The 285,311-nt window shown below is 47.0% G+C and overlaps 7 protein-coding genes and 1 long non-coding RNA gene across 31 annotated transcripts; 3 read left to right on the forward strand and 5 right to left on the reverse strand.

Moving 5' to 3' along the window:
* Positions 1-46,316: 46,316 nt before the first annotated feature.
* Phb1 (prohibitin 1) lies at positions 46,317-67,861 on the reverse strand. Its single transcript, XM_077641814.1, has 6 exons — positions 67,727-67,861; positions 57,112-57,209; positions 53,116-53,277; positions 50,371-50,513; positions 50,185-50,301; positions 46,317-46,719 (listed from the first exon to the last, which is right to left on the reverse strand). The coding sequence occupies exons 2-6, from the start codon at positions 57,197-57,199 to the stop codon at positions 46,411-46,413; spliced, it is 819 nt and encodes a 272-aa protein (XP_077497940.1). The 5' UTR covers positions 57,200-57,209; positions 67,727-67,861; the 3' UTR covers positions 46,317-46,410.
* A 5,569-nt stretch (positions 67,862-73,430) lies between these two features.
* LOC144108632 (uncharacterized) lies at positions 73,431-84,904 on the reverse strand. Its single transcript, XM_077641821.1, has 13 exons — positions 84,487-84,904; positions 84,144-84,324; positions 82,910-83,040; positions 82,694-82,827; positions 82,046-82,245; positions 81,922-81,960; positions 80,699-80,912; positions 80,505-80,596; positions 78,493-78,596; positions 78,050-78,403; positions 77,845-77,949; positions 77,653-77,753; positions 73,431-76,427 (listed from the first exon to the last, which is right to left on the reverse strand). Exons 10-13 carry the CDS (start codon positions 78,161-78,163, stop codon positions 76,346-76,348), a joined length of 402 nt encoding a protein of 133 aa, XP_077497947.1. The 5' UTR covers positions 78,164-78,403; positions 78,493-78,596; positions 80,505-80,596; positions 80,699-80,912; positions 81,922-81,960; positions 82,046-82,245; positions 82,694-82,827; positions 82,910-83,040; positions 84,144-84,324; positions 84,487-84,904; the 3' UTR covers positions 73,431-76,345.
* Positions 84,905-90,670: 5,766 nt separating this feature from the next.
* Positions 90,671-183,613, forward strand: LOC144108642 (protein SERAC1-like). 7 transcript variants are annotated; one of them, XM_077641847.1, is made up of 13 exons: positions 90,671-90,764; positions 91,398-91,501; positions 91,553-91,714; positions 98,193-98,317; positions 113,287-113,412; positions 120,527-120,779; positions 138,223-138,376; positions 155,107-155,332; positions 155,452-155,552; positions 155,629-155,726; positions 160,240-160,422; positions 168,067-168,210; positions 182,986-183,613. In XM_077641847.1, the coding sequence occupies exons 2-13, from the start codon at positions 91,432-91,434 to the stop codon at positions 183,201-183,203; spliced, it is 1,860 nt and encodes a 619-aa protein (XP_077497973.1). In that variant the 5' UTR covers positions 90,671-90,764; positions 91,398-91,431; the 3' UTR covers positions 183,204-183,613. The 7 variants fall into 7 exon arrangements, with proteins under 7 accessions (XP_077497973.1, XP_077497981.1, XP_077497959.1 ...); XM_077641855.1 differs by having other exon boundaries at positions 90,711-90,764; positions 91,398-91,498; XM_077641833.1 differs by lacking the exon at positions 90,671-90,764 and adding an exon at positions 90,971-91,342 and having other exon boundaries at positions 91,398-91,498.
* On the reverse strand, positions 150,528-152,086 carry LOC144108684 (uncharacterized). The gene has a single exon (XM_077641860.1). The coding sequence runs from the start codon at positions 152,078-152,080 to the stop codon at positions 150,572-150,574; it is 1,509 nt and encodes a 502-aa protein (XP_077497986.1). The 5' UTR covers positions 152,081-152,086; the 3' UTR covers positions 150,528-150,571.
* A 1,212-nt stretch (positions 183,614-184,825) lies between the features above and the next one.
* On the reverse strand, positions 184,826-212,272 carry Dhpr (dihydropteridine reductase). Of its 2 annotated transcripts, XM_077641866.1 has the most exons (6): positions 212,219-212,272; positions 210,374-210,511; positions 209,815-210,004; positions 200,329-200,469; positions 190,358-190,550; positions 184,826-185,053 (listed from the first exon to the last, which is right to left on the reverse strand). In XM_077641866.1, the coding sequence occupies exons 1-6, from the start codon at positions 212,255-212,257 to the stop codon at positions 184,957-184,959; spliced, it is 798 nt and encodes a 265-aa protein (XP_077497992.1). In that variant the 5' UTR covers positions 212,258-212,272; the 3' UTR covers positions 184,826-184,956. The 2 variants fall into 2 exon arrangements, with proteins under 2 accessions (XP_077497992.1, XP_077497997.1); XM_077641871.1 differs by lacking the exon at positions 212,219-212,272 and having other exon boundaries at positions 210,234-210,439.
* A 6,790-nt stretch (positions 212,273-219,062) lies between these two features.
* LOC144108707 (uncharacterized) lies at positions 219,063-228,541 on the reverse strand. Of its 16 annotated transcripts, XM_077641892.1 has the most exons (17): positions 228,185-228,539; positions 227,108-227,238; positions 226,896-227,027; positions 226,160-226,364; positions 226,036-226,074; positions 225,184-225,378; positions 224,972-225,063; positions 223,256-223,309; positions 222,901-222,929; positions 222,544-222,597; positions 222,188-222,241; positions 221,831-221,884; positions 221,474-221,527; positions 221,119-221,172; positions 220,762-220,815; positions 220,391-220,459; positions 219,063-219,404 (listed from the first exon to the last, which is right to left on the reverse strand). In XM_077641892.1, the coding sequence occupies exons 1-17, from the start codon at positions 228,372-228,374 to the stop codon at positions 219,353-219,355; spliced, it is 1,512 nt and encodes a 503-aa protein (XP_077498018.1). In that variant the 5' UTR covers positions 228,375-228,539; the 3' UTR covers positions 219,063-219,352. The 16 variants fall into 16 exon arrangements, with proteins under 16 accessions (XP_077498018.1, XP_077498010.1, XP_077498006.1 ...); XM_077641884.1 differs by lacking the exon at positions 222,901-222,929 and having other exon boundaries at positions 225,184-225,366; XM_077641880.1 differs by lacking the exon at positions 222,901-222,929.
* Positions 228,542-228,703: 162 nt separating this feature from the next.
* Positions 228,704-232,584, forward strand: LOC144108800 (uncharacterized). 2 transcript variants are annotated; one of them, XR_013309512.1, is made up of 3 exons: positions 228,704-229,947; positions 230,053-230,181; positions 230,331-232,584. XR_013309512.1 is itself a non-coding variant. In XM_077641983.1 (3 exons), the coding sequence occupies exons 1-3, from the start codon at positions 228,853-228,855 to the stop codon at positions 230,374-230,376; spliced, it is 1,221 nt and encodes a 406-aa protein (XP_077498109.1). In that variant the 5' UTR covers positions 228,704-228,852; the 3' UTR covers positions 230,377-232,584. The 2 variants fall into 2 exon arrangements, 1 of the variants encoding a protein (XP_077498109.1); XM_077641983.1 differs by having other exon boundaries at positions 228,704-229,995; positions 230,150-230,181.
* Positions 232,585-237,394: 4,810 nt separating this feature from the next.
* LOC144108812 (uncharacterized) lies at positions 237,395-237,916 on the forward strand. Its single transcript, XR_013309513.1, has 2 exons — positions 237,395-237,528; positions 237,782-237,916. It is a non-coding gene; the product is annotated as an uncharacterized LOC144108812 (long non-coding RNA).
* Positions 237,917-285,311: the final 47,395 nt, after the last annotated feature.

The raw sequence follows: 285,311 nt of genomic DNA on the forward strand, positions 1-285,311 counted from the left end.
GACGGGACCCCATGTCAGCATAGCCTGCAGTAGGTGAAGAATGGACGATTCCAAGACGACTTGCGACGCGGTGGCGTGCCCCAAACGACTCCAGTGGTACAGCGGATTATCTAGGTGGCAGGTAACCGTGTTCGTGCCCGTATGCCAGATGACAGAATGGTCCACCACTGGAAGCAGCGGATGCAGGTCAGGGTCGTCGTTGGCGATGACGTCGTCGGCAAGCAGCGAAGCGGAGTCGGTGGCGCCTTGCATCGCGAAATAGTCAGAGCTCTCGGCACTGATACTTGAAGTGGCGGGACCCCATGTCAGCATAGCCTGCAGTAGGTGAAGAATGAACGATTCCAAGACGACTTGCGATGCGGTGGCGTGCCCCAAACGACTCCAGCGGTACAGCGGATTATGTAGGTGGCAGGTAACCGTGATCGTACCCGGTTTCCAGGTGACAGACTGTTCCACCACTGGAAGCAGCGGATGCAGGTCAGGGTGGTCGTTGGCGATGACGTCGTCGGCAAGCAGCGAAGCAGAGTCGGTGGCGCCTTGCATCGCAGAAATAGCCAGAGCTCTCGGCACTGATACTTGAAGTGGCGGGACCCCATGTCAGCATAGCCTTCAGTCGGTGAAGAATGGACGATTCCAAGACGACTTGCGACGCGGTGGCGTGCCCCAAACGACTCCAGTGGTACAGCGGATTATGTAGGTGGCAGGTAACCGTGTTCGTGCCCGTATGCCAGATGACAGAATGGTCCACCACTGGAAGCAGCGGATGCAGGTCAGGGTCGTCGTTGGCGATAACGTCGTCGGCAAGCAGCGAAGCGGAGTCGGTGGCGCCTTGCATCGCAGAAATAGCCAGAGCTCTCGGCACTGATACTTGAAGTGGCGGGACCCCATGTCAGCATAGCCTGCAGTAGGTGAAGAATGGACGATTCCAAGACGACTTGCGATGCGGTGGCGTGCCCCAAACGACTCCAGTGGTACAGCGGATTATGTAGGTGGCAGGTAACCGTGTTCGTGCCCGGTTTCTAGGTGACAGACTGGTCCACCACTGGAAGCAGCGGATGCAGGTCAGGGTCGTCGTTGGCGATGACGTCGTCGGCAAGCAGCGAAGCGGAGTCGGTGGCGCCTTGCATCGCGAAATAGTCAGAGCTCTCGGCACTGATACTTGAAGTGGCGGGACCCCATGTCAGCATAGCCTGCAGTAGGTGAAGAATGAACGATTCCAAGACGACTTGCGATGCGGTGGCGTGCCCCAAACGACTCCGGTGGTACAGCGGATTATGTAGGTGGCAGGTAACCGTGTTCGTGCCCGTATGCCAGATGACAGAATGGTACACCACTGGAAGCAGCGGATGCAGGTCAGGGTCGTCGTTGGCGATAACGTCGTCGGCAAGCAGCGAAGCCGAGTCGGTGGCGCCTTGCATCGCAGAAATAGCCAGAGCTCTCGGCACTGATACTTGAAGTGGCGGGACCCCATGTCAGCATAGCCTGCAGTAGGTGAAGAATGGACGATTCCAAGACGACTTGCGATGCGGTGGCGTGCCCCAAACGACTCCAGTGGTACAGCGGATTATGTAGGTGGCAGGTAACCGTGTTCGTGCCCGTATGCCAGATGACAGAATGGTCCACCACTGGAAGCAGCGGATGCAGGTCAGGGTCGTCGTTGGCGATAACGTCGTCGGCAAGCAGCGAAGCGGAGTCGGTGGCGCCTTGCATCGCAGAAATAGCCAGAGCTCTCGGCACTGATACTTGAAGTGGCGGGACCCCATGTCAGCATAGCCTGCAGTAGGTGAAGAATGAACAATTCCAAGACGACTTGCGATGCGGTGGCGTGCCCCAAACGACTCCAGTGGTACAGCGGATTATGTAGGTGGCAGGTAACCGTGTTCGTACCCGGTTTCCAGGTGACAGACTGTTCCACCACTGGAAGCAGCGGATGCAGGTCAGGGTCGTCGTTGGCGATAACGTCGTCGGCAAGCAGCGAAGCGGAGTCGGTGGCGCCTTGCATCGCAGAAATAGCCAGAGCTCTCGGCACTGATACTTGAAGTGGCGGGACCCCATGTCAGCATAGCCTGCAGTAGGTGAAGAATGAACGATTCCAAGACGACTTGCGATGCGGTGGCGTGCCCCAAACGACTCCAGTGGTACAGCGGATTATGTAGGTGGCAGGTAACCGTGTTCGTACCCGGTTTCCAGGTGACAGACTGTTCCACCACTGGAAGCAGCGGATGCAGGTCAGGGTCGTCGTTGGCGATGAAGTCGTCGGCAGGCAGCGAAGCGGAGTCGGTGGCGCCTTGCATCGCGAAATAGCCACAGTTCTCGGCACTGATACTTGAAGTGGCGGGACCCCATGTCAGCATAGCCTGCAGTAGGTGAAGAATGGACGATTCCAAGACGACTTGCGACGCGGTGGCGTGCCCCAAACGACTCCAGTGGTACAGCGGATTATGTAGGTGGCAGGTAACCGTGTTCGTGCCCGTATGCCAGATGACAGAATGGTCCACCACTGGAAGCAGCGGATGCAGGTCAGGGTCGTCGTTGGCGATGACGTCGTCGGCAAGCAGCGAAGCGGAGTCGGTGGCGCCTTGCATCGCGAAATAGTCAGAGCTCTCGGCACTGATACTTGAAGTGGCGGGACCCCATGTCAGCATAGCCTGCAGTAGGTGAAGAATGAACGATTCCAAGACGACTTTCGATGTGGTGGCGTGCCCCAAACGACTCCAGCGGTACAGCGGATGATGTAGGTGGCAGGTAACCGTGTTCGTGCCCGTATGCCAGATGACAGAATGGTCCACCACTGGAAGCAGCGGATGCAGGTCAGGGTCGTCGTTGGCGATAACGTCGTCGGCAAGCAGCGAAGCGGAGTCGGTGGCGCCTTGCATCGCAGAAATAGCCAGAGCTCTCGGCACTGATACTTGAAGTGGCGGGACCCCATGTCAGCATAGCCTGCAGTAGGTGAAGAATGAACAATTCCAAGACGACTTGCGATGCGGTGGCGTGCCCCAAACGACTCCAGTGGTACAGCGGATTATGTAGGTGGCAGGTAACCGTGTTCGTACCCGGTTTCCAGGTGACAGACTGTTCCACCACTGGAAGCAGCGGATGCAGGTCAGGGTCGTCGTTGGCGATAACGTCGTCGGCAAGCAGCGAAGCGGAGTCGGTGGCGCCTTGCATCGCAGAAATAGCCAGAGCTCTCGGCACTGATACTTGAAGTGGCGGGACCCCATGTCAGCATAGCCTGCAGTAGGTGAAGAATGAACGATTCCAAGACGACTTGCGATGCGGTGGCGTGCCCCAAACGACTCCAGTGGTACAGCGGATTATGTAGGTGGCAGGTAACCGTGTTCGTACCCGGTTTCCAGGTGACAGACTGTTCCACCACTGGAAGCAGCGGATGCAGGTCAGGGTCGTCGTTGGCGATGAAGTCGTCGGCAGGCAGCGAAGCGGAGTCGGTGGCGCCTTGCATCGCGAAATAGCCACAGTTCTCGGCACTGATACTTGAAGTGGCGGGACCCCATGTCAGCATAGCCTGCAGTAGGTGAAGAATGGACGATTCCAAGACGACTTGCGACGCGGTGGCGTGCCCCAAACGACTCCAGTGGTACAGCGGATTATGTAGGTGGCAGGTAACCGTGTTCGTGCCCGTATGCCAGATGACAGAATGGTCCACCACTGGAAGCAGCGGATGCAGGTCAGGGTCGTCGTTGGCGATGACGTCGTCGGCAAGCAGCGAAGCGGAGTCGGTGGCGCCTTGCATCGCGAAATAGTCAGAGCTCTCGGCACTGATACTTGAAGTGGCGGGACCCCATGTCAGCATAGCCTGCAGTAGGTGAAGAATGAACGATTCCAAGACGACTTTCGATGTGGTGGCGTGCCCCAAACGACTCCAGCGGTACAGCGGATGATGTAGGTGGCAGGTAACCGTGTTCGTACCCGGTTTCCAGGTGACAGACTGTTCCACCACTGGAAGCAGCGGATGCAGGTCAGGGTCGCCGTTGGCGATGACGTCGTCGGCAAGCAGCGAAGCGGAGTCGGTGGCGCCTTGCATCGCGAAATAGCCACAGTTCTCGGCACTGATACTTGAAGTGGCTGGACCCCATGTCAGCATAGCCTGCAGTAGGTGAAGAATGGACGATTCCAAGACGACTTGCGACGCGGTGGCGTGCCCCAAACGACTCCAGTGGTACAGCGGATTATGTAGGTGGCAGGTAACCGTGTTCGTGCCCGTATGCCAGATGACAGAATGGTCCACCACTGGAAGCAGCGGATGCAGGTCAGGGTCGTCGTTGGCGATGACGTCGTCGGCAAGCAGCGAAGCGGAGTCGGTGGCGCCTTGCATCGCGAAATAGTCAGAGCTCTCGGCACTGATACTTGAAGTGGCGGGACCCCATGTCAGCATAGCCTGCAGTAGGTGAAGAATGAACGATTCCAAGACGACTTGCGATGCGGTGGCGTGCCCCAAACGACTCCAGTGGTACAGCGGATTATGTAGGTGGCAGGTAACCGTGTTCGTACCCGGTTTCCAGGTGACAGACTGTTCCACCACTGGAAGCAGCGGATGCAGGTCAGGGTCGTCGTTGGCGATAACGTCGTCGGCAAGCAGCGAAGCGGAGTCGGTGGCGCCTTGCATCGCAGAAATAGCCAGAGCTCTCGGCACTGATACTTGAAGTGGCGGGACCCCATGTCAGCATAGCCTGCAGTAGGTGAAGAATGGACGATTCGAAGACGACTTGCGATGCGGTGGCGTGCCCCAAACGACTCCAGTGGTACAGCGGATTATGTAGGCGGCAGGTAACCGTGTTCGTGCCCGGTTTCTAGGTGACAGACTGGTCCACCACTGGAAGCAGCGGATGCAGGTCAGGGTCGTCGTTGGCGATGACGTCGTCGGCAAGCAGCGAAGCGGAGTCGGTGGCGCCTTGCATCGCGAAATAGCCAGAGCTCTCGGCACTGATACTTGAAGTGGCGGGACCCCATGTCAGCATAGCCTGCAGTAGGTGAAGAATGGACGATTCCAAGACGACTTGCGACGCGGTGGCGTGCCCCAAACGACTCCAGTGGTACAGCGGATTATGTAGGTGGCAGGTAACCGTGTTCGTGCCCGTATGCCAGATGACAGAATGGTCCACCACTGGAAGCAGCGGATGCAGGTCAGGGTCGTCGTTGGCGATGACGTCGTCGGCAAGCAGCGAAGCGGAGTCGGTGGCGCCTTGCATCGCGAAATAGTCAGAGCTCTCGGCACTGATACTTGAAGTGGCGGGACCCCATGTCAGCATAGCCTGCAGTAGGTGAAGAATGAACGATTCCAAGACGACTTGCGATGCGGTGGCGTGCCCCAAACGACTCCAGTGGTACAGCGTATTATGTAGGTGGCAGGTAACCGTGTTCGTGCCCGTATGCCAGATCACAGAATGGTCCACCACTGGAAGCAGCGGATGCAGGTCAGGGTCGTCGTTGGCGATGACGTCGTCGGCAAGCAGCGAAGCGGAGTCGGTGGCGCCTTGCATCGCGAAATAGCCACAGTTCTCGGCACTGATACTTGAAGTGGCGGGACCCCATGTCAGGATAGCCTGCAGTAGGTGAAGAAAGGACGATTCCAAGACGACTTGCGATGCAGTGGCGTGCTCCAAACGACTCCAGTAGTACAGCGGATTATGTAGGTGGCGGGTAACCGTGTTCGTGCCCGGTTTCCATCTGACAGAATGGCCCACCGCTGGAAGCAGCGGATGCAGGTCAGAGTCGTCGTTGGCGATGAAGTCGTCGGCAGGCAGCGAGCGGAGTCGGTGGCGCCTTGCATCGCGAAATAGCCAGAGCTCTCGGCACTGATACTTGAAGTGGCGGGACCCCATGTCAGCATAGCCTGCAGTAGGTGAAGAATGGACGATTCCAAGACGACTTGCGATGCGGTGGCGTGCCCCAAAAGACTCCAGTGGTACAGCGGATTATGTAGGTGGCAGGTAACCGTGTTCGTGCCCGTATGCCAGATGACAGAATGGTCCACCACTGGAAGTAGCGGATGCAGGTCAGGCTCGTCGTTGGCGATGAAGTCGTCGGCAGGCAGCGAGCGGAGTCGGTGGCGCCTTGCATTGCAGAAATAGCCAGAGCTCTCGGCACTGATACTTGAAGTGGCGGGACCCCATGTCAGCATAGCCTGCAGTAGGTGAAGAATGGACGATTCCAAGACGACTTTCGATGCGGTGGCGTGCCCCAAACGACTCCAGCGGTACAGCGGATTATGTAGGTGGCGGGTACCCGTGTTCGTGCCCGGTTTCTAGGTGACAGACTGGTCCACCACTGGAAGCAGCGGATGCAGGTCAGGGTCGTCGTTGGCGATGACGTCGTCGGCAAGCAGCGAAGCGGAGTCGGTGGCGCCTTGCATCGCGAAATAGCCAGAGCTCTCGGCACTGATACTTGAAGTGGCGGGACCCCATGTCAGCATAGCCTGCAGTAGGTGAAGAATGAACGATTCCAAGACGACTTGCGATGCGGTGGCGTGCCCCAAACGACTCCAGTGGTACAGCGGATTATGTAGGTGGCAGGTAACCGTGTTCGTGCCCGTATGCCAGATGACAGAATGGTCCACCACTGGAAGCAGCGGATGCAGGTCAGGGTCGTCGTTGGCGATAACGTCGTCGGCAAGCAGCGAAGCGGAGTCGGTGGCGCCTTGCATTGCAGAAATAGCCAGAGCTCTCGGCACTGATACTTGAAGTGGCGGGACCCCATGTCAGCATAGCCTGCAGTAGGTGAAGAATGGACGATTCCAAGACGACTTGCGATGCGGTGGCGTGCCCCAAACGACTCCAGTGGTACAGCGGATTATGTAGGTGGCAGGTAACCGTGTTCGTGCCCGTATGCCAGATGACAGAATGGTCCACCACTGGAAGCAGCGGATGCAGGTCAGGGTCGTCGTTGGCGATAACGTCGTCGGCAAGCAGCGAAGCGGCGTCGGTGGTGCCTTGCATCGCAGAAATAGCCAGAGCTCTCGGCACTGATACTTGAAGTGGCGGGACCCCATGTCAGCATAGCCTGCAGTAGGTGAAGAATGAACGATTCCAAGACGACTTGCGATGCGGTGGCGTGCCCCAAACGACTCCAGTGGTACAGCGGATTATGTAGGTGGCAGGTAACCGTGTTCGTACCCGGTTTCCAGGTGACAGACTGTTCCACCACTGGAAGCAGCGGATGCAGGTCAGGGTCGTCGTTGGCGATGAAGTCGTCGGCAGGCAGCGAAGCGGAGTCGGTGGCGCCTTGCATCGCGAAATAGCCACAGTTCTCGGCACTGATACTTGAAGTGACGGGACCCCATGTCAGCATAGCCTGCAGTAGGTGAAGAATGGACGATTCCAAGACGACTTGCGACGCGGTGGCGTGCCCCAAACGACTCCAGTGGTACAGCGGATTATCTAGGTGGCAGGTAACCGTGTTCGTGCCCGTATGCCAGATGACAGAATGGTCCACCACTGGAAGCAGCGGATGCAGGTCAGGGTCGTCGTTGGCGATGACGTCGTCGGCAAGCAGCGAAGCGGAGACGGTGGCGCCTTGCATCGTGAAATAGTCAGAGCTCTCGGCACTGATACTTGAAGTGGCGGGACCCCATGTCAGCATAGCCTGCAGTAGGTGAAGAATGAACGATTCCAAGACGACTTGCGATGCGGTGGCGTGCCCCAAACGACTCCAGCGGTACAGCGGATTATGTAGGTGGCAGGTAACCGTGTTCGTACCCGGTTTCCAGGTGACAGACTGTTCCACCACTGGAAGCAGCGGATGCAGGTCAGGGTGGTCGTTGGCGATGACGTCGTCGGCAAGCAGCGAAGCAGAGTCGGTGGCGCCTTGCATCGCAGAAATAGCCAGAGCTCTCGGCACTGATACTTGAAGTGGCGGGACCCCATGTCAGCATAGCTTGCAGTCGGTGAAGAATGGACGATTCCAAGACGACTTGCGACGCGGTGGCGTGCCCCAAACGACTCCAGTGGTACAGCGGATTATGTAGGTGGCAGGTAACCGTGTTCGTACCCGGTTTCCAGGTGACAGACTGTTCCACCACTGGAAGCAGCGGATGCAGGTCAGGGTCGTCGTTGGCGATAACGTCGTCGGCAAGCAGCGAAGCGGAGTCGGTGGCGCCTTGCATCGCAGAAATAGCCAGAGCTCTCGGCACTGATACTTGAAGTGGCGGGACCCCATGTCAGCATAGCCTGCAGTAGGTGAAGAATGAACGATTCCAAGACGACTTGCGATGCGGTGGCGTGCCCCAAACGACTCCAGCGGTACAGCGGATTATGTAGGTGGCAGGTAACCGTGTTCGTACCCGGTTTCCAGGTGACAGACTGTTCCACCACTGGAAGCAGCGGATGCAGGTCAGGGTCGTCGTTGGCGATGAAGTCGTCGGCAGGCAGCGAGGCGGAGTCGGTGGCGCCTTGCATCGCGAAATAGCCACAGTTCTCGGCACTGATACTTGAAGTGGCGGGACCCCATGTCAGCATAGCCTGCAGTAGGTGAAGAATGGACGATTCCAAGACGACTTGCGACGCGGTGGCGTGCCCGAAACGACTCCAGTGGTACAGCGGATTATGTAGGTGGCAGGTAACCGTGTTCGTGCCCGTATGCCAGATGACAGAATCGTCCACCACTGGAAGCAGCGGATGCAGGTCAGGGTCGTCGTTGGCGATAACGTCGTCGGCAAGCAGCGAAGCGGAGTCGGTGGCGCCTTGCATCGCAGAAATAGCCAGAGCTCTCGGCACTGATATTTGAAGTGGCGGGACCCCATGTCAGCATAGCCTGCAGTAGGTGAAGAATGGACGATTCCAAGACGACTTGCGATGCGGTGGCGTGCCCCAAACGACTCCAGTGGTACAGCGGATTATGTAGGTGGCAGGTAACCGTGTTCGTGCCCGGTTTCTAGGTGACAGACTGGTCCACCACTGGAAGCAGCGGATGCAGGTCAGGGTCGTCGTTGGCGATGACGTCGTCGGCAAGCAGCGAAGCGGAGTCGGTGGCGCCTTGCATCGCGAAATAGCCAGAGCTCTCGGCACTGATACTTGAAGTGGCGGGACCCCATGTCAGCATAGCCTGCAGTAGGTGAAGAATGGACGATTCCAAGACGACTTGCGACGCGGTGGCGTGCCCCAAACGACTCCAGTGGTACAGCGGATTATGTAGGTGGCAGGTAACCGTGTTCGTGCCCGTATGCCAGATGACAGAATGGTCCACCACTGGAAGCAGCGGATGCAGGTCAGGGTCGTCGTTGGCGATGACGTCGTCGGCAAGCAGCGAAGCGGAGTCGGTGGCGCCTTGCATCGCGAAATAGTCAGAGCTCTCGGCACTGATACTTGAAGTGGCGGGACCCCATGTCAGCATAGCCTGCAGTAGGTGAAGAATGAACGATTCCAAGACGACTTGCGATGCGGTGGCGTGCCCCAAACGACTCCAGTGGTACAGCGGATTATGTAGGTGGCAGGTAACCGTGTTCGTGCCCGTATGCCAGATGACAGAATGGTCCACCACTGGAAGCAGCGGATGCAGGTCAGGGTCGTCGTTGGCGATGACGTCGTCGGCAAGCAGCGAAGCGGAGTCGGTGGCGCCTTGCATCGCGAAATAATCAGAGCTCTCGGCACTGATACTTGAAGTGGCGGGACCCCATGTCAGCATAGCCTGCAGTAGGTGAAGAATGAACGATTCCTAGACGACTTTCGATGCGGTGGCGTGCCCCAAACGACTCCAGCGGTACAGCGGATTATGTAGGTGGCAGGTAACCGTGTTCGTACCCGGTTTCCAGGTGAGAGACTGTTCCACCACTGGAAGCAGCGGATGCAGGTCAGGGTCGTCGTTGGCGATGACGTCGTCGGCAAGCAGCGAAGCGGAGTCGGTGGCGCCTTGCATCGCGAAATAGCCACAGTTCTCGGCACTGATACTTGAAGTGGCGGGACCCCATGTCAGCATAGCCTGCAGTAGGTGAAGAATGGACGATTCCAAGACGACTTGCGACGCGGTGGCGTGCCCCAAACGACTCCAGTGGTACAGCGGATTATGTAGGTGGCAGGTAACCGTGTTCGTGCCCGTATGCCAGATGACAGAATGGTCCGCCACTGGAAGCAGCGGATGCAGGTCAGGGTCGTCGTTGGCGATGACGTCGTCGGCAAGCAGCGAAGCGGAGTCGGTGGCGCCTTGCATCGCGAAATAGTCAGAGCTCTCGGCACTGATACTTGAAGTGGCGGGACCCCATGTCAGCATAGCCTGCAGTAGGTGAAGAATGAACGATTCCAAGACGACTTGCGATGCGGTGGCGTGCCCCAAACGACTCCAGTGGTACAGCGGATTATGTAGGTGGCAGGTAACCGTGTTCGTGCCCGTATGCCAGATGACAGAATGGTCCACCACTGGAAGCAGCGGATGCAGGTCAGGGTCGTCGTTGGCGATAACGTCGTCGGCAAGCAGCGAAGCGGAGTCGGTGGCGCCTTGCATCGCAGAAATAGCCAGAGCTCTCGGCACTGATATTTGAAGTGGCGGGCCCCATGTCAGCATAGCCTGCAGTAGGTGAAGAATGGACGATTCCAAGACGACTTGCGATGCGGTGGTGTGCCCCAAACGACTCCAGTGGTACAGCGGATTATGTAGGTGGCAGGTAACCGTGTTCGTGCCCGGTTTCTAGGTGACAGACTGGTCCACCACTGGAAGCAGCGGATGCAGGTCAGGGTCGTCGTTGGCGATGACGTCGTCGGCAAGCAGCGAAGCGGAGTCGGTGGCGCCTTGCATCGCGAAATAGCCAGAGCTCTCGGCACTGATACTTGAAGTGGCGGGACCCCATGTCAGCATAGCCTGCAGTAGGTGAAGAATGGACGATTCCAAGACGACTTGCGACGCGGTGGCGTGCCCCAAACGACTCCAGTGGTACAGCGGATTATGTAGGTGGCAGGTAACCGTGTTCGTGCCCGTATGCCAGATGACAGAATGGTCCACCACTGGAAGCAGCGGATGCAGGTCAGGGTCGTCGTTGGCGATGACGTCGTCGGCAAGCAGCGAAGCGGAGTCGGTGGCGCCTTGCATCGCGAAATAGTCAGAGCTCTCGGCACTGATACTTGAAGTGGCGGGACCCCATGTCAGCATAGCCTGCAGTAGGTGAAGAATGAACGATTCCAAGACGACTTGCGATGCGGTGGCGTGCCCCAAACGACTCCAGTGGTACAGCGGATTATGTAGGTGGCAGGTAACCGTGTTCGTGCCCGTATGCCAGATCACAAAATGGTCCACCACTGGAAGCAGCGGATGCAGGTCAGGGTCGTCGTTGGCGATGACGTCGTCGGCAAGCAGCGAAGCGGAGTCGGTGGCGCCTTGCATCGCGAAATAGTCAGAGCTCTCGGCACTGATACTTGAAGTGGCGGGACCCCATGTCAGCATAGCCTGCAGTAGGTGAAGAATGAACGATTCCAAGACGACTTGCGATGCGGTGGCGTGCCCCAAACGAATCCAGTGGTACAGCGGATTATGTAGGTGGCAGGTAACCGTGTTCGTGCCCGTATGCCAGATGACAGAATGGTCCACCACTGGAAGCAGCGGATGCAGGTCAGGGTCGTCGTTGGCGATAACGTCGTCGGCAAGCAGCGAAGCGGAGTCGGTGGCGCCTTGCATCGCAGAAATAGCCAGAGCTCTCGGCACTGATACTTGAAGTGGCGGGACCCCATGTCAGCATAGCCTGCAGTAGGTGAAGAATGGACGATTCCAAGACGACTTGCGATGCGGTGGCGTGCCCCAAACGACTCCAGTGGTACAGCGTATTATGTAGGTGGCAGGTAACCGTGTTCGTGCCCGGTTTCTAGGTGACAGACTGGTCCACCACTGGAAGCAGCGGATGCAGGTCAGGGTCGTCGTTGGCGATGACGTCGTCGGCAAGCAGCGAAGCGGAGTCGGTGGCGCCTTGCATCGCGAAATAGCCAGAGCTCTCGGCACTGATACTTGAAGTGGCGGGACCCCATGTCAGCATAGCCTGCAGTAGGTGAAGAATGGACGATTCCAAGACGACTTGCGACGCGGTGGCGTGCCCCAAACGACTCCAGTGGTACAGCGGATTATGTAGGTGGCAGGTAACCGTGTTCGTGCCCGTATGCCAGATGACAGAATGGTCCACCACTGGAAGCAGCGGATGCAGGTCAGGGTCGTCGTTGGCGATGACGTCGTCGGCAAGCAGCGAAGCGGAGTCGGTGGCGCCTTGCATCGCGAAATAGTCAGAGCTCTCGGCACTGATACTTGAAGTGGCGGGACCCCATGTCAGCATAGCCTGCAGTAGGTGAAGAATGAACGATTCCAAGACGACTTGCGATGCGGTGGCGTGCCCCAAACGACTCCAGTGGTACAGCGGATTATGTAGGTGGCAGGTAACCGTGTTCGTGCCCGTATGCCAGATGACAGAATGGTCCACCACTGGAAGCAGCGGATGCAGGTCAGGGTCGTCGTTGGCGATAACGTCGTCGGCAAGCAGCGAAGCGGAGTCGGTGGCGCCTTGCATCGCGAAATAGCCAGAGCTCTCGGCACTGATACTTGAAGTGGCGGGACCCCATGTCAGCATAGCCTGCAGTAGGTGAAGAATGGACGATTCCAAGACGACTTGCGACGCGGTGGCGTGCCCCAAACGACTCCAGTGGTACAGCGGATTATGTAGGTGGCAGGTAACCGTGTTCGTGCCCGTATGCCAGATGACAGAATGGTCCACCACTGGAAGCAGCGGATGCAGGTCAGGGTCGTCGTTGGCGATGACGTCGTCGGCAAGCAGCGAAGCGGAGTCGGTGGCGCCTTGCATCGCGAAATAGTCAGAGCTCTCGGCACTGATACTTGAAGTGGCGGGACCCCATGTCAGCATAGCCTGCAGTAGGTGAAGAATGAACGATTCCAAGACGACTTGCGATGCGGTGGCGTGCCCCAAACGACTCCAGTGGTACAGCGGATTATGTAGGTGGCAGGTAACCGTGTTCGTGCCCGTATGCCAGATGACAGAATCGTCCACCACTGGAAGCAGCGGATGCAGGTCAGGGTCGTCGTTGGCGATAACGTCGTCGGCAAGCAGCGAAGCGGAGTCGGTGGCGCCTTGCATCGCAGAAATAGACAGAGCTCTCGGCACTGATATTTGAAGTGGCGGGACCCCATGTCAGCATAGCCTGCAGTAGGTGAAGAATGGACGATTCCAAGACGACTTGCGATGCGGTGGCGTGCCCCAAACGACTCCAGTGGTACAGCGGATTATGTAGGTGGCAGGTAACCGTGTTCGTGCCCGGTTTCTAGGTGACAGACTGGTCCACCACTGGAAGCAGCGGATGCAGGTCAGGCTCGTCGTTGGCGATAACGTCGTCGGCAAGCAGCGAAGCGGAGTCGGTGGCGCCTTGCATCGCAGAAATAGCCAGAGCTCTCGGCACTGATATTTGAAGTGGCGGGACCCCATGTCAGCATAGCCTGCAGTAGGTGAAGAATGGACGATTCCAAGACGACTTGCGATGCGGTGGCGTGCCCCAAACGACTCCAGTGGTACAGCGGATTATGTAAGTGGCAGGTAACCGCGTTCGTACCCGGTTTCCAGGTGACAGACTGTTCCACCACTGGAAGCAGCGGATGCAGGTCAGGGTCGTCGTTGGCGATGAAGTCGTCGGCAGGCAGCGAAGCGGAGTCGGTGGCGCCTTGCATCGCGAAATAGCCACAGTTCTCGGCACTGATACTTGAAGTGGCGGGACCCCATGTCAGGATAGCCTGCAGTAGGTGAATAAAGGACGATTCCAAGACGACTTGCGACGCGGTGGCGTGCCCCAAACGACTCCAGTGGTACAGCGGATTATGTAGGTGGCAGGTAACCGTGTTCGTGCCCGTATGCCAGATGACAGAATGGTCCACCACTGGAAGCAGCGGATGCAGGTCAGGGTCGTCGTTGGCGATGACGTCGTCGGCAAGCAGCGAAGCGGAGTCGGTGGCGCCTTGCATCGTGAAATAGTCAGAGCTCTCGGCACTGATACTTGAAGTGGCGGGACCCCATGTCAGCATAGCCTGCAGTAGGTGAAGAATGAACGATTCCAAGACGACTTGCGATGCGGTGGCGTGCCCCAAACGACTCCAGTGGTACAGCGGATTATGTAGGTGGCAGGTAACCGTGTTCGTGCCCGTATGCCAGATGACAGAATGGTCCACCACTGGAAGCAGCGGATGCAGGTCAGGGTCGTCGTTGGCGATAACGTCGTCGGCAAGCAGCGAAGCGGAGTCGGTGGCGCCTTGCATCGCAGAAATAGCCAGAGCTCTCGGCACTGATACTTGAAGTGGCGGGACCCCATGTCAGCATAGCCTGCAGTAGGTGAAGAATGGACGATTCCAAGACGACTTGCGATGCGGTGGCGTGCCCCAAACGACTCCAGTGGTACAGCGGATTATGTAGGTGGCAGGTAACCGTGTTCGTGCCCGTATGCCAGATGACAGAATGGTCCACCACTGGAAGCAGCGGATGCAGGTCAGGGTCGTCGTTGGCGATAACGTCGTCGGCAAGCAGCGAAGCGGAGTCGGTGGCGCCTTGCATCGCAGAAATAGCCAGAGCTCTCGGCACTGATATTTGAAGTGGCGGGACCCCATGTCAGCATAGCCCGCAGTAGGTGAAGAATGGACGATTCCAAGACGACTTGCGATGCGGTGGCGTGCCCCAAACGACTCCAGTGGTACAGCGGATTATGTAAGTGGCAGGTAACCGTGTTCGTACCCGGTTTCCAGGTGACAGACTGTTCCACCACTGGAAGCAGCGGATGCAGGTCAGGGTCGTCGTTGGCGATGAAGTCGTCGGCAGGCAGCGAAGCGGAGTCGGTGGCGCCTTGCATCGCGAAATAGCCACAGTTCTCGGCACTGATACTTGAAGTGGCGGGACCCTATGTCAGCATAGCCTGCAGTAGGTGAAGAATGGACGATTCCAAGACGACTTGCGATGCGGTGACGTGCCCCAAACGACTCCAGTGGTACCGCGGATTATGTAGGTGGCGGGTACCCGTGTTCGTGCCCGGTTTCCAGGTGACAGACTGTTCCACCACTGGAAGCAGCGGATGCAGGTCAGGGTCGTCGTTGGCGATGAAGTCGTCGGCAGGCAGCGAAGCGGAGTCGGTGGCGCCTTGCATCGCGAAATAGCCACAGTTCTCGGCACTGATACTTGAAGTGGCGGGACCCCATGTCAGGATAGCCTGCAGTAGGTGAATAAAGGACGATTCCAAGACGACTTGCGATGTGGTGGCGTGCCCCAAATGGCCTCAGTGATACAGCAGCTCATGTAGGTGGCGGGTTCCCGCGTTCGTGCCCGGTTGCCAGATGACAGACTGTTCCACCCCTGGAAGCAGCGGATGCAGGTGAGGGTGGTCGTTGCCGATGAAGTCCTTGTCGGTAGGCAGCCAACCGGACTCGGTGGCGCCTTGCGTCGCGAAATAGCCTGAGCTCTCAGCACTGATATTTGAAGTGGTGGGACCTCATGTCAGAATAGCCTGTAGTAGGTGCAGCAAGGGCGATTGCATAACGAGTTGGGATGCGGTGGCGTGCCCTAAATGGCACCAGCGATACAGCGGCTTGTGTAGGTGGCAGGTCCCCGTGTTCGTGCCCCGTTGCCATATGACAGAATGGTCCACCGCTGGAAGCAGCGGATGCAGGTCAGGGTGGTCGTTGTCGATGAAGTCGTTGTCGGTAGGCAGCCAAGCGGACTCGGTGGCGCCTTGTGTCGGGAAATAGCCTGAGCTCTGAGCTCTGAGCGCTGATACTTGAAGTGGCGGGGCCCCATGTCAGGATAAAGTGCATTAGGACAGTGGTGAGTCCTGTGCGTACCAGACCGGCTTGCCCGACTGGCCGCTCGCATGCGATGCGGGACTGTGCCCTCAAACCTGTGCGCAAGCACTTCCATTTTATTACTAATTGTTTTGTATGTTTGCAGTGTTGTAATAGCATTTCCCTAATGTTTCCTCGTTTCAGCTTACTTTCGCCGGGTGCTGCTAAGTCGCAAATCAGTGAATGTTTGAATTAATTTGGTAGTTTATGGCAACGCAACAAATGCAGTAAGGAAAACTTGAGATACTTTAGATTTATAAGCTGTGGGCATTTAAAACTGTGTATATAAAGAGCTTTGTTGTTGATGTTGACTGGAAACGAATAAGAACCACGGGGCCATTCTGTGCACTTTGAGAAACTCCCCGTTGTTTAAAGGACTCAATACAGTATGCAGCTGCGCCTCGCGCATAAGTACGGGCAATGTTTTCAATAATTGGAATGTTTTCATATGAAATTAAATTGCTGGCGCGAATAAAAGTATTTAAAGTACTGTACTTTTGCCATTCATGAAATGGGCAGGTGATCAATATGTGGAGCACTGTTTGTGAATGACTACTAAGATGCATTGAACATATAAGGCGACTGTGTGTTGTATGAGTGTATTCATTTGTTGTCTGGCAATCATGGTAGCATAAAAAAATTTTTGGTGACTGTATAGCTTCTCCACTTCCATGTCAGCATGATGAAATGAAGTTTATTGATGCCCTCGTTATTCCACTTCTATTGCCACTGGTTCCACTGTGCCCTTTTAAGTGATGGCGTGTTAGTGGAATCTCAATGTCTGCGTCTCAGAATAGAAGTTCTTATTATGTCATCTGCACGCTGGTTACCCACTATGCCTGCATTACTCAGAACTCAGCAGAGATAAAAATCATGCAGTGACTAAAAAGCATCCAACATACCTCTTCTTTTTCTATACACAAAAGTATTCATGTCTTTTTGTCTAATTGCTTTAAGGGCCAGTAGGATGCCGTGCATAATTTCTGCTCTTCATTTTGTTTTTAATTTAGAGAAAACCTAGCGCAAAAACATGCAACCACAAAGACAGAACAGACGAGACACAAGCTCCGTGTTGGAGAAACTCCGTGTTGTAGAAACTACGTATTGGAGAAACTCTGTGTTGGAGAAACTCCGTGTTGGAGAAACTCTGTGTCGGAGAAACTCCGTGTTGGAGAAACTCCGTGTTGGAGAAAATTCGTGTTGGAGAACCTCCGTGTTGGAGAATCTCTAAATCAAGTATGCACAAACTAGCCCAAAAAGAGGTGTTAATGCTTCATTTTGTATACACACAAATTGCTTTAGGGGCCAGTAGGATACCGTATATTTCTAATATGTATATGCTAGAACTGCTTTTTATTTTAATCGCTTATCTCAGTGATGTCCTCATAACAGCTTCATCAACACTCTCGTGCATGTTATGCTATCCATGTAAAAATTGGTGAAACCTGCATAAGTTCCTAAATTTTAGAAAACCTTTTAGATCCCCTTACAGCCTTTTATCACACTTTGTTAGCTGAATGGTGCAGTTAATTTCCTTCTGCAGTCAAGGAACAAGAGCATTTTCATTATAAAATAAACTTTCCACTGAACACTTGAGTCTGCATACTTCAGAAAACTGCTTTACTTGTATAGCCATGGTAGTTATGCAAAACATCGTGGTGTGAAATCAGAATCATTTTTATGAACAGGTTCAGAGTGATTCGGCATGGAAATGACCTTCTGCTCCCATGAAAAAGCTAAGAACCTTGTTTGGAACTACAAAGAAAGCTCTCAGCACGAAGTTTCTTAATTGGTGAGTTTCTGTAAGCACCTAAGGCCTAGAGTCATGAACTCGATCTAAACGTTTTAAGCAGATCCCTGGGCTAGTCGAGCGTTTGACGGAATCCCGTCTGGCGAGGAGGGAACATGATAGCAGAAAAAGAGGAGCACTCGCCAAAAAAGAAAAAAGGAAAAACAAAGACGTTTCGGGGCCCGTACGGGTACCTTGTTCACAATGGCAGCGGATGGGCGAAGGTGGTTACTTATGTACGGTGCAGGTGACGTAATGAGCATGCGTAGATCTCAGGAAGATTACCCCTCGTTCGGTTTAATACATGTGGTGTCGTTTGGATGTGAAGTGATTCTAGAAGTAAACGGGACGATAAATACTTCTCCGTCGCAATGACTGAGGCGTTGTACCAATCGATGGCATGGGATGCAACTTGATAGTGTTCAGCCAAGGCATTTTCTTTCGTGCGGCCTTTGGCGACGTCATTTTGATGTTGTTTTAAGCGCCTGATAAAATTGCCTGATTCGCCGATGTATGCAGCTTTGCAGTCCTTGCAGGGAATCTTGTACACCACTCCGGGGAATCTGTTTCTTTCAACCCGGTCTTTAACTCTGACAAGTTTTTGCTTCAGCTTACTTGGTGGCACGTGGGCGATATGGACATTGTAGTCCTTGAAGACCCTGGCTAAGGCCTCGCTCACTCCTGGAGCGTAGGGGATGCTTGCTCGCTTGCTTTTCTTGGTGGCCGTTGTTTCCGCGTTTCGACGTGAACAGCGGCGTTCTGCAGTGATTATCATATTTTTCGGGTACCCGTTGTTGGCAAGATCCTTCCTCACAATTTTTAGTTCGGATCTGAGTGTCCTCGGGCTTGAACAAAGGCGGAAAGCGCGGCGAGTGCTCCTCTTTTTCTGCTATTATTAGATGCCTGGGCTGTGGCATACACGACCAAACCGTAGTCCATTTTGGATCTTACAAGCGATTGATGTATGTGCAATGTGGAGCCTGTTTTGCACTCCATCTTCTATGGGAAAGGACATTGAGGATACTTGTAGCCTTTTGTAACCTCGCACTTAGTTATCTAATGCGAGAATGTCATGCGACCTCGCTTTCCAATATCAGCTCAACTGATCTGAAAACTAACAATTTTCGTGTAAAGAAGATGTGTACTGATATTTTACCACTTATCTGCTCATTTGGTTTATTGTGATTTTAATTAGGCTGACAGTTACATAGCTTATTTATATGTTATCTTTAAGCAAGAAATATTGGACCAAGGGAGGAATGATTATGGCTTCTGCGTTCATCTCCTGGATGAATAAAAAGATGCCTTGATGAACTTTGTTTTCCTGTATAAAACCTTCTGTGAGGGTGTTCTCCAAATGGACTTTGAAGTGAGGGTTTCTGCCCAAATGCACGCTGAGTTTGCATGCCGGCAGAAAATTTTTAATGCTTTAAAGCATGTTGTTGCGGGAAATTCTCATCACCACATCAGGTCAAATGCTTTTTCTAATTAAGGAAAAAAACATAGATAATAGTGGCTTTTGTATACGTTTCGCTGATCTAGGCTCCTAAGCAGTTATGCTGCACATCTTTGGTTACAGGCGCGAAAACAGACACAACACAAGACAGAAAGACGGGACGGAGGCGCTCCATCCCGTCTTTCTGCCTTGTGTCTGTTTTCGTGCCTGTAACCAAAGATGTACAGTTACCAACTTGCCCAGCAAGACGTTCTTTTCAGTTATGCTGGTCAGCAGTTGAAAAGAACTGCTGGAAATCTGCTCTAATGTTGGACTATTAACTTGTTACTCTCAAGGAAGTACATCAAGCAGGTATTGATCATACTTCAGTGTTTTCCAGTTGCAGTTTGTCAAATCTACCGTTCGATAGCTTGCAGAAATCCTGCTCAGATTTTAGTATTCCTATAATAATGGAGCCATTTTTCATTCCTTTGGCATTATTCCTTCCTTCCATATGTGGTTAAAAATTTCAGCGCTGGTTGCAACGAGCAGATGTCAGTATTTTGTGGCATAGATACACGAATTAAATGTTATTCAATGGCCCTTTTACACGACTTAACGTACTAAAGACTTAATGCTCTTTGCGTGCAGATAAAAGTGCCAGAACCTGCTTATTGAAAACATTGCAGAGCCAATTTTCTCCAAACAAAAGCGTAGAATGTTCATGTATATAGCCACAGTAAAAGAAAACATGTTATAACCGATTTTTGCACACGACTGTATCAAGCCTCTGTACATTGTGACTTTTTTTATCCAATGTAGAAAAGAATTGGGTTTAGCATCCTCTAGCTTTCCATGAGTTATGAGGGATGACATACTACATAGAGGGCTCCAGAACATCACTTGGAGGTTGAAAGACTCATTGCATTTCGGTTCTGTCAGAAAGTCACCGAGATTGCAACTGGGCCCTTTGGCTCAAGCGCCTTAACATGGTTACTCAGCGGGAATTTCGTTTGAACAGCCCGGGCCTTAACCAGAAAGCAACATTAATTATGAGTGGCCTATAGCTTGACAAAAAACAAGTTGAGATCATAATCTCACTAGTACTCCAAGCTACAGTGCGATGTGTGGCAGAGAAAGGAAGGCACAATACAGAACTGTTGAAAGTTCACTACGCACGTCATGCAAAAACGTCTTGCCTGGAACATGTCAACAATGAGTACTGGGTTGTGTCTTGCCATGTGACACCTTGCGTTTACACATCGCATGGATTATTGTTTACCTCAATGTATCAAGCCGGCTAGCCACTCGAGCGGTCATGAGAATTGTATGGGCATGTGCACAATTAAGACCCCCAGAATACAAACACGTCCCCATAACATCCGATCTGCGACTGTTCTCTGGATTTTATACGGAGGTCATGTCTGTGTAACGTCCGAGCTATTTCCAGGATAGTCCCACTGCGGACTTTATACGGTCGTCCTGTTAGGGATGTGGGACGTGCATGCATTTTTTAGGAGTCCTACGGACTTTTGGTGTTGTCTGGGGAGCTGACGCAAATAATTTGGCTTTTGGAGAGCCTCAGTTTGTTTAACAGTACCTCTTGTTGGGCTAGTTGGTGTAACATTGTGTAACAAAAGTAAAAAACAGCGTAATTTTTACACAAACCACCCAGCAAAACCAGACTGGACGGGCGCTGACTCCAACTATGTTTATTGAAAGCCACGTGTTGCATATATATAGCCCGAAGAATGTGAACGCATGCACACTTCTTACATGGTAAGAAAAACAAAACAAAAAAACACACACTCAGACGAAAACTACTAATTATCGCGCATTTTCTAGCAATCTATGTTCACTTTCTCAAGTGCTGCTTACGCATGTGTCAACTTTCTCTTTGATAAAAAAAAGACTTCTGCCAGTTCGCGAGCTAAGGTTAGCAGCGGTGCCAAGGCAACATCTGGATGTGGAAAGAAGCACTCGAAGCCCTACGTAAGGTGTGCCACGGGAGTGGTATACGAGATCCCCCTTGCATGTGGCAGTGTGTACGTCGGTCAAAACTGGACGCGGCGTAAACGAGCGTGCTGGGGAACATAAAATGTCGTTAGGCAACGAATCAGATTCCTCCGAAAACCTACTCGCCCATTGCCGCTCCTGCATTGATAAAACGAAAAAAACTGTGAACCACTACTTGGCGAGATTAAAATTCTAGCTAGAGGTAAAGATACATTAGCTCGCGAACTGGCAGAAGCTTTTTTATCAAAGAGAGACGTGGCATGTGCGTCAGCACCACTTCTATCTCCCTACGAGAAAGTGAGCATAGACTGCAAAAGAATACGCGATAATGAGTAGTGTGTGTGTGTGTGTGTGTGCGTGTGCGTGCGTGTGTGTGTGTGTGTGTGTGTGTGTGTGTGTGTGTGTGTGTGTGTGTGTGTGTGTGTGTGTGTGTGTGTGTGTGTGTGTGTGTGCGTGTGCGTGTGTGTGTGCGTGTGTGTGTGTGTGTGTGTGTGTGTGTGTGTGTGTGTGTGTGTGTGTGTGTGTGTGTGTGTGTGTGTGTGTGTGTGTGTGTGTGTGTGTGTGTGTGTGTGTGTGTGTGTGTGTGTGTGTGTGTGTGTGTGTGTGTGTGTGTGTGTGTGTGTGTGTGTGTGTGTGTGTGTGTGTGTGTGTGTGTGTGTGTGTGCGCGCTTTGTTGTTGGGTTTTTTCTTACCATGTAAGAAATGAGCATGCGTTCACCTTCTTCGGCTATATATATGCGACATGTGGCTTTCAATAAACATAGTTGGAGTCAGTGCCCGCCTTGTCTGGTCTTTCTGTGTGGTTTGTGTAAAAATTATCGCTGTTTTTACTTTTGTTACACTCAGTTTGTTTCCTAGACAAGATTACCAAGCGTTTATGATACGTACTGTCAATCTGCTTGATGCGTTCCGTGGTTCCATGTGCCTATGCAGTTCCCTAATGGTGGCATTATGTTGGATGGTCATTAAACAGCACTCATGAAGGGCTGCATGCACATTTGGTCAGCTAGTTAGTACGTAGCTGGTAAGTAGTGCCAATGCTGTACCGTATGAATACGTTTTTATCTGAAATCCAGCTTGACACGTTGTGTACATAGCAGCTTTTTTGTATATGCACTACATTTGCTGCTCGCAATCACTGTCTCGCTTGCCTTTTAGATTGGACACTTCTGGCCTTTCATGGATGCCCTTAAGGCCGCTGTACGGTAATTTTTTGGGCCGCATGCGGACGCGTCCTTGCGACCGTGCGCACAGGTGCGTGAAGGCACGGGACGGATGAGGCGTACAATCAAGTTTGCTGCATGCGGCAGAGCGGACCACTCCGGCGTTCTGATTGGCGCGATCGTCACTGCCGCCCGTGCGGGAACAGAGGCATGTGCCATAGTAAAACATGAAGATATCTTGCCGTACGAATACCCACACATTGACTGTGGCTCACACGAGACATGTTAAGCTGCAAGATTTTTCGTAGAAGGTAAAACCGCGATCGGCTGTGATAGCAATGGATCTCGGCGCGGCCTCGACCGAAGTCACAAATTTTGCAACACCGCCGGTGAAGTCCATCTGAAACAGCGTCGCGGGAAATAATTAACGTTTGCGCCATTTCTATTGCAGAAAGTGAATAAAGGCATCGCAACGCGATCGTGACACAACTCGTTAGATCGCCAGTCGGCTAGACTCCTCTAAAAACCGCGCCCATATATGCAACCGTTCTCACCACAGTCTACGATTTTTGCCCCATAATATTTGCCATTGAAAGTTACGCTATACCCAAACGTACACGATTTCAGAACGACGACGCGATTCGCACCGCGAATTCTCGGAGTAAAGGACACGGGACTAGAACAAGTTAGGTTGGCAGTACATATTCAATCATTTGTAATTACAACCGGGAAATTCACATAGCTAACGTTGGGTACAGGTTTAATCATCAGTTATTCAAACTAGCACACTGCAGTCTTTTTACGTGTGTTTATCTTTTCCATTAATCCATGCACAATATAGTTGTCATCTAAAAAATTGGTAATGGCTTAGCTCGGCTACGCCAGGATATACGTAGCAAGAGGTGCGTTTCCCTGGCTCAGCTCGCTGTGGTATGTTTAGCAATGAGAGACATTGGGCTCCATCTCGGCGGCTATGCGCCGTCTATTATGCTCGGCAGTCTGGCATCTCCGTTTGGCAAGCCATTCCTCTCTGTTCGGGCGCCTCCGCTGCTCTCTTCGCCTTCTTACGCTCATTCTCTCTTTTGTTGAGCAGCCAAGTGCTAGATGACAACATCAGGATCCGAAGAGTTAATCTTCTCATGTCTATGCCGCCGTTTAGCAGCGGCTGGACTCACCTTCTCTGCATCCATGCCAAACGTTGTGATACAGCCGCCCATTACATCTCCGCCTTTGTACGCAATGCAGCGCATGCGACGCGTGGTTCGGGTTACAGCGGCGTGCGGCGAGGCGGCGACGAAGAACGCGGCGTAGCTGTGGCGTCTCTCTGGTTACCATGGTATCGGCGCATGCGCACAACTGCTCATCTGCGTGACGTCACGCAGGGCTCCGACGATGGAGCGGGCGCTCGGCCTAGCCGACGGCGAAGCGCACGCCGCACCTTGCTCCTCTCCGGATGCCATTGTAACGGCGCATGCGCGCAATTGGCCTCTCCCAAATACCGCGAAATGATCAACTGGTAGCCCAGTGTAGCTCTCGCTACAAAACATTGGTTGTCACTGTCATGGTATTGCAAAATACACTTATCTACTCATTGATAAACGAGGTGTGTGTCTGAATTATGCATGCATTACAAATTCCATATTTTAGCGCACTGTTGTTGAAAACAAATCCAAATTAGTACAGTCGTGCCTCGTTAATATGGACACCGGTTCAAGAGCAAAACTGTCCATAGAGCGAGTCGTCCGTAATAACACATCACGAAGAAAAAACATTTAAAGCGCTATGATTAGGGTCTGCTTCTGTGCACAGTGGTGGCCAGTTACGTTGGAATTAGATAAAATTTTGGGATTCCCAAGCCCATTATCCTGATTGCCATTATGCTTGAAATAATGTGGTGCAGCTTCATGCGTCTATAGTAATACGCTTCATGGCGTATCACGGTTGGATGACTTAACTCCCAATACAGCTGCTCACATCCCACGACCCAGTCGGCTGGCAGCTGCTGAACAGGCTTCCTATGCTGTACAGAACTGCCGAGCGTGTTTTCTTCCCAGCCATCCATGCAGTATGGCAAATGGTAAGGGGTGTCGACGCCCCGGCATCGAGTCGATCGACTCGGCAGCGTTGCACTGTAAACCACAAAGCCTGAAAAGTAAAGGACCTCAATCAGTGAAGATGAAATTTTCAACTGTATTACTCTGGTGCACTGCTCTCTAAATGTGCAAAACAACCGAGACGTCCGTTTGGGTTAGTACAGATTTTTTTCTCATCGCTATCCATATTGACACGACAAAAATACATGGGCCCCATGGGCTCTGTGCGTTTCCCTATTGAACAGACAGCGAGTTTCCAAATTAACGAGGCGCAAATGCATTGGAAAAGTTTGGTCTCCAGAAAAATTGTCCATAATTCGAGTCGTTCATATTATTGGGGGTCGTATTAATGAGGCACGACTGTATACGAGAAAATCATGACCTTCCCAGTAATTTGGAATATGTAAAATCAGTTGTGACTGCAGAAATTCTGCATTTCACAGAAGAGTGACCGTGCGACAATAGTGATTTCTTTGTCGTGTTTTTCATTCCATTAGAAAAGCCAAAATTGAAATAGCACAGTGTGGTGACAATTAAAGGGGCCAAGCCATATATCACTGTGCTGAAATGCACGCCTTTGTTTTTTGCACAGTGACAGCGGGCGACCAGTTTTATTTTAGCAGTCGTTCCTGATCTCATACTGCAATGAGAATTGCAAAAGCCAGAATGCAGCAATGCAAACAAGCTTGGAGAGTTGTGCTGAGAGCCAGTCAATGGTGACACATGCAGAAACAAGTTGGCATGTTGCCTGTACAACTAAAAAAAATTCTAAAAGTGCCCATGTGAGTGAAAACAAAGTGGTTGCTTAGTTCTGAGTAAAAGGTTATACACGACACCTTCAGTGTAAACATAAGATGATGTAGGAGTTGGTAAACTGGCTTACATCTCCAGGACGGCTCCTAGTTGACGTTGGGAAATAATTCTTGATATATTCAGGGAAGCAGGATGCACTGACCATGCATAGTGGCTATCTCAAGCAGAATTTGTAGAAATATATTTGCAGGGTGAAAGCTACGTTGTCGCAAAATACAATAAAATAAAAAATAAGCGTTTAAGTGTGTGTGTGTGTGGGGGGGGGGGGGGCATATTTGCATATGCTTTCTCGTATAGCTTTACAGTGATGTTTAAGACTTTATTCTAACCAGAAAAAAAATGAGAAATCGTCACAGTTATTCTAGTTCCGAGAACAGTAGATAAAATTGAGCCACATGTTACATGTATAATTTTGGAACGTGCTATCTGTTGCTTATTAGCAACATCTTCATCAAAGTAAAGCTCACTTCATTGCCAGTTTGGTTTTCGAACTGCCAAAGTTCTGTTAAAGCGTACTTTACGTTAACGTTCCATTACTTTGTCGTTAACCTAAGTTGCTTGATGATCTTTGCCTCGGCTATGCCTACTTTTCTGCTTCATACAAGGAGTCTATGTGAATTTAAATCGTGCTAGAATGGCTGCATGTAATGTAATAAACTCGCTTTCCTGCCAAACAAAAAACGCATTGAAATAGAAAGCTTCCCAATCACTGAACATGCTGAAAGTCCTTTCACACAAACACTGGCGTTCTGACAGGGCAAGCCTTCTACAAATTTATCGCTATGGGGTAACCATCAGATGGGATCAGGGACTCCGGATTTTTTTTTGTTTGAGTGGGGAGGCAAGACTTCGAGTTTATTTTGTTATTCATTTATTTAATGCTCATTTACATATTAAACGTTTTATTATTTTTTTCACTCTGGAACTTTGAGTGGGCGGCAAGACATCGAGCATGTTTTGTTATGTATTTAATGCGCATTTAAATAATAAATTTTATTTTTACTGTTTTTTGTATTTTCCAATGTTGAAAGGTTGATGCAAACTCACGTTGTGGTTACGAGCCTCTAGCAGTCAGGAAGACAACGAAAAGGCTTCCAAAAGGAACTGTTTAAGGAGCTCACGCGCGCCCACTAAGAACTGAATGACTCGGCGGCGGCGATAGCCACAATAAGTATGATCGGCGGTCACCGAGATGAATGCCTGCAGTTCTTGGCCGCGCTCAATTTAAAGCATGCAATGAACTTTCTAGATAAAAAACCAAAAGCAACTACAACAATGTGGGAAAATGTGGAAGCATTTGCACGTGGCCACGATCAATGGAGATAAGTCTGGTCGCATTACAAAACAAAATGATAAAGCTGCGTGTCGGTGGTTTTGAGTGTGAACGAAAAAACTGTGCAAAGATTCACGGCAATGTAAAACGAACTGAAATAGTAACCTTTAAATATGGGAAGCTTTACGATAATTGCACAGAAGAGCTGTCTAGCCACAGACAACTCGAAAGCGTCGTGGTGCTATCGAAAGTCGATCACCTGTCGCAGTTATAGGGTTTAACAAACGACGAATAAATGCGACGATCAGTAAAACTCATCAAAACCGCCAAAACGTACCGCCGGCGCTGCTACTACCACGCTACATTAACCGCACGGACCAATGATCTCTCACTGCGAGCGAAGGGTTTGCAACGGGAGAGCAGTTAGCGCCCCTATGCGGCTGCACATTTAAGCTCTGGCTAATAACGCTCTGATCTCTTGCTTATTTCACACGTGCCCTTGCGACGCCGTTTCATTGCATTGTGCAAACAAAACAAGACTTTTATAAGCTTAGTTTTGGCTTCAAATAAATACCTGTCAAACTGCGGCGACCTAACGTCGTATAAATCAGCGTTGCATTCACTCATTTGCATAATTCTGGTACCTTTGGCCGGGTGAAATTACGGCGGCGAATTGCAACCATTTTTAGCAATGGCAGCAGATAGTAAAATGATGTGAACTACCTATTTCTTTAAATTATTCTGAATTCACATGGTGCAGGGTTAGAACGAGCAATGGCAATTACCTCGCTGTTGGGTCTTTTTACCAGTCTCCTAGTTCATGTGATCCGGAATCATTTACCGAGCTTTCAAACTTTTTGGCAACCGAGTATATACTTGGGCGTGACTTTAACATGCCTGCTGTTGACTGGGAAAATGGCGAACCTGTGTCCACAGATTCGACTGCCCCATCTCTTGCCTTTTTCAGGGTTTATTGCAACTAATGACCTAACCCAATTCGTGTCCCAATGCACGCGACGAGATCATTTTTCTGCCAGCACTTTGGATTTGTTTTTCGCTAGCTCTGAGTCGTTGATCCAAAATGTAGCTGTCATCCCTGGTTTCAGTGATCACGATTGCGTTGTTGCCACGTGTAGTGCCGCTTCAGTTAGATCAGCCCATAAATATCCTAGAAAGGTTTTTTTTTTTTACGACCGAGGAGATCACGCGTCTTTATTACGAGAGCTTTGAAATTTCTTCCCTATTTTTTATGAGGTTAGCCAGTCAATGGACATAGATGAAGCTTGGATTCTTTTTAGAGATAAAGTAAAGGCTTTAACTGAAAAATACATACCTTCCAAACTTTTGACAACTAGGCGCCGGAATGATAAACCTTGGGTGGATAAGAAAATTCGCTCGCTAATTAACAAGAAACACCGCCTGTATGATTCGTATTTAAAGACTCGCAATCAGTCTGTTTTCCAGGAAATGCGTCACGTGAACTACAACATTAAGCAAGAAATAAAGGTAAATAAACAAACATATTTCATCGCTTGACGCAAAGTTGAGGGATAATCCTAAAGAATTTTGGAACTTTGTTAAAATAAATAGTAAAGAGGCCACCACTGTACCTGGTTTATCAGTTGGCGAGAAAACAGTGCTTGATGATTATAAGAAGGCTTGCTGTCTGAATTCCTATTATAAGTGTTTTTTTCTGAGACATACACATGTGAACTGCCTGAAATAGAAGAAATAGTTTACGAGAATATGCCTATGGTTACTGTCACATATAACGTTGTTCTCAAGCTCGTTTCCAATCTGAACAACAAATCGGCTGGCGGTCCTGATGGCATTCCGTCGCAGGTATTAAAATCCTACTCACAAGAAATTGTACATTTTTTAGTAGCTCTGTTTAATAAGGGTAGACAGCTGGGCTAGTTGATTTGCATTATTATGGAACATGGTACCAGCGCAAGAAACAAGGACGAAGGGAGAAGACAGACAACACGAACGCCGTTTAATAAATCACTAAATAGCATTTCATTACCTGCAGAGTGGAATTAAGGTAGCCCACGTCGTTCCTATTCATAAAAACGGTCGCAAAAGCGTACTAGAAAACTACACGCCTATTTCTCTAACATGCGTGTGTTGCAAAACAATCGAACACATTACATACAGCGCTGTGATGAGACACCTTCAAAGCAATAATTTCTTTTCGGATGCTGAACATGGATTCTGACCTGGCTTGCCATTTATGACTCAAGTGGTAGAGTTTTCCCGCGATCTCTTTTACTCTTTTGACCTTGGATTCAGGTAGACTGCATATTTTTGGATATGCAGAACACTTTTGACACCGATTCTGATGCATTGCTGTTACATAAATTATCTTGTCTCGGTATACACCATAGTAGATTGTATTAGACATTACTTGTCTGGGCGAACACAGCATGTTTTAATAAACGGCACTAAATCAACACCTGTCATCGTAACCTCTGGCGTGCCCCAAGGGTCTGTTTTGGGGTCTTTGTTATTTTTAGTCTTTATAAATGACATTGTCCAAAATCAAGAATGCCAAGTGAGGTTACATGCTGATAATTGTTCCATATACAGCAATGTAGGAAATGAATGTGATGTTAGCAGTTTGCAGAATGATCTGAACGAAATTCATGCTTGGTGCACAAAATAGGGCATGTCTCTGAACAGTGCTCAATGTCAATTTGTGTCATTCACCCGTAAACGCTTTCCTGTGAGATCAGTGTATAAATTGGACGGACTACTTCTTGAAAAGATCCAACATTACAAATATCTCGGGGTCTATTTTTCAGAAAATTTAGCATGGAACAGACATATTGAATACTTACCTTAAATTCATCTCGTATGCTAAACCTCGTTAGACGTAATTTTAATAAAGCCCCCCAGAAAGTTAAATAACTGCTTTACATAACAAATGTTCATCCGGTACTCGAATACGCTTGCGCGGTATGGGACCCTCAAAGCTCTAATCTTATAGAAAAGCTTGAACACGTCCAAAACCGCGCCGCAAGATTTGTTTCTGGTAATTATAATTTCCGTAGCAGTACTACATTCGTTAAAGAGAACCTTGGTTGGAAAACACTAGCACACCGCTGATTAACTGAAAAATTAGAACTTTTCTTTCCAAATTTACTATGATCTCACAGGAATAAATATGAAGTTGTACATTTTCCTTCCCCACTCCATCTCTAAACGATGTGATCAAGAGCTGAAAGTTCTTGAAATGCGCTGTCGGACTAATGTCTAATGTAATTCATTTTTTCCGCATGCTTCCGCACACTGGAATAGGTTTCACAAAAGCATCGGTGAATGTTAAACGTTTTCAGAGTTTCTGTCTTTATTGTCACGCAGTCTGCCATAGATTAATATCACCCCGTTTACTTCATATGTTTTGGCTGGCATTGCGCTTCATGCGATAGTGTACCCTTTCCATTTCTAAGTTGTAATTTTGCACCGCGGTACACTGAAGACCGTTTGCCTTCGAGATGACTCATCGATGTTACGTATCTTGCTACTTTCTTGCTTTTACCAACTGTGCTTAGCTGTTGTAAGTTTTTGTCACATGTTCATTTTCCTCCAGTTGTCCCCCCTGCAATAATGTCTATGTGGTGCTGCAGGTACTTGTATAAATAAATAACATTTACGGATCACGAATACTTTCTCCTGCAAACGAGAGAACAGAAAGTGGACCTGGAAGAGCCCCAATGGTGAGACTAAAAATGAAATCGACTTCATACTGTGCGCTCAACCTGGCATCATTCAGGATGTGGACGTTCTCGGAAAGGAGCGCTGTAGCGACCACAGAATGGTAAGGTCCCGAAATAGCTTGGACTTGAAATTTGTATTTCTGCAGTCGTAGTCATGTTTTAGGGCCAAGCCAAGTGCGCCTTGCTGTCTTCCCGGCATTCCCACGGTGGATGAAGTGCTCTTTCGTGGCTCCTTCAGAAACTCGCATAGACGGTGGCGCCAGCTTTCCCTCTAGGTAATATTTAGAAACTCTACGCTTCGCCTAGTTCATCTTTCTTCCATGGCCTTGTTTCTCACTCCGCTTCGCGGGCGGCCATCTTGCACGGGTAAAATAGAAGGACGGCCTGCCACGTCACGGGACAGCAGCCAATGGCTGTGATGCGACCGTCCGTTCGTGTGTCCCATCGCCGGCTTTCTGCGTCCAAAAGTTGAAGTTGGCCAACTTGGTGCGCCCGGCCGAATGCGTTCATGCGCCCCATTGTTCGGCCCGTGCGCACGGTCGCAAGGACGCGTCCGCATGTTGCTAAAAAACGATCGCACAGCGGCCGTTTACTCTGTTGTTCATCCCTGAAATGCTTTAGTGCAGAAGCACTTATCCGCCTCGTGCGCTGCCAGGTCCGTTCGATTCGCCTGCACTCCCTGCACCAGTTCTGTAAAGTTCCGCAGCGGTGCCGCGAGCGTGCAGCGCCAGTTCCAGCAGTTGAAGTGCTGCCTACTTCCAAAACGAATGGTCGAGTGCAGGCCTGGTCGTCTCCCATCGCTCAAGGAGTTGGGGATTGGGGGTGTTGTCGGATGGGCAGAAGGGGGGAGGTGGTGTCTTGAGTTTTGTGCACTCTGCCGAGACGTGCGGCAGGGTGCCCTTTTCTCATTTGCAAAAGGAACAGAGCATATCGTGTTCCGCAGGGTACATGCGGTTCATCAGTACGGGATGCGCAAGGGATCCCGCCTGCGCTCGACGCAGGATCGTCTGTTGTTGCCTGGTGAGTTTGGGGTGCGGTTCTGGCAGTCTGCACCTTTCCTCGCGGTACATCTGGGTAATGTCCCGAAAGCTGGTAAACGGGTGTGGTAGCTCTTCAGGCTCGTGCTCGGCCCGGATTGACATTTCTCGGGCATGGTAGTAGGCGATGATGTTGCCTGCTACCTGCGAGTGAGCCGGGACCCACACGAGCTCTATGGCTCTTCCCGGAGGTGCACTTGGATAGAATGGCTCGGGCCGCGGATGAAATTACCCCCCTGCGGAAGCTTCCGTAGGCTGTCTTTGAATCGGTGACCACGGTGCTCACGTTTGGCTGTGCGAGTACGAGGGCCACGGCCGCTTTTTCGGCAACTGCGGGGTCTGTTGTCTTCAGAGACGCGCTGACGATTAGCCTGTCTTTTGACGTAACCACCACCGCTGCACGGTCACTGTGTTTTCGGAGCGAGGCGTCCACGTAGAGGACCCTGAAGTTCTCTTCCAGCTTCCGGGATATGGCTTTGGCCCGCGCGGTGCGCCTCTCGTCGTCCTTGCCCGGTGTCATGTTCCGGGGAAGGGGTTTGGTCTGAATGGTCGTCTTCCAGTCCTCCGGAAGGGCCGCCTTGATGGGTACTGGCTCGATCTGCCATCCTATCTTGCGTAGGACGGCTCGTCCGTGTTTCGTGTGACTGAGTCGGATTCTCTGATTAGAGAGGTGGGCTTCGATGAGCTCGTCCACCGTGCTGTGGGCACACATGTCTAGCTGTTTTTGCGTGGATGAGTATATGGGCATGCCCAGTGCTTGCTTCGTTGCCTTACGAAGCATCGTGTTTAGGGTGTCCCTATTTGCCTTCGTCAGCTGAAGATACGGGGCGGAGTAGGTTACCCGCGACGCGACGAACGCGCGTACCAGGCGCATGGCATCGTCCTCTTTGAGGCCTCGGTTTCTGTTAGATACCTTCCGAAGCATACTAAGTATCTGTTCGGTTGTAGTCTTGATCTTTGTGACGGCGGCGTGTGCCTTCCCGTTGCTCTGCAAGTAGTAGGCCGAGGATCCTAATCTGCTGTGTTGGCTTGATGACCGTTCCGTCGATGGTGATGATCACGTTCGGCGGCAGCTCGATCCTTCTTGGATTTTCCCGGTTGGATCATGAGCAGCTCTGATTTCTGGGGAGCGCAGCTCAGTCCGCACGACTTTGCGTACTCGTGCACGGTCGTTACCGCCCGCTGCAAGGCTTCCTCCGTCCAGGCATCGGACCCGGCTCGGGTCGTCCACACCGTAATATCGTCGGCGTAGAACTCTTGTTCAGACTCTGCAACACTCTCGCGTGGGACACGCTGTCAAACGCTCCCTTCAGGTCGAGGGCGAGTATCCCGCGCGGCGCGTGCCTCGTTGCGGGCTTGACGACCAGTTCGTGGAGTTGGATCAACACGTCTTGGGTGCTGAGATGTTGCCTGAAGCCGTACATCGTCTCCGGCATCTGATCCGTTTATTCTAGGTTCTTCTGCAGCCGGCGAAGAACCATGAGCTCCATCACCTTCCCCACGCAGGACGTGAAGGAGATGGGCCGCATGTTGTCTATCGTGAGGGCCTTGCCGGGCTTTGGAATGAAGCGGACCTCGGCGTCCTTCCATTCCTTCGGCAACTGTGAGCTCTCCCAGGCTTCGTTGATGTGCTCTGGGAGGCCGCAGGCCACTGTACCGCTCATGTTACCGAGTAGTTTGCAAGTTATGGCGTCCCTTCCTGGTACACTTATCTTGTTACTGTCATCTATCGCTATCCACAGTTCCGTTATAGTAAACGGCTGGTCCAGCTCTTCGCTGTCGGGTCCTTCGTACCTCTCGGGCACCGGGTACTGTCCTTTCTCTGTCTTTAGGTACTTCGCCTTCAGGTCTTCCAGGAGCCTGCGGCCGTCTCCCTTGTACGTGTTCAATACTTTGGTGAGGTTGCGATTGGTCGCAGATTTGCTACTCAGCGGGTCGATCAGATGCCTCAAGAGACACCGCGTCTTCCCCGTCGAGAGCTTGCCCTGCAGGTCGTCGCAGGTCTTCAGCCAATTTTCCTTACATAGTTTGGCCGCATACTCGGCGATCTGTTTGTTCAAGACTACTATGCTTGGCCAGCTTTCTGTTGTGTCTCTGACGTTTCCACCACTGCGTTAACGAGTGCCGGGCCACCCACATGTGGGTCAGTCTGGCGTCCACGTACGGTGTCTGCGACGTCGTTGCGTGGAGGAGCGATAGAGAAAATTGTCAAGTGAGAGCTGTGTACACAAAAATAAACAAATTCGCGCCGCACGCGCGAGTCTCAGGCACTGTCCGAGAACAAACTGCGCGAGCGACTACCATTGGCCTAATTTACAAAACATAAAAAAGCACTGTATATACAAAGGAGCGTGTACGTAGCACCCTGTCGCTAATAATCCCGCACGCGGCACACTGCAAGCATCCTGGGTGATGCACCCGGCCGCATATCGTCCGAAGTAATTCACGCGCTGAGCGTTCACGTCACTGCGCGCAATACCTGGCGATGAGCAAGAGGGATTTCAAGCTCGATGTTTGTGCCGAGTGCTCGAAACCAACAGATGGTGACGAAACGAGCCGTAAAAGAATTAAACTCGCCTCAAAACTGAGCGTGCACATATCTCGAAGGTGTCCGCGGATATTGCTGCACAGAAAGGTTCACCGCACGCATCATACACAGGCTTAAGGTCGCAGAATCTGCGAGCGCGCACCAAACCGTTGTTTTTAAAAACGCGTCAACATTTCCGTTCGTCCGAAAGCTACATCATGACGCGCTGATTATGTTAATTAAGCCGGTCATGCATGCTCTTTTTTTCGGAGACTGCGCTCAAGCGAGACCCCGCCGTCGTTTGGACCGAGCGAGCAAGAAAGCAAAAGAACGGCGGTGGTGACCGAACCTGCAGCTGGTGGATACCGACGACGCTTTCAGAGCGATGTTGTAGTTGCACATATGCCTGACCCGGCCTCTCAGGGCAGATCTTCAGATGCGACCCGTGTTACTAAGAAAGTGTGTGGTCTGCCCGCCCAGCACTTTTTTTTTTTTTGCAACACCTTTGCAATGGCTGTTTGGTTGTAAACTCCTAGAGAAGCGCCGCCAGCAGAAGCGCGCACGACAAGAGACGCACCCAAGGCGCCGGCGTACAAAAAGCGCGCCTGGCGGAGAACGGGCTGTGACTTGCATTGCTTTGCTTTTAGTTTATTTTGGAACACAAACACGGTGTATACGAATGTGCATGCGACGCAAACACAAAAGCGGCACAAAGAAGCCCTGTTCTAACGCGCTGACGCTGTCGGGAAGCACGTATTTCACGGCTCCTTCCGCTGCCTCACACGACAGCGGACAGCCGCTTTCGGCGCGCGGCGCGCTTGAGGTGGCGCCACTTGTTCTGGAGCAGTGGCGCCACTATACCAGCGCACGAGGCGGAGAAGTGGAGATTAGAGCGCGGGCAATGGCCGCTTCCTCTGCAATTTCCGCTGAGTCTGTGGTGACGGATCCTGATGCGATAAATCGGGACTGATTATTAGCGATGGCGAGAACCATGCCGTCGCTTGGTTGGTTACTTACGCTTGGTTACTTGGGCAGCAGTAACTATCGCTTTTGAAGTCGCGTGTGTCTGATGCAGGAGCACTGACAGAGGAGAGCACGCCGGCCACACTGTTCGCTGGCCTTTCGAGGTCTACCGTAAGCTGTGAAATAAAGCTGAAGTGCCGCATTTTTCATGCGGTGGACAAGTTCAGATTTCCTCGAAATGCAAAGGTCAAGGGTTTGTGGTCCATCAGCACATGCAAAACGGTTATTTCCAAGAAATGGCGGGAGTGTCGCTTGCTGAGGTAGACAGCGAGCAACTCACGGTAGAATGTACTACAGCGAGTTCCTGCGAGTTTGAGCTTCTGGGAGAAGAAACCCAACAGGTACCAGTTGTGCTGAAGCTGTTGCAGAACGGTGCCTACAGCTGCACCGAAGGAGTCAGTGATTAAGTGTAATGGGGCTTTGACCAGCAGGTGCACGAGCAGAACAGCATCGGCAAGGGTAGTCTTGACGGCATGAATGGCTGCTTCGGTGGCCAACGTCACTCAAGAAGAGTGCGAAAACCTTGTGGGGATTTGAGGAGATTAATGAGGGGGCAGGATAATGCGGGCTAAGTCAGGCAAGGAAACGCTGGTGGAAGTTTAGCAGGCCGAGGAACTCGGAGCTTGCGAAGCTACTTGGGGTGAGGGAAGTCGCAGATGGCACGCACCTTGATGTCCAAAGGCCGAATTCCCTGCGTCGTCACGTGATGGCCAAGGAACTCGAAGTCGCTGACGCCGAAAACGCACTTGACCGGGTTGATGACTAGGCTGTGCATTTCAAGTTGTGAGAAGAGCAGGCACAGGTGTTAAGCGCGTTCCTCAGATGAGGAACTGGCGACCAGCAGATCGAGGAACGCGAACTCAAAACGCAGGCCACAAGTGGCTTCGCTAATGAAACGGAATGTTCACTCTTCCCTAACCAACCACAGGAAAAAATGAGTTGTTTGATAGGTCTCAGACAATTTTTTCCTGCAAAATATGTGCGGTGTAAGAAAGCGAAACTCACATGAACATAATGGAAATAGAATGTGCTTTCAGAAGACATTTCAACACAAACACTTCTGTGAATATTGAGAAAAAAAAATCTGCAAGTACACAAAAGGTTGAAAATTTAGAAAAAAAAACTGTACTGAGAAGACAATATGTCTTGAAGAGAAAATATTAACATTCTAGAACGCACCAAATGTTTCCAATTTCTTAACTAGCCACCAAAAGTTCGAATTTATAGCGCAAAATTTCCAGGTAGAAATTTTTGACTTTTCGTTGAAAAAGTATTTTTAAAGTGTGTTTGATTAAATTTGTCACAGCGGGTCAAAAATTTTGTCATATGTAATGTATCAAAACATAGTTTCATGAATATACTTTTCGACACAATTAGTTCCAGCTAAAATGCCTTTGAAGTAGCAAAAAAAATTGCAGAAGCACAAAAAGTATATCCGCCATACCATTTGTGGCGATCTACTCACATGAAGATTACAAAAGGTAATACAGTGGTACCTCCTTATAGTGATAAGGTAAAAACTACAAAATGGTTCGACATAGACAGAATTGATAATATAAAACTTCTCTTAAGAACTAACACTGGAAAAGTAAAATTTAGTCAGCGAAAGAGCAGCAACTGGGAGACACTTTTTCCATTTACCACCATTTCGAAGCCGCTCGCGGCGATTGGAGGTGGTGGAAACATTTATTGCCAAGCAATACAGAGGGGGGAAAATCCCCTAAAATGGCACGAGGCAACCCTTAGGGGGCTGTCCTTACAGGGCAAAGGACAGCCCTTGGAGGGCTATCCGCTTCAGGGCGTCGGTAATTATCCGGCGCTGGTCAGCAGCAGCGGAGCTGGCCAGGAGAGTCTCCCAGTATGACTCCGCCCTGATTGAGGGTGGAGGGTGTGGGAAGGCAGGACACGTGAAGAGGACTTGAAGGATGTCTCCCGGTTTCCCGCAGAGATTACAGGAAGAGAGGAATTGATCGCGGCGATTGCAGAGGCTTCAAAAAACCGAGCGGCAAACGTGTGCTAGGTTGGCTTCTCCACAAACACTGAAGCACGCGTGGTGACAGGTCAAATGCCAGCTAGGGTAGCCTCCTTGCATTACAGCAGTGTTGTGCAAGAACCTGGACGCCAGGACAAAAGTTATTTCTGTTGTCACTACCTCCGCACCTTGACAGTCGACGTGAAGCAGAAAGTAGCTGCTGGAAAGCTACAACCAACCACGTCTTGGTTCCGAGACGCTTGGGTGCGAGAGGCGCAAACGAGTGCTCACCACCTCACAACCAGCTGTTTTCGCTATTGTATCTTTTGTGGCACTGTTGGCAAAAGTGAGGTGAAGCGTGAACCGTGGCGCTAACGCGTCGCACCGCCGTAAATTTGCGTAGTGATAAAAAGCCTGCCGCCTGCAACCCGCGGTACAGCTTAGCGCTCGGCAGTTCGATTTATCCGTTTTATGGAAAACCGCGTTCGATATAGCCAATAATTCATAACATCCGTATTTTTAAAAGCAGGTTTGACTGTAAATTGCTTGACAATGATATGATTTTATAAGAAACTATTTCGGCCGACGTTTCAGACGAGTTTGTACCAGTCTGAAAACATCCACAGCTTTAGGCTACTACAGAGCGTTAATCCGAGGTCAGTACCTTGATTTCTAGTGGGGCTGGAGTCTATTCGTTCTGGGCAGGTGGAAGTAAATCTCGCCCATATGATGTCCAGACATTACAGAAACCAGACACTTTTCCATTTACTAACGTTTCGAAGCCGCTCGCGGAGATTGCAGAGGCCTCAAAACACCGAGCGGCAAACGTGTGCTAGATTGGCTTCTCCACAAAGCACTGCAGCACGCGATGGTGGCAGGTCAAATGCCAGCTAGGGTAGCTTCCTCGCATTACAGCCGTGTTGTGCAAGAACCTGGACGCCAGGAGCAGCTGAAGGGTGTTACCAGCCGCCACCTGGAAATCTCTAAAGTGCGCCCTTTCGGCCGTAGGGGCATTCTGCGTCAATCCTCGGATGTGCAGTGCAGTGCGTGTCGGAGTTGCTGCATTGCACATTCTTCGCACCATTTCCAGTTAAGCCTTTCATTCCAGAGCAATACACATGTTCAAAAGGTATCCACGGCGTGGACCCATCGGCCTCTCCTCAGGAACTACTTCGACGACTTTCAGGACGCCGGTGTTGGCGTGTCATCAGTTTACCGCTGTACCAGAGATGCGAATGGCTCACGTGTGCCGACAGAGTCTGTGATTGCAACATTTGCAGTATCTTCTTGCCCATCTGGGTTTAAGGTTTGGCCCATAGTGTACCGAGCCGACCCGCTACATCCTCGTCCTTTGCAATGCAGGAATTGCGCTGGCGCTTTGGTCACAGCAGCGAAGCTTGCAAATCTGCGAAGCGTTGCCGACTATTCGGGGAGAACCATTCCGCATCTGAGGGTCCCACTTGCAGTCTCTCTGGCGGCGTTCATCCAGCTGATGCTGGCTGTCCCAAACGTTCAGATGAGCAGAATGTTCTGGTCAACATTCAGCAAAGAAGGTTCTCTAGAGCTGATGCTTATTCACAATTAGACCAGAAGAGGCATTCTTATGCGGGTCCTGCTAGGTCATCTGGGTCTGAGGCAGAGGCGTTACTGACAAAGTCTGTGGTGTCAGCTGTCGAGAAGGCGCTTGCAGGTGTTGTGGACCCTACGTTGACTACCTTCAGTGAAGCTCTATCCCAGGTCATTTCAAGCCAGGTTGCTCATTCAACTGTTGGTCTTCCCGTTCCATCAACTAGTAATAATAGTAATAATAATAACAATAATAACTTTATTTGCATCAAACGCACATGATGCCGGAGGACTGCAGAAAAAGCTGTCATTAAGGCAGCTTGACAAGGCCGCAGGCCCCCACACTGGCAACTACACGTAGCGGTCAGCAGTCATGAAACAAATATATACAACAAAGTGTGAAACAGCAAGCAAAAGTTATTACATTGAAAAAAGGAATTTCCACAAAACCTGACTGTAACAACAGGGCACACAATTTCAACAAATCTCGTCGCCGGAGATATAAAACATAGCAAATGAAAGTGATGGTTTGAGATAGAATGTTGTGAGACTATTTTGTTGTTTTGATGGTTTTTTAGTTCCTAAAGTAGTGACGAAGTTTCTTGAAAGTAATATTTTCGGGTTGCATGTTTTCTCCATCCACAAAGTCCATCCATAGCCTCTCTGATGTCTCTCCCCTGGCTCCTATTCCTGCTGCATCCTCGTCTGTGCCTGTACGTGGTGCCGGGGATACCAGGCTCCCTACGTTTGCACTACGGACGTCGAGATGGCGAATCCTTCTCCGAAGCGTCGAGCTCCTTCCTCTCCGTCAAAGTCTGCCCTCCCAAGCAACAAAACCAAGAAAGGTTCCCCGGTAATCCACATAAAACTGACGTGTTAAAGGAGGCTGTCACTGCCTCTCTGCTTTTACAGTAACAATGGCGAGGTTAAAAGTACTACAGTGGAATTGCCGTTCAGTCGCATCTTTTCACGATTTACAGAACCTTGTCTCACAATTCGACCCAGACATAATTTTACTTCAAGAATCTTGGCTTGCTCCTATTAGGTCATTCTCTCTCAAAAATTTCCGGGTATTCCTAGCCGATCGCAATTGCGGCCGGGGTGGTGGCTTGTTAACATTAATTTCTTCTAATTTTTTTTCATCGGGCGCATGTGTCACACCAAATTCAGAGACCCGAGTGCAAATTGCTGGCTGCTGATATCGCAATTTTAGTGTGCTCCCCTTACCGTTGCTAATGCTTACTTTCCTTCAGTGTCCACAGCACAGGTCATTTGAATGTTCCTTTGCGTTCTAACAATAGAATGGCGACTGCTGGTGATTGCAATTCTTATCACGTAATTTGGGGTTTTCGTACTGATGCATGTTGGAAGCTTCTTTGGTATGGATCATGGATGTCGGCAAGGAACGCACGTTGCTGCAACAGTTCAGGAGTTACATGCGTTCCGATTCTCGGTCTGTCATTAACATTGGCAGTGAACGGGGTGCAAGGTTTCTTCGTAGTCTCCAGTGGATTGTGGTACTTCCAGTGACCACTCTCCAATAACTTCAACCATTGTAGCTTCTCCCCTCAAGACGACTGCTTCTCCACAAAAATTCGTAAACCACACACTTTTCAAAAAAAATTGTGCAATCCTCTTTCTCCTCCATTGAATCATCTGATAACTTGGATCGCGCTCAGCAAGTTCTCTATTCCGTGTTAGGGGCCTCTGAGCGTTCCATGTTCACGGTGCAATCTACGGTTGGTGGAATGATGAGTGTGAGAGAGCATATAGACTTAGAAAAGCTGCCTGGAAAAGCCTCTCATAACCACTGCCCGCAGAATTCGATAAATTACAAATTTTTCGCGTCTTCGTTTCGAAGGACCATTGGTAAGGCGGAGTACAATGCAAATTTGAACAGTTATCTATCAAGCCCAAATAACTGCAAAGCTTTGTACCGATTCATGGAACGCAACCATAATACGCCGTGATCTCATGTTACACATGAGACAGCGGTGATGCCACCCCAGGATGCAAAAAAAAAAAACTTGACCAGATAGCGCAAGGCTTTGTTCTGCGCTTTTCGAACGCGGTTGGTGGTTCCATTCGTCCTACCCCCTCCGCGCGCAGACTTCATTGCGGTTACAGCCTCTGAATTACTTTCCATAGTTACTGGCCTCAAACCTGCAGCTCCTGGATGCGATGGGGTCTCTATCAGTATGTTGAAGTCTCTTGTGGAAGAATTTACCTCTGATGTATTGCATATTGTTAATGCGTCCCAGGAGACAGCTTGGCTCCCTCCTGAATGGAAAATTGCGAAAAAAAATCTTACTTCTCAAAGATCCGAAGAAGGGTTCTGCAATAGATAACATTCGGCCGATTACCCTCGTCTAATTTAGTAAAACTTATTGAACGCATTGTTCACAGCAGTTTTACAGATCACGTTCTTGCCATACAAGCCATGTGCTTTTCGGATAGGGTTTCGTCGGGGGTGCTCGATTTGGACTGCTCATTTTGATTTGGAAAGCAGAGTTAGGGTTGCAATGGAGAAGAAAGCGGTCGCGGCTTCAGTCCCTTTGGATGCCACTAAAGCATATGACAGCGTAGCGCCTTCAATGTGCTATTGAACAACCTTGAAGAAATTCGGCCGCCTTTTTATAGTCTTGCATGGGTGCAGGAATTACTATCAATTTTCTTCTGTTCTGACGGTTCCTTTACTTAAACCTTTTCACAGACTAGAGGCGTGTCTCAGGGATCGGTTCTGTCTCCATAGTTATGCGGGACATACCAATTCAGGGTGACATCAAAGTGTATGCGTATACGGACGACACAGCCTTTTTTTTCTTCTGCTAGAGACATTCATTCACTTTACCAGCTATTGCAGGCCTACCTCAATGCCCTGGAAGTATAACTGGGCAAGTTACATTTAATGCTCAACGTAAACAAATCTACCATCCTCGATTTTCCTCCAGCGTCTCCTCTTTTATACGTCTACTGTATTGTGGCGCCCAAATCCCGTAAGTTCAGTCCTTAAAGTACCCAGGTGCAATATACGACCAGCTAGACTGGCGACCTCGTATCAGAAGTATGGTCCTCAAACGTGAGCGAGCTCTCGGTCGCCTGACGCGAGTCAGCAGTAAGAAATTCGGTATGCAGACACACTTTTCTCTACAAGAATTACTTCGGTTGCGTTCAGCGCCCCGGTTGTCCTAGATACAAAATTACTTTTCTTTTGGAGATGCGCGCTCTACGGCTTTGCCTGGGTTTACCAAAATCGGTGGCAAATTGTGTCCTCTTTCTGGAAGCCCGCATACGGGACTTTGATTCCAGCTTCTCACAGTGCGCAACTTCTTACGGGGACTTGAGCTAATGCCTGGAGTGGCTCCTCCAATTTTTTCTACTAACCCAGCTTTTTTTTCTAGATAAACATTGGCCGCTTTAAAAACTGCCTCAATTTGTGTTTATTGAGCACCTATCTAGAATTGCAGTCTCGCTTAGGTCCGTGCAATGCATCAGCGATGTGCAGGCTGCTCCAGCTGTTTGCTTCGACCATACGATACCACTATATGCAAAGCACTTACCTGCCGATGCACTAAATGGTCCCCAGGAGGAATATCTGTTCCAGTATTCGAGCCATGCTGCAATTTTCACAGACGCTTCTCAACAAGGCGAAAAGGCAGCAGTAGGTGTTTATTCCCACACTAGACTGGAGTTATTCTATCCGGGTCGCTGATTATACTCCAATTTTTTGCTGCTGAATTTCTCGCTAATAGTTTGGCCCTTCAAAAAGTTCTCCGCAATATTTCTCGTCATTCTCCCGGACTGTCTCCCAGTCTTGGCAGCACTACACAGTTCGGCAACTTGTCTCTTGTACCGATCCCTAAAGTACTTTGTGTCACGGTTGCTTTTCGTGCCGAGGTTGCGCAGTTTCTTCGTCAGTCGAATTCAAATGATGTATACTCAATTTCGTACACGAGGTGCAACGCTGTGAAAGGTATGGAAGTAATCCGGACGGGAAAATAAAGGGTGGCGTTAGTCCGCGCTTGTTCTGTGCCCGAGTGGTCTATGGCACGAGAAAGCGGCAGCATGTCAGCAATAACAGTGCATTTAATCAAGATCATGACAAATGTGCCATGTGGCAAGCCTACAGGCAAAGCATTTGTTTCGCTCACTACAAATAACACACTACTTTTTGGCCGCGGATGCAGGCAGCGCATACAAGAGCGCTAGCTTTGACAGCGTTGCACGATGTTTAAAATGGAGTATAGTAGCATCGTCACTCACTCCTGCTTGAAAAAAATCTGCTCCAGATGCAACAGAAACACGCGAAGCTGGATTTTTCCGAGCGTGCGCCGTATCAGCAGCTGACGCTGTACCATGACCACACTATGCCGGAACCTCAACTTCAAAGTTGTTTAAATATATCACCGCCTTGCATGAAAAACAAACTCCACAAGAACCTAGAGTGTCTAAACAAACTAAATTACGCAGTCCTCCCCTCGGCAGTGCTGAAATCATGCTCCTAATGAGTCTATCACTGGTGATCGATGCATAGTGGCATGGCAAGGCATGTAAACATACTTGGAGCCCAAACGGATGCCATTCACGGACAAGGGAGTCATGTGGTCCACAATTCGGCGAGATCGAAGGTCTACAGCCAGGCCGAAAGTAGTGAGAAAGTCCACTCCAAGAATAGGGAACCGCATGTCCGCGATAAAATCCAGTGGAAGGTTCGGCGTGAGCCGAAATAGAGGGCGACTGAGCGCTGTCCATAAGTAGCAATGTGGGTAGTATTTACCGCCTGCAAAGGCACCCTTGCTGCAGCGCGTTGCCAATCAAAGCGGGATGCAGGCACAACACTATCCCGAGCATGTGTGTCCACCAGAAAGCGGCATCCAGAGATGGAAAAATAAACATATTATTATATAGAGCCGGCGGCTGGGTGCAGTGTCATGGCCCGCCATCAGTGACTCGTCGGCGCGTTTCCCAACCACAGGCAAGGCTACCGGCACTGGCGAGCAGCGGTGTTGAACTTGCAGTGGTACCAGCAAAACGTGTCATGGCCTGGACTCAATCGATGGCTGGAAAAGGAATGATGGCGTGACCGGCGGGAAGAAAAAAGTGGGCAGCGGTGTCCGCAAGTTCGTCGATCTTAGCCTCGAGGCGGGACTACGGTCGACGAGATGGACAACCGTGCAGACGCAATTCCAGCAACAGAACTCTGGCCAGAGTAGTCAGCTAACATTGCAGTCGTCTAAGGTGACGTCTCCTGCTGCGGCCAGGACGACCATGAGATTCTGAGGCAGGCGTTGAAGGAATAGCTCGCCTGTTGACATCCTGCGGGCAGTTGCCAAGCAGCCGTCACATGTGATGGAGCCAAGATGGTTGGCAGTCGCCAAGGTCCTCAGCGCTAAGCAACTGCTGCAGGCAGCTATGCTCAGAGATGGTCTTCCAGGCCAGAACCATAGCCTTGAAATAGTCGTACGGGGAGGAGGGGCGAGACATCTTCAAAACATCGTCGAACCCGTCAATCCCCTCAACGCAAACTGTCCACACGACATGAAGACCTTCCCATATTGTGATGTGCCATAAGTCGGCACAGCCTCCACTTATGTGAACCACATAGCAGGGTTCCGAGGCCAAAATGGCGGCAGCTGAACGTGGACACTGACAATGTTCTCTACAGCTGGTGCAGGAGCCGGGATCTGGGTGCCGAACCTGTGGTAGTGTTGTCAGCGTCCATCACATCCGGGTTCACCACGCCCTAGAAAGACCGAGACTGGATCCCTTACATGCTAAAAGGAGCGAGCGCGATGCGGACGAGGCAAACAGGCTGAGTATCAGGTGTCAACTACTTCTTTATTCACCCTGGTGCATGGCTTTAGCAGCCGGCACCAGCACGTGTCAAGAGCAAAGGTGGCCCCGCACAATGTAGCTAGCAGGGGACCCAGTCTGTTTCTCTACAGCTGGAGTTCTCAAACAGGGTTCCGCAGGCTGCTTTTGTGGGTTCCGCGAGCACCCACACTGGCCTCTCCCTTTTTACGGTACACTTCCAACTGGTGTGTGCGAAACAGATACAGTACCTGGTTAACTAATTTCAGAGTGAGCCTTAGATCCCCTTAGCTCATTCAGTTCCGCGCCATCGGCGCCGGTCCGCAGCACATAGCTTGGCAGCAAGCCACGATGCTGCCTGCCAGTAAGGGGCGCCGCATGTCTGTTTTGATGGGAGCGGCAGTGGCGGCACGCCCTGCAAACTTAGCAGCGTGCCAATACGCTGCTGCAACACATGTTTAGAACACCAACAAGGTGATGGAAGAGGCATAGTGCACAAGGCGGCGCGTGTGACGTGCACTCGTGCATGTGGCGACTGAAATTAAAGGCCACACCGCCAAGCTAAAAAAAAAAAAAGCACACGCCACTGGCAAGCTCATTTACGGCGGAAAGCCAGAATCTGCCGATATTAGAAAAAAGAAAAAAACGCCGATGACACACCGATGCTAAAGCAGGGAGCGGCAGATAGCCAATGAAAGCCAGACGAGGAGCCACGTGATTCTGTGCGCTGCAAAGCTTGCCGAGTGTGCGAATGCAGGGGGACGTTTGTCTTGTGTGGGGGGGGGGGGGGGGGGGGTAAAGGTCTGAACACGAGTAAAAGATGGGCACTGAATAAAAACGATTGCTGAAAGCAAGAAAACAAAAATACTTACAAAAGTGAACAAAACAGCAAAAGGGTCCATTCACAAGCAAACACTGACAGGCTGTGATGTTTGTGACAAGTGAGAGGGGGGGGGAGTGTCCATGGAACATGCAGAAGGCAGTTGGGGTTCCCTGAGGAGAATAAGTTTGAGAACCCGTGCTCTACAGCATGGTGAACCCAGATGTGATGGATGTGGACAACGCCGCCATGGATTTGGCACCCAGGCCCCATGTCCCAGCTCCTGTACAGGCTATGAGGACACTGCCAGTGTCCACGTTCAGCTGCCGCCATTTTGGCCTCAGAACAACGCTGTGGGGTTCACACAAGTGCAGGCTGTGTTATACCTTTGGCACGTCTCTCCATGTCATGCCAACCCTCTCCACCGAGTTGACGACTTCGCCGACATACCAAACATGTTAAGAGGCATTTTAGGCAGCGCAAAATTATGTTTGTAAAATTATGTTCACTTCGCCTTTTAAGCCGATCAACATTCCTTCAAACCAATCCCAATTCAGGGAAAATGCCACATCAATGTCCCCAAACACCAGAATCTTGATGATACGAATCTCTTGGAGTTGCGAAAAATATTCGTATCATCCAAAACTAACAAAATCCATAAGCAGAAGCCTGGAAATGCATTTACACAGACCTGTTTACAGCTGACGGGAATTATTTATGGCTGTGCGCAACACCTCTGTTCGCAGTAAGTACCACACAAAACGCTATCGCGACATGGGAAACACGCGGGCAGTGCTATAGTGCTTGAAGGTGCGGTCGCTGCTCGTGCGTTTGCATCATCCGCAGCAGCGGCATGGGAGTGTTCGGAACATCCAAAATTCTGCCCATAATACACAATGCACTCTGGCAGGGAATTTCACAGGTTCTTAACCTGAAATTCGTTATCAACCGGGATCGGTTTGGTTAATGGAGTCCACCATCCCAAAGCAACTCAGGCGTAAGATAATTTTGACTCGACCACCTGGGGTTCTATAACGTGCAGCGACATCATACAGTACACAGGCCTCTAGAATTTCACCTCATTGAAATGAGACCACCGCGACCGGCATCGAACCCGCATCTTTCAGGCCAGCAGCCGAGCACTATAACAGCTGAGCCACTGCAGCAGCTCAACCAGGGGTCATCCAGACTGTACTGTACAACCAAAAGGGGTATAAATATGGCAGCTTTGGCTTCCTTCTTGTGCTACACTGGCTAACTTCACTGTATGCACCGTAGCGAGGCAGTGATATGGACACTGTGCATTAACTTGCAGCTTCAGCAATGCCCAACAACATTCGCTTGCCTGTTTCAGCAGCTTGAAGCATATGTTGCTGAACAAGTAATGTTGCTGAACAAGTAACTTCTCATGGGATTGCTGGGGCAGTGACGTTATACAGAAATGAGAGCTCCTTCTAATAGACAAGAAATAGCAAACTAGTATATTTATATACAGGCAAAGGGGGTAGAGTAGTACTACTAGTGGTGGCAGGCCGACAGAGCACCAGCAGCTTCACTGAGGCAGGCTGAGCAGCGTGCTCTGTCCAGGGGGCAGGTAGACAACGTTGCGTGCACGCGACAGCTGGAAGGAGATATCCTCGGCGGCCTCGAGGCGACGCAGCTCGACCAAGGCGTCACCAGCCTCACCAAACGCCTTGGCCAGCAACGCGGCTGCCTGTGAGTCGCCCTCGGCGGTGATGACCGCCGCCTTCTTATGCTGCTCCGCCTTCTCAACCAAAAAGCGGGCACGCTCGGCCTCTTGCTGCGCCACTTGCTTCATCTCGACTGCCTGGGTGAACTCCTTGCCAAAAGTTAGATGCGTCTGCAGAGAAAAAATTAAATTCCTTGCAGCGACGCAAACACAGAGTGGCAGCTCTTTCTGTTTCAGCACTAGGTGTGCAAGCAAAGTAAAACCAATGCCTAGTGCTCAGGACGTCGGCAAGGGGCGACGACGGCAACATCGGAACTTCTCCATTATGTGTTGTCACTAGCCTTAGCTCACAAAAGGAACTTGTCACCGCCGCTGACAGCACCTATCACAATCAGAAGCATGAGGAAAAGTGGAGTACAGGCACCAAGTCACAACACATGGTTTATGAGGGTTTAACGTCCCAAAGCGACTCAGGCTATGAGGGACGCCGTAGTGAAGGGCTCCGGAAATTTTGACCATCTGGGGTTCTTTAATGTGCACTGACATTGCACAGTACACAGGCCTCTAGAATTTCGACTCCATCGAAATTCAACCACCGTGGCCGGGATCGAACCGGTGTCTTTCAGGTCAGCAGCCAAGCACCATAACCACTGAGCCACCGCGGCAGCCAAGTCTCAACACAAGGACACTTTTGAAATCAGGCTCCATGAAAATGTAGCCACGATCGAAACCAAGAATTCAACGCTGTGCGGCGGAATGTCACAGATGGTCAAATGTATTCTTTGAAACTTAGCCTTCAATGTTACAGTAGCAAAAGACCAATTTTTCAGATTCCGATGATTGATATTTGTACGAGATTTTGGACTTTATTGAGGAGTTGCCACATACCACATAGAAATGCGTACATATTCCCGACCAATATCTAGGCCTCTGTTGAGCCCAATGTTCTAAGTAGACTATATATAAAACAGATGGCAGCAGGACTTGTTCAACGTAGCTAGTCAATCTGAAATATTAGAGATGAGCACAAGCCAGCCCAACAACACACACACTCATATGCAAAGATAGTGTCACCAAATAAACTAAATAAAGACTGAAGCTCCGCCTTACGGGTATGACAAGGCAGCGTTAATGCTTACTGGCCTCTTTCTTAATTAGTGCGTCCTTTTATTTACACTTATTGGCATACATCAGAAGGCACACTAGACCACGTGATACACCAAAGGCACACAAGGCCTCCCTTTAACCATGTCGAACGAACATGCCTCGATGGTAGTGTGACTCACAACCCAAGGGTCGTGGGTTCCATTCCCAGCTAATTACATTAATGACCTGATATACATTAATGACCTACCTGACTGTGTATCCTCTAACATTCATTTATTTGCTGATGATTGAGTTGTCTTTCAGGAAATTAACAGTTCGAACGATACTAATGCCTTGCAACATGATATGGATGCTATCACTAATTGGTGTGGCTTGTGGAAAATGGACCTTAATACATCTAAATGTAAAGCACTATGTGTCTCTAGAAATTTCTGCAGTCCTAGCGTCTATTACCTAAATAACAGTGCACTCGAATCCATCACTTCCTATCGTTATCTCGGAATCGAAATCTCTTCTGATCTTACTTGGTCCCTTCACATTAACACCATAATTAACAATGCTAATCGCATGCTTGGTTATCTTCGCCGTCATTTTTCTTCTGGCCCCAGCTCACTTAAAGTTCTCCTGTACAAGACAGTAATCCATAGCAAACTAGAATACGCTGCATCCATTTGAGACCTAACCTTTTTTTTGGACCTAACCATTTGGGTGCTAACCTAACCTATGCCCTGGAGCTTGTCCAGAATAACTCCGTTCATTTCATTCTGCACAACTACCATCGTACTGCTAGTATATCATCAATGAAACGCATGTTAAACCTTTCTTCATTAGCTTCTCGTCGGAAATTTTCTCAAATTTGCTTATTCCATAAAATTTTTCATATTTGTTTCAAGATTCGTAGCGCACTCATCCCTTCGCCTTCGTACATCTCATCTCGTCTGGACCATGCACACAAGGTTGGAATTGCTCCACTCAGGACGAAAACATGCAGAAACTCCTTCATTCCTCGAACATCCAAGGACTGGAACCACCTTCCCGGACCAATTGCCAGCATTATAGACATTACTCATTTTAGAACCGCATTAGCCACCATTGTATATGTCATCATTAATTTGTCTGCTTCGTGTTATCTTTTCTGTATTGTATCTCATTCAACCACTCCCCTCTGTAATGTCCCAGGCCTTGAGGGTAAACTAAATAAATAAATACATAAATTTGGCTTAACTGATTTATTTTACACCCCTGTATGTCATAACATTTATTTAATTTATTTAGTATTTGTTTATTCATACCTCAAATGCCCCTAGAGGGGTATCACATGAAGGGCGGTCTATTAAAATTCTTCCATGAGTCTCTAAATGAATGCCTCAAATTTTGCTGGATGAGTGATGAACTGCGCCAGCAGAAAGGAGGTTCCAGACCTTCAGTGTCTGGACAAAGAAGGCATTCAGATGCGCGGTGGTATATGCAGATAGTGGACAGACTGCTGTATTATGTTTAAGACTAAGAGAAACGAAGTGAGCAGCAAAATTTATAAGCTACCGTATATACCGTATTTACACGATTATCATCATCATCATCGGCCTGACTGCACCCACTGCAGGGCAAAGGCCTCTCCCATGTCTCTCCAATTAACCCTGTCCTTTGACAGCTGCGCCCACCCTATGCCTGCAAACTTCCTAATCTCATCCGCCCACCTAACCTTCTGCCGGCCCCTGCTGCGCTTGCCTTCTCTTGGAATCCACTCAGTTACCCTTAAGGACCAGCGGTTATCTTGCCTTCGCAGTACATGCCCTGCCCAAGCCCATTTCTTGTTCTTGATTTCGACTAGGTTGCCATTAACACACGTTTGTTCCCTCACCCACTCTGCCTGCTTCAGGTCTCTTAACGTTACACCTATCCTTATAGATGAGCCTTATGTCAAAATACTGGACGATATATATAGGAACTGTACAGCTACTATAGTCCTCTATAAAGTCAGCAATAAAATTCCAATAAGGAAAGGCGTCAGGCAAGGAGACACGATCTCGCCAATGCTATTCACCGCCTGTTTACAGGAGCTATTCCGAGGCCTGAAATGGGAACATTTGGGGATAAGAGTTAATGGAGAATACCTGAGTAATTTGCGATTTGCTGATGACATTCCTCCCCCCCCCCCCCCCCCCCCCCCGCACTCCTCAAAAGATAACGAGTGGTAATGTTATCGGTGGGCTGCATCTTGGCGCGCAGCTGCCGACAGCGCGAAAACTGAGGAACCGGCTACAAAAAGCTAAAGGCTAAAAAAAAAGAAAAGAAATTCTGAATGACAAAAGTTGGGGACGGGTTCATTACGCAAGTATATATGGTATTTTACCACCTGAACGTTATGACTTAGATAGTCATAATTCAACTCGAGTTTTAACCATTTCCATTCCACAGCTCAATGTGTGACGTCACAATCCTATCGACCAACCCTGAACTAGACAATGCACATGGCTCTTCCTCGGAATGTCCGCTCTAATGCTGTGACGCACAAAAAGTTGCACTCACAATGGAGATGTCATCCAGGATGACGCCAAACTGCGAGGCCCGCTCAGTCAGCTCATCGCACACCTTCTGTGAAACCACCTCTCGCTGAGTAATCATTTCACTGGCGTCAAACTGGGCCTGCATCAGTTGAAACAAAATGTGAGCAGCTCACCCCCTTTCCCTCAGCTGGGGAAACGTGTCACTTACCACAACTGCCTTGAGCACTTCATTGGTGATGGATGGCAGCACACGCTCATCATAGTCAACACCCAGTGTGGTGTACATGCGGGGCAGCTGCTCTTGCACAGGCCGAAACAAGATCCGCAATGTGATGTTGACATTCTGCAAGTCTGAAATGCACACACTGATGGTGGCAAGTCCACATGACACACCTCAAGTATCATCCCTTACCCTGCACAAGGGTGGTCCCTTGTGCAGGGTAAGGGATGATACTTGAGGTGTGTTGGCAAAGCAACAGGCAAGGCGGTAAAATCTAACGAAGTCGGTAAAATCAGCTTCATTCATCAAAATCACGCATAAGGAAATGCACAAACAGCGAACAGCACATGACGAGCATGAAACTTCGATGCTGGAAGAACGCCACTACCACGCGGACTGAATCAAGGGCAGCGTGTGTTTCAGAGCCTTGCCGGAGCGGCAATTACGACGCTTTCGGTAAATAAACAAACAACGCCTGGGGACGAATATTTGGGCGATCGGTTAATCGAGCACGTCATAGCGAGACACGGTAACAGTGTGTGTTTATTTTACAGAATTTCTAATGTTTATCACAAATAAAATTTATTTTCCGTAAGATTTGAGGCAAGAATCGTAAAATCGTAAGACGAATCAAAACTCGTACATTTTACAGAAAAATCGGAAGGGCTGGCAGGTATGCATCTGCACCCCGAGCACATTGCAAAAATCAGACTAAACCTAATTTCTACCTGAAAGTGCAGTGAAAAAGGGATTGAAAAGAAACGCAGTTTAAGAAAGGACCATGAAAATGAAAACAAGATATGTGAACATGCTAGGTGTGTCAATAAAAACAGTAAACACTTTCAGCAAGAGAATAAATAGAGCACGCATTGCACTATACACAATACACTGAAGAGTGACTGCATGAAACAAGCTCACATTATCCTACTTGAAAATGGCACCGGTCTAGTTTTTTGACAGGTTTTTTTTCTCTTCCGCAGCAACCACAATTCTGCTTTCCTCCTGCTCTGGTTCTCTCGAGCGGGTGCACCATACGCCTTTCCGATATCTGGCCATCTCAGTGCACCAGTTGAAAATTTGGTGCCAAAATTTTAAGTCAAACCACTCCTTTTCATCTGTAGGAGGCAACGCTATGCATGCGATGCACAGGCAATGGTGAGATCTGCCTGTCAGGGACACTTTATTTTTCATTCTTTTTACAGTCCCACAATAATATGTCAAATAGGTACCCTGCCTTTTATGCGACCAACGCATACGAGAACTACTTCTCAATCTCAATGAGCACTGAAAATTCCAGTGTAGCACCAGATACTTCAATCGTACTCGAAAACCTTGATGCATATAGAGTTCAATTAGGGTTGGATGTGCCCATGTGACAAGACCCACGCACCCCTTAGGATGCTGAAAATGCACGTGTGCATTCGCTACAGGGTCTTGCACTGGTGAACCCTTCATGTTTTCTAAAGCACCGTCATTCATGAAACTTGTTATCTTGCAAGGCTTTACAGTACACTCTAAATCCGGACATGTGACATCAATTTAGGGCCTCCGCCATATGGCTCAACTTTACCACAGAACAGCGAAAGTAACTACACAAAATCCCAGCCCAAACCTTCCACCCATCGAATCCCTCCACAAAATCACTGATCTGTTTCACTAAGTTTTCTTCCGCGATACACTGGACAGCAAACTCGGCTTACCTCGCCTGTACGTGTTCCCCCCTTATAGAATGCAAAGGGCGACCGATTTTTCGGGCTTGCGCAATATTGTGTAAAGTCCAGAAGTTGTACTTTTTCAGACTAAAATAAACATCACCACTACAGTGGAAGTTGTTTTTGAACTGAAAGTTAATTTTTTCGGCCTGACAAAGACTTGAGCAGGCATCACAACCAACCGATTCACCTTTGAAAGGCACCGTATCTTGGATTTATTTGCCCCCCTTTTTCTTCAAATGCCAGCCAAATACGGCTGGCCCTCTCCTGTCCTCCTTCCTTACTCTTCCCCGTCGGCTCACTTCACGGAGGAGAGAACCGTCTCGGTGGTGGCCTACAACAAAACGCGGATATTCATTCCACTGAATTAAGGTGCCAAAAGGGCGATAGAACTGGCAGTCAAAAGAACACGAGAGGTGCTGACGGAGTGAATTAGATGAACTGGCTTGGATAGGCTTAGGTATGCTCATTGCCGCTGGAGATGACGGCACTGATGGCACTCTATTCTTTCCCATCAAAGCGACCTACAAAAAAGAGTGCATGACCGCACTAGAAACTGAACAGCTACAGCATCCGCTATGGTGCGAGACAAATGGGAGTAAGGGAACGGGTGCCTTTGGAGGAGCTCGCTTCTTGTGCGTTTCCTGTCCGGATTTTCGCAGCTATCCCTGCCCATGCAAATAGACTGTTCTTGCTTCGCGCAGTGAGTGCATTCGTTAGAGACTTGACCTGCGGCTGCGTCACACTGTCTGGTAGCGTGACGTGAAGTGATGCGGACATGACTGAAGCATGACTCTGACCTAGATACAGTCTAATATAATTACTTGCAATTAGAACATATGGTGCGATCAAGTTCACGCCAGTATTTTGTGCAGAAAGCCTGGATTTTTCGGACCATTTGATCACTCGGACCATTTTCCAGGTCCCACCGAGTCCAAATATCTGTCGGCGACTGTACCATGTCCTTGTGCCCTTCTTCCACCACAATGACTAGAATCGTGTGAGCAGGAAACAACCCCACCTTTGCTGCCCGTGACGACCGGCACATTGCGTGGCCGCGAGCGCACATCGTAGATGATGGGCCGCTGAACCCAGGGTATGAGGAAGTGCGTGCCTTCACCCACCACGTAGTTCTTGACACCCGTGAAACGGTCAAAGATCACCGCCCGGTGGCCCCCGTCCACTGCATGCAGAAGACTGCTCAAACAGGCACTATGCCGTGCAGGCAAACAGGGCTATTTTGGAAGGCAGCCTCCTCACATGGCCACCATGCTTTCTAAGCTGCTGCAGCCTCACCTGAGAGGTGCAAGGGCTTTCATTTATCTCACAATTTACTACAATGCCAACGTGGCATTACAGTGGGGAGAATTCAGCTGAAATTTTGACATGTGCACTCAAACCAAGAGGGAAGCAATGAAACATACATCACAGGGCCTAGCTAATAAAAGAGAACATTTATAAATTGCAGAAAAAAAACTTTCACATAGTTAAAGCACAGCACAGCATACCGGTCCTGTGTAAAGGCTGCACCCTGTTGAAACACAGAATAAAAGTGCAGCCCTTAAACGAGTATATACATTAATATTTGGGGTTTAATGTCCCGAAGTGACTCAGGCTATGGGGGACGTCGTAGTGAAGGGCGCCAGAAATTTCGACCACCTGGGGTTCTTTACATGCGCTGACATAGCACAGCACACGGGCCTTAAGAATTTTGCCTCCACCGAAATTCGACAGCCGCAGCCAGCATAGAGCCTGCGTCTTTTTGGGTCAGCAGGACCATCATTTCAATTGCAAATTTAAGTTAAAATATGCTTTTTTTTGCTATTTCATAGCTCTATTTCATTTAACTTTCTTAACGATGACAGGCCCCCCATTTATAACGTATTAAAGCATGCCTTCTCCCAAATAATTCTGCACACTTCCTTCGTGAACTATCGCTAGCTTTTACAATGCCCTGATGTCAACGACCGTAACGGCACAATCTGTTCACGCAGCTCAAGTATTTTGTACTTAAATGTGCCCCTCAGTTCACTGACACCTTCCAATTCAAGCATCAAAGTACTTTGAACTTCCACACAACTGCGTCAGATGTTAGCATTCACCCGTTCATTTCTTGTTCCTTCAAAAATGAAGACTACATTTTTTAAGTACTAACAGTAGGAGCATCTTGTGCCATCAGCAGTGAACAATGGAGCAATAAAGCGCCAACAGCATGCACACTGCACTGAAATACTGAAATAAGCGAACATTCTCTCAGGCACAGCAGGGGAAGGAGACACTTAGGAGAAACAACAAGCTGGCCAAGTACAAAAGCAGCACCTAAAGGTCACCAGGGTCTTTCGGCTGCTGCTAATCCAAAATCAGCCAAATAGCACCATACCATAAAGCCCGAAAGGACTAGGCAACATGGCAGGGTCTGTTGTATCCCTCATCACCATTGCTCTCACGCTGGTGGTAAACAGTAGGCTGCACCTCAAGTTTTCAGCAGTAAAATGTCACAGATTTCTCTTTTTTCGTTACACTTGTCATGAGGATAAGATTCCTGAAAGCATAGGATGTTCGAACAGCTTGATGTTTCTGGCTCAAAAAAGAAAAGGGTCAAGTTACTGAATTGCCCATAACAAGGCACTTCTTGTTTTTGGAACAGTAAATTAATTCATATGTAAGAGAAAGATGGGCAGCGGCGCGATATCGTTGCGTTGATTGTTGGAGCTCGGACCGCCATTTTGGCTAGCTCTCCTTAGGCTGCTTTCCCAGTAAATCCTATTATGCATTCATAAAATTTGAGCGACAGAAAGCGTTTCACTTTACGCCCAAGATGGTGGCATGAGCAGCAAACGCATAAAAGGCTTATAAGTGCCAGCTGGCACCCCCTTCCACAGAAGTTGAGCCCCAAATGAGAGCACAAATAAATGCCAGACCTCGCAAATCAGCCAATTCTCCTTCCACCCACTCTTTCATTCACGAGCCTTCATGCGAGCGGAAAGAGTGCAAACAGTCTTCACGAGGTTCCACCTCCCCATTTCACAGCTCCTATACAGAGTGAAGCTTTGCCCGCATTCAAAGCCAAGAGTCAATCTCTGCATATTTGTCGGCATGAGCAGTTTTTTTTTGCCAGTAATTAACATAATTTAGCAGTAATTTTGTACTTGAAGGCGTGCTTGTAGATAGAATTGCTTTCGCCATTAAAAAAATGTAATGCGTTTAATGAGACAGCCGGCAGTCAAGAACGCCAGTGGAATTTAAGAACCAGGTTGACGCGTTACGGTGGCTCAGTGGTTATGGCACTTGGCTCATGACCCGAAAGACGCAGGTTCAATCCTGACCAGAGTGGTCACATTTCGATGGAGGCGAAATTCTAGAGGCCTGTGTACTGTGCGATGTCAGTGCACATTAAAGAACCCCAGGTGGCCCGGAGCCCTTCACTACGGTGTCCCTCGTAGCCCGAGTCGCTTCGGGACATTAAACCCACAAACCCAAACGTTTTCTTTAGGTTTTTGAGTTTGGCTGAGTGAGAGGGTGGCGTACCACGTAGTCTGCATGTTGATGGCAGCCATGGTCATCACGGCAGCCTGGACATGATACTTTTCAGAACTACCAAGCACAGTTTCTTGTCAGCGTACTACTTGCATTTGATAAACTTACTCTAAGCAGGCGATGATAGTGACCGAACAGTGCTTTGCTAGTGAAGAGGTGGTGCTAGAGGAGTGTAAAATGCCTCAAATTGCACAACTACGCCGCTTATTCAACACCACCATCCCGTCATGGCTTCTCTACTTAGATAATTTTAGAGTTTAACTCATACTCAACACGCAACTATAATACATTTCATACATCAGGTGCAACGCTGCAAAAGGCACTAGTCTGGACAGGAAAATAAAGGGAGGCGTGTTACTCCGCGCTTGTTCTGTGCCCGCCTAGTGGTCTATGGCACGAGAAACCGACAGCGTATTGTCAGCAATAACAATGCATTTAATCAACATCATGACAAATGTGTCATGCGGTAAGCCTACAGGGAAAGCATTTACTATGTTTCACTCACCACAAACAACGCACTACTGTTTGGCCACGGATGCAGGCAGCGCAAAAAAGTGCTAGCTTTGACAGCGCTGCACATGATGTTTGAAACGGAGTATAGCTAAGCCTTGCATGCCAAGAATACAGACCTTTTTCAGTTAAAACCGAATTTCAAAAACTAAATTCGGCGTACTTTTATTGGTTTTTAAACCGAAAAGTCCTACCACTAGTCAAGATTTGAATGCGCTAAAAAGCATTTGACACACTAATGACTGCTTGGCTATATTTCAAACCAGTGCAAACACCTTCTTTTATTCACTCTTAGCTTCTGCTGAACCCCTGCCACCCGTCTTGTTCATACTGGATCATTCTTCTTTTGTTTTTATTTGTATCAGTGGCGTATTTAAAGACATGCCAAGGCACTGCTCATTTTGCCTGGTCCATGTTTGGCACGAGGCCAATGCGAGTGGGTGACGCGCGGAGGTTTTAAAGGCGAGCACGGAGTAGCTTTCCATGACGTCAACAGAGAGGCGAAGTTTGTATACGTCATCCCCCTTCTGTTCGATCACGCCACCTAGGATGACATCATGGAAAGTTCCATCGCCACTGCTGCTGTCTTGTCACATAGACTATATTCGCCTCTATCCATCAAGTAACACAGCACTCGTCGTGGCTATGACGTTCTGTACTCTCTCTTCCCACGACCAATTCCAGAGTTCGATACCGACCCATGGTATTTTTTTTCCGGGATTTTTTCTCTGTGTGAGGAAAAAGGATTAGAAGCAGATCGCTGAAATCACTCATCGCCAATGCTAGTGCAATGAAAGCTGATTTCGTTTCCTGTTGCAATTGGCTTGTGGGGTAATACAGGACCCCGCGGAACCGTGGCCCAGTGCTAACTGCCGTTTTCTCAAGTTGTATGCTACTATCACATCCACCCACTGTCAAGTGAGGGGCACTGAAACAGTGCAGGCCTGCTTCGGAAAAAGGGTCCTCTTACCATTGTACAGCGCACTGTTGGCCACGCCACCCACAACTGCCAGACCGATGCCAAGCTTGCCGAGTGTGTTGAATATCTGTGCAGCCATTGTTCACCAACTGCAGAGAACAGATTACAAAACACGTCCCTTATGAGGGTATCCCTCAGTCCAGAGTGTGCAGGCCACACTGATTAGGCACTATTTGCTCCAAAAGGTGGCCACACAAGGTCAATTTTAAATTATAGGTAAGGTGAGGTGAAGGAACTACATACAGACCAGTTGAAGGGCATTGGAGGCATTATTCTAGAAAAACTTCCCACTTTGTACAGGCAATGCCTCACAACATCAGGCATAACAAAGTATGGAAAAGTAGGAATCGTATCTTTACCAGTCGAACCAGGACATATCCATCCAACTCGAAAGGGATAATGAAAAAGTTTATCCGTAACCTGGGAGCAAGAATACAGTTTGCCCACATTAGTGACGTGCTTCTTGAATCGACCAGATGCTGGCAGCGCACTGCTCGCCAGGTGTTGCTAGGCCTAACCTGCTTTACATTGATGCCACAATAAACTGAGTTTTGGAAGTAGCCACTGCCTATCATAAGCTCTCAAATCCCATTACCAGTATACTACAAAATATAATATTCACCCATTAAAATTAAGGCAGTGTTTTTGCAACGCCTTCACCAGCAAAGCACACCAGGCACAGGCCACCACTAGGTTTTAATTGTTTAGGTTGGCTTCACAGGAAACAGAGAAACGTAAATGCAACATGCGGGTCCACACAAACAGGTAACTAACGTAACAGCTCGCTAGCACATTTCTCCACATCTGCTGAGTGCTCATGTCGATCGACTGGTCTGCTGGTGAAAACATGTTTCACTTTGGGCATGAAGTTGGGAAATATGTTCTTATAAAACAATTTATAAATCCTAAGAGTGCTCGTAAACATGTACTGAGAACGGCAAAATGTCGGGCAACGGGACCCCGCCGTGGCCGGTGTCGCCGTTTCGGCAGCTGACAGTTGCGATTGCATAGGCCTAAAGTGTTAGCTCTGAATTCGAGCAACTCGCATGCAGCACAAATTCCTATGGAATAAATTGTTCTCCGTTAACATCTTGACAAGCTTGCCAACAGAGGCCAAACAGCACATATCTGCACACCTACGACCGCGCGGTTCTGCCGCCGTCATGCGAGAACGGCTGTGTCCGAAGTTGTCCGAGCGAGAAATTGGTGCTCCTCAAGGAGAGAAAACAGCCTACCTAACCAAATCTCCAAACTTTCACAACGCTCTCAAACGTTTACCGCCAACAAAATGCTCGAAGCAAAGCCAACAGCTGTCCGTGGAGCTCGTAGCAGGCAGTCTGCTACCGGATCGCAACGGCATACTGTTTTCGCCGTTCACCACTTGACGGCACTTGGAACATGTTGCATTGCGTTGCTTTGAAGTTGCTGCAGTTTGAGGCAGTGCACAGCACCCTTTTCTCAGTGATCTGAGCGTTAGTATTAAGGAAAGAATGGTCGAAACCGCACGTCTGCAAGCAATGCCTATACAAACGAAACCGCAGGAACGACTCAGACCCAGAAGTCCAAATTCACGTGACCGAGCTTCGCCGTGACACAATGTCCGCCATACTTTGGACACCACCTTAGCAGACTACAGCAATGAAATGTTAGCTTTTTCGCAATGTGAAAATTGAAGCTTCTAAAAGTAGTATTTTAAGTGGTAACAATTTTTTTGGCAAGAAAATTTGCTCTAAAAAGTGTCTGTTAAATGCAAAAAAAATATTTTCCATGGTGCGCTATATTTGGTGGCATGAAGAGAAAGCCCTCTCTTGCCATGGGCAAATTCAGTGATCGTTTGCGCCCCCGTGCTTTTCTGCTCATTTATTGCAACGCTCAGTAAGCATATTTTATTACAGGACATATTTATTGTAAAACAACGCTTCCTATAATTTGCGAAAATTTATATTCCTGCAGTAGTAGTCATGTTTTAGGGCCAAGCCAAGTATGCCTTGCTGTCTTCCCAGCATTCCCATGGTGGATTAAGTGCCCTTTCAGAAACTCACACAGACAGTGGCGCCAGCTTTCCCTCTAGGTAATATTTAGAAACTCTTTTTATGTTACAGCACTTTTGGTGACATGCAATCGCCATTGTGCCGATTGATTGTGGTTTCCAGCATCGGGATACATAAAAACTGGTGCATGCACAGTTTTAATAAATTATCTGTAAAAATTTCGTAGTGTTTCAAATAAAAACGAGGGCGGAATCAGCACTTTAGACAGCAAGCCTTTCATTGTGCCGAAAAAAATTGGGTCCTTAAAGTTCAGTGTTGTGTCCCTTAAAACGCTTGAAAAATTAAACCAATCAGCTGTCCTCTGCTTACTAAGGTAATTAACTGAATCACAGCAACCTGAAATGTCAATCAACCAAAGCTGGTTTACACTATCAGGTGAATACCCCTATACATAGTTTTCATGGATTATGAGATGCAACTGATTCAGTCAAACATGAGCAGGCATTGCATAACCAAGGTCTCGATGTGCGAACCAAAGCTGGTTTACACTATCAGGTGAATACCCCTATACATAGTTTTCATGGATTATGAGATGCAACTGATTCAGTCAAACATGAGCAGGCATTGCATAACCAAGGTCTCGATGTGCGAACCGTCTAAAGCAGCTGCTCCCAATTGGGAAAGGCACTATCTCTCTACAGCTGTTTACTGTGTCTTTACAGGAGGTAGTAAAAGGCCTGAATAAGACAATGGAGAACACCTCCGTAACTGCCAAGCAACTCAGGGGAACAAGTGTGGTGCACGGATGAGGTCCTAAATATAGAAAAACTTCACATACACAACAGTCTGACAAGGGCATGACTAGAGGAAGCAGTGGGAGAAAACATAGAAGCTGACTGGACAGGCGTCTAACTGCCCACAATTTGAAGTTATTTTGCTTGCGCAAAAAAGGTGACAGGAGAAAAAGGTGCTTTGCATTGCAGCTTTATAAAGCTCCCGCCAACCATGCAGCAAGCACTTGCACAGCACACAAGAGTTTCATATAAATCCATAAGCAGTCTCCTAAAAGAAACAGTCAGCCATCAATCGTAATTAACAATACAAGCAACCAATAAAACAGCCACTTGAAGCATTCATACTTGGCAGCGCAAAAAAAACGAGGACAAAAGCAAACTTTTGTCCTCGTTTTTTTGCGCTGCCAAGTATGAATCCACACCAACTAGCCCAACTTTCTGTTCTTACTCACTTGAAGCATAATTGAAACAAAGTACAAGGTAGAGTTAAACAAAAATTTAAAAAACACTCTTGTATGGCATTTTCAGAACGTACATTTGTTCTTCGTCAAGATCATTGGGCACATGTGATATGGTATGTTATAGTCATTTTCATACATTGTACGGGAAAATGGAGTGAGCCATGGTGATTGATAGCGAAATAAATAGGTATGTTTGGTTTTTTTTTAAGTTTGCTAAAACCAGAAATGACTCAGATTTTCCTTGCATTATATTCTTGTAAGTTCTTAACAGGTTATAAGTGTACATGTCTTCCACTTTTAGAATGTTATGTGTGAGGAAAAGTGGTCCTGTGTGTTCCAAGAATGGTTTTTTCAATAAGGCGGATAGCCCTTTTTTGTATCAAGGCAAGTTTATAATGTCTGATTTGGTGGTATTTCCCCACAGTAATGCACAGTAACGTAATTGTAAATTGAAAAGGGCATTATACAAGAGCTTTCTCATAGTCAATGGGAGGGTGTGACAGTTTGTTCATTATACCTACAATCTTAGAGTTTTGTCAACAGATATTGAACATGCTCCAGGACATGTGCTCAGAAAAGCACACGCCAAGCGTTTTCAGACACGTTTCTAGCCCAACCGTATATGGACCGAAGGTAATCGTGGGAGGTAGGACTCCTGGTGCACGAAAGAGAATATATTGTTTTTGACTCATTTAGTATTGTGGTGTCATCCTGACTTGTGCACACACGGTCATGCACAACCGTGATAAGGCAGCACACTTGAAAGCTTATCACCGCATGCCAATATGGTATAAGACTCCGCAAATTTCAGCCACCTGGGGTTCTTTAATGTGCACTGACATCGCACAGTACACGGGCCTCTAGAATTTCGCCTCCATCGAAATTTGACCGCCGCGGCCGGGGTCGAACCAGTCTTTCGAGCCAGCAGCCAAGCACCATAACAACTCAGCCACCACGGCGGCGCTGACTTTGATATGTTTCTGTTCCTGTTAACTTTTACTTTTGACTTCACCTTTTGCTTTTGACACTGCGCTGGCTCTCGCTTTTAATTTTGTCTGTTTTCACTGTTTTCTCCTGGTTTTGGTCTCGGCTCACTGGGTCTGCTGCGTGTTGAATTCTTGCTGTGCATGTGCCAAATGTTCGATAAGGCTATTCACGGATGGTGCCTTGATATGAAGATGCTTTTACTGTTTTTCTGGTCTCATTTGGGTCCTGGCTGGCATTTAAAAAGCTGCTCGTTGCTCTCAATAAACTGTTGGTAGTTTGACGCCTGTCCTGTCAGCTTCTGTGTTCGTCCTCGTCTTTTCGCGCTGCTTCCTCTAGGCACGAAACCTGACTAAAAAAACCCAAGCCACTACTCTAGTGACAAGGACCTTACTCCCCATGGTATGCGTGAAGAATTAATATGAAGAAAACTAATGTACAACAACATAGGAAGGGATCAATTGAAATGGTAAGAAATACCTAGGCCGCAACGACTGCAGGTCTAGAGCTATGAGAATACCTGGCAGGTACGACATCCCTCAAGAGGAAGGAAGTATGTGACAGCTGTACCTTGCCAGCACTCGCCTGAGGGGGCTCACAAACAATATTCATTTCTGTGAACATCACTATGTGAATTGCTAGAAGTAACGGCCTTTTCCAACATGAAGCGGAAGCTGGCACAGAAGACCTTCTAAACAATGAAAACATGCTGCAGTCACAATCAATCCTCCAATCACAAATGATAGAGCAGTTTTCAAGTTTGCACTTGATTTACTGTATGCGCCAGTTCTGTGGCCCTCAGACATTCAGAAATATCAAAATTGGTTCAATCTTATCATGCTGTAATTTTTCTTACTAAATCTCCTACCTTTGCAAATTTTTGCCTTCAATTGACCACCAGCGATGAAACCCTGGAAGTGCATAACTTTTATCCAACAGTGTCAATGTCAGGGCAGCGAGCTATGGAAAGGGAGATGACATTAAACGGCAGGAAGAGAGCAGAGTGAATCAGGCAACAAAAGTGTTCTGGAAAACTTTGTATTCGCTTTTATTAACTGTTCTTTGGCTTTATGTGAATAAATAGTTTGTTGCTGACAACAAAGCCACAAAATATGCCCATAGAAACAAAAAATATGCGCACAGAATTTGTTTTCGCGTGACTCAACCTGGTCACTCTGAGATGGCCAATGAGAATACTATAATCCGTGAAGAAAATAAATTATCCCTCTTTTTGTACACAACAGGTGTGATAAAACCACTGCACATTTGTGGTTCAGCGAACATATCATTGAAATAAGAAGCCTGAAGCTGCTGCCACAGGGGTAATCCAGCAGGCCACTTGCTCTGGATGAACACAGTCCGACCAGCAACCCGCACGTTTCCAAACATCACTCCGTGTGTTACTCCACCAACAGCAAAGCGGCAAAGGCAATTCGCACTTGCTTTTCACTATGCAAACCGTGTTGGCCGACTCTTCCTGCTCTCCGTGGCGAGTTAAAAAAAGGCGGGAGCCGGGACGTTTAATGGTATCTAACAGGGCCACACGGCATAATAATTCTAAGCTGCTAAGAATGCTCGCAGCACGTAGATGGAGTTCCCGTAATAAAAAAAAAAATTCAAAACCCTCTTTAGTGCACTTTTTACTCTTTCCCTACCAAACCCTGCGAGCGTCGTTAGCGGGCCAACCATGACTTCGTGCACAGATTTCGGAACCTTACGGGCCCACTGAGTCATCTGGCTTGTAGTTAGGCAGTTTCGTTTTCGATTTTATTTTTTCCTGCAAGGTGACATTTTGAATGCGCTTCGAAGACGTGGTTGCATCAGTCACTTCGCAGCCTTCGCATGCATGACACGCACTCCAAAACTAAAGGCTTCACTTTACCTGCAATAGATTTTATCAACCCGAGCAGCAGAGAGTCTGAAGGTGCTCCGCGACGGAAACCAGCCTGGAACACAGGCGGCCGCACTCTGGTGCCGAATTGTAGCGTTTCCAGTTATTGTTTTGTAGCAAGATAGCACTTTCGACTTTTTTCACTGACAGTGGCCAATAGAATACCTAACATTTTGCACACTTCAGAAAAATCTTGACATTTTTCTTTCTTTTTAAATACTCTGGGTTTCTCAGTGGGCACAGGCCACTAACCACTGCAGGTTTGGGCTTCGCGCGAGCCAAGGGCCCCGATCAGCCATCACCACACACACCCTGGGGCACCGCTGCGGCGCACTCCACCTCTGCCGAGAGGAGAGCGACTAGGTGCAAAGACACAGGCCTCCTCCAAGTTGACGAAGGAGACATTTATTCACGCCGTCCTCCAGCAATACACAGACTCAACAGTCACCCCAGCCCGGGGCACGCAAGGAGCAAGACTCCGCTGCGCGCACGGAGCGACTAGAGTAATGCGCGTCACTAGCACGCCGCTGCAGGAGATTGTCCCCGCAGCAGTGCTGTGATCTCTCTCGTGTGGGCCGTTGGGCCGTTTGCGAGAGAGAGTGGAGAGTGGGCAGTCAACGCAAGGTACGCCTGTATGAAATCGCTGGACCCCACTGGACAGGCTCGAGCCGCTACAGGTCGAGGACCCGTGCTGGCGACCTCAAGTATGCACTATGTCCAGGCAAAGGCCGGCCCGGACAAACAGTAGCGTACGCACCTTACGCTGTCTCGGAGCAGTCTCTCCCTGGGCTCCGCTCGCACGGTCGCGTGGTGCGCGGCCGCCCAAGCGGGTCCCGAATTCTGCCAAAAGGCACCAATGGCAAAGGCCCTTGGGAAGGCGGGGCGGAGCTGTGGCTGAATGACAGTGATTAGTCACCCAGCCATTTCTCCGTCGTCAGAGGCGGGAGAAAGGGAAAGAGGAGAACAACGCAGGATGCCGGCAACAGCCGTGCAAGGGAAACGGCAGGAAGCCGGGATTCCCACAAAACAAATACGTCTTTACTACAAGTTTTAAAATTTTCCTAAAAATCGTTTTGGCAAATTGAATTTTCGTGTTGCTACGCACAATTCATTATTCAAACTTGTATATCTAAAAAGCACATTTCTTCACTCTGTTTTCGTGTATTGCATAAAATTTTAAATGCAAAAGTTTTTACAGAAAAAGAAAACTACTGAAACTTAGAAAAAACTCATTTTCCTCACGGTAGTGTAAGAGCTGATATCCGAGCCGAGATCAAGAGGTGGAAATGAGCAGGGGCATGTTATGTAATACAAGGGGAAGATGACTGATTGGCAGGCGTTCCCCAATGGCCTTGAAAAGGGTCCATATCTCTCCCCTTCCTGCTGATGAATGCCCAATCACATTTGAGAGCGTCTGCTTTAGGGCAACAATGTGGATTAGGGATTAAAAGTGGTGAGTAGCACCCTACTGTGTGTCCACACCAGTGTCGGGAGAGGCCCACTGCAGACCAGTCGCACTGTGCATGGGTGGATCTTCCAGTCCGCATTCTTACTGATGAAAACATCGCAATAATGATCCCCAGCCAGACACGCCATCCCCAGAGCTCCATAAATGTTCAGCCACCAGAACTGCACGCGGTAAGGCCTTTTTGACATGCTCTCTGCACTGTTCAATTTGTTGCCATAGCGTCATTTAATGAATATTATGCACACTCTATACGCAGCAGACATATTCAAAATGTGATCCCCTGAAAACCACAGCCTGCAAGGATAACACAATTAGCAGCATGACTGCACTAAAGTTGGAGACATTGCACAGTCGCCTGTAATTTTGGATTTTATCAACTTGGCAGATGTGTATTTACACCAGGAAAAATGGTAACAGTGACGTGCAAGGTTGACCCTTCAAGTTCAGAATAACCGCTCATCTCAGGTCACAAGCTTAAAATACTTAGAAGTTATTTGTGACATCAGACTTGAAATGAAATATGTGTTGTATAAAAAAAAAGAAAAGCAATGAAACGCCTTAAATATTTGTGGCAAACTCTTTGCAAATCCCTAAGTGAAATTACTTGCATACAAGCTCTTCATTACACCAAAACAGACCTAAACGTTATGTCCAGCATAAATCTCAGATTTATTTGTAATTCTTGTAGTTGGAAAACATTCCCAACAGCTCTTTTGCAATCAGTAAAATTGGCAGAACCTGCGGGCAAGACGACACTGTGAAAAAAATGTGTGTGTGCATTACATAACACAAAGCAATGTGTTTCACACTGTACTCAACGGTGTCTAATTTTGCACATGTCACTTCCATGCCACCCAATAAATGGTGATGACTGCCAAGAACAAAGAATGTACAGTCATGGACAAAAGTTGGCGGGACGCGGATTCACAGACAATTTATTTCTGTGTTGCCTCGCTAGCCGGTCAGACGGTATTCTTCTAGCAGAGGGAGACCGCGTGTCTCGTCACTCTTCTATGCATTTCATTCACCTGCTGTGCCTAACAGCGGCGTAATGATTTTGGCTCCGTGAATACGCATCCCGCAAACTTTTGTCCATGATTGTACAAGTGCACTGCTGATCAACTTCTTAACCCACTTTTTTTTCCCCCACTGAAAAGCAAAATGTCACCCCCAATTCACACCTCATGCTACCCAACATGTATTTCTGATCCCCACAGAAAATAATTGCCACCAACTTTTGTTTCCACCATTTGGCCGCTGCAAGCACTCAACTACCGGTGGCAGTATGGGTCCACTGCACACTGAGAGCTACGAGGAGACTGCCCAGCCCCCAGATGTTAGGGCACGTCACAAGTGTACAACTTTGTTCCAGCTTTGATGAGTTCAGTTTATGGGGGTTTAACGTCCCAAAACGACTCGGCTATGAGGGACGCCGTAGTGAAGGTGTCCAGAAATTTCGACCACCTGGGGTTCTTTAACGTGCACCGACATCACACAGCACACGAGCGTAAGAATTTCGCCTCCATCGAAATTCAGCAGCCGTGGCCGGGATCGAACCCCCGTCTTTCGGGTCAGCACCTGAATGCAATAACCACTGAGCCACTGCAGCGGCCAGTTTGATGAGGTTTACATGGCCAGACTGCGTTTGGAGCAAACGCATGTGTAATCAGTATATCTACAAGTGCTGAAACTGATGCACCATGTGGCTCGGTCTTCATGTGCAGGTAGGTGTTTGATACCATGTCTAGCAGCAGACATCTTATTTGGTGTGCACTCGCATCCAACAAAGATTTCAACCCAACCACAGTGAAAGTGAGCACAAAGTATGTTGGAGCTGGACAGAATGGTGGAAGGTTGATAATGCAAAAATGTTTTCACTGACTCTAGGCTTTGGCTTGCAACACGCGACTTTTTTCATGGAAATAATGATACACTGAAAGCTGGGTTTTTTGTGCAGATTAAAATTCCGTACGTATCGTCATTGCCGAAAATAACGAAGCGTCGACCAAAAGGTGTTGTCAAGATGGAAGGACGTTTCGACTTCCACAGTGAACAAGACTTCCGTGTGGAAGTCGAAACGTCCTTCCATCTTGACAACACCTTTTGGTCGGCGCTTCGTTATTTTCGCCAATGTATTCACCCGACCAGACGAGATTTCGTCGAACCTTAGATTTCATTCCATCGTCATTGCTGTGGTGGTTCAAGGTCATTAAACACTCAATACTGTTGACCAGCTGCTCCCACATGCTTTTCAAACATGTGAAGCTATGCCAGCAATGCGCTTTCCTCTCGAAAATGTTTCCTTTCAACCACATATGTTTGAAAGCTGCCATATTCAGGTCCAAACAAAGGTAAAGAAAGAAGCCGCGTGATAACGCAGTCGAGAAACCATAAGAAGATTCCCACAATCGCGGCAGGTATGGGGTCGGAGGAGCGCGAAGTTGGCCACTTCCACACCTCTCACAAGAATCAGCAGCTGGAGCGACTGGCATCGTGAGACAATCGGTGTGACCGCCCTTGAGCCGAGGCCACGATACGAAGGGGCCAAGCCTGTTCACATGCAAGCGAAAATGCCAGCGAATCCTGCCGCCGCGGCGAAAAAACCTGTTTTTGAGTCGTTGCGGCGGTGAGCGGCGAGGTTCCAACAAAATGGACATTTTCGCAGCGACGCGCTTGCATGTCGTGACCAAAGGTAGCACCCCTCTCGGTACAGATTACCGACCAGGAAGGAATGCGCAAAATTACTAGTGCAGCACAGCTTCAATGGCCACTTTGCGGATATCGCGCAAAGCGGTCCAACCACGGGGAGAACGCATACAAAACATTTTTAGCAGCGCGAGCACATTGAAGGGGACAGGAAAGAGCATGCTCTCAAGCCGCCGGAATGCACGCGGAAAAGTCGCGTCCTCTACGACCGCATGCCTCATAACGAAGAAAGTTTGCGCATTAAGAAAAGAAAAATGATTGCGTCAAAAGCAACGACCTTAAATGCAGCACGACATACCAATAACACTCACCTCAGATCCACTTAGGCTTCGCTCGCCTTACAGACTGCATGAACATGTGCCCAATCATAGCCTCCTCTTTTTTTGCTCATGCCCGCTCAACCGCGGGGAACGCCGTTGTTAGGCGCCGTTCTGCGCTAGTACGCGAAGCTGCCGACGAGTGGCTTGAGCCACCGCCCGATGTAAAGGGTTCAGCCGTATCCATCCATCCATCCATCGTAGCAGACGACGCGGCAGGAGTTGCACGAAGCATAAAACGCGGCGTGCAATTCTGCTACTGTGCATACTCCTCTTCTTTTAGTAAGAGTGATATGCGGGCACGATCGTTAAGGTGCTAAGTTGTCTTTGTTAAGCCATGTGCACATGTACTTAAATAAAAGCTGCTCATCAAGGAAATTATGAAAGCGGCGGCCGGGCATACAGATCGAACGTTGCTGCAGTACCGAGATGAATTCCTGTTTTCAGCTTTATAGACGGTAATTATTAGTGTGCTTCTTTGTACAAAACACGCATTCTCAGCACAAGTCGTATCTGATCCAATATATAAGCAGAAACATTAAGCAAGAATTTTTGTGAGCAATGAGTGAATGGAAAAAATTTACTGTCGTAGTATAGAATAAAACATACATGCGCCAAAAAAATTTTCATAACTTTAACAGCTTTCCAGATAGAGGCTTTGATGTGAGCGGCTTCACTACGTAGTTCCTGTCAGTCACTGATAACGCATAGTTCACAAAAACAGGCAGGAAAAACTTTGTGCAGATGAGCTTGAGAAGCTGGCCGTGGTGATCACTGCAAGCAATAAGCTCACATTTCAATGCTCCATGTTCTGCAAGAGCATCAACTGCATTGTTGACTGCAGCTTGCAGGGGTTTTGCTAAAAATATTCTTTTGTTGAGCAATGTACACCTCGACGTATTTCTTCAGGGCGTACAGAACGTACACAAACTACATTGAAGGATAAAGAAGGCCTCCTCTGTCCTCATCAACATGGCTTCAGGAAATCATTTTCATGCAAAACCCAGCTGGCAGAGTTCACCCAAGACATCCTTAAGGCCATAGACGATACCCTCCAAATAGATGCAATCTTCTTAGATTTCTCGAAGGCATTTGATCGCGTACCTCACAACCATCTGCTTGCGAAACTTTCGTTCCTGGGAATTCCTGCTAATCTGATATGCTGGCTCGAACATTTTCTAAAAGGACGCTCGCAGTTCACATCCGCCAATAACATCCAGTCACCCTTAACAGATGTAACATCTGGTGTCCCTCAAGGGGCCGGGTTATCACCATTACTCTTCTTAATATACATCAACGACCTGCCCTCTAATATTCAATGCAAATTGCGACTCTTTGCGGACGATTGTGTCATCTATAATGCAATAAGTAACCCAACCGATAACCTCACTTTACAACTGGACCTTGACGTTATTGCATCATGGTGTGAAAAGTGGCAGATGCCTTTAAATCTTACTAAGTGCAAATCGTTGTCCTTCACTCACAAACACACCTTGACGAATCACACTTACAGCATTTCATCAGTCCCTATAACCGTTGCAAAATCTTACAAATATCTAGGTGTACATCTCACATCAACACTTTCTTGGGTCACCCACATTAGAACCATTTGCTCCGACACTTCACGCACACTTGGCTACCTGAGAAGGAATCTGAAATCTGCATCCCCTAACATAAAACAACTCGCGTATGAAACATTTGTGCGGCCAAAATTAGAGTATGCATCATCCATCTGGCACCCATGGCAATCGTATCTCACCATCGAATTGGAATCAATTCAAAATCGTGCAGCTCGGTTCATCACTTCATGTTACTCAAGAGAAGCCAGTGTCACCGCCCTCAAGCAGTCCCTCCGTCTCTCAACACTGGAATCACGCCGCGTCGTTTCCCGCCTATGCTTACTTCATACATTTTATCATAACACAAGATCACGGCACGCTCTATTAACCGCCCCACTACGAACGTCCTCCCGGCTTAGTCACGGTAACCCGATAGCACGCATCAGTGGCCACACGTCAGCTTACAACTCATTTTTCCCCAACGCAATAGCACTATGGAATTGACTGCCTAACGACATCGCTGCATGCACTGATCACAAAACATTCCGCGAGAAAATAAAAATTCACCTCACATAAATCTTGATCACTTCTGCGCTCTTTTGTAGCGAGTATTGCTTGACATATCTTTGTTAAATGATGTATCACTTGCTGGAAAACCCTGATATGACTACAACCCCTTTTATGTTTGTTTGTTCTTTTTATTGTTATGCATGTTCCCATCATCGCCGTTGGAAACCAATATGCCCCCCTTATGTAATGCCTTCGGGCCTTTAAGGGATCAATAAATGAAATGAAATATGGCGGATCAAACTGGCACTGGGCGCAGGTGAGGCTGGTCGAGTAAGAAGAGCAGTGCAGCTGCTGCAATCAATTTTTTTTTTTGAACAACGCGAGACCAGTTAATAACCTAACATCGCAAGTGCTTGTCTGGCGCAGGCAGCAGTGATTTCTGTGTTCTGAGAAGGTCTTCGATGAGACTTTTCGCCTCCGGTGGAAAGTCGTCCGCGCGCTGGGTGACTGCAGGTTTGTGTGTATAATTGTTCCGGCGCCGAGCATATGCTGGTTTCGTCGAAGTCTTGGGGAGGTTTCCCTTTGTGCTGTTGATGTTGTTTGGGGTCGTTTGAATGTGCCAAGATTCGAGGAAGCGCGTTTTTGCTAACTCAATTGTTCCGGCGCCGAGTATGCTGGTTTCGTCGAAGTTGATTGTGTGTCTTAGGAATGTTCAGTTACAGGACTGCGCTTTCTTCCATAGTTGCGGGCGTCGTTTTTGTTTTGCCGAATTCTTTCTTTTATATATTTTTGGTTTCGCCGATGTAGCTTGCGTCGCAGTCGGCGCAAGAAATTTTATAGATATTGCCTTGGGCTGTTCTTCTCCGTGGCCGATTTTCGGAACACCTAGCTGGTAAGCAAGCGCAGCAGTGCATGTAGACTTGGGCGCAACCTGGAGACCACCCTTTTCTCAGGATTCGGGCGATGGTTTCGCTGGCACTTCGGCATAAGGCAGAGTGACGTATTTTTTTGTGGTGGCGTTGACTGTTATGCATTGATTTCTCGGCAGTGAGCACAATGCATGTTCCCTCAGAGTCAGCCAGGGAGTGTTCTGCCATCGCGCTCCTTTCCCTGTTAATGAACAGGGCAGAACACTGCGAGGCGTATGAACAAGGTTGATTTCGAGAGAAGTATTGGAAAAATTTGAAAGAAGAAGACACAGAAGAAAAATTTGGTGTCGATCGAGGCGCTTGGCGCATGCTGACTCAAAATTAACTGGCGTTTATTTCCCAGATGATATAAAAAGAGCGTTCCTCTTTGTTGTAGCCATGTATTGGTAATGGATTAGGACGAGTTGGTCCTTTGCGAAGGAGGCAAAGCCCACGTTTATTCCGCGGCCGCCGAAGCCCCACGCCTGCAGCACAACTACGCGCACGCCCATCCAACTACGCGCACGATCCATACAGGGCTGGCAGCACCGCCCCGCGGAGAAACACGGCGGACTCAGACGGCGCTTCAGCAGCCTTCGACCAGGCACAAAAATATAGAGGCGGCTTTGGCCCAATGTGCCCATCAGGGTTACCAGATGGGCCCGAGCACTAATCGCCAAAGAGATTCCTGAGAGTAACTTAAATGTAGTCAAAAGTGAAGATGTCTTGTAGCCCGAAAATAGCCAAAAATAATTTTAAAATTTAACACGAATAAGAAGACTCTCCAAAACCAGCGTATTCAGCCCCCAATGAGCTTCTTACTATTTCCGCGAATCATTGCACTATCTTGAGAAAACGATGTGCGTCTTTTTCGTCCCCGTTTTTTCGTGCTGCTTCGTTTTCTCAAGATGGATGATTACCAACTGGCCCAAACTTCGGTGCTTTTCATTGCACTAGTCAGCTGCCGAAACGGCGACGCCGTGGCGACGCCGGCCACGGCGTGGTCATTGCTGGCCGCAGTATATGTTCACGAGCACTTTTAGGATTTATGATTTTTTTTAATGTGAACATACTTCCCAACTTCATGCCCAAAGTGAAACATGTTTTCACCAGCAGACCAGTCGATCGACATGAGCACACAACAGATGTGGAGAAGCGAGCTGCAGTAAAAGTTACCCGTTTGTGTTGACCCGCATGTTGAAGTTGTTTCTCAGTTTCCTGTGTGCGGAGATGGAGGGTGACAAAAAAGCTGGTCACATTACAAAGTGATAAGAATTATTCACCACTATTCTTTTCATACTCTGAGGCACTAAGCTATGAGAAGCTTCACTTCAGGAATTTATATATATATATATATATATATATATATATATATATATATATATATATATATATATATATATATAGAAGTCAACATAGTCTAGCTGTTTTTCACCTTTCATTGTACAGCACGTGGGAGAATGGACAAATGTTATAATACTGAGCTGTCGCTGTGCAGCAAAGCATCATTTTAAAACTGTCTGGGTGCTGAACATGCATGTGAAGTAGATAAATGTTTGCGTCTCTAGCTTACATGTGATGCATTGCATGATTGCTTATAGGAATATTGCACTGAATGGTTGACATTGATAGGGGCGTTGATGATTTCAAGAAGTCTGAAAGGCTGCAAGGATGGCAGAGGCCAGTCTGGTGGTCGTTGGGTCAATTACCCGTAAGGATAAAGAGTAATAAACGTGCTATAAAATTACTAGGGTTAAAAGACCAAGGAACAGATTGTGTTCACAGACATCCCAAATTTTTTGGTTCAAGTTCAAGTTTATTGTTATTGCATGTGCTACATGAAACAGGCTTACATATTATATACAGCATCCCAGAGTGAGAAACTGCCAGGGGTATCACCAGTATCGTAGGGACGGTTTACCAAAGTCAGTTAACATTCAAGCTATGCCGCAGTGTTCACGCCAAAGCTAAAACTGGAAGGAAATGCCTTTCGTTCAACATCGCACAAGACTTCGTTAAAGGAACTTGTAGAAAATGCTGAAAACAACTCGGATCAAGCCTCTGTGTGTGCTGGAAAAGCCGAAGCATAATTTTTTTACGCTCTACCATGCTATTTATTATAATTTACTATTTGTCACTCTGATCTCCTGCATTAAAATTATTTATTACATGCTGTGCTGTATAATTTGTGCCTGCAAGAGTTTTTGCAAGACAAATGTTATATCAGATGTTATTACCCACATGACAACAATACTTTCCAATTAACAGCTAATGAACTTTCTCATTTTGCAGTTAAACAGTAAAGCTGCCTATGTGAAGAGTTAATTCTGCTTTTGGCTGCGGTCTGCTTTCTGTTTTGTCTTTATGCCTGACTTTATCTTGTGGTGCCTGTAGCAGAGTTATGCAGTAGGCTTTGATGCTTTGTTTGACTTGGGGTTTTCATTAAGAAAAACACAAGGCAAGTTAATATCCTGCCTAGCTGCTTGTGTTATTACTTACCTACCTTACCTTGAACACTTTGCATACACAGCATAAGTTTTATATTTCCACATTTCTGTACATATGCATCAACAGCTGAGGCGCCAGCCATTGGGGACATCTGTCCGTACATTATCTGTTGGTTCTTCTTCGACTAGGCTCTGAGCACTAAGTTCACGACAGCAAAATTGCTACAGGCTCTCCTCTGCCTTGATGGGAAGCCCATAAAGCCATTCAAGATATGCCATAAAACAATGCATTTATTTTAGTACTTCTTTTTCATGTACATAAAGCAGCAACCAGTATTGGGAAATCAAGCACAGGAATTCTTAACATTCAGATCGAGCTGCAAGTTACATGTAAATGGCATGTCATGTCCCGCACCGTCATATGCAGGCTGTGAAATGCATTGCGTGGTTAATTTTGTATGTGAGAGGTTCTTGTGCATGTACCAAAGCCTCAGTAAATGGGTGCACCTCTCTCAGTGCTGGAATAGCTGCTATGTCACTTGCCTATCCATGCCCTTGACGCACATTAGTAGAGGTTTTTAGCCACAAAGTCTAGGCGCGCATGCTCGGTGCAATTTGTACTGGCAGAAAGAATACAGTAGGGCTGAAAATGCAAAACATTTGTCATGCAGTTGCATTTTTGCATTACAGACGAACTGAAATTCAGTTGCTTGAGACAGTTGTTATGCGTGCCAGCTTGTGGAGTAATTATTCCATAAGCCATACCAAATATTAGACAAAAGCGGTTACGCTGAGAAGAACATAACCGACAGCTCAACGTGCCGCATGTGCCAATTTTAGTGCAACTAAATCGCGGTCTACCTTGCTTGCAGGCAACGCAGCTCCGGTGCTACCGCGTGGCAAGAAACCCTTGCAGCTCCGACGCAGTGCACATGAAAGATTTGTAGACTATAAAATCACAAAATATTGCAAACTGTATGGTGTCTTCATCTAGAAGTGATACATGGGCAATGAGGGACGCCATAGCGAAGGGCTCCGGATTAGTTTAGACGGGTTCTATCGCACAGCACACGGGCGCCTTTCGCGCTCCGCCGCCATCGAAATGCGGCCGCGGCGTCCCGGATTGAACCCTGGTCCTCCGACTCGGTAGCCGAGTGCCCTAACCACTAAGCCATCGCGGCTGGTGTAGAAAAAGTACCTCAAGTCCTTCGAGGATTTGCATAATGCAAGCTCTTCGCCGTCGCAGCCATTCAGTTGCTGGTAGTCCATATATTCAGCGCCTGGTAGCGCGAAACCTCTTGGAAATATGTTCCCTAACATATATCAATGTAGCACGCGAGTAACAACAGGAGAACTTTTTAGCGAGTGAATGAAGCGTCCTAAACTGCTGCGCGAACAGACAACGCACGCCGAAGCGTTAGCACTTGCAACGCTTTTTCGCCATTAATTCAAATACGGAACGTCGAGCGCGGACATAATAATGTACGTACAGCATGCTCACCTTTTTTACGACTTTATCCACGTGTATTAACACATTAAGAGACGAATTCAAGCTTGTCAATTCCGCATTTCAAGCAAAGCGCTGTACACATGCATCTCGCCGAACGACCCGGAAGTCGGAGTACCCAGCATGCCTTGCGGCTCGTTCAGATTGGACACCACCCCTACCATGTCGTTGCAGCATGGAGGAAGGAAAACATCACAGAGTTCATTTTGCACTATTATTCTTTTAAATGCTGCTTGAAATTGCTGTGCTGTGGGGTTATCATTGTGGCCGCCATGTGCTCTGATAAGCCCAAAAAAAAGTTCAAGGTGGTCCGGGCAGATTTTATAGGCTGGAATGTACTTCAGTATTTTTTCAGTACTTCAGACTTTTCATACAAATGAGAAAGCCGAGAAAACCTGCCTTGCGGTTTGTCTCTTATGATTTTACGCCTGTTTACAGGCTCTCTCAAAGAAGAGAGGTACTGAGTCACAACTTCAAACATGTTTTGTATTTCCATTGTATTTTTTTCCAATCCTTCTGGTACATGTTTCAGGAATTTAAAGCATCAAATATGTCATTAACAAGAGTTAGAAACTCTTCTGTTTGCTCGCAGTTTGCAAATCCTTGTAAATGCAATGCTCTGCACTCGGCAAGTGCTGTCACTACTGACTGGCTCATCACTTGTGCTGCCAGACGAACCTTCATTGGTTGCCTGCGCCACGCAATGTGTGCTTTTCTAAGTTTGTTTGCCAGGCATATGCCTCCCTTTTCTTGCAGTGTGTGCAGCTTTTCTATATACTCCCATGCTACAACTTTATTATTCTGATGAATGAAGCATTTCATGTGCGCAAAAGCATTCCTAACCAGCTTGAGCATGTGACATGGATCTAGGAATGCCGCCATTGGTTCTTGGTTGGCGGGATAAGGGAATGTTGTTTTCAGGCAGGTGATGTCTGCAAAATCGCAGCCTAGCTCTTGAAGCATAGCTATATTTGAAGGCGTGCTGTCACAAGTTAAAGAGGCAATTAAAGCCCCAGTATCATGTGCACAGAGCAATCCTTGCCTAACTAAATTTGCCCGTTGCTCACATACTAGCCCATCAACAAGAAAGTACCCAAGTGGTATCTTCCAGTGACCACTGATGTAGACTGCCACTAACTATTACAAAGGCAGCCTTTGCCTATGGTAAACAGTCTCCATCAGCTCCTGCACCGATATCAGCAAAGCCTTCAAAATGGCCCCTACTCTACCTGTTGTCGTATTGACATTTCATCGACACTGTACAAGGCTACATACAGTTTGGAGGCCCCAGCTGCTAGCCTCCCAGCACTTCAGTCTCAGTGCATTGAGTGCCTCTTTAGAGAAGCCTGCCCTTCCATCTATGCTTTCTAACCACTTTCTTAACGTTCTAGGATGCAGCAAGCATGTATCAAATACTTTTCTTACATAAGCATAAGCTCGAGGGGAATAAAAATTAAGGGTGAGAGCAAAAGCTCTCAGCTCAGGTGTGAATTTTTTGGGGGCATGCTGTCCTGTGTGCTTGGTGACCTGTCACTGAAGGAGCTGTTCATTTGCTGCACAAAGGCCATCTAACACCGCTGCCTGCTCTTTCAGCAAAATACTTTGTGTCGTTAGTGCTTTCAGGACACATTTCAATTCTGCGTTTTGTTTTTTAAGGCGCCTCCTTGACTGCTGAAGCCTTTTTATCTGCTTCCGTGACCTCTGTTGCTGAGCAGCAAGTCTTGCTGCACGAGCTCGCAAGAACGCCTCCTCAGGGGTGTCAGCCTATAATGTAGAACCACACACAATTATTGGATTCTTACTGGCACCATGATGTGCTCAATTCAAAACAGTTCTCAGATATTACTTTGAACTTGCCAGCATCCATATGAGGCGATGTGAATTCCAAACTCTATGAAAACTGTTTTAGCTTAGGGTACCAGATGCTGTCTTGATTAATTATGACTAGCTGGTCTGCTTGAAATAGAAGTTCATGTATTGCATAATGCATAAGACATATTATATATACTGGTAAACAATCATTTCTACAAAATCAAATTTGCTATAATCATACACTTTATAGGGTTCTTTTGCCTAGGGTTGTTTAATAAGAGCATTTCCAACAATCACCAAGACCCACATGGCAACATGCACATGTAGTGCATTTGTAGCATTAGCTAGCTTCTTTTAGGTGTGGTCACTGAAGCTGGCACGGATGACGCAGCTGGCTGCTCCTGCACGTACAGTTGCTCACACTTAACTCAGGGGCTAAGCACTGTGCAATTAAATTTGTTTTCAGTTTTAGCGTTATATCACTTCATTCAGTATATCACTATCTGATTCATGCCATTTGGCTTTCAAACTGAGGCAAGTGGTTGTCCAAAGTAATACAAAACTGCAAGGACTCTGGCAGCATTTAAACAAATGAAATTTGTGATTGCATAAACAGTCTGGTAATGAAAGGCTGGTGAAAGCTATATTCAGAGATTGATATCTCTATGCAAACAAAAAAACAGCAACATAACAAGAGCAGAACGTTGTGATAAATTGAATATAGTTCACTGTACACGTAGACTCGCCTAAGGCTCGGGCGAAGGAACAGCTAAGAAATACATGTTAACAGTGTCACTCATTCAAGCGTGTTCCACTCACAATTTCAGTGTGCATTCACAGTGGTTCAGGTCAAAATCATTTTTTGAAAATTCAAAATATTTTTTAAAAATTAGGTTATCCTATCCCAACACAAAATGATCAATTGTTTGCTTCCATAGCATTTGTGGCTGAGCTGGCAAAGCTGATAAATCATTTGAACCCATTGCACCTTGTTCTTTGCTTCTATAAGCTTAGACGATCCAACAGAATGAGCTATATTTGGCTTAACAGCCTAAGTTTGTTGTAGCTAAGTGAACTCTCACGGTGAACTCTCCTATCACATCAGAGTAGTAACCTCTGTCCATTTTAAATACAGAACAAAAGTGATAGAGAACTGAGATAAAAATCATCTGCTTACCTGTGCAAGTGAGGATTTGCCACGAAAAAGTGCCGACTAGGCCCGAGGGGCCAGGGGCAGACAAGAAGAGCTGAGTTGTGGAGAGTGATGTCCATAGGGGCCTGGTGTTGTGAAGACATATATATTTGAATCTGCTTCCATGTGTAGGCCACGTCAGTAGTTAGTAAAAGGAACAGACAAGTTACTTTTTACCTCTGACAGCTCTAAACCTTCAAGAGCTGCACCAAGATCATAGGGGCCAGGGGCAGATAGGACGGCTTGGGTTGAGCTCCGATCAATAATGAAGTCCATAGAGGCCTGATAGTACAAACACATCTAGCTGTGAACACTCTGCTTTTACATACAGGCTGGGCCAAACAGTAGGTTAGACGTGCATGCCTGGCAAACAGGGTCATACCTCTGCCAGCGCTGAATCTCCATGAACCCTGGCAAGACCAGGGCAGCCAGGGGCAGACAAGGTTTCCGAGGTGTCATTGTCTAGGTCCGTGACAGTCTGATAGGAAAAGGGCATTTAGTATTGAACTCTGTTTTCTGATACAGGCTGCATCAAATAGTAAAAGTATGGTGTGGCATGGTTTGAGGGCTCCGGATTAATTTTGCCTCCACCTAAATGCATCTAAATAGTAAAAGGACAGTAAGAGAATTGGGAGGTGCCCCCTCTGCCAGCGGGGTATCTTCTTGAAGAACACTGCCAAGATCAGAGGCAGACATGTAGAGTGGCTGTGCTCTCAAGATGAAGGCCTGTGGCAGCCTGAAAGTAAATATGCATCTACTAATGAACTCTGCATGCAAGCAGTGCCAGTCAGTCAAAGCAGTTGTGTAGACATTTGACATAGGTACCTGTGCAGGTGTTCAGGAATGCCAAGAGTGAGCAGTGCAGGTAAAGATCCTCCAGGATGGCTTGCGGTGCCAAGAGCAGGGCATTGCTGAGTTGGACAAGGCATCTGGGAGGTAGAAATCTCCAGCATTGGTTAAGGGTTCTTACTGAATATGATAATGTAATGTGTATATAGCTACGCTAATTAACGTAGGTATATATAGGACCACCCTATGTACGTGATGGCAAACAGCTCACACAGCACAATCAGTTCCTATTTTAGCTAAGATATTTATAATAACTCTTGAAAACAGGCTTTTCAAGGTAAAACGGTGCTTTCACCGTGACTGTAGCACAGCAGATGGCGAATGGAAAACAGGCTGACTGTACCATATGGCCCGCCAGCCATATGCTGTAGCATTGACGCATGTCGTATATACAGAGTGTTTCACCTGAGACTGCTAGCAATTTTTAGAAATAAGCTTGTCGAGTTAAAAGAGTGTTCTCTTCAGCACAGCTTCGTCAGTGGTATTGTGCTTCAGATTACAAGTGTATTAACTACCAGAGCGCTTTCTTTGGCATAGCATTTTCAACAGGACATGCATAAGAATACGGTTAAGACATGAACTAGCAGGTGGGTTAACATGTATGCATTGTGCCGTGCTGGTATCTAATTAATATTTAACATTTTTAGCTGGTATAGTTAGGTTCCTATTGGGACGTTTGTAGCCCACCGTGAGTAACCTTCATATTAGTGTTTAAACTTGTGGAAACTCCGTTCTCGTTGCTGCTGCAACGCAAGAAATTTTGGGTCCACACACGGGTGAAACTAAAACCGCGGGCTCATAAGCGTGGCTATAAGTTTCTCTCTGGTACGTCTTAGGTGGAACATCCTGTACAGCCATTTTTAAAACTTAGTTTTGCGGCTCATTGCAGTCATTAATCATCGGATGGACAACAGCAAGCAGTGCAAAGTTGATTTTTACGTTTTGTGAGATATTCTATTTTCCTTCAGTCTACAGCGCAAGGAGTTTCGGCTCTGAGCGCGGGAAACCGAAAGTGGGCGCAAAAGAATACGCATATCGCGCTCGGCAGACTTGAATGGGTTCATGCATACATAAAAAGAAATAGTACCAATATAATCTCTCTCGGCGCCTTTTTTTTTTTTTTTCGTCTAACTAATTGTACGAACTATTTTAAGTTTCCGGGAGCAGTATTTTAAGCTCGTTGGCCACCCAGTTTCGGTTTCAAGAACTGCGGGAGAGGCGGCATTTCAGGCTTGTGGATCCACAGTGTGAAAGAACTCAAAAGGAGATTACGCGTTTTTACGTGTGGTCACAAGCCTGGACCCACATGATGACGCACGCACCACACGCAAAAAAAAAAGAAAACAATGCACCACCGGTTTTTCCGGGTCAAAACAAAGCTCGCCGGACCCGACCGCGCAAAGAAGCTTACTATGAAAAGTGCGCCAGCCTTGGCCACGTAACAAGCTCATGCCGGTAAAAGCTGTTGCCTAGCAATGTAGATCAATGGTGCGGGGCAACAGGTGCTGCAGTGTACGGTACGTCCCTGTTGGTCTCGAGCTCAGTCCATGGGGAGAAAGTGCATCCTTCCGCGCTGTTCTGAGCACACACCTTCAACGACATGCGCTTTTCCCACTGACAACGCCTCTCTTGCCGCCACCGAGACCGCCGAAAAATAAAACCCTTTCTGCTTCGTGTTTAGCACCGTCGGACCGCGGGTACACCTGCACTCGCACCTTGCAAGTGCATGGCGCGTCAGCTGATGCGGAAAACCTGGCAATGCATGGACACTAGTGCGAATTAATTCAACGCCCCACAATAGTTGAGCACAGTCTCTGATAACAATGCTCGGTTTTTTGTTCTTAAATAGGTTCTGCACCTGGTGTGGCTTAATATACACACCTTGAGTCAAGTGGAACAATACCAGAACATGGATGAAATTATAAACCCCGAAATAAAGCAGGGGGCCATTGCGCATTCTCAACATGTAACAGTAAAAATATAGTTACAAGTCCATCTGCCATAGGTGAGAAATGCTCCACATCATCCATCACGGATGTTTCCAGCTCTGCTGAACAGGGTACAGCTGCTGTAAAACAATCTGAAAGCATAAAGCGCTGGGTGTGAGCATTCGATGTACAAGATCCCATGCTATTACGAATGCTTTTACATGCTCCATCCGCATTCTCAAAATCAGTATAACCACATGCTGCAGTCCTTATCGGTTGCTGGGGCTTCCTCAGATGGTCCAGCGGGTGTCAGGACTATTGATGCAGCTGCTCCCATGTCCCTTTCTGCTGCTGCCGCTTGTTCAGCTGCTGCTCCTCTTGAAGCTGTAGGTTCTCTCTGAGATGCCTACACTCTTCCATTCACCACTATGCTATGTGCCACTACAGGCAAAGCATCTGCACACCAATCTGCAAGTTAAAGATGAACACAATAGCCAATTCCATGGCACGTTGACACATGCAACCATGGCTGTATGCATATTTTTGCAAGAACGTTGTGCACAGTCTGGACCTGCTTTTTCCATTTACATTAATATATTGCAGAAAACAAATTTCATGAGACAACATCTTTATATTTAGTTAATATTTATATTCTTGCAATACTTGCATATATGCACACTACCAAATCTAATTCTAATTCAAGTTGCAGAACTGATGCATGCACACATGCTGCACTTGCAACATGAATGCATGCACCACGGCTAGAATTTATTAGCTCGCATTGGTGCTCTTCCAGGTGTGCAATGATTCTCAACACCTCAACATTGCTACTAGCTAGCTATCAATAGCAATTTTCTTCCACAAAATCACTGAAACGACCAGAGACAGAGCGTATGCAGTGAGAGACTGAATAGAGGTGGATGCAGCATGCGTTTCTTATCTAAGTGCTTTCAAAACTGCCCTAGAAGAGATCCAAATAACACTGCATTCATGGAAAGCAGCCGTAATACTTAACCATGTGCATACAGTACACAGATTGCAGCAACACAATAGTCGCTACTATCTTTTATGCAAGTGTCATGGCTACTATCTCTGTTGCAAGAGTCATGGCATAAGCCTGTTTATTTCACCAATCCATTTATCACCACCAGTTATGGCCGCATAGTAGATGGTATACTCCAGGCTCAATCATGGCACCCGTGACGTCACATGCAATCCGTGTACACCTTCCTATTTGTACTGGGCAATATGGAAGTTGTAAGCGAAGGCTGATACATGCTATTTGTACTTCTCCCTGCACTTTTGGATGCATCTGTACAGTTAAGAGCAACTGGCTTTAAAAAATAAAATCAAACGCAAGTGTGCTTGCAATCTGCTGTACATTCATGCAGCGTGCACATCGCTTCTGAACTGGTTCACAAACTGCACATTATCCGAAACTGTTACACGTGATTCAGTTCCATGCACTCCTTCTTACCTTGTTGTCTTTTTGCCACGTGATCCAGTGTTTGCTGAACTGGAAGAGTATAGGTACAGTTAAAGATGGTTCCAATATTAGAATTCTGGACTAGCACTGCAAACACAAAGCAACGAAAACTTACATGAACTCAACTGCAGCTCAACTCTCCTTTTTAAGAAGTCAAGTTCTCTCTTCAGGGAAGCAGTGTGCTCTTGTTCGAAACGGTATCGTTGTTTCCAGTACTTCACCTCCTTCACTGCATTTTTCAATTCATGTGAAGACAGACTCATCTTCCGATTCACTACTGTCGTCGAGAATTTTGTGCTTGCACTTCTTGCTGGCCTAAACATAAAAAGATTCCAAACACACAGTACAGACGTATGCATAGCACATCCAAGAAAAAGAAAAGGTCAACTTTTACTAATGTTTCATTGCATTTTTGAGAAATCCCCATTAAATAGGTTTTCATCATGATGCAACACAGTCACTGTCAAGTATGGTTACTTGTAAGAAACACATCCATTTGATCCTCAAATTATTATGATGCATGCAACTGACACTGTAGTAAATCAGTTCGCTAACATACTTATCAACCCATCAGTTGCACTGAAAGGCTGGAAAACACATGCAACTTAAGAAGGGACTGCAGTTAGTGCAACACTTTATCTAATGTCTACTGCGGAGTCAAAAAGCCAGGAATCTAAAATCATAAGAACAATTCGCCTGTTGCAGAATTTGTAAAACAATATGTGGTTAATTCACAACGGTGACTACCGATGGTGAAAATTACCTTTCTGCCAATTGAACTGTGGCCAGGAATTGCAGCATTCTTTTGCAAAGAATGCGAAATATGCTGTTGGAGCACATCCTCGTACTGCGCTGCTTCTTCGAGGTGCTCTGGTTGTGCTGCTTTGCCTTTTCCTGCTACAAATTATCACCTGTTGTTAGACAAGCAAAGCACATGCATTTTAAAAAAAGAGTGCTGTACACACAAAGCAAATGATACCTGTTTCAAGCTTTTCTTTCTTGCAGCAGCAGGAACGCCACCTTCTGCAACGTTTTCCACTTCCGACATGCGAATTGGTGGCACATGAACTCTTTTTACCTTCATTTCTCGTTCCATTTCTTCTTTTGTGGCTAAAAAAGTTTGCATACCATTTGTGTATTCTGCACCATAAGCTGTCATACTAATCAGACACTGTTAAGCTTAGCTATATACTATCCATAATTCACATGGGGTTCAAATTGCATACACATATAGTTGATTGCCATGAGGGAGTTTCAAAGCAATTTTGGCAACCACTCATTAATCCACACATTAAACATTAACTCAGGAACTAATCGCGAATATGTGACTAAAAACAGCATGGGAGGAGGAAGTGATATGACATACACAGGGTGCTGATTAGCTTACGCAGCGCAAATTGTTACAAGGTGGAAATTTTCACCCTTTATACATTTTAGACTACCGCCTGAAGGGCTAAGCGATACATGCGGCTGCCGATTGTAGCATGCGCTAGCTCAGCTCGCGTCGCGTACGACGCTGCTAACCGAGTCATCAATTATATATTCGGGGCAGCAGAAAACAGTTTCAAAATTCTCACAGCGTGCAACTTATGTTAACATAACTGGCAGATTTCCTAGCGTCTAACTGTAGGATTACTGACTACAGTCAGCCTTATATAACTGTAATTGAGTGATCGACAAGCACTGTTTTCGAAGGATGCATGCTTTTTTTTTTTTGCCACATGAGCGCGGAATCTCAAGTGTACATGCGGCCTCGATCGGAGCATATATGTGAGGAGATGCTATGAATTGTTTTACATATACATGCAGGAAATCATGTACGGGCATAATAACATGCATATGTGCATCAATCGATCTATTCCCTTTGCTCAATTTCCTTGCAGCATAAAATATCAATGGCCAAATACCACATAACGAAACAATAAGTAATAAATACGATTTAATTATTATTGGCATGAGCATGATCGTCAAAAGGCCTGAGCAAGTGAAATTCTATTTCGCGAAGGCGCAATTAACTTTGTGTCAGCTGCCTTAATTATATGCTTGCTGCAAAGTATTCGTTTTGTCGATCGCTCGATGCATATCGTGTCATATATATTGTTCGTCATATATATGTATACATGACCCCCGGCCGCAACATGTGGTGAGTGATGCAGATCACTTTGATTTTACGCGTATCGTATAGGCTGAATCATAAGCAAATTCAGACTCACCAAAAGAACCGGTAAAGCGCGTGCTTCCATAGGCGAGCTCTGTTCGGCGATGTGCGATCAAAATGGTCCTCCAGAAAATGCTTTAACAAACACAGCTAGGTGTGCTTGGCAGGCTCCGCTGAACATCGAGCGGCCAAATAGCCTGTGCCCATTGCCTTCGAAGAGCTGCGTTTGCAGGAACCTGAGAATGGGAAATTAAACTATATAGTGTATGCAATTTCATACAATAAAATGGTAAAATCTCGCATGTACTGCTTTATGCTGAGCTAACACATTCATTACCGTAATACACATGATAGTTCATAGACTCCTAACGCGTAGCTGAATTAAGAATTGTACTCACAGGTGATAGGAGACGCCAGCCTCTCTCGGTGGCCCTCGATCGGGACGTGCACCCAGCTGGCACACAAACAGCTCGGCATTGTACCAGCTGCGAGCTCCTACTCTTGCGTCTTCACTTCACTTGCATCGAATGAAAACTGACACGACGAGACCGGATAGGCTTCGCGTGGCGAGGGGCCCTCGTTTCTCGCGTTTCGGCGAAGGCAAATTTCTAGCGCTGAGCTAAACAAGCAAGTATATACTAGTTTCGTCGAATGCAGCCTTCGACTTCCCAGGGACGCGGAGGACAATCTCTACCGTCACAAAACGACGCAGCCAAAAGTGGCGACGGGTACTGCATGTCAAGATGGGCCACACCAGTAATTGAAAGCGAGGGTCACTTCCCGTGCTTACAATAAGCACCTTTCCCGGCTGTTACTAATTGCGACCAGGGCCGAGCTGTTGGAGACGACGCAGTAACCTGAAGTCTGTCTCTCACGGGTATTTCCGCTTTATTAACTTTTCCGCTGACGAGCACCGGCATATATGGCACCCTACACCGGCAAGCGCCCATGAGGGAGCACGCTCCTTAGTTGGATTTGAAACACGCGCGGTAAACAGACTTGTAAATGTAAGAGGGTAAGGAGTCCGCCCGGACAAGATGGTGCCGAACTCGTTTCTGGCAAGGAGGAAGGAAAAGTTTTTTTTCATCCGTGGTTTCTGGCGTCACAAAATGTCACGTGATAGCCTTTTTCGTTTATCTAGTTTTTTTTTCCTTCCTCCATGTTGCAGGCACTAGGGCCCCTAGGGTACAGTGCTCTAGAATATGGGTAGTGGGTTCAGGAGCCGGCGCCTCCATGCGATGCGGTGAGGCGGCGAGTGTCGACAGGTCCCGGATGTAAGCGGTGGCGCTGTTGTAGCGTGGGCTGTTTTGTTGTTCATGTTGTACCTGCAAGGTTTGGAGGCCAAGCTAGAGGGGAGCGGACTAGGTTTCAACCTATCTTTTTTCAAGCAAGGGGAATTGATTAAACAGACATTACCGGGACTAATATATGCGGACGATATAGTGATAATGGCTGACAACAAGGAAGACCTGCAGAAGTTGTTAGACATATGCAGTACAGAGGGAGATAGATTAGGCTTCAAGTATAGTAAGGAAAAATCTGCAGTCATGACATTTAATGAAGAGGGCGGCGAGCATAGAATACAGGAGTTCGTGCTAAAGGTAGTGAATGAGTACAAGTATCTTGGGGTGTGGATAAATAACAGTGTTGAGTATCTGACAGAGCATGAAAAATATGTAATGAATAAAGCTAGTAGGAATGCAGCTGTCATGAAAAATAGGGCACTGTGGAATTACAATAGGTATGAGGTGGTAAGAGGGATCTGGAAAGGGGTGATGGTCCCTAGCCTGACTTTCGGGAATGCGGTCCTGTGTATGAGGCCAGATGTTCAAGCAAGGCTGGAAATTAGGCAACGGGGAGTAGGGAGGTTAGCTTTGGGAGCACATGGCAATACACCAAATCAGGGGGTACAGGGTGATATGGGATGGGCGTCTTTCGAGAGCAGAGAGGCTAGCAGTAAGATAGCATTTGAGGAACGATTGAGAAGGATGGAGGAAAAGCGGTGGGCTAGGAAAGTTTTCAGATACCTGTATATAAAGAATGTTGACACGAAATGGAGAAAGCGAACTAGAAAATTGACAAGCAAATATCTGGACAGCAGTAAGGGGGCAAATCAGCAATTATCGGTTAAGAAAAAGGTTAAAGGAACAGAGAGAGCTTTGTGGAAAACAGGGATGCTGACGAAATCGGCACTAGAAACATACCGGACCTTTAAACAGGAAATTGTCAAAGAAAATATCTATGATAATTGTAGGGGAAGTTCTTTGTTGTTTGAGGCCAGGACTGGAGTTTTGCGGACTAAGAAGTATAGAGTCAGGTACCAGGAGATAGACACTTTGTGCATTGCGTGCGGAGAGGAGGAGGAAACGGCTGAACACTTGATACTTTTCTGTAAAGGGCTTCACCCTACAGTGGAAGGCAGCGGGGCTGACTTACCCAAGGCATTGGGTTTTAGGGATAGTGAAGGGAAAGTGGATTTTAAGAGGTTAGAAGTAACCAAGCGAAGGTTATCTGATTGGTGGCTAAAAGCAAGACAGGAGTAAAATTTCACAAGACATGGCTAGATGGCTTGAGCCACCGCCCGATGTAAAGGGTTCAGCCGTATCCATCCATCCATCCTGTAGGCTCGGCGCGCCCGCGCGCGCGGCTAGCAGTCCCGCCAAGCTGCCTGCAGCTGTTTGTTGCTTTTTGTGCGGTGCATTTTTCCTCTTTGTGAGTTCGCGGCGTTAAGACTACGGTCATGCCGAATCGTCGGCGTCAACGGCATTGTTTTGCTCCCGGGTGCAAAACGGGATACCAGTGGACGAAAGGCGATCAGCCGTCGCTCTTCGCTGTGCCAAAGGATGAGAACCGACGGAAGCAGTGGGAACGCAACCTTCATCGAAAAGATAAGGTTTTGGACGAAACCTGCTGTGTGTGTGAGCTACATTTCGAGCCATCATGCATTGTGAGGGACTTTATACACATCATTGACGGCAAAGAAGTCCGCATCCCGCGTGGAAAGCCGGAACTTTTACCCGATGCGGTGCCAACTTTGCTGCCGAACGCGCCGAGCTGTCTGTCAAAGAAAACACCGCTACAGAGACCACCTAGAAAGAGGAAAAGCACAAGTACATATCCTAATGAAGCGAAAAGACCACAAAGTAATGCTTCCGACGTTAACAAGGAATCGAGGTGTCCGGGCATTGACACTGAGAGTAGCGTGTTGGCGAACGACCAAGACCCTTGTGAAGTTGACGAAGCATCTGTGCCGGACGATTTTTCTAAGCTGGATGTTCCTTCAAAGCCAGGACAGTGAGTTTACTGCAATTTGTGACAAAGGAGGGTTGCTCTACCCGTCTCGTGTGCTTTTTTTGATGGTGAGAAGGCTGGAAAACCTTTCACAACTTTTTTTAGTCAGGAAAAGCTGTGCAGTAACAGCATAGTAGATGTTATGGTGCTGGGAAAATCTCAGATTTCATGTGGTGTAGGGTGCAGCAAGCACTCAGAGGCGCTCACAGTCAGCATTCTCAAGTTTTATGTTTTGACAAGGCTGCATTTTTATGTTAAATCAATCAATGAGTCGCGAGAAGCTCGCAGGAAAAAGAAGCTTCATGCTAACATGGGCAAGTGCTCATAGTCGTGCGGCTAAATGTACTGTGCAAACAAGAAAACACGGCATTCCTTTGAGAAATTCAAGAATATGTCTCACACTGTGCATACATAGTTAGAGCGCTGCAATAAAGGAGTGCTTTGTTTTATAAAAGTTATTTTATCTTGTCTTGCATTCATCAGCGTTTATACATCGGTGGCAATTGACCCTTCGTTTTGATGAAAAAAATGCATGCATCAAAACAACAATTAAAACAGGGGCATGAAATCTAAACTTCGACGAAAACTCGTTCGGTCAGGTAGAAGATTCATGTAAAAAGGAAAGGAACGCCGACCAAAGGTTGTTAGAAAAAAAGACGTTTCGGCTTCCCTACGGAAGCCTTGATCAGAGTTATCAAGGCTTCCATAGGGAAGCCAGAACGTCTTCTTTTTTAACAACAACCTTTGGTCGGCGTTCCTTTCCTTTTTACAAAACAGAGGCATGCATACCACACTTAAAATTATCGCATTCACATATAGTACGCTGTACACACAACGGTCTCTAAGTGAAGCGTTTTTTTTTAATTCCAATTTCTTGTTGCCCCGCCCCTCTACTATAACACTTACGATGGCTCAAGCTGGAGTACACTCGGCCACGTTTGCCGACAGCTTCGAGTTGGCCGCTGGATAACCCCGATGATCGATAGAATGTTTGCTCCTCTCCCTGTACTCAGCCTTTCCTATGGGTGGCGATAATACTACTATGCACTAACGTTGAAATATGGGAGCCGTACCTGCAAAAGAGCACGATCAGCGTTGCGAAGCATTAACGGGGCCGCTCGTCCGCACCACCGCGCTATCGGCTGTTGGCTACTACTACATTTAATTTTCTTGATTCGCCGACAATATCTGTGTACAGCTTCACCTATTTGTAGGACCTGTTTTAAAAGACAGCGCCTTGCTTATTTCTCCGACGATTCTATGCACAGCGCGCATCCACGGCGCGGCGCGCCGCATTTCTTACAGCCCATGCTCTGGTGGCGCCATCTGGTATCGTCGACACAAGTCGCCTCACCGCTGGCCGCTCCCTGAACCCACTACCCATATTCTAGAGCACTGTACCTAGGGAGGCACTGCGCCGTGCCGGTTTCGAACGGCGGCGGCGTGGCGGTCGTTTCTAGTCGGCGGCGGCGTAGAAGGATAAACCAAAAATTTAAAAAGCTATTTAGCTACGGCCTTCTTTGCTAAACTGCTTGAAATCTAAGAGCTTTTCGTACTAAGGTCTCAGAATACAGAGGGGTTGAAGGGTAAGAGAAATAATAATAATTGGTTTTTTTTGGGGGAAAGGAAATGGCGCAGTATCTGTCTCATATATCGTTGGACACCTGAACCGCGCCGTAAGGGAAGGGATAAGAGAGGGAGTGAAAGAAGAAAGGAAGAATTAGGTACCGTAGTGGAGGGCTCCGGAATAATTTCGACCACCTGGGGATCTTTATAACGTGCACTGACATCGCACAGCACACGGGCGCCTTAGCGTTTTTCCTCCATAAAAACGCAGCCGCCGCGGTCGGGTTCGGACCCGGGAACTCCGGATCAGTAGTCGAGCGCCCTAACCACTGAGCCACCGCGGCGGGTGGTAAGAGAAATGCCAAATTGTCTGTAAATATTTTGTTTTTTTAGGCGCCGTATTAAAAAAAAATTAGGCACATATCACAAGCGCGTATGTTGATTGCGTTTATATATTTCTTGCTCACGGACGTGCACAACCTTTCTGCGTCGTAGTCGCGACTGTTTTCTTTTTTTCTATCCATTGCGCAGAGTCAACTAGTGAATTCGTTATAGAATTGTTAAGCCGGCACCGACGACTCTTGATATATGCTAATCGTACTTCCACTTGTTCTAAATGAGATTGTGGTTATACATTATCATTTACGTAAAAATAAACATACCTCTTCTATGGCCAACTTTTGCTTGATTCAGCCCTTTACCTGTCAACCAGTCAACACAAACAAACTGTCCGACAGTTTGTGAAATCACTTGCTCCGAATATTAATCACCATTTGTCTAAAGTAACTGTTCTTATAAGGGCCTTTTCCCGGAATAAGAAAGAAACACTACTTTTATTGCAGCAGGTGAACATTTTTATAGCTAGCTGAGATATGTTACGATGCGTTAATCGATGTCGTTTTGGGACATATCGCTGATTCCACCCGCATCCACTAATGCCCGCGACCCTCAATTCGCGATTTCGACGTTCCGAAATGTTTATTCTCGTTGCGCCATGTTGCGCTTTTGACGAAGTTTAGGAATTACGCGTTTCGTTGTATGGTGACGATACACATGCGTATACACGCGGAGAGCAGCTAGGGACTTGCTTTTGTTTTCGGTTGATTCATTGAAACACACTTGACATGTTGACTGCTTGACATGATTATATGCTTCAGACATGGAAAAGACTTAAACAAGACAAGACTAAATCTGAAACGTAGCTAGATTTTCGGGGGAAAAAAAAAAAGTGTTGTGCGTTTTTATCGCTGACACATTCGAAAATTTCCCCGCCTCAACCGCTGGCTCATTTGCGGTGAAACTGCACACAGAGCTTGCGTATTATGGTAACTTTTGTATCGTAGCAAGCTTGACAACTGTAATTACTTAGTTCAGGCGCACATGATGCGAAAACGTAAGCGTCTACGAGAGATCGGCGAGCCAAAACCCGCAGACGACGCTTTTTCGCTGAGAACCGGCAGTGGCGCCATCTGTTTTCGGCAGCGAAAAGCGTCACGACTAGGCCGCCGAGGCGAGCGTTGCAAGGAGCGCGGGCCCTTTGAATATGCCGTTCCGGCCGTTTCGTCTGCTTCAACTGAAGCGCTTACAACATTTTCGGCTAACTGAGCGGGAAAAATATCAGAACAGCTGATTTAACGAGGCTTTACCTTTCAAAGAACATTGTTTGCAACGCTCGTCTCGGCGGCCTTGTCGTAACGCTTTCCACTGTCGAAACAGATGGCGCCACTGCCGGTTTTTAGCGAAAAGCGTCGTCTGCGGGTTTTGGCTCGCCGATCTCTCGTAGACGCTTACGTTTTCGCATCATGTGCGCCTGAACTAAGTAAGTACCATTGTCAAACTTGCTACGATACAAAAGTTACCATAATACGCAAGCTCTGTGTGCAGTTTCACCGCAAACGAGCCAGCGGTTGAGGCGGGGAAATTTTTGAAAGTGTCAGCGATAAAAACGCACAATACTGTATTCATATTTAGAGGGTGCGTCATCGCGTCGATTGAAAACGTCGGCGGCGGCGGCGCAGCGAGGGCAGTCGGCGGCGGCGCCTCGGCGCGCACCTCCACGCTTGTAGTGCAGCCAACCGGCCAATCCTATCCTCGAAGATAGATGCATGACCATTCAAATATGGCGCTCATGAATTCGAAACTCGTAGTATGTTCGCTTGTGCGAGGTCTATTCCGACCTTCTGGTCAGTTCGTTTTCGGGGATCGCGTACGTATTTTGTATAATTGAGCTTGTTATCTTGCCGTCCAATTGACCGACTTTGGGCAGCAGCTACCATTCGAGAAGTCTCCGCGATGTGTGCTGCTCGGTTGACCTAAGGTCGCGCGCCCTTTGGTGCTACCTGTAATGATGAAGCTGAGGAACGGCGTTGTGATTGGCTGCATTACCGCAGCGCTCGGGTGAGTTGTGATGTTGGTGACGGACCGAGCGGGACCACCGCGCTCTTCCTTGCAGGAGCGGTTACGCACTGCGTCATGACGTCGGTTTCATGAGCCACCTCTATGGGGAGAGGCCCTCGGCTGCATTGAACGAGTCGCCGTACATATGCTTCTCAGGTAGCAAGTGCTGGCGAGTGCGCGTTTGCGTACTGATTGGGGCTTGCCTTCCAGAATCGGCTCCAGCGACCGAAGCGTCCCCGTCATGGAGTTTGAAGCATATATTTCGCAAGGAAGCTCGTCCACACTGGCATCTGTTGTCAGAGGCCCGGTCCAAGGTGCAGAGGGTGCGACACGAAGCCGTGAAAGCGCTTGGCAGCATGACAAGCTTGAGTGGTATGTTCTTCTGACCTCCCAAGTGTGACGTGCGCGCGACAGCACGGCATTTTTCAGTTTCAGTTGTTTTATCATTTGTCAGCATCTTAAGTGATTTTACTGGGAGCATAGTTCTCGGTTGCCTGTGGTTGTGAAGGTGCAGAAAAAGGGACCAAGAAATTTTTGCACATTGAAATCACGGTATCATGGCATCACTCTATGTATGTACCATATACACTGATGTGTCACATGCTGTGATAGTTGCCAGGATTTGTTTCTTTTGTGCTGTGGTGTCACAATGGGAGGCTGTGAAGGTATTTTCCATTTTTTCAAAATGACAGGAAAGTGACACATTCTTGCGCAAGTGCATAGCATCAAGGGCCTTTTTGCATCTCCTCATGGCTGGAACTATTTTGATCTTGGAAGCTTGCTTTGGAACAACAACATAGCCTCTGCCACAAGGGAGAGAAAGACCTGTGCATGTTGTGCCATGCTTCATGGCCTTTTAGTGAACAGTTACGGAAGTGAACGCCAATCTTATTTTTGCACTGATAGAACTCAAAGTGGTGACGTGAAAAGAGGAACAAAAATGTTCATATGTATATCTGCATTCATATTTATTTCCGTTTTTGGTACATTCAGTATACATGGGGTTATCAGTGTTACAGAAGGAGGTCCCGAAGCAAAAACTGACCAGGGAACCTCCTGTTTGACAGTGAAAAATTAGTGAGCTACAAGGCAGTTAGAGTACTTAAACAGTACAGGAATGAAAACCAAGGACACGTCATAATATATTGCTAACGAGCAAAGCATTCGATAAGGTACCTCATCAACATCTACTCTTAAAACTTTCCAGACTAAACTTGCATCAAGAAATTATTGCATGGTTAAAAGAGTTCCTCACACATCATTCCCAGTCCATTACTGTTAACAACTACTGCTCTAACCGTCTACCGGTAACATCGGGCGTTCCTCAGGGAACTGTCCTAGGCCCCCTCCTGTTCTTAATTTATATTAACGATCTGCCACAAAATTTATCATGTCACATCCGCCTGTTCGCCGACGGTTGTGTTATTTATGTTCCAATTACTAATACCGCTGATCAAGAATCCCTCCAGGACAATCTTAACCACATTCAATCATGGTGCAATCACTGGTTGATGATACTTAATCCCAATAAGTGCAAGCTCATGTCTTTCCATCGTCTTCACAACCCGCATTTATTTCCTTATAAGATTTCTTATTCTCCTGTCGAACTTGTCCCGTCCTATGCTTACCTCGGCATCACTATCAGTAATGACTTGTCATGGCGCGAGCACGTAACAAAGCAAATATCATCTGCGAATAAAAAACTAGGCTTTCTTAAACGTCATCTTCACGTACACCTCTCAAAATGTAAAGCTACTTGCTTACAAATCATTAATCAGGCCAAAACTTGAGTATGCATCCACCATCTGGAATCCACAGCAAGCTTACCTCATTGATTCATTAGAAGCCGTGCAAAACAGAGCCGCCCGTTTCATTCACCGCTCATACTTATCCTATATTAGTGTTTCATCTCTCAAGCTACAGTCTCAATTATACAGTCTTTCCCTCCGTCGCCGTAATTCTAGCCTGTGCCTATTTCACAAATTTTATTATTCCCAGCTCAAACAGCAGCCATACATCTGCGCACCGCCATGAGGCACGTCTCACCGCATTGGTCATCCGCTGAAAGTTTTACGCCAACGTGCCCGTACGACTACATTTTCTAAGTCATTTTTCCTCCGAACAGCAAGCGACTGGAACGACCTTCCCCATGAAATTGCAGCCATCACCTGTCCATCAACCTTCCTAGAAAAAATTACATCCCACCTGTCATCATGAAAAAATGTTTTGCTTCCTCATGTTAACCCCACCCCTTATGTAAAACCCCCTACAGGGGGTCTTTAAGGAAATAAAAATGAATGAATGAATGAGTGAATGAAAAATATGTACTGAAGGTGAAAATACAAGAACAAAGCCAAGGATAGCACATGTATAAATGCACAGGGTTCTTCATTAGAGGGAGCCAAGTTCCACCACAGTATCATCCTCCCACCTAGGCCCCTACAGTCAAAACGAAGTGTTTAAGATGAGGAATGGTTATAAAACAGTTATTTTGATGTGATGGATTTGCAAAATGCACAAGATATTATTGAGCGGTAGTTTTTAGTTTTATGTGTAACATCAGCAGTGGAAGGCAGTCCCTGCACCGCTGAGGCATCAGTGTAACAAGGTGCTTCCAAAGCAATTTCCATTCTCTCAAACATGGCAGATATGTCTTTTGTTAACTGCAGTAAAAAAACCTGAAAACATTGCCTCAAAGTGACCCGGTAAGTAAGCAGTTCTTGGAATGCGGGTCCTTGGCTGCCAGTATCGTCAAAAAACCTGCATGGCCATAACACTGCATTATAAACAATGACAGGACTGGTTCGACAGATTGAAGGTATGGGGCAGACTTGGCGCGAGAATATTGGCGGCACAGAATTATTCAATTGGATCCCTGATACACTTAATATTCCCTCCCTTTGTCGACCCAGGAATCCTCTTATTTACTTGCTGGCCGTGGTAGATTTCCATTCTATTTTAAAAAATTTGGTCTTTCTCCTCCTTCAACTTGTTCCTATGGAATGCTATGTGAAGACCTCCGTCACTACTTCCGGGATTGTTCCCTTACTGCTCTGTTAGTATCTCTTTGCTCATCGGATATTATGCCATCTACTTGCCCCTCCCTTCTAAGAGACCTTGCTGCGTATGCTCTTGTCCTTCAAATGGTTCACCTCATAAGCAACACAATTCCTAATTATCCATGCTGATTCCTTTCTTTCCTCTCATTTCTCATACACAAGCTCTGAGGAGGGCACCGTGCTCCTTAGTTGGGCTAGGATGCCTTTCGTCGTAGCCTGTATACTGTGACTGTGTGTTTGGTTTGGTCTTGTTTTGATTATGTTTTTATTTCCCTGGTTTTCGTTATGGCCTGCACTCTGTGTTTTGTTTGTGATTGTCACCAAGACAGTGACTTGACTGGTTTTCTCTCTCTCTTTTCTTTTTTTTTTTTGTCGTGGACTGCACTCTGCACTTTGTCTTCCTTTGACTGTGGTGTGGCTTTTGTGTCCTCTTCTTTTTGATCTTTTTTATTTTTTGCTGCTTTTATCTTCCTTTAAATTTTTTTTTCTGCGGAGCATTTAGCTCCTTTTCAGTTATCTTCAATTGGTGTTAAGCCTGGCAAAGCGTAGCGGGTTCCATGCTCCTTTTTTACATTTTCTGAGAGGAACAATAAACGAGCAAAGGTGGGTGGCCGCACCTCCTGTCCCCCCCTGCGCCTATGATAGTACAGGTAGGATTCTTTCTTGTCCGTCGTTGCGGCGCTGTTTTTAGTTCTTCAGTGATGCATCAACTCGCTCAGTTTTTGCTTCTTCTGTAGGATATGCATGCAATACTTCAACGTAAAGTGATTAGACGTCCCGATTTAGGTGGGACAGTCCTGCTTTTACAGCCATGGTCACAGTATCCCAAAAACTTGCTTGTGGGATGCCGTTTTGTCCTGCTTTTGGCTTTGTGGAAGTAAGCCTTGATAAATAATTTCTCTTAAGATCCTTCGAAGTGGGGTGGTCACAAGCACCACAAATCTCGGTTTATTTTCCTCTTTCCGAATCGTGTTCTTTCCAAAAGACCACACCGCACAGCACCACCACCTGTCCGTGGCCTCTCCAAACTCGCGTCGTCCAAAGAACCATAGCAACCCCCCCCACCGCCAGTCAGGATCCTGCTTTGGGGTCCATAGAATATGTTCACATTACTTTAATGAATACGTTTATACGAAGTGGGGAAAAAATGCACTAGTGAGCAAGTGAAACCAGGGTAGAAAACAACAAGAATGCTTAAGTGAATGTAAATTACGGTTTGATTTTATTTCAGATGGTAGTGGAATCCACACAGAGATGGCTGAAAAAGTATGCCCATAATTAGTGTACATTGTTAGTAGTAGTTGGTTTAGTTGCTGAGCAAAACTAGTATGATTGTAATTGAAAAGTTTCGACAACTCAAACATATTAAGAACAATGCGATTATTACTTGTGCAAAAGATAAATGATGACAATGGGAGAATGCTTAGATTGCAATAAATATCCAGAATGTGAGCTCAAAAATGGCCAAAGGTAATTAGACAGCTTGATTTTGAAGGTGGCAGATGCATGATTGATGAGTGTTATGTGTGGTGCTCCAAGGCGATGTGCAGTACATGAGGTGGCTGTGTACGAAAGGAAAATGCAACGTATGAAGGGTAGGTACCTGAAAGTAGTGGCGGTCTTTAACTTTAATCACAAAAATACCAAAAACAGTTTGACTTAATGAGTTTAGTGTGCTAATCAAGTTTTAAATGACTGTCTAAGATGACACCAAGAAACGTGGTCAAGTCTCATGGGTAGATGTAGGGGGGTTAAAATGTGCCCGGGGCACTGGAATGACTTGCTTGGTGCAGGAATGGAAAACTGTAAAGGTTGTTTTCTTTGGATTGATTTGTGGACGGTTTTTTGGCACCAAACATTAATATTGTAGAGGTGGTCAGCATTTAAGTTAGTGGTTAGTGCAGATATGTCACTATTGGAGGAAAAAATGGCAGTGTCATCGGCATAAAGAATGGAAACTACACGAGTTGAGGCATTTTGGTAAGCCATTAATTACAAAAGGAAAAGGAGAGGCCCTAGAATGGATGGATCCCTGTGGTATGCAATGATTGATTAGTTTTGGGTCAGAATATGTGGCACCAAACCGAACAGCTTGCAATCTATCAGTGAGATATTTACAGATTAGATTAGGCTTTTTTTTGTTCTTTTCGTTTTTCCTCCCAGTTAAAAATTACTTCGCTAACTTGTCCAGAGTTGCATCTATCTTGCGTTTGTGGCGTTCTACTACAGACATCTTCAAGTTTTACCCAGAAGCTGCCAAGTGGGAAACATAGAAGAGGTTCGCTAAATAGATTAATGTACAGAGTCGATCACACTTGTCTAGAGTGCTCGAGGCGTGCCATCTGGGGAAAATAAAGTGGAATTCTAAAGCAGGTATTGACTTTCACTGATAATGGTTCCACTGGAGAGCAGCAGAATAGACACGTGAACCGCACAGGCACCAGCGCCTTACCGCTAGCAAAGCAGGTGCGAAAAGATTTCACTTCATTTGCTCTGCAGCACACCGCCCGAGCGCTCTCTCGACAAGTGTGATTGACTCTGTACTTGTAAGTCTTCGTGGACAGCCTTCTTTTCATGCAGCCGCCATGGTGGCTCGATGGTTATGCAGCTCGGATGCTGACCTGGAAGATGTGGTGCTTGACCCTGGCCGTGGCGGTCGCATTTCGATGGAGGCGAAATGCTAGACGCTCGTCTACTGTCAGTGCACATTAAAGAACCCTAGGTGATCGAAATTATCCTCTATGGCATCCCTCATAGCCTGAGTCGCTTTGGGACGAACCCCATAAACCTTTTCATGCAGACATATCTTCCCTTGTGAAACGTATTTAGTAAGGTGCAGTCTGAGTTAGTTGGTAAACCTTGTTAAAGGCATGGACACAGAAAGACGACAGACAGGTGCTACCTCCACCTAAAGCTTATTCGAAAGATCGGTCGAAATATACATGAACGAAACAAGCACAAAACCTAAAGTTATGCTGTCACATTATTGGGGCACAGATACTGAATCTATTTTTGCGAAAGAGTGGCTGACGACACACTTACATAGCCACTGTCTATCCTATCTCCAACGTATCTAGTATCTCACCTGTGATCTTTGTAGGGTGGCTGTCAGCAACCACAGATCTCTCGATGGTGGTTGCCGCCTTCGAAGTCATAGTAGCGACAGTTAATTGCAATAGTTTCACATACATTGTTGGCATGCTCTCGCAGACAGTCATTTAAACATGATCCAGTCTCGCCAGTGTTGAAGCGACTGCGTGTATTTTGTAGACATTATCCTCCGCACATTCAACATACCTGTCGTCATATCATATCTCACGGCCCACATTTTGATTCCCCAACGGGCTCATCAGCTTACAAAGCCTGCCTAGTTTATGGGTTGATGAGAGAACGTTTGTTACCCTCTGAACAATTTTTTAAAGATTGTGAGACAATACATGGATGTATGCTAGGGCTGCCATCTTTTTCTTTGGCAACCTTGTTGCTGTCAGGCTTCTTTAGCTTTTTGGGGGTGCCCTTTCCAACGGCAGGAAGCACAAGGCATTCTTATATATTTTCAACTGATCTTTCAAATAAACTTAGTTGGAAGTAGCCTTCACACTGTCTCTGTCTTTCTACGCGCTTTATCTAAAACATATTTGTTTTGATTGCTCATTACAGCATGCAGTGAGTTACAAAAGCATGGCCACCACATTCATTAAGAGGCACACTGCTGTTTGAGTATCTTCCTTGAAAATTATGCCTTGGTTGTTGAAGCTGCTGCAAAAGTTCCTTTATTGGCCTCTTCATAGATTCAGAGCTCTGTGAGATAGCTCAGGCATGTGATTGCCAGACAAGTGTGGGACTTGCGAGAACAGCGGGGGCTGACTTGCGGTGCTTCCTGTCTCCTCCTCCAATACCAGATTACATTGCAAAGGTAAGCTCTGTTAGTCTGTCTCACATGCTTGCGAACACACTGCACCAGTCTGGAAGCCTTGGGCTCATAGCTTCCACTGCACTGCAGACAAGTCATGTAGTCGGACGCTAACTCGGTTTTGTATTGCATTTGCTCGTTGTCTGTGCCGTGGATGCCTGCTATGCAGTGCCATCATTGTCAGTCCACTTGACCCTGACCTGTGCCCACCTTGTGACATCCTGCCGGCCCACATCTTGCTATCATTACTCCGAGCGACTTTTGGTTATCTGCTGTGTGCGTTATGTGCTCTGCCCATTTCCTCTTCTAGATCTCGGCTACGATAGCATGTGTTCCCTAACCCGTTATGCTCTTTTCTTGTCTCTTAACGTTGCACCTGTCATTTTTGTTCATAGCTCACTGTATCAGTTCCACCCTCTTTATTAGTCTCCACGTTGACCGTCATCCGCACTCTGTGGCCTTTGCGGCTGTACCATTGCATGGATTGCTGATGAGTTTGCTCTTACAATGCTGGTTAATAACTCTTATGACTTGTTTACCAAGAAAACTAGCAACTACTTCGGGGTGCAGCTGCCTAGTTGCCCAGTGTGTGAGTGTTACTCTTGCCTTGGTGTTGTCAGGTGATATGGAAACAAATCCAGGACCCAACCCTATTCTTGCTCAGTTGCAAAAACTGACTGCTGGTCAGGCAGAATTACTGTCGGGTGTGGAACCTTTTAGAAACCAGTTGGAGGTTACCAATGATTATAATACCATTTCCGACCTGGCCAAATGACTAGCAGACCTTGAAACCCAACACAAGGATCTTTTAATGCTGAAAACAGACATCGAAGCAATACAGATGAGCACTATCGAAACATTTCGCTCCTTACAGGATTTGGAAGCCCACATGGACAGCTGCAAAAACTGTGCACGACGCAATAATCCCTCTGAAACTTTCTTTGCTGAATCAGAACAAGCCATTGCCCATCTCTGTTCTGTGAAAGGGCACGTAACTGTTGACCCTGCTTGCACGGATGAGCGATCCCGCCCTATAATTGTCCAGACTAAAGGAGCCGTTCTTGTGAATGGATACCAACTTATGGACACAATGGAGAATTTTTCTCACCCAGTTAGAAATGCCCAGAAAGACCTTCTTCCGTTTCATGATGAATCCTAGGAAACTGTAAAATTCACTGCTGATAGACCAAATCTTTCTTTATATGAGTACACCAACATATGAAGCTTCCTTCTTGAAAGTGCCACTTTGTCAGTCTTGTATTATCATCCCGAAGTAACGTACCACAGTTAAACGTCAACAAAATACCTTAGTTTTCGTTAACTCGCACACATAGAGTGTTTCCAGGTTGAATATAACAAAGTAAATTTTACTATACTTTTAATGTAACGAAATTTCACAAACCCAAGGAAAAATTGCCGGGTTGCTGAGCGGAGCACGTCGTACTGGAGCATGCACACAAAAGTGGACGCCACACATGGCAGATGTACAGTGCAGGCACATAGTGCACCACCTGCAGTAGAGGCTGTCACGAGTGCCGGCTCGTAGCCCTCACTATTGGCATTACCTTGCCCAAAATTGGCACCGAATGACAACACGCCATCAGTTCCCGAATCTTGGCAAAGGGGCTGGAAAGGTTATCAGCAAACCTGTCGGCCACAACCTCGCTTCCTATGCATGCACAAGGGCATAGTGTGGTCCACTACTCGTAGCAGTACATTAGCACCCCTGGGATCACGCTGTGCTAAAACGTGCACTGTCTTTCATATTTGTCGTGCTAGATTTGCAAGACCTAAAACTTGTGCTTGCGGTGGAAAGGCAAGGAGGTATGGTGTGCGCCTGATTTCATTTCACTGAGGGCATTCTTCTCTCTCTCGCCCAAACTTAGAAAGGGGAGTCTTTATGGCCTGCCGCTACTTCCTTCGTTCCCTGCTTCCTTGGGCAGTGACGGAATGCGCCGTCATGTTAGGTAGTATTGAGGATATGCTTGGGGAAGTAGTCGAGGGTTTGACGGCATACCGTCTGGTCAGGAATCATGTTGATGCTTGGGGACTTGTAAGAGGATGACAGCAGCAAAACCAAAGTTCAATGTGGGTGCGCTATCCCCATCGCCCCTGAGGTGCTCGACTCAGTGTACATTTTTGAAGAACTGGACAAAAAACTGCGCTACAGAAGATGAGACAAGAGAAGGACAAAGACCAGCGCCTTGTCTCATCGTCCGTAGTGCTGTTTTTTGTCCAGTTCTTCAAAAATGCACCAGTCAGCCCGTATGTGCCCTCTTCTGGAGTTCAGTGTACATGCTGAGGCAGTTTGTGATTTCTGGGATCATAAAAAAAGCTCGACCTTAAAAGTTCGTTGGACTCGAACGAGACCGGAAAATTGCTCGAATTAAGTGTTCGAATTATCAAATGGGCGCTAGAATGAGTGGTCATTGTGCCCCGCCGCGTGAGCAGAATTCGAAGCAGTCACATCTGGACTCGTTATTGCGATCTAGGTGCTACAACATGTTTGTGGAGGACGATTCTGAGAATTAAATTCATGCAGTCCTGATGGCAAACGAAATAAATTGATCGGCCAGTTATGCACTAGAAACAAGTGCTGGAATGCATTTGCATGAGCAGCGAGCTTTAGTGCTGGAATATAGGACGCTGTTTATGCTCCAAAACATGTTTATTTACGGGGAAGGGATGTCAAAATTAAATGTAATCAGTGATATGCATTCGCTTGCGCATCTGCTGAGACTCCATCAGCATCATCTGCAGCTTGCCCAAGAGCTCCAGCTCAACGTCCGAGTTCTCATTGGCAGCAAAGTAATGTGCTGCAATATCGAGCGCTGACGCTACTTCACATGCAGTTGGCGGTGGCATAGGCTCATCACTGCAGTCAGCTAGTGCTCACCGAACGTGAGCCCTATGTTGCCTGCTGACAGCATGCAGCCTCAATTATATCAGCGTCACTCAAGGGCTCTGACGTCGCCACACTGCTGTCCACGTAGCTCGCGGCACCAGCAAAAAGCATCACAGCGCCACCGATGGAGTTTCTAAATATTACCTAGAGGGAAGGCTGGCGCCGCCGTCTATGCAAGTTTCTTAAAGAGCCATGAAAGAGCACTTCATCCACCGTGGGAATGCCGGGAAGATGACAAGGCACACTTGGCTTAGCCCTAAAACATGACTACGGCTGCAGAAGTACAAATTTTCGCAAATGATATGTTGCAAGAAAGCGTTGTTTTGCAATCAGTATGTCCTATAATAAAATATGGTAACTGTACATTGCAATAAATGAGCAGAAAATCGGACAAGCACTGAATTTGCCCATGACGAGAGAGGGCTTTCTCTTCATGCCGGCAAACATAGCTAACCGTGGAAAGTAATTTTTTGCGTTTAACAGACACGCCTTTTAGAGCGAATATTCTTGTAAAATAATTGTTAATTCTTAAAATAGTACACTTTAGAAGCTTCCTTTTCCGCTTTCTGAAAAATAGAAACATTTCATTGGTGTAGTCTGCTATTGCGGGACGCTTTAGGAACTATGTCCGTGCAGAGGATATGTTCGTGCCGCGAGAAACTTGCCTGATCCCCCGTTTCTCTATGAGAAACTAGTTTACGCGCACTAAATGCCGGCTCTTGGCATGTCCTGACGTTGCATTTACAAATTTTTCCAAGAAAAGCATGAATTAGGAAGCAAAACCTCTCGTACCACAATTAAGTGACGGCCGTGTTAATGCTGATGAGTGCAACATGTGAGTATTTGTGTGAATTAATTCATGAAGTGGAAGTCATTCCTGCATGCAGTGTGCGGCCACCACCAGTCTTCGAAATGAATCAAATGCAATCCACGACGAGTATGTTAAACATAAGTTGCGCTTGTCGAAGTACTGAATTTTGCGCTTTTAAAGTGTCTCCGAGGCTCCTACGAGAAATGTGCAGAGGGGTCACAGCAGGGGACCGTCGCGTTCTCAGTTCACAGAAAAACAAAAACAAAAAAACTTGTTATCTTTTTTTACACTTCCATGCACAGGTAGCACAGGTTCCCACTGAGCAAAACCCAGCTTGCTGCATAAATGGCTCCCAGTGAGGGTGCAAACGGATTTTAGGGCGAGCAGGCACTAGACACTGTGCTCAGCTCACTTTGAGCCAAGCGCCTTCGGATGCTTCAGATTTCAAGTGAACTGCGTGCGTAGCTGCAGTACATGACGAGACAGTGCATAAAACATCAGTGAAAACTGCAGTAGTGAAAGCGAAACCGGCAACCAAAAAAATCCAGTCCGTAGCACAGTCAACAAGCCGCTAGATGTCAATCCGGTGTGCTGTGTGCGGCGACCGAACCGCCATACAGCGTTGCAGAGAGTAACTCTATGCTGTGTTGTGTACACCACATGATCATGACCCAGCGACCGTGACATAACGAAAACCTGGAATGGCTTGCGCTGAAGCATCGGCGGCGCGGGCTCCGTCAGCGAAAACCTGCTTCGGCATGCACTGGAGCCCGGGCTCCGCCAGCCTCGTGCGCACGGCTTTTTCCTTTTTCATTGTTTTACACCTATAGTAAAATTTCAGCGCGTTGTACTCGCAATGGGGCAAGTTCTATCTATGGGGAGCAGTGTCAACCAGGCGCTCCTAGTTCGAATTAACTGTAGCGAATGCCGCCTTGTTCAAATTATCGGGAGTTTTCCCCCATTGAAATACGCAGGGCTGTGCCGGGACATGGGTGTCAGTTCGAATTAACCGTAAGTTCAAATTAACGAGCTTTTACTGTAACAACACATAAAGGCTGTTTCGCATGCATGCGACAGAGCAGTGATTTTCCTACTTGTTCAAACTTCACGTAAAGGAAGCTAGCAGTCACCGACACCAAGAAAAGCATAGGGGAATGTTTCTGTGTGTTTTTTTTAATTTGTGGGCTGATCAGTGGGGCATTAATTGCATAATTATTTTATGGCTAATTGTTAGAAAGTAGAAGAAAAAAACCACATGCCGCTGGTGGGATCTGAACCCATGACCTCCGAATTTCGCTTATGGTGCTCTCTACCAACTGAGCTATGGCGGCGGCTGACCAGTCTTCTGTTTTTGTGGCATTTATGTTCCATGTAATCTAACCTGAGGAATCGAGACATCCGTGACCTTTCAAGCTCGCCAAGCTCCCGTCTGCACGCACTCACCCGATCGCACATTTTTTTTATTTCATCGCGCAGTTCTCTCTCTTAAGGCTGTTGTCACACACACACTGTTGATGTCTGACCCGCTACTTTATCATTTCTTGGAACCCTTTCCAGAAAAAGCTCCTCAAATTTTAAGTACTCCTCTTGGCATCAAACTACCACAGGTGCATGCATTTCATGCCACAGCAAGCGTCTAAATGGACTAGATATGGTTTAGACTTGTTAGTCTGGATTCATGACTAGAGGAAGCAGCGCGAAAAGATGAGGATGAACATAGAAACTGACAGGACAGGCACCCAACTCCCAACAATTTATTCATCTCCATTCTGTTATCCTTGTTAGAAATGGTTTTGTTTCTGTTATCTTTTACACCTTTGACTTTGATATGTTTCTGTTCCTGTTAACTTGTACTTTTGACTTTACGTTTTGTTTTTGACACTGCTCTGGCTCTCGCTTTTAATTTTGTCCGTCCTGGTCTTGGTTTTGGCTCACAGGGTCTGCTGCGTGTTGAATTCTTGCTGCGCACGTGCCAAACATTCGATAAGGCTATTCATGGATGATGCCTTGATATTGTCACGGTGTTGGTGACAAGACAGGGACCCGGCAAGAGAGGGCTTGGCGGCGCGTCCTTCGGTGGGAGAGACGGCGAACTTCAACGTCCTTCAATCTGCGTGCCACCAGCGTCAACGTCTTTTTGCCTCAGCGCCGCCTGGCATTCCTCCCCTCTTAAAAAAATGCACACAGATGAGTGCGCGAACACAAGCACACACAAGCACACAAGAAAGGCTCGAAGTATCTGGGGGGTCACTGTGCAAAATACGGCTTCATGCGTAGAGCATAGACGATCTCTGGACGGGGTAGTCGACGACTTCTCTGCTGTGAAAGTGCCGTGTCCGGTAGTACCTCGTAATTAATGTCGCTGACGCGCCGCAAGACTTTATCACGACCGAAATAGCGGCAAATGAGTTTTTCAGACAAGCCTTGTCGTCGAACAGGTATCCATACCCAAACCTGGTCGCCGGTATTGTAGAAGACTTGTCTGTCCCGGAGGTTGTATCGGCGCGAGTCTTTATCTTGTTGCTGCGTGATGTGGATTCGTGCTAGCTCACGAGCCTGCTCGGCTTCGTGGGCAAACTTCTCAACGTCAGCAGAAACTTGGTCATCGGTTGCGCAAGGGAGCATTGCGTCGAGCATCGTCTGAACCTCCCTGCCGTAGAGAAGGCGGAACGGTGTGAAACGGGTCGTCTCTTGAACTGCGGTGTTATAGGCGAATGTCACGTACAGTATGATCATGTCCCAAGTCCTGTGTTGCACATCGACGTACATCACCAGCATGTCCACCATGGTCTTATTAAGCCACTATGTCAGCCCATTTGCCTGCGGGTGGTAAGCAGTAGTTTTACGGTAGGTCGTACCGCTTAGCTGAAAAATTTCGGCCATCATCTGGGAAGTAAAGGAGGTCCCTCGGTCGGTAATGACATAGGTCGGGGCGCTGTGCCGAAGTACGATCTGATTTATGAAGAAATCCGCAACCTCGGACGCTGTGCTACGAGGCAAGGCTTTGGCCTCGGCGTATCGAGTGAGGTAGTCTGGCAATGATGATGTACTGGTTGCCACCCGACGACAAAGGGAAAGGGCCGAGAAGGTCCATGCCGACCTGATTGAACAGGGCACGTGGTGGTGCAATAGGTTGGAGGAGCCCTAAAGGCTTTGTGGCCGGGGCCTTACGGTGCTGACATTGCCGACAGCTCTGCACATAGCGTTTAACAACAGTGGCAAGTTTGGGCCAGTAGAACAGCTGGCGTATTCTGGAAAACGTGTGAGAGTATCCCAAATGGCCAGAGGTTGGTTCGTCGTGGCACGCAGAAAGTATTTCCTCTCGAAGTGGGGTCGGCACGACAAGGAGGTACGCTCGTGAACTGGAACCAGGGTTCTTCTTATCGAGCACGCCTCGTTGCAGGGAAAACAATGACAGGTGTCAAGAAAAACATTTAGGAATGGTGACTGGTTGGCCTTCCAAATAATCGATGAGGGGTCGTAACACTGGATCGGCACGCTGCTGGGTTGACAACTCGGAAGAATGGATAGTCCCAAGGAAACTGATGTCGTCATCAGTGTCGGGGGTTGCGAGCTCAACAGGAGCACGAGAGAGGGTGTCGGCGTTTTCGTGCTTATGTCTGGGCTTATTGATGATGGTGAGGTCAAACTCCTGCAGGCAAAGGCTCCATCGCACCAGGCATCCAGACGGGTCACGCAGGTTGGCCAACCAACACAAGGAGTGGTGGTCAGTGACCACTTTGAAAGGGTGACCACAAAGATGGGGGCGAAATTTCGCAGCGGCCCAAATAATGTCGAGGCATTCTTTCCCTGTCATGGAATAGTCAATCTCTGCGTGCGACAGAGCGCGGCTTGCATAAGCGATGACTCGTTCAACGCCATCCTGGCGTTGCACGAGAACCGCGCCGAGGCCGATGTTGCTGGCGTCAGTGTGTATTTCAGTGTCACCCCACTCATCAAAATGGCCAAGAACGGGCGGTGTTTAAAGACGCAGGCGGAGCTCGGCAAAAGCCACGTCTTGCTCGTGGGACCAAACAAAAGATGTGGTGTTGCGGGTGGGGCGAGTCAGCAGTCCTGCAAGGTCAGCGAAATTTTCGATAAAACGCCGGTAGTAACTGCAGAGCCCTAGAAAGCGCTGAACAGCTTTCTTGTCACGTGGGGGTGGAAATTCCGCAACCGCTGCAAGTTTGTCGGGGTGGGCCTTCACGCCGGCGACTCTGACGACATGGCTGAGCAATTTCAGCTCCTGGTAACCGAAGTGGCTTTGTTAGGGCTTCAATGTCAGGTTAGCTGAACGAAGGGCTTCGAGGACCGTCCGCAGGCGTTCATGATGTTGACTAAACGAGTGGGCGAAAAGCACCATGTCGTCAAGATAGACTAGGCAACACTGCTATTTACCCGCAAGGACAGTGTCCGTCATCCGCTGAAAGGTCATCCGCTGAAATACCGAGCACGCCGAAGGCGGTCGAGAGAGTCGTCAATACGTGGCAATGGGCAAACGTCCTTCTTCGTGACTGCATTCAGTTTCGGGTAATCGACGCAAAAACGCAGAGTGCCGTCTTTTTTTTTAACGAGGACGACCGGTGAGGACCATGGCTGTTGGAAGGCTGGATAAGGTCATCTTCGAGCATCTGCTTAACTTGGGACTTAATGACTTCGCACTCTGTAGACGATACGCGATAGGGGTGTTGACGGATTGGGTGTACGTCATCGTATGTCACGATGTGCTTGGCTATGGTAGTTTGACACACTTTTGACGAGGAGGCAAAACACTCTCTGAATTCGAGCAATAGTGCACACAGCTGTTTCCGTTGGCTGGTTGACAGTGCGGAGTTGACATCGAGCCTCTCGAGGGAGAAAGGAGGCTGCACTGGTTCCGAGGAGAAGCACCCGGAAACATCGGAGATGCGTTCTACAAAGGCTACGGGAGTACCGCGAAAAAGATGCCGATGCTCGTGCGTAAAATTGGTCTCAAGTATCTGTCACTGGCCACTATTAAGATGGATCAGACTGCGGGCCACGCACACGCCTTGCGTCAGCAGTAATGAAAGGTTGGTTTCGGCGATGGCGTCACCGTCGTGAAATGGTTCGCACTCAACCGCAATGAAGGCGCTGGTTCGAGGCGGAAGGGTGACAGTGTCCGTAGAAACTCGAAGTGTCTGGCTTGGTTGCGGTGCACTGCTGAGGGCGACAGCATTCTCAGTTGAAAATGTGACCTTGTTATCGCGTAGGTCAATAATCGCCCCATATTCACGCAGAAAATCGACACCTAAGATGAGGTCGCGTGAGCACTTATTCAGAATTAGACAGCAGACAACAAATGTGGACCCCCCGATTTGAACTCGGGTGGTGCACATGCCGAGAGGTGCAATCAGACGACCGCCCGCAGTGCGAACGTGTGTGCCAGCCCATGGCGTGAGAACCTTTTTGAGAATGGTGGCAAGCTGGCTGTTTAGAATCGAATAATCAGCACCAGTATCTAATAACGCTTGAACGTGGCGACCATCCAGTATCACAGGTATGTCTAAGAAAAGCCGCTCGCGAGTTGGAGGCTCCGGAGGGGATGATCGGGCACAGGCGTCGTTGTCTGCAGGCTTTGCCGCTGGGAATCGTCAGCGTGGTGTGTGCTCTCTAATGGCGCCAGTGCGTCGGAGGGATCGTAGAGTGCGGGCTTTGTAATCGTCGAGGCGCCATCATGTGTCAGCGTCAATGTGTCGAAGCGAGCGGGTACTGCGGACCTCGAAGCGTCGTTATGTCGAGGGAGCATCGCTGTGTTGGAGTGAACGGTGACCGCGGACTTTGGAACCGTCGAGGCGTCGGCATGTCGTGTCCGCTTCGTTGGGGGGTCCCCCGCACAACGATGCCCAGCAAGCCCACCCCCTAAGGTCGCTGGCTGCAGTTTTTCCCGCCGTGGGCTGGGCGACCAGCGTTGCGCCGCCGGGAAAAAGTCGCGGTAGATGGTGAAGGACGACCCCTGGGCGATGGGAATCGAGCCTGCTGGCGACTAGACTGAAGCCAACGTTGGTCTTCAAGGAAATCCGCGACGTCCCGGGGTCGTTCACCATGGCAGGGTTGAGGAGAATTGGCGGGAAAATCCTTCGAGGCCCAGACGGCGGTAGGGGCAGTGCCGATACAGTTGACCTGGTTCGCCGCAGTGATAGCATAGGGGGCGTCGGTCGGATGTGCGCCACACATCGTCTTTGCGCGCGGACGGTCGAGGAGCTTTCACGTACTGCAGCATGGGTGCAGGCGGCCCCGGCACTTCAGCAGGAGCCGGAACGAAGGATGCCGAAGCCGGAGCAGGGAACCGCAGGGCTTCGGCGTAGGTGAGACGAAGTCAGGCGAGGCAGGAGGAGGGGATGAACGAGCCTCATTGGCAGGAAAGGACGGTTGAGCGCTTGCTGCTCCTCCTCGCGGACAAAGGTCGCTATGGAGCTTGGAGCTGTGGGAGGGGCCCCATACTGCTGTCGGAGTTCGTCGGGCACAGTTGAACGTATGAGATCGCGTAGCAGGAAGGCGTCGGTGCCGTGGAATGGTAACTCGCCGGAAACGGAGGCAGAGGACATGGGTCGATCGTACGCGGACACTCTTTGCTGAAAAACCGTTTCAATCGTGGAAGACTCGGTGAGAAACTCGGCGACAGTCTTCGGAGGGCTGCGGACAAGGCCAGTGAAAAGTTGCTCCTTGACGCCACGCATGAGATGGCGTACTTTTTTGTCCTCGGACATTACAGGTCTGCGCGCCTCTTCACTGCGCGCCTGAAGAGGCGCGTCATGTCCTCTGCGTAGAGCGTTCTGCCCGTTCGCGACGATCCGAGCTGCCGTATGTTTCTAGGAGACGACGACGGAACTCACTCCAAGAGGACAACTGGTCTTCACAGTTTTCAAACCAGGTCCAAGAGCAGTCGTCTAGACTGAAGTAGACGTTCCTGAGCTGGGCGGCGTCATCCCACTGGTTGAACGTGGCAACTCGCTTGTTGTGCTGTGACCAGTCTTCCACGTCCTCAAAGATGTCGCCATGGAAGGACTTCGGGATGCCTGGGTTCTGGAGCGTGAAGTAGGATGCAGGGGTCGTGCCAGGCATTGAGGCGGCGCCAAGTTGTTCCGAGGACATACCCGATGGGTCAGGCTCGGGTGGTAAGCCTCGAAATGGCGGTGAGCACAGTGGACGGGTGTCTTGACGGGTATAGGACTGGAGCGCTGGCTAACCTTTGGGGTACGGGACATGAGAATGATCCCACCTCCACCAGATTTGTCACGGTGTTGGTGACAAGACAGGGACCCGGCAAGAGAGGGCTCGGCAGTACGTCCTTCGGTGGGAGAGACGGCGAACTTCAACGTCCTTCAATCCACGCACCACCAGCGTCAACGTCTTTTTGCCTTAGCACCACCTGGCAATATGAAGATTTCTTTGCTTCGTTTGCTTTTACTGTTTTTCAGGTCTCACTTGGGTTCTGGCTGGCATTTTAAAAGCTGCTCGTTGCTCTCAATAAATTGCTGGTAGTTCGGTGCCTGTCCTGTCAGCTTCTGTGTTCGTCCTCGTCTTTTCGTGCTGCTTTCTCTACTCTTAAATATAGCTACTCGAAAAAAAAAAGGACAAATGCCAAACTCTGCTCACTTCGATCATTGCTCTTTTATGTGCAAGCCTGTGCAGCATAGTTTTTCTGTTGTAGGGTCCTCCGGTCAAACAGGCCTTTCATTTATATATGTCTGATGTCAGTGACATTGCAGCGCCTCCTCTCTAAAATCTTCACGGTAATGTTGGAGACAGTTCAATAATAGCGGTAGCATACTCTGCTGAGAGTGTACTGTCACATGAAAGCTGACATATTTTTCGGTTGTGAGCAGTCTTCCTCTCACCCTCTTTGAAGTTTTTTTGTCGTTTGTCTGAATTACTTACTTTTTTTCTTTTCTTGTGTTTAGCACTTTTGCTGCTTGCATCAAACTAGCTTTTTGCTTTCATCCACAAAGTCACATCCACAAAATCTGGCCTGACATGTGTAACACCTCGTTTTCCAAGCTTTTTACATGGGCTTCAAGACACTTTTTAGCTCTCTCGTCACTTTATTTGCTGCCAGGAATGGATCTGTTTCAATTTTGTTTGTGATCTTTGATAGTTGGTAGAGCACCGTATGCAAAATTTGGAGGTTGTGGGTTTTCATCCTGCTGTGGCATGTGGTTGTTTTTTCTTCTAGTTTCTAATCATTTATCTTTCAGCTATAAAATAATTACACAATTAGAAATAATAAAAAAAAAACACTTTCCTTCGTTTCGGTGACTATTGGCTTCCTTCATATGTACTATGTCTTAACGGGACCTCCATTTTCCTACCTTTTTCTTGTCGGAACTTTGACGCTCTGTCCGCTCTGAACAGGCTTTTGCGCTTCAGCGACGGACATCGCAGCCGTTTTTGCTTGCATTTAAAACAGCCTTAATGTCGTTCACAGCAAAGAAAGCATGGAAATAATGGACCACTTTCACTGTACATAAAGGCTTTTCCTATGGGTGATCCAGCAGCACATTTTGGAATACTTTTTGCAGGCTATGAGGAGAATTTTGATGTAGTGAAATTTCAATGTAGCGAAGTAAAGCGCAGATTTTACCGACTTTGTTATATCGAGGTTTAACTGTAATCCTGACTGAAACTTGGCTTATGGATGGCGTCACTGATACTGAACTCGTCAGACCTACCAAATTATAATGTTTTTCGCAGTGATATTGCTATGCGTGGTGGTGACATCCTTGTTTGATAACCAGTTATCATGCTATGTTGTCCTTGAAAATTAACACAACTCCCCCCCCCCCCCCATCTTCTCGATCCCTTCTTACTATATTATAGTTACGAGGAGTGATTTCAGAGTCGAGTATAACCCTATGCAGCCACGTTTCGGTGACTACTATTATGTGAGGCTCATATTCTATGATTGCGCTTTCTAATTCAACAAGTTTATTTAGTATGCTTCTGGCATTCACATTTATGACTTTGAACGGGTTTGACCCTGTGCTCCTGCGTCAATCGCTACTCCCAGAAGGGGTATGGCATTTGTACCTTTGCTTTGTAGTTTCGTCGCAGACGTAAAGGATTTTGTTCACCTCCATCTTATCGAATACCATCTTTACCTTGGCCCTGTTTTTCCTTTCTTCTACAGTGCAATTCCAAAGGTTTTCTAAATATCATGCACTCTTTTAGAATAGTACTCTGAAATGCTTATTTTCCCTTGTTTAAGCTTGTAGCAGTTATTCAAAATCTTAGTTTTTTTCCCTAAAATCACCAATCCTAAGGATAACTAGACGATGCTTACCAGCACTCAGCTTACCAAGATGGTGTATTCTCTTCTCTCCGAGTTTTGCCTCAAAGACATTGTCATTTACTTTTCTCAGCAATGTTTCTTCATTTTCATTAGCTTCTACCAGTATACCTTTTACAATCAAGTTGCTATGCCGGGATTGCTTTTTCCAAGCCGTCACCTTGTATACCTAGTGTAGCAATTTCTGCCTGAGAATCACTCATAGTAGTCTCGATATTTGATGGCCTTATTTGGGATTCTTCTGGGACCACGAGCTTCGCTTCGATGGAAACGAGTCTTGTTTGCATTTTCACTATACCTGCCTCAGAAGATGTTTGTTCTTCTTGAATTGGAGTAACTTTGGCCAAAACATCTTTTTGAGTTTTGAGAATTTCATTTAGGATGGCTTCAGAAACAGGCCCAGGGTTTTTCTCTACATCCCCCGAAAGCTTCAGCACCATGCATGCCATTGAAAAACAGTCACAGACACAATCAAGCAATACTTGTGGACACGGCAGCACAACTAGACAGGTAGTCACCACGAAAGCTGTATCTTTTTGCATAAACCTGCACATACAAAGACACTTGAGGTGACATCGTCATGGCAGGACTTCCGTGTCCACTGATGATCGTTGGTCTGGGCAGCAGATTTATAGCTGTCAGGCTTCGTGACATATGATGATGGTGTGACGTCACTGTGCTCATCGAAGGTGCGCAGAGGACGTTTTCTACAAGGCGATGATCAGCCATACCTGGTGCACGGCGAGGGGCGTCGGCGGTGAATGCAGGAAGCCGCCACAGCGTTTAGTCGATCGGAGCCGGGGAATCGGAGTGCTGCTGTCCGATGGCCTTTATAACCGGCACTGTGTCAGAGACTAGAATCAGGATTGATGCGCAAACCTTGATGCGCACATGGACATCGTCACGGCAGGGCCGCCGTGTCCTTCCTCTTGACCAAGTGGTAATGTTTTGCACAGGTTGTGCACTCTTAGTGAGAAGACTGTTTGACACCTTTCCTATCATGTGACCAATTTATGTTTTGAACAGGTGGTTCACTCTAAGTGAGGAGATGGTTTGTCACTTTTTGCTGTCTTGTGACCAAATGATGTTTTGATGTCTGTTGGCCAGTGATGATTATGAAGCATTATTTGATATCTCCCGCTGATTCTCTATTCTCGATGTGCAGAATTTTACTCTTTTTAAGGCTTTAGCTATTGCGAAGTGTACCACGATCGTTCTGAACAGCTAAAGTTTACTGAACACGAACATAAAATGAGTTCATTGCAGCCTAGCGCATGTGTGCAAAGATGCCAACATGGCGGCACTGTACACTGCTCATTATGTATCCAAGATGTGTCTGCTGTTTCTATAAGATAATTGCAGATACCTTTGGAAATTTCTTCTTGTGATCACAGAAGAGCAGCCATAACTAAAACTTGGTCTCTTATAGGGTGGTAAACGTTTTCTCATTAATTTGTAAGCTGTAAAACAGAGTTGTGTGCATTTGCATTCCAGAGCCAGGCATTTGCAGCCACTGAAAACTGATTACTGAAAGCGTCAGCAGCGTGTATTTTGGAATTTAAGCATGCCGCAATATCATGGCCAAGCTTTTTTTTTCATGTTTGCCGCTATCATGAGAGCATGCTCTGAGGATTGTGCTCGGTGGCAAGTTGCCAGTAATGAGCACTGCCTCCGTGCTTGCTCCTTGTGGGTAACACTCCCTTGTAATCCACCACCAGTGGAAAATTGAACAGTCAGTTTGCACTTTATGCAGACGCGAAATGTTTGCTTGCCAGCCATGTGCATGAAATAATCACTGCATGGTGTGGTGTGCGCAATATGTTCCCCCTTTATATTGCCACTGCGTGCACTTGTCCGGTGGATGTTTGAGGCTAAAGTTTGTGTTCTAAGTATATTTTAATTTTCAGTTTTGAAATATTGAAAGCATTGCTCTTGCTTGTGCTTTGCAGGATAGCCTTCAAGACTGCATGAGAATGGTTCTTTCAAGATTACCAGAAACGGCACCTGAGTCCTGCATCACCTTCTTCACAAAAAATGCGCTGCAGACGAAACTGCAGTACTTCGATGCCCACCATGTAAGCTAGTTTGCGTGAAACTATTTGGACTGTTTTGCTGCCATTGTAAGTGTGCGTCCAGAAGTAGCAAAAATAATTATCATAACGAGTGGTAATACAATTGAGCTGGTTGCAAAAAAGTAATATGCAGCTTTGATGGTCCCATGGTCAGCGACTGCATGAAGGCCTTCTGTTGTGTGCGAATAACCAGCCAATAAATCAGCATGCAGCAATGAGTACAGTAATGCATATGTCGGCGAAGAAAAATGCTTGGATGCTACAGACAAGGTGCAGACAAAGGGAAGGGATAAAGGTGATTGCAAGTTGTGGAATAGAACATTTTGCATGTGCAGCCTCAGATGCAGTAAAATTAAGTGAGGAGGGGTAGACACTTGTGAAGAGTCACGATAGCTGATACAAGTTTTTTTCAGTTTTTTTGAATATGACGTATTCCAAAATGAGAGTGCTGTAAAATGAACCTGTGGACTGAGGTTGGGGTTACCTGTGGTAAGGTGAAATTGCTGTTTGGTGCAAATCTCATGACACGAGCCGTAAAGTAAAACTGCCTGAATTATGCTCCAGGACGGAGGGTGTTGCTGCATGACCGAAAGTGTAGTGTTAGCTGCACAGGTTGTGGGTAGCAGGAAACAAGACCTGTCTTCTTCGGTGCATGCTTATTGAGTGACAAACTTTTGTAAGGCCACGGAGCTGATTTCACCGCCTGTGGTAGCCAACAAATACGCATGGGAAATGCATCTGCTTCTCTCATGCCAAGTTGGCTTCTCCTGGAGTGTCGCTGCATATTTGTCTCGGGTGTCCTTCTAATGACGTGCGATTGTTTTAGCTCCTACAAGTAAGAACCCAGATTTGGTGAAAGACAGTCTCTGTTATATATGACAAGCATAGTTTTGGAAAGGCTAAATCCTAAGTGAAATTAAATTTGTCACTCTAAAAAAGACTACTTTGCAACAGTCCACAGAGAGAGGTGGCATTCATGTAATATAATAGAAAAAATGATTTTTAAGCTAAAACTTTGAAAAAGGGTGGCTGTTTATAGCAAGTTGAAAAAGAAACACCCGAAACTACCCTCCTCTGTTGCCGTGGGACTTTGGCAACTTTCTGCTACCTGTTACAACCACAGATATGCCTTGTGAATTCGTCACGTGAAATAACTGCACTGTGAAGCAAGCAGTTTTTGCTTTGCATCATCTGCCACGGGCTGGTACAGCTGCAGACTTTCCTCTCATTCCAACTGTAACAGCACCCAAAAAATGCATGAAAGCTTGCTTCAGGTGAGGGGTACATGTTTGTGCATCCAATGACTGCACAGCCATGCCATACACGGCGTTTGGCTGTGGCGTTTGCCACCATGGCTGAAAAACATCTTTTTTTATGGCTTCCCATTCTTCAGCAAGTCATCATCCTCACAAAAGAGGGCGGACTGCTCAGTTCTTTCAGAAAGTTTTCCCCAAGATACGTTGTGGTATGAATCATTTCACCGTTCATTGTCTCTAAATGACTGATGCCTTGGGCTCCGACTGCAATGGGACAAAACTAGCTATTGGCGACCTGGTCCTCGAAATCCTTAGCTCCCAAATGGGGTGACCTTTGCAAACATCTCCATCAGTGCTCATTGGTGACCAGAATTTCACTGGGGTGCACCAAATAAAAATGTGCAAAGACAATAAGGAAATTTCTGTCATCATTAACCTGACTACGCCCAGTGCAGGGCAAAGGCCTCTCCCATATCTCTCCAGTTAACCCTGCCCTGTGCCAGCTGTGCCTACCGTATGCCTGCAAACTTCTTAATCTCATCCACCCACCTAGCCTTCCGCCGCCATTTGCTATGCTTGCCTACTCTTGGAATCCACTCTGTTGCCCTTAAGGACCAGCGGTTATCTTGCCTTCGTAGTACATGCCCTGCCCAAGCCCATTTCTTCTTCTTGATTTCGACTAGGATGTCATTAACCCGCGTTTGTTGCCTCACCCACTCTGCCCGCTTCCTGTCTCTTAACGTTACACCCTATCATTTTTCTTTCCATGGCTCGCTGCATTGTCCTTAACTTAAGCTGAACCCTTTTCGTTAGCCTCCACATTTCTGCTCCGTAGGTGAGTACCGGTAAGCTACAGCTGTTGTACACGTTTCTCTTTAAGGATATTGGTAAACTGCCACTCATGATCTGAGAGAACCTGCCATATGCGCTCCACCCCATTCTTATTCTTCTAGTTATTTCCCTCTCATGGTCCGGATCAGCTGTCACTACCTGGCCGAAGTAGACGTACAGTAAAACCTCGATAGTTCGAATTCGGTTAATTCGAAATCCCGGATAATTTGAAGGTCTTCTGCGGTCCCGTATTTTCCAATGTAAATTTGGCCGGATAATTCAAACAGGCGGCCTGCGCCAGCCCGGTTAATTCGAAAATTTGGGGTGCTATGCGGCAATGCCTGATCCATGTTTCGCCGCAAACCCGGCTTAACGATGTCCCTACTGAGCCACAAGGCAAGGCCACATAGCAATGGCGATGATTTATAGGCTAAGCGCCCCAGCCGGAGCACTCTCGACACAAAAATAGGTCCACAGTGCGCCCCGCAGACTGCCGAAACGGTACGCCTGCAGAAGAGAAGATGTGCATACCGGTTTTTATAACGTGATCTCGCCCCCACTCCATCCCATGGCGTGCTTCTCCCTCTCTTCGCACAGCGTCAGTGGGAGCACGTGTTCCGTACCGCGACCGCTGTTCCCCCGTGCCTCCGACGCTGCAAGTACGCCGTCACCACTGCCACGCAGGTCTCGTTTGCACCATTTCTTTGTGTTGTGCGCGGTGGTTAAAGTGGGTTCAGACGAGCGGACCGGATCGTGGATGGTCCACGTGCGTCAGCACGGTTATCGTGACACTTGACCAAGCATCCGCGAGTCGGCCTGGACGTCGAGCATTCACACGAATGCAGCGGACAATCTGCGCGTCCTCTCTCCCCCAGCGTGCTTGCGCTGTTTGCGCGGCTCCAAAAACTCTGCTACCGAGAGTTTCAACATGGACGCCAAGTGAAAACGTCGTCTCGCTGCGCTGGCTGCAGTCATTGAAGTGTCTGAGGACGACGAGGAAGCCTTCGCGGCTAAAAAGCGGTTATGTTGGACGAAGCCATGGTTGGAAAATAGCCTGAGTAAAACCGCCACTCGCCAGCGCAAACTATGTCGGTGCCCCGGCCGCTCTTGGTCGCTCTCAATTTTTTACGTCCATTTTGAAACGTCCAGTGTTTGTTTCCAAACAGCGCCTTCAAGAATTCTGCGTAGGGAATCGTAACAAAGTAAAATGCATCGCAAGCGCTAGTTCGAGAGCCCACTTTGCTGGAAAGTTTCAGTAAAAAAAATATAAAAAGTTACGTACCGGTCGTGTACAGGGCCGACTCGGGCCGTCGCACATCCATTTCCGTTGCTATCTTTTGCCACAATTTATTCCTTAGCGTCATGTTGAGGTGGTAAGCGTGTTAAATATTTCATATAGGTTGGCAGCTCTCAACGAGCACTAAAAACGCGACGATCGTTTCGTCACTGAGCGCCTTCTTTCCAACATTACTCATATTAGCAGAAACAACAAAGCAAAGCGGGCACTCACTCAAGCGCACACGCTCAGGCACACACTAACGACGCAGTGCAGCAAATACAAAGTGAACAACGCAGTGAAAGAAACACGAAAAGGAAGGAACACAATGCTGCATTTTTCCTACTATTCTTTGAAGATAAATATCAGGAGCTAGGAATACTAGATGCCCTACCTGAAATTGCCCCAGGACACGATCCACTGCTGCCATGGTATAGCATTCCCGCTGTGTGTGACTTCACATTACCACAGTTTCCTTAAAAAACACACCTCATGAACACGTACTACAAGTATGGCTGGCTCTGAAAGAAAAATATGCAAGTTACACAGAATTTTACTCAGGTGGCTCAAAAACAGTAGTGCGTGTCAGAAGTGGGGGGGAAGTGTGAAAAAATAATACGATTGCCAAATTTGCACCAATTTTGACTGCTGAGTGTTATGCAGTGTGTATGGGTGTGGGCAGAATAGTAGATCAGAACATGCTCAGTCAAGAAATGCAGTTGAACCCGTATTTTTATACAACATACGCAACATGCCGTGGTTAAAAAGAGCGCAAAGGGGAGAGCATGTGGAGCTGTGGTTTATTGGGGAATACACACAGCATGATACCACAAAAAAAGGCTTCTCTCGACAGCCGCCGCAGTGAAATGCATCGCAGTATAGCACATGTCACTGAGTGCGTGGGGCAAGGCGGAAGCCAAGAAATGATATTCACAACTAAGGGCCACTTGGATATTGACAGTTCAATGATTTCTCAGACCAGTTCACAACACAATGACATGTGATAAGATTCTGCTGGGTCCCGTGCCATGCCTGCATAGATGTGCTGGACGAGCTCGGAGCTATGAAATAAAGGTGAACATTTTATTACTTTTGTGCTGTTACAGTGAACAAAGACTGCGTGAAGTTAATACACAGTAAATTGAAGGATAAATGACAAATGCGTGGGATAATGAAGTAAAGAACAAACTACACTCCGTAACGCCCATCTCGGGAGAATAGAAGGAGATCGAAGCAGTTTTATGCCAGCTTCGCATTGGACACACATCCCTTCTTACAAATTCTTACTGACAAAACAAGACAAACCTCTTTGTAAAAAATGTGGAGATGGGCTCACAGTCAACCACACTTTATACTCACGCACAAAACTCGAAAAACCAAGGAAAAAAAAATTTCACTCAATTCTCCAATGACCACATCCCTTTTCACCCAATGCTGCCGCGGTGGCTCAGTGGTTATGGCGCTCGGCTGCTGACCCGAAAGGCAAGGGTTTCATCTCAGCTGTGGCGATCGAATTTCGATGGAGGGAAATTCTAGAGGCCCATGTACTGTGCATTGTCAGTGCACGTTAAAGGGGCTCTGAAACATCTTCCAAGGAGAGCACATAAACTTCCTCAGTCAGTGCATTGAGTTGTCATGAACACCTGAGCCAAATAATTCACTTCTACACGCAGCAGAGGACCCACAATGATGCGAGAATGTTGGCGAGCCCTTCCTGGTGACTTTTTCATGCTCGAACCTGCGTAAACAAGTTGAGAGATGGCTGTTGGTTAGATTCTTTTCGGCGTCGGGCAGCTACCATGGCTACGGCCAATAAGCTGCGTTGCTCCGGGGGGGGGGTCAGGAAGCTCTGCTCCCGGTGGAGGAGCGCCCACCTTCCAGTGCGCAAAAAGTGACGAGAGAAGAGGGAAAGGCGCACAGACGCTGGAGTTCAAATTTTGAGTGCAGATAACTCAGCTTCTACTAAGCCCATTAAAAACATTCTGCCTGGAGAATATTCATGAACCGGCGTGCTTTAACATCCCAGGTATACCGCAACTTTATTAGAGCCCCTTTCAGAGCCCCTTTAAAGAACCCCAGGTGGTCGAAATTTCCGGAGCCCTTCACTACGGCATCTCCCATAGCCTGAGTGGCTTTGGGACGTTAAACCGGCATAAACCGCATAAACTTTTCACCCAATGTTGCTCTTAGGCGAAAATGCACTTATTGATTTGTCACGTGCTTTGAAGAGCGCAGAGAAACATTAAACTATAAATGTGATAAATTACACTTTTGTAACCTCGTGCTTAGCTTTATCACATTCACAGTCAAACCTCACTATAATGAAATAAAATAAAATGAAGGAGTTGCCATTCCCATTGAAAGCTCCCCTAAAAGCCCGTGTATCTTGTTGCACTGGCCATTGCGCACTCAGTATGACAATAAGTTATGGTGCTCAACGCTTCCGTTGTGATTCAGTGTGGCAAAATGAAACCACCTCACATGACTTGCTATGTTAGGCATTGCACAAAACGTGTGGAAAATTTATCCTACTTCAAGTGCGGCTCTCATGGAATGTTTGCGTGGACAGTTTGTCAGCTTCGGTGCGCGATTTGATGCTAGCACTCTTTCCTTTGCTGAAAATTGGGTACACGGCCTGCTGAGCATGTTCTCGAACCTCCTCACTGCACATGTTCCACTGCACCCTGGTTCCATGCGCAGTTTAGTTTCCTTTTCACAGCATGACTAACCCAGCGGAACATGTCAATGGGTAATATTTTACACGCGTGTACAAAATTGTTTAACTAAGTTTAAAAATGAATGGAGACTGTAATATCAAAGTACCAAGATTTGGGAAATTAACACCCTAGGCATCATGGAATCATTTTCGAGGATGCACATGACACTAGAAATAATAAAAAAAGAAAACTGGTGTTACAACTGATCGCAAACTCTGTTTACTAGAAACTGACAGAGCACATGCTGCCATGCTCACTGCTTTGAGAAATACTTTTTGTTGCATTTGCTAGTTGGCATATAAAAAGGCACCCTGTTTTCAGTATGAGGGAGGCTAAATTTGTTGTGTACAAAGCACCTTAAGGGGTTAATGCAGTTTGGCAGTGCACTTGGTGTGTTTGATGGTGCTGAGGTACCATTGGAGTGAAGTCTTTTTTGCTGTTGTGAAGTTTGGTTGATTTGGCAGAGGACTCGTAGCGTACAGCCACTTGAGGATGGTGGACGGACGACACACAGGGAACAGCCAAAATTGAACTCTGTTACTAACATTTAAATGATGGTACAAGCCACACGTGCACACAACAGTAACCGAAGCTTATTTAACTCTCAGCTACCTAAGCTGACTCAAGGCTTGTAAGCTGAGACCACTTTACGCTCAGCTATCAAAACTGAGGACGGCTCCCCAAAAGCTGGTGCTTATATTTTTTTGCTCGACGAAGCTTGACCGAAAACCATTTGAAACCACACATGCTGCTTCTTAACCACGCGTGCATGAGAGTAAGCTTAACTACCTCAGTCCGCACGTAGCTGCGCCCCTCTCCCTTGGTCTTCCCGCTTGAATATTCCCCTGGAGAGGACCATGCACTGGGATGCACTCACGGCCATGTGCATTTGCATAGATCCTCTTCAGTCTCGTGACCACGTAATGTGGCCCTCCACATTGGCACCTGGAAAATGGAGCTAAATATTGTTGAATAAGTCACTATGGCATTATTCCTCCAAGGGCCATTTTCTAGACTGCCCCTGGCATGTGGTGCAGGAGAAGGAGGACAGCCTGCGGTGGCGGCGTCCTGCAGTTGGCCAGGCAGAGCTGCTGTGCCTGCAGGCCCTACTGAGCCACACGGCGCTGCCGGAGCACAGGCGCCTCCTGGTGGAGAAGCTGGCTGTGCTGCCCCTGCTGCAGCGGGTGCTGCACGAGCACACCCACGACGTGGCCCTCCACAGCCTGGTTGCCCAGATGCTGGCCAACCTGGCCCTGGACCCGGCACTGCACGAGCCCATCTTCCGTGCTGGTACCACCACCTTTTTCTCTCCAGTCCTGTGTGAATGCTGTTAAAGGGGCTATATGTACCTTTTTGTATATGTGGTGGTTCACTGCCTGAGGTGCGGCGCATTTGTGTAGACCTGCATGCCATGACTTCAGCTGGGCTGATGCCATCTATTATTGTCACCGACAAACGGTTGACGTGAACAGGGAAGGTGCACTGAGACGTGCTGTGAAGCAGGGAGCTCGAGAGAAGGAAGACGAAAGCCCAAGGCTGTCCAACTGCCAGATAGTACACTCCGGCATTGCTCTGATGAACACCGCGCTTGGAGCAGTCGTAAGCGGAACGACAAGAAACGTCGCAAGTCTCTGGTGTAGACACGAGTGAGTTAGTGTGGCTTCATCTAGACGACAGGGACAATTTCAGATGTCTGCCGTTTAGAGAAGCAAGCAGTTTCCTAGTTCGTAGTTTACCTCACTGAGTTGGCGGAGCACCTCGTACGGGCCAAAGTATTGGCGAAGAAGCTTTCCAGAGTGCCTTCGCAGGCAGATTGGTCTCCATACCGAGATTTGTTTGCTGGGCTAGTAACTCTCATCTCTGTGGTAGTGGTTACAGCAATGAGTCGTTTGCTTGCTGGTTCCGGATTTACTGTGGAGCGAGTTGGCAGGTGGTCTCGGTGTAATTAACGAATTGGTCGGTACCCGCAACAGAGGAGTTAGCACTATTTGGAAGCAGCATTGTGTCCAGCATGGTCACGGCTTCGTGACCATGCACTAAACAAAATTGAAGTGAAGCCCATCATTTCTTAGATCGCAGTGTTAAATGCGAAGGTGACATAAGTTTTAGTGGTCTATGTCGACATACATTGAAATCATCCCGGCGATCGTTTTTTTGAGCCATTCGGTGAGTCCATTCATTTGAGGGTGGTAAGGGGTTGTTTTGTGGTGGCGTGTGCCGCTCAGTCGCATAACCTTCTGTGTAAGTGCCGAGATGGATGCTGTTCCCCTGCCACCATGATGAAGAACAACGTTTTGAACGGAGCACTGGTGCACTGTGATGAAGCACAGTGTTTTGAATGAAGGGCGCGATTTCAGTAGCGGTACCACACGGGAGAGCCTTTGTCTCACTGTATCGGCTAAAATAGTCGGTGGCAACCACAATGTAACAGTTAAGGAGACTGCAAAGATGGGCCGACTAAGTCCAGGCTGACTCGGTGGAATGGGACGGATTAATGCAACCTTTGTCCATAAAGTTTCGAGACTGATTTATTTTCTTCTGTAGAAATGATTCCCTAAAACAAATGTTGGTGTGTATGTGTAGCGTCATCTTTTCGGGCTAACCTGAGCTATTTATGTTAATTGCTACGCCAGCTGCTAGATGGCACTACATGCAGAAAATACGTTGTCACTAGTTGTCTGCGCATTCTACTGTGAGTGAATGGGGAGAGATGGACGTCCACATCGAACAGCATGTAAACATAAAATTCTGTGTGACGCTTGGCAAGACAGCCAGATAGACATATGAGCTCTTTCGTGACGCTTACGGCAACGAGACATTATCACGGGCACGAGTTTTCGAGTGGCACAAGAGGTTCATTTCGGGGAGAACGTTGTTGGAAGACGACACAAGGCAGGAGCGACCTTAAACCTCACGGAATGAAAACAACGTGGCTCGGATCAGGGAAATCGTACAGCAAAACCCTACCATTACAGTCTGAATGCTATCAGATGCTCTCGACATTAGTAAGACAACATGCCACCAAATTTTGCATGAGAACTCAGGGAAACGAAAGCTGAATGCCAGACTTGTGCTACACTCCCTCACACAGGACCAGAAGGACACGCAGGCATCAGTGAGCACTGATTTGCTTTCCGAGGCAGACAAGGATGCTGCATTCGTTGACAGCATCATTGCTGAAGACGAAACATGGTGTTTTCAATACGATCCTCAAACAAAGAGGCAGAGTGCCGAATGGCAGTCCACAAGCTCTCCGGCGTCGAGAAAGGTGCGGCGACAGAAGACCAAAACAAAGACGATGCTGATAGTTTTTTTCGATGCCAGAGGTGTCATACATGACGAGTTCGTCCCACAAGGGCAGACAGTGAATCAGGAGTTTTATATCCGCGTGCTCCAACACGTGCGTGATGCACTGCGTTGCCGTTGCCCTGACTTATGGGCATCTGGACAATGTAGCCTTCTCCACGATAACGCAAGGCCACAAACTGCTCTCAGCGTGACAAAATTTCTTGCCAAGCTCAGCATTACTGTACTTCCCCATCCGCCATACTCGCGTGACCTCTCCCCATGCGATTTTTTCCTGTTTCCTCGTGTGGAGAGAGCCCTAAAAGGTCGCTGGATGGGGAGCGTGGAGGCCATTCAAGACGCCACGGCAAAGGAGCTGACAGCCCTGCCAAAACAAGCATTTTTCAACTGTTTCCAACACCTCGAGAAGTGTTGGAAGCTGTGTATAGACTGCAAGGGAGAAAATTTCAAAGGGGTGCTGCACAAGTGATTTCAATGTTAAATGCATTTTTTTTTTAATGGACTCAGTCTCGGAACTTTACGGACAAAGGTTGTAGGTAGTCCAGCTGGCTTAGTCGGCGGTGTCTTGCGGCACTTGTGGCTAGTTCTGATGTAATGCTTCACAACTGCAGGACAAACCCAGGTGGCCAGAAGAAGGGCCATTGTGGCATGCCTGCAGGACTTTGTCGCGAAAGGCCTTCAGTACGACGAGGAGGTAGACAGGTCGTAAACAGAATGATGACAGTCCGTGTGAGAAGACTCGAGAGAGAGGAGAGACGCTTCCTTCAAGGTACGCAATGAGGATCCATAGTTCACTGTCGTCTCTTTGTTGTTGAGTGAGAATGGACATGGAGATAATGCCAAAAAAAAAAAAAAATAATAATCGTCTTTGGATCCTTCTCAGTTGTCCTGGATAGGAGCACAGGACAGACAGACAGCATCACGGCGCTTCTTCGCTGACTTATAGATGACGGTGACATCGAATTCTTGTAATCAAAGAGTCCAGTGTGCAAGCCGCCCCGAGGGTTCTTGTGAGGTTCACCAGCCAGCACAATGAATGGTGGTTGCTGACAGCTTTGCATGAGTGATTACGCGTTCGAGAGCATCCTGCCACTGCACAAGGACCACACTGAGGCCGACGTTGCTTGCATCTGTGTGCAGCTGTGCATTGGCTGACTCGAAGTGTCCAAGTATGGGCGTACTTTGGGGATGAGTTCAGAGGTGTTCGAAGGTCTATTGTCACTCCTGGCTCCAGAAATACAGTTCTGCATCTTTCGTGAGGCTGGTTAGGGTCTCAGCTATCTGGGTGAAGTTCTGCACAAAACGCTGATAATAGAAGCAGAGATTCAGAAAGGAACGCCGACCAAAGGTTGTTGTTAAAACGAAGACGTTTCGGCTTCCATACGGAAGTCTTGATCACTGCATATACATGAATCTTATACATGAATCTTCTACCCGACCAGACGAGTTTTCGTCAGACTTTAGATTTCAGAGGTTGAGAAAGCGGCACGCACTTTGCTTTTCGGTTGGGATGGGGAAAGCAGCAATGACTGCTGTCTATTTATTTATTTATTTATTTCGTTACTATCAGGGCCGTTGAGGCACTACAGATAGGAGTAGGAAGTGATTAATAAAAATAAAATACAAAAGGAGAGATATTAACATAAATGATGAAGAAGCGCAGATTTGAATGCTTCTGGTTCTGGGATGCAGACGATGCAGGCGGGCAGGTGGTTCCAGTCTGGGCTGGTCTTGGGTAGGAAAGAATGAAAGTACTGGTTAGTTCCGCAGCTTGGAACTCTCACTTTGAATCGGTGATCAATACGGGATGATACATAACTTGGAGCAGTGAAAAGACTTTGTTTTAACGATTCATTTTTGCAATATATTTAGTGGAAAGTTAAAGCCTAGAAAGATGACGCCGCAGTGAAAGGTCTTGAAGGTCTAGAGTTTACTTCATGAGTGTGACGCTAGACGAACGAGAGTAGTTAGACAAGATAAAACGGGCTGAACGATTCTGAACAGATTCTAAGGCATTAATCAGTGATTTGATGTTAGGGTCCCATACGGAATGCGCATATTCTATTTTAGATCGGACGACTGTTTTGTACAGAAGTAGTTTTAAACTAACCGGAGCAAGTGAGAAGTTATGGCGAAGGAAACCAAGCATGCGATTAGCATTGTTAGTTATGTGCTCGATATGCGTTTTCCATGAAAGGTCATTGGTAATGTATACGCCAAGATACTTACCGTATTTACTCGCGTAATCCTCGCACTTTTTTTCCCTGAAAATCAACGCGAAGTTTGGGGGTGCGATAATTGTGCGGGGAAAATTTTCAAGCAAATGTTTCGGAGTGTTAAATGCAAAGATGAATGGGTGTAAGATCAGGATTGTCAGGTCCGCAATTGTAAATATAACGAAAACATTACTTTCAAGCATAACTTACCTTTGTTATGAAAGTACAGGGTGAACGTAAGCTCAAGCTGCTAAAGCACTTTATTTGCCATGCGCAACCTCCCCGTCACTACTCGCGTTGCGTACGTCCTGCAGGCAATTCTACTCTTCATCAGAGTCCATGTCGACACTGGAATCGATGATTTCTTCATCTTCCGATGCTTCTTCGTCGTCCCACACCAGGTGGTCCTCGGTCGCATCCAGGGCGTTCGAAATTCCTATTTTTTTGAAGCTTCTGGCCACCATGTTTACATCAATCATCCCCCATGCCTCTGATACCCAGCTGCACAGCAGCTCTACGGACGGTCTCTTGATCTTGCCGCCCGGCGTCAGAGCATGTTCACCTTCACCCATCCATTCTGCGTACAGCCTCCGGACGTTATCTTTAAATGGCTTGTTCAAAGATACGTCAAGAGGCTGTAGCATTGATGTGAGGCCGCCGGGTATAACAGCCAGGTCCATGCGCAGTTCCTTGAACTTCGCCCGAATCGACTCATGAAGATGGCCCCGAAAGCTATCAAGCACAAGGAGCGACGGAAAAAGAAGCGCTCCCGGTCGCCGCCCCCACACAGTCTTCACCCAGTCCACCATAAGGTCCGCGGTCATCCACCCCTTTTCTTGGATGCGCACGTGTATACCAGGGGGGGAGCTTTCCTTTCCACTTGAAAATGACGTTCGGTGGGAGCTTCCGCCTGTCCGCCATCATGCCTAGCATGACCGTGCACCTCTGTTTTTCGGCACCTGTAGTGCTGACGTGCACAGTCCGAGCGCCTGTCTGTTCGACTGTCCTGCTGCTGGGCATATCGAAATTCAGCGGAGTTTGGTCCGCGTTCCCAATCTGGGAGAGCAAGAAGGTTTTCTCCTGCCGGATCCTGATAATGAATCGATGGAAGTCCACTATTTTCTCTTCATAGGCTGCGGGCAGGCGCTGGCAAAGCGTCGTTCGCCTCCTGAGCGAGAGTCCATTGCGCCGCATAAATCGTGTGGCCCACCCGTTACTAGCGCGGAAACCTTGCACTGGGATGCCCTCCTTTCTTGCGATTATGGTTCCGTATCAAATCAATCGACACAGCACACCCATCCGCTCGTCGAGCCTTGATATATTCCAGTAAAGAGGATTCGACAGCAGGAAACTTCCCAGTCTTCGGTCCAAGGAAGGCCCGGCGCGTCTTACCAGTCGTCTTGAGTTCGTCGTGCTGCCGTCTCCAATACCGGACGCAAAACTCGTTGACGCCGAAGTGTCTGCTGGCGGCGCGGTTGCCATGTTCCAACGGATACTCAATAGCTTTTAGCTTAAAAGCAGCTGTGTAGCTTGCGTAGCGTCCCATGGCGAAGCGGCACAAAGGGCACGGTGCAACACGCAAACAAGGCAAACGAGGCCTACGAGACACCGGAGAGCTGGAGACACCTTCGCAAAATGGCGTAGCGGTGGTGAGTGGATGAGCGGTAGCGGCGGTGGCAGCTGATGATAGCACGGTACCGCCGCCTAGTAGCACGCACGCCCAACCATGGCAGTTAGTTGTGGCCGCAGTCAATAGATGGCGATCGCTACGACAAGCAAACGGCTCGAGGCAGTAATTTTGGAGGTGAGATGATTATGCGGGGAAAAAAAAAATTTCCAATTTTTGATAGCCAATGTGGGGGGTGCGAGCATTACGCGAGTGCGAGCATTATGCGAGTAAATACGGTATGTGCAGAAACAAAAGCTAAGGGAGAGCCATTTAGAATATATGAATGCTGGTTAGTTTTGGAAGGTATTCGTGTTACTTTCATTGCTTTACATTTCGATGCATTGCGCTTCATTAGCCAAGTGTCGCACCAAGCAGAAATGTTATTAATGTCGGATTGAAGAACTAAGGTATCAGATGGGTTGGAAATTTCTCTGCAAATTACACAGTCGTCAGCGAACAGCCGGATAGATGATGTTATGAGATCAGGAAGATCATTAATATAGATTAGGAAAAGGAGAGGCCCTAGAACAGATCCTTGAGGAATGCCCGATGTTACTGAAGAAAGATTAGAATTATGGTCATTAACTGTTACATACTGAGTACGACCAGCTAAAGAACACTCAATCCATTTTAATACATTACTATCTATGTTTAGTTTGCTAAGTTTGAAATGTAGAAGAGGATGATAGACGATATCGAAGGCTTTAGCAAAGTCAATGAATATGCAATCAATAATCGAAGAACGATCCAAAGCTGCAAGAAGGTCATTAGTAAAAGCCATTAACTGTGTTTCACATGAATGATTTCTTCGAAAACCATGTTGATGGGCTGTAAAAAAAGAATTGGACTCAAGGTGACTCATGTGGGCAGAATAGATTACATGTTCAAGTAATTTGCATGGAATAGAAGTTAATGATATTGGTCTGTAGTTTATAGGGCTGTGAAGATCACCAGACTTGTGTACTGGAACCACCTTGCCCACCTTCCAGTCGTCAGGGAGCGTGCCGGCCTGCAAGGATTGAGTAAAAATTTCGGACAACATAAGTGAAGAACAAGTAATAGTGTTTTTCAACATCTTGTTACTGATGCCATCAGCACCTGCAGAAGATGACGTTTTAGCATTATCAATAAGTTTGTAAATTCCCTCCCAGTCAATGGTGATGGCATCCATCATTTGGGAGTCAAATGTAGGCAAGTCGGGAAGAGTAACGGGTGTAGTTGTTGCGAAACATAGAGAAAATGTACGATTTAATAATGCGCAACATTCGTTCAGTAGGACCAGGTCACATTGGTTATCTTTCAGTAGCATATCTTTTTCTGGTTTCACGTTAAGGATAGTCCAGAACTTGCATGGGTTAGTAATCAGCATTCTAGGCAAGGTATGTTGAAAGAAGTTGCGTTTCGCGCTGAAAAGGGCATTTTTGTATTGCGATGCCACAGTACGATAAGCATTCCATCTCTCAGTAGAGTTACTTGCCGTGCAGCGACGAAAAATGCGTTTTCTTTTGTTTAGCAGTCGCCTCAAAGAAACACTGAACCATGGCGAACGTTTAGTGCACGTTATTCTACGAAGTGGGATGTAGTTATCAGTGAGGGCTTCCAGTTTGTCTTTGAAAAGAGACCAGTTATCGTGCAGTGAACGCTCCCAAAATCTGGGGAAAAAAATGTCAGCAAAATTTTCTAGTTCCGTGTTAATTGCAGAATAATTTCCATTTTTGTAATCCCGAATTACCTTATAATGTTTGACTGGGCGAGGTGCACGTGATGGCAGAGTGAAGTTGATAATTGAATAGTCGCTTAGTCCAGGCAGGAGTGTAAGAGATGAAACGGAATCAGGGCAGGTTGTTAGAACAAGGTCCAGAATGTTGGCAGTGGATTCTGTAATTCGAGTTGGCTCTTTCACAAGTTGACAGAGGTTAAACGCTGAACATATGTCAAGGAAGGCTGACGATTCTGAAGAAGAAGAAACAGCAGGGTGGTCTTCCGTCCATGATATAGCAGGGAAATTAAAATCGCCCAAGAGAAAAATTGGAGGTTTTGGAAACCTGAGTACAATTTTGTCATGGAAGCTATCACGGAAGCTATGGAGTCATGGAAGCTATCACAAAAACTGCTCGCTGATTGGGGCGGTCGGTAACAGGCACAAAATACGGTTTCCTTATGATTTATCTTAATACATGTGCAAAGAAATTCTAGCTCCGATGGTATGAGAACGTCATAAGAAAACAAGACATCTGCAACAGCGATCAAAATCCCGCCACCCGAACTCTCAGAGCTATCGTGTCTATAAACAGTGTAATGTCGTTCACAATCAAACAGTTCAGAATTATCAATTGTGCAAGACAACCATGTTTCAGTGATAATAATCACATCGGCACCGCACGTGTCAATATGGGTGAATAGGGCGTCGCGTTTATTCATGAGGCTTCGAATATTTGTGAAAAAGAATCTGAGATCACGTGTACATTCTGCGTCAACGGCAGCCGATTCCTAATCACCTAGAACGGACGAGTTTGAAGAGCCTCCTGCTTCATTGGCATGTGTAGATGTCGCGGTGGGTTCAATTTCGCACACACGATCAGTCTGTGGGCAATAAACGTAGCATTTCTTATTCACATGTAGTTTATTGTAGCGCAAATGATAGAATGCTCCAGTACTTTTTCTGCGATTGTCTGGTTGCCTTACAGAAATCTTGTACACTAACGTGGGTTTTTTTTCACTTATCCTTTTGCAATAAGATGCGGTCTTTGGTCTTGGGGGAAAGAAATTTAACAATTATCGGCTGGGTTTTAGCTAGAACGAAAGGCCCCAACCTATGTGCGCGAGAGATCGCCTCATCATTTAGTTGCAGCAAGAGGGAATCTATTAAAAGGGATCATACTTTTTGCTCGGTTTGGGCCCAAGTCTCACTTGCTTCATCTTCAATTCCATAGAAAATTAAATTGTCTCGGCGTGACCTATCCTCATGCTCATTGAGACGAGTTTGGACCGTAGTAGTCTCGCTTTTAACAGCATCAGTGACTATGTGACTAAGTTCTGCAGCATGCTGGATCCCTTCAAGAGTGTCTACTCTGGTCTCAACCGCGGCCAGTCTCACGGTAACATCAGACACACGTTTCTCGAGGATCTTTTGGCTAGCTTTCACCTCATTAAGGGTCGACATCACTTCTGCATGACGCGATTCCATTGTACTTGCGAGCGCTTTTATTGCCGCCAATATTTCGATGTTGGTGCCGTCAACGTCATTTTCCCCAGGGCCGGGGTTGACCTCAACGTCTCCCGACATGAAAAGCAACATCATAACATCCACGCGATCAGCAGCCAATAACGACAGAACATGGGGGCATGGGATGAGCAGCAAGCACCGGTTGCTTGTGCGTTGAGAATAAAGGGAATAGGATTGACTAACCTGGGTAACGGAAAAGAACGGATGAAGCAGCGTCTGCATCCTTGCCGCCCTCCCATGCCCACTGACGCGCACACTTGAGAACAGGCAGTTTATAGATGATGACGATACCGGCACTGACAATGCTGTTGTCTTGTAAGGACAGAGCACCGGTGGTGCTCCAACGGTGGCAGGTAGCGAAGCCAGAACAGGCAACCCGCAAGCTGCTGGAGGAAGGTCATGGTCTTCGTCCGAGTATACAGGCGTCGAAAGTTCCAAGGGCACTTGAGCGAAGACAGCGCACCAGGGATAGGCGAGGACCAGCAACTGGGTAATGAAAAGGAACGGACGAAGCAGCGTCTGCATCCTTGCCACTCTCCCATGCCCACTTATCGGTGTCTGGGCTAACTCCCTTAGCGCTTGCGATGTGGCCCAGAAACTTAGCTCCTGGAAAGCAAAGTGACACTTTTAGGGCATGAGGGAGAGATGGGCCGAACAAAGTGCTTTGAAAACAGCCCGCAGGCGCCCCATATGTGTTGGAGAAATCACAGGATCATCTAGGTACACGAGGCAGGACTGCCACTTCAGATCGGAAAGCACGGTGTCCATCGTCTGCTGGAAAGGAGCCGAGCACAGGCTGAGAGGGAGAACGCAGGATTCGTACAGGCTGTCTGGGTATTCGTCCACCTCATCGATTTGCCAATAGCCACTGTGTAAATCTATGTCACGGATCTCTCCGGAGAACACTCGGACCGAAAGAATGGACTAGGCGACGGGTGTACTCACACAAACACACATTTAATACACCCTACGTGACACACCCACTAGAACACAGAACTAACAAAACTAACACAAAACACAAATACTATAAATACACGCGACCCGGGCACACTGCTACCAATGTCTACTACTAGCTTTCTATTGTTAGCGGTCGGTGTTCGTGCTCATGGTTGGTTCGGTGTGGCTGCGGCGTTGTATGGATCCAGTAGGCGGCGTCGGGGCGGCGTTCAGCGTGCTTGGGCTGGCGTTGCTAGCGGCGTCGCTGGCTGCGTCATACAAGCTCCCGGTCCAAGCGCCCGTGGAGGTGATGCCGGTGTTGTTGGCATTGGGGGCACCACCCGGATGAGTGGCAACAGCGCTGGAGACACCCCTGGCCGTAGCAGGTGGTAGCATCCCCCGTTGACTCCCCGGAACGGGCTCAGGCACGGCAGGAAGTCCACGATGCGATGCCGTAGAAGGCGAGCTCACCGGAGCAGTAGCCGGCGTTGCTCTCTTCCAGCCGATGTGTCCCTGACCCGCTGGAGCCTCCGCTTCTCTGATGTTCCCCCCCAGTGTCTCGCTCTCACTCGCCCTTTTATAGCCTCGGTGTTAGTCCACGTAAGCCTTGTGGTCGTCTTCTTCTCTTCTCCACCAATCATCTCTGTCCACCTCACCGAATGCTTCTCCACCAATCATCTCTCTCCACCTCAATGAATGCTTTTTCTTCTTTATTCTTCGGTTAATCCACGTCGTCTTTTTTAAACCTTTTTCCTTTAAAATTTAATTTAGGCTCCTTAATATATATGACAATCTAGTTATGAGAAGTACGTGGCGTGGCGTAGCCGGTCCATGGAGTCATCGAAGCACGGCAGGGGGTAAACTTTTGGCGACTTTGTTTAGACGTCTGTAATCAGCGCAGAACTGTAGGGTTCCATCTTTCTTTACCACTAGAACAACAGGTGATGCCCATGGGCTCGTCGACGGCTGTATCACGTCGTCTCGGAGCATTTCTTGCACTTGCAGGTGAGTGGCATCACGTTACTTCAGAGACCTGATAAAGCGGCTGACATAACAGTCTCTGGATTTTGTCTACTGTATTGCGGTGCTTTGCAAGCGGTGTCCGTCTAACCTTGGAGGTTGAGGGAAAACAGTTGCAGAAAGAGTCAATAATGCTTTCTAGGCAATGTTTTTGGTTAGTCGGGAGGTTTAGGTTCACGTTGGTATCACGGGAGCACTCTGTTCCTTTACTGATTCCATTGTTTCAGACAATGCATTCGTCGATTTGCTCATCAAACATTGAGGTCCGCAACCAAAGTTTGTTACCAAAAATTCTTTTTGGCTATCGTTCAGTTGAATGAGCCAGCGAGCTACATAGACTTGCTGACCCAGGAGGAGCGACATGTTGGCCACTAGTGCCGGAGCTGTTTTCGCACTAACACACATGCTGGCTCTTGACGGGATCACTGCGTGGTTGTCACAAATGTGCAACTTAGTCCTGAATGTTGATGACTGCACCAAAGGAAATCCAAGCTGAGTATCGGCTCTTTGGAGCACTCGGGTAACATGGCAAAGCAGCCAGGGAAAGTAACACCGCGGATCTGTATTTGTGCGGTGCAGACGCCAATCAGCATCACCACATGGCCAAGATGTCAGAACTTTTCTAAGGATCGTGGCTAACTGGCCACTTATTACAGAGAAATCAGCACCAGTATCCACGAGTGTGGTCACGTCTTGGTTGTCAGCGGCTACTGGAATTTCGGCAGAAACCAGTCTTTCACAGCGTGTCGTTGAAGTTGTATGGTCAGTGAGGTCGTCATCAGTCAGACTGCTGCGGCGAATCATGGGGCGGAGGCTCTTGACTCGGTCCAGTAGCAGAGGCCCTAAGCCCAGAGGACGCCGTCTTCAGTTTTCCCAATGTGTCTTTGAACTGGCAAGAGGATGATGGGCGACTGGGAGAAAAGAGCCACCTTGGGGACGGCATTGCTGTGAGACTGAGGGCTGCACATTATCAGCCAGGTACTGCTTCATATCCCACTGTTGTTCACCGTAGTGCGGTTGAGGCGTGTCAGGTGAAAAGCTCCTTAAACCCATTCTGTGGTTGGGGGCGGAGGATATGGCCGGGCTCCTCGCATCGGTAGCAGAGGGGCGATTGTTTGACGTACTACTCCACACGTGTGCTTTGCTCATGGTGGGCCTGGATTCCTGCGGCTGCGATGGGGTACCACAGATAAAGCACAGAAGTGATGGGGGAAAAGGATCGCGTCACTGGCCCAGGATGACTTCATATCACATTGCTGTAGGTCAGGGGTTGTCAAAATTTTTTGCCTCAAGGAATCACAAGTCTCGCAGTCAGTCACTGTTGCTTGTGTATAGATTGCTTGTGCTTTTTTCTGCTGTTTGGTTCACTTTTGTAAGTATTTGTTTTCTTGCCTTCAGCAGTCAGTGTTTTATTCAATGACCATCTGTCACTCATGTTCAGACCTCCCAGTCGCAAGACAAGAACGCAGAAAACTATGTCACAAGACAAACACTGCTCCGCATTCATCCACTCGACTGACTGGACTGCACACAGAATTGGCTGCTCCATCATCAGTGCAGCGTTGGCATATTTTTTTTTAATTCCGACACATACTGGCTTTCTGGCGCAAATGGGCTTCCCAGCGGCAAAACTTTGCCCCAGCGCTGCCGACACTATCTAATCGCCTACAAGAGCGCTGGATGAGACATCCAAGCTTTTTTTTTTTGTCTTGGCTGGGCTCTTCTAGCTTGGTGATGTGGCCCACACTTCAGTTATCATGCGCACAACTGCACGTAACACACGTCGCCTTGTGCACCATTCACCTTCCACACCATCTTGCCGGCATTCTGCTGGGCACAGCATTATCTTAGCATGGTGCCAAGTTCGCCGGGTGAGCCACCGCCACCAGCACTCCTATCAAAACATAAACATGTGGTGCCGTTACTGGTGCACAGCATCTTGGCATGCTGCCAAGTTGTGGACAGCACAGATGCTGACGGTACGAAATTCAGGAACGAGCTAAGAAGAACTAATGCTCTGAAATTAACTTCACTGGCAACATAGATGAAGTCTGTGGCATTAAGGAAGGGGTGGCAGTTATCGTAGTTAAGCTTAACAGGAGCTGCGGTTGTACAAGTATAGGTATAGGCCAGTCAAGTCAAAAGCTTTTATGGAGGCCCGGAATTGGCATTCAGTAAAGTTGAAAGACAGTGCAGTGTATTGATGGGCGGCTTCAATTGCAAGATTAGCTAGAAGCAGGCAGGAGACCAGGCAGTAGGTGATTATGGCATAGTTTCTAGGAGTAGCAGAGGGAAGTTATTAGAAGTGTTCACAGATCGAAATAATTTCCAGATCTTGAATACCTTCTCCCACAAATGGGAGAACCTAAAGTGGATTTGGAAGAGCCCTAATAGTGGGACCAGAAATGAAATAGACCACATATTGTGCATGCACCCTGGCATTGTGCAAGATGTGCTTAGTAAGGTGAGATGTGGCAGTAGGGTGGTGAGGTCTTGAATTATCTTGGAATTGAAGAAGGAATGGAAGAAACGAGTAAGAAAGTAGACAGAATTCAGGGTCTCACTACAGAACAGATATTCTGCTTTAATTGAGGACGGTGACCTTAGTGTTCAACCAGGGAATGATAATCTCACAGATATCACATAGAAGTAGGAGGTAGGATGGTTTGACACCGGAAAAGCTTTCTCAGGAGACAAAAGATCAAATTAAGAAATGCCAAAGCATGAAAGCCTCTATCCCCACAGAGAGAATAGAACTGGCAGAGCTATCAAAGTTAATAACCATAAGGTAACTGATGGGAGAAAGTATAGTATGCAGAGGATTGAGGATGCTGTAAAGAACAGAGGTAGCCTAAAAGTAGTCGAGAGGAAATTCTGCATAGGCAAAAACCAGAGGTATGTGCTAAGAGACAAGGAGGGTTGTGTCATTACCAGTGTGGATTAGATCATCACCATCAGCCTGACTTCGCCCACTGTTGACCCTGTCCTGTGCCAGCTGGGTTCACCCTACCCCATCCACCCACCTAACCTTCTGTCGTCCCCTGCTGCACTTGCCCTCACTTGGAATCCACTCCGTCACCCTTAAGGGCCACCGGTGGTTATCTTGCGTTCGCATTACATGCCCTGCCCAAGCCCATTTCTTACTCTTGATTTCGACTAGGATGTCATTAACCTGAGTTTGTTCCCTCACCCACTCTGCCATTTTCCTTAACATTTTATTATTTTATGTATTTTTATTTTTACATACTGCAGCTTCATTCGGAGCTGTAGCAGGAGTGGGAGGTGTACTACATAGAAAATGCAAGATAAATTTACAGCACAATCAAACAAGCAACAAAACACGAATTCCAACAAAGCAAATCAAATGAGTGGCAGTTGCATAAAAAAATTTGTTTAAAGGAGGGGAGTGGAATGAGCCAGGGGGCATATTCCAAACCTCGATGATATGAGGGAAAAAGCTGTATTTAAATGCATTGCTTCGAGCATAATAACCGAGGAGGTTAAGGTCATGGTAATGTCTTGTGGTTGTGGGTTGGGCTGGATTAATATAACTGGTACATGAAAGTCAATAATGAGCATGTGTAACGCAATACAGAAATTTCAAAGATTGTAAATGGCAGCGCCTAGATAGTTGCAATGAAGGATGGGCGGAAGTTGGCAAAAAATCACAGCAGTACTGATTTTTTTTAACACTTTCGATCTTATCTTTTAGTTTTTGAGGGTTCCGTATTGTTTTCCTATCATGCTATCATTTTCCTTTCCATACCGCCCAAGTGCAGCCACACGGCTACAGAGGAAAGCTATACAGCTTCCACAGAGGCTTCGTAGTTGAAGAAGAAAAATTCGTTCTGGTCTGACGTTCAAACCCGGGACCATCACTTCACCGGAGCAGTCACTCTACCAACTGAGCTAACCAGGACAGCTAGCATATGGTAGGGCGAGAGTGAATTGATCAAACTCGAAGTAGGAACAGTGTCGGTCAAATGTTTAGGGGAATCCCCCAAGGTGGAGCAGATTTGTAATAAGTGAGCAAATTACTCAACAACAACAAGGGAGGAACATGCTAGCCGTCCCGGCTGGCCCAGTTGGTAGAGCTACTGCTCCGGTGAAGCGGTCGTCCCGGACCAGGATGAATTTTTGTGGAACTACGAAGTTTTTATGGAAGCTGTATAGCTTTCCTCTGTAGCCATAGGGCTGCGCTTGGGTGGATGCCAATGAGTAATTTGCTCCCTTTTTACAAATTGGCTACACCTCGGGGTATTCCCCTAAACTTTGAACCATCCTACTGCCTACCTCTACTGCACACTTCGTAATGATAGCTGTGAGATTATCATTCATATCTTGAACATTAAGATTGTCTTCCTCAGTTAAAGCCGAATATCTGTTCTGCAGCGATATCCTGAATTCTACTTTTCCCCTTACCGCTAACTTGTTAATGGGCTTCTGCTTCACTAGCATCTTTCGTTCCCCCTTCAAACGTAGGCTAATTTGAGAGCTTACCATTCTGTGGTCGCTACAATGCACCTTTCTGATGGATGATATAGTTGACCCTATTTTGAAGCATCATATGCAGTGGATAAGTCAACTGCCCAACTTGCACCCTTCCCCGTCCAAAAACAAGTGGACTCCCAATTTAAGCACAATCCGCCCTGCCCCACCACTGCATGTGGTTCTCCGCTGGATGGCATGAGCATGACTGTAAGCAATAAAGCCAGAGGCAAATGGAGATCAAAGGCAATAAAACAGCGCCCTCGTGTGTGGCCCAGCTGACTACTGGCAAACCGAACCACCAAGTAGCCAACGGTGCAGTAGTTTCGGATTCCAGCGCAACTCATGCTGGGGTGAGCTGGGTGAACGCCGTGAAATCCGAATATCATTCAGTGCCATCAATTTACAAAAGGACTAAGTACTTTTTTTTTTATACATGGAGCTGCACACATCCTGCCAGGAATGGGCACCGGGCGTGTATCACCCATGGCTAGGATGAATTTATGTTAGTCCTTGTTTACAGGTTGCCTCCACGTATGGGTCGACCCCCACCCTGGTCTTGGATGGTTATTTTTCTAAAAAAAGGCCAACTTATACGAGGCAGTGTTCGGTATGTCTCACATGCATGCAAATGGTAGAATGACTAGAAATTAAATGACATCACTTTCAATCCGTTTCGACCACTGGTTTTGTAGAAAAAGGTCGCATACATTTGTAACAATTACTTTGTAAAATGACCAGAAATGTGGAATGTATACATGCCGTAGTCCTTTCTACGTATAAAAAATTAACATTAGAAGTGAAAGTTCCCTCAATAAGTATTGCGAGGCTTAGTAAGGCCTGGGTCTGGGCTAATTGGCAAACCATGCTTGACACAAAGTGGCCAGAAAACACAATGACAGACGAAGCAACTGATGGCATACTTAATGCTTGCGGTCACTGCCTGTCCCATCTACCTCCAGTGCCTCTAGCATCTCTCGTGTGATCTGCATAAGCTACAGATGTCTTGAAATCAGGAGCACAGTGGCCACAGTGTTTGAAATCATAGTCACGACAGTGAATCACAAGAGTTTCACGTATTTCATGTACATTGGTGGCATGCTCTCGCAGTCATTCATTAAAGTATTGCCCACCCTGGGCAACGTTGAAGCAGCCGCATGGCGGAGATATATTGTAGACAATAAATACCCTCTGCACAGTCTACGTGCCTGTTGGCATAACGTGTCAGTCAGCCTACAAAGTCTGCCAAGTTTATGAGTTGTTAAAAAGAGCGTTTTCGTTCACCCTTCGAGCATGAGAACACTTGGATGTATAGCAGGGCTATTACCGTGTATTTTTAATCAGCAGCCTTGTCTCTGTCATTCTTGTTTTGCTTTTTGAGGATGCCACAGCGCAGTAGAGCAGATGGGTGGGGTAGCCGCTCGAGCTGATCAATCTGCTGCAAGAAACTGTGGTCAGTCAAGTGCCGACACGAGGCAAGAAAGCGCTGCTACCCTGCACACTGTTAATCACCTGCGCCTCTTATTATTTTGCTCTCCTACAAGGCACTGCTTCCATTCTCTAAAAGTGAGCCAGAGCAGTTTGATGTGCTCAAAATTGTGAGCAGTAAAGATGTTCCTTTTCTTTTGGCTGTTATGTTCCCGGATAATACCATTTCCCAGTTGATGATTTTGTCAAATTCTGATTCAGTGCAATGCATGAGTGCAGTGGGACGGCCAAGGTGAGTTCTCAGCAGGTGGGGGAAGCAGCACAGATGCGGACAGAAGCACTAGAAAAGCTCTTTGCTGTCAGCAAGATTCTGCTGTGTGCGTGGGCAAAGCTCTCTGGGTATGGTGCATTGCACACGGAGATATCTTTTTTTTTTTTTTCCAGGCTGGGTTGGCATACTGGCTCGCTGGCTACGCTCGCCCGAGGTGCTGCTCTCGTTTCCTGCTGGCCGTGCTCTGGCCAACATGGACACGGATGCACTGTCGCCCACGGAATACTGGGACGGGGTCTACCTGTTACATCCCCAGTACAGGAACAGGTATGTGTGCTTGTGGCCAAAGGGAGGCTTCTTCTCAAACTAGCACGAGACAAATTTAACCAGTTCTTTACTGGCGCGTTACGGCAGAAAAGAACTGGTCCAGAGATTGTTCTGTGTGCCTCATCTCTGTCTTGGTCTCGTACACTGATGCTAGTTCACCAACTTTCTGCAAAGGGCGGCCTTGCATCACTAAATGGGTTCATTATGAGCATTTCATTGAGACTTGCATGCCGACGCATGCGCATGGAAATTGTACAATGGTTCAAGTGATGGCTCTGACCCGGCTTGTCTCTTCACACTTGGAGTTAGCATTAGCGTTATCCCAATGCACTGGCTGCCACTGGTGCTGTTCAGCCCTTGCATTGGACCACATAGCTGGCATGTATTGTAAGAGGTCTCATCTTGTTACCGCTTTATCGTCAGCACAATAACCTCACATTACAAGTACAGCCCGGAAGTGGCTGCATGCATGGAGCAGTTCCAAATTGTCAGCCAAACCATCATTTATGGCCAACCATGCAGAAAATCATGTTGTTACACACACGTCTCTTCTGTACTTCAGTTCATTTTTTTATTTCATTGGTACCTGATGCGGTTTGTACTTGACCAGAGTGCTTGATTAACTGGCCATTTTTGTGGTTTCAAATTTTTGCTAATGTAATAAATGCGTGTAATGGAGGCACCCCTCTTCTTTATGTGGATTCCTTGGCAGAAGGAGTCTGTTCACTATGGGGCTGAATGCAGGGCCCCTACCCATATTTGTTTGCCAGCCTTTAGGCTGTGGCAGCAGTGGGAATGTGACCAACGGGACACAGCACTGTGTTGTGTCCTTGCCTGTGTCCCATTCGTTAATGGCGTTTCTCAACATGCTCAAGTTCTGCATGTAAAATGTCCTGATGTTAGCGATACACTATAGTTGGGGCCCTTCGTTTTCGGATAAAACGATTTCTTGCACCCTGAAGAAGCATCCACACCAAGTATGAGTCTTCGGTAGTGAGCCGGCAATTTATTATGAACTTTTAAGAACCAAGTTTTTTAAAATTAGTGGACCGATTGGTGCTTCGTAGTGACCTATTTTGGAACTAATATCGTGAAAATAAACGTCACTTTAGTTCAGTGACATCAGCAGGCACCACACGCTGTCATTCGCTGGAGCCACGGTAGCAATGACATCACGGGCACACTTCCGGTAGCCGTGAAAGTCGTCTGCTTGTGCTGCCGCGCGAGCCCCTCGGGCACACGTAAGCCATATGGCTTCAATTTACCTCTGCCGCCTCTTTCTGTCGGGAGTTTCGGAGCCACTTGCAGTGTCTTTTTCTTCCGCCCAAGATGATTGCGCCTTAATCCGGGTCCATTACTGCTAAAGGCCCTGTCACACTAGCACGACACACTGCCGACATCGACCCGACAAAGACACCGGAGATTGGCCAACCCGGTCGGCTGACCTCGTCTTTGGCAGACCGAGCATTCAAACTAGGCCGACTGCGACACCAGCACGACCGATGACCAGATGTCTTCGCAGTGTGACATAGTTTGAGACCGGCGACGGAGACAAAACCAGTCTAGCGACCAGGTCTTCGTGAGATCGGCCGCCGAGCAAAAACATTCACCAAACATGAACTCAATTTACATTCATAAGAAGCTCTGGGATAGATCAATGTGAAAAATGTATCATCTCTGAGGATCGTTGGCCAATACCGAGGTGATGGTTTAAGTGATAACTACGATACAAGCAAATTTCATCCTACAGCCGCTTGCCGCTGCTGCTTGGTGTGGATTTCCTGTCGTCTGCTAGATCCGCTGCTGAAGGCGTCGTGGAAATCAAGACAACTTTATTTTACTATGGGACGGGCTCGCAGTAAAGGCAAAGTGACCAGAGTAGTTCTTTTATTACGGCGCTGGCTAGTTCCGAAGCGTCCTCATCTACAGCATCGATGCGAAACCAACTAGGCTTAGCGACAACCAGGGCAGCCGGGAAGCAGCGCAATTCGTCGCCCGGCGCTCCCGCAGGCGCGTCGTTGCCGAAAGCTCGACTCTTGCGCAGGCATGCTATTGTTGCTCGAATATAGCAGGCAGCCTTTCTGTTAGCATGGCTGTTTTGTCTTTTCTGGTGCAAACATGAAGTAGACTGAGCCAGCTGGCCGGCCAACCATCCTGGATCCCGCTGGCCACGGTCATAAAAATGAGCTTAAGATGGTTTTTGATGTAAATCATAAACGTCGGGATAGAGAAATGTGAAAAATATTTTATTTTTGAGGATCCTTGATCAGTAGTAGCAGTAACAACTGTTGAAGCAAAACGTGTGCTGGAGTTAACTTGCAGTGACACCACAGTTTTCATAGTGTGTATAAAGCTTGTGTGTGCTTTATATAACCTTTTTTTAGAGCGTTTGTATATTTTTCTCATATTGTAATAAATTGATGGAGTGGTGTTGCAAAGCTTTTTTATCATTACACTATACTTTTTGAGCATTAAGTGATTTCCAAATAAGTGGTTTGCTGCAATGGAAAAATAAATATTCAGTTAACGTGACGCGAACTTTTTGCCAAAGTAAACTCAATAGACTGGAATTGTTCGTTTAATTCTGACGTTTGAACAGCTGCGCTTTCAGCAAACTTTTTTTGGCAGGTTAAGAAAAGGGTGTTCAATGCCGTCCCGCTGCAGTGGCTCAGTGGTTAAGGCGCTCGAATACTAATGTCTCTCCAATTAACCCTGTCCTTTGCCAGCTGCGCCGACCCTATGTCTGTAAACTTCTTAATCTCATCCGCCCACCTAACCTTCTGCCGCCCCCTGCTACCCGCGTTTGTTCCCTCACCCACTGTGCCCACTTCCGGTCTCTTAAATTTACACCTATCATTTTTCTTTTCATGGCTCGCTGCGTTGTCCTGAACATAAGCTGAACCCTTTTCGTTAGCCTCCATGTTTCTACCCCGTAGGTCAGTACCGGTAAGATACAGCTGTTGTACACTTTTCTCTTGAGGGATATTGCTAAACTGCCATTCATGATCTCAGAGAACCTGCCGTGTGCGCTCCATCCTATTCTTATCCTTCTAGTTACTTCCCTCTCATCATGATCCGGATCAGCTGTTGCAACCTGCCCTAAGTAAAGTATTTTTTTGCCACTTCCAGCCCCTCGCTGCCAATTGTGAACTGCTCTTTCCTTGCTAGTCTGTTGAACATTACTTCGGCTTTCTGCATGTTAACGTTTACACCCATCGATCTGCTCTGCCTGTCTAACTCATTGATCATGAGTTGCTGTTCACCTCCTGAGTGACTCGGCAAGGCAATGTCATCAGCGAATCGCAGCTTATTTAGATATTCTCCATCTACTCTTATTCCCAATTGTTCCCAATTCAGGCCTCGGAATACCTCCTGTAAACAGGCGATGAATAGCACACCTCCTGAGTGACTCGGCAAGGCAATGTCATCAGCGAATCGCAGCTTATTTAGATATTCTCCATCTACTCTTATTCCCAATTGTTCCCAATTCAGGCCTCGGAATACCTCCTGTAAACAGGCGATGAATAGCACACCTCCTGAGTGACTCGGCAAGGCAATGTCATCAGCGAATCGCAGCTTATTTAGATATTCTCCATCTACTCTTATTCCCAATTGTTCCTTATTCAGGCCTCGGAATACCTCCTGTAAACAGGCGATGAATAGCATTGGCAAGATCGTGTCTCCTTGCCTAACGCCCTTCCTTATTGAAATTCTATTGCTGACTTTATGGAGGACCATGGTAGATGTGCAGTTGCTATATATATCTTCCAGAATTTTGACATAAGGCTCTTCTACATCGTGATTACGCAATGCCTGTATGACAGCTGAGGATTCCACTGAATCGAATGCTTTCTCGTAATCAATGAAGCCTATATATAGAGGTTGGTTATATCCTGTGCATTTCTCTATCACCTGATTGATAGTGTGAATATGATCTATTGTGGAATATCCTTAACTAAAGCCTGCCTGATCATTTGGTTGATTAAAGTCTAAGGTTTCCCTGACTCTATTAGCGATCACCTTAGTAAATACCTTGTAGGCAACAGACAGTAAGCTGATCGGTCTGTAATTTTTCGTCTTTGGCGTGTCCTTTCTTATGAATTAAGATTATATTTGCGTTCTTCAAAGCTTCTGGTACGGTCGAGGTCATAAGGCATTGCGTATACAGGGTGGCTAGTTTTTCTAGCACGATCTCCCTTCCATCTTTCAACAGATCTGGTGTCACCTGATCTTCACCAGCTGCTTTTCCCCTTTCCATTGCTCCTAAGGCTTTCTTTACTTCCTCTTTCGTTACTGGTGGGATGACGCATTGCTGTGCACTACTGTTTCTTTCATTAACATTGATTACATTGGATACTGTTCAGGTCTGTGTAGAACTCTTCGGCTACTTTAACTATCTTATCCATATTGCTAATGACATTGCCCTCCTTGTCTCTTAATGCATATATCTGGTTTTTACGTATGCCTAGTTTACTCTTCACCGCTTTTAGGCTACCTTCATTCTTTAAAGCATGCTCGATTCTCTCTATATTAAACTTCCTTATGTCGGCTACCTTGCGTTAGTTTATTAACTTGGATAGCTCTGTCAGTTCTGTTCTGTCCATAGGGCTAGACGCCCTCATGCTTTGGCGTCTCTTAATCAGATCTTTCGTGCCCTGGGGTAGCTTGCCGGTATCCTGTTGAACTGTCCTTTCGCCTACATCTACTGCGCACTCCTTGATGATAGCTATCAGATTATCGTTCATTTTATCAGCATCAAGATCGCTGTCCTCATTTAAAGCCGAATATCCTGAATTCCTGCGCTTTCCCTTTTACTTTCTTTTCACTAGCTGCTTCTGTTCCCTGTCGAACCTAATGCGAGAACTTACCATTCTGCGGTTGCTGCAGCGCACCTTTCCTAGGACGGCCACATCCAGAACAATTCCAGGTTGATTGCATGGTATGAAGTCGATTTCATTTAGTCTCACCATTGGGGCTCACCAGCGTTTGTTCCCTCACCCACTCTGCCTGCTTCCGGTCTCTTAACTTGAGCTGAACCCTTTTCGCTATCCTCCACATTTCTGCCCCGTAGGTGAGTACTGGTAACATACAGCTGTTGTACACTTTTCTCTTGAGGGACATTGGTAAACTGCCACTCATGATCTGAGAGAATCTGCCATATGCACTCCACCCCATTCTTATCCTTCTAGTTATTTTCGTCTCATGATCCGGGTCAGCTGTCACTACCTGCCCTAAGTAGATGTATTCCCCTACCACTTCCAGCACCTCGCTGCCAATTGTGAAATGCTGTTTCCTTGCTACCGGATTACCCGGGTTCGAACCCGAATACGGCGGCAATGTTTTGATGGAGGCAAAATGGGGCTGTGTGCTGTGTGATGTCAGCGAACGTTAAATATCCTCAGGTGATCGAAATTATTCCGAAGCCCTTCACTACGGCACTTCTCTCTCTCCCTACTCTACTGCTTTGTCCACAGCGCGGTTGAAGTGTCCTCCTAAAGGAGAGCGACAGTTACTGTCTTTCATTTCTTATAGCCACAAATATTATTTTTAAAGGGCCACAGAAAGGGGTGTTTGAGCTTGGCTTTAAAATGCTTGCACTATGTAGAGTACAGGCCACCGAGCGTCCATGCCGCGTACGAGACCTCAAAATTGAGCGTGAAATTTACAATACATTTTTAAAAACCCGCTTTTGCACCTCACGGCGACGCCCAGTGCCGGGCTTTCGCACGAAAACCTGGCAGACGACGTCATGGCTTGCAGATGACGTCATTGGTTCGCAGCACCAAATTCTTTCACATGTCACGTGCTACCAAGGCCACGTCCACTCCGCGCGCGCCGCAGCCGGCGGAGGTAGGGAAGGGGCCCAGTGAGTGGGGCCGGCAGAGGAGCGCCGCCGTTTTGGCGTGCGAGAGGAGAGGGAAAGGCGCGAAGACGCAGAAGTTCAAATTTTGTCTGCACATAACTCAGCTTCCACAAAACGCATTAAAATAATTCTTGCTGGGGGATAATTATGAACCATTGTCTTTTAACATCCCAGACATAACGCACCTTTATTGAAACCCCTTCTCTGGGTCCCCTTAAGGCTCGATAAAATGGCCGAGTTTACATAAACAGGTTTCGCAAAATATGGTATCATATTGGATGCCTCAAATGCGTTCCAAATACCGCACTTTAGCATCGTTTTTGTGTGTGCGTGTTCTCCCGAAGAATAACTGCCTTATAATAGGCAGCCGCAGAGGTCCTTGACTTCGCCAAAAGTATGACGTTTTATCATTTGTGTCATCCGCCTTCTATTTATATATGATACGTGTCACGCTGTGAGCAAAGCAGCTCACTTTCAAGGAAGCGCGTTCGGCCCCAGTGCGCGCTTCCGAAGCGCGATGAAAAGAGTGGGCACAAATATGTCAGACGCTGTAGCAGACGGCACGGTTGTCGCCACCCTCCACGGAGTGGCGGAGAGGGGCGCACGCATCAAGGCACCTTAGAGGTGACTGGTGCAGCGCACCGGCCAAGTTTTCGCACATGTGTCACTTGCTTTACTTCTACCGTGAGTGTCACACTTCAGATGTGCACTCCTGAAGGCAGCAAATACTCTGTCCTCCGTGGCGTTGTGGTTGTAGTAGTAGGTTCTCAGCCTGGGTTGAGAACAGTTAAGGATAAGAGGTAATGGAGAATACCTAAATAATCTGTGATTCGCTGATGACATTGCCTTGCTGAGTCACTCAGGAGATGAACTGCAAATCATGATCAATGAGTTAGACAGGCAGAGCAGAATGCTGGGTCCAAAAATTAACATGCAGAAAACCAAAGCTGTATGCGCTGAACTAAAAGTACAAATGGGAAAAATGGCGTAGCGTCATGCAGTAGCTTGCGTTTAATGTACATAAGCCTCCATAGAGAGGGTACATAGACGGTGTCGATTTATACTCATTTTCTAACCAGATCTGGGTACTCCGTGAGCAGATGACATGCAGGCGGCTAGGCGCGGAGGAACACGTCTGATGCGCTCTCCTCATTTGCTGAGGAGGTGGCTGCCTTTGGTAGTGGTGCAAGTTAGTTATGGGATGGAGTATAGATAGGAGATTGGTAGCATGTGCAAAGAAACATTTGTAATAGATTAGGAAAGAAAATCTTAATTAGCAACAATATTTTAGTGGAACCCGCAATTTTCATGTTATGAAATAATGCGCAAAAAGGTAGGGCATCTTATGTCTCGCAGAAAAACAAAACTGTTTTAGTAAGCAATGTTGTAATGGCGGCTAGTTGGCTGTTGTAGTAAACTGTCTTGGAGTGTGGTGAAAAATGCCCCGAAAAAACCCTAACTATGGAATTTTTTTTCTGAAAAACCCTATATTTACTTGAATTTGAGCTTGAAAAATTTCGCCCGATTTTTACCCTCCACATTCTGGAAAAATAAAACCTGAATATGAAGGGCCCTTACTATAGCGTGTTGCTAACTCACTACTAGCCCGACACACACTGAGTTACCATATATACTCGTGTATAAGCTGCTCTCCTGTATAGCCCGCACCCCCAACTTTCGGCCGCAAAAATTTGAAAAAGACCAAAAAAACTCGACAAGTCGCCTACTGCCTGGTCGCCAGCCTGCTTCTTTCCCACCTGCGCATTGGAGTTGCCCATCCGTACAGTGTACTGTGATTTTACTTTGTTCATTGTCGATTTCACGTCTTCATAGAAACTTTCAGCAGTCGGGTCATCATGGCTGGATGTAGGCGTGTAGGCCTGCACCACCTTAAGCTTGTACCTCCTATTGCACCTAATTACGATAGCTGCCACCCTCTCGTTAACACTACAGAACTCCTGTACAACCCAGCTATATCCTGATTAATGAGGAATCCCACACCTAGTTCTCGTCTATCCACTAATCTGTGATAGCACAGTATGTGCCCGTCCTTTAATACTGCATACGCCTCACCTGTCCTCCTAACTTCACTGAGCCCTATGACATTCCATTTAATGCCCGCTAGTTCCTTGAACAGCACTGCTAGGCTAGCCTCACTAGATAAAGTTCTAGACTTGAACTTTGGCAGGTTCAGATTTCAATGGTGGCCTGTCCGGAGCCAGAGATTCTTAGCACCCTCCGCTGTGTCCCAGGTCTGACCGCAGCCGCTGGGGACTGAGGGCCGATGGTTAATTGGTTTGATCATAGAAGGTTGTGGCCAAACTATCCTGGATAGTTTGATAGTTTGCGCTCGTCCTGTGCTATGTGTTCTTTTCTTTTGTGTTGTGGTTTTAGTGCAATATAACATGGCTTCTGTACACGATCACCAACTAGCCCGACAACAGCTCTTGAAAAAAGTTGCTAAGCTGATGGTTTATTGCGTCATAGTTGCCTTTATCGTAGTGCTTTATAGTTTTTGTGTGTGTTCTATTTGTTGCTAGTCCAAAAGAGGAGGTAGCGTGAATGACATTGTGGTCACTGATTCTTCGAAGCTGTGTAATTGATGTCAGAGTATCAGGGTTACTGGACAGGATTAGATCTAAAGTGTTTGCAGATTCCGGTGTGACGCGCGTTGGTTCTAAGATTAACTGGTTTAAATTAAAGTTCAAGCAGATGTCAATGAAATTTCTCATCTCTGCTGGGACTGCTATTGAAGAAGACGACAAGTTACACCAGTCTATGTTAGGAAAGTTAGAATCCCCGAAAAGAAGAATAGCAGCATTTGGGTGGGTTCTTGTAAGTTGTACGAGATTGTTATTAAGCTCTTCACAGAATTCTGGAGTTGCATGTGGGGGCCTGTAACAGACGCCTAGTAGTACTGTTACTGGTGGTGCACGACATGGCCCACCGAATTTTGAGCTTTGATTTAATGTTCACAAAAGAGCATGAAACCTGGTGATATGATATTAGATACGTGATCGCGCTTTGGAAGAAAACTGCGTGCATTAGTGAAGGTTACAGAAAACGAAAGGTCATATCTTGTTAAAGGCCGTGGTTGATGCTTGCTTTGCGGATGATGGGATGTTTGCTGCGCGATTTCTTTTACGGAATTTGATGCTTCGTCAAAGATGTATCGTTTTTGGCCCATGAAAAGGGCCTTGTAAAGTAAAGCATATTTATTTATTTTTTTATTTATTTAAAATATACTGTCAATCCCCAGAGGGATTGTAACAGGGGTGGGTATAGAAAAACAATTTTACAGTACTATTAACAAAGAATTATACCAGAGAGAGCGGCACAATCGACTGGTTACATTAATACAGGACGTGTCAAGGGATATGTACAAGGAAGTCAAGAGGCAACACAGAAAACTTACTGTGTTTCAAAATACATAAATAACAATGGTAAGTACACAATTTGTAAAATTAGGATCATAAAATACATGCAAGTAATGCAGCACAAAAAATGAAAGCAGAATGATCAATGTGATAATAACACAGATACCATACAATAGTTTTACTCTGCGTTTGGCCACAATAGTGCTTCTTCCACAAGCTGGGTAAAGTTTTCAGGCGAGCTTTGTTGTGCAATTACTGGATCAAGTTTGTTCCACTCGCGCACTGCGAGAGGAAAAAAGGAGTAGAAAAAGGCGTTGTTTTTACACGAAAATTCCTTAATTGTGAGAGCGTGTTTGTGGCGTGTGTTTCTAGAACGGTTGATACTAACAAAGGCTAAGGGATCAATCTTAAAGGAATTGTTAAGCAGTTCAAATAGGAACTTCAAGCGGTGTACCTTGGCTCGGTTAGTCAGCGTCGGAAGGCCTGCGAGATGCAGTAGTTCAGTTGGGGAATCGGTGCGGCGGTATCTGTTGAATATGAAACGAACAGCCTTGCGCTGCACGCTTTCTAATATTGTCACATCGTTTTTCACGTACGGAAACCAAGCTATGTTGGCATATTCAAGAACTGGACGAATGAGGGTGACATATGCGAGTTGCTTAGTGCAAGGAGCAGAATGACGCAGCATACGTTTGAGAAAGAATAGTTTGTTCGTAGCTTTTTTTGTGACGTTTCGAACGTGCGTTGACCAGTTAAGATCTGATGTTATCGATACGCCCAAGTACCGATACTTCTGCACTTTACGTAGTGGGACGTTGTTGAGGCGGTATTCAAATTTTAATGGTGCCTTTTTCTTGCTAATTGTCATGGAAACTGTTTTGTCTGGATTCATAATCATCTGCCATTTATTGCACCATTGCGCGACATGATTCAGGGCGTTGTTAAGGTTTACTTGGTCATTGGAATTTTTTATCTCTTGATAGATCACGCAATCATCTGCGAATAGGCGAACTTTGACATTTATATCCCTGATTACGTCGTTAATGTAGAGTAGGAACAAAAGCGGAGCAAGTACTGAGCCCTGTGGGACGCCGGATAGAACAGGAACCGTGTCTGAAACGCATTAACCAAGCTGCACAAACTGGTAGCGATCTGCAAGATAGTCACTAATCCAGCGAAGAACCGGGCCGTCTCCAAATAAGTTCTCTAGTTTAAATAACAATTTCATGTGGGACACCCGATCAAAGGCTTGTGATAAATCTAAAAAAATAGCATCAATTTGTGACTGGTCGTTTATGCCTAATGCGAAGTCATGGAGGGTTTCAATTAGCTGGGTAACGGTTGATAGGCCGGATCTAAACCCATTTTGGTTTGGATTAAGTAGATTGTGCTCTTCTACAAACTGGGTCATGTATCTAAGTATTATATGCTCCAGTAATTTACAGCATGTGCAGGTCAGTGAAATGGGGCGATAATTAGTCGGTGAAGATGAGTTGCCTGACTTGTGCACGGGGACTACTTTAGCTATTTTCCATTCTGATGGTAAACGGCCTTCCCGGAGTGATTTTGAGTAAATAAGAGAAAGAAACTTACTGACTGGTTCCGCATACCGTCTTAGAAAAGCATTTGGGATTCCGTCCGGTCCGTTGCTTTTCTTCTCGTCTAGACTCAGCAAAAGCGATAACGGTCCGCTCTCAGATATAATAGGAACGCCTGGCAGTTTGACGTGGGCGGTAGTGCTGGGCCTGCATTCAGGAAGCTGGTTGTCGTCTGGCGTAAAAATTGACTGAAAGTACCGGTTGAATGAATTTGCCTTTTCTCTGCCTTCCTGGGGAGATACCGGCGGATGAGGGTTTGTACGTTGATTTATATAATGCCAAAACTTATACGGGGCTGTTTTGATAAAATTGTTTAAAGTACTACTGCAGAAACGTTCTTTCGAGCATTTAATTTTACTCTTAAGTTACTTTGTTAATTCCTGGATCCGCAATTGGTAGTCTGGGACAGCTCGTAACTTGTTAGATTTGCGTAGCCTTTTTATTTTGCGCTTCGTATGTATTATTTCACGCATGATCCAAGGATTTTGCTTACGGATGACCTTTTTTGTTGAGGGTACAAAACGGTCAATGCAATGCCCAATATGAGCTTTGAATTGAAGCCAGGTCTCGTCTATGCTGATTTGTTCGTTGGTGCAGAGATCATAGAAGTCTGGAAATTCGTGAGCAAGGTATGTAAGTATGGCTGCGTCATCTGCTCTATTAAATACGTGTACACTTTTAAATGGACGATGAGAGCGGATGACATTCGGTAAGGGCAAGGTGCACACCACCAGTTCATGGTCAGAAGGGCCTTCATGTGTATGAATGTTAATTGTACCGCGGAGGAAGTGATCTGTAACAAATATTAGGTCGAGAATTGTTCTGGACGCCCCCTGGATGCGAGTGGGCGTGGAAACAAGCTGACTTAGATTAAATGTGAATAAAAAATCAAGCATTATGGAGCTTGCCACAGTTCCTGAACCCAGAGAGCTCCAGTCAATTTCTGGAAAGTTAAAATCTCCTGCCATTAGTATCCTGCTGCCAGACATATGCTTTAACATGTAATCAAACAAGGGATCTAGGTACGAGTTTTCTGCGTTTGGTGGCCGATAAACAGCGCCAACGTGTGCGATACCATTTGTCAGATAAATCTTACACCAAACTGCTTCAACTGTTGGAACGTCCGGCATGACTGAATATTTTATGTCACCTTTAATAAGCAGAGCGACGCCCCCTCCTTTTGATTCTCTGTCTTTTCTTACAATTGTGTAGCCCGGCGGCACAATTTCACGGTCTGAAATGTTTTTGTGTAACCATGTCTCTGTAACTGCGACAATATCGGGTTTAAAGGCCAGCACAATAGCTTCAAGTTCATGTGTTTTATTTGTAATACTGCGTGCATTTAAGTTGAGTACAGTTATTGACGTTTGCTCCTGGTGATTCGCTTTCCAGTGTTGTTTTGATCTTCGTTTCTTGCCTTAACTGGAAAAATGTCACTGCTCTCACTATCCCACATGAAGAGCTGACCATTTATTTTCACTTTGTCATATACCAGAGATACCTTTTCTTTTCTATCACGGTGTTCTTTAGTGCGGTCCCATAATTTTTTCCTAACATTCCTGACAGCAAGCGAAAAATCTTCTCCAATGGAGAAACCGGAATCTTTTAGTTTAGAACATTGTTTAAGAATGCTAAGTTTGTCTCGGTAGTCAAGAAACTTCAAGATTATAGGCCTAGGTCTAGTTTCGTTGTCTTTACTTGGTCTGCCCAGACGATGAATTCTTTCAATGTCTGTCTTTGTAATTCCAAGTACATCCTCAAAGACCGTTTTCGTGACAGTTTCATGCAAAGTGTCTGTAGTTTCATCCTCCTGCTCCTTAACACCGTAAATAATTAGATTAGAGCGACGGCTTCTGTTCTCAAGCTCATCGAGCTTGCTGGTCATGGTAGCAAGGTTACGTTCTAATTCCGTAACTTTCCTGGCGCACTCCGTGAGTTGCGTTTCAAGCCCACTAATTTTTTCAAGCTTCTTTTCTATTGCAATAAGCTTCTGGTTGGTTACAGCTTTACCTTTCTTAATTTCCTGAATGTCTTCAGCAATTATCTTCAGCTGTTCAGAAATCGTTTGGTCAATAGGGCCGGGATTTTCTTCGATATCACCGCCAAGCAAAAGCTGATATCGGAGCGACACAATCACATTCAAGAGCAATTCACAAAGCGGCTGTGGGCACGGCAGCAACAGTAAGCAGACGTTGTTACTTCTAAATGATTTCCCGTAACGTTTGCTCACCTGTGCGAAAAATGCGAACGGGTTGGTGACGCTCATCTTGGCGTTGCCGCCGCGCCCACTGCCGAAGGATCCGGCGAAGCCGCATTGTATACTGGATGGTCCCGATGTCCGTGTCGATGCGTTTGTGGTTTCCGTTGATAGCCGCGTGGTGCCATACGAGATACGATAGTCGCGCTGGTGAAAAGTGGCGGGTCGAAACGCTGGGATCCCTTCATCGCCTCCAGTAGTCCGAAGAATGGTCACTGATGCTTGATATGCCGATGGCGGCGCCTCTGGTAACAGCAGCAATCCAAGAAAAACCTGTGCGAAAAATGCGAACGGGTTGGTGACGCTCATCTTGGCGTTGCCGCCGCGCCCACTGCCGAAGGATCCGGCGAAGCCGCATTTTATACTGGATGGTCCCGATGTCCGTGTCGATGCGTTTGTGGTTTCCGTTGATAGCCGCGTGGTGCCATACGAGATACGATAGTCGCGCTGGTGAAAAGTGGCGGGTCGAAACGCTGGGATCCCTTCATCGCCTCCAGTAGTCCGAAGAATGGTCACTGATGCTTGATATGCCGATGGCGGCGCCTCTGGTAACAGCAGCAATCCAAGAAAAACCTGTGCGAAAAATGCGAACGGGTTGGTGACGCTCATCTTGGCGTTGCCGCCAAGTAAGTAAGTGCTTTCATGTCTTCTGAACTCAGCGAGAGAAATCCTCGCCAATGCTGTATTCTATGCCTTCCAGCTTTCGGCCTTGCGACAGAATGGCTTCTTTCATCTTCCAATTAGCAAATTTCACAATTACTGGCCGGTTAGGTTACTGGATTCTGAGTTTCGCCCCAAGCGATGGGCCCGTTCTATTTCCATGGGTTCAGTGTTTGTTTGTAGATGATTACTGCATATTTTCAACACTAGTTTTTCAGATTCGGCAAAGGTTTCATTAGCAGCAGGGTTGGAAATTCCATAGAAGATGAGATTATTACAGCGCAATCGGTTTTCAGCGCCATCCGTGCGAGTTTCCAATATGGAGACGAGCCGAGTTGTTTCAGTTGGTGCCGTTCGTATTGCATCCAGGTTGTCACGTAGAGGCATGAGGGTTTGATAATGGGCTTCTAAGCCAGTCATGCACTTGTTTAGATCATTTATTGTTTTGTCTATTGTAGTGAGCTGAGCCTTGAGTCCCTGTATTTCTTCAAGTTTAGATTGACCTGCAGTAAGGTTCTGCAACTCGGTCAGTACACAATCCATGTTGGCAGGACCTGGGTTAGTCTCAACATTGCCAGATAGGATTAGTAGCAAGTGTATAACGTGAATACATTCAGCGGCAACCGCGACACAGCACCGTGGGCTCGGCAGCTGTACGAGAAAGTAATTGCTTGATTTTTTAGCAAAAAGAGAGTAAGTTTGACTGACCTGCATAACGAAAGCAAACTGGATAGTGGACTCTACCGTGGCACAGTCATCGAGCCCACAGAGCTGTATCGACTGCAGTTCTCTTAAAGCTGGTGGATCTGTTGCTGTTTATGGCAATGGTGGCTTCCAAGGCGTTCCGAGGAATGGCAGTTTGCATTCCAAGGGTGGTACGGACGGGAATGACGGTGATTTGTTCTGGTATGGGAAAGGGTGGCACGTGGCCGCCCCATCTTGGTAGAGGGAAACTGGGCCCAGCGATGCATCCGACGACGCACACGCAAGGGCAGGAAGCAGTAGGCATCTGATAATGCTGGAGACCTTCTGCATGACGAGAGCAAACTGGTTAATGGCACAGTCACCGAGCCCACCTTTTTCGCTCACAGTGCCGGATTTTGTGCACAACGGGAGCCGTAATGCTATTGTGCTAAAACTAGCTTTCTTTACATGAGCTTCATGGCTGCTGTTTCCCAGCTGGTACATTTTTTTTTCTTTTTTCCACGGTCTCTTTTCATCGAAGAAGGGAAAGCGGCAGGGGCTAGCCTTGGTGTGTGGCCTCACAGTTGGTTTGCTGTGCTTACCTTGGTTTATTGTATGGAATTGAAAAGTTGAATTGAAAAGTTTATTCGGCCATATTTACAACATGCCCCCGGGGAGAGGCAAAAGGAGGCAGACAGAGCATGCCTCCTGACGAGGCCTACACCCCGGCTTACACATCAGGACACTGGTGACTAAACAACAAATCACATTTACAGTAAGAAAAAAATCACTTTTCAAGAAAAGAACAGCATACTTTAGGGTAGCAGACCTGATCACAAAGACAAAAGAGAAAGACATTACTAAAATCTAAACAAAAAACAGAAACATGATACCGTTACGCCTGAACTGTCTAACCATAAAAATACAACACAGCTTATAACTATAAAAACAAAAATCATTTGCAAAATAGATAACAGACACTGGAGTATAAATATACAGGCAACAAAAAAATCCACAAAACTTGTTAAAAAAACAGTACCAACTAAACTCAAGTAATCTCAAAATTACAAAAGAGGAAAGAGCAACTTCTTAAAGACAAAAGAGCTTGTAGCTTCTTGAGCCATTTCCACTAAAGGTGGGTGCGTATTACATAAGGATGCAATTCGGTTAATTATACTTTGTGTTCCATAATTCGTTCTGGATCTTGTAGTAGATAGCGAAACCACGCGCAGTTCGTGTTTAATGTTTCTAGAAAGGTACATATTCTGGAAAGAAGTGAAATACTTTAATTTTATAAAACATGTGAATCGCTAAGTTAAAGTTGTAACAGTTAAGGAAACTGCATGCATGAAAAGCATATTCTGGAAAGAAGTGAAATACTTTAATTTTATAAAAACATGTGAATCACTAAGTTAAAGTAACAGTTAAGGAAACTGCATGCATGAAAAGTTTTGAAGAGATTTGTTTCATCAGTTGGACTTATACATAAGGCACGTAAGGCTCTTTTCTGGAGAGCAAATAATTTATGTGAATCAGTTTTATTGCAGGTACCCCATACTAGATTGCAACATACTAGATGACAGTGAACCAGAGCAAAATATAACTGTTTTTTTAACCTGCTGTGGGAGAAGGTGTCTTATTCGATAAATCACACGTAAAGATTTGGCCATTTTCAATCTGATGTTGTACACGTAATCGGTCCACCCTAGATCACTGCGGAAATACACACCAAGAAACTGAATGCTGCACTTCCTCAATTCTTAAGTTATTAAACTGAAGTGAGATGTGGTGATCTACTGGCTTATTTTCTGGGTGGAAAAGCATGAATTTCGTTTTGTTAACATTCAATTCAAGTTTATTGACAGAGAGCCAGATCATTAACTCTTTCAGCCAGACATTTGATTGCTGTTCAAGTGTTTGTAGGTTAGTGCCTGAAAAGAACACGTTTGTGTCATCGGCATACGACACAATATTAGTAGTTAAAGGAATATTAACAATTTCGTTGATGTACACATTGAACAAAAGGGGTCCTAGAATAGAACCTTGGGGGACGCCAAATTTTACTAAACCAAATTCAGATTTTATATCGTCTATTGCCTCCGTGAATATGCACAATCGCCACTCCTTCATTATTAGCATGTTTCTGGCTCTGCTAGTCTCCTGTAACAGATGACTTGCCAGTTTTCCTAACCCCTAGCTGCTTTTGTAGTGAGTGCTAACAGCAGTGGCACGTAAGCTTCAAGGAAAGGTGGTTTCTCTTAGTGTTGCATCTCATGCGCTTGCTGTTGCAGGGAGCCGTCTGTGACAGCAGACATCATTTTTGTGCACGGTCTTTTGGGCAGCGTGTTCAAAACGTGGAGGCAGCATGACAGCCAAGGCACACTAAACAAGCTGGAAAGCCTGCTGGAAGAACCGACAGTGTCAGCAGTGCGGAGCAGTGCCTGTAAGATCATGGTGGATCATACATCCCCTCGAGCGCGGGCAATGCACCAGAAGTACACCAAGTGCTGGCCAAAGGTATCCCCGTATTTCTTTCCTGAAGCTCTGGCATGGAAAGCAGCGTGTGTGAGGCATTATCCTGGCAGTAGCAGTGCAGACACTGAAGCTGGATTGCCTTGGTTCTTGCTGGCTTGCAGAGCTGGCTAGCTGAAGACATACCCAACACGCGGATACTGGCTCTGGACTATGACACATATTTGAGCCAGTGGTCGCCGAACTGCCCCCTGGAGTCGGACAAGTGAGTGCAGCCATCCCTGGAAGCTGCAGCACTAGCTGGGCTGTACTTTTTCTGTCCTGTCATTGCTTTTTCACAGGCGGACACTGGTGTTCAGAGCAACTGACATGTTGGCCAAGCTTCATCGAGCTGGTGTGGGAGGCAGGCCTATTATTTGGATTACGCATTCAATGGGAGGTAAGCGGTTGCTGGACCTGAGGGAAGGGCGAGAGTGTCCTTGCTTGTCTATACATATAATGGCTTCGAACTCTGGGTGGAGTTGAGGTCATGTCACAGGCTGTTGTTAAAGATGTTCCATGCGGAAGCCTTGCTCACTGGATGGAAGGTGAAGCAGTCGCCCCAGGCATCTGTGTACCTGGGTGGAAGATTAACATTGCTGCAATTTTGGGTTTTTTCTGTAGTTTGGATTGGTAGGGACTACAGGTACTGGAGTGACATCCAGTCCTTTTCCCTTGCGATAGTAGTCGCTACTCCCCAGTTGGTCTTGTGCTTTGTGGACTCCATGTGTTCCACAAGCACATTAGATGCAACTTTCTTCTTTCTGATTTCGTTCTTATGCTCCTTCAGTCATCTTTCGAAGTTCCGGCTCGCACCTATATATATTTGCAGTCTGCGCAGAGAATTTGATAAGTGATGCCCTGTAAACCTCTTTATGTCCTTAATGGCCTCCAACTCAGGCTACACACACATGCATGCACGCACGCACGCACGCACAGAGACAGAGAGAGTCATGTATATTCACTGGGCCTCTTCGATTTACCACGATCGGGCAGCCCGCTGGCTGCCAGCAAGTTCGCCCCTGACAGGAAAGCGCATCATGGTCACATGGGCTGGCGGCACGGAGGAAGACTATAAGGAGTGGAAACTCCGCCGTCTGCGGCGACCAGAAAAGGTCACAAGCCCGAGGCGCCACTATCCTGCTGGCGGCCTGGAAAGAAACTACTGCATTTCGGTTGCCAAAGCAACCGGTCGAGCGTGTTGCTCCTGTTCGGCCGCGCGCGCCTGCCTTCTATTGAGGGCACTCTCGTGCGCTTCTTTACCGCTGGTAGCCCGAAGAGCAACTGCTGTTAGGCTTCAACCATTTGAACACAGTAAAAAATAAAACGCGTCCTTTTCCATGACCGCTATAAGATAATCTGTAGCTTCTGGTTGTACGCAGGGCTTTTGTTTGACACCCGTGCGTTGACTTTGATTGGATGGGTATAAGCGCTGCTGGCATTCGTCGAAGGCAAACATGCCTTCACGTTCGTCGAGTATGTGACCACGCTAAGTTTCATCAGCTGGAGGAGAACGCGGGCGTCGTACGGCACAGCGTTTATACGTCAGCCGAGAAGGCAACAAGCGGCTACAACTTCTCACCTTGCTCACCTTCTCCCTGCAACACTTGTAACCGCTTTTGCAATTTCGAACAAAACACCTGCGTCCCATCTTAACTAGCAAATTCCGAAGGAGGCCGCACTGCTCGTAGCAGCGCTGTTAGTATTACGGCCCTCCAACAGGCACCGACAAGAACTGTTGCTGTTTGACTTAAGGGTGCAGAAATACAACTTCCCGGCGTGCCCGCTGAAGCAAACACCCATGTCGTCTGCTTGTCGTCTGCTTTGAGCGCGTGCCGCCTGCCCGGGCGCTGCATTTTTAATTTTTTTTCCCTGCTGCTTCTACGAGGCGCCGAAGGCGCCGCCACTGCATGCGCCCCCCGTCGGCGCATACAATTGTGACTTTATCTGGTCGCCTGCGCTCGCTCGTGCTGACGGGAGTTTCACCTCTTATACGGTCTTGCTCCGTGGCTGGCGGCTACCGGAACCAGCCCACGGCGATCACGGTGGCAAGCTATGCACGGATCACAGAGGGCAGATGCTCTCCATAGCTTCGCGTTCTGCAGCGTCTCATTGCTATGCATGCGTACGGCACAAATATGAGATCGAAAACAATGACCTGAAGTTATTGAGGGCTGCCGCAGACTGCAGAACAAACAGCTGATCGTGCTCGCACCCGTACACATCGGCAACGACAACGCTAGCGTGTGCCTTCGGTGCACAGTGTGCTGTGTAAGCGTCGAGAAATCCTCAAAAGCATGTGATGAGCAATCGCAATCTAACGTCTTTCATTTGACACCACATTGGAGGGAAAAACTGCTCGTGCATTGCTCGTCAAACGACACGCCATACTCTTGGATTATCGCATGTTTGTTTACTACGCAGTAAGTATGACTGGTATATATATGACCGCAGACGATTGACCCTGCACGGTGATTGACTCTGCGCTGTGGGCGTTGCAATTTCCACGTTTGTGAACTCCTGAGGACTGTAATCAGAAAAGAATCGGGATACGTTCCATTCAACTGTAGTCTGTCAGCCGCCGGCTTTTGCTGCTGGCAAGGAATGCACGCATAATCTTGACAAATGCGATCAGCTGATTGAATGTTCATCTGGAACAAGTGGCTGTACTATACAAATTTAGCTGCGTATCGTGTCTGTAATGCTACAACTTTACCGCAGAGGACTGGCACTCGAATGAAAGCCGCTGCAATCTGGCCTTGCGTGTTGGCGCCTCACGTACCACGTGTGCATGCATGATGTTCCACGCTAGGAAATTCTTGTTCTCTCTTTAATGCGCCAAACGTAACGAGATGCATGCGTACGGTTTTTCTCAGACATTTTAACCATTTGTGACGGAAGGCCCGAGCATCAAGCTGTACAACAGTTGGTGACGACATAATCTGCACTCGCCTGGATCGGCTGCTAAGTGACAACTGTGTGGCCATGGACATATATGCGCGCACAGAGATGCATCGAGCAGTTTGCTCGTGAAGGCTTTTAATAAAGGACATGTTTCAATCAATCAAACGTTTCTAAAACCATATCCACCTTTCCATTGCACAGAACGCAATGAAGACCATACGCTTTTGTATCGCGCTCAACTAACACCTCGCCAAACACAATCAGCGCATGCATATATGCGCGTGTCTGAGTGCGTACTCAGAGCTGGAATCTGCGGTCGCTCTCGTGAAAGGTCTTGAAACACCATCGCAATGTCAGCTGAGCGCACGAAATTAAAAGCCGAAATATTTTGTGAATCAGAACTATATGCAACTGTAATATGAAGCGAGCATTTGTGCTTGCGAGGTGATGAGACGATTAAACTGCGATCACACACACGTACGCAAAACAAATGGATAAACAGCGAGAACTATCGCAAAAGACGCCATTGCAGGTGACACAGACGATGATGCACCGTGGTGTAGTCGAAACAAGCGCCTGCATCGCACAAAACATCACATGAAGAACCGCGGTCCTTCTAGTTTATATAAAAATGACCACGCGCGCTTCCCGCTACCATACCAGTTCTCCATCGTCTGCTAGTTGCCCGAGTGCTGCCAGCACAAAATCGTCCTGGCGAGTCTGGCTGCCCGCTGGCAGTCCGAAACCGCCCAGCCAGACAAAAACGAACGCGTTCTGGGCAGCCACCGGAAGTGCGCGGAGCAGCCCGAGAAAATGGAGCGCCTGGCTCCGCGCTCTGGCAGCCCGCAGGCAGCCTGCGGGCTGCCAGAGGCGGATAATCGAAGAGGCCCTCTGTAATTCTGTTTATCAGGCCTGCATCTGATGTCCCTAAAAAAATATCTACACAAGGCCCCAAGATTGAGCTTCTGACCTATGCCAAGCACGCCGAGAGCTCATCGAGTTACGACAGTCATTTCGTCCATTGGAATCGACTGGTCCTCTTTTGCCAAGGTGTGAGCGAATGTTTGATGCATGTTGTGCACACTTATGATGCACATGTCACTCATGCTCCCACATGCAAGTTGCGGCACGAGTTGTTCAGGGCAGAGAACTTTCCTGGGCGCCGCCTAAAGTTCTCCTGTGCAGACTATGACTATGCTGATATAGGTGGGAGCGGGAACTTCAAAAGACAACTGAAGGAGCACAAGAAAGAGGTCTTTAAAAAAAAGAATGTTGCATCTAACTTTCTTGCGGAACACATGGGATCCACGAAGCACAAGATCAACTGGGAACAAGTATCCACTATTGCAAGGGAAAAGGACTGCATGTCACACCAATACGTGTAGTCACTACCAATCCAAAGCACAGGAAAAACTCAGAATTGCAGCAACGGTAATCTTCCGCTAACGTACGAAAGATGCCTGGGGTGACTGCTTTGTCTTTTGGGCTTTCCGTTAAGTGAGCAAGGCTTCCTCATGGAAACCGAAGCATCTTTACTAAAACCCTTTGGTCCGCGTTGCTGTTTTCCTTTTCTACATGAATATGTGGGGGTTGGCAGTCTGCTCTGGAGGTGCAGTGTTTGCTTTCAACAACAACAAAAAAAATCTCGAGAAATTGTCATGTCGGATCTCGGATGAGTGGTGCAGCGTCACGAGTGTGGTCGATTCATGTAGAAACATCAGTGACTTATTTGCCGGCATGAGCCATTCTTTTGAGTGACACCTGAAATTTGTGTTGGCGGTTTTTTTCTGTGGTTGAAAAAGCATGCATCCTCATGCCCTTAAGCGAGAGATGGCATGCTAATGTGCGTGTAATCACCCAAGTGTTGTTAACTGATTAGGCCCTGCCCTGCCTTAATCTGCTGGCTTTAGCTAACTGGTAGAGTGGTGTGCCGTGTTCCCAGACCTGTAAAGTGTGGAGGATTGTGGCTGTGCTTTGGTGCAGTACCTTGCTGCCTTTGTTTCTCTCAGGCCTCCTGGTGAAACAGATGTTGGCAGTTGCCAGCGAGTCTCCTCAGTACGAAGCCATGGTACGGAACACCGCTGGAGTGGTGTTCTATGCGGTGCCCCATCGTGGGGCTGATCTGGGTGACTTCAGTGCCAGTTTCAAGCTGCTCCTCCTGCCATCTGTGGAAGTGCAGGAGCTTGGAAAAGGTACGCTTTCACAGGGCTACTTGGGAAGTGGTGCGTGAATCATCTGGCCCGCACACTATCTTGTGTTTCTCCAGCAAAGCATTCAGATTGCCCCATTAGTTTGTTGCTTGATTAGTTTTTAATTGCATCTGCTTGCAAAGTCACTTTAAAACCCGAAACCAGAACCAAACTTGTATTGTTGCCCGGAACCGGAACCTAACTGAAGCCATATTTTTTTCGGCATCTTGGAACTGAATCCAAACCGAGACGATTCAAAGGAACTGTTCTGAACCAGTTTGCAACTCTGTTCAGTCCCACTTATTTTGCAACCCGGCATACTTTTTTTTTTAAACAAAATGAGAGGTGTTTGCATGTAGATTTACCCACTGAAAGCTGTCTGCACTATACAGTGCGAAAATGCGCCAAGTCTATGCGACAGCAAAATTGAAAGATGGCCATTGCCGAAGAAGCAACTCAGTTGGCACTTCTGTAATGTGCTTTCAGCAATTCTAAAGCATTGAACGTCAGATTGATGTTTGACAATACCAGTTGTTGGGCGAGTTGGTGCTGACGATGATCCATAACAGCGCGACAGACAGGACAAAGAAGAGGAGACACAACACACAGCGCTGTGTGTTGTGTCTCCTCTTCTTTGTCCCGTCTGTCGTGCTGTTATGGATCATCATCAGGATCATAGATTGATGTTGTTCATTAGTCTCCCTCTTTTACATGTTGGCATATTGTTTTAATGAAATTCTTAGCACTGCTTTAGCTCATAAAACACTGAGTGAGAATAGCTTTGCTTTCTTTGTGTCATGTACCATATATATGTAAAACATAGGTGCAACGACCTCACCACATTGTGCAACAGTTACCTTCAGAGGCATTCGTTGTCTTAGACAGCAGGTACTAAATAAAAACCCTCGCTGTGGCTCAGTGGTGCAATAAAAAAAAAAAAGGTTCAGTTGGCTGCGCCACTCAGCTGCTGATCCCAAGGTCGCGGGTTCGATCCCAGCCGCAGGGGCCGCATTTCGATTGCGGCACAATTTAAAAAAAAACACGCATATGCTGTGCGATGTCAACGCACATTGAAAAACCTCTGCTAGTCTTTGTTAATCTGGAATCCTCCACTACAGCGTCCATGATAGCACCCATGTTGCTTCGACATGTTGAACCCCAGATATTACTACTATTACTAAAAAATAAGGGATGTATAAATTTGTGCAGTTTTTTTTTTTTTTTTGAAGACCCGAACATTCTTTGTTACACGCAACGCAAATATGGAAGGGCGGCCTTGTTTCAGCGATAGAGATACTTGAGAGAGAAAAATTGAATGGCGATTGCACAGAGGGGTATTGCAGAAATGCATGCGCTCGCTGGCATGCAATAATGATTATGCACAGAGGGATGCTACTGAAATTTAATGTAATTGCGGTAAAATGATTCTGTGTTATGCCGATGCGCTGAAATTGTTCTGCTTACAAGAAAAGTAGATGCGAATTGATATCGGGCGGCATCAGCACGCTGTTCTTGGACTGCTGAATCTTGAATTCTCTGCTGGGTGGCTTATATCTGCATCTTGCTGTCGTACTTCAGCTTCTTGGTGTCCGAGATGAAAGGCTTATGCTTGTTGGTATTGTTCTTTCATAGAACGCTTGGGTGGCAGCATACGTGGAGTATTCACAGCAATCTGCCTTGCCTACATCAGCTTTCAGGTGAATGGTAGGGGGTAGGGGGGTGAAGGCTGGTGAAGATGCATTTTTACCAGTGAGTGCCCCGATGTGGGGGTGCCCACTGGAGTGTGCAACAATGTTGGAGGCTGCACATTTGCACGTACGCATGCACACACGCACCATGGCTTTTTTGGGAAAAGGAGGCTGTACTGCTAATGCAGTAAAAAAAAAAAAAACTGCCACATTCTAACCCAAAGTGGGATTCGTACCAGTGGCGGCGCAACAGAAAAGCATCGTTTACTGATGCCTTAGGCTACTCAGCCATCTCCGAAGCTTCTTTGTATTGTTGTTGCATGGAACATCAAGACCCTTCCTAGACTTCCTCATGCCTTATTACTTGACTGCATCGAATTCAGTCATCTCAGCATATGGCCTCACGTCACCCACCATCACGGAATAATTACTTCGCCAGCAAATCACAATTCCGGTAGGCATCAAGGAAGGGCAACCAGTCAGGAAGTCGAACTTGATCAGCACATTCCTCCCGTGCTAAAATGCACTGCCTTGTGAACAGTGACCTCGTTGAACACGACGGTTCTGCATGTGTATCCAGTATGTGGGTTTTCCACACGCTAAACAGTCCTATTAACACAAAAAGTTTGTGCGAAATTTCGGAGTATTTCGTCATAGGCAGAAATCTTAGTGTAAGGAGTGATCTGAACGTTTTATTAAGAGTCTGCAGAAGTATGTCACACAGCATCAGGACAAAACAGAGCATTTCGTTATTCAATAGTATCTCGTTGCTCACTCAGATAGCTATTCACAGACCATGGCAAACGTCCTCTTGGTGCGAAGGCACGCCCTACGCGTAAGGGCCAAGTGTAAAAAAGGTTTCTGATGCAGATTGAATCTACATCCGCTGAACCTGCTTTAACACTCTGGTGTCAAGAAAGGCTATAGGTAAGGCTATAGAGAGGCCGTACAGGTACTCTAAGGAAAAGCGAAGAGTGGGAAAACTGAATGTATGAGAACAAAATTCTCTCACGACCATGTCCAGAACAGAGAGATGAGCACTTTGCCACCTGTTGAACACAGCTGCCAGGAAGGGGTTGTCTGTGGTTTTGAAAAATGAAAACCCTGAAACAAGTTGGTGGACAAAAGCTGCATCTCCAGACTCTATCAAGGGAGCAACAAATTGTCGACGCACAGGCTTCCTTTGCTAACGCCCCAGAAAAATCACAAAAATTATATGTAGCGCAGGTACCTTCTTGCACAATAAAGCACTTGCAACGATGTTGCAACGAAGCTGTTGCAAATTTGTGTCCATGCAGAAACCAAGTGCTCCCAACCCATCCAAGCCTCCTTTTTGTATCATATTCTTTTTATCACAACAGAAGAGTGCAGCGTTGTCAGCATAGGCCAGAGTCTTAATTTTACAATGGTGGAGCAATTGCTGGCAGAATCAGCTAAGCTAACTCCACGTATAGCTTGGAGCAACCTCAACCTCACCTCTTTCTCTTAATTTTACAGTGTACTTGGGAGGAGCAACGATTAGCTGCATTTATGAAGATACTAAGATATAGGGGCTCGAGATATATAACCTGAGTTGCAAAGGCGATGTTGAACAGGTGATTTAAACAAAATGTTCGGTAAGCTCTTAGCTTCTAGGGAGAGCCAGTGTTCCTACGAAGCTTTGTTGGTTGGGGGATGGGTGGTTGGAGAGGTCTGGTATATTCTTATACCATGTGGTCTTGGAGAGTCAGGAGGGGGTTGACCGCCAGGTTGTTTATGGGGAGACGGAAAGGTGTCTGTCTGTATATAGCTGCCATTTATTTTTCATTCCTTTTGGTTGCCTCAACATACTCGTTGTATATAGATGCCAGTATAGGACAGCTTCCTTTCTCAGTAGTGTGCGGTAACATAGAGGACGCATGCAGTGGTCCTGACAGCACCCGTATAAGTACTCTGCGTAGAAGAAATTCCCGACTGCCACGAACTTCAGGGGCGATATATTGTGATGAGGTCTTCGAAACTGCTGAAGCTGGAGGGTTTTGTAGACGCAAAATCTGCGAGCTTTTCACTTTGTGTACCGCATCAGATGGATTCTAGCATATGCACAGCATATTTACAATTTTGAGTTCATATGATTTTGCAGTTCTTGCCGTAAATTGCTCTTTTTGCCACGGATAGTAAATTAATGTGGGTAAAGTGAAAACATCTCGCAATATACACATTTTGCATTTTTTTAACCTGCATACCAATGTCACAGAGTGGAGTAAACAGCATAACAGAGCTGATTAAAACCCATCTACGCTTAAAATTTTTTGTCCTGAACTCTTTTGAACCGGTTCGATCGAGTCTGAACTGGTTCAAACCGGAACAGAATGTTGCTCCGGAGCAGAACCCGGAACTGACCCCAAAAATTTGTTCGACACCCAGGAGAGGACTCATTTTTCAATGTTGTTGATAGACTCCATGCAGCTGGGACCGAAACCTTCTACTGACACGCAATACGACAAACGATGCTGAGCGCACAGAGCATGTCAAAGCACATGGGCACAAGATATCACACGCCCTTGTCACAATTCGCATCAGTGGTGTCCTGGTTATCTGCGATGTTGGCAATGATATCGTCGTCCGCAAGCTCTCTTGCAGTCTAAGTGTCGTTGTCCGCAAAGAAAAGGTCTCCCCATCACAAATTGCACCAAGAAATCTGGATAGCTGATTCCACAAATCATCAAGACCCGCGGCGGCTTCATCATGCTCGCTCGACAACAAAGTTGCTCAGTCTTCTCCAGGAAAGCGGAGACCAGAATGTTGAAAGCAGTTTTGTATAGTGTCGTTTTTTACATCATTTCACGGCCTACCCAACATAGACAGGGCGCCTAAGAGGTCGATGTTTAGGTCTCTTCCAGTCCTCAGATTTTGCAAGAGCCATTCAGTCTAGACGTTTCCAACAACAATCCTTCACCACACGGATTATTCCCTGGCCTAATGGTTTAAGCACTGTCATTGTGTTCAGCAGCAGGAAGCAAAGTTCATTGTTGCTGAAACTAGCACTGCAGCGGTGGGCACAGCCATTGTCTTTGATGAGGCAGACATTGCGATGTTGGCCCTCCAGGTCGTCGTTCCAAGATTTGAGCCTCTTGGCGTAAAGTTCACAAGTCATCCATGTTCTCTGATAGTACCTGTAGGCCACCAGAACCAAAAGCGCGTTGGGCAAGCATTGCAGAGACTACTTGCTTTTTCCACCATTTCTCTACTCCGCTGTAGCCCGGGCCTCAGCTCAGCCTTGTTCTTCACAATGGTGCTCAGCGTGCTTCTCGGATTCTTGTACGCTACGGCGACTTGGTGTTTCTTCTCGCCTTGTTCAGCTCACTTGATAATTTCCAATTTCATGGAAAAGGGGAGGTTCTGCTGTTTCACATTTGCCATTCTGTGCACACAGAGACAACGAAAACCATGCGAAATGCACCGTACATGCGAACTGTGTGACTACGTGGGCACAACTGGCACAACGTGCTAAAACCCCTTTTCTGGTTGGCTGGGCATGCCTGCGTCATTGAAAATCTGCATCATCATTGGTCTGCACTCACTACGGAGCACCATAGCACCAATAGCCCCTGCAGGCCCATGTGGAAAAGGCAACCTCTGGGGATGTGCTGAGGGAAAGCCAGCTTCTTGAGTCAACCGGAGTGTCGGAGAACAGTCACGGCTGCAGAGGCCATCACAGTGCAAGGGCTTGTGGCCGTCTGATCTCCAGCCCCTCCCTAAAATCTCTCAGAAATCAAGTTGTTACCTGCCTATCTTGTCCAAAGTTCGATAGGGCCTGCAGGGAAGCTAACTCCTGTAGATATGTTAAGGGAAGGCAGCTTCTTGAGTTGCCTGATGTTGCCCAAAGTTCAATCTATGGAATGTGACGATTTTTGTCGATATAGCTGTACATTTGTATACAGGCACGTTGTAGTTTTGTGGTGCTCAGAAATTATTCGATATAACGGATAATTGAGTTGGATATAATCGGGTTTGACTGTAGTAAGTATCATCCATGGAAGACCTTACCTTAGAAGAGGGGAGGCTTCCTTTTACCTTAAAGGGATTTGCAACTCTGGTGATGCATACTAGCCACATGGCGTGGCCTCTAAACTTTTGACAAAGGCTGTACATATTCGTATTTCAGATTAAAATAGAGGTCAGAAAGACAGTCTGAAAGCTCAATTCTGAGACCTAACAATCACTGCCATAAACAACCATTGCTGCTGCTGTGGAAGGTGCAATCTTGGATTCAGACGGATTCTATCGGATTGATTGGCTTGAATATTTAGGCTTGGTGATTTCTGGACTTTTTATTGTTGTCACTCGAGTTGATGGCATGCTGTTCGTTCCTGTAGAGGTGATTTACAAAGGAGACTCGAAATCATGGGCGTGCAACTGCACCGATAACGGGTACACCCCTGGTCACAGGGCTGGACTGGAGGTGTGCGTGCATACTCCCCACCGGACGTGCTTTGGAGCATGGGGGGAGGTAGTCATAAGCGATAGCTGCTTCTTTCCCCATCTGTCTTTGCGATTGTTGGGGGCGAGTGCACTTCCATGTAGCATATTCTGGTGACAAAAGGTGCAGTGCAGAGGTGACGGCTCAGTTAGCAACTAGTTTGCTCATGCAATGCATAAAGCTGTAGTGTATACCCGATTGTTGATGGCTCCCGTGTCTTCATTACCTTTAAATTGAGTCTCAACTCTGAGACCGCCCCAGCGCACCTGCTGCTACTGAATCCAGTCTTTTTGAGGGTTCACCCAACAACAGTTTCCTTTTGAAGTCTTCCCACCCGAGGATCGTCACCTCTACATGACAGTGCTATTATTGCTTGCAGGCACTACTTAGAAAATACGTGATTTTTCAGGTTGATTTTTCTCACCAAAGTGATTTTATTTAAGTTGACAGCTTTTGCAGACCATTTCCTGGGTCCTGCTGAGTGGGAAAAATCGGTGATAGTAACAATAATTTCAGATACTGTAGCCAGTGAGATTGTTTGCTAAATAAAAGTGCACAGCAGGATACAACTGCAAGGGATAAAACGACGCAGAGCAAGCTGAAAAACATGGAATGCCACCAGTGGCAGCTGCAGTTGTCAAGGTGGGAAGGGGCCATAGAGCAGTGTGGCAGTCCTGGGATCCCTGTTGTGCACATCTTGGGAGCCTTAGTTGTTGCCACTGTTTGATTTTAGCCCTGCTAGGGCTTGAGTCCCCTAGGTGGGAGCCAGGCTGCCTCTTTTGTCAGCGTGCAATCCTTGCTGAAAGAGGCTTATCACTGAACTCGTATTCCATTTCTACAAAGTCATTACCCATACAACATGCCTGCTGGAATGGAAGTCTTGCCGCAGTTTTTTGGTGCAAATGGAGGCCCTCAAAACCACGTCATCAAAAAATATTTTTGCATTAGTATGGTACTGCTATCCTCGGGAGGAAATCAATATAGCCAATTTGCAGGCTACAACAATTCCAACCAGATGGCACACCATTTTTCCTTGAGAAACAGCACGCTTTGTTGGGCTATGCCCGACCGGAAAGGGTTAATGCCACTTATCACCAGCTCACCATTGCATTCTTTACAGTGGGGTGGCAAATTTCTAGCCATTTCTCAAGCTCCCATCATTAATACAGCGGCCTGTGTTCAAAGCAATCATGCGATGTGTCAGGTGCCCGAGTTGAGTGTTATAAATGATGCCTCTTTTCTGTCAAGTAAACAATTGATAGTGTGCACATGTGTCTTGGTTGCTCCGCTTGCATCATGCACCAACTCGCAACATGGGGGGGGGGGGGGGGCTTGACTAAATTTATTTCTGCTGTCCATTTGGCCTGACGTTGTATTTCTGTGGTGAGCTTACACTGTCATCCTGCCACAGTGTGGACTGAGTGAAATGCATTTATCAGAATATCATGCACATGCTTTGTTGAAGCATTTACTGCACTTGTTTCTCCTGTTTCACAGATGCACCGCACCTTCTAGAGGTTCATGAGAAATTTGAAAAGCTAGTAAAAATGTTCAACATCCCATGCATCAGCTTTGGAGAAAGTGCGAAAACCATCCTGGGATTTCGGATGAGCAAAGTGTTGGTGCCTGTGGAATCTGCCGGTATGTTCCCGTTTCTCTTGTAATTTACTGTGCATACTAAATGCTCCTCTTGCCCCCTACTCGTGTAGGAATGCCCAAAAAGCTGTTTCTGTAGTGGAGGGCTGCAGGTAAAGAGGAGACAGTGGTTCTAAAATGAAAATATTTATTATTAGAGATATGTGTATTTCTTCCTTCTATTTTCAAAAATAATTAGTTCCTATATTATGGGAAAATAACTGAAGCCTAATTAGGTAATTTCTTATGGGTCGTGCAGACACTTTTGCTCAGTATTTTTGGCTCTGGTTGAAACGGAACTGTAGCCAAAGACCTGCCATGCAGAGCTCTGCTGTTTATATTGTTTTCGAGGTACATCATCATATAAAAATGTTCAATTATGTCGAAGCACCATAATTATGAAACACCGCATCGGTGGTCTAGTGGTCTGGGCATCCGCCGAGTGCCTACCGATGGAGTACAAGCTGGTCTGGTGCTCAGCTTATTTAGGGAGAAATGCTTGTGGGTCTTGACCCTACCTCGAGAAGACGAAAAACAACTTGTGCCATGGCGTCATAAAAACTCATCATCATCATCTTAATTATGAAATATAATTAGATGACATTATTGTTCACAAAATTTTATAAGTTCGATTTAGCCATAAAAAAAAAAGATAGCATAGCTTTCATAGTTTAGTTCTTTCTGATTTCAATGGTATAAGGTTATCTGAAATGGCGCCATAAAAACATCACGAAAACTTCCGCAAGGCTAGTCATGTTGGCAAAAAACACCAAGTTGAGAAAACCGCATTTGAAATGCGCATGCCAGCCATTTGGAGGTTGTCATGGAGGCTGCAGAAAATGGTGGAATGTGGGCGTTTCAAGAGGATTTTGCAATAGTAAGTAATACCAGGATATAGGGAAAAGCGCCAGCTTATGAACAAGATGACAAGCCATTGGGGATGCGGTTTCAGGAAGCAATGGCTGCGAAGTTCTGCCACATTTTGCTCCGAAATTGCCATTTCAGTGCTTCGCAGGTGTCGACTATATCAATTTTTTGGTAGTTGAAGGTTGAATCAGACCTTGGAACTTAATCAATGGTTCGACGAAAATTCGTCTGGTCAGGCATTGGATTAAAGAAAAAGGAATGCGGTCACTGACCAAGTCAAGAAGTTCAAGATGTTTCGGAACCCCGTACGGGTTCCTTGATCACTGAGCGGGACAAGAAATCGTCGCGACTTATATACGCAACACTATGTAGCTAGGTACTTTAGAATATATTGAACCTGAATATGCCATTTTTGAAAACAAAAGCTGTCATATCTTTTCCACCATTTTAAGACCTGTGTCTCCCCTTAATTTCAACCACCCGGAGTTATAGGTGCATCCTAATGTCCAATGCACGGGCATGTTTGCTTTTGTAAAATGCCTCCCGAAATATCCTGGTCTTGCTGGCTGTTAATGAAAGGGCTGCAACACATTTTGGACAAAAGCAGTGTCAGTAGACTGTTGGCTGATGCAAATTCTTGCACAGTGTACGGACATTTTGTTGGTTTTCCATCGACTGGGTATAAAAATTGTGCTAGTGGCTCATTTCACATGCAGTGCATTCCGTTGGAGTAGCAGGAAAGGTTGCTTGCTGCTTGCCATTCTGTAGCTAGCATGCAAAGATAGCACACTCAACATGAATGAATAAGTGGTGTGCACGGGGGATCCTCGCCACAACCCCTCTTGCTGCTCCACGCTGTGTGTGTCAAAAGGGGCTGGCCTATCTCTTTTGACGCTGTCACCATTCGTTCTGCATGAATGTCATCTTTCACAGACATGGAGGTGTAAGTAAAAGGTCTCTCTTAGAGGCGCCTCTTTTTTTTTTTTCAATTCCTGCTTCTGCCATACAAATCACCAAACACTGTCCCGAACCCATATACGTAGGCTGGTGTGGGACACAAAAACAAGACATGTTGGCAAAGACACCTCTTGTGTGGAATAATGAAGAGTATCACCATCACATCACATCGCTTCAGTACCTTAAAGGCCCCCGATTAGGGGATATTATATAAGGGTACAGATAGAATCTAATTTTAGGTACAAGGATGTTATTCGTTAAATATGGCAGCTATACAATTCGAAAATGAGGAAGGACAGGTGGTTGCAGTGACGACATGTGGAAGGCCGTTCCAGTCTTTGGCTGAGCGAGGAAAGAATGATGCAGCAAACATCGTGGTATGAGTCGGTGGACGGGCAACTTGCAGGGGATGACCAACGCAGAGTGAAATGCTTGCTGGAGGGCTAATGTAGGGTGGAATACGAAGTGAACTGTAAAAAAAAAAAAACTTATGGAAATAAGCACATACTGGCGATACGACGACGACTAGCAAGGTTTGTTAGCCTCAACTCTGCTTTTAAAGATGATATGCTGATATCGCATGAATAACATGAATGAATGAATCTAGTGGCTCGGTGAATGTTAGTGTAAAAAAGTGACAGATGATCATTTTTGGACCATACATTATTGCGGAGGGGAATTGGTGGCTGCTATGATTTACGTTTCGAGCACTTTCTCAGCGGTGTGATCAAAGATGTATGTTTTACCATTAGAAACTAGCCTGTTGTGACGGAGCTTGTAGGAGATGGGGTTAGCTTTCACAAAATCAATGAGGCGTTTACGGCCGAGTCTGGTATTAGGGGAGAAATCTTCACTGATTGCGTAATCAGTTGATTTAAGGTTATACGCTGATGATAAAATGCATTCTTTGTCCTTGAAATGCAGAAATTTAACTATGATTGGGCAATGCTTTTTTCTTTTGAACGTGCCTAGACGATGCGCTCGCTCAATATTATTGCTTTCAATGGTTATGCTCAGGTTCTCCTGGCAGGGATCAATTATTAATGTCTCAGATTCACTCCAGCTTTTGTTTTCCACATCTTTGAGCCCATAGAACACCAAATTGCTTCGGCGAGACATGTTTTCAAGGTCGTCCATTCGGGCAGTCAAAGTAGATACCCGAGCTGAGCAGTTGGCGGTAATGCTTTGTATACTGTCAATTTGAGACCTTACGTTTGAAATAAACTGGAAATCTGGCTCAATCTTCGCAAGCCTATTGTTTAGGTGCGCAAATGCTTTCTCATGCTGTTCAAGGATGGACTTGATAGAGCCTAGCTGCTCAAGGATTGCTGACTGCCCGGATTGTAAAGCTGTCAGCGCGGCAAGTATATCATTGCAATTGTCAGCAGCAGAGGAGGGGGGAGCCCTGGGATTTGTTTACACATACCCGGCCAGCAATAGTAGTTTCAACAACATGTGGGAACGCTCGTAAAACATAGCTATAGATCGCCGTGGGCCCGGCAGCACAAACAGACAGCGGTTACTGGAGCGCTTGGCGTAAAAGCTGGGATAGTTCATTACCTGCGTAACAAAGAAGCGAAGGCAGCTAGGGCGATCCATTTCTGTATTGCCGCCGAGCCCACTAAGTGCTGCGATGGTTTGGTCGGGCCTTTTGTAGCTGAATCCAGGGGAGGGCACGGTGATTGTCGCAGAAAGCGATGACGGTGGCCAAGGGCTATGAAGATAATGCAGCGGAAGCAAAGTATCCGTAGTTGTGGGCAGAGGCTCGCACTTGGCTGTCCAAGCTTGATCTTGCAGCGGTTGTTCCATGTCGGTATGGGCGTGCGCAGAGGGAAGCACAGGCAACGGGACGACTGTCGATGATGTGCAGGCGGACAGCACTCCGAGGACAGCGAGCAAACGGGGCCAGGAAAGTGGAGTGAACTGCGTAACGAAGAAGCGAAGGCAGTTAGGGCGATCCATTTCTGTAGTGCCACCGAGCCCACTCATTCTTCATATGTGTGGCTGCCAAGGTCAGCATGCTACCATCCACTAAGGCTGAATCGAGTTCCAAGTCATAGGCTCAGCGTGACGGATTTCACCATCATCACCACTATGGTCTTCGTTTCCTCATTCTTGACTTTTGACTGTGGCGCGCGTTCCGGTGGATCTTCGTCATCGTCGACATTCATCAGCCCATCCTTGGCTCCGACTTTCTGACCCACTTCGACCTGGACGTCACCATGCGGCGACATTGCCTCATCGACAGCATGACGCGCCTTTCCATCACTGGCGTGATGGCGGCCATTGCTCCCACTGGAATTCACGTCTGATTTTGCCATGCCAGTATGAAGACTTAACACCCTCACCCAAGTGCAGAGGGACTCATCGCATTGTCATGCATGGTCCGCTCGCTGTAGCTCGGAGCCGCTGCAGTGTCTCAATGGTTACGGCGCTTGGCTGCTGATCCAAAAGACACGAGTTGGATCCCGGGCAAAGCGGTTGAATTTAGATGGAGGCGAAATTCTAGAGGGCCATGTACTGTGCAATGTCAGTGTGTGTTCAAAGAACCCCAGCTGGTCGAAATTTCCAAAGACCTTCACTACGGCGTCCCTCATAGCCTGAGTCGCTTCGGGACGTTAAACCCTCATAAACCAAACCATAAACCATTGCAGGTCATCAGCGCTGCCTCATCGGTGAGCATCTGACGATTGCGAAGCGAGAGTTCGACCACATGCTTCAGTTGAGTATCATATGCCCTTCCTCCAGCACATGGGCCTCACCTCTGCATATTGTGCCCAAGAAAGGACTGGGTGAAAGGCAGCCATGTGGTCCACAGCAGTGATCCCCTTCCACACATTTAAGATTTCACCGCAGACTTAGAAGGCTGCAAGATCTTTAGTAAAATTGGACCATGTGAAAACATACCACCAAGTCCACATTGAGCCTGCTGATATCCTGAAAATGGCCATCACTACACCATTAGGACTGTTTGAGTATACGCGAATGCCTTTTGGGCTACACAGTGCTGCTCAGACTTTCCAACGATTTATCGCAGAGGTGATGCGTGGACTCCCTACTGTTTTTGCCTATATCGACGATATACTGGTCGCAAGTCCTACTTCGCAAGATCACGAGCGTCACCTCCGGGAACTGTTCCAACTCTTCAACGATTCAGCCTAGTTGTCAGTGCCCAGAAATGCGACTTTGGGTCTTCCGAGCTCAAGCTTCTAGGCGGCCACATCTCAACATTGGAAATTTGTCCTTTGTCTTTCCATGTCCAGGCCATAAAAGACTTCCCAGCACCAACAACCCTGCACAAGGTGTGCAAGTTCGTGGGCCTGGTGAATATCTGCCGGTGCGTTATTGTGCACTCTGCCAAGCTCTTGTACCTGCTGACCGACCTTCTCATCTTAAAGAGCTCGTCATCTGCAACTGCCTGGTCTCCCGAAGCACAAGCCACTTTCTCGGCTGCTAAACAAGCTGTCGCAGATGCAGTCCTCTTCATCCATCCGAGGAATGATGTGCCCACTCGCATCATGGTGGATGCTTGCAGCGCAGCTATCGGTATGGTTCTCCAGGAGCAAGTCGACTCTCTGTGGCACCCACTGGGTTTCTGCTCTCGGAAACTCTACTTGCTACGGCATTAGCTTCTCACCATCTACTACTCCACTATCCAGCTCTTCTTGCAGGGACAACAGTTTTACGTCTTGACGGATCATAAGCTCCTGGCATATGTGTTCGTTGCGAACTCTTCAAAGTACGTCGCATGAGAGCTTCGTCAGCTGGCTTATATCTCTGAGTTCACCACAGATATCCACCACATCAAAGGCACCGACAACGAGGCTGGTGACATCCTTTCTCGAATTGCCGCTATCGGCAATTCTTCACCTGCCGTAGACGGGGAATGTCTGGCTTGCGCGCAGCTTGAAGACCCTGAACTGCAAGGACTGCGTGATTATCCCTATTCCTTTCGTCTACATCTTGTGCCCCACCTATTTGTGTCCAGATTACTCTGGTGTGACATGTCAACGGCCCACCCCTGCATTCCAGATGCCTTTTGTTGTGCTATTTTCCACTCCCTTCACAACATCTGCTATCCTGTTTGAGCCACATCCGGCCGAGCATTAACACTGATGTTCTCCAGTGGACCCACTCGTGCTTGCCAGTCCGCCAAAGTGACCCACCATACAAAGGCTCTTGCACAGCCCTTCCTGCCACCTTGCTGTCGCTGTGACTACGTCCATCTCGGCTTAGTTGGGCCGCTTCCTCCGTCTCACGACTACTGGTACATCCTTATCATGAATGACTGCTTCACCTGTTGGCCCAAAGCTGTGCCCATTCTGGATATCACTGCGGAAGCAGGTGCACAGGCCTTCGTCTCAGCATGGGTTTCGTGCTTTGGCTGCCGTGACATAGTCACAGCAGACTGCGGCCAGTAGTTGAATGTGCCCTCTTCATCACCCTCAGCCGTCTGCTTGGCACCAAGCACTGCCGTACCACCGTGTACCATCCCTGTGCCAATGGAATGGTTGAGCAGCTGCATCGCCAGCTCAAAGCTGTGCTCACTACATGCCTGGACACAGAGCGCTGGGTTGACCACCTCCCTATGGTGCTTCTCGGTCTATGAGCCGTTTTGTGTAGAGACCTTGTCTGTTCCGCAGCCAAACTCTTCTTCAAAGCACCCCGACGGCTCCATCAACCCAGCCCCAGCAGTACCTCCAATGCCTACAGGTCTGCGTACAGCCCCTCTGCCAGCTCCGGCCTCGATCTTCTGACTGGTGCATTTTTGTGCATCCTGACCTTGCATCTTCGATACTAGTTTTTCTCAGGTGAGACGCTGTAAAGTCGCCTCTTTGCATCAGCCTATAATGGCCCGCACTGTGTACTCCACAAGACGACCAAGCCTGTGACCATATTCCTTAATGAACATAAAGAGGTTGTTACGCTGGACTGCCTCAAAGCGGCGTACCTCGAGACTCCTTCCAAGGAGCTCCCCACGGATGATCACTGGTGTGTCTGCCGATCTGTCTACCTCCAAGGCTGCCACGTCTCTGCCTCTTCGGTGTGTCCATTTTTCCGTGGGGGGCCTATAGCGCCCACATACGCCACACTGCAGAAGCATCGAGACCAGCGCTCACAGCCAGTCCCTTGGCTGTGACGAAAGTAAAGATTAAGTATAGCACAGGCAGTTCGGTTCCAAACGCCTGCTCCCTTTTCCTGGCGCTCTGCTGCGACCCTGTCATTCCAGACACTTTTTTCGAGGGGAATTTTATAAGCAACCCTGCATGGCATATACGGCCCCTGCTGCCATTTTTCTTCTGGCTCACATGGCATACAGTGGTACAACTCTTGTTTACCACAGTAAAAAGGACTCTGTATCTCTTCTATAAATAAGATTAATTTTGCTCTGTCGCAAGCTGTCTGGAATTTGCTTATTTGTTATGACTGTTCCCAATACTTTTAACGTTTCCTTTCTTCTTGGACCAAGTTCATTAATCAGCTTGATTGGAATTTTGTCTATCCATGCGGGTGTGCATTTAGGAATATTTACTTCCGCCTTTTTCCACTTCCTGTGCTGCTCCCTCATTCGGGGAGATTACCCTATCGTAATGGTATTTCACAGCGTTGTCTCCTCTAAGCATTTCCCCTCGGCATCTTGAATCCCTTCCTACTTTCTTTGATTGTTTTTACCCAGAACTCTCTTGGTGGGCCTTTAGTTGCACCATGAACTTGAGACATCCAGCGATTAGTGGACTGCTTATTCTACCCTGGACAGGAATCTGTACTTCCAGCTTCTTTTGTTGATAAGGTTCCCGTTTTTGGTCTATTTCCGCTTGAGATAACTGTCTTCTTTGCTCCTCTGTTTTCTCTTAAAGCCACCCGTTGTTGTTCAATAGCCTCTTTAATTTCCTTATTCCACCAGCTTCGTGGCTTCCTCTTTCCATTCCAGTGGTTTGCCACGTGTTTCATTTTTGTACCGATTATAATCCCACTTATCCATGGGGGACAGCTAGGGAACAGCAGTTTATAATTAGTGGTGAGGTGCTGGAAGTGGTAAAGGAATTAGGGCAGGTAGTGACAGCTGATCCGGATCATGAGAGGGAAATAACTAGAAGGATAAGAATTGGATGGAGCGTATATGGCAGGTTCTCTCAGATCATGGATGGCAGGTTACCAATATCCTTCAAGAGAAAAGTGTACAGCAGCTGTATCTTACCGGTACTCACCTACGGGGCAGAAACGTAGAGGGCCACGAAAAGGGTTAAGCTTAAGTTAAGGACAGCGCAGCGAGCCATGGAAAGAAAAATGATAGGTGTAATGTTAAGAGACCGGAAGCAGGCAGAGTGGGTCAGAGAACAAACGCGGGTTAATGATATCCTAGTCGAAATCAAGAGGAAGAAACTGGGCTTGGGCAGGGCATGTGATGCGAAGGCAAGATAACTGCTGGTCGTGAAGGGTAATGGAGTGGATTCCAAGAGAAGGCAAGCGTAGCAGGGGCGGCAGAAGGTTAGGTGGGCGGATGAGATTAAGAAGTTTGCAGGGATATGATGGCTACAGCTTGCAAAGGACAGGGTTGATTGGAGAGACATGGGAGAGGCCTTTGCTTTGCAGTGGGCGCAGTCAGGCTGATGATGATGGTGATTCAAGGGGTGTTCTTCAGTTGCTTTCTCAATGCCTGCTGCTATTAGCGCTACTTGTTCATTGTTTAATTTTGCGTTCCCTTTTTGTGTTTTCTGCATTTCTCTTTTGATCAGGGCTCCCATCTGGAAATTATTACGTTTATGATCACTTCCCACACTGTACTCTCCCTCTTCATCTATTTCCATTTTTGCGAGCTTGCTATAGATTCCTTTCGATTAGGAAGTAGCCAATGGTTGTCTGCCTATTCCGGAATTTCTATGTGATTTGTCCCTCACATGTAGTATTTGTGTTTACAATAACCTGGCATTAATTTCCGCTACAGTCTGTGTTTGGAAAAAACAGCGCACCTTTAGACACGGACAGAGGCAGATATAACGACACAGCGCTGACTTCAACTAGTTCTTTATTGCAGAGTGACACAGTATATATACGAAAAGTGGGCGGGAATACATGGGAAGCAGCTGCTACGTTTGCACGCCATTGAGACACTTAACTAGATCCGTGTTCTCTTGCTTGCATTTGTCCTGTCCCTGAATAGACTACTCCTAGCCATGTCCTATTACCGGCAATTGTACCCGATACCCAGACATGTTCTTTGCAAGTTGACTTTATTCTTTGCCAGTTTGTTCCTTGATGTATCAGCATACCTACTCCACCTCCCTTCCTCTCTGTTTTTGTTCTATTGCACCCTTTCTAGACATGGCCATTAATAAATATAAATAGTGGATCTTCTAGATCCCTAAGATGTGTCTCACATAGAGTATACACATCTATTTCATCGTCCTTTAATTGCTATTGTATTTCTAACCATTTTGCTCTCTTTCTAACCCCTTGCATGTTTGCATGTTTTTGTAACTGATCCTGGTGCTAAGTTTCGTATTTTCTTCCTGGACCTCCTAGTGGCATTTTGTTGGACTCCACTTCCATTATTACGCTTTCTTCTTCGCCGCCGCAGTGGCTCACTGGTTATGGTGCTTGGCTGCTGACCCAAAAGACGTGGGTTGAATCCCGGCTGCAGCGGTCCCTTTTTGATGGAGGCGAAATGCTATAGAAGCCTGTGTACTGTGTGATGTCAGTGCACGCTAAAGAACCCCAGGTGGTCAAAATTATCCGCAGCCCTCCACTACGACGTCCCTCATAGCCCGAGTCGCTTGTGGACAAACCCAATGATACCAAAACCATACCAAGCTTTCTTCTTCGTTTCCACCTATCCCTATGCCCGGAGTCCCCGTGGAACCCCTAAAAAAAGCTACAGCACGGCTCGCCGCGCACCAGCCGATCTCTGTTCTTACCCTTCCACTAAAATGGATGCCATCTCGTCCAAACCCTCTGCCAGCATCTGCTCTAAGCACTTCCCCATTTATTTCTGCCACTTCGAAGCCTTTCTCCAGGCTCAACTGCATTTCTTGATTAACAGTCACAGCATCCTTGTCAACCTCTCACTTTGGTGCTAGCACCACCCATACTGTGCTATTTGTGCACACTTGTGCAGAGTCACCATTGAGGACATCATTCAGTCCCGCCACTACCACTATCAGATTACAACCTGCCACATTCTTCGACAGTTTGCTTTATGCCTCTGGGAAAATCCCAGCTGACACTCGCCTATCTGCCTTCACCATTATAGCTCCTGCACATCTCCTGTTCCGAGTCACCAGCGATACGCACCTGGGTGCTCTCTTTCTTCCTCATAACTTGAGGTTTCTGCTTGCTGTTATCTCTGTGACCTTATTCTTTGGGTTTACCTTGTTCCCTTCCTCTGCATCAGCTCCAAACTTTTGCACTTGTGAATAGCTGTCCCTGTCCAGGCCTTCGTGACCTAATTTGTGTTCAGTGCCCACTCCAGTGCAGGCCCCATCCACATGGCTCGCGCTGAGATGTCTGCAATTGTGGTTTCCGATGGTGGTGCCAGCCATTTTTTTTTCCCCCATTTGAGCAAACTTTTCCGTAACTTTACCATTTTCTGCCTTTTCTACTTCTCTCTTTCTAGGGCAACCACAAGTGATTCTTGTGTGGTGCTTTCTTCAACCTTGTCCAGACGTGCGCTTAATACACATCTGCACATGAAATCCGTGCCTTCCACCTCCTCTACCAATTAAAACTGTTTCCTCTAGGTTCATGAACCCCTCAGAGCCCCTACATCTAGCCTTCTTTTGCTTGACCATCTATTGTCACTTAATTGATTATTCCTACCACAAAAATGGTAAGAATGCGCATAAGCTCAAACTGCGTGCAAACACATGTTAAGATAACTTCTGTTTACTGCAAAAACTGACCACCTGGAAAGGGAATAACTAACTTTTGTTCACAATTTTTTTTTTGTTTTAGATCAAACGACACTTGACACACCAATAAGCACTGAAAAACTTTGTTGCCGGTTCGAATAACCTGGCTGCTAGAAAAATAAACTAAATTCTGCTCCCTAGTCTGAACCTAACCTGAGAATACACCTAACTATTAAAATACTAAAGGAAAGAACATCTATTTGACGCTGCCACATCATTCCCACTGTTGTCAGTCTATCTGGTCCCAGCTGCCACATGCAATCCTAAGAGTGCCGAATCTTGCGTCGGCATTTCACGGCTGTCAAGTCTCAACGGCTAAATGGATGGATGGGACGGATGGACGGTGGGGCTGAACCCTTTGAATTGGGCGGCGGCCACGAAAGTATCAAGTGTTCAGCTGTTTCCTCCTCTCCACACGCACCACATAACACGTCTATATCTTGGTGCTTGACTTGGTATGTCTTATACCCCTCTCACACGGAAATTTTGAAGGCCCTTGAATCGATAGTCTATCGACTCAAAGGCAATTGAGTGCCACTACATGGCCGGTTCTGATGGCCATCAAGTCATCGAAGCAGCGTGGACTCCATTTTTAGACTTCGAGGGCCTTTGAGTGTTGCCCACGGTTGCTAGCGTTGCTTTGAGTGGCGCCAGGGCGCTTTGTGCAAGATGCATTCACAACAGAAAAGCACGAACAAACAGCATTTTCCTAAACTTTATGGCTTATGGGGGTTTAACGTCCCAAAGCGACTTGGGCTATGAGGGATACCATAGTGGAGGGATCTGGATAATATTGACCACCTGGGGTTTTTTAACGTGCACTGACATCGCACACTACACGGGTCCCTATAGCATTTTGCCTCCATTGAAATGCAGCCGGTATCGAACCCGTGTCTTTCGGGTCAGCAGCTGAGCGGCACAACCATTATGCCACTGCGGCAGCTACGGTTAAGCTCTGATCGAGGTTAAGCTGATCAGATCTGTTCGCGCCGCAGATGAAGACGATGACATGGCTTTCTTGTTGCACATGTGCTCTTTGGAGTAATACAGTACAGAAGTTTATATCCCTCAAATTCCTTTGCCGTGGATCCTTTGTTGTTGGCAGTGACAGACGGGAACACTACTTCACTCCCATTTTCAGTCATAAGTTCGCTCACATCGTAGACATTGCCGGACTCAAAAGAGCTTAATGCCTTTATTCAAGTTTCCACCTCAAAAAAAAAACTTGAGGCCATTGACCGGCCGAAACCCCGCCGTGTTTACAAACATATGCTAGCGAATGCCGGAGGCTGTGGGGGATATCGTCTGCACCTCCGTCTGTTACGGTGTATGGTTTGCTTTCGTTTGCTCGATTCGCCTGCACTCACTGCACCAGTTCTGTGAAGTTCTGCGGCGGTGCCGCAAGCGTGCAGCACTAGTTCTGGCAGTTCAAGTGTAGCTTGGCACTGGCTGCTTCCGAAATGAATGGTCGAGTGCAGGCCTGGTTGTCTGCTAGCCTTGACATTGCAAGCAAATTGCAGCCAGCTGGGTGCTGGCCACCTCAACGGCTGCCAACATCCCGTACCACACAAACTTTCAAACGGTACATTTCAGTGAAGCGTTGCCGTGAACCAGCCTTGATGCAACCTCGTGGCAGCTGCCATGAAAAACACATGTTCTGCTGAACACAACTGAAGCCTGTTTTACGCATGCGCGAGAAGCTGTACCTGACTCAGTGCAAATCAGCTGTTATTGTTAATATTATAGTGATTATTAAATCTAGTGTGTGCTCTTGGTAACGCCAAGTCACCGTCATTCTCGTAATATGGCTGTTTAAGGAAGTACGCCACTTGCACTTCAGGTGTCAGCATGCATAAACAGCATCAAAATCCTAACCAAAACATAATTCATAATGTAATCTTCATGGTGGTGCACCATCAGACACTCGAAAACGAGCTTGTCCGCCCACTACAATTTGCATCGCCCATCCATACAGAACTGTGCTGCATGCTTCATCTTTTGCAATTATAGCCATAATTCTAGTGTCACTAACATTGTTATTGCTGTCACTTGGGTCTTTAAAATCACGTCTTAACAGTTGCACTCCTTTGCTTATTTCATAAGACGGTCTTCAGTCTTCACGGTCACACACTGCCTTTGTCACAGCCATGTTGTACATCACATTGTCTCCACAATCATAACAGCTTTACGCGTATTTTTGGTTATACTAAAGCGTTCATCATGGCTGCCCTGCCATGTGCCATAAGCCACTGAAACCGCATTCCTGACGGTGTTACTAATACCAGAAATCCTGCCACTTTTTTTTAGATATAATCACCATACTACCTAATGTCATGGTTTTATGTATATGCTTTTACTGATAATCACTTTTACTGCTGTATAATATGAACAAAATTGTAATCTTGTTGATTTCATTTCAATATCATGTTCCATTTTCATGTTGCCACATTTTGAAACTTGTATAACTCTTTTTTAAATTTAAGTGTATTCTGCTCAGTATCTCTTGCTAACTGTTGTGTAACGTTCGTCTTCAATCGTTTTGAAGTGAAAAGCTTCACTACGCGGGTCAGGCACGAGCTTCGCGTTAGCCGAACTGGTGAGTTATGTGCATGTGCGAAAACGAGTGACGTCACACGCCCAAGACTCACCGTTACAGCGCAGGTGGTCGCTCCTCGCCGCTGCCGCAGCCGTCGCCGACTCCGTCACCTGACCTTTCGGTGCAGCCGCGCGCTACTGCACATGTGCGTCATGTGCATGCGCAAGGAGGCTATATTATGCGCTTGCCAGAGAATAGACGTGCGCACTCGACATGGAAGGGAAGGAGAGTGCGGCTGCTGCTAGACTACGCAGAAAAGCCGAGCAACTAAATTCGTCCGATCCAGAAGTACTCGCTTGGGAGTTTGGTGCACAACAGCGAAAAATTGATAAAGCCAAAGCTAAACGTGCAGCTGGAACGCCTGAACAACGGGAAATACGCCTTGCTAAACGACACCGGAAAGATGCCGAAAAGCGTGTCTTGGCCGCATCTTCAGCCAGCAGCAGCCAAGCGAGTGAGGAAGAGGAAACGAGAGTCAGAAGAGCAAAATCCCAAGACTCGCCGTTACAACGACCACGTGGTACGACTTAGTGAAAGTGCGAGTGCGACTAGGGTGTTTACGATAGTAAACACGACGTCAAACTAAGCATAACTGAAGCTTTTCGCTTGTATATCCAGGCTTAACCAGAGCTAAGCCACTGCCTAATTTTTTTGCTCTTTTGTTTTCAAACTTCATGCATAATGTCCCTCTCACACAATGCTCCCATGTAAAAGGAGCCTGTGAGTAACATGATAAAAAAAAGAGCTCATAGGACAGGCGTGCATTCAGATTACCGTTGTAATTTTCTGAAACGTATGGCCAAACCAGGCAGTTGTTTTTCTCGTACCTTGTTGTGTCCGGCACTGGCATTTCTGTCTAGATTATGCCCCCCATCCTGAACCCGTTTCATTTCTAAACAGAGTGATGCGATGCGCTCACCTAGCACTGCCCCGATTAGGCCTTCTCATCTGTGAACGGCGATTCATTTGCACTGTTGCTTGGCATGGAGAATTTGATGCTAGCCTTGCTGTTCTGTTGTTGCTTTATGCAGCGAGTGTGGAGATGCGGCTCGCTTGCCATTATCACTGACGTCACTAAAGCAGGGTGGGCAGAAGTTTCGGTTCAAATTGTTCTTTTAAAATTGCTGTTTGAGTATTTTAAAAAAATCAAGTCCCGTACTATAAATAAACTATCAACTAATTGCGACCAAAAAATCGCCAGAGTTGCCATTTAACAGTGTTTATGGTAAAACAGCAGTTGTCTGCACTGCTGGCATAACATTGAACATGTTACCTGTAGACTTAAAAACGGGTTGTTTTTGTATTAGTATAATAAGAGGCACCACTGTGGACAGTATGTGTGATGACGATTATTAGCCAGTGTTTTATTGTGTGTGGAACTAGCGTATAATTTGAGTTTTGTAGCAAATTTCCAGCTGAGAAAAGGGCCCCGATGACGGTATGCTTTTTCAGACCCTGGGTTTGGAGATTTCTTTGTGGTGAACACCAGTCACTTGGAGATCTGCAAGCCGCATCGGTGGTCATCGTTCAGCTACCAGCTGCTCTTGGATTTCTTGGACCACGCGTTTTCCTCCATCAGCCAGGATGCTTACTGGGCAGCACACAACCCAACCTTGTCACGACTCCGTCAGCTGGAGCTCTACTTCGAGACAGGAGTGTTTCAGTTTTGAGTCCTTCACGTATTGGTGCTGCCAGGAATGGCTGGCAGCAGAAGTCTGCAGGATCAGCATCTAAAGTGATTGGGTTGCGTGACAGCATTTTTCCCTATGCACCTTAGTCCGCAAACTCAGTGCTGTACAGAAACAAATTCCTGCTTAACTTGCGAGATTACTGGCAGCTGTACCCCCCTTGCGTTTTTTCAGGCAGCAAAATGAGATGAAGCTTTGGTAGTTTTAGTAATACATATATGTGGCATGAGAAGTGTAGCAGTCATTGCAAAAGGTACTGCTGCCTTCATTTTAGACATTAGTTACTTTGTGCATGTGGTGTGTGTAGCACCATTAATCTTGTTTGAGGAGAGTAGGAAGCCATCATGTTTGCAATGTGTGTTGGTAGCAAATAAAAGATGGTGCAGTGCAAATACGGTCCCTGCATTCACTGCGGTCGTTGTGAGCAGCTTTCACTGGCCCCTCAGTGGCTGCCAGTGCAAGCCAAAAGTTGGTTCCAGGCGGGAAATCTTCATCTGGCAATATTTGAATTTTCCAGATGTTTTGCTCCCAGTTGAAGCAGTAGGTCCCAGGTAAACAGACTGCATCCAGCAGTTATTCATAAAATACACCTCCCATGTTGTCTTTGCATCTTTTTTACATTTAGGTGAAGCAGGAGGAGGAAAGACTTGAGGCTCAGCCAGGTTCGAGTGAAATCAAATCGCAGAGCACCAGAACATGCAGTTTCACTTGCGTTCTGTCCTCCTGGGCAGAAGCGGCAATCACATGTCTGTGTGTGGGCAAGAATTCGACATGCCACAACAGTGAGCGCAATCACATTCTCAAAGTTTTAAAAACTGATATGGCCATTGCTAATCCTCAGCTACAAGCCTGCGATCACAGTCGAGAGCTAACTGTAGTGGTTAAAAATGTAACCTAAAAGTTGGAGTCTGCCAACAACTTGCCTGTCTTCTGTGTCCGTCATCACAGGTATTACAATGCCACAAAAGCCACTTTGAACCGCACAGCCTACTGTATTTATCCTCGCATTGAGCGCACTTTTTCCCCTAAAATTCTCTGCAAATTTGGGGGATGTGCTCATCACAAGGGGTAAAATAGTGAAAAAAATTTGAAGCAGTAAAAATGGGACAAAAGCTAGGCTGGTGTAATAAATACTTCATCCAGTACGACCAGCCCTCAACAAAACGCACCCTTTAGGATGTGTCCGTGCTCATGAGCTTTGCCAACATGTCTTATTTAATTTAAACCCACAGTCATGCCACAGTCCAAAGAATGCACAAACTGGAACGTGCTGCTAGTCATAGAAACAGAAAAACGGTTTATGACAAAGCATAATTTCTCTTGGTTCTAGGCTTCCTTGTGGTCCATTTTTATTGGCTGCTCGTCCCATGAGGTATACGCTCGCACTTTGTAGCACCGCTTAGTTGTTCTCGCATTCACTGTCATGATCAGACCACAAGAAAAAGGTGTGTACTTACCAGAGCCGAAGTAGGGGAATATTACAAGGATTTACTGAAATGCCCTGCATAGCATTGCCTGCAGTGCAGGCAATGCTATGACCACCAAAAAGATGATACAATGAGGGACTTGACCTTGGGGAGACTCCCCTAAAACATTGGACTGAATGAGAAGATGCACTGGTGTCTCCAGCTCGGCTGAAATTTATTTCTTTGCATTACAAGCATAAGAATAAATGCGTGGCCTCCTGGGAGATTCCTTCAGTGCCAGGATTGGGAAGGCGAGCGTCGACCACATATTACGGAGAAACGCTGGTTCTTCCCCCTTCAGTGACCAATTTCACGAGGCTTCCGTTGGCTGGCCTCTCCTGGCCAGCAGTCCACTTGAAGAACAGCCTGGGACAGACAGAAAATGTTCAGCTCAATGCAAAGGGTAAATAATCATGTGGAATACAATGCCAGAGCATGGAGGAGGTTTCCCAAGGGGCTTGTCCATGGAGTCTGCACTGGTGCTCGCAGCAGTGGCAGCCTTGGTAAGCAGAGCATGTTTCGATAGTTAAGGAAGGCACCTTTGGCCAAACTGCTTGGCGGCATCTTTTAATTAAAATCAGTCTAGCAGAGGGCGAGGTGGCCTGTAGTAGCACAAAGCATACCCATCTGGATTCAGACATTCCATGATGGCACAAGGGCAAAAGCGTCACCCTGCCTACCACCAGAACTTGAATTTTATAAGGCTCCCACTTGAGGAACAGGACAAAAAGTTGTCTCGTTTCGGAAGTGGCAACTTCAAAACTCTTAAACAACTAAAGTTCTGTGATCGGCAGGATGTTAATTTTGCCCTCATTGTATTCCTTTAAGGTCAGGAAATACCAACCGCATGCATTTGATGCTTCTGGCAAATTGCAACTTGGAGCGATTTTTAGAGCATTTTGGAGCAGTGAAACATTGATTTAAAAGCGCTCTGGAACAAGTAGCTTTTAATTTCCAAATCTCTTGAATTGGAAAACACAATGGTGGAAAAATTTGAGTGCAATTTAAAAGTTGCTACACCGTTTGTATTTCGCAAAACATTTACTCGCAAGCACAGTAGCTCACATCTGTTGATTTGTGGCTCTCCACCTCTCTTTACAAAGCTTGAAAATGCCTGAGAAAACGTTTGGGTGGGCCCTCATTCCAGGGGCTTGCCTGTTTTTTATTTTCAGTTGTCTTGCACATTTGTGCTTGCCTCACTAAGAAACACACACACATACCCCTGCCACCAATTTCCATCGAATAACATTGCATCAGTCTAATAGCACTGCAATACAGCCGCAAATGATGACTATTGCGATGAACGAATTTTTGCGAAACCTGAGAGGTAGCAGCTTAGAAATCTTGCACACTTTTGAGCACCTTGCAAGCATATCGGCACTGTGTGCTCGAACCACAGAGTTTCTTACTATTAACTAGAGGGAAAGAAAGCATCATGAGCCGGTGAGCTACCTGGTGCGGGACAGTCGGATTTTTTCAGAGACACAGAGTGGCGTTACTGACTGATATATCCCACTTCACTGGAAGCTTTGCCAGAGTTCAGCATTCTTCCTCCCCACACCTCCGGATCTGGAAGGTATGTGGCAGCTACCGCCTAGAGTATCCAGCACAGCAATCGCCTTTGTGATGCCAAGCTTACGTGCCCTCACAATGTAATTATTTTCAATAATTAAAAACACTGCATAGTTGGCACAGCTCAAATACGATATCGTCAACTAAAACTTGCAAGAAACAGGAAACGAGAATTTTTTAACATTAGGTATTAAACTAGTGCCTGCATGGCTCTAGTAGAAGGCGGAAGGGTGCCGCTCTATGCAATTTACCTGTTATGGCTTGTTCTGCCTGTTCTGGCGACACTGGGCTATGGTAGCCATACACCTTCCAAGCCCGGCGGCTCGGGAAAACGAATGCGGTACTCGTGAAATTTTTTCCAGTGACTCTAGTCCCATTCCATCCATGGCTTAGAGTTTCTTACTTTTACCTAGAGCAAAAGCTGGCACCCCGTTTATGGGAGTTTACATGGAGCTTCCTGAAGACCACCTCAGCCACCACGGGTGCTCTAAGCATCATGGGACGGAGAGCTACCCACAGCAGAACCACAACTTTTGGCCAGAAAATAATGCAAAAATAAACTTTCGATAATCAAGAATGACCTAACATTCAAGATCCTGTCTGTAAATTGCAACAAATGAGCAGAAAAGCATGTAAATGTAAAGTTTTCCCAAAAATAAGTGATGGCTTGCTCTCCTATTGGCCAAATATTGTATGCCACAACATCAAATATTTCGTGTTTAACAGGCGCACTTTTAAAAAGAAATGTTAAAAAAAAATGTTGTTGCTTAAACACTTAGGAGGTTTTTTTTTTTAAATGGCACTTCAGAAAATGAACCTTTTATTGACGTCGTATGCTGTTGCATTTTCGTTGCTATGGCTTTTGCGCACTACGTTTGCGCCAAAGTCGTCTACGCACGAGGCACGCCGTGGACAGAATGGGAAATCTCAGTAACGCCACTCTGTGTTCCCGAAAAAATCTGTCCCGCACCAAGTAGCTCACCGGCCCATGATGCTTTGAGCGCCCATGGTGGCTGAGGTGCAGCGCCACTAGCTTTCCTTCTAGTTAATCGTAAAACTCTATGATCCATGGCACGCCCCGTGCACAGACGACTTTGGTGTGAACGCAGTGCGTGAGCGTGAACGCCTGCCATAGTAGCAAAAACGCAACAGCACACATTGCCGATAAAAAACCTGCTACAAAGTGTTTAAGCAACATTTTCTGGAAAACATATTTCTTTTTAAAAGCACGCCTATTAAGCACGAATTAGTTTCTGTGGTGTGCAATACTTGGCCAATAGGAAAACAAGCCATCTCTTATTTTAGGCAAACTTTGCACGTACTACCTCGCCAGCGCCCTGGCAGGTTAGCGCCATAGTACATGCTTTTCTGCTCATTTGTTGCAATTTATTGACAGGATACTGAATGTCAGTGCATTCTTAATTAGCGAACGTTTAATTTTGCATTATATTTTGGCCAAAAGTTGTGGTTCTCCAGTCGGTAGCTCTACGTCCCATGATGCTTAGAGCACCCATGGTGACTGAAGTGGTCTTGAGGAAGCTCCACGCAAACTCCCATAGACAGGGCGCCAGCCTTCCCTCTGGGTAACAGAAACTCTATGGCACGAACTTATTGAACGCAACTAGCCAAAATGAGCCAGCACTCGAGCGGCAGGCATACAGCGGACCTCACGATGAATGGAAGATCGCGTAGCGTCAATTTTCAACAGCAGTGTGAAGTTATTGCTGCCGTTCTGTTTACGGACAACTACTGCAACAAATGACACGGGCACGCCTTAACATCACCGTCGACACTGCTGCTGCACAAGCACGCGGCTGATGCATCACCATCAGCCTGACTACGCCCACTGCAAGGCTCTCCCATGTCTCTCCAAACAGCCCTGTCCTTTGCCAGCTGCAGCCATTGTATCCCTGCAAACTTCTTAATGTCATCCACCCACCCAACTTTCTGCCGCCCCTGCTTCGCCTGCCTTCTCTTGGAATCTACTCCCTGCCCAAGCCTATTTCTTCCTCTTGATTTTGACTAAGATGTCATTAACCTGCGTTTGTTCCCTCACCCACTCTGCCCGCTTCTGGCCTCGTAGGTTGTAGTGTTATGCATGACAGAAGTTTAGCCCATGAAAAACTCCGTTTATAAAGTGCTGGAGTGTGTCTCCGGAGTTTTGCAGGCTGAACGCCCTTTGGCCTGTTCGAGTTTCTCCGCCATGTTGCGGAGAAACTCCAACCGGCCGAAGGGTGTTGCTATCACAGTCTTCCCAGACGTCTTCTGAAGCCATAGGGATCTGATGGTAGGCCCACATGAGGTTGATTTTGGAGAAAATCATTGCACCATGTAGGCTGGCTTCGACATCATGAGTGTGAGGTACCGGATAGCGGTTGGGCTCGACTGAGGGCTCGATAGTCCCGGGAGGGTCGCCAGTCTCCTGGTGTAGACTTCGGCACCATGTGCAGTGGTGACGCCCAAGGACTAGCAGACTGATCATGTGGTCAAATCCCTTTCGTGTTACTTGTAGCTTTTAGGGGAACGGGCCGTGGTTGCTAGTGAATCGGGTAGCGCCCGGCGGGGCCACAAGCGTGGGGCTGAGAGGCGGATGCTTACTTCCGCTTGTGAAAGGGGATCCGTAAACGCCGGCTGCAAGCATTGACAAGCAGTCCAAAGTTGCACAAAAAGACGATAGCACATTTTAACGTCAGCCAGGACAAAAATCCATCGAAATGTCCTCTTTGAGTCCCAGGTCTAGAGAGAGAAAGACTGGAGAGAGAGAGAGACTGCTCCGGTGAAGCAGTGATTCCAGGATCGAACCCCAGACCAGGGTGTATTTTTCTTTAACTACGAAGTTTCTGAGAAAGCTGTATAGATTTCCCTTGTAGCCGTATAGCTGCGCTTGGGTGGATGCCAATCAGTAATTACTTCCTTATCACCCGTCGGCTGTGAAGCCCGCCGCGCGCTTCACACCCGACGGCCCCTCTTCTCACTCACGATGTGTGTACATGAATTCTATCCACTGCCTATCTGCTGTGGTCACCACACAGTCAGAAATAAATCGCAGCTAGACCCATTGCTGTCCATATTACCAAGCTGGAGCATTCAATCATGTCAACTATACACTTCAGATGCCCGACCGAAGAACTGTGCGATTACTGCCACTAACGAGGTAGGTTGTTCAATGCGGCCAAAGTCGTTCGATTCCTACAACTTATAAGAAGATCATTTTAATAACAGTTTGCTTCATAGTGATGTTTAGAAAGCATACATTTTGGAGAAAAAAAATGCGGAAAAAGATGACGCATGCTGACAGAACGGACACCACAAGTGCTGGAGGGAAGGGCTCAAGGTACTTGAAATGATCTCAACTAACACTGACATTTGAGCTAGATGGTACAGCAGAAAAACAGCACAAAAAAAACGACACACGCAGAAGGAATGGTGCTCGTGGTGTCTTCTTTCTGCATCTGTCGTTTATTTACCCTCTTTTTTTCCAAGATGCTGCACAAACTACCGCAAATGTTGGCATTACTTCACCATACATTTCGCTGTCAGGTTCCCACCCACATTCCTTTCAGATATCAAAACATCTTCAATGCACACGATCTGTATCCACCGTGGCCTCCATTAATGACTTATGAAACTAAGGCACTGCAACAGCACATGTGCAGCGCTTCCCAGCTTATTCAAAATGGCAGCAAGCAGAGCATGACAATTTTCATTGAAAATTGCACCTCTCACACGGCGTGGATAAGCTGCCCATCACACTGCCTTTTCCAGCTACCAATACCGTGATGGACCGCAGCGCATGTTTTTTTCCCTCTAGGTAATTTCGAGAAACTATGGGGGTCAGAGCCATGTCTTTTAGCATAGCTAACAAGGCGACAACTGGGGCTAGTTGGTATTCCATACCTGTTGTACAAATGCGCTGAGTTCCACAATCACAACACGAGACACGTCTGGCGCTTCGTCCAGTTGTGTCTCGTGCTGTGATAGTGAAACTCAGTGCATTTGTACAACCTTTTAGCATAATGGCTCAGCCATGAGCAAGGCAGGAGGGCTTCTTCAGTATAACACACAAGAGCGTGGATGTTGTCGAAAGAGGGGTCTTACTCGGCCACAAAGCTGAGCGGGGTCCAGGATGAGAAGTCCGCCTTGGGCATGAACTTGCGGTTCATTGGTGTGTCCAGGGTCACTGGCAAGATGGCCACCACAGTCGCTCCCTGCGGCAGCCCACTCTTCGCACCAGCAAGGCTCTGCACCAGGTGGTGCACGGCTGCCTTGGCCATGCCATAGCCGATCATGCCTGGACCAGCAAAAATTGCCTCACCAAACTCGCACATTGCAGCCAGCGCACTGTGACAGTGAGCACTGTGCTGAAAATTTTCTAACATTAAAAAAATACTCGCATGGCAGAGCCTCCACAAACTCCAATAATTCCATAGCGTATCACGTAAAGGATTGAATGCAGCTTTCCAAACAACATTCAAATAGGCTTAGCTGCAATTGTATGGGCAACATTATATTCACCCTTTATTATTTAGGCATTCACATCACGTACAATCTTTCATGGGCAATGCATATTAATGCCATTTGTGCCAAATCGTCCAGGTCGCTACGGTACCTGTGCCTGAACTTTGGAACTTGTCTTATAATGTCAGAAAACTTGGTTAGCTAATGGTCCCCATATCAAAACTATACTAGCATGTCTAAGTCCATACAGAATAGAGCCGCTCGCTTCATTATCCACAACCGCATTCGAACATAACACAAACCAAACGCTGCACCTCTCTCAAGCCATCAAATATTTGTTGTTCCATTGTTCTTTTATGCTTATTCCGTAAATATCATTATAGGCCATCTCCCTTACCTATGGAATTGCTATTAGGCATTTCATACTGATCAAGTAACGCTTTCAAAAGCAGATGTGCAAGCATTATCTCAAATGGCATCATGATTTATTTTCCTTCTCGGTCATTGCCTGGTTGTTTTCACTGCTATTACATTATGCACTGGTTTTTCCAGCACTTGACAACCATTCACATTGGTATTGTGACAACTCCTTTTTATTTAGTATTGTACTTTGCCATTTTATGCACCTTGAACCATTATTACCATAAAAACCCACATATAATAAGGAACCACATACAATACAAGGTGTAAATGAGCTGCATTTCGACATGTCTAGCGCCACCCCGATCTTCCAGGCGGAGCACGCATCTCCATGTGCCACATGTGCCTGGTGCTGGTTCGCTCCCCTTTCGTGCTGACATGCTTGATGAGACGTCATGAAGGAAAGAGCAGCTCACACTCTCCCCGGTGCCCGTGGGAGCCTCTGGTTTATGTAAACTGGTGTCCTGGAGCACACCAGTGATACAACCGGAGCACAGACCGGCTCCGGCATACGCACGGCAGTGTGCGTCCAGAAAGTGTCCTCGCAGTTGTGGCTGTACTGAGAGCCCATCGTCGGCGATATCTTCCCATAGAGATTCTTCAGCATTTCTTGAAAGTGCGCCAATGCTCCTTAGGAATGCTGGCCCATGTGTCCAACTGCACAGCATGGCATGACACAGTGGCGATTACTTCAGAGTGCTTTCGCAGTCCCCACATCATGTGAGGTGCAGTCATCCTGCTTTGGATAGGATGGGTTTCGCGGGGTCAGCGTGGTGAAATGGCTTTGAAATCGACACCACTGAAACAGCCACCAATGCCTGTTTGAATGAATGATGCCAACCTCAAGGAATGAGCCAAGAAATAATCCCCTTATTGTATGCGAATGTCACAATTGGGTCATGGTGATGGTCACAGATGTACATGGAAATCATGTCTGAGAGGGTACGGTTCCGACATTTGGTCAATTCGTCTGTGGGTGGTAGGCCGTGGCGAATTGATGACAGAGGAGGTGCGGAGAAGTTCAGCGACCACTTGAGCAAGAAAGCAGTGGCCGACTCGGTGAGCAGGTGACTGGGAGCACCGTGGTGAAGTATGACGTGCAGGAGGAAGTCAGTGACATCAGTGAAGCAGCTAGTTGGGATTGCTCATGTGATAGCATAGCGCGTCGAGTAGTTCATCGTGACGGCAATTTATTTGTTCCCCATGACAGACACCGGAAAAGGGCCGAGCAGGTTGGGCCAACATGGGAAAACGGGTCTATCGGGATGGGAATGGGCTGGAGGTGTCCGGGCGGGAGAACCAAGGTCGTCTTCCGGCGTTGGCAGAGCTCGCAAATGGCCACATAGCACTGGACAGAGCGGTATAGACCTGGCCAAAAGAAACGGTGGCGCATGCTGTCGTACGTGCGGGATACGCCAAGGTGACCTGCCGCGGGAACATCCCGGAGCTGTTCAAGGACGCTGCAGCACAGGTGTTAAGGGACCACGAGCAAAAGCTTAGTGCCGTCAGGCCGCATACTGCGCCGGTAGAGGACGTTCTCGTGGAGCACAAACGGGGCGAGGGAAGCATCAGAGCGGTTGGCGGTCAATGAGGAAGTGTAGCGAGGAATCTAAGCGCTGTTCTTGAGCGATGTTGCGGAAGTCTGATATAGAGAAGAAAGACGCAGGCGTTCGTTGGGGGAAGGCGGATAGACAGGGTGACGGGATAAGCAATCTGCGTCGTGGTGCAAGCTGCCGGACTTTTGAATCTTGTGAATGACAGAAAATGTATATTCTTGAAGGTGAAGAGCACAGCATCGCAACCTGCCAGTAGGGTCTTTGAGCAAAGATAGCCAGCATAAGGCGTGATGATCCCTTATAACCGAGAAGGGGTGCCCAAAGAAGTAAGGGCGGATTTTGGTAATGGCCCAAACGAGGACGACGTATTTCCGCTCTGTGATAAAATAGTTGGCTCTGACACAGAAAGGAGACAGCTGGCATAGGCAATGATGCAAATCTGACTGCGTTGCCGCTGAGCAAGTAGGGCATCAATGCCATGGCCGCTCGCGTCGGTCCGAAGTTCCGCAGGGGCTTAAGGATCAAAGTGAGCCAAGACCTGCAGGTGCACAGATGGAGAGGGCACTGATAAGGTTTCTGAAGGCGGCAGCTTGCTCAGGCCCCCAAACGAATGGGACGTCCTTCTTGAGGAGCACGGTAAGAGGGCGGGCTATTTCTGCAAAGTTCTCGATGAACCGGCGGAAATACGAGCAGAGCCCGAGGGAGCCGCGCACATCACCGGAGGAACGCGGAGTAGGAAAGGAACACACGGCGCGTACTTTGTCAGGGTTAGGTTGGATCCCAGCAGAACCGACCAGTGACCAAGGACCTTGAGCTTACGGCGGCCGAAGGCACATTTCTTATAGTTCAGCTGAAGACCGGCGCGGCGGAAGACTGCAAGGATGGCTGAAAGGCGGTGCAAGTTGCTTTGGAATGTGCACGAAAAAACTGTCACATCACCCAAGTAGCATAGGCGCCGAGTCCATTTGAAGCCGCGAAGGAGGGAGTCCATCATGCACTTGAAGGTCGCAGGGGCATTGCAGAGGCCGAAAGGCATGACTTTAAATTGATACAGGCCGTCTGGGGCGACAAAGGCAGTTTTCTCATTTGAGCATCCGCCTTGCATGCGGGAGGAGCGAGGTTCGATCCACAGTGCTGCCGGGTACCCCCGGTGAAAAAATGGGTACAAGCTTTCGCCTGCCTGGTGCTCGGCTTCTTTAGGGTGAAATGCTTGGAAAATGGGTCTGACCCCACCTCGAGTAGAAGAAACAACCTTGTGCCATGGTGCTTTTTGGCCTCAGATGCCCTTGCACCATAAAATAAAAAGGCAGTTTTCTCACGGTCCCAATCGTCGGCAGTGATCTGCTAGTATTGTGAGCAAAGATCGATCAAGGAAAAGTAGCTAGCGCTGTGCAAGCAGTCGAGATAGACATCTTTCTTTCTGACAGTATTCAGGTGGCGGTAATCGACGCTGAATCGCCAGGTTTGATCTTTCTTTTAAGCAGGCATGACAGGGGACGCCCAAGGACTACTCGAAGGCTCGATGATGTTGCGGGCCAACATCTTGTCTAGCTCTGCATGCATGACACGGCGCTCAGAGAGAGATCCTATAGGGCCGTCTGTGAATAGGGAAGGCATCGCGAGTGTCACTGCGGTGGGCGACAACAGAGGTTTGACCCAAGGGACAGTCATCAAAATAAAAATTTTGCTTTAGGACAGACAAGAGGCTGTGAAGAGCTGTAGAGTCAGCAGGGCATAGATCGTTCGCAATCACCCCGGAAATAGGATCCGCACAAGAGGGCTGTGATGCAGGGATGTTGAAGACGTCAGTCGTTGGGTGAGGAGCCAGAAAAGAAACTGTGCAATCGGTCAATGGGGGCAGGTTAGCAAGTGAAATGCCGGTGGGAAGAACATGAGGAGAAAGGCTGAAGTTGAGGACAGGGAGGTAGGTGCAGTTGTTGGTGATATGAACAACGGTGTGGGGAAATACGACGCTACGATACAGAATCACAGCCGTGATAGGGCAAGCGAAGTAGTCTCCATCAGGGACGGGAGGAGAAGGTGATGTAGACGAGCAAACTTGGCGGAGCGAAGGCGAGGTGAGCAGGTGGAGTCGTCATAGCAGATAGGCAGATCCAAGCGGAGAAGGCCAGAGGAAGAGTCATTAAGAGCTGAGCGGGCGGTTAAAGAGTCAAGGATCGCAACCTGAGGGCACCCGGTCAGGACGGTGAACAGAATGGGAATATGACGTCAGGCAATGCTGACTCGTGCAGTGCACATTCCAGTCACGGCAGCGGTGCTGCCATCAGCGACGCGAATGGTGGAAGTGGCGGCGGGCGTTAAAACTTTCTTGAGGCGGCAAAGCAAAGAACTCAGGACAGACACTTGGGCGCCAGTATCAATGAGGACAGGACCAAGACACCATCCACAAGAACATTTTCAAGAGATTACGTTGGGCAGCGGGGGTCAAGAGGATTTGCAGGCCAGGTCAATGATGCAGCTGCATCGGCTAGTTTTCCAAGAAGTGGCAGGAGTTGGGAAGAAGAAGAGTTGCTGCGAGTGAGAGGGGAACGAGAGTGGCGGCCTTGTGAGGATGGCGAGCCGCTGGACCCATGGGCTGGCGGTATGAGGCTCGGGGTGAGGGCCAAGAATCAAGGGCTTATTAAAGATGGGAACGTATTTAATGACACTTCGGCGTGGCAGAGCACACATCACACAAGGCATCGGCCGAAGATTACAAACAACGCAGTGACACGCCAGCAAGATGGGCTGCCACCTGTAGTGAGGCAAGCAGAGCATGAAGACGTGAGTCAAGCATGCGCTGCTATCTGTTGGGAGCTGTCACAGGTGCTCATATCTCACATCCACCTCCTCCTTGGCGACAAAGTCCCTTGGTCGTGAAAAGTTGTACTCTGCTTTTGCATAATGAAGTCCTGTCTAAGACAACAAAACAAAGTTGACTACTTGTGGAGCATCACATCCTATACGAGTTCCAAACAGGTACATATCAGTCCAAAACAGTCTCTAGAATCACAATCAGTCCAAAAAGTCAATAGAAGTCCATCACCTGTCAGTCTACAAAAAGTGAATTACATATCAGCCAAAGACCATGGTTGTGCAACGTAGACACATACAGCAATGTCCTGCATGATGTCATCTACTTAGAGCAGTGGATGCATGACTGCAATTGTACGGTCGTTTAGTGGGCCATAGTTCACACCTAAGCGTTTGTCTCCACGGGACACAAAGACAACTGAAAAAGCCCAGAGGCCAGATGCTGGAAGAATTAAGAAAAGCTTGGTCGTCAGGAGCATATACAGTGGAACCTCGTTAATTCCAAGTCCGTCGGACCGCGAAAAATCAACTAATTAACCGGGTTTTCGAATTATCAAAAATGGACGAAAAACGAGAAATAAACGCACAAAACGTGGCTGTATCAACACTGCACCTTTACTTCGCCTGAAAAACGGTCACTTGAAGTAGTCATCGATGCGCGACTGCTTGGCGCGGTAGTTAGCCCACACCTTCGCCTGCCACTTAATTAGCCTCTGACCGTCACGTCGCCGTCACCGTCCGCCGAAAGTGAACGCGATTGAGTTCAATTATAGATCAGGCAACTCTTGGCGGACAACCGTGGTCACTTTTCGATAGGACGGAAGCAGCCTGAATCACGCGTATGGACTGTAAAAGATCGTCTCGAGCGGTAGTCTGAATAACCTGTCTAATTGTTGCCTCTTCGAAGTACCCGTTGAATCAGTGACGGTCGACCGGCCTGCGCCCCTTTACACAACGCAACGGAAAGAACGGTGTCAAATTCTTCACCACTTTTGGAATTAACAACGTTCATAGCCGCTCCACGAGATGTGCCACTTGGAGCAAATACACAGCGTTCAGTGCAGCTAGCACAATCTCGCGCATATGTGAAAACACGCGACAAACACCAACACGTACATGGCCGCAGCAGACGAAAGTTTCTGCACTTTTGCACTCGATTTGGCCGCTGCACCGACAGCACTAGTGTCGGGCTACACTCGCGCCGCAAGAACTGGTGCTGCACTGGCACGGCACTTTTGTGAACTAGTGCAGAAAGTGCAGCCAAATCGAGGAGACCTAAAGCTAGCCTCCAAAACCGGTGCAGATCACTGAGGCACAACAAAGCACCGGAAACAGGAAGTTGATTTAAAGTGCCGCCTGGCTTCCACTCCGGCAACTATACTGGCCTCAGAGACTGGCACTATGGAAAAGTCACGGAGGCCATGGCTTAAATTGACGTATTATCCGGATGAGGGCGCGCTGGCTGTTCAAATTATCCGGCAAAATTTGCATGCAAACTGTTGGGACCGCAGAAAACCTTCGAATTACGCGGGATTTCGAATAAACAGAGTTCGAATTAACGAGGTTTTACTGTATGTATGGGGATCAACTGTAGGGCACAGTATAGGGCAAGAAGCAAACGCGGTGCTCCATGCCTCTAATGTCCAAGATGATATCATCATCATGGAGAGCGAAAATCGCATTCTTTTCAGCCACAGTGTCTCTTATTACTGACTGGCAGTATTACTGACTAGCGGGCAGTGTGGGTCTAGGAACAAATTCGGGTTAATGACATCCTTGTCGAAATTGAAAGGAAAAATGGGCGGGGGCAGCGTAAGTAATGCGAAGACAAGACAACCGGTGGTCCTTAATGGTATTGAAATGGATTCCAAGAGAAGGCAAGCGTAGCAGGGGGTAACAGGAAGTGGGTGGATGAGATTAAGAAGTTTGCGGACATATGGTGGGTGCAGCTGGCAAAGGACAGGGTTAATTGGAGAGGCATGGGAGGCCACTGCCCTCTAGTGGCGTAGTCAGGCTGATGATAATGATGATGAGGGTGGCTGCTACAGCTTCGATTTTAGTCTTTAATACAAGCTCACAAACTGTGACATAACTTTTTACTGTAATGGCAGCACCACCCGAGAGCTGGCTTGCCTTGTCTCGGTCACAGAGAAAGATATTATACGTATTTGTTGAATACATTTGTGTGTTGGGGACCCGAGTTTGTTTCCTGTACACATAAGGCTACAGGTGAGGATGTAGCTAAAATGTCTTTTGTGTTGTTTATGTTAGTTAATAGTTCCCTACAATTTCAGTGAACTAGGAATGCATGATAATTTTTTTGGGGGGGGGACGTATTTTAGAAGCTTGGGTCCCTGTTTCTTTGGGGCCTGTTATTGGGATTTTTCTTATTTTTCAGTCAAGAAAGCTCCGCCACACCTGCGATGAAGGTGAGCTCGGTGTTAAGTCCATCACCTCACTAGAGGCTCTGGAGCTCTGCGGAGAACCCAAGGGTGTACTGTTCGTAGGCCTCTCGCAACTGGGGGAAGCCTTGTGGGCGGCCGACACAGGGGCCAGCAGGCCCTTTTTCGGGGGTGGCAGGGCAGCCTTCACTGAGTCTACCTGGGGCGCGGATGGCCCAGTCTTAGGCTCACTGTGTACAGCCGGGGCAGGTACCATAGGCCGGCATGGTGCTCCGTCCCTTCGCACTACATCGCCGAAATTTGTTTTCGCTGTGAACTGGAAAGTTGAGGGGGGTCATTTTCGTGCTTCCTGATACGTTATGTTCATGATTCATGATCGTATGCTGCACATTTGGCACATGTTTGACGGCCACTACAGCTCCGGGAGCCGTGGAGGAATCTCACTCTTGATGCACCGCGTGGGATTTGGGATGTATGGTCTCAGTTATTTTGAGATATTCTACATCTAGGGATTCGGGGCGATGGCTGGAGGCAAAGGTCAGGACTATGTGCCTTGTTGGTGTTTCCTTGTCGTCTTTTCGTATTTTGATACGATGGACATCTGTGATGTTCCGGTCTTTTAAAAAGACTTTCTAACGTTTCTTGTTCTGAAAGAGTGAGAAAATTGTGTTTGAATATTACGCCTTTCACCGTGTTTAGTGACCGATGAGTAGTCACGGATACAGGTACAGGTGCCCACAGAAGTTTTTGGAAAACGAAAATTGCAACAAAGCCTAATTACTGGGCAGCCTAAGTATGCAGCCATGAAGTGAACTGTGTGCTTGGTATTGGCAGCTCCTAGAGCAGAATGCACCCCTCAGTGCCTGGCTGAGCTTCTAGTCAGCGAGGAAATTGATGTTTTTCTTGATTTCAGCATTCTGAAAACTTTTGTGGGCACCTGCAGGTCTCCTAAGAATAATATGGTTGGAAGTATAAAATATTGCACTTTGTTGCGGATTTGGAGCAATAGGTCTCCACTGGCCAGCTTCGTCACCATGTAGCCAAGGCCCAATGGTTCAGTCGGAGATTTTGAAACAATGAACTTTCCTAGCTGGTTGGTCTGCATTTTCACTATGTACAATATGGTATCTAGGGAAAACTTTTTTTTTTGCAGGAATTCTGCTGTTACATCGGTCCGCACTCTTCTTTGAGGGCGATCGTTTTGTGGGAGAGGGGCATGAAATTTACAATACATAAAAAATTTACAATACATTTTTAAAAATTCTTACTTCCACACCTCGCGGTGATGCGCGGTGCTGGGCTTTCGAGCGAAACCTGGCATACAACGTCACGCTGTGCAAGTGACCTCAGCAGCAGGGGGTTATCATTGGTTCACCGCGCGAAATCCTTTCAGACATCACGCAGCTACCACAGCCGCGGCCACTCCGCACGCCCCGGCAGCCGATGGAGGAGTGCCGAAGTTTTGGCATGTGAAAATTGAGAGGAGAGGGAAAGGCATGAAGACTGAGAAGATCAAATTTAGGTTGCATATAACTCATCTTCCACAAAACGCATTAAAATATTTGTGAAGCAGCATTTAGCAGCATTACTTAGAGCCCCTTTCTGGGGCCCTTTAAAGGTCTAAACGCTTGGCATCGGCTCAACCAGCAGGAACCCCTTTTCACCAAACACAGCTGAGCCATGCACGGCTAAGCGTGGCAGCTCGGGTCTGTGGTGACACACTGCTGACCATCATCCCCCTGCGGGGATGCCTCTGCGGGGATGCTTCTGCAGGGATGCCCCTGCGGATGCTCGGGAACCCGTGGTGTTGCAACTCACCAACATCTGCACACTGCAGATGCCCCTGCGGGGGGCCCCCCTCTCCTGCACCGGCGGCAAAAATGTGCCAAATGAAGTTTAGGTAATCCCGCCTTGTGGCTGCAATTTCAATCCCTTCAAAGCGATAACAACAGAAAACCCAGCGACGCGAGCAAAAAATTCGTAGGTTGCTCTTCCAGAGTAGAGATTACCCGGGAAGAGCAGCATACACATGTACTAGTACTTGTACGGGCGGGATCTTTCATGCGATCGTACTGTACTCTTAACATAATGATGAAAGATGGAACAGTGTCCGCCAAGAGGACCCCAGGCTGCTGAAGGGGCCCATTAATTCTGTTGTGCACCTTTTCCAAATGAGCTGCATGCAGAAAGCAGTGCAGGAGAGCAAAGCTTCAGAAAAAGGGAACAACCATTGACGCACCCAGCGCAATGCTGTGCAGCAGTGGTGTTGTGCACACTTGCATTGCTGTTGGATCTACACGGGCCGCATCCCACTGTGGATGAGCACAGAACCAAATTAACACCACTATGTACAGCCTTCCCGGTCAGTCCATTATACACGAGGTGGAGAGGAGAAAGCTAGGTGTGCTGAAAGACAAACCTGGTGTGGGCTCAAGTGCTGCCTTGGCTCCAGTGAGTGCAAGCAGGCCACCTTCTTTCAGGTACTTGGATGCAAGGCTAGAAGCAATCACGGATGTCCACACACTGGACTTCCACAGGGAGTCGCAGTTCTTCACATAATCTGGAATTGACACCGAGAGAGAAAAACCGCTGTGGGACTAGTTCGGTGATATGAGGTCATGTGTAAAAAGGCGCACAAGGACAGGATACAAGAAAAGGATTCTTAGGCATAGTAGCAGTGCAAAAAACACCCACACGCATGCGCGACGCAGCCTATATATTCCACTTTGATAGCTTGGAATAAAATCAGTTGTGAGTGCAGCGTCTGTGCGTGTCTCTCGGTGTCTAGCTCTTTTGTGTGTGTTTTTTGCACTGCTACTATGCCTAAGACAAGTAACCAACTTGCCCAAGAGCTCGTTTTACTGAAGAAAACGATGCTACCATAATGCAGTGTGCTTTGGCAACAAAAAGCTTCTGCAAAATATACTGCCTTGAGTTACAGTATGTGTCACTACTCTCTGTGGTATGAACCCAATGTTCCCACACTTCCATCTCGCTGAGCTTGCTATAGCACTCTGCATAACATGTTTTCCTCTTCCTTTGTTACGAGCATTAGATACATAATACCAGATAATGACTCTGTGGCATATGATGCATTTCATATGCAACGTTTGTTTTTAGTCGCTGTCTGTGCGAGTAATTCATCTCTGCGCATACACAGGAGAGTCCTTAGTCCCCATCAAATACAAAGATCATTAGCACCAGCGTTATTCATTGCGAGAATAGCAAAAAGCATTCCCGTATCGTTTAGGTCACATGTTTTGTTTGATAAATTCTTCCCCCAAGTGACAAGAAGCAAACAGGCCGTCAAGTGATGATGAGGTCAAAGCACCTTTTCCCCAGCAACCACTTCTTTACGACATATGCCCTATAAGAAATATTAATCGGAGTCGGAGTCGTTTTTTTTTTAGATGCACGGGCAGCTTTGATTGGCGATATTCGTGCTGAACTCCCCAGTGTGCCTCGCGGAAGCACTGTTCAAAAATATCGTGTACCGTAGCGCCGCCGCTCCAGACACCGCTTTCACATGGTGCAACCTGCCGCCTGCTCTAAGCATTGTAAATTTCCCTCAGCCCTCCTCCCCGGCTGGCCCCGACGTTTCTCCCTCTAAGTGCGCACGGTTGACCATATACTGGAGGGCACCGAACTCTCCACGGTATTCCTATCTCGCGACGTATCTCTTATCTCGTTCCTTTATGCCGTGTCCGCTTTCGTGAAGCTCCCAGAAACAGTTTCGCCCAGTTCGTTGTGGCTTTTTCGGGGCGCTTCAACCGGTTGGGGGAATGGGAGGATGAGGGTGCTTTAGGGTCTTGATAAGCCAGGCAGCACCTTTTGCGCGGGCCGCTTTTTTTTTTTTAACTTTTTCTGGACCCATCTTCGTTCTCTCCTCTTTTTTTCACATAAGTAATGCAAAGCTAATTTAAGAAAAATTACACCTGAGCATTAAAAAACCTGCTTTCGAGCCTCCTACAGTGCATCTATTCTTTTTCAACAGGTGCTGGCCCAAGGACACCCATCAGAGTGCCCACAACAGCACCATGGAACATAACCTATGATGGTAAGTGCACAAGGAAAACAAGAGAATTTATTGCAAAATGCTCATTTTTTCATTTGCATAAAAAACTATGGACCAGTAGCCTTGATATTTTCGTGATGGATATCGAGAGGTCTGTAATAGTGCATCAGTTTTACTTTAATGCAAAAAATTATTTCTTGAGTCTGCCATTTGCATAACTCATACATGTCATGAAAATGTACACATTGTTCAGACACAGCTGTGCAAATACTTAAGCTGTTTATTGTTTTCATAACAAAATGTATAGGCATACCTTCAGTCATTTTGTTCACAAAGTTTTTAAATTGCTGATAATGCAACATATATAGAGCAGTCGAGATACCACTTGTCTCGCAGCCACGTTTACATGAATGTGACCTGATACCAGCTGCAGCTTGCCGTTCCGCAGCCTACACTGGGCATGGCACCACGAATCTTGATGTCGTGCGTGTAAACGATAACCCAGAAGCCGAACGAGATACATGAGGAAATACAATGTGCTGCAGTCGCATTTTTGTAAACTTCGCTTATGTAGCAGAGTATGAACTAATACAAAAACCATTACTTTGCAACAGTTGTTGCTTTATGTCAATGTTTCATAAAATTTTGCAAGTTCTCTAATGAACTGCTTTCTTGCCACGTTTAATTTCTGTGGTTGTGAATTTGTGGTCCTTAAATGGGAAAATCTTCCGACCACTACATGATAAACTTCACCTATGAATGCTCATTTCTGCTCTAGTATATTCATGACTTCAAACAAAACATGACATAGCATTGCACGGTGGGCAATTAGTTGCCCTGTGATTGCACCCTAACAGTAATTTGTATGGGATCTAGGCTTCTGTGAGGTTTACAAAAAGACGTCTCTTTTTTCATATATTTTTTTCAGGTGAAGCTGGCCCAGTGGCCTCAGTGGTGCCAGACAGGCCAGCGTTGGACAGGCAACGGTGACATCTGCACCAGAAGCACCAAAAAGAAGACAGAGGAGACGCACATCGGCGTACACCGCTCAAATCCTCAAGCGGATTGAGAAACTGCGTTCTCAAAGCGACAGATACAGGAAAGTTCTGGGCCGGATTGGAAAAAAGGCATGAGAGAAGGCGAGCAACACATCAAGAGGCTCTAAAAAAGCATGAGCCGCATTTGCTACAAGACCGTTTTTCAGATCAGGCTCTGCTCTTTTCCAAAATCCAAAAAGCACTGGTAAAAACAAACAAATCGCTCTCAATTTTTCCTTTCACTCCCAAATATCTTATTGCTTCTTTAGAGAAATGCTTCCTTTGCCGCATGTGAGGATGCTGAGGTGCTGGCTGGCAGACATCCCAATGACACTTGGTATCATTCCAGGTGCCATGAATGCAATAGAATCAGTAACAAAAGATTAGCTACTTCAAGACAAAGCATGTTGTCTTTTATTCAATGAAATAGTCCTGAAAAGAATTTTGATGTATGATCACTCGCAAGATATTGTTTATGGTCCATGGGGGTTTAATGTCCCAAAGCGACTCAGGCTATGAGGGATGCCATAATGGGCTTCGTAGATGATGGGAATACAAGGACTTCTCATATGGCAAACAAAGCTCTTGTTATGGCAGTGTCTGGCATATCAAGAACTTGGATTCAGCCAGTAGCCTTTGCGGCGGCCAACAAAGCATCATCAGCTCTTGCAATATACAAGCTGCTATAAGACTTAATTCAGTGTCTTGAAACAAAAGGTCATTTGGTGACAGCAGTCACCTGCGCTCAAGAGTCAGAACAATGTCAGCCTGTCAATAACGCTCATCCATCCCATCCATAAGCCATATTTGAACACACCACCTGAACATCTCAAAAGCAGATTAGTAAAGAAACTAAAGAACAACACATTTGCAGGATGCCCTTCGCTGACATGAGAGTTAAGTATGCCACAAAAGTGTTCAGCAAATCTGTGTCTGTGGCACTCCTCACTCTCATCGCCATTCAGGGGCTTCCTGTTGATGCCAAATTTACAGCAGAGTTTGCGGAAAAGGCAGATCAGCTTTTTGACAGCCTGAACAATTCAACCCTTTTTTGAAAAAGCAGGATGACGAGCTGTGGTACACATGTGTGAGGGTTCGGAACACCATGTCTTCCTTGGGTCGCCCATAAATAGGATTGCCCAATGGCATTTTGGTTGCCCTCGAGACAAGCAACCGCACTACATCAAAGGTTGGCAGATTACAATCAAAGCCTTGCTCCTGCTGTGGACTATCTAAAAGAAAATTTTCAATTTAGTCATATTTTCACTCGTTGATTTCGGCTAGACCCTTTGAAAACCTTTTTTGAATTATTCATTAAAAAAAAAGGGCCCCACTGAGATGCACAATCTGCACCAATTCGTTACCACTCTGAAACATATCTGGATTGGCAAAGTTTTCAAGCTTTCTCAAGGAGACTGTGAAGTGACAACAAATGCATTCCTCATCAACTTGGAGGGTGTTTCCATAGTGTTGTCATGAAGCAGCATAACCACAAGCCACAGCAGGCCGCAAGGCTCCAATTCACCTGACGTGCAAGGGTCTTCAGAACATGCCCCTCTCATAGTATATGGAAATGTGTACCTTATCGCTGTCACTCCTGTGAAGAGCTTTTTTGATCTGAGAACTACTGAGTGTACATGTGAGAGAACACTGCTTGCAGCAGCAGACGGTGGCTCTGTCCATGGCCGACACCAACTCTTCATACTACTCAAGGAGAATGGTGATCCTGAGCACGTTTTCATATTTGCCGCTGGAACCTCTGAAGAATGTCTATATTAATAAAGGAATTAGATTCTGCCTTCGGACAAGAATTCGTGTAGTGTGCCCACATAACGAATGTCTGTAAGAATCTGGCTGAAAGGATGCCAAACCGACAAGGTATGTTCTGTTCAGTAGGCTGGAGTCTGATGTTTCTTAATTTAATGTGCCACACAAGGCTACATGGGTACACCTCATTTGTCAACAGACGCACAGATACAGTCGAAGCAGATGCTCCCACCAGAAAGAAGCGTAAATATACTGCTTACGTTCATGACGCATCGTGTTACTAAACGATTAAAATATTTAGTTTTTTATTGCTGCCTACTGCCTATATGCTCTCTCTTTATTGAACTATTTATTTGTCATGTTCATAAGTGTTCTGTATTTGTTATGTAAGGGGGGCTGTGGCTCTTCTGCCGAGTCTCAACAGCCTTCTGCTAAGAGTCTTTCACACACACAGTTCACCACAGTGAGTGATGTGGCTGCTATGCTAGTTTATAATTCATCTCTGGTTGCGCATATACTGTACTTGCTTTTGCTATGTTACTTTCATGAAATGCAAGGTTCTTTCTGGAACTGTTGTGCGCCATGTTTGTCTGAGCATTGTTATGACCAGGGGTTTTGAATTTACTTATTACTGACGAATACTAACCGCTTACAAAAGGTACCAGGGAACCCCGTGCTATATGGCTTCTTTCTCCTCCTGTTCAACAAGCACATAGCCATACAGCCACTCAAGAAATGCCAGAACTCAATTATTAATGATTCGCTGTATGGCGAAATCAGTCTCTATAAACACTTGTAGCGTGATTAGTGAAAAAATAAAGTAGTGAAACTTAATGTTGAGACGTGCATGGCTGCAGCAGCTCAAAACATCCAAAAAGTATTCTGCAGAACCGAAGGGTTTTGTGGTATATAATTTGCCATCCCCTGGTCATGACTGTTGCACTCTATTTTGCTGTTGGGGAAATTGGAAGTATCTGGAATCCAGCGCCAGAAAAAACATGCTGGCTCAAGTGTTCGGCTCTGTAACAAGAGCGTATACACATGAGATGTGACTTGGTTGTCATGTATGCTAGCAACGAAAATGCATTCTCAAACTATCATAAAGTGCTACTTATACTGGCTGTTTTAGGAATTTCTTCTGCAAGTTGTAACATTGAGGGTTTTACGTCCCCCAAGCAACACATGCACTAGGAGGGATGTAGTGCTAGTGGCCGGCATGTTATATTGGACTCTTAACATGCGCGGACACTATACAGTAGAAGGACCACTTGTAATTTACCATTTACTAAATCACCCGACATTGTGGTAGATGCAATATAATGCCGAACAGAGAATTAGTGGCTTGTTATACACGTTGCACATTATATTTGTTATTTCTCTATCAGCTATTTATACGCATGCATATTTTGGGTTACCCTCCAGTGTGGCATCACTGCAAACTGAATTAATGACCTCCGATTATTGTTGTGCACCAGCCACGGCCACAATTGTTCCGCGAATATTCAAAAATTCGTTTCTCGGCCTGCCTTGGTCACATTTTCCTTCCCTTGGCGTCTACATTAAACAAGTAATTGAAGTAGGACGTGGCAGAGGAGCCATGCCCTAAAGCATATAAGCCTGTAACTCAATTAGCCAAGAGGTAAACGTGCCCATTGTTAGCAGAGTTAGAAGGTGAACTTTTCTTGGTGTCTGTACATGAAGCTGTACATAGCACTGCAGCATATAATGTTGTCTTTGGTCTACTTATGCAGTGAATTCTTCTGCACAAGTTAAAGGTTGAAACTTTTGGCTGGCTCACTTTGTATGTGTATACTCATTGCCACACATGATATATTTCAATACAGGTGAAATGTTTTACTTCATTGCCATTTACCTGAATCTGTACAAAGTAATTGTGGATGCACATATACTGATTGATGTAGTATTTGGTTATGTATACCATACTTTTTTTGATAGTGCCGTACCTTTTTGCAGCACACTGGCATTTTCCGATACTGATTGTTCGGAGTGGCTGTCACTGATATTGCCATGCCACTGATGCCTAGAATCACCACTTTTGCACATCCATTGTGAATAGTTATGTATTCTTTCATCAACTGTCGTTCGCACAGAATTGTTTATGCTTTTGCTTCTCGAGCGAGCGCCCTAAGCAGCTGCTGTGCAGTCGCGCCACTCGCCACCATGCACCATGCCACCTCAAAAGACGTCGAAATACACGCCACACATAACATAAGTACATGGAAAATCATACAGGAAAGCAGCGCGGGAGCAGTTAGTGACCAGTATGTACGAAGCTTGAATCCAGCTAGTGCCCGGCAGCACCAAGAAAGCGCGAGCAACTGGCCGGCTAAACACACGCCGCCTTATTGAATTTCTGGATTGGCTTGGCTGAGTTTGTCTCGGAGTTTTGAGCAATCCATGCGTTTACCGCTGCTCCCAGGCACCGCCACCGTCGCATTCAAAAATCGTCTCCATTGGCTCTACGAGAATGTCACACCCTTGACCGCGCAGCAAGAAACCCATACAGCTCTGATGCAGTGCACATGAAAGCTTTGCGAAGACTAGAAAAAGTAAAAAGTGACATTGAAACGCCGACCACAACAAAGAAAAAAGAAAACACACAAAAAACATTTCGGCTCCTACACGGGAGCCTTGTTCACTGTAAGGCTCCCGTGTGGGAGCCAAAACGTCTTTTGCGTGTTCTTTTCTTTTTTGTTGTGGTCGGCACCTTCAATGTCGCGTTTTACGATTCAACCCGACCAGACAAGTTTTCGTATGGAAAATTGTAAATTGTGAGGTACGCCCCGAAGCGACACATTGTGAGGGACGCTGTAGTGAAGGGTTCTGGATTAATTTTGCCCACCTGGGAATCTGACATTTCACAGAACACAGATGCCTTTCGCCTTCATGGAAACGCGCGGCCGCGGTACTGAACCCGAGTCGTTGCCTCAGTCGCCAAGTGCTCTAACCACTGAACCGGCACAACAGGTATGGAAAAGTACCGAAATTCCTCCAATGATTTGCATGATGTAAGCTCTCTTCACAGCCATTCTGCTACAAAAAGCGCTCGTATGTGATGCTAGGCTGCGGTTGCTGGTAGATCAAATATTCAGCTCCTGATAGTGCGAAACCTGTAGGAAATTGTGACTAATATATTGTAACACCACCTGCCGCACCGTTTGAGCAAGTGGGCATAGATCTATTGGGTCCATTTCCCAAATCCTATCATGGGAACTGCTGGATAGTGGTGGTTTGCGTTGATTACCTTACTCGGTATTGCAAAAGGGCAGCCCTACCCTCTTCTACAGCGTATAATGGGTCCTCCATAGTTATGCTGCGCTCCATAGTTCTCCGTCATGGACCCCCAAAAGTTATCAGTGACCATGGCCGGCAGTTCACCGCTGAAGTCATGGAGCAGCTTCTCCATTCCTGCGCATTGCATTTTCGCCATTCCTTGCCTTACCATCCCCAAATGAATGGGCTAACTGAGCACACAAGCCGAACGATCACTAACATGCTGTCAATGTACGTTGATTCAAAGCACAAAATTTGGGACAGCGTCCTGCTGTTCGTCACCTACGCTTTCAATACCGCGCACCATGAGTCTACTGGCTTCAACCCCTTCTTTTTACTATATGCTCGTCCCCCACTACACCCTGGACACCATCTCATGAAGATCCCTTCATCGCCGAGACACTTTTTCTCGCCGAAGAGGCCCGGCGCCTTGCCCGCCTTCGTATTCTCGCCTCCCAAGATCAGTCCAAAGCGTGCCATGATGCCCACTGCCATCGCATCACTTACAGGCTTGGTGATTTGGTCCTGTTGTGGCGGCCTGTCCGAAAGCGGGGATTGTCCCAGAAGCTGTTGTGCCACTACGATGGACCCTATGTTATTATTGAGAAAATTAGCGAGCTCAATTACCGCATAGCATGCCTCACGGCAAGCGGCCATCGTTCTGCACGAACTGAAGTGACTCATGTTGCCCGACTGAAGCCCTACCATTCGCGCAGTGCTTTTTAACTCGCCCTGCAGGGTTCGTCTGCGTAAGGGGAAGTGTGACGCCCATGAAGAGGCAATGCCTAGTCTATTTGGTCGGTATCGGCGACTACGCAGAAGATGAGAATGAGGTGATGCGTCTCGTGCTCGGCAAGCAGACTCCAGCTGGTTTCAGTCGCCTGTCATGGTCTGAATAAACCCCCGGTCATAACCTGGAGGGTCGTACCCGGTCTAAAGGTATGGGGATCGTTACCCCACACCTCCACGAAGATGTTACGACCGGGGGTTTATTCAGACCACGATGGGCAACTGAAACCAGCTGGGGTCCGCTTGCCGAGCACGAGACGCATCCGCCTCTATCTCCTCATCTTCTGCGTAGTCGGCGATACCGACCAAAGACTAGGCATCGCCTCTTCATGGGTGTCACACTATGTTAGAGAAAAATGTAGCAGCCGCACTGTAACAATAACAACAGGCCAACTTCCAGCGAGTGAATGAAGCGCCTTAAACCACTGCCTAAACTTCAGCGTGAACAGACGATGCACAGCGAAATGTTTGTGCTTGTATTGCTTTTATTATTATGTCGTCGAACACGGATATAATAATGCACAACCTTTTCTACGACTTCACTCGCGTGTGTATTAGCACAGCAAGAGCCGAATTGAAGCTTGGCAGCGCCGCATTTCAAGCAGAGCGTTGCATCAGTGCATCTCGCCGAACGACCGGGAAGTCAGTACCCAGCATGCCTTGCTACTCGTTCAGACTGAGCACCACCTAATGGGCCCTACGGGCATGCCTATGGGAGTGTCGACTCTCACCTAGCATGATGCACCTTCCTGTCTGAAGTGTGGTAAATCGAAGGGGCCCATAGGAGGACAGTGTCCTCTAAAAAGCGATTGAATGGAACGTTCAATATCACCAGGTTGCCTGTCTCACGCGCGGCAACAAAACGCGGGCGAAATTGGAATTATTCCATTTCCTCCGCATGAATCCAACTGATCGCTCCCAATTTTTGAGCAGTGGTACCTGGCTGTCATCACGTGTTCTGAACACCTCTTACCAAAGTTTTGCAAATCAGTTCGTAGCTCACCGACAGAGGCCGCGTTGCCCCCAGCCCATCCGCCAGCCACGCAGATGAGCGCATCGATCTTGCCATCCTGGAGAACTTTGTCGACCCCTTCGAGTACACGCTCGTGCTGACTGGCCCATGCGTCGCACGGCTGGACCACCACGTTGGCGTCGGCTTCTTCGTTGGGCAAGTGGTCCACGGAAGCAACCCACTGGAAGACCAGAGAAATGGCCACAACTCGGGAACATTAGCAAATTTCCAAGACACCTGTTGCTGCACATAAAATTTTCCCTACCTCAGCGCTAACTTAAACAGTCGCTAAACGCCTCGCACAGACGACATGAAAAAAAGGCCTTGAAATGTCTAGACGCACTGATAAGACCGGCCGGCGAAAGAAATGCGATACTTAGCAAAGGCTGAAACAACCATGCATTGCTCACCCACTGCTTCTGCCTGAAAAAAGAGACAATTGCGCTTCCAAGCGCTCCTTTCCCACCGTAGACAACCACTCGCCCTGCCATCGTTTCGTCAAGAATGTCGAGTTAATTGCTCAGGGACCGATGCGGGCGAGGACACTTGCCGTATACTCTCCGGGAGTCGGCTTGCGACTGGCGCTGACCGGCCGACGAAAGAACCCCAGGCACCCCAGGCGATTGCGGCGACCCCAGCGTTCCTTGCAATTTGTCACGTGGGCTGCATTAATGGGCCTCTTCGATTTACCAAGGTAGATGTATACTGGTAGCGAAGGCTCCATAGACGCCCATTGGTCCAAAAAATGGCGGCTCATGGGCACTCCAGCGCCCCCTGGATTTTGGGGGGCAAACTACGCAAACGTGACGTAGAATGACGTCACGCATACGTATTCTTTTGGCGCGAATTATAAAGCGGTCTTTCTGAAGAAACCGCGTTTTCGAGCCCGTATCTCTCGAAGGTTGCTGCCTTTCAGCGCGCCCCAACCTTTGCCAGTCAAATGTGCTCGAGTTCCTGCTAGTTATGGCCTTGTTAATGTGCAATTGGGAACGCAATGAAAGTGACTGGTAAAGGAGGGGCAGCATAGAAAGGCAGCAACACTTCCAGACACTGGCGAAGCACGCATGATTCGTAGTGCAAATACTGGTGCTAGTACTTTTGAGAGCTTTTGAGTACAGCAAGGTATGATGCAAGGTATGATGCACAAAGCACTGGCTCAAGTGCACAGTTGGCAATAGAGTGTACGGCAAGTATGGTTTTCATAGTTTCATATTCATTGTTTATTGCAGCAACCAAACAAATACAGTCACAAAGCACACCCTTGGCACACAAACAAAAAATACATGTCAGAGGCAGCACAAGCAGTATTGTTTAAGTTGGCTAATCATCTCAATAGTCACAGTGCAGAAGGAAAAAGCCCTGAAGTGCCACGAACGTTGTCAGTTAGGAAATTGAAAAGTATAGAAAACAATGCTACGACAGCTTCAATTGAAGCAAACATAAGATGACATAAGTAGGCGCATCAACACAGACCATAGAGCACACTGGGATTATTCTTCACATTTAATTTCTTCAGCTGAAAGAATATAGCAGGTGCGTTTACATCTGCAAGGCAATGTTAAAGCCAGCTTTAGCACCCTCAAACGTGCTCAACGTAGGAGCAAATACCATACATTGAAAAAGACATGAAGCCAAGTACGCACGAACGGGTTACAGCTATGAAACACGAGCGAACAGCCCGGCGAAACCATATCGAAGTCAAGCGGGAATCGGTGTAGCGTGACACCAATGGTACTATCCACGCTGTCGCAGTGTACCGCCTTGGTGTACCACGGAGCATCGCTTCTTCACATGCCGCAAGCTCATCTTGAAATGAAGCGCTAAGCGCTTCAAAAGAAGAGCGCGAAGCGTGCAAAGACGGAAAAAGACTTCGCACTGGCCGCACGCCGAAGGAGACGACAAAACCGAGAAAACTGCCGCAGCGGTCCAGCGGGGTGCAAATCTTACCGAACGGTGACAAAGAAGCGACGTGCAAGGACGACGAAAACTTCGCAAAAGGAGCATTTTGAGACCGGCGAGCTAAATTTATACGCTTTACCAGGCGCGCCATCGCAGGCAGCTGGCGATAAGAAATCGCCACTGTGGCCGGGTTAGCCGGGTATCGAAACAAGGCCTGCAAAGACGCGCTGTAATGCACCGCACACTCATGAATAGGGGGCAGGTCAAGAGTGTTGCAAAAATAGAAAATTTGCCAGGTTTTAATAAAATGACTTACCTCTTTCGTAAAACAAGGTGCTAATATATTTTTTCGTTTCTATTGGCAGATTACATTCCAATTTTGTAGTTTTATTATTTATTTATATGAGTGTTTTGCCCCCCCATCCTCTGGTTGTGCTGCAGTCGCGCTAAACCACTTTTCGGCCCAGCCTTCGCCACCACTATAAATCCGCCTTGGATTTACCACGCTCGGGCAGCCCGCTGGCTGCCGAACCATGGAGGAAGGAAACCATAGGAAGACCTTCGCAGGAAGTCACGTGGTTTTGCAAGGCCTACTGGGATTTGTTGGCCGATGGCGCAGCCAATAGCAGCGTTGGGCGCAGCGGCGTCGTCTGCTTCACGCATCACCCATGTCGGCAGACCGGTCGAGTAGAGTTGGAAATTCGCATTTTTATTCAATCCAGGCACAAAGTTCCAGAGGCCTGTAGTCGGTGCTGGTCTTCATTGCTGTGCGCTTAGTTCATTCAGGATGCCGTCTTGACGAAAGCGGTTGTTTTGGAAGCCCGCAACAGCTTTCTCTGAAAAAGCTTGGCACTATTCTCTTTCGGCTTTGTGCGGTTGCGTCCCTCAACGCTGCTAGCCTTGTTCCAAGGAGAAATTGACAGTGCCGACGGCTCATAAAGCGATAGGCGACGGTGACACGCTGGTTTATGGTTACAGCAGCGCGGGAAGAAAAACTGCGAGTCGGCGCTTAATTGTTTTGTGTGTGAATACGTGTTCCTTCATTTTTGTGTATTTTTCCCGCGCTGTTTTAACCACGAATAAATACAAACTCGTCCAGACCGTGTCCTTGTAAGCATACCCGTTGCGTCTACATTCCCCTATGCATGACGGTCACAACTGGTGGCGACCGATATGCGTGGGCCGCGGTGTGCTCACCGAAGCGTGCAGTGCCAAGGAAGCCGCGCCGCATGCGATGGTATCCGTCAGCAAAGCGATACGCGAAGCAGTCTGAAGCGTACCATATGTTTACTGTACGCTGTGCGAGCGATATGTCAACTGCGTGCAAGTTTTCTCCGATATGGACCCAGTGGATCGACCGACCCGCGCTGCTGTCTCGATTGAGTGCTGTTGTGCGAGCAAGGACACATAGCCGGGTTTAGGAGGCGCAGTGTTAGGTTTAAAACATTTGCGCCTAAGGGTGGTGAAGTGTAAGGCCATGCCTCTGTAAGATTGAGAGTACCTCGCAACTTACCGTTTACCGAGATGCCGAGTCGACCCTCGCGACCACCTCGCCGAGTTGCACTTTCTTGCATTCAGCTGATTAAACGGATTAATGAAGTCCAAAATTTATATTTTATTGGACAATCAAAATATGAGCTTTAAAAAGATTTGATACAGCATAACACTTATTACAAAACATAGCTTGCTACCTGAAGCAAGCAAAATGTTTTAACAAAAGTGATAACACATGGAAGGAGAACACACATAAAAAGGATTCAACAAAAACGACCAGAAGAAGAAATGCACAACTGAATTAGATCAATTTGCAACCATGAACCATTCGAACAGAGAGAGTAAAACATATATAGGAAGGCAGTAAATGGGGGCTTTGAGACAGAAAAATATTTGTGGACCGATCTTGTCAAATTGTGTGAAAGCTTTCATTTCTCAGTAGTTGTTTCTGCATCACAAAGTTGATAAAATTTAAGCGATGCAAATGCAAAGTAATTGGAGCACTGCATGGAAGTGACTTGAAAAATTGGTAACAGTTGTCGCAGCTAGTGGAAAAAGTGAATCATTTTCCTCCCTTCTGCTTCATGTATTCCTTTCTGTAATATATGTAAAGAAAGAGAGCACGCTGCTGACACTGTTTCTATTGTTGCATTGTTGTATTTGACTCATCTGCCTAGCCTGAAACAGTATAGAAATAGCATAGTTTTCTGTCCAATTTTCTGTTCTGTTTGTTGTGTACTATGTGGTACTTGTGTGCACATGCTGTTTTATATTTGTCAAAACCACGAGCCAACCAACATAGTCTGCACATAAGTCGGGCATTTGAGCTGTGCACAACTAAGGCATGATGACAGCTAAAGAATGTTTAATATAATGTACAAATTGCGGCTGGTAGAATGATAAGGTTGTCCTCTGTATGCATGAATGTACCAATTAAGTGCATGTGGAAAAGTGTTTCCATCATTTAAGAACATGAATTTGTTGCAAAACTTATATGCTAGTGCTTACTCTGTTGCTGCGTGCAGTGGGATGATCACCCCCTTTTGACACTATTACTTTGAAAGGCCAAAATCACCTTCAGTTGTGTTGAATATCTAGAACTAAAATTATAAGTATGGTACACTAATTACTCTGATTATTCTGGCTTCTATAGTATGAAAAACATGCACTCCATATTTTTTACAAAATATGGAGTAAAACCTCATTGACACGGTCCCGGTTCATACGATTTCCCGGTTCGTACGCTCAACAGCGCGGACATTAAAAAAAGCCCCATAGAGTTGCACTATATTATTTCCCGGTTAATACGTTCCCGGAAAACACGATTTCCCGGCTACTGCGTTCGAAATTTCGACAAACTGCGGTCGTATAATACGTTTATTGACCAACCGCACATGTGCAAACATACAAGTGGGCCAAACGAGAGGGCACGCAACATGGTTTTTGCGGCAGTCACCCGTTGTGGTGGCTTCTCTGCAATACTTCGATGCCACGAGGTGAAGCACCATTATCAAGGGCAAAATATAAAAACGGCGCGCTAGCATTCTCGACGGCCGTTTCTGCGGGGACGCGGTATGAAGTTTCTTCGCGGTGCATAAGGGAAAGGAGGCGAAGCTTCTTACGAGCTACAGCGATGCGCATATATACGAACGGGCCGGGTCTGTGAAACGCGGCTTAAAAAGCAGAAACACTTCGACAATCAGCCGCCGCGGTGGCTTTTCCACAATACTTGGAAGCAAAGGAGCGAGGCATCCGAAAAATGACGAAGAGATTTTGGTTACTTTCTTCACTGCTGTCGACGGACCGGATGCGTTACGAATTTCCTTCCGCGCTAAAGACAGCGCGAACGCGGACTGAATTCAGCGAACACTGGAATGGGATCTGTTCAGCTCTAATGCCGAGAAATGCCAATCGACATTTTTATAAAGTGAAGGTGTCAATAAATGTCTTTTTACCCCATCCTACAGTTATATTTCTCAAAATCAGGCGGTTTGGATCATACGTTTTCCCGGATAATACGTTTTTCCCGCAGTTAAAAAATAAAACGTATCAACGAGGTTTTACAAGATACTTCAGTCACCCTGTACCCTAAAGGACAGTAGTGCAGGCACGCTGTAAAGAAAGCTCTGGGAGACTGCTAACTGCAGCCCCTATTCTTGAACATCAGTGACCAATAGTACATGTCCATCTGTGAATCTACAGCATATAGATTCATGAACAAGAACTAGCATTTGCGCTCTGGACATGTACTGATTTTACTTAACTGACTTCTATTTTAAAATGTGCGTATTGTTCATTTACCACAAAAGACGAAAATCTGATTTTAGGAAGCAGGTAATTTCTGGTTGATTCAGTAGCAATCAAGCTAAATCAAAACCCTGATTACTCCTGAAAAAACTGACAGTGACTGCCATCAAGCATGAGCCTAAGTCGGTGGTGTACATGACGCATTCACATTAAAAAGCTATTCTTTTCAATACTCAGTATGACAGGTTGTAATGTACTCTAAACTGTGAGCGGCCATTTGAATAGAATTTTATTCTGACAAAGTTAGACATGAAAGTCTGTTACATGTAAGATTCTTATTCAGCTCATATTGCGGCAGCAAGCTGCAGTGTCAACATGAAGCATGGGACCCCTATGGGCTGGTTGCATTCATACTCTACGGTAAATTAAGACATGTGCTGACGAAAACAAAGTCTGATTTTTTAATTCTCACTGTCGCATCAGTCACTGCCCCTTGAATTGAGTTATTTTTTTAAACATCTGCCGGACCTGAGCAGTGTGCAGGCTCTCGGTTGCCTGCTTGCCAACATGAAACAAGCGCATGTTGATGTAATTTTCTGCAACACTTCTGACAAGGTGCATGTAATGATTGTCGAGTGGAGAGTTGTCGAACATGTGCTCATGAAGTTCATTGAAGAGCTCTCTACCGTGGAATGCGTAAAGAACCTCGTGGAGAAGATCAGTGAGTAGTGTTCTTGATGCCAATTTGTTCAGGTGCACTGCCGTCCTGATCACCGCCTCCGATTTTTGACAGATCTTCAGTACACTTTCTGATGGGTATTTCAGCCCTCCTCTGCTTTTCCTCTTAATTAGTGAGTAAATGTTTCCTCGTTCTGTTGTGAGTAGTGCACTTGTGCAGTGATCACAAGTCAGCTTTGCAGCCAATTTATGAGCTACATAACCTGCCATGTAAGCCACAATTCGGCCTCCACATTCACTGATGTAGCCTGGAGCTATGATGTAGTCATGGTCTGCAGCTGTTACCCGAGACTGCTGAACAGCATCACTGTCTAGAAGTTGCCTCCTTGGTGCAGATATATTCAAGACCTGAGAAGAAATAACTGTTGCACTGCTGCATGACAATATGGATATGCTGTCCAGGCTCAGACAGTTGCCTGTTGATACATCAGCCAGTTCACTATGAACAATCACTTTTTTGAAGGCAGCACGAAACTGCTGTGTAGTAGGGTTGTCATTATGCCCGCCATGTGCTCGAATCAGGCCAAAAAACAGTTCCAAATGGTCCTGACAAATTTTGTGGGCCGGAATGTACTTCAGCACTCGTTTTTCAGTGACAAGAAAATGAAAAAGACTAATCAGGCTTTGCATGCAGATGATAAAACCTAAAAAACCTGTCTTTCGGTTTGTTTCATTCATTCGTCTTCCATTTGCAGACTCCTTCAAGGAAGAGAGGTAATGGGTTGTGGTTTTGAACATGCCTTTGAAAGCTTCAATGTTCTTTTCATTTATAGGTTTCTTCCAACCTTTCTGATATGGGCTTCTAGAATTTAGGGCATCAAATGTCTTATTAATTTTCAACAAAACATTCTCTGTTGCCTGTGTGCCAGAAAAACCTTCCAGGTCAAGTTCCCTGCACTCGGCTAGTGCTGTCGCAACAGAAGTGCTCATTACTTGGGCAGCAAGTCTAACTTTCATGGGCTGCCGCTGCCACTCAATATGAGCTCTGCGCAACTTGTTAGCCAAATGTAGGCCTTCTTTCTGCTGCACAGTATGCAGCCGCTCAATATGCTCCCATGACACTGTCCTTCCTTGGTGGTCAATAAAGTACCTCTTGTGTGCCAGTGCATTCCTCACAAGTTTTAGCATATGGCAGGGATCCAAAAAAGCTGCCACTGGTTCCTGGGTAGCTGGGTGTCGAAAGGTTGTTTTTAGGTCTCCCACATGTTGGAAATCACACCCAAGCTCTTGCAACATAGCCAGATTTGCGGGCGCCCCGTCACAAGTGAGTGAAGCAACCATAGCTCCAGCATCATGTGCCTTATGAAGGCACTGGGTGACAAGGTTAGCCCTCTGTGTTCCAATTAGGCCATCAACTAGGAAGTACCCAAGGGGCAACTTCCATCGCCCATTAATAGCCACAGCCATTATAACGAATGCAGCCTTTGCTTGTGGCAAAGAGTCGCTGTCAATGCCACTGCCAAAGTCAACAAACCCTTCAAAGTTGCGTTTGTTCCACTGGATGTTTTGCCGAATAGCCATTTCATCAACCATGAGGCTGCAAACTGTTCGGTGCCCCTTGCTTGCTGTTTCAGCACACTTCATTTTTAGTGCATTGAAAGCTTCTGTTGAAAGTCCTGCCTGGCCATCAACAGTCTCATACCATTTTCGCAGAGTTCTGGGATGTGGGAGGCACGTGTCAAAAACTTTCCTGACATACTGATAGGCTCGTGGGGAATAGAAATTTAAAGTTAAGGCAAAAGTTCTCAGTTCAGGGGAGTACTGCTTTGGAGTGCCAATTCCACCATGCTTTCCGACTTGTCTTTCAAGTAGGTGCTTATTTACTTTACCCAGGCCATCTAAAACAGACACTTGCTCTGTCAGGAGGATATTCTCCGTAGTTAAAGCTGACAGAACAGATTTTAGTTCCGCATTTTTCTTTTGCAGTCTCCGCCTTGTTTGCTGCAGCCTTTTTATGCTTTTTCTTGACTGAGCATGCATTGCAGAAAACCATGCAGCCCTTGCTCTCAAGTAAGCTTTTTCGGGTGTGTCCTCCTATGAAGAGAGATAGAAAATGCAATGCATCATTAGAACAATGCACACCCAAGCCTTGCATACCAGTTACAACAGTGTGCACATATAAAACACAAAGCACTCTGAATGTTCCATTAAAAGAAGAATGAAGGAGCTCAGTTAATCTTCTCGTCCTACTTTAATATCAAAGTGTTTCACCTCTGATGGAAATGCTCAGCATGCCATCACTCACAACGCACAGAAAATTCACTTGATCATCTTTTTCTCGCACATTGTACCATAGCAACAGATCATTTGCCCTGTCACATATTTTACCAGCACCTCACCTAGCATCAAGCCGGTAATGCCTACAAGGGTAACCCTGTTTTTGTCCAGATGGAAAAGTACAAAAATTCACCTGTAACCTTAATGATGAAAGAATGCAATGATTTACCTTCCAGGATTGCCATGATAACAGAGTCTTTGTTATTTCAGTCAGGATCACTTTCTTATATGGATTCCTCACACTTTCAGTAGCAAAATTTGATTTCTCAGATGACTAATTCGCACCTGCTATTTATTTTTTCTTTGTGAATTTTCGTAAGAATATTTACTTGGCAATGATGTTTCTCGACTTGCACCTGAGTGCCATACCTACGCTGCTTTTTTGTTTTTGAAACAATTTTGTTCCGCTTTGAGTCCCCCCCATCTCCCCCTATGTAATGCCCCTAGTGGACCCTTAGGGTACTTGAATAGATCAATAAATGAAGCTGTGACTCACCGATTCTCCTCTGGTAGATGGAGAGATGTCCAAGAAGAAGATTCCATAATGTGCTCCTCAGCTTGATATGCAGGCCACTCACACGTACTTAAAAATTCATTGGTTTATTGATTCATCATTGCATACAATATACCATGCAGATCAGTTAGTAGATATTAGTAAAAATTGCCACGGCGAAATCAAGATAAGTCCATTCACACAGTCTGGGTGCCTGCACATGCTGTGTTAAAGATTATGCTAATAATGCATGCTGTGGATGGGCCACTCACGCTATCAAATACGCTCTTGGCATATGCACAAGCATTTGACATTCATGATGTTGAATTCTGCTTCAGAAATAGGCACATTTGACAGGTCCATTTACCATTGCTGGCCTCCTTATTCGTGGCGTCCCAACAGAGACTGGGGCGGTTGGCAAAGTCGGAAGTTCCTGCATAAGATAAACTGTTTAGTAATGCAGCCCACCTTAGAATGCCTGTTGCCCTGTTCTCCTCCGCCATGCATCAAGGCATAAGAAGGAAAGCAGGACATGAGGCTAATCACAAAATTACTCGGCATGCCCACTACTGGGCCACGCAACAGCTTCAGTGCATACGTACTCAATGCCTTTCGATGTCACTGCAAAAGAAAAACGCTCGCACATTGTTAAACTCATATCACCTAGCATGTTAAGGTAATGTTATATGTCTACACATTTTAATTTTATTATACACTCAAAGTGTTGCAGAAATAAAGCAGGGTTAATAGCACAACTGTGTAGAAGCGTGAATACATACAGCTTTAAAAATTATTGCATTAAATTTTGTGTCGTGCAATCTCCTTTTCTGAATGTCCACTGGAACTGACGTTAAAGAGGTTGGCATGTACCCATATAAGAAGTATTTCATGAAAACTTATACAAGGAACTGAAAAAGAAGAAAACATGACAGTACAAATTTTTCATGTAGCACGCATGCCAGTTTGCACCGAATACTTTCTACATAGCTGTCAATGACCTTGTCCAAAATCAGTAAAACCAGTTTGGAATAACGTGAGAAAATTTTGTAGAAAAGATATCACTGACCTGGTGGAGTATGTCTTGCATAGCCAAATTTTTCTTGATACTGACAGATTATTTGTAGTGGAACTCTGACGAGATGACTATATTGATTTGTGTAACGAACATAAGCAATGAAGGCACATGAAAGAATATTGTGGCAGTTACTAATGTGCTTATGTGGTTCCACAAAAAGGTACCATCCTATATGAAGGATCTTTGCAGAACCTACTGCACTCTGCTACTGTCTCCGGTAAGCACGGGGCCTGACAAACAACTGCAGGTTCTACTGCACTTTACATTGCAGAATTGCAACGACATCCTACCTCATGCAGTGAATAAACCTGGATGGAAACCACACAGGACGATATGAAACTTACTGATGTAAGTTGAAAGGCTTGAGATGGCCCTGGCTGAATGTCCAGCATTGTGGCCACATCCATAGATGCCTGTAAAAAAATTTTGTTCAGGAGAAATGTGTGTGTACCGAGACATAACAAGCGTTCAGTTTTAAGCACCTAGTGAAAAGTGGAGAAGCATCACACTACTAGACCGTTTTAAGTTATGTCTGAAGGAATAAAGATATGACTGGTGTGCTGAGGTGGCTTGGTCAAAACTTCCTCTGAGCCTGCGCCAGGAAGCTTTCTTTTACATAAAAATTCACCCGTTTCGTGACTTGTGCTGCGAGATAAACTCAGACACTGTCAATCTTCTAGCAGTTGCTGTCACAAAATGGTATATCGTAACATACCTGTTGTGATGGGCCTGGTAAAGTTTCCTGGCTTTCAGTGACATCCATAGGTGCCTGTGAAAAAAAATTTTATTCTTGAGAAATATGCTTCTACCAAAGCATAAGATGTATTCAGTTCTAAGCAACTACTGAAAAATAGAAAATCATCACACTGCTAGGCTGTGTTTTCAGTTCTGTCAAAAGGATTATAAAAAATGACTAATGTGTTGAGGCGATTCAGAGAAAACTTCCTCTGAGCCAGTGCCAGGATGCATTCTGTTACAGAAATCTGTTTTTGGTCGCTCGTGCTGCGACATAAATGCAGACACTGTTGTTCTTCGAATTGATGCAGTCACAAAATGGCATATTGTAAAATACCTGTTGTGATGGGCCTGCCAAAGTCTCCTGGCTTTCAGTGACATCCATAGGTTCCTGTAAAAAAATTTTATTCTTGAGAAATATGCTTCTACCAAAGCATAAGATGTATTCAGTTCTAAGCAACTACTGAAAAATAGAAAATCATCACACTGCTAGGCTGTGTTTTCAGTTCTGTCAAAAGGATTATAAAAAATGACTAATGTGTTGAGGCGATTCAGAGAAAACTTCCTCTGAGCCAGTGCCAGGATGCATTCTGTTACAGAAATCTGTTTTTGGTCGCTCGTGCTGCGACATAAATGCAGACACTGTTGTTCTTCGAATTGATGCAGTCACAAAATGGCATATTGTAAAATACCTGTTGTGATGGGCCTGCCAAAGTCTCCTGGCTTTCAGTGACATCCATAGGTTCCTGTGAAAAAAAATTTTATTCTTGAGAAATATGCTTCTACCAAAGCATAAGATGTATTCAGTTCTAAGCAACTACTGAAAAATAGAAAAGCATCACACTGCTAGGCTGTGTTTTCAGTTCTGTCAAAAGGATTATAAAAAATGACTAATGTGTTGAGGCGATTCAGAGAAAACTTCCTCTGAGCCAGTGCCAGGATGCATTCTGTTACAGAAATCTGTTTTTGGTCGCTCGTGCTGCGACATAAATGCAGACACTGTTGTTCTTCGAATTGATGCAGTCACAAAATGGCATATTGTAAAATACCTGTTGTGATGGGCCTGCCAAAGTCTCCTGGCTTTCAGTGACATCCATAGGTTCCTGTGAAAAAAAATTTTATTCTTGAGAAATATGCTTCTACCAAAGCATAAGATGTATTCAGTTCTAAGCAACTACTGAAAAATAGAAAAGCATCACACTGCTAGGCTGTGTTTTCAGTTCTGTCAAAAGGATTATAAAAAATGACTAATGTGTTGAGGCGATTCAGAGAAAACTTCCTCTGAGCCAGTGCCAGGATGCATTCTGTTACAGAAATCTGTTTTTGGTCGCTTGTGCTGCGACATAAATGCAGGCACTGTTGTTCTTCGAATTGATGCAGTCACAAAATGGCATATTGTAAAATACCTGTTGTGATGGGCCTGCCAAAGTCTCCTGGCTTTCAGTGACATCCATAGGTTCCTGTGAAAAAAATTTTATTCTTGAGAAATATGCTTCTACCAAAGCATAAGATGTATTCAGTTCTAAGCAACTACTGAAAAATAGAAAAGCATCACACTGCTAGGCTGTGTTTTCAGTTCTGTCAAAAGGATTATAAAAAATGACTAATGTGTTGAGGCGATTCAGAGAAAACTTCCTCTGAGCCAGTGCCAGGATGCATTCTGTTACAGAAATCTGTTTTTGGTCGCTCGTGCTGCGACATAAATGCAGACACTGTTGTTCTTCGAATTGATGCAGTCACAAAATGGCATATTGTAAAATACCTGTTGTGATGGGCCTGCCAAAGTCTCCTGGCTTTCAGTGACATCCATAGGTTCCTGTGAAAAAAAATTTTATTCTTGAGAAATATGCTTCTACCAAAGCATAAGATGTATTCAGTTCTAAGCAACTACTGAAAAATAGAAAAGCATCACACTGCTAGGCTGTGTTTTCAGTTCTGTCAAAAGGATTATAAAAAATGACTAATGTGTTGAGGCGATTCAGAGAAAACTTCCTCTGAGCCAGTGCCAGGATGCATTCTGTTACAGAAATCTGTTTTTGGTCGCTCGTGCTGCGACATAAATGCAGACACTGTTGTTCTTCGAATTGATGCAGTCACAAAATGGCATATTGTAAAATACCTGTTGTGATGGGCCTGCCAGTCTCCTGGCTTTCAGTGACATCCATAGGTGCGTGTGAAAAAAAATTTTATTCTTGAGAAATATGCTTCTACCAAAGCATAAGATGTATTCAGTTCTAAGCAACTACTGAAAAATAGAAAAGCACCACACTGCTAGGCTGTGTTTTCAGTTCTGCCAAAAGGATTATAAAAAATGACTAATGTGTTGAGGCGATTCAGAGAAAACTTCCTCTGAGCCAGTGCCAGGATGCATTCTGTTACAGAAATCTGTTTTTGGTCGCTCGTGCTGCGACATAAACGCAGACACTGTTGTTCTTCGAATTGATGCAGTCACAAAATGGCATATTGTAAAATACCTGTTGTGATGGGCCTGCCAAAGTCTCCTGGCTTTCAGCGACATCCATAGGTGCCTGTAAAAAAAAATTTATTCTGGAGGAATGTCATCATCGTCATCATCAGCCTGACTACGCCCACTGAAGGGTGAAGGCCTCTCCCATGTCTCCAATTAACCCTGTCCTTTGCCAGCTGCGGCCACCGCATTCCCGCAAACTCCTTAATCTCACCCGCCCACCTAACTTCCTGCCACCCCCTGCTATGCTTGCCTTCTCTTGGAATCCACTCTGTTACCCTTAAGGACCAGCGGTTATCTTGCCTTTGCATTACTTGCCCTGCCCAAGCCCACTTCTTCCTCTTGATTTCAACTAGGATGTCATTAACCCACGTTTGTTCCCTCATCCACTCTGCCTACTTCTGGTTTCTTAACGTTACACCTGTCATTTTCCTATCCATAGCTCACTGTGTTGTCCTTAACTTAAGCTGAACCCTCTTTATTAGCCTCCACATTTCTGCCCCATAGATGAGTACCGGTAAGATACAGCTGTCGTAGACTTTTCTCTTGAGGGATAATGGTAAACTGCCATTCATGATCTGGGAGAACCTGCCATATGCGCTCCACCCATTCTTATTCTTCTAGTTATTTCCCTTTCATGATCTGTATTAGCGGTCACTACCTGCCCTAAGTAGGCATATTCTCTTACTACTTCCAGCACCTCGCTACCAATTGCGAACTGTTGTTTCTACTTTGGTTTTCTGCATATTATTTTTTAGCCCCACCATTCTGCTCTGCCTGTCTAACTCATTGATCATGCTTTGCAGTTCTTGTCCTGAGTGGCTTAGCAAGGCAATGTCATCAGCGAATCGCAAATTACTCAGGTATTCTCCATTAACTCTTATCCCCAAATGTTCCATTTCAGGCCGCGGAATACCTCCTGTAAACAGGCAGTGAATAGCATTGGCGAGATCGTGTCTCCCTGCCTGACACCCTTCCTTATTGGAATTTTATTGATGACTATATGGAGGACTATGGTAGGCGTGCAATCGTTATAAATATCTTCCAATATTTTCACATAACACTCTTCCACACGCTGATTCTGCAGTGCCTGCATGACAGTTGAGGTTTCCACTGAGTTAAATGCTTTCTCGTAATCAATGAAGGCCATATATAGGGGTCGGTTATAATCTGTGCATTCCTCTATCACTCACTGATAGCGTGAACATGATCTATTGTTGAGTATCTTTTACGAAAGCCTGCCTAATTATTTGGTTGATTAAAGCCTAAGGTTGTCCTGACTATTAGCGATTACCTTAGCAAATACTTAGTAGGCAATGAACAGTAAGCTGATCGGTCTGTAATTCTTCAAGTCCTTGACGTCTCCTTTATAAAGATAATGTTAGCATTCTTCCAAGCTCCTGGTACTCTCGAGGTCACAAGGCATTGCATATATAGGATGGCTAGTTCTACTAGCACAATCTCCCCTCCTATTCAACGCCCCACAATAATTGAGCTGAGTCCCTGACAACAATGCTTGGTTTCTTGTTTTTAAATAGCTTCTCTGCCTGGTCTGGCTTGATATACACGCCTTGAGTCAAGTGGAACTAAAAAAGAACACATAACAAATATGTATGTATTAGCAATCTTGAGAGATGACAGATCAAGGATGAAATTATAAACCCCGAAATAAAGCAGGGGGCCATTGCGCATTCCCAACATATAACAGTAAAAATATACTTACAAGTCCACCTGACGTAAGCGTGAAATCCTGCGCATCATCCAACACGGATGCTTCCAGCTCAGCTGAACGGGGTGCATCTGCTGTAAAACAACCTGAAAGATAAAGCGCTGGGTGTAAGCATTCAATCTACAAAATTCCATGCTATTATGAATGCTTTTACATGCTCCATGCGCATTCTCAAAATCAGTATGACCACATGCTGCAGTCCTTACTGCTTGCTGGGGCTTCTTCAGATGGTCCAGCGGGTGTCGGGACTACTGATGCAGCTCCTCCCACGTCCTTTTCTGCTGCTGCCGCTTGTTCAGTTGCTGCTCCTCTTGCAGCTGTAGGGTCTCTCCGAGACGCCTCCACTGCTCCATTCGGTAATATGCTGGGTGCCACTACAGGCAAAGCATCTGCACACAAATCTGCACGTTAAAGATGAACACAATAGCCAATTCCATGCCATATTGACACATGCAACCATGGCTGTATGATTTTTGCTAGAACGTTGTGCACACTGGACCTGCTTTTGCTGTTTACATTATTATATTGCAGAAAACAAATTTCATGAAACAACATCTTTATATTTAGTTAAAATTTATATTCTTGCAATACTTGCATATATGCACACTACCAAATCTAATTATAATTCAAGTTACAGAATTGATGCATGAACACGTTGCACATGCAACGCAATGTCTACTATCTCTGTTGCAAGGGTCAAGGCATAAGCGCCTGCTAGTTTCACCAATTCATTTATCACCACCAGTTATGGCCGCATGGTGGATGGTATACTCCAGGCTCAATCATGGTACCTGTGACATCGCATGCAATCCATGTACACCTTGTACATATGGAAGTTGTAAGCGAAGGCTTATATATGCTATTTGTACTTCTCCCTGCACTTCTGGATGCACCTGTACAGTTAAGAGCAACTGCCTTTAAAAAATAAAATCAAAAACAAGTGTGCATACAATCTGCTGTGCATTAATGCAGTGTGCACATCGCTTCTGAACTGGTTCACAAACTGCACATTATCCGAAACTGTTATACGTGATTCAGTTCCATGCACTTCCTCTTACCTTGTTGTCTTTTTGCTACCTCATCCAGTGTTTGCTGAACTGGAAGACTATAGGTACAGTTAACGATGGTTCCAATATTAGAATTCTGGACTAGAACTGCAGACACAAAGCAACGAAAACTTACATGAACTCAACTGCAGCTCAACTTTCCTTTTTAGGAAGTCAAGTTCCCTCTTCAGGGAAGCAGTGTGTTCTTGTTCAAGACGATATCGCTGCTTCCAATACTTCGCCTCCTTCACTGCATTTTTCAATTCACGTGAAGACACAACAGACTCATCTTCTGACTCAGTACTGTCGTCCAGAATTTGGGGCTTGCGCTTCTTGCTGGCCTAAACATAAAAAGATTCCCAACACACAGTACAGATGTTCGAACTATACATAGCAGATCAACATTGCTTGGCGCATGGTAGCCTTGGTTGCTTATGCACCATTAAACCCAACACAACACAACAACATAGCACATCCAAGAAAATGAAAAGGTCAAATTTTACTAATGTTTCATTGTATTTTTGAGAAATCCGCATAAATAGGTTTTCATCATGATGCAACACAGTCACTGTCAAGTATGGTTACTTGTAACAAACACATCCATTTGATCCTCAAATTATTATGATGCACGCAACTGACACTGTAGTAAATTAGTTTGCTAACATACTTATCAACCCATCAGTTGCACCGAAAGGCTGGAAAACACATGCAACTTGAAAAGGGACTGCAGTTAGTGCAACACTTTGTCTAATGTCTACTGCAGAGTCACAAAGCCAGGAATCTAAAATCATAAGAACAATTCGCCTGTTGCAGAATTTGTAAAACAATATGTGGTTAATTCACAACGGTGACTGCCGATGGTGAAATATTACCTTTCTGCCAATTGAACTGTGGCCAGGAATTGCAGCATTCTTTTGCAGTGAATGCGAAACATGGCGTTTGAGCACATCCTCGTACTGCTGCTTCTTTGAGGTGATCTGGTTTTGCTGTTTTGCCTTTTCCTGCTACAAATTATCATCTGTTGTTAGACAAGCAAAGCACATGCATTTTAAAAAGGGAGTGCTTTACACAAAGCAAATGATACCTGTTTCAAGCTTTTCTTTCTTGCAGCTGCAGGAACGCCACATTCTGTAACATTATCCACTTCCGACATGCGAATTGGTGGCACATGGACTCTTTTTACTCTCATTTCACGTTCCATTTCTTCTTTTGTGGCTGAAAAAGTTTGCATATATACCATTTGTGTATTCTGCACCATAAGCTGTCAAACTAATAAGACACTGTTAAGCTTAGCTATACACTATCCATAATCCACAGCATGGGGTTCAAATTACGTACACATATAGTTGACTGCCATGAGGGAGTTTCAAAGCAATTTTTGGCAACCACTCATTAATCCACACATTGAACATTAATCCAGGAACTAATCACGAATATGTGGCTAAAAACAGCGCGGGAGGAAGAGGTGATATGACATACACAGGGCGCTGACTAAAATATCGAGATCTAGCTGGGCAAGATGGGTGATAAAGAGAACGATAAGAAAGGAAAGTGCACGTCTCTTGTCCCATTTCCATTTTCTACAATGCACCAACTAGCCCAATTTCAGACTTAATTATCAGTTGTAATGAGTGCACTATCTATAGAGATCGCTATCCTACTGTACGTGCGCTGAATAAAAACGGCACGGCAGTTAACTATGGTCAAGTAAAACTCTAGTTTGGGCGAGTTGGTTGATGTTGAAAGAAAAACTGGTAATGGCGCAAGAAACGGGGACACAGAAGGCACACAAAAGACGGGACTGGCGTCAGTCCCGTCTTTTGTGTGCCTTCTGTGTCCCCGTTTTTTGCGCCATTACCAGTTTTTCTTTCAGTTAACTATAAGTTATGCGCCAAAGGTTTTCTAGATGCGGAGCGATAGCAATACTAATGCCTGTTCCATGCAAGCGAAAACGCTGGCGAATACTTCCGCCGCGGCGCGAAACCTTATTACAAGTTGGAAATTTTCACTGCGACGCGTCGCTGAACCAGCCTTTGTACATTTTAGATTACCGCCGGAAGGGCTAAGCAATACATGCGGCTGCCGATCGTAGCATGCGCTAGCTCAGTTCGCGTCATGTACGACGCGCTGCTGACCGAGTCATCAATCCGTGCATATTTACCTGCAAGCTTCAGAATCTGGACGACATAAATGCCACTGTTGTCCTCGTCTTCATCCTGCCAGTAAGCATCGTAAGTCTTGGTATTGTCAAAATCCAGTTCATTTTTCGGTTCGAAATTTTCTATGTCCGCCACAGATATGACGTAACGTTTGTCTTTATCGTCCTCCACAAAGCGCACGAGAGCAAACATCGTGTTGTTCAATGAGGAATCACGCCAAACGTACGGGAAATACGTCCAGTCGCACCACAACACAGCACCCGACTGCACACAAACAATACACGAAAACGTGCTCTCACGGAACCGCCAAGCCTTGGAACCGCTCCGACTCACGTGGTCCGGCTGTTCCCGCCACACAGAACAAACATCGTAGCGTAAAACTTTAGTCAAACATATGATTTTTATCTTTATTTTCCTTACATTTAAAATTTCGTTTTTTATATGTATACGCAACGGTCCGCGAATTAAATTATAGTGCATATGTGGCAGCGGCTGCGGAGCTTGTTTCTACTGCGGGGCTCTCGGGAAGGCCGTTGCCCATCCGGTGCGTCATGCGCTGCGTCGTCCTGTCGGCGTCGTAGCTGCAAGGCGGATTGGTAGCTGCACGAGTGCTTCGGTGCCTGTGAAACCGTGTGCGTACGTTTCCGCGCTCAATGTTTTGAGGCCTTCAATGGCTCCAAGAAAGAGACGCAAGGTCTATCTCGACCCTGGTTCCAGCAACGTAGTGCCGAAGTCAACTAGGTGGATTCTGGATAATCGGCAAGACAGAGTTCCGCGAACGTCAACAGTTCGTGTGCTGCCAGCGGTGCCATCGAGGTCGCCGCCCGATGACATGTCCGAAGACAACCATCGGAGTAGTGACGATGAACACTGGAGCTCGCCACAGAGTGATGATTTCAGCGATGTATGCACTGAGGATACAGGCATGTCGGACGACTCTTTCACGCCGCCAACATCGCCCTTTTCAGTGGAAGGAGATTGGTGTGAGGAGGAGCATTGTGAGAATTCAGATGCTGGTCCTAGGTATTCCGACGAGAAGCTGAGTGTTCCATTCATCGACGGCGGGACAATCACCCGAGAGGACGCCTACATGATGCTTCTAGACTTAACCTTGAAGTTTGGGCTTTCGTGGACTGTTGTCGAAGAAATCCAAAAACTGTTCAACAACCTTTTGGAAAGAAAAGCTTTTCCGGAAAGCCGATATTTATTCAAGAAGTTCTGTGGTGTAGAGTTGACTGACATTATGTTTCATTTCTACTGTACAGACTGTAAGTCGCTCCTTGCCGAAACCCAAGGTAGCTTAGAGCAGCGCCAACAGCTTCAGGTGACGTGTGGAGTGTGCCATGTAAGTTACGAAGGGCGCAACCTTGTGCGCACAGGCAGTTTTTTTGTTAGCCTGCCTATCGAGAAGCAGCTTTCTTCCATCCTGGCCAGCAAGACGGCCAGCAATGCAGTAACAGCTAGTCTGAGTCGAGAGAGCAGCAGTGACCAAATGAGGGACATCACAGATGGCCACCATTACCACTCAGTACGTAAGAAGGCTGATATGACTGCCCATGACTTGACGTTGACTGTAAATAGCGATGGCAGTCCCGTATTCAAGTCTTCTAAATACAGCATATGGCCAGTACAGGTCATTTTGAATGAGTTGCCCCCACTGCTGCGCTGGAGCAATGTGATGGTGCCATTGTTGTGGTACGGCAAAGAGCATCCAAGCATGACACTCCTACTCCAGGCCTTTGTTCGGCAACTTGAGACAATGAATGTGAGTGGCATTGTATGGACATCTGCTGATAAACAAGTGTGCTACAAGGTATGTAAATACCTGAAGGACACATACAGTGATTCTGTTTCCTTTTGTTCATCTCAGTAATTTTGCAGGTGTTCTGCATATGCTGCTGTGCGGATGCACCTGCAAGAGCTGCAATGCAGGAGATGATTCAGTTTAATGGGTATTTTGGTTGCAGCTGGTGTTACCATCCGGGCACAAATGTGGAAGGCAAGTTACAAATGACATTTGCGAATTGCATGCCATAAAATATGAAAATATTTAGTGTCTGCAGCGGAAGTTATCCTGCATCTAGTTTCACTGATTAATGATATCAGATATATGTTTATAATGTGCCTCTGCTTCTCATTTTTATGTAGGTACTGTCAAGTACTGCCTAGGAAATCCCTACCCGGATCGCACTGATGACGAGGCTGTGGCGGATATGGAAGCTGCATGCCTCTCTAGTACCATTGTGCGTGGGTTGAAGGGCCCATCACCTCTTATTAATTTGCCAGGCTTCAGTGCTGTTTGGGCTTGGTGTCCCGACTATATGCACTGCGTTTTGCTTGGCGTCGCACGTCAGTTGACAGAGCTGTGGCTCTCTCAAAGTGGTGCTGACTATTACTGCGGCACGCCCTCTAACATAAGGGTAGTCAATGAAAGGCTCTGCGCGCTAAGAATGCCAGAATGTATTAATCGTCAGCCAAGAAGCCTACAAATGAGGAAATATTGGAAAGCTTCTGAATGGCAGTATTGGCTGCTCTATTATAGTGTTCCATGCCTTACTGATGTACTTGTGGAGAAGTACCTAAACCACTGGAACCTTCTTGTGTCGGGAGTATTTATTCTTTTGAAAGATTCAGTCTCGGCCTCAGAGGTTGAACACAGCACTCAACTCCTTACAGAGTTTGTTGTTGGTGTTGAATTTTTGTATGGCCGTAGCAGCATGAGCTATAATGTGCACCAGGTACTACATGTGCCTAAGTCTGTTATTCTGTTTGGTCCCCTATGGGCACATTCATGCTTCACCTTTGAGACAAACATGGGCAGGTTGTTAAAACTAGTAACCTCTACTAATGGAGTGGCACTACAAATTGCCACACGGCTTCTGTTGCACAGCAGCCTGTTGTCTTTAAAGGCAGGGTCAAGTAGCCATGCATTGTTCCTGATTGGAAAAAGTGCAGGCAAAAAGGGATGCAAACAGTATTACACCCCTGGGCAAGCCAGAAGCAGCTAGGGGTGATTTTTCTGGCTACACAGAATTAAGTGGAAAAGAAGTAATTGAATTTAGAAGGTTGAAGGTTTGTAATGCTGTAATTGCGTCGGAAAGGTACAGCAGACATGTCAGGATAAATAGCACAGCTGTTATCTTGGCTGACGGCACATATGCTAGAGCCAAGAGGATCATTTGCTCTTCAGAACCATCTGGTGAAAAATGTTTCTACATTTTGTCCAATACGTATCGGGCTGACCCTTTGGTACCCAGTAAGCACATCAAGAGTGCATGCATGCTCAGCCACGAAAAGCTGTACAAAATTGACGAGCAGGTCCGTCCTTGCATACATTTTTCTTTTAGTGGCCGGGAGTTCTTTTGTGACCTAGTAAATCAATATGAATGGTTCTAGTGTGACACAACGTGAAGGCTACATTCATGTCAGCACTATTTTGGATTATGCGTTCATGATCATTATCAGCCTGACTACATCCACTGCAGGGCATACGCCTCTCCTATGTCTCCAATTAACCCTGTCCTTTGCCAGCTGCCCTATGCCTGAAAACTTCTTAATCTCATCCGCCCACCTAACTTTCTGCCGCCCCCTGCTACGCTTGTCTTCTTCTGGAATCCACTCCATTACCTTTAACCACCATCAGTTATTTCAACTGCCTTTGCATTACATGCCCTGCCCAAGCCCATTTCTACCTCTTGATTTCGACTAGGATGTCATTAATCCGTGTTTGTTCCCTCACCCACTCTGCCCGCTTCCAGTTGCTTAACGTTACGCCTATCATTTTTCTTTCCATGGCTCGCTGCATTGTCCTTAAGCTGAACCCTTTCCAAAATTTTCCGGAGTCCTCCACTTTGGCATCTCTCTCTGCTCGTGTGTCACTTTGGGAGGATAAAGCTAACATGCCGGTATCAGGCAACCTGCTTGGGCTTCGAAGAGCAATGCCTGTATTGTCATACAATTTTTTAGATTCCTTTTTTACTTGTTTGGTGGATTGCTAGTGGCTGCTTTGTTATTTTGTCTGCCCATTTCGTTGCCAGTATCTTTGACCTTCTTGGTAATTTGAGCACTCTCACTTTGACACCTGAGTGGCATATATTGTCTCATTAGTCCCCTAGTATTTATTTATAGTGTGTTCATAGCTGGAGCACAGATGCAAGTGCTGATCAGCATGCTGCATTGCCAAAAATTAAATATAAAAAAATCTTTTTGTATTGTACCTCTTTGAAGAGCATAAAGTGAGTTTTTCATATGTAATTACTTTTTCTGTTTTTAAGTCTACTGCTAGTTTCACATATATTGAGCAGCTGCTTTCAGATGGATGTTAATTGAAATGAGCGTTTCCTTTGCATGTCATTTGTGTGCCTGTTGATATATTGCAATAAAAGATATTGCATACCTCTAAGCAGAATTTGTTATTCTCTCATTCAAATGTGATTCAAAGTAGAAAGAAGGCAGGCAGCTGGGGTTTTTAACAATGCACAAAAAAATTGGAGGAGCGGAAGGGAATCCTCAGTCCACTAGCCATTGTTTCAAGAGCGCTTGTCTTTGTGACAAGTCTTTTCAAATGTTTGATACCAGACTGAGGTTGTCCTCTTGCCTCTTATCAAGTTTTTCCCTGTGTTCAATTGCCACTCAAGTTGGATTAGGTCATCAAGGAGGTGCAGTAGCAGACCAATGCAATTCATATATGCAATTTCATTAATGTGAGGACATGACTGCTGCCATGGAAATCTACAATTAAGGCAAAATAATGTGAAGCCTTCTCCAGCCATGGTTATGTTTCCCAAAATACAATTCTACACTTTCCTACCCGTGAAAAAAAAGTAATTTTTGCAAGGAACAGGTCCTAAAATGTTCAAACACTATTGCATGGTGCTCTTAAAAATACATTTTGTTTCTCTTAGAGAAGAAGTCTAATTACTATAGCAGGTCCTGACCTCACAGTTGCTTCTCCATGTCCACTTGTGAGGAGAAGATAGAGTGGGTGTTTGTGTAATATTTATAAAAGCACCAAAATAGGTATTGCATATGTGTGCACCACAGATGTGTGGCAGTTATTTAATTATAATCGAATTTATAATTGATTTGTACCAGGAAATTCAAACATATGTTTAGCTGCTAAAAAGTATCTGTCTTGCTGGAAATCATATTTCAGCAAACGGAAATATGCATTCATCCATTGGCCAACTCAAGGCAGGTTATGCAGTTCGTGATAACTCGGAAAGCATTCTCCAGCTGGAAACTGCTTTTTTTAGCTGTTTCCCACTCCAGCTGGAAAGCTTGCAGCTGGAGCAGTGGTGAGTCCAGCTGGAAATGTCTTTTTCCAGCTGTTTTCTAATCCAGCTGGAAGGCTTCCAGCTGGGAAAAAGAACATTCCAGCTGGACATTGCTAGTTCCAGCTAGGGCTGGTCTCATTTCCAGCTGTAAAATGTTAATTCCAGCTGGATTTTGGGAAACCAGCTGGAAATTTAGCTGGAAAATTCGATTTCCAGCTGGAATGCTGGAATGCCTGCTCCCATTTTCATCTGGGCTCCTTCAACAAATCTGCTGTTACCTGATCCTCACCAGCTGCTTTCCCGCTTTTCATTCCTACTAAGGCTTCCGTTACTTCCTCTTCTCTTACTGCTACGGGATGTCCCATTGCTGTGCGCTGCGGGTTCTCTCATTAACGTTCTGATTGCATTGGCTACTGCATAGATTTGTGTCTCTTTGGCTATTTGATATCTTATCCATATTGCTAATGATATTGCCCTCTTTGTCTGTTAACGCATACATCATGTACCAAGCATACAAGGTGTTCAGCTTTAAGCAGCTAGTGAAAGATGGAGGTGGAGCATCACACGTTTAAGACTGTTTTGAGTGCTGTCTGAAGGGTTAAGAAATATGATGACTAGTGTGTCATGGGATTCGGATAAATCTTCTGGTGAGCCCGTGCCAGGAAGCAGTGTTTGTAGCTCCTACTCCAACATATACACAGCCACTGTGATGCTTTGAATAGCTGTAGTAGTCACAAAACAGCGCTGTTTGAAAATACCTGTTGCAGTGGAGACGCTGGAAATGTGTGACTTTGTGTTAGTGCTTGCTGGGCGCCATGCTGAGCAGTGGCAGCAACAGCTGTGCCATCGCCTGGCTGCTGTGAAAGGGGTTCCTGCTGTAAATGAATAATGAGGTGCATCACATGCTCGCAGTGGAACGCCAGCCTTAGCTAAAAAGATGCATGTAATTCAACAGACAGATGTACCAATCTGAGACCGTCAATACGGAACACAGCCAGTGGGCGAGAGTGCACCCATTTCTTAAGAAAGCAACAGCAGAGAAATGCATTGTTAGTACAGCAGGTCTACCATATTTTCGAGAAGGGAGAGTGGGATGTCTCTCCTCAGGCTCACCCAGCTATACCCCATGAAGTGTGTATGGTATGTGTATGAGGAATTATATATGCAGAACTGCCGTATCTGTATCATAAGGGAGCTAATTATACTCATTGGCATCCACCCAAGCGCAGCTATGCGGCTAAAGGAAAGCTATAAATTGTTTCCACAGAAACTTCGCAAAAGAAAACGGGATTCCCCTAAACATTTGGCCAAGCTTTCTGCCTGTGTTTTGTCTTTTTTTCTTTGTCTCATGCTTCCCTTTTTCCTTATGTGTGTATGACATTTACCATATTTACTCGCGTAATTTGCGCCCGCACATAGATTGTGCACCCCAAAAAGTTTCAAACTTTTAACCCGATAAAAAAAAAACTACTCGCACATTTTGCGCACTATGCTGAGCCAGACCACCAGCATGTACGCGGGTGCGAACTGTGCCGTTTACCCGGCTTGCTCGCGCTGGCGGTCGCTGTCCCGGACGAACAGTTGCGCGCGCGCCCGAATCCAAAACACTACCGTACCGTTTGCTATACGGTTTGCCGCTAGTCAGTCGGGCCACACGCAAGGGCCCCGTTTTATTGCCCGTTATCTCCTCCCACGGCTGACTTCGCGATTGAATCTTTGCGCGTTTATTGCTTTGAGCTAAGCACGTGCCGTCATGTCATGCCACCCCGCGGGAAGGGGGGGGGAGGGGTAGACGTGTCAACCTTGTTGCCATGGGGCGAGGGGTGCCAACCTTTTTTTAGGACGTGTTCGGATAACTCGCTTGCGCGTAAATTGCGCACCCTCTTTTTGGAGCCCTAATTAAAGAAAAAACGTGCGCAAATCACGCGAGCAAATACGTACGGTGCTCTATGCCTTATGGAACTTCTTTGTGATTTCCTTTGTAAACGAACTATAGTTTTAAGGAATTACAGTGCTCTCTCAGTGACACTTCCCAGGTGCTATATGGCCGAGATGACAACAAAAAATGCACCGCCTACTGCTAGGCGCAAACATTTGCACACTACAAGTAATAATTAAATAGAAATGATGCCCCAAGGAAAACTGTGGTGTGCTCGATGCTCTCTTTTTTTTTCTTCTAATGATGGAGTGCGTAAGCTAATAAATAAATAAATTATCATGTACAGTAAGCAGAATTTCACGAGAGCCATATATAACCGCAGCCAGTTTAGGAGTATAATGACACAATTACTTTTTATCAGTGCGGGAGTACTGTAGCCGCGCTACTCGATCATAACGTCTAGCTAAACCCATTTATTCACAAATCGTTCCATTTCTTGCACGAACACCTAAAACATCATATTGAACGCATGCTTATGCAGTCAAGTTATAATAAAGCACCTTCTCAATAAGAGCATTTCTTTCCAATCTCTTGAGAATGTATAGAGGGTGGTTCCTCACCTGAAGGGGGACGGCATCCGCACGTGTACGAACTACGAGCGGCGAATCCGATCGAAGTGCTCGGGCAGGAAATGTTTTGAACATACGCAGGTCCATTTTGCTGGCTCCCAGTCTCTTTGGCCTGGTCTAACGGCCTCAGTCCACTGCCTCCTTCGCTCTGGATCTTTCGGAAACCTCTTTGAAAACAATACTATTCACTGCACTCGGACAAAGAGCCACCAATAAGGCCGGGGCGGTACGAATACCACGTTATGTTCTGCGAGCATGCATTTTACTCATTACGCAGTCAATTAAATACGAAAACAAAATGCAGTATACTTACGTGTGGAAAGTGACGCCCGGTTCTTGTCCTGGCGTGCGCGACCGACACCCAGGAACGCAGCAGCTGGGCATCGCAGTGTCTTTGTTGTCAATGGGAGCAGAAGTCTCACTTTCCGCCGTGTCTGACAGCTGCCGACAGCCTGGCGCGGCGCGAAATCGTCTGCTCGCGCCGCTCGCGTTGATCTTCGCGGCGCTCGCATGCCATTGGCTGAGAAAACGGCCAAGTGTCATGGCGGAGCCCTCGCTTCCGGCTTCCAAAAATGTGACGTAACAGCCTCTCCTCTTTTCCTTCTTTCCTCCATGCTGCCAACCATGCTGCCAGCAAGTTAACCCGTGACAGGAAGTCTCGTCATGGTCACGTGAACTGGCAGCCACCGGAAACCGTAAGGAAAGTTTCGAGCGGACGGCTCTCGCGTCCGCGTCGTCTGCTGCGTCGTCTGCTGATCACTTTCATCATGTCGAGCGAAGAGGTAGCTGCTCTTGCTGCGCTCACCGATGCTAGGGTCCCTAGAAATACGAAATACTTAAGTATTTCTAGGGACCCTACCGATGCTGTTGGCCGGAGTGAGCCCGTTGGCAGCGAAGATGATGACGGTGACGACGAGTCTGTCGTGCTTCTCCTGATGGCGCATGTAGAGAGGCAGGGCCGTCACAGGGTCCCACTCTATGTGGAGCGAGTCGTGCCCACATATTTGGAACTTGGATTCAGGGAACTGTTTCGGATTTCGAGAAACTTGTGCACACATCTCACTGGCGAATTTGAGGCATCGGCCTTCTACCCGGAGGGATGTCGAGGACGGCGCCAGATATCTGACGATGCTCATCGCCCTGACGTACATCGGTACTCAAACCACGATGTACCAGATTGGCGACAAATTCGACGTGAGTGAACCGACGGTCCACGCTGCAATATGTCGGGTATTAGATTTCTTGTTCTCGATAAGCGAGAGAGAGATATGCTGGCCGGACCCCGACGAGCGACAGCGCAGCAAGACGGCTTTCTGCCAGCTCGGCCGTCGCGGACGAGTGCTGCCGGACGTCATCCGCGGGGCCATCGATGGATGCCATGTCCGCATTGCTCGGAGTCGGAGGAAAGTTACTATAATAGAAAAAAAAGTTTCATTTCATCATGCTGCAGGGGGTCTGCATGGTTTTCATTGACGTCTTCGTCGGCTTCCCCGGCAGCGCGCACGACTCCAGAGTTCTCCGCGAGAGCTCCCTCTTCAAAGACGGAGAGTCTAAATGCGAAGGTGAGTTAAAGAACTTGTTATTGTTACACCACTAATGCGTGTTTAATGCGTGCATGATGCGCGCGGAAGAGAGTTCAGAAATGAATTATCGGCGCGCGCATATATGCAAATCGATATCGATTAATCGTCTCGATCGTTTCCGCTAGCTTTACGAGTTTACATATTTTCATATGCTATACGGTCGGTCATATACGCAGGAGGTTTTCGTTAATTTTTATTTCTTACATATATGTGAATTAATTAATTCGCGCAGGAGGATACTTTTTGGGCGACGCTGCGTGTCCGTGGCTGCTGCCCCCGTACCGCCAGTCCACGACCAACTGGCAGCCTTGGATGGCGGCATTCAACAGGGCAGCTTGAAGGCGCGATTTCAGAGGCATCGACGTCGCCAGAATAATTAAGCCAGGCGGTGCACATCGTGATGGCAGCTTAATTGCGTGCTGCACAACAAGGCAAGGAGGTGGGGCGACGCAATGGAAATCTTGGAAGAAGAGGACAGCGGAACCACTGCCACGTGTCGCCTGCCGACGACGAGGAAGAAAGTGCTGTTTCGTCGGCAACTTTGCGCGACAGCAGCGTGGCTCAGAGCACCCATGCGTACCTGCCTTAATTTATTTTTCATTGCTCGAGTTTTATGCAGTGTGAGCTTCCATCGCTCCATTACATTTAAAGATAAAATTAAGGCTGAAAGCAGAGAAATTAAGTTATTTGCTTTCAGCAACAATATGTTATGTATATGTTGCCTCTTGGGACTATAAATGAAGCAATGCAATTGGCACGTACGATGATTGACTTGCAGCCTTTTCTATCTTTTCTTAATGGAGTGGTCTTCCTAGATTTTTTACCAAGAGTTTTTATTGTCCTTTTCATTGCTGTACTTATGTATTTTCATGCAATTTCGCAGTTTTTTTACATTGAAATATTTGTTATGTACATTGCAGATAGATGATGTGGTGAAGAATGGTGTATTGTTAATTGCAACAGCACTTTAATTAAACGGCTGTGACCGTCCTTTCTTACTTTATATCAAAAGATATGTCTTTACCTCATCACAATAATATCCCAGGTGTTGATTTGCTAGGGGGAATTGCTGTTTTCTGTGGTTTTATTTGTCCCAGAGGGAATATGTTTTTTTTAGTGTATATATGGTCCTAATAGGGCAGCTGATTTTGTGCTGGGCTCATCTTCTGGTTCTGAAGTGGGATCTGCTAGCTCCTGCTCAGAACTCTTTGTTGTTGAATTGTCAGACTTTTCTGTTGTGTGGTAATTCTGTCCCTGAACCGTGCACTAACAAAATTTTTTAGCTGAATCTCGTGATTTTTCATGCAATAAATTGCATAAATAGTGCTTAAATTTAATGAAAAAGCTTTGCTTAATTATTATATAAACATACTCTACTAACACCTGTGGCCTGCCCTTAATGAGGGAGTATATCATTAACCCATGGTAAGAGTTAGAATGTGAGCTGTGTATGTTGCAACGCTTTGTTGTTGGTCTTGTTGGCGCTGTTTCAAGCTCTGTGTTCTCACTATAGGCAAATCTAGCTGTGTGGTCCCGCAGGATGACACATTTTAGTGTAGGTTAATTCCTTATTTTTTCCTTACTTCTTGGAGTATGCTACTGCCTGTCACCTGTATAGACTGCTTAATGTAGCAAGGGATACTGGTACACAAAATGATGTTCATGTGTGATGTTCGTGAAATAAGTTTTCGTGCGTAAATCATGCAGAGTATGTAGCCTTTCAGTTTTCTCTTCATACATGCCTGAACAGTAAATGACAAGAGGCAGTGTGTAAGCTAGACTGCTGGAATAAAGGTGTGCAACAGAGAAATTTTAGACAGTTATGCTGTACAAGTAATCAAAATGTATATTCAATGAAACACCGAGATCTTATTACGTATGCATGGTTGCAGAATATATGGAAAGATGAAGCATTAGGATTTTTTAAAGTACACACATATTGAAATGTAATAGAGGATAAGAGACAAATTTACAAGTGTGCGTATACACACGCACATGCAGCCAATTAGTGGAAATATATGGAACTGAACAAAATGAAACACACAGAAGCAGTTAATTAACGAGAGTTATAAAAAATGTCAACTGCTGACTAGACGGAATAAAAGGAAACATTAAAAACTATGCATTATTTAGTTAGGAGGCTTGGAGAATGATGTGAGGAGGAGGTCCATCGCTCAAGTGCTGCAGCCACCCAATTAAGTGCTGCACTCCTCCTCTAGGCAGCAGCAATCTTTCTTCAATGGCCATCCACTGCTGTATGTTAGCTTCAGTCACCATAAGATGGCTGACATGTTCAAATGTGCATTGTGTCCCATGAATAGTAAATGACAACAAGCATGCAAGCTAAACTGCTGGAAGGATGGTGTGTGCTAGAGAAATTTAGACAAGTATGCTCTGGAAATTTTGTTGCCATCCAATTTATTATCAGTATGCACAGAAACAAGTGATCAGAATGTGCATTACATGAAACATGCAGAACTTATTAGAGGGTTGTAAAATTTAATATATTAAAGTATGTACACAATATGAAGTGCTACCAAGAACGAGATGAATATACATGTGTCTAAGTGTACACACGCACATACACATCAACTCAGCGGAAATATACAGAACTGAACACAAACATATAACAGAAATTATGAATGAAAATTATAATAGTAAGCGCTCACTGGACAAAAAACAAAACATTAATATTAAGCATTATAGTAAGGAGGGCTTGGAGAGTGAACGGATTGGGGAATGAATTGAGGAATGAGTTTGGGAATGAGTTGGGGCACGTATTGGAGAATAGAGTGAGACAAGCGCCTGCCGTTCCAGTGCTGCAGCCACCCGCTCAAGAGCTGCAGTCCTCCTCTCTTCAGCAGCAATCTTCCTCTCTTCAAGAGCCATGCGCTCCCTGTGCCGCTGCTGTCTGTTAGCTTCGGCCACCTCAAGATGGGTGACGGCACTCCTGAGCACTGCACGAGAGGTATCTGTCCTGGGCCTCTTCCTGGCTGGGCCTGGTTGCTGTTGCAGGGGGCTTGGCAGTGCAGATGGGCTTGGGGGCTGCGAGTCTCCAGCAGTAGTGCTGCCCCTGCTCGCGCTCAGTTGTGAGCTGCCATGAATTGGGCTCGCTGTGGCAGTTACCCTGCTGGGGGCTGGCTGCAGGTTCAGCCTGGCTGCTGGTGGCAAATTAATGCGACATCATTATGCATTTTTTGCACTAAAGAACAGAGACTTTGTAGTGCATATGTGCAATCCCTACACAAAGGGCACTGTCATTCATTTAGTCATTTAATTTCGTACATATAAATCTACTGACAGCAATAGTCAGCTTGGAGCATCTTTCAAACCATTTAGGAAGCAAGAATTAAAATGCTATCAAAGGCTTTTCACTTTGAGTTAGCCAAATAAATTATTTAACACTGCAGATTGTTATCTTTTTGTTCAAAAAGGACTACCCTATGGCATTAATCTGTCAAGTTTAATGTTGTGCCCTAAACAGCCATTTAAAGAAAATAGAAGGAACTTTATAATGCTCACACCACATTTACATTTACAAAGAAGCTAGAGCACAGAATTTTTCAAGAAGTGCAAACTAAATTCAACAGGCTGTTAAAACTACAAAAACGAATCTTACGCATAATTTTAAATCTAAAATATACAGAATCGTCTGCCCCTCTCTTTAAACAGTTCAACGTGCACCGAGCACATGATTTATACCGTTACATACTGTCTCGCGTGTTCTATTTTAGCACAAAACACTCGGTATCTCTCCTTTTGGACGTCGCAGGATTGACGCAAAATGATCTGCCATACCCCACAAGAAATACAGAATACTGGAAAATCCCAAAATGCCGCACCAATTATGGTGCACAAATGCTCCAGAATACTTTACCGAGGTTTCTAAATGATTACAATAGACAAGGCACTGATCTTGTGAAATTAACCCTTTCTGAGTTTAAACAGCTATTTACAAACTGATTGTCATCATGGATGTTTCTATTCTTGTTCTTTGTGCATACATGTATGTACTTCATAGATCCTCTCAGTATAATCTGTATAATCTCGGTGTATATAATCTCTCTATAATCTTTCTATGTTTGCGCATGCTCACATACAAGTAGCATGAGGCTGTAATCTTTTCTTCTTGATGTGTTTATGCTTTCCGCTGCCACTGTATTTGGGGGCCAGGGACCCCTCAAGCCGTCGTAGAACGGCTTTTACCATGGCCTCCTGTACACTCCGGTGTATGAATAAAAATATGAATGAATGAATGCACAGCTTTAATGTCCTTTCAAATGTGTCAAGATCCATTTTCAAAAAGTGAAAGCATTTTATTGTCAGTAATTCTAGATTGCTGAGACAGATGGCACAATATCGCTCAGAACATGAAGCCTTACATATGTGGTGCCATAATGTTCTTAATGTATTGGGCCACTATTTCACATGTTGGCCACATTAATCAAGAAAAACCACTCATTTGTAGACAAAGTAAAATTTTTCAATGCATATGGCCTTCCATGTGCCCTTAAACCAGCTGTTTACTGCCTGCCACATATTCTGTGCGAGGTTCAGTGGCTTCCCTACACACCGCCTTGTTTTTCTGAAGGCCCTTCCTTAATTGGTAGTGAATTTTTTTTCATACCTAACTGGCGGATGTAACTGCCGCTAGGAATGTGGCTGAGAATGCGCCATATATCTGTGGCAGTTCAGTTATTTTATTAGTAGGAAGCACACAGACATACTCATGTCTTGGTTTATATTTCTTGATTGGTTTACAGTTATTGAGTGAATAGTCGGAGTGTGCGAAGATCCTCTGCTTGTACATGTTCAACCAACTGTGTGTACATAGCAGTCATAAATTTTGATACCTAGATGTGTCAGTGTCATGCAAATCATCACGGCTGTTATCAAAGCTCTGATGTACACCTTCCATGTGTGCGTACAGTATTGAGCATGCACATGACTTCTTGGTGTGTGTGTTTATATCTTTATTGACTCAGTCTGTTATGTTCAAAGCAAAGATGCGTGTTTTGCAGAGTTTTACAAGTCTCCGATACGCGACTGGTGTTGAAAAGCGATAGTTTTTCTCGTAAAGTTTATTAGTAGTCCGAGCTACTGCGCAGTTTCTGGACACATTTCATGTAGTCCTTGTTCCTTACTTTTGTTTCTTGATAAATACGGCTTGTATCCTTGTCTAATGCAAAGCAATTGTTGGCACTCTTTGTCATGAGTGTAGTGCTGCAGTCACGGGCCTTTCTTGTCCTAAGTGCCACATCAAGACACAATTAAAAACTGGAAAATGACTACCGCTACTCCCCTACTTCAACAACATCCCCCTGATTTTATGCTTGGGGAAACCCCTGGTGGTGTTTGATTTCAAATGTTTTGCACGACATGCACTGTCTTTGTCAAAAGTAACCAAGCAACTGGGTTTGTTCTTTATATAGGCATGTAACGGAGCACATGCATGGCACCCCTTAAACCTTAAATCTGTAAGGAGAACCATTCCTCACTATCGGAGGCCATTTGCTGTGTAGTGGTGCCATAAGGGCTCCACTATACGGTTGAGAAGCAAACCCAATACACTAGTTACTTATTTCGGCACAGCCTGTGCTACAATGCATGTAAATTCCCTGTCGCACTTGTCGTGTGCAGAAAAAAAATGACTCACTCTTGGATGCTCCGGACGAGTCCTGGCCCCAGCAGGTAGGGTGGGTTGATGCTCTGAGCTTTCTCAAAAATTTCAGCAAGCTGTTGAGAACAACAAAAATTAGGATCCATTTGACACGCATATATGGCATCACTGTACAGCTCTATGCAAACACACTATTTCATGCATGAAGCTCGACATATCTATTCAGCGAGACAAGACACATGTACAGCTAGCCTATAACCATGGCATGCATATAATGCCCGATAGTTGCTCAGCAGCAAAGCTGCTGACACTAGCACAAAGTCCGGCTTTATGCCTCTCAGCAGCCGTATGCAATTGACAAAAAGACGGTCCGTTTAACAACCCAAATGTTGCTGTGTATAGTAGCTATAACACTCTAAAATTACAACAGGATTACAATTACAACAGGGGGCACGACGCCGTATTGGCAATGGAGCACTTACCTTTCACACTGTTCCAGGCTGCCCTACTCCTTGGCTCATCGCTACCTTGTTTGGCATCGGATGTGGTCTTCACCTGCCCAGTTGAGAACGCGAATCAACCCGCGGATTGGACGCAACAGCCTTGCCTACAGATCCATCTGGAAGGAAACCTGTTCTTCGGCTGGCAACCACGGTCGTTCATCACCAGCGATACCACTATCAGCGCCGGCCACACGGAATATAAGCTGCTGCCCGTGAACGCCCCTCTGGGGCACGACGCCGTATTGGCAATGGAGCACTTACCTTTCACACTGTTCCAGGCTGCCCTACTCCTTGGCTCATCGCTACCTTGTTTGGCATCGGATGTGGTCTTCACCTGCCCAGTTGAGAACGCGAATCAACCCGCGGATTGGACGCAACAGCCTTGCCTACAGATCCATCTGGAAGGAAACCTGTTCTTCGGCTGGCAACCACGGTCGTTCATCACCAGCGATACCACTATCAGCGCCGGCCACACGGAATATAAGCTGCTGCCCGTGAACGCCCCTCTGGGGCACGACGCCGTATTGGCAATGGAGCACTTACCTTTCACACTGTTCCAGGTGAGTTACCTTGATCATTGCACTTGCCTAAGAAGCAAGAATCGCTGCTTGTTTTTGGTGTCGTGCCCCAGAGAGTGGTTATTTGCCCTTGAAGCATGCGAGGAAACTGTGCAACATTGCTTAAGTAGTTTATTCTTAATTCTTTCCGGGGATGTGGAAACAAACCCCGGACCTGATTCTAATGACATCCTGGCTACTGTGCTGGAGACTGTACAAAGGATCGAATCCGGCCAAGATGGAATTCGAAGTGATTTGAGAGAGTTGAAGCAGTGGCAAGCGTCAGTAGACATTGAACTGAAGCAGTTGTCTTCTAGACTTCGCAGTGTTGAAGTGGACGTTTCAGATCTAAAAAACAATTCCGCTGCGTCTTCGGCTGATTCTCCTGGTGCAGTTTCCAGCGTCATCTCTGACCAGCTCAGAATTATTGAATCGCGTTGTAATGACGCGGAAAACAGGCTGAGACGCTGCAACTTGCTTTTTTTCGGCCTTTCCGATGACATATCTGAGACATGGCCAAGTGCTGAAACAAAAGTGATTGACCTGTGCAAGAAGGAATTGGACATTACAGTAGATTCATCGCAAATAGAACGGGCACACCGCATTGGTAAATACGACCCGGAAAAGTGCAGGCCAGTGATGGTAAAATTCACATTGTTTAAGGACAAACAACAGATCATTGGGAACGGCATCAAGCTGAAAGGAACTAACTATGCTGTGCGCGAAGATTTTTCCTTTCAGACACGACTGGCTAGAAGGAAGTTGATCGAATTTGCCAAACCACAAAAAGTTCCGTACAAGCTAAATGTCGATAAGCTGAGAATAAACGATAGTGTTTACGTGTACGACGCCGCTACTGACACCGTAAAACTATCTTCCGCATAGGTAAGGTGTTGCTCGGCTACACGTGTCATCAGGAATGAACAAACATCTTACCGCAATAACACCGCGCAATCGCAGCTCTCCTTACTTTTCACTAACATACGCAGCATTCTTCCTAAGCGCATCGAACTTTGTTCATACCTTGACAATTGTGAATGCGACATTTTAATACTAACCGAAACGTGGCTCCATAAAGATATTAGGAACGATGAAATCTTGCCTGATATGGACAGTTTCACTATCTACAGAAACGATAGGAGCGACAGAAGGGGAGGAGGGGTGTTGATTGCTGCTAAAAAGCATATAACTTCTTTTCCCATTGATATTCCTAGTAAATTAGAAATTTTGTGGGTTTGCATCACATCGCCATCTTCCAAGCATCTTCTTGGAGTTTGTTACAGACCACCAGATAGTCCGCAATCATTCGTCTCTGATCTACATGATAACCTAACTGAAGCAAAAGCTAAATTTCCAAAAGCAAGTATTTGTCTACTTGGTGACTTCAACTTTCCCGAAATTGACTGGCAGAGCTTAAGTTCGAGAACACGTGATGGCACTAATTTTGTTCAACTAACTCTCGATTTCTCTTTGGTACAATTAGTCGAAAAACCTACCCGAGGAAACAATAAGCTTGACCTCGTCTTCTCGTCAGTCCCAGACAATATAAGCCCTATCTCTTATTCTGATGGCTTCAGTGATCACGAACTGCTTAATTTCACGATTTCCTTGCCTTCATGCGCACGTGCACAAACACATAAACGTATTTTTGATTATAACCGCGCTGACTACAATGCCATTAATATCGGGTTACAATCCTTTTGTGACACATATCTTCCGACTTTTTCTCAGCGTTCGGCCAACGATAACTGGGTTTTGTTCAAAAATAGTTTACTGGAATTAGTACACCGTCATATACCACTGCTCACCCTCCGCACGAACGCGTCTAAACCATGGTTCAACAGGATGTTACATGCATTAAAAAACAAGAAAAAGCGACTATTCAAAGCTGCCAAACGCCTTGGCACACCGGCTTCATGGCAGAAACACAAAACCGCCGAAAAAACATATTGTAGTGCCATCCGCAAAGCAAAGCTTAAATATTATTCCCATGACCTTCAATCCCTTATGACACACAACCCTAAAAAATTTTGGAAAACGATATCACCTATTGACACTCCGGTTCATGTTTCGTTGTTGGATAACACTGGTGCTCCAGCTATAGAAGAAGAATGCCCACTTATATTTAATAATTATTTTTCTTCAGTGTTCACACAGGAAGACCATTCCACTACTCCACCATTAGTAGATGCCGATTACCAGTACATGAGTCCCATAGAAATAAGTGTCTCCGGTATTGCAGCATTAATAAACAATCTTAAGATTTCGACTTCTGCTGGCATTGATGATATTAATACAAAAATTCTCAAAAGCACAGTGATCCATTCAAGCAATATTCTCTTCCATATATTTCGTCAGTCGCTATCAACTGGTGAAATTCCAAGGGATTGGAAAATTGGTAAAATCATCCCCATCTTCAAATCAGGTGATAAAACGAACGCGCAAAATTATCGCCCCATATCATTGACATCTGTCCCATGTAAGATCCTCGAACACATCATCGTATCAGCAGTGGCGCAGCATCTAGATAGTAATAATTTCTTTTTTTCTAACCAGCACGGGTTCAGGAAAGGCTTCTCTTGTGAGACCCAACTACTGGAATTTACTAACGAGCTACTACACAACATGGACGAGAACTTCCAAACAGACTGCATATTCTTAGATTTCTCAAAAGCATTCGACCGCGTTGCGCACTCACGCTTAATAGGTAAAATTACTTCCCTCAACCTAGACTCACTAACAACCTCATGGCTAAGGAATTTCTTGTCTTTTCGTAAACAGTTCACGGTTGTTAACGGCCACTCATCTCCGTTTAGCGATGTTCTATCTGGTGTTCCTCAAGGAAGCGTCCTGGGCCCGTTGCTGTTCCTGATTTACATTAATGATCTGCCATCTAACATTACATCAACCATTCGCTTGTTCGCAGATGACTGCATAATTTACCGCAAAATCCGATCACCTGCAGACCTTCTTGCACTTCAAAGGGACCTCGATCATGTAACCGCTTGGTGTTCATCATGGCAAATGTCACTTAACACTGAAAAATGCAAGTTAATGACATTCAGCCGCAAAAAATCTAACTCTTCGTTCAATTACATGCTCGATAACAGCTTAGTCTCTCAGGTGTCTTCTTACAAATACCTCGGTGTCCATTTTTCATGTAACTTGTCCTGGTCCACTCATATACAGAAAATAACAGCTAAAGCATCCCGGACCTTAGGATACCTAAAACGGAATCTTCATGGAAGTCCTGCTACTACCCGTAAGCTCGCCTATCAAACATTTGTTCGTCCGCAACTCGAGTATGCATCATCCATTTGGTCACCTCACCAGGCTTATTTAATTAACTCCCTTGAATCAGTCCAAAATCGTGCTGCGCGTTTCATCTCCAGAAACTATGACCGTCACTCAAGCGTCACAAACATTAAATTATCGCTCTCTCTTTGTACCTTGCAATCACGAAGATTAATTGCCCTAATCTGCTTATTTCACAAGATAGTCTATAGCACTAATCTTTCGACTCTCCCTCTTGCCCAACCTCACCGCACCTCGCGCCGTTTAAACAACCATCTCAGCTTCAAACGCCTTTCAGGTAAAACCGTTGCATTCAATTCATCCGCTTTGCCGCAGGCTATTGTTCACTGGAATGGTCTTCCGGAACACATCGTCAATATTCGTGATCCAGCTTCTTTTAGGACCGAAATAACAGCCATTTTTTCTAATTACTGACGCGTCAATAACTATTGTATAATGATGTTCTTACTGTTTAATGAGTACTAACAGTCAATCAGCATTATATAATCATGTCATTCATGCTCATTCATGACCAAGCTTCTTTTAGGACCGAAATAACAGCCATTTTTTCTAATTACTGACGCGTCAATAACTATTGTATAATGATGTTCTTACTGTTTAATGAGTACTAACAGTCAATCAGCATTATATAATCATGTCATTCATGCTCCTGTTATTACCCCTATTTATGTAATCCCCCCCTCACACAATACTCCATGCTTGGAGCCTGTGAGGCGACGTGAATAAATAAATAAATAAACATCATTTAGACAAGAGATGTCCAAAATTGGTAGAGTTCATTATTCTGTCACACAATCTACTGGACCCAAAAAGTATAAAATGCCGCAACATTCATCACAGGTTTGTGGAATGACTAAACTGCTTCAGGGGCAAAAGTCATGTATTCATAATCAGGAAAACATAAGCTTTCCATTCAGTAAAAATTAACTCTTCTGAGGTCATGTTAAGGTGGCTAGAGTCTAGCAACCCTACCGCTTCGCAGTGCCGCGCCGCTGTTCACTCTGTTCGCCAATTCGCTTGCATGTGTACCGCCCTTAACCCTTGAGCCACTGCGGCGGGTTACTGATGAAGGCGTGTGTTCCTCCTGTGGTTCTTCCGGCTGTGTTGGCAGCGGACGTTCTAGAACAGGAATGGGTGCTAGCTTATCGCCACTTGACCGTTGTGTTGTACGTCCCTCTCTTCGTCTTGTGTTTGCGCTGTTCCCTTTAAACCATGTTAAACAAACTAGCCCGCAACAACACCCTCGTAAACATCACCAAAAAGATCACCATGGTATTTCAGCCTTTTTTTTCCAGAATTGCGCAAACCCTTCTAAGTTTATTTGGTGCTGAAAAGACAACCCCTATGCCATACCTATTTGTAACATATTTTGATCATGCGAAAGGCGTCTGTACGGGAGAACTGCAAACTTGTTTCCTGTGCGAGACAAAGGGAAGCAAAGAAACAAGTTTGCAGTTCTCCAGCAGATGCACTGCTTTTCGCACAATCTAAAATATATTAGATATAGGTTGACGTAAGGGTTGTCTTTTCAGCACCTAGAAACTTAAAAGGCTTTGCGTGATTGTGGAAGAGAAAAAAGGCTGGAAAACCAAATGAATCCAAAAGCAGTGGTGCAGTGAATCACAACACAGTTTGTACCGTGCTCTGAAGGGATGATGTATAAAGTTCCTCTCTCCTGTGGAGAATTCTGAATTGGCCATAGACGGCGTTGCATTAACACGCGTCTGAAAGAACATACAAATGCCTTGGATGTCAATAAATCTAAGAATGTAGCTTACCATTGCCGAGAGCGCAATTCTGGCTTCCCAACATTGCATTATTGTCATATATTGCTCAAACACCCAGCCCTACTAAAGCAAGGCAATATGGATGGATATCAAATAAGGAAAAAACACAAGGTTGTGTATCAGCAAGCCGTCTCTCCGCGTAGCAACCGCTTTGAGTCCACGTAGCAAGTGGTGCGTTTAGTTTTTGTTTGCTTGCTTGATTGATTGGCCGCATTTTCGTTATATTTTTTTTTGTTACTGTGATTATACCTTTCAGTTGTGAGTTGAGCCCTGGTCCTGTATTTCCTCTGCTTCTGTTTTTGTCCTTCACGCTGTGTACCGTTAAAATGCATCACGGACTCTGTGGAGCTTTATAAAGATGTGCAAACGAGCAGTGATCAGCTGCGTTGAAACAGTTTGCGCAAAGTCTGTTTCTGATCTACTAATTATGCTCACAAACAAATGTCAGGCAATCAATAACTTCTGTTGGGACATGATGCGTTTAGGTTTCGGAAACGAGCTGCTTTACGAATAGCTATGCTGCCAACTAGCTCACCCCCCTGTACTTTGCACTATCACGTACTATAAATGAAGGGTTGTCAGAAATCTGATCAGAACGCACCCACTTTAAGATCCTAGCCCCCTCTGAAGATATTTCAGTGTCAGCCACCTTCCTTGCGACCCTGTTCCGGGCCCCTGCAGTGTCCAATGACTGTGTTTTTTCATCTACCAGCTGACTGGGAGCCTCGTATCTGTTCCTCTAGGGGCTTTTGCCCATACCACATAACATACCTTGTACCTTGGCCCTTTTTTTGCCAAAGCTGCTCTTGCACCAATAAAATGATGCATCATCATCATCATAGCCAGCACGAGCTACTTAACCTTCAATAGTCGACTGTATCTGTAAGCGGGTTCCAAGAGAAGGCAAGCGTAGCAGAGGGCGGCAGAAAGGGGGGGGGGGGCGATGAGATTAAGAAGTTTTCGGGCATATATACGATGGGCGCAGCTGGCAAAGGACAGGGTTAATTGGAGAGACATGCGAGAGGCCTTTGCCCTGCAGTGGCCGTAGTCAGGCTGATGAAAGTGATATATCATGCCTAATTGACCCTAATCTTTCTAACCACCTCCGCCTTTCTCCTGTCAGTTTATTTCTGTGGGTTCGTCAATAACTTCTATCTCTTCTGCAACCCACTGGACCTTTTGCTGCTAGTTAAGATTATCCGTGCGAGAGCTCACGTATACGCCGCAGTCCGCCAGAGGCGACCAAACTGTTCGCAAGTCGAAATCTCTGCCGCGCGTCATGCTCTCAGGAGGTTTTCCCCCAGATAGGACGTTTGTAGTGCACGCAGGAATCTCGAAAACCCAGTGCCACGAGTTCTCACCGTACGGAACGGTTTTTGCTGTACAATTTCGAATTAAAATTCAGCAAACAGCCAAGCTTCCGTGTGAGCTTTTATTTGGCAACGAAACTACGGCATCTGCTGCCTTGACGTACTCAGTCGCCGTCGAGTCTCCGAGTGCCTGGACGGGGCACGAGCAGCCGTGCTAGAGATCTCGCCGCTGAAACAGCTTCCTCCGATCCTTGCTTTGGCCGTCTGTTTCTTGCCCGTCACGGCTCAGCGCCGCTGCCGGAGCGCAGGCCCCAATATGCGTGTTCAGAGGCACCCTCGGAAAAGGCTGTATACTTTTCGGACGCGGAGTACCCGGGCGCTGTTTCGCGGGGTCCGACACTGCAGCACCGAGTGCCTTGGCTTTAATCTTCCGAGCGGAGACTCCGACTGACTTCTTCCATGTGGTCCCAACACGGTCTAGCAGGGTCAAGTTGACCAAGTCCGAGAGAACAGACGTCTCCAGGCTTTCTTCTTTCGATGTCGTGCACAGCTTACTGTCGTGCTGTGCAGCTGCCTGTTCACCTTTCTGACGACTATCGAAGCGTTTCTTTTGCGATCTGGCGCGGGGAGGTGAGTACGTTCCTCCGACATCAGCGCGACCAACGTACCGAAGCGGAGGAAGCCTTGCTGATGGTACTTGCGGCTCTGGCAGACGTAGCGGCCTTCCGGGGTCCCGTCGAAACATTCGCCCGCCGCGTCTTGTCATTCTTACGCCGTCAGGAATCGCTTGAACAGAATCTAAAGCAATGACACGCTGTTCTTATAGATTGCGAGCTGCGCCGGCTGGTGGCTTGTGAGAAATCTCCGACAGAAAGCTGCGATAACAAATACATCAGTACAGACCAATTAATGATGTGTTGCCATACCTGTGAAAGTTTGTTGCAACTAAGAATAACGGCTCGAAACGCAATAGCCCGTTTTGTTTCAGCGCATTACTAAGACCAGTTCACATGGTATCAGAACCAGAATAAATACTTAAGCTCGAGTCTTGATCCAAAACCGTCGATGAAGATAATGACATGCTTGTAAGCCAATTTGTGCACACATATAGCTACTCGTTACAAAATAAGGTTTGAACTCAGTCAAAAGAAAAAAATATGTAGCCTTGGATAACTCCGCATTTGCGCACAAATGTTCACAAGACAAAATTCTTTGTTATTAATTCAGGGAAACAAAAGATACTAACATTCTAAATCAAGGACACATAAAAATTAGGTCACCAAAGAATAAAAATGTGGACTCCGTTACGATTAGTCGATGCAAGAAAAACGGCAGACTGCCAACTACGTCACCTTGTTTTGGAGGGCGAAGAAGCAAAAGTGGTGCATGCTTGCCGCGACACAATAGCGCCCATGGATAAATCTCAGAGTGCTCTGTTTGTTCTTAGTTGAAATGGTCAAATCTGCAATACCGTTTCTAATACCTTCAGTTAACCGCCAGTTGAGGATTTCAACTGCCGTTGAACTCGACTGGAATCGTAACACGAGCACTTCGCGTTCAGTTCAGTTAGCACTCTAACCACATGACCTCGCGTCTAGAGCGAAGTGTAAATAAGAAATAGAGCAGTGTGTGCATTTTTTTCTTGTTGTAAATGATCGTAGTGTATATATCCTTTACTATAGTGACAATTCTTTTTGTGTATTTTTTGCTTTGCGTTAGAAATTTGCGGGTGCGAAGCACACTGAGCCAAGACAATCCGGTAAGAGGGCAAGTTTTTCGGTCCGTAGGTCGCCATCTTGTCAGTTGGCCGTTCAACTGGGATCCCCGTTCTCAGTAGAACTCAACTGCCGTTGAGATTTCAACGGCAGTTAGCACTGCCGTGTAACACCGCTAACTGCCGTTCAGTTCAACTGAGAATCAACTGAACTGCCGTTGAAAACGCCCGTGTAACACGGGTATAACACGGGTATAACAAACGTTTTGAGCACCTGTCAGTCGCCGACGGAGTCTTGGCCAATCCCCTGCAGTGGGTACGTGCCATAATCTTCTTGAGGACATCACCACCAACAACAGGACACGTAGTTCGAATGCGGCGCGGGAGCCATTGCAACACATCACCAGCGGACGCTGAGTACCCACTAAAATTTCTTCGCGCCGGATGCCTCAGTTATTTTTTGCCAATAAAAACATTGAATTTCCTCATTCTTGTTGGGCTTTCGATTAAGAGTTCTTTTTTCTTGTCGTTTCAAAAACTAGGATGCCATCGTCCTGTCCTGGGGTGCGAATTCATCATTTGCACTTAAAGAGAGGATGTCCGCCGAAGTTGGCATTTTTTTCGGACAAACTTTTCTTTGTTTCAACCACACTACGTTGACAATTTTTCGAATGTGCGTCCTTAAGCTACTGGCATATTAAAGGCGAAATAAGAGCTAAATCTATTTGTACAGGATCATGTGATGTTTTCCCCACGATATTATGCCTTGCATGGCTAGAGCAAGCGAGCAAAATTTAGGAACGACGGCATAAGGTGCCCTTCGCCTACCTCATTCGACTATCTCGAATTGAGTGTTTGTGATCACGCCACTATTATGGTGCTGCGATCAGAAAACCGACTCATTTGCAATAAATGATTTCGCCAACTATAGCCATATGCTGAGGAGATGGAGGAGGAGGGACTTTATTGGAACAGGAAAGGTCTCCTTGGTTGTCGGCCTGGCATGCTACTCCAGGTGAGAGTGAAAGAAGAGTTTAGAGAAGAGGACGGTGAAAAAAGAGGGAAAGAGAAGAAGAAAGGGTGGTGAAATCAAGCGCGCGAAAACACACACACACACACACACACACACACACACACACACACACACACACACACACACACACACACACACACACACACACACACACACACACACACACACACACACACACACACACACACACACACACACACACACACACACACACACACACACACACACACACACACACACACACACACACACACACACACACACACACACACACACACACACACACACACACACACACACACACACACACACACACACACACACACACACACACACACACACACACACACACACACACACACACACACACACACACACACACACACACACACACACACACACACACACACACACACACACACACACACACACACACACACACACACACACACACACACACACACACACACACACACACACACACACACACACACACACACACACACACACACACACACACACACACACACACACACACACACACACACACACACACACACACACACACACACACACACACACACACACACACACACACACACACACACACACACACACACACACACACACACACACACACACACACACACACACACACACACACACACACACACACACACACACACACACACACACACACACACACACACACACACACACACACACACACACACACACACACACACACACACACACACACACACACACACACACACACACACACACACACACACACACACACACACACACACACACACACACACACACACACACACACACACACACACACACACACACACACACACACACACACACACACACACACACACACACACACACACACACACACACACACACACACACACACACACACACACACACACACACACACACACACACACACACACACACACACACACACACACACACACACACACACACACACACACACACACACACACACACACACACACACACACACACACACACACAATTTTCAGAGAATGTCCACCAAACCCATGTCTCTTCAAAACACTAAAAATGCTTTTGTCCCGCGCACACCCGAAGCCGCGTCCCTACAGGGTCCAAGGAAAGGCTCCAGGTCACGGAGCTGTCCTGTCGGACTCCTAAAGCACTTAAAAGTGCCTTTCGATATATTGTTGAACAGTTGGCAGCGGGAGATCAAATGCGGAAGATCCTGGGGCACACCACGTGTGGTGCACAGAGTGCTACTTGATACACAAAGCTTATGTAGACAGGATTTAGTGAAGGCAACATCCAGGCGAATTCGGTAGAGGCAACTTCGGTCACGTCTATCTATATTGTGTGGCATGCGGAAGTCACAAGGGGCGTCGATACGTAGAAGGGGTCTATATTGACGCTGTGGATCACACCATAAAGAGCGTTGCGCTGAGGCGATGGTGTTGCTTGCGAGACTAATAGACTGCGTAGAATCACCGTTTAATGACATTCTCCAGGATTTATACTTAATGCATTTAGGTGTACCTAAGCATCAACATCTGCTCATTTGTATCCTCAAAACATGCATATGTTGGGGAGTGGCTAGTAAAAGTGATTAGTAGAAGCGACGTACGACCTGCTTGGCGGAAAAATAAAATACAGTTCATTGCGAGCGAAAACTCTCCGCTAAGGCTCCATCACGACTCAGTAGTAGAGAAGCCCCGGCACTCTTTTACCAACGTTTTCGCGAACCGCGACGTCGCGCGGTGCAATCTCTCCGCTGAACAGTCACTCGCGCTAAACTTTACTAGCCACTGTACGTCATTGATGAAAACTCGCGGACCACAAAAGATTTTCAAAAAAGTAGGCTCTTTTCGTCAGAAAAAAGGAGGCACCAACAAGGCATCCGGCTTTGTCGGCGTCCGAATGCAGCAGCAGCAGGGGCGGCTATGAGTCGTGCTTGCGGCGGGGCGGGTTTCCGCGGGCTGCCGGAGCCGGTGCTTGCTTCTGCTCTGGCTTTCCCTGCTCCTTATTTACGGCCGGCGCGCCGGCTGCAGGAGCCCTTGCACCGGCTTTCTTCATTGCTGCTCGACCTTTCTTCGGAGCGGCCTCCTTGCTATCGCCTACGTTGAGGTTTTCCATGGCTCACAGGACACAACCATCCACTCCCAGTTCGAAAGCTGGTGGACTTCCAACTGTCATCGCTCGAAGCGCGCCGTCTGCGAACGGCTACAGGGAGGCGAGTAGCTGCCACTGACCTCGGTGCATCCTCCGGCACCAGCGGATCTGGCGCCTACTGGCCTTCGCTGGCCCAGTCGGAGGCTTCGTTTCCCTCTTCTCCTCCTCCTTTGTTCCTTCGCACATTTCATGGCTGCGATGATGCTTCACCGCGCTTGAGAACGCACCCGAAGAGGATGATGATGATGTCCTCGGGCTGCATGTCACGCCCCGAAGAGAAGCTGCTGCGCGTGCTTAGCCAAATAATAAGGATCGTCTTCATCATCTAGACAATATGCTTAAAAGAAGCGAGGTACGTGTTAATTGCGAAGCAACGACCGATTCTTTTCAGATAGTGAGCTCAGAACGATGCAAGGGCTCGTTTTAAGCCTAATAGTTGAAGGCCTCTCACACTGACGGTTCCGCTGCCTTGAAGGTCGCGCACTGCTCTCATAGTTAATGAAGCTGCTGTGATAGGCAGCTTCATAAACGACTGCGTTATACAGTTAAGGTATAAAGAACTGCGATATCTAGCTATTTTGTAGCTTTAATTGTTCTTAGCTGTTTTCCTGGTTTTGCGGCGGTGGCATTGCTCAAAAGAGCTAGTTCACGCCCATAAAGGGTGCCACAAAACCATTGCACGGCGATTTGCTAAATTTTCTCATGCTTCCAGTGAGAGAATTGCACTTACCTTGACGATCGAATGATTTTGGACGTGGACAATGCAAAACTGCATGCGAAAACATTCCTGATAAAAATGGGGCTGAAATGCGATGGAGGAACCAGGTTGTTCAGACCCTAATCCCCTGAAGCCTTCATGGCGACCGGGAAGAAGTAGGCCCCAATATGCACCTTGTGGGCGATTTCTCTGCGCGAGGACGCACACACAGGGAGACATCGTGCCAGGTAGTAAGGACAAAGAGGTTTATTCTCACATGACTGGAGGGGTAGTCGTGGCGGGGGACCAGGAGTTGTCGTGGCAGGAGGTCAGCGGTCTCCGTGGTAGGGATCAAGAGACCGCTTCGACGGTCGGGCCTCCCCAACCGCGTAGCCCGGTTCCCCATGCTCCACTCGGGAGAGGAAGGGAGGTCGGGGGTACTCGCGGCAAGAGGCGCGTGATTTTAGTGGGCGACCTGCGAACGGGCCATACAGGCTTAAGTGCGGGAAGCAGAGGCGAAGTGAACTAAGCGGCAAGTGCATATAAGATGGATTCAGGTTTCTAACGCGAGAGCCTAGGCACAGCGACGTCATGGTGAAGAACCTGGCATAGAGCCCACAAGCCCTCGATTTAGCGAACGCAAGGACATCATAACTCTTCTAAAAAAGTGTCTGATGCTAAATAATGAGCCGCCTTTAAAAGAGTCCAAGAGGAAGTTTTCTTCTGAACCCCAGATTACCAAGGTGTAGTCAGGTTGCTGATCTGGGTGGAGCGAGAGGGCAGGGCATCGTGTGGTCTGAGTGCTGACGGTAGCGATGAAACTGCCGCTGCATCGCCTCGACAGCCAATGTATGCTGACAGTTTTGCACGTCTTCGTGCCTCCGTCTGCGTGCAGAGGACAAACCTAGGTAAATAAGGAGCTGTCCTAAGCGGGTCATTACAGAAAGAGCAACGATGCGCAGTATCCAAGTCTGCAGAGGCGTGCAAGATATCAGTGTGGTGCCTCGAAACGCACAAATGCGCAACCTAAACGGAAGGTGCACCTAACCACGACGGGCCTTGGCTTCAGCACTCTCGCTTTTCTTTTATGAATGACTGTAAATCTTACTCAAAAACCAGGTAATTGTGGCGCCATGTTAAGCAAACATATTTTCGGATAAATCCAAATTTCTTACATTGAATTTGCGGTACTTTTATCATTTTTCCTGGTTTCAACGGAAAACGCGAACACCTACCTTTAATTTACAGGACTGCAACTGTGTTGTAGTGCAGGAACGTATAATTATTTTAAATAATTTATCTCGAACCGAAGAATTAGGTTCAATGTCGGAGAAGTTAAGCGTGCACGCGACTGGGAAGTACGGGCACACCTTAGGGGGCAGTGATGTCCCCTTTGCTCTTCAACATGGCGCCATTAGGACTACCCAGGAGACCGGGCAGCATACCGGGTGTGAAGAACGCGCTGTAAGCTAACGACATTACAATTTGGACTTCCGGTGGGTCATTTGTGAGCATGCAGGAACAGACTACAATGTGCGGCGGATTTATGCAACAATATGATAATAGTTGTGGACACCAATGCGCGCCCATCAAATCAAAGTTACTAACATTTAGGAAGAAAGGAGACTCTGACCCTGTTGTAGAATTTTTGAGAGGAGCGCAAATTCAAGAGGAGCCAGTTCCGAAAATATTCGCTCTGTTAATAGACTCCAAGGGCAACAACGCGGAAGTGATTAGCCGATAGAAGGCAACAACAGAGCAAGTGACGAGAATTATTAATAGGCTATTACATCACAAGGATGGACATAAGGAAAGAAACCACAAAGTTAATAAAGGCTTTTATTGTGAGCAGGATCGCTTATAGAGCACCATATCTGAAATGGAAGAAAAGTTAGAAGAGCAAGTTAGAAGTAATAATACGCAAAGTATGTAAAGGAGCACTTGGTATCCCGGTAAACGCAGGAACAGAAAGATTACTACACATGGGCGTTTAGAATATTGCAGACGAAATTATTGAAGTTGGTTCGAGGTCGCAGAGGTACGGCTATCAGGAAGCAGGATAGAATGCGATGTTCTCGGTAGACTAAGGCTCCCATGCATTAAGTCTACGGAGGACAGAGAGGACTTTGGACGCCAACTTAGAAGCAAGGTATATGTGCAGACTATTCCGAGAAATGTGCACGCCGAATTTTACAAGAAAAGAAGGAAGGCTAGGGCGAACGACATCAGGAGAACATGGGGCGCGATGGAAGAGGCAATTTGCGTGGACGCGACAGGTCCGGTCAGCGGGATATCCACGGCAGCATGCAAGGATGCGCGAGGAAAATTAGTTAATGGGGCATCAGTTCGATGCTCGAGAATCGCCCAGGCTCAGGAAGCGGTGGTCGGTTTAGCGATGGTTTCCAGGAAGGTCTCATGTGTAATTACAGACTCCCCGACTGCATGTAGTACCTATAGCACACAAAGGATTTATAAACACGCGAACAGGATACTCAGAAGTAAAGAAGACGCAGCCTTTAAATTAACAGTCATGTGGGCTGTAGGACACTCTGCATATGTTGGAAACGTAGGCGGTCATGCCCTTGCCCGCGCGCTATTACACCGGGTCTCCCAACACTCGCCGGAACATAATTATTCTGAAGCCTAATGAAGTCAAGAGTTGGACGAAAACTCGTCTGGTTGGGTTGATTCATAAAACAGGACATTGAAGACACCGACCACAAAAAAGAAAAGAACACACGAAAGACGTTTCGGCTTCTATACGGAAGCCTTGTTCACAGTAAAAAACAAGAAGCGGGTGCGCGAGCTTATGTATGCTTGATAAGGAGGCGCAGGCAGCGTGCGTAAGCAGTTGTCAGATTTCCGCAGTTTCGGTTCAAGGTGTGACAGGTCGTTTGTAGAATGAAAGGTTCGATGTGAAGGCGGGGGAATTTCCTCTTTTCTGCCGCAAGAACTTGTGCCTTGCCCCAGTCGATAATGTGGTGTTTCGATATGCAGTGTTCGTCGATATCACTGGAATCCACTTTCCTGTTTTTAACGTCGTTTTTGTGCTCTTTCAGGTTTCGAAGTTGCCAATTTCGCAAATGTAGACGCAGTCGCAGTCGGAGCAGGGAATGCTGTAAACCACGCGGGGATATTTTTGTTTTGGAAGAACGTCCTTTACGTTGACCAAAGCATGTCGCAGTTTTCTGGTCGGAATGTGGGCAATGTCAACATTGAAGAAGCACAGAATGCGTTCCAATGGCTCGCTGATTCCAGGGGTGCGGGGAACAGCGGCACTTTTCAGGGGGGAAGACACAGCAGTTTCACGTTCTGGTCGACACAGCTGTTTTTCGACCGATGCCTCGAAAGATGTTGGGTATTCATTGAGTTAAAGTTCTTGCCCCGCCATATCAAAGTCGTTTTCCCTGTCTTTGGGAGAACTGCAAATGCGTTGGCTCCTTTTTAATAAGGTGGCAGCAACCGATCTCTTATGTGAGGCTGGGTGGACAGATCTAAAGTTGAGATAACGTCCCGTGTGATCGCGTTTTACTTAGACGTCTAGAAAGGGCAATGCGCACACAAACGACGTTAAACGAGATCACAAAAACGACTTTAAAAACAGGAAAGTGGATTCCAGTGCTATCGCCGAACAATGCATATAGAAACAGCACATTATCGACTGGGGCAAGGCGGAAGTTTTTGCGGCAGAAAAGAGGAAATTCCCTCGTCTTCACCTAGAATTTTTGATTATACAAACGACCTGTCACACCTTGAACCGAAACTGCGGAAATCTGACAACTGCCTACGGACGCTCCATGCACCGCCTTTCCAAGCATACACAAGCTCGCGCACCCGCTTCTCGTTTTTTACTGTGAACAAGGCTCCCGTATAGGAGCCGAAACGTCTTTTGTGTGTTCTTTTCTTTGTTGTGGTTGGCGTCTTCAGTGTCACGTTTTATCATTCTGAATCGCTATTAAGCTACAGGGATTTCCTCCAACATTTAAGATTAACAAGGACAGTATACGCCGAACGGCACTAAAATTTGAACAGGAAGCAGGGGGTCATTTTAAGGAAATTGAAATCGAATACATGTATAAATCCCGTCAAATTCAGCTGTATGCCCCCAAATTCATACCACCCGTTTCTGCCTTCTGCGGTGAAGTGGCTGACTTGTACCATATGGCATGGGCATGCCAAAAATACCTAGCTATTCCATGAATCAATAACCCAACAACCGAGAACAGGGAGGAGGAGCTGTCAAGCTCACACTCGGAAGCGTAGCTTTCGCTGGTGAACCGGACAAGAGCTGCGACAAAAGCCAATGGGCGCCTGGAATGAGGGCCCACATTCTTTTCTCTCTCCTTTCAGAAGGCTACGAAAATAACAAATACGCGTTGCCGATTTCCAATCTTCAGCAACTTCCTAATCCCATCGCTCGTGCGTTACGATTTTTGCAGTCACAATTTTTCGTAGTCTTGCCTAAAGTACTAATGCCTTCTGCTTCGTGTTGAACACGAGCGAGACGAATAGTTCGATTCGAGACCTATCTCCTATCCATTTCTGATAATCGAAAAGACACGAATATTTTCTACAAATCCGACAGTCGCAATTGGAACCACAAACATGCATTAATTCTCCTGTCAGAGGCCAAGGCTTGGCGAGGTGCATTCAGAGCTGCACAGGAGCACAGCAGCCTCGCACGGAGTTCTGTCACCCGTATACGGCATTGGCTAGCGCTGCCGGGTGCACGTTCTCAACGAAGCGTCAAAAAAAGCTGCTAAACGCGACCGCCGTATAATTCGCGCTACCGCAAAGCTCATCGTCACCAAATTTCGAAAACAATCTTATAGACCCAAGTAACCACCGTGAGCAACACACAGCCTTTGCGTAGGGCGCCGGTATATCTTTTAAAGGGCTCCAAGCGGTAGAATTTTGTACCCGCAGTTGGCGCTGCGAACTGCTGCCTACAACTGGGCCTGCTCTCAAGGCTCGCAATATAAACGAGTGAAGATTCTATTTTTGTTACCTATAGCTTTTTGCTGCCATAGCCGAGAAAAATAATTCTGGAAGCACACTAGACGCACAATTTCGAATTGGAGAAAAAGACGCCATGGTTTAAATATTGCCACGCAGCGGCTACGGCAGGAAGTTATTGAGAAGGAAGACTGGGAGGAAGGAATGAAGGTTCGCTGCAATATCTCGGGGCAAGCACTGAAAACGCAGTGCCGAAGGCAAACAGAGATCGATGATTTGCACACGTGCACAAAGTGTTACCCGTGGACGTGGATGCTCGCCCTCCTCTTCTGCAGTTGCTTGCCTCCTGTCCCCTTCAAGACTCTCCGGTACGATAAAGACAGAAAGAGGAACACAGGAGTCGTTACGTTCTTTTTAAGAAAAGCCGGTGTCGTTGGCGTCTTTGGCCGTGAGCGAAAAATGGCGCATCTCGGTCGACACCTGAACCGCGCCGTAAGGGAAGGGCTTTTCCTTCCCTTATGGCGCGGTACGGGTGTCCAGCGAGAATTGTGAGAGAGGCATCATTTCCTTTAATTAAAACCAATTTTCATTTCAAATTTCCTTTCCTTACGGCTCGGTTCGGTGTCCACCGAGATGTGTGAGACAGGCGCCCTTTCCTTTCCCTAACAAAAATTCATTTTCATTTTTCTTGCCTTACGGCACGGCTCGGGTGTCCACCGAGGTGTGTTTCCTTTCCATAAATTGTCCGGGCAAGGGGTCGCACTGAAGGACGATGGCGCTCCGTGGATTCCTTGGCAATGCTGCAACACGCTGTCGCGACCTGCTCTTAAAGGCGAAGCTTAAGAGTCCTCCAAATTTTGTAGCGGGCGCTACTTTAGGCCACCAGTCGAGCATTTCGCGGTGCACGCGAGAGACAAGTTGTGCGCATGCGCCGTTACGATGACAACCGGGGAGGAGAACTGGGTGCGCCGCGCGCTTCGTCACCGCCGTCTCCGCTCTTTCTTTCCGAGTCCCTCCTTTATCCCTTCCTTTATTGCGCGGTTCAGGTGTCCGCCGATATGTAAGACACATATTCCCCACATACATTCTCCATACATCCTCCACACATACATCCCTCAAAACTAATTTAACCTTACGGCCGCGGCGTCGGTCTCCACGGCAGGCGTCGCATGGATCACACCTATATATACCGTTCCGCTGAACTCATCAAAGTGCACCGGCGTTTTATGAAAATTTGGTTTGGGGTAAAGGAAATGGCGCAGTATCTGTCACTGTATCGACGGACACCTGAACCGCGCCGTAAGGGAAGGGATAAAGGAGGGACTGAGAAAAGAAAGAAATAAAGAGGTGCCGTAGTGGAGGGCTCCGAAATAATTTCGACCACCTGGGGATCTTTAACGTGCACTGACATCCCACAGCGCACGGGCGCCTTAGCGTTTTCGCCTCCATCGAAACGCAGCAGCCGCGGTCGGGATGAAGCTGGGAACTCCGGATCCTGGACCGGAAGGATTGACCTTGTGTGTCTGAGAGAAAGCAACCTGTCTAAATACTGTGTGGTGAGGGAGAGAGAGAAGAGACTTGTTCCACTTTCGAACACAACTTTCGTGGTGATGAGAGTTACTGTGTAAGTACCTGTAGTTGCAAGTAGGCCTGCCAAGTTGGCGCAGAAAGCATCCAAGTTGTGCGGCAAAGCCGCACTTCATGTTTGCAGGAGATGCTATGCGGCGCAACTCGGACGAGGAAGTCATCGAGGGATTACATTCGGTAATCTCATCCCCCCTATTTTACCGTGGGCACTGCACATTTAAGCAGCGTGTTTCACTTCAGAGTTTACACATTTTTAATAGGCTTTCTGAGTTAGAAGGTCGCTTTTCTCGGCATAGTATTGTCTGCGGTGCAGTGCATCAGAAAACAGTCAAGACGTGTGAACTATAGCAGGCTGTGTAAACAATACTGAATAGTTAACTTTTTAATTATTACTCTCAGTGTGCTTTGTTATTGAGATGCATGTAGCCCACCATAAGTAAAACTGATGCTATTTTTTTAGAATTTCGAAAAGCCGGTTGCCCTCGGTGGCGTGGTCCAACAGTTTGGCTATTTCTGCGAGTTACCTGCACTGGAGCGGTTGCTTTGCCCGCAAGCTTCTCGAAAGCGGATGTATTTTAGCGCGATGTAGCCAGAATTTGTTCGACCACTGCGCCAAGCATAAACGCGCTTTCGAAATTATAAAAACTGCTAAAAACTGCTCTAGCTCTGAGGCTTTGCCGCATGGCTTAGATGCTTTCTGCGGGAACTGTGCAGATGTACGAGGTACTCCAGGTGCAGGGTTGGTCAAAAGTTTCCAGGCCACAGGGTCTTCTTCGAAGCGCTATAGTCCGTACCTTAACACCGCTATGGGTCTAACAAGGCTCTGAGAGGCGAGAATGATGCTTCTCCTACACCATTAGGCTTCGAGGGTGTCGTAAATGCCACGCCACACTGGTAAAAAGCAGACCCCGTGGCCTGAAAACTTTTCACCAAGCCTGTACTTGCAACTCTAGCTTTCAGCAACGTGGGGACCTGCCCTGCAGCCCCCTGAGTTTGCTTTCCCGCGAGGCACCGTGCAGCAGCAGTCTCACCCTGAGGATGAACGCGTTCCCTTGTCAGTTACATTAACTGGCAAGAGAGGGCGCCAGCGTCGCTGCGCGGGAGACTGCTGAAGCCCACCCGCGGGAGATGGGGTCTCTTCGGCTGGGATAATCAACCTGAGCGGACGCGTCGCTCGGGGCTCCGCTCTTCGCCGGCGGGGCGAAGAAGCGACCGGGAGACAGGCTCCCGTACTCGTCCCGTCCGGCCTGCGGAGTTTATATCCCTTGCCCTAGCGCGGGCGAACATTCGCTCGGAACCTTGCTGGTGAGTCGGACGACCTCTATTCATTAGCGTACCTTGTTGCTAGCTGGCGTTATTGTTTCTGTAGCAATAAATGCCTGTTTGTGTCAGCCAATGTGTCGTTCCTTTGTTCCCCCAGAGCAAGGCCCGCCGTGGTCGGCGAGCGCTCGGTAGCGTACGCGATCACGGGGTGGGGTCCGGGCGGCTTTGAACCGTGTCAGCCGCGATTGAGTGGGGAGAAAGTACTTATCTCCCCAAGTAAACCCCACATCTGGCGCCCAACGTGGGGCCTGCTCTTGGAACATTGGACGACTGTCGGTTCGGGGAACGCTCCTTGTCCGGACTTGACAAGTGCTAGGCCTAGAGTGAATTTTGATCGCTAGGACCTGCGGCATGCTTTCTTGAGTGCGAGTATTGCGCTGCAGCATGTTTGAAATTTTCGACATGCTCAGCACATTTTTCCCTGGAGTTTCTTCGTGAGAATCACTTGGTCCGCATCGAGGGAGCGCGAGGCCTAGCGCCCGCGGAGTCGCCGAGCCCGAAGCGAGTGAGTACGGAAGCCGCGTGGGTGGTCCGAGTTTCTGTATATATTTTCTCTGTCTCTTTTTCGACTCTGGGAGTCGCGGCTCCGGGAGCCGGGTGGCCTGGGGCCACGGGTGCCGCTACGAGCTCGCTGGTATTGCAGCTCGGCACCGGGCGCTCCGACACCGTCCGATACGGTGGGCGCCGACCGCTCAGAAGCTGCTTTGTGCAGTGAGCGGGGTAGGACCACCCCACAAAGCTGGCGTCTCCTCGCGGCTGCGGGCACATAACCCGTTTCGGGTCTTTGCTGTGGTCACGGTCGTTGTCGTAGTGGTAGTTAGGCCTGAGGCTTTCGGAGCTGCCTGCACCACGCCAGAAGAGACACGACCACCGGACCGTGTTGTTGAGAGAGGGTGCACTTTGCTGCCCACCTGTTTTTTTTGTAACCTCGCACGAACTGAGCACTATCGTTCAGCTCAAGAAAGGGCTCTGTTCACTCGAACTTTGCGTTTGCACAGCCGCCCGACAAGTTTTGCTAGCGAGGTAGGCATTGTGCCACGAGGCCCATGCGGATGCCGTTTCCCCTCCCGTGACCTACGCTAAAGGCACGCCGAGAGCGTTTCGGCAATTTTGTAGATTCGGTGGAGCCACCCAGGCTTGCTGTCCGGTGCACATCGTCTCGCTGCGACGGAGCGACCTGTATCCTGTTCGCCGCATCCATCCGGGGCAGCTGTGGCGAGACCAGTCAGCAGCCACCTCCGGCTGCTGCTGCCCTGGCGACTACTGCAGAATCCTGGCCTGCAGTTTTCCCACCGCCTTCGATTCGCGGGCCTGCGGACACGATAGTCCGCGGGCCGGCGGGGCGAAGAAGCGACGGGGAGACAGGCTCCCGTACTCGTCCCGTCCGGCCTGCGGAGTTTATATCCCTTGCCCTAGCGCGGGCGAACATTCGCTCGGAACCTTGCTGGTGAGTCGGACGACCTCGATTCATTAGCGTACCTTGTTGCTAGCTGGCGTTATTGTTTCTGTAGCAATAAATGCCTGTTTGTGTCAGCATGTGTCGTTCCTTTGTTCCCCCAGAGCAAGGCCCGCCGTGGTCGGCGAGCGCTCGGTAGCGTACGCGATCACGGGGTGGGGTCCGGGCGGCTTTGAACCGTGTCAGCCGCGATTGAGTGGGGAGAAAGTACTTATCTCCACAAGTAAACCCCACAGCAACTAGCGCCATCTGTCGGCCGCATATTGATAGCATATACTGTTCCAAATGCGCTGCAAAGGCCTGTGCAATAGTTCCTCTTCTCGCGCCGACAAGTCCTGACGGACACTGAAAATCAGTGGTGTGTGCCAAACGTCCAGAATTCCTTGCGCTATTATAGACAATTCAGCGCCATGCATTACGCTGTGGGAGCGACGCAGACTAAAAGCGGGGGCCCAGATTGTCAGGGCTTACGCGCGGGCAAGTTTGCATGCAGTGGAGTTCACCACCGCTGCACACGTTCAGCGAAGCGAATGGACAATTGTGTCCGCGTAAATGCGGCATTTTCGTCGAGTGATCACATGGTCTCAAACCAAGATTTTAAGACTTTTGTTGGGAGATGTGTGTCGTGTGTTTTTTTTTTCCTTTGCAGCAAATACGAAAAAAGCTGTAGGGTTTTGACTGGCACTTCTACCGACAAGATTAAGCTCTGATCGAGGTTAAGCTGATCTGATCTTTTCGCGCAGCAGATGGAAGTTGATGAATATGGCGATGTGCAGTGCACAGCGTGAGAGTGTATACTGCTGTTGAACACGAGGCATGGTAGGCTGCTTAAGTGTAATAAATATCATGTTTAAGAAAAGAGTGGTTTGCATAGTGCCCTCGTGCACACAAAGCACCACACAAATGCGACAGTTCACCGACCATGGCACAAAACTCCCCTTGGCGAGAAGCCAGACCTTGACAGGCAGAGTCTATGTGTGGAGTTTAAAAAAGGAAGATTTTGCAGCAGGTTGCATATACATCCCATGAACTCGCTTCACTAAACTCGAGTCCACAAAACCAACGTAAGGCTGCCGATACACGGGCACAGGGAACAGAGATTCTATTAGTACTTTTGTTATCTGCCTCCTTGACAGGTCAGATAAATATTGCAACGAGAATCGGAAATGAAAGGTATCAGCAAGATTCTTTAGCAAGCCCCAAAAAACGCTCTCTTGGCCATGACCAGTCGAAGCAGTATATAGATAAAAGAGGTGACAATTCACTCGTCTTCTAAGCACCGCTAGCATAAATGGGTGGCTTGCAGGTTCGAAGACCAAAAACGGGGAAACAAGCTGGTAAACAAACGAGTGAACAAGGCCAGCTCCTCCAGACTCGAGAGAAAGAAACAAATTGTCTCTACACATAGGCTCCCATTGAGGGCGCCAAACAAATGTCACGAATATTCTGTGCGGCGCTTGTACCCATTTCCTCGCATAGTGCGTCACTTGCAATGCGTAGACACGCTTTACAACCAAGAAGACGTTGCAGACTTGTGCCCGAGTAAAAATCGAGAGCTCACCGCCTATCCACCCCTGCGTTTGACGGCTCACTGAGATAATTTGTGACTCCCAATAAGACCCATTATTGCGGACCTGATGAAGGGGTACCCCAAAATACTGAGGGAATCAGAGTCCCAGCTAACGCCACCAAAACGGTTAGGTTTCGTATCGCAGTAAACCAACAGGAACCAGTTAATTTTTTTTTGAAATTTAGAGCCGCGCCAAACAAGTCAAACAACTGCGCTGCTAAATGCAAAGCTTCAAGCGCACTCTTCTTATCTGAACAGAAAACGGCGACGTCATCACCATAGGCTAAAGTTCTAATTTCTGACTACTCAAGTGAACATTCTAGAATAGCTTGGGATCTGATGTTGCTAAGGCACGACGGTTCGGGGTGCAAAGCAAATAGCAGAAGTGAAAAACGGCAGAAGTGAAATAAGGCAGATTAGATTAGTGGAATTGGTTTGGTCAATTCATGATCAACGATCAATCTTGTATGGGACGATTTCTGGCATAGTCTAATGCCCTTAAGCAATGCATCTCTAATGTGTGTATGTTCAAGGACTGCAAACAAGAACTCATGACGCAGCATATCAAAGGCCTTCGCAAGATCAATGTGAATTAGAGCAACCTGACTGGCCTGATCTTTTACAGACTCCAACAACAAACGTGAAATATGTATGAGTTTGAATGCCCGGTCACGATGCCTATCGCGACCTAATGCGACTATAAAATCCATAGCCTAAAGCTGCAAGCGGGATGAGACGGTTTTTGCAAATATTTTATAGTCTACATCAAACAATAAAATTGGGCTGTAGAACAAGCTAAAAAGACAGGCAACAAGAATGACGGAAACGTTTTGTAGAATTCGCTACTGAAGCCATCCCGTGATGCACTGTTTTTATGGGACATACTGCAGCGAATAGTTAAAAAGGGCGCTAAGATCTCGCCTTCCAGTATAGGGCTCTTGCCTGCCCAGGAAGACTCCGGTATTCCGTGGGATCTATTAACGCTGATTGAACTTTTTATCCTGAGGAAGAGCCGCATGCTGGATCGACACGCAGAACCACCTTGTTCATATAAGCCTGTGTTCAGTGAACAGTGCGCCTTGGTGCGGGGTGTTTATGCTTCGCAGGACCGGCCGTCTGAATGGTTGCCAATTCTTCACGTACGTGTATGTCCCCCACAATTTGATGTGCTGGTGAAGTTGCAGTTTAGGAAGACATGAGAATACGTCTCTGCATTGCGGAAAAGTATGCGTTACCGTAAAGCATTTGGTAACCTAGCGGGTTTTATTTGCATGCAATAAAGAAAAAAGATAGAGCTGTCGTGCAGTGGGCAGTGAAGCTGATGAATTCGCGCCGCCAAAGGTTTGAATCGCAGTGGCGGCAAAATTTATTTTAATGTTTAATTTTTTCGAGGTGAAGGTCAAGGCTTCAGCGGCGAATCGGCTTTTGCAGCTATGATCGTGAAGATGAGCTTTCGCTCTAAAATAAGAGCACCATATGGTTAGACCTCACGGGGAAGCGCTTTAGCTATCTAATTCTGGTCTGCTACTGTGCGTCCAAAGAACGAAAGCCTGTGTCTGCTCTAGCGAATATACAGGCTAGAATACATAGGTCGCGATGCCGAGTTCGTCTCGCAAATAACGATGCTAAGTATAATTAGTTCTCCAGACCGAGTTTCGCGCGTATTATCTAATGAGAGAAATTCTAAGAAACTTATTTTTTTGGACTACAGATCGCATATTACAAGTTGACAGATTAGAAGCTGTACATGGCTGTTGTACATTATTCTTGACGCGTATTGTCGTTTCTTTACATAGCTGCGGCATTTACACAAGTGGCGCGTACACTCTAGACACGAATACGCCTACAGAGGAGTAAGCTGGGAGTAAGCTCTCCTCTGGCGCTCTTCCTTTTATGTAAGCGGGTGTAGTGAGAGACAGCTTACCCCTTATTACTCCTTTCTGCTTAGAGTGCACCCTTGGGCACAGCATTTCAATTTCTGCACTGTGCCACATCCCCCTGTTGACAAGGCCGGATTTGTGAGACGCTGTATAAATGCGCACCCTGTCGCCCCACTTAAAACACTGCCACGAAATTGGGCACGTTAATAAAATATGGAGGGCTGTCTTTATTGAGAGAAGGCGCGCAATGCTTTTCGCGTGCGAGGAGAGACTTCCGCTAAGCCGCGGAATGAAGTCTAACCGCGGCGTCACCGGACGTGGCCAGGCATCTTCAGCGCGCGGCAAGCGCTCCCGCGGCACCCGCAACATGTCCAGCCCCGACGACACGTGCACCGTGCCCCAGCTGCCTCCGGGTCCCCTGGCCGAGCTGTACGTGTACAGCACGTGTACCAGGCGCTGCAGTGAGTCCTTCGCTCTGTTTTTTCGGGGAGGGGGTTGTGGGGGCCTCCGGCTCAAGTGCGACCAGCCGTTGCAGTAACGCTTCTTGTAATGCAGTAAGAGCCGACTGGATCTCCAGGCGTATACCAGTCCATGGTAGAGAAAGGTCGGGCAGATGATTCTTGATATTCACAAAGTCAACAAGGAAGGGCAAAGCATCAGGGCGCTTGCCAACGTTTCGACAAGAGGACTGGCCTTTGTCTGGGCGAAGACAAGTCTTCTTGTCGAAACGTTGGCAAGCGCCCCGAAGCTTCCTTCTCCATCGTCCACTTTATCACAGGTGTATTCCGAGCACGGGACCGTCTCAAAGGCAACCTGCATGCATGTTCACGGCTGTACGCCAGTGGCCTGCACAGGACGCTTTTGACCGCTCTTTCCGTGCAATGGAGCGTTCAACTTAGAGTGAAAGGCAAAAGTAATATCATTCAGTACCCGTTGTCAACGATGCTGGAGTAGCAGCCCGCCAGATAAAATGCTGAGGCACAGAGGAATGTTGCGTTTGTTCAAGTTGTTTAACTAGGAACAGTGAACGGTATGCGTGCAGGGTTCGATAAAATTTCGTCTGTAGAGGAAAAGGCATGACGGCAACAGCGAACTGGTGCTTGCCAAATGGCAGAATAGACATTAAAACAGGTGCCGTATTCCGGGACCCGTACAGGTACCAAAAACTTCATTCATTTTCAGTATTTATTCTGCCAATTGAAGACAGCTTATATTTTTTTGAGGCCGGCAGTACACTCTGTTTGGTCAACAATTATACTAATGGTTTAAAATTCTTTAGGCTGTTCAGTCTGAGTCACCCATATGTATAGTGATAATGACCTGCAAAAAAACCGACAGCTTCCTACTGCTACTGGGGTCTTAGGGGAAAATTTGCGAAGTATAGCCCATGCTGAACTCTTGTGTACGGTGCGCGAGCTCATCGAACAGTCTGGTGCCATTGCGTTCCAGAATACATGTGGTCTGAATGTGGACTCTTTCATTGAGCTCCTGGTGTTTTACCTGTCGTCCACTATTGTTGAATTTCAAGGGAAAAAGTACGTGCAAAAGAATGGCATTTGCATTGGTGCTAGTGTAGCTCCGGTTTTGTGCCAAATTTTTTTGGCTAGGTTTGACAACTGTCTTCGACGCAGCCTAAATGACGGCCACGTTCTTCGTGTGTTCAGATATGTTGATGATTTTTTAATTGCTCTTAAGCTTGCACCCGGTGACTCGCTTACAACCGTTGTCAGCAATGTGCTGAGTGTTTTCCATGACTGTGCCAATGCACTGAATTTTACCCACGAAATGCCCAGTGACAATGCCATTCGGTTCCTAGACTTAATGCTAACCTTTAACGAAGGCCATATCTGCTGGAGCTACTCACCTAGAACTAAGAAAGCGCTATTGCCTTATGGTTCATCGCACTCTAAACTAATTAAAAGAGCCATAGCTAGCCTTTGCCTAAGGAATGCCTTGCAGAAGAGCTGCACACATGCTGTGACTGACAGCTTCTACCAGCAAATCCGCCGCCTTGGTGACGCAGGTTTTCCGGCTGACGTGCTGACTGCAGTTGGTGAGTTGATGCTGCAGAAGATAAAAAACCAGAACAAACGTGATTCCGGGAATGAAAGAATGGAGGGGAAGAAAGTTGAAGTGGTGCCCTATCTTCACGGTGTTTCGCATAACCTGAAGAAAGTGGCACAACGGCACGGCGTGACGGCAGTTTTCTCTGCACCCTGTAAGCTGTCTGGTTTATGTTCACGTATCGCGATGGCCAGTGAGGGGAGGAAGCCCAAGAGCTGCACTGTGAAGCATGCCAACAAGTTCGTTGCTTGTTCGACTCGTGTCGTTTACAAGTTACCCCTATCATGTCAAAGTCAAAGTCATTTTATTCAGGCAGCAGTAATAGGTGCCTAGGAGGCAGACATAAAGGCAAATTAATGCCTGACTCAGTGTCGGCCCCCTTCCCCCTTTCCCAAACACATCACTCAACAGCAGGTACAGTCACATCGTCGAACAAAGTTTCGATCAACATAAAAGGAACACATTAATACAGCATAGCATACAGGGCTAAGTCATACTGCGAGGAAACAAACAGCCAATATAAATCGCATGCAGTAATAGGCAGAGAAAATAAACAAGCGGGAACAATAAAGCATTCACAACAAAAACCATCTGGTGTCTACTTGGAACCCAGAAAAAAAAAGGAAATAGTCAAAATTGTGTGCTAAAAAAAATGTGTTAATGTTTCTGTTAAAGGCTAGAGCTGAAGAACTGTCAGTAATAATATTCATAACCATGGCGTGCTTATTCAAGAAGTCAGGAATCTGATATGTTAACTTTTGTGTTCCGTAGTTTGTACGAATCCTGTCTCTGTTATAAATGGTATGCCGGAGATTGTACATGTGTTCTTTATGAAGATATTTCTCTGTGAACGATGAAGCATTGTGTTTGATTTGAGTGTATATAGCTACTGCTAGTTTTTTACATAAGATGTTTGTGATAGTCAGGATTCGGTGTTTTTGGAATAACGGTGCTGTATGAGTTCGGCGTGGGACATTTTCTATTTGGCGCAGAAAATGTTTTTGTAGTACATGTAGGTTTTCTAAATTTGATTTTGTGGTCGTACCCCATACAAGAAGACAGTAGTGCAGACGGGGGTGTATTAGAGCATAATACAATTGCTTTTTTAACCATGGTGGTAGCAAATCCTTTAGTTTATAGGTGAGCCCAATCGTTCTTGAGATATCTGTTCGAACTTTTGCGACATGTGCAGACCAGTTTAGGTGTTCCTGAAAGATTACACCTAGAAATTTATGTGATGCAACGCGTTAGATCTGTTCATTGCCGAAGCGCAGAAGAATGTCTGACATACATTTATTTTTTGGTCGAAATACAATATATTTTGTTTTGTTCGTGTTTAGGGCTAGTTTATTTACGTCGAGCCATACCGATAGGTTACACAGCCAGGCATTCGCCTGCCTCTCAATATCTACAATATTCGCACCAGAAAAAAAGGCGTTAGTGTCATCAGCATACAGGATAATTTGCGGGGTTAGTGGAATATTTACAATATCATTGATATATAACAGAAACAATAATGGACCAAGTATAGACCCTTGTGGTATCCCATATGCGATAACACCAATATCTGACTGCGCTTTGCCTACCGCTGTGTACTGAAATCTGTTTGAAATTAAGTCGAGAGCAACGCCTCTAATTCCGTAGTTGGGTAACTTTTGCAGTAAGATTTCATGTTTGATAGAGTCGAATGCTTTTTTGAAATCAAGAAACAAACCTACTGTGTACAATTTATGCTCAAAGTTATCTATTATTTGATCTTTAATATATAGAAGGGCCGTCTCCGTTGACTTACATTTTTGGAACCCATACTGTTGTTCTACTATGACGTCGTTTTGCTGGAAGTAGTTTAGAAGGCGTGTATTTATAACTTGTTCTATTATTTTAGAAAGATTGGCAAGACAGAGATAGGTCTGTAGTTATTAAGGCTACATTTATCACCTCCTTTATGAACAACAGATACTCTTGCGATTTTCAGTTTATCAGGAAAGACACCCGAACTTAGGATCAAATTGCATATATGCGACAAAGGGCGGCTAAATAGATGTGCAACTGATTTTATTGGTTGCGCTTTCAAGTTATCCACTCCGCAAGTACTACTGTTACTTAGCTTTTTTAGTAGCGTGAATATTTCTGCCTCTGTAGTAGGAGTCAAATAGATTGAACCCGCAACAGCCGAAACCATATATGATTTGCAGTCAAGGTTAGAGCTATCCGCGTTGTTCCTATTAAATGCTCCTGCGTTTAGGAAGTGTTTGTTGAATTTATTTGCTAGCGAGGTTCCCGTATAAGTTGTGCCTTCAATATTCAATTCCTTGAGTTCTTTCTTCTGAGTATTTGACATGAGATGGTTTGCGGTTCGCCACATTTTTCTTGGGTTGTTGATGACACCTGCAAACTTGTTTTCGTAGTAGGAATGGCGCGCTTTTTTAATGTCATGTCCTAGTTTGTTTCTTATTTTCTTATATTGATTTAAGTAGTCCAGAGCTCTAGTTCTGATAAATAGAGCGAAAAGTCTATTACGTTCCTTGATTCTGTTTAAAAGTGTTCTGTTAATCCACGGCTTTCTTACTTTCCTAGTTTTCCTGAATTCTAATACTGGAAATGATTGTTTATAAGTGTTCTCAACTTTCGCTGAAAATAAATTGTACGCCATTACTGGGTCCTCTGAACAGTAAACGTCATCCCAATTTGTTTGCGCTGTTAGTCTTTCAAATATCTTAATTGTTTCTTCATTAATAACCGTGTACTGAATCCACGTGCGCGAGGGTTGCGCCGTGTGTTGTGTAAGGTGTGTTAGAAAAATAAAGATCGGTAGATGGTCGCTCAGGTCCGCTAATAAAACACCAGATTCAATATCGGCTGAGCTACAGTTCGTGAAACAAAGATCTAACAAGGTTCCAGATTTGTTTGTTACTCTTGTTGGTACATAAATTACATTTTCATACCCGTATAAAAGAAACACATCAGTAAGTTATTGATTATTCAAATCAGGACAAAGAATGTCTACATTGAAATCACCAAGGAAAACAACCGATGAGCTATATTGTATGCAGCACTCCAACATTTCTTCAAGAAATTCAAGAAACATAGACAGTGTTCCAGATGGAGGTCGGTATACTACCACACATACTATGCTCTCGCACTTTATCATAACCGTCTCAAAATGAGGACTAATTCGGCAATATTTTGAGATAACACTGCAACTTAAATTTTCCTTGACATAAACGGTCACGCCTCCGCCTCTTGTATTAGTACGAAAAATTGACGTATGTTTGTACCCGCTAAATTCAATAACATTCATTTCATTGGAAAACCAGGTCTCAGTGAAAGCGAACAAGTCAAACCGATGATTTAACGAGTCCAGAAGCATATCCCACGCGTCCTTTTTTGTTCGTAGGCTTTGAGCATTTAGGTGGCAGACAGAAAAGGCCTTAGCACAACGAGTCTTGTAATCACGGAAAGAAACAGCGTCATGATAGCCGCCTTTAGAAATGCAGTTTGTCATTGGCATAAAGCCAGTAAGTAAGCAACTCTTCGCCCATCAGAATCCTTATCGTATTTTCTCTAAATCATCGACAGAAGCGATCCTGATAATCTTGCTACGAGGGGCCCGACGCACAAACAGCTTTCCGTTCTTAACCCAGGCAAACTCGTATTCCTTTTCTTTCGCCTTCGACTTCATTCGCCACAACAAGTCCTTATTTTGTGCTGTAAGGTTCTCGTTTAAGAATATCTTTGACTGTTTGTCCTTCAGTTCATTCTTCTTGCTTAGCCACTTGTCCCTAGTCACACGAGATGAAAAGCGAACTAGCACAGGTGCTATCCTTTCCGAAGCGTCTTTATCGCCCCTGAGTGGAAGTCGATGCACTGCCTCAACGTCGGCCTCGGAAAGTCGAGCAATCTTAAGTTCATCGGCCAGAAGGTTAATTTTGTCTAAAAGCTTTTCGTCGGTATGCTGAGGCAGTCCATGTATTTCCATATTCTGCTGTCTGCTATACTGCTCGAGATTGTTGATCTCTTGCCTCAGTTTCTTTGTTTCTTGGTCATCAACTTTTTCTTCAAGCTTTTCCATGCGTTTCTTTAAGCCAGTTATGTCTGCACTTTGAGTTTCCATGCGCGTGAGAACTTCATCGTATTCATCAGACATTGCTTTTACTGAGCTCTCAATGCAGCCCACGGTGGTCATAATAGCCTCAATGTTGTCTAATTTCGACTTCATTTCCAGTACAGTAGCAAGCTTGCTCTGTATGTCAGCAATTTCTTTTGCCAAGTCTAGGCCGGCCTCTTTCTGCTTTGTTGTGCCCTGACTACTACCACGGGCTTGTGAAGTTTTGCAAGTGGCGCACTTCCATGTTTTTTTTGCGATCTCCGATTTTTTCTTGTAGTTGGCCTGATTTACTCCTGAGCAGGCGCCTATGTGATAATTATACTCACACTCCGCGCACGACAAGAACACTTCATCGTCAGAAAGTTTTTCATGACATGAAAGACATTCATCAGACATTTTTAGCCTGACGCACTCAGACTGTTTAGACTGATGCACTCAGCACACAGTAGCAGCGGCGGCCGACACCATACACAACTGACGGAAAACTTAAGCAAGAGCAGTCCAAAAAGGGTCGACCAACCTGCGCAAGTTGTCGAGAGATTAACTTCCAGGCATGAAGGCAATCGGCGTCACCGCTGCCGCTGCTGCTGGGTGAGTGTAGATTCCTTCGGTAGCAGGCCTCTTTTGCAGGAATCCGTCGAGGGCGTTTCCTCGTTCCTGACGGCCGGGAGGCGTCTTCGATAGATGTGCGCAGCTCGTGCACGATGGTAGCAGTTCCTGCGCAAGTTGTCGAGAGATTAACTTCCAGGCATGAAGGCAATCGGCGTCACCGCTGCCGCTGCTGCTGGGTGAGTGTAGATTCCTTCGGTAGCAGGCCTCTTTTGCAGGAATCCGTCGAGGGCGTTTCCTCGTTCCTGACGGCCGGGAGGCGTCTTCGATAGATGTGCGCAGCTCGTGCACGATGGTAGCAGTTCCTGCGCAAGTTGTCGAGAGATTAACTTCCAGGCATGAAGGCAATCGGCGTCACCGCTGCCGCTGCTGCTGGGTGAGTGTAGATTCCTTCGGTAGCAGGCCTCTTTTGCAGGAATCCGTCGAGGGCGTTTCCTCGTTCCTGACGGCCGGGAGGCGTCTTCGATAGATGTGCGCAGCTCGTGCACGATGGTAGCAGTTCCTGCGCAAGTTGTCGAGAGATTAACTTCCAGGCATGAAGGCAATCGGCGTCACCGCTGCCGCTGCTGCTGGGTGAGTGTAGATTCCTTCGGTAGCAGGCCTCTTTTGCAGGAATCCGTCGAGGGCGTTTCCTCGTTCCTGACGGCCGGGAGGCGTCTTCGATAGATGTGCGCAGCTCGTGCACGATGGTAGCAGTTCCTGCGCAAGTTGTCGAGAGATTAACTTCCAGGCATGAAGGCAATCGGCGTCACCGCTGCCGCTGCTGCTGGGTGAGGGTAGATTCCTTCGGTAGCAGGCCTCTTTTGCAGGAATCCGTCGAGGGCGTTTCCTCGTTCCTGACGGCCGGGAGGCGTCTTCGATAGATGTGCGCAGCTCGTGCACGATGGTAGCAGTTCCTGCGCAAGTTGTCGAGAGATTAACTTCCAGGCATGAAGGCAATCGGCGTCACCGCTGCCGCTGCTGCTGGGTGAGTGTAGATTCCTTCGGTAGCAGGCCTCTTTTGCAGGAATCCGTCGAGGGCGTTTCCTCGTTCCTGACGGCCGGGAGGCGTCTTCGATAGATGTGCGCAGCTCGTGCACGATGGTAGCAGTTCCTGCGCAAGTTGTCGAGAGATTAACTTCCAGGCATGAAGGCAATCGGCGTCACCGCTGCCGCTGCTGCTGGGTGAGTGTAGATTCCTTCGGTAGCAGGCCTCTTTTGCAGGAATCCGTCGAGGGCGTTTCCTCGTTCCTGACGGCCGGGAGGCGTCTTCGATAGATGTGCGCAGCTCGTGCATGATGGTAGCAGTTCCTGCGCAAGTTGTCGAGAGATTAACTTCCAGGCATGAAGGCAATCGGCGTCACCGCTGCCGCTGCTGCTGGGTGAGTGTAGTAGAGTGTACACGGGCCAAACTGGCAGATGCGTTAATGACCGGGCACGAGAACATAACAATTCCCTGAGAAATTTATCTGATCAGAATAATATCCCACGTCACTGCAGGAGTTGCAAAGACTGCGTTCCAGCTTTTAACAACATGTCAGTCATCAGAAAAGGAAAAAACAGGGAGGAGAGGGAAATCCTGGAGGCCTACCATATTAGGTTGCAAGGCAGTGACACATGCGTCAGTGCACCGTCTTTATATCTCACTGACAAGGAATTTAGATTCCTGAGCAAAAGTGTACGAGTGCAAGGTTGACAGGCTAATTATGTGTTTTTTTGTGCTTTTGTGCTTTTTGTTTGTTTTTTGTTTGCCAATTATGGTGCGTGCATCCTCTCCTAGGTGATTCGCCACATAGGTTTTTTGTCTTTTAGGGGTTTTTTGTGAGCCTGATACGCATGCGTCGTTTGGTGACCCAGGACGTTTCTCGATTAAACTTCAGTTGTCAGTCCAGCGTTGTCCTGTCTTCTTCTTCTCCTGGTGTCCCGTCCTTTCGCTGGTGAAGTTATGTATGATACACACCAACTAGCCCACATGGTTACCTTGTTACCCACAAGTAAGACGGGCTAAAGAACAGCGAGCCTCCGCGGCCTCTATTACGAGCATTTATTTTCTGCTGCAAACTTCTCGGAAACTGTGCACAAGGCTGACGCCTATTTCCGGTTTAGTAACAAAGAGCAGTGTGCGATTTGTCTAACCTTTTTGTCTTAACTCTGCCTTTAACGCATCCTTAGCGGAACCCGCGTGAAATCCTGCCTCAGCAGGCTTTGGGCTCGGAAGCCCAGCTGCTTGGCTAGCCTCCTCTCCACAGGCGTAATATGACCGTGAAAAAGTATTTCACAGGCACGAGGATATCTGCACTAGCTGTGTTCTCCCCTATCTAAGACCCCGTTCAGGGTGAGTGCGTCAACCCTCGCTATGGAGTCGAGTATCACATGCTACACCAAGTTAAACCTGCTGCCTTACACACTAAACAGAGTGGATTAAAAACGGAGTGAGCTAAAGCGCAGCTTACTTCCTTCTTACTCCCATATTGGTGTGTGCGTGTTTAGAGTGCGTAAAGCGTAAGCCTCGTCTTTAGAAGCGGAGCGAAACATTTCAAGAGAAAGTCAAAGCCCATTTCGCTGCGATTAACGCTTCAGTCTTTGCTCGTTGTATGCGAGACGCATTTGCAGCGAGTCCATGACTACCTGGCCACAGGACATCCCCTCGTGTGCGGGATGTACAGGGTTCGAATCCCGCTCCTGGCTCAAGCGGTTTCCTAGCGGCCACGGCTCTCCCACGGGCGGAGCACTCGGAAAAAGTAGCAGACATGACCACGCATGCCCGCGCCGATTGGTTGGAGCCGGAAATACGCATCTGGCTGCTGTGTGACCACGGCTCTGACCCGTCTCTCTTATTACGCCATCTCGGCTTAAACCAAGTGCCGCGCACACATGATGAGACCATTATTAGCTGGTGCTGAAAGCGCTATTTTAATGAACCTCTTCCGGTTACATGACTGCGACCCCTACCGCGACTGCTGGCTTCACGGTTACTTGGCTTATGACGACGTGGCCCAGTTGGAAGCACCACACACTGGTTATAGCTGCCAGCACTAGAATACACACTGCAAACACCACACCCCGGTTTCGAGGGAGTAAATAACCGTAATCTAAGCGGGAATATCACAGAACTTGTTCTGTAGAGTTAAATACTGATGGATTTCCAAACCGAGGAACCAATCTGTGTTTTACTGAGAGGGTATAGGAGCATCTACGCAGCTTGTGCGATGCGAGGCGGCGGAGACAGCGTCTGTCGCTTTTATGAGAAAAAAAAAAGACATGGCCAGTGTATGCCACACTCATGCGCCACGCTCAGTGTATACCCCAGCTTGGGTGTGCAGAGGCTTGGCCCAGTGTGTGTATTGGCGTTGAGAAACTGCACTTTCTGGTCGACCGTTCCCGTGTGTCCGTTCCCGTCGTTCTCGCCCTTTGCTGTTTGTTCCCCCACTTTGCAGGAACAAGTTCCCACATTTCAGATTCATAGGCAAGAAGGAACAGATATCGTGGAAGGTAAGCGAAGCTCCGAGACTGCGCGGAAGATCTTCACTGATATTTAGTTTTTTCATTTGGGCACTGAATCTCCCTTGCACGTCCCGAGGACATTTGAAACGTCCTGCGGGCATTCTGTAGAGTTTCATTGGCCACTCGGTTTACCAAAATGTTTCAGTTCAGAGAGCGGAGAGCTCTCACTGTCCTTGAGAGATAGTACTTGGCGAAAAAACAACAACTTCGGGATAAGAAAAAGAAATGTGCCCAAACTTGGAAATAAAAATTTCATTATGAAATTTGAGTAAACCTTTTTAGGGTGATTGATATACTATTAGATTTAGCTATGAACCGAAGAGCAGTGCCATTAAGAAGATGGGTAAGCAAAAAGTTAAACGCTTTGTTAGTCTATATGTAGGAGCTGTAAGAAATTGGAACCAAATACGCACGCGATGACCAAAACGTGTGGTACCTCACGGCATTCAACTTGAAAAGAATCTTAAACGAGCACTGAGAGCCACTCAGCGCATTTTGGGTTCTTGTTAACAATAGACTATTTGCCTCTTCGACGGTATACTGAAGGTTCTTGTAGCAAATGCAGCAAAAGGCGCTTTTCTCGTTGAGAAAAGTGGATTCAAAAAGTAAAACTTTCTTTTTTCGCCGTTTGATTAGAACTGCTGTCAGTGATGAACAAAACTTCACGATTACCTTCTAGATGCGAATGTGTGTGCAGCATTGACTCTAGAGACCACGAGAAAAAAAAAAAAAGCGCTAGCGTCGTCACAGTTTCCCTTGAAAAATAGTCGACGTCAGGGACATCTGTATTTCATTTTTTATCTTTCCTAGCAAACAAAGGCTCTGTTTCCAGTGAAAGCAGCCTATTTTTCGATCGAACACAGTGATCTATAGATACGGATCAACTTCAGTTCGTCCTTTGATTACACGCCGGAAGAACGGCTGTGCTTCATACTGCTTCTACAGTCGCCAGTAAAAAAAGACTGGCACAATGACGTCCCCATAGCTATGAAAATAGCACAGCGTGGCAGCGAGGCTGCGTGTTACCGTGCTCCTGCTAACCACGATGTAGGTAGTACAGACCTCCACACGCACTCGGCAAGGAACGCTCGAACGGCGGACCGGAACGCACCGGCGGTATTTGAGAGTGGCATAGGGCTGGAAACATCGGCATGTCGGGCATAAACATTCTCATGACGCACGGCTCAGTTGTCATGTCTCCAAAGCTGCATCCAGCCCGGCAGGCAGCGGCGAATGTCACAAGCGCACAACACACCGCACCGTTTCAGTGCTCTATAGAGAAGTGTCTGGACACTGCTGTACCTATGAAAGCGGCGGCCACTTGTTTTGAAATGCGGGACCGGCATCCCTTCATACGGCACGCTCTCTTCCAAAAATGGTTTGTGAAGGTGAATGCAGCCCCGGTGAACAAGAACGCCGCCCGTTCACAGCTTTTGAGGGTGAACTACAGCAGCAGGTAAGCATCGCCTCAAGTGCACCTGGGCAGTGGTGAGCTGCGGAGGACGGGATTGAGCGGTAAGCTTCGACAGCCTACGCCTCGTCTGAAGGTGATAGCATTAGAAGCCTCATCGGTAATGCAATGTTACTGTGATTGGCTGAAGGGAAGAGACGTCACCAGATCGCAACGTTCCCATTGGCTGGAATGAAGTGACGTCACCAGACGGGAGCATTCCCGCCTGCTGCAGAGAAAAAACGTCACCAGACCGGTAGTGACGTCACTTTCGGTAATGACATCAACAGCTGCCAACGCTATCGCACTGCTAACACAGAGTGGAATTAGGCGTCACTGTACAGCCCCTCGCGTGCGGGATGTACAGGGTTCGAATCCCGCTCCTGGCTCAAGCGGTTTCCTAGCGGCCACGGCTCTCCCACGGGCGGAGCACTCGGAAAAAGTAGCAGACATGACCACGCATGCCCGCGCCGATTGGTTGGAGGCCGAAATACGCATCTGGCTGCGGTGTGACCACGGCCCTGACCCGTCTCTTTTGTTACGCCATCTCGGCGTAACATAGCACAGTGTGGCTGGCGCAGTGCTGAGCTTTGCGAACACACCTGGAAATTTTATCGGTGTGTTCTTAACAGCAGCGCCAAGTGTTGCTATCTGCCTCAACTGTGGCACGTCACAAGTGCTAATTTTTTTGACTCGCGACAGTACCGTCTTCGTCAGGATTAGCGGGAACACGAGAGCACAAAAGCTGTCCTCTAAGTCTCTCCCTTTACAAAAGGGACTCTGCTTGAAGACAGCTTGCTGTCTTTGTAATCATTTCGTATTTAAAGTGTAGCCGAAGAAACCCACCAGGTTGGTCAGTGGCTTTCGCGTTCGGCTGCTGATCCCAAGATCACGGGAAAGAATCCCTACCACGACGCGTCCGCATGCCGACGGAGGTGAGATGCATCAACAAACGAAAGCAGCCGATGTGTTGTGTAACTTATATGCGCCTTAAAGAATCCGCAGCCATCCACTACGGCGTCCCTCATAGCCCGCGTGTGTCGACGCGGCGCCTGAAGCTCTACCTAACGGTAGCAAATCGGCGTCAAAATTATGCCGGCCCGCTTTACACCAGGTGTTCCAGGAAAATATTTATAGGCTTTCCAAAAATCGGCTTTTTTGGGTAAAAATTTGGCTCCTATAGTATAAGCAGTGCTGGCGGACAGCAGAAAACCAGTGAATCATTTTTAGTAATGAAGTTTTTAACTATTAGAGTTAGGCGCCTTATTGAAATTTTAGATTTCTAGATGGTCGTTAGTAATAGCCATATCGATTTCTGGAATTCAGAAAACGCGATTACCCTTGGTTCTGTGGCTCGGAAAACTTTGGCTTTTCGGACTAGTTACGCGCACTACAGAGGTTGCTTTGCCTGCATGCTTTCGAAAGCGCATGTATTTTCACGCGATGCAGCCAAATTTTGCCGAAGCGCACATAGCGGCGAGGGCAACTGCATTTTTAAGCTCTAAAAACTGATGCCGCTATTAAAACGACCGGGTAGAAATGTCTAATTCCAGCCAGTCGCCTATGTAAAGATTACCTGTGTAAAGCGCGAGCTTTGGACCAATGTGAACATTACGGAGGGTACTTAGGACTACTTATGTGCCGTGGATGCCAACGCATTTGTCTCTCATCTTGGTTACTAGTTGACCATGTTTGCTTACTATTTAGCAATCAGTACAAGTGTATCAAAGGCCTTTACGTTGAAGACCTTTATGGTAAATTCCTTTGGGGTGAAGGCTTTTAGAGTGAATGCCTTCGTATTAAAAGCATTTACCCTAAACGCTTCACCCTACTTGCCATTGGGTGTCTAGGTATACAGTGGGTCCTCTGTTGAATCTCTTATGCTTGCTACGCAGCTGTGCTGATGCCGTCATTGGAGATTTTCGACTGGTGAGATGGACAACACCGCCGTGTTTTGTTGCCGATGAGACGTATAATTCTCGCATTGATATATCTATTCAATTCTATTTCTATTCTATTCTATTGGGAAGAACAGGTTGTGGACGCGCAGCTCGTCAGCCGATGTGTTGTCAGGCTTTTTTTTTTTCTTTTACCGCAACCGCCCCAACCGCTGCTTGCTACGCATCACAGCTTGAGGTGTCGCTGTCGTCGTTGCGTTCTGGTTCAAAATCTTACAAAGCATTTCTGTTAATTGTGTTTGATCTACACGGCTTAATCTTCCACCTTTCCATTGGTGCGGCGCATCGCAGGGTCCAGTGGCGCTCACGACGTCAACAACCGCCAGAGCCAGGGCAACCCCGACGAGCTCAGCAGGAGCTGGGATACACAGCTGTGGAACGAGCACCTGTACGCCAAGGAGGAACCGGACGCAAGTCCTCCCTACGAAACGTGGGAAACCGCTGCCACCGCACGACACGCTGTTGCCACCGAGAAGCGGGGGCCATGCACATCCACACCAGGAGCCACAGCTGGCTCCTGGACAGGAACTGCATTCGCCACCAAAACTTTCTTTTGCACGTCAGCAACTTCAGCAAGAGCAGGAGGCAGTGATGCCTCAGCAGCAGTTCCTTCCACGACCGGGACCACCACATTCTCGAGAGGGAGCCGCCTCTGGCTCGGCCGTCCCTGTGGGCACCGCAAGGCCCCCCATTGCCACGAGGACCCACTTCGCCCACTCGACAAGAGGAGGCTGGACAATGGGGCACGGGACCGGGATTATGGGCAGCGATCTGGGCCGCTAAAATGGCCTGGGTTCCCATGCGCGCGCGAGCCTGTGTTTTCGGTGATCATGAACCCGAGGAGGGCCGTTATGATGGACGACGGGGTCTGCTACATCCTGGCGTATCCGACGGTCCCCCAGAACCACGAATGTCTTGCCCGGGCCGTCATAATGTGGGAGGCGTGCCGATGCCTTCCCTACTCGGGCTCTTCCTCCATTGGATGGTTTTTACAGGATGACTTCCATGCGGTATCTGCGACCAGGAGCAGTCATCTTAAAAGTCGCCACTTGTTATTAGAGAGATTTAGCATAGCAGAGACGCATTAGCGTGGACGTATACCGGCTTAAACTGGTATACATCTGCGCTAGTGTGTCTCCGCTATGCTAAATCTCGCTATTAGCTGTCTTCACCACGCCAAAAAGAGTGCAGGTTTTTCGGAGCGTGGGTGGACACTCCGTTTACCGAGAGCAGTACCTTCTCCTCATAGTAGAAGGTAGAGCGGCGGTGCGGCGGTTAAAAGCGTGATTTTTCAGGTTACGGGTTTTTAAAATTGTCCTTAACACTGCGTCTCACAGCTGGTGTTCAAACCTTGTGGCCAGTTTTTCAGTGTCAGCGAAATTGAGGCCCCCGCCGCGGTGGCTCAGTGGTTAGGGCGCTCGACTACTGATCCGGAGTTCCCGGGTTCGAACCCGACCGCGGCGGCTGCGTTTTTATGGAGGAAAAACGCTAAGGCGCCCGTGTGCTGTGCGATGTCAGTGCACGTTAAAGATCCCCAGGTGGTCGAAATTATTCCGGAGCCCTCCACTACGGCAACTATTCTTCCTTTCTTCTTTCAGTCCCTCCTTTATCCCTTCCCTTACGGCGCGGTTCAGGTGTCCAACGATATATGAGACAGATACTGCGCCATTTCATTTCCCCAAAAAAAACAATTATTATTATTATTAAATTGAGGCGAACCATAATGTTTGAGACTGATCACCCGGCGATTTGATGCCCCGCTCAGGAAACTAGTCTTTTAGGTCAGTTTATAGCGTCTCGGAACGAAGCTTAATTCGAAGGCTGCGCCCCACTGCTGATACAGAATGAAAGCTTTTGCATGTCTTAATTGTTCCTAATATTTTCGATGAAATTCCTGCGGGTTTACGTTTTCCTTGCCGTACATCAGGCGAATTAATTTCTCTATCTAACCCTTAATTCAATCAATCAATCAATCAATTTTATTTCTGCCTCAAAAAAGTGACAGAGGAGCTGCAGAAAAAGCTGTCATAGACAGCTTGACTGAGCCGCAGCCCCCATTCGTGTCCCTTAATTCACTCCGCAGACTTCTCCCGTCGATATACGGCACTTTTATAAAATTAGAGCTGGCAGTGATCCAACCCGGCCGCTAGCTAGGTGCGAGTTCAAAGGTGCTCATCGTGCGCAGTCAGGTGCTGAGATCTGAAATTTTTGGATTCAGGGCTAACTTTATAGTTTGTTTCTATGTTGGATTGTAGTTGCTATGACCTCAACTGGTTTTTTTTTTCGGTTTTCATGTCGGATGGCAACTTTGTTCGTGGCCGTTTTTAAGATGAATTACTGACTGCCTTTGGCTGCTTTTAGAGCACCGAATTCTCTGGTTTGGTTGATTCTTTTGCCGTTGAGTGCTAGGCTTGTTATCCATAATGCACCAAGCATGATCTCATTTTTTTTTCATTTTCTACGTTTGTTAGTGCACAGTTATTTCTTGTGTGCAGTTTTGTGTATTGTATGATTTGGTCGTATGTGCATCTGCTAAGCAACGCAGACGAAGCTCGTTTTGTGAATAAAATTTTTTGAAGCAAA

The sequence above is a fragment of the Amblyomma americanum genome, chromosome 1 (genome assembly GCF_052857255.1).
Source record: "Amblyomma americanum isolate KBUSLIRL-KWMA chromosome 1, ASM5285725v1, whole genome shotgun sequence".
Classification (NCBI taxonomy): domain Eukaryota; kingdom Metazoa; phylum Arthropoda; class Arachnida; order Ixodida; family Ixodidae; genus Amblyomma; species Amblyomma americanum.

Excerpts from the sequence above, each read along its gene's own strand:
- Phb1 (XM_077641814.1), bottom strand. The coding sequence starts at position 57,199 with ATGGCTGCACAGATATTCAACACACTCGGCAAGCTTGGCATCGGTCTG. Across the intron at positions 50,514-53,115 it reads GGTCGTCACGGGCAGCAAAG|ACTTGCAGAATGTCAACATC; the intron begins GTGGGGTTGTTT and ends TGTGCATTTCAG. Across the intron at positions 50,302-50,370 it reads AAGTGCTCAAGGCAGTTGTG|GCCCAGTTTGACGCCAGTGA; the intron begins GTAAGTGACACG and ends CAACTGATGCAG.
- LOC144108642 (XM_077641829.1), top strand. The coding sequence starts at position 91,290 with ATGATGAAGCTGAGGAACGGCGTTGTGATTGGCTGCATTACCGCAGCG. Across the intron at positions 91,715-98,192 it reads CAGCATGACAAGCTTGAGTG|ATTCAGAGCTCTGTGAGATA; the intron begins GTATGTTCTTCT and ends GCCTCTTCATAG. Across the intron at positions 155,727-160,239 it reads GATTACGCATTCAATGGGAG|GCCTCCTGGTGAAACAGATG; the intron begins GTAAGCGGTTGC and ends TGTTTCTCTCAG.
- LOC144108632 (XM_077641821.1), bottom strand. The coding sequence starts at position 78,163 with ATGCCCTTTTCCTATCAGACTGTCACGGACCTAGACAATGACACCTCG. Across the intron at positions 77,950-78,049 it reads GAGATTCAGCGCTGGCAGAG|GCCTCTATGGACTTCATTAT; the intron begins GTATGACCCTGT and ends TTGTACTATCAG. Across the intron at positions 77,754-77,844 it reads AAGGTTTAGAGCTGTCAGAG|GCCCCTATGGACATCACTCT; the intron begins GTAAAAAGTAAC and ends TCACAACACCAG.
- LOC144108800 (XM_077641983.1), top strand. The coding sequence starts at position 228,853 with ATGGCTCCAAGAAAGAGACGCAAGGTCTATCTCGACCCTGGTTCCAGC. Across the intron at positions 229,996-230,149 it reads ATAAACAAGTGTGCTACAAG|CTGGTGTTACCATCCGGGCA; the intron begins GTATGTAAATAC and ends TTTTGGTTGCAG. Across the intron at positions 230,182-230,330 it reads TCCGGGCACAAATGTGGAAG|GTACTGTCAAGTACTGCCTA; the intron begins GCAAGTTACAAA and ends ATTTTTATGTAG.
- LOC144108707 (XM_077641880.1), bottom strand. The coding sequence starts at position 228,374 with ATGTTTGCTCTCGTGCGCTTTGTGGAGGACGATAAAGACAAACGTTAC. Across the intron at positions 221,528-221,830 it reads TGGCAGGCCCATCACAACAG|GAACCTATGGATGTCACTGA; the intron begins GTATTTTACAAT and ends TTTTTTTCACAG. Across the intron at positions 220,460-220,761 it reads TACCAGGCCCATCACAACAG|GCATCTATGGATGTGGCCAC; the intron begins GTATGTTACGAT and ends ATTTTTTTACAG.
- LOC144108684 (XM_077641860.1), bottom strand. The coding sequence starts at position 152,080 with ATGAGCGTCACCAACCCGTTCGCATTTTTCGCACAGGTTTTTCTTGGA.
- Dhpr (XM_077641866.1), bottom strand. The coding sequence starts at position 212,257 with ATGGTTCGGCAGCCAGCGGGCTGCCCGAGCGTGGTAAAT. Across the intron at positions 210,005-210,373 it reads CGACTCCCGGAGAGTATACG|TGGGTTGCTTCCGTGGACCA; the intron begins GCAAGTGTCCTC and ends CTGGTCTTCCAG. Across the intron at positions 200,470-209,814 it reads GGGCAACGCGGCCTCTGTCG|ATTATGTGAAGAACTGCGAC; the intron begins GTGAGCTACGAA and ends TGTCAATTCCAG.